This window comes from Vipera berus (genome assembly GCF_964194415.1).
Source record: "Vipera berus genome assembly, chromosome: 4".
Lineage (NCBI taxonomy): Eukaryota > Metazoa > Chordata > Lepidosauria > Squamata > Viperidae > Vipera > Vipera berus.
Window position 1 is genome coordinate 74,364,226 of NC_138206.1, and position 288,358 is coordinate 74,652,583.

At 41.9% G+C, this 288,358-nt stretch overlaps 3 protein-coding genes and 1 long non-coding RNA gene across 10 annotated transcripts; 2 read left to right on the top strand and 2 right to left on the bottom strand.

The window, feature by feature from the left end:
- Positions 1-6,268: 6,268 nt before the first annotated feature.
- Positions 6,269-218,555, bottom strand: WWC3 (WWC family member 3; the record flags this gene model as incomplete). 7 transcript variants are annotated; one of them, XM_081327450.1, is made up of 24 exons in its annotated part: positions 6,269-10,146; positions 13,145-13,272; positions 18,610-18,840; positions 21,888-21,980; positions 26,264-26,428; positions 26,655-26,811; positions 33,191-33,342; positions 33,869-34,036; positions 34,526-34,718; positions 35,066-35,152; positions 37,009-37,083; positions 37,809-37,929; positions 64,994-65,553; positions 68,420-68,509; positions 77,423-77,665; positions 99,575-99,648; positions 109,088-109,237; positions 112,941-113,070; positions 113,578-113,657; positions 117,564-117,640; positions 155,474-155,677; positions 175,237-175,346; positions 210,843-210,953; positions 218,361-218,555. In XM_081327450.1, the coding sequence occupies 22 exons, from the start codon at positions 175,250-175,252 to the stop codon at positions 10,080-10,082; spliced, it is 3,261 nt and encodes a 1,086-aa protein (XP_081183576.1). In that variant the 3' UTR covers positions 6,269-10,079. The 7 variants fall into 7 exon arrangements, with proteins under 7 accessions (XP_081183576.1, XP_081183573.1, XP_081183575.1 ...); XM_081327447.1 differs by lacking the exon at positions 218,361-218,555 and adding an exon at positions 217,656-217,879; XM_081327449.1 differs by lacking the exon at positions 218,361-218,555 and adding an exon at positions 217,507-217,733.
- Positions 218,556-246,540: 27,985 nt separating this feature from the next.
- LOC308668267 lies at positions 246,541-248,123 on the top strand. Its single transcript, XR_014026482.1, has 2 exons — positions 246,541-247,615; positions 247,698-248,123. It is a non-coding gene; the product is annotated as an uncharacterized lncRNA (long non-coding RNA).
- Positions 248,124-248,165: 42 nt separating this feature from the next.
- On the top strand, positions 248,166-250,459 carry LOC308668286 (uncharacterized protein). Its single transcript, XM_081328069.1, has 5 exons — positions 248,166-248,705; positions 248,806-248,847; positions 248,948-248,987; positions 249,075-249,188; positions 249,316-250,459. The coding sequence occupies exons 1-5, from the start codon at positions 248,664-248,666 to the stop codon at positions 249,582-249,584; spliced, it is 507 nt and encodes a 168-aa protein (XP_081184195.1). The 5' UTR covers positions 248,166-248,663; the 3' UTR covers positions 249,585-250,459.
- Positions 250,460-254,212: 3,753 nt separating this feature from the next.
- Positions 254,213-255,523, bottom strand: LOC308667236 (uncharacterized protein F54H12.2-like; the record flags this gene model as incomplete). Its single annotated transcript, XM_081326379.1, has 1 exon — positions 254,213-255,523. The coding sequence occupies one exon, from the start codon at positions 255,521-255,523 to the stop codon at positions 254,213-254,215; it is 1,311 nt and encodes a 436-aa protein (XP_081182505.1).
- Between the last annotated feature and the right edge of the window lie 32,835 nt (positions 255,524-288,358).

The window sequence follows — 288,358 nt, forward strand, 5'->3', positions numbered from 1 at the left end:
ACAATAGAACATTTTTGGTAAAAAATGAAAAATGTTTTTTAAATCTGTGATTTAAGATTTTTAAATGATTAGTTTGAATTTCACTCTGCTTGAAATCTTAAACTACAGAGGGTTTTTGGAGAGGAAATAAAGCACAGTCATTTTTCGCTTCCATTAAAAAATGTCATTGCTCAGAGTTGTACAGCTGAACATTCTGTTTTGACAAAATAGACAAAATTATTAGAGAACTAGCTGCCTTTTTAACTGAACTGCAAAGACAGATTTCACCATGGCCTTTTGAACAGTACAGAAATTGAGATCTCTTATTACTTTCTTGCAGTTATTCTTTATTCAACCCATTCTACCAACTACTAGGTTATTACCCCATTCTCCAACACATTATAAAAATATCCCTAAGTATCTTAGTAAGTTTTTTCTTTCACATAAACTAACCATGGAACACACTTACTCACTACAAGGAAAAAATAACAAAATAGGCAATTTAACAATTCCTTAGGCAAGCCATTCAACTGAAGGTTTTTTTTCCCAGCAAGCTCTCCAAGAACAAATGAAACTGAATTTCCACATGATTTATGCCAGAAATTTAGAGTTATGTTCCCTTTAAAACAAATATTCTCTGATACCCTGGTATATTTCAAAGAGCCAGTTCATGTATCTGAACACAAACGTTTCATTCCAGCCATTTGGATAGAATGAAAATACACCTTCATGCATACTAAAAAGGTCAGATAATAGGCACTGACAATTGTTTGTCTTTGTCAGCTTTAAGACCCCATTTGATAGCATTATTTTTGAACTTCTCATCTGAATGTCTGGAGATCCATCAAACACCCTCTGCACCTGCTGGCTTCTGATTTGTAGAGGCCTATTATAATTAGGATTTATTTTTAAAGCTTTCCTTTGATAATGGTTGATTTCACAATACCCATGGAAAGGTTAAAAAATAACAGAACAGAGCAAGGTCTTCTCTTACCGGCAATGCAACATCATTTAGTTCTGCTCCAAAGATCCTGACAGCATCTTTTCTTCGCTGGTATCTCTCTGCAAAGGCAATGATGTCATATAGAGGAAACAGCTAGTCACATGACTGCATGCCACATTGGAGAACTGCTAAAGAGGCAGGCAGACCGGCAGGAACTAAGCAGGTTAACAAATACTCTTACGTCTTCAGAGCTGGCTGCAGAGACAGGGAAGGAAGGAAGGATGGAAGGAAGGGCTTTCAATTAAAAAGTAGAACAAAACAATTCAATTTTGTTTGCTTAAATAATAGAACAGTGGTTATGAAACTAAGTGGTACTTTATTTAGGAATGATACATGACCCTCCAGGAACAAATGCAAAAAAGAGAAATAAAATTATTTTCCTAAGATTTTATAGAACCATAGAATCGTAGAACTTGAAGGAACCCTGGAGGTCTTCTAGTCTCACCCCCTGCCCAAGGCAAGAGTCCTTACACCAAATGGTTGTCCAATCTTTTCTTGAAAACCTCCAGCAATGGAGAACCTGTAAGTCTGGGAGGCAAACTGTTCCATTGATTAGCTGTCAGGAAATTTGTCCTTATTTCCAGGTTGGATCTCCTTGTAAGCTTCCACCCATTGCTTCTTGTCATGCCGTCAGATGCTATGGAGAACAAATCAACCCATTCTTCTCTGTGACAGTCCTTCAAGTACTGAAGACTGCTATTATGTCTCCTCTAAGACATTTTTTTTGTTAGGCTACTTATCTTAGCCATTCATTTCACAATTTTGCCTTCAGAGCCCTTATCATCTTTGTTGCTCTTCTCTGCACTCTTTCTAGAGCCTTATAATAGTTTTGGTATTGTGGTGACTGGTACTGGACACAGTATTTCAAAGTGGCCTCACTAATTCAGTATAGACTAGTGCTATCACTTACTGTGATCTTAACGCTATCCCTCTGTTGATGCAGCTTAGGGCTGTGTTGGCTTTTTTGGCAGTTGCAGCATATTTATTTATTTATTTATTTATTTATTTATTAAATTTTTATACTGCCCTTCTCCCGAAGGACTCAGGGCGGTGTACAGGGCAATAAATATCAAAATGTAAATACAAAAGTTAAAAAAGAGATTAAAAAGAATTAAATAATTATGCCCAAAAATACAATACTAAAAATGTGTTAAAACTTATTTAAATCCAACCCCAAACCCATCAGACCAGGCCAGATTGCTCAAATAGATAGGTTTTAAAATCACGCCGGAAGGAGCACAGGTTGGGGGCCATCCGGAGCTCAACCGGAATGCAGTTCCACAGGTCTGGCGCGCCCACAGAGAATGCCCTCCCCCTAGGGGCCACCAATCGACATTCTTTGATCAGAGGCACCCTGAGGAGGCCCTCTCTGTGGGAGCGCACTGGACGGAGGGAAGTTGATGCCGGCAGCAGGTGCTGCCGTAGGTAATCCGGACCCATGCCATGTAGGACTTTGTAGGTCATAACCAGCACCTTGAATCTCACCCAGAGGGCAACCGGTAGCCAATGCAGCTCGCGGAGCAGAGGTGTAACATGGGAGTATCGGGAGACCCCCAACACAACTCACGCAGCTGCATTCTGCACCAGTTGAAGCCTCCGGGTGGTCCTCAAGGGCAGCCCCATGTAGAGAGCGTTGCAGTAGTCCAAACGAGAGGTCACCAGCGCATGAGTGACTGTACGCAAGGCATCCCGGTCTAGATAGGGCCGCAACTGGTGCACCAGGCGAACCTGGGCGAAGGCCCCCCTAGTCACAGCTCCTATATGATCTTCTAAGGAGAGCGGTGAATCTAGAAGGACCCCCAAGCTGTGAGCCCTATCTACGGGGGGGTAATAGCTCACCCCCCATAGAAAGAGATGGAATATTCTGAATATCCTGAGATGCCGACACGTACAGCCACTCAGTCTTGTCAGGGTTGAGTCAAAGCCTGTTCCTCCCCATCCAGACCCGAACCGCCTCCAGGCAACGGGACATCACGTCGAGAGCATCACTGGAGTGGTTTGGGGTCAAAATAAAAAGCTGGGTATCATCAGCATACTGATGATAACCAACTCCAAAACCACGAATGATCTCACCCAGAGGCTTCATGTAGATGTTGAACAGGAGAGGCGAGAGGACCGATCCCTGAGGAACTCCACAAACAAGGGGTCTCAAGGTCGACCTCTGCCCTCCTGCCAACACCGACTGCGAACGCCCCAGAAGGTAGGAGGAGAACCACTGAAGAACTGTGCCTCCCACTCCCAACCCCCTGAGGCGCCGCAGCAGGATACCATGGTCGATGGTATCGAAAGCCGCTGAGAGGTCTAAAAGGACTAGGACAGAGTAACAGCCCCTGTCCCGCGCCCGCCAGAGATCATTCACCAGCGCGACCAATGCCGTCTCCGTGCTGTACCCGGGCCTGAAGCCCGATTGGTACGGGTCTAGATAATCAGCTTCCTCCAGGAACAGAGGGAGCTGATGCGCCACCACACTCTCAACAACCTTCGCAAGAAAGCGAAGGTTGGAGACCGGACGAAAGTTATTTAATACAGCTGGGTCCAGGGCAGGCTTCTTGAGGAGGGGTCTCACCACCGCCTCCTTCAAGGCGGCGGGAAAACTACCCTCCCTCAGAGAAGCAGTTATCACTGCCTGGAGCCAGCCTCGTGTCCCGTCCCGGGCTGCATAAACCAGCCAGGAGGGGCACGGGTCCAACAAACACGTGGTGGAGCTCAGCTTCCCCATGATCCTGTCCACGTCTTCAGGAGTCACAGGATCGAACTCCTCCCAGATAACATCGACAAGACTGCCCGTATCCTCATCATCAGACTCTGCCCAGTCGGAGTCCAGACCGGTCCGGATCTGAGCGACAGATATCGACTAAACTCTTCGGCACGATATTGCTCATACTTCAGTGATAGTTCACCAGAACACCTAGATCCCTCTCACAGGCATTACTGTTGAGCTATCCTATATTGGTGCATTTTTCCTAACTAAGTACAAGACCTTACTTTTCTTACCACTGAACTGCATCTTGTTGGGTAGAGCCCAATCCTCTTCTGTCAAAATCCTTTTGAATCTTGAGTTTATCTTTCAAAGTGTTGGCAATTCTCTTCAGCTTGGTGCCATCCACAAATTTGATGAGCATCCCTTCAATCCCCTCATATAGGTCATTTATGAAGATTTTGAAGAGCACTGGGGCCAGGACAAAACTTTGAGGTACCCCATTGCATACTTCCCTCCATGTAGATATAGGACTACAGACTCAATGTGTAGAGCAGTTCGTCAGCTAACTGCAAATCCATTTGTTGCTGGTACTGTTTATCCCACATTGTTCTATCTTCCCTAGAAGTAGACTGTGGTCTTCTTTATCAAACATCTTACTGAAGACTAAATATACTATCTCCACAGCATTTCTTTGGTCCAATAAATTAGTTACTCCATTAAAGGCAATAAGGTTTGTTTGATATGCCATTTTTTAACAAACCTATGTTGACTTCTAGAGCTCACCGTGTTCATTTCTAAGTGCTGACAAATATGCTGCTTGATTAGCTTTTACGGGATTTTTTCAGGTATTGGTGGTTTATATTTAAAAAGATGGTTGTAGTATCTTAACAATTGTCTTACATCATTTTTTTCTGGACTACTATAACACTTGGGCTAGTACGTATTTGGAAGTGGCAAAATCATCACTACTGGGGACAGAGAAGTAGAATGCAAAATGTGCAGAACATTTGCAATAGCAGCCTTAGGAAAGAAGACAAATAAATATATGTGTACCAGGTTAATGTTGCAGGATCCAATCTGAGTCAGTCACTGGGACCAAAGATTTATTCTTCCAAGTTTTCCAGTTTGTGCTGAAGCCCATCCACGGAGAAAGAAATTTCCCTGAGAATGAGCTCTGGCATGAGCCCGAAAGCTTGGAAGAATAAATCTTTCGTCCCAATGACTGATCAGATTGGATCCTGCAATAGCAGCCTTAGTTTATGGGGTCCTTGGAAAACTGATATGGTATTTGATTCCCCCCCCACCCCCGTTTAATTAAAGCAAACCAGAAAGAGTTAAATTCTGTTCTTCATCAACTACGTTTATGATAAATACTTCATATTCATGTAAGTTTGGAAGAAGTCTTAAGTGGACAACCTATTCCTACAACCACCATCAGTTGTTTAGCCTACACCTCTGCAGATATTTTGAACAATTATTTTTACCATAACTAAGCTGAACTATGTAAACTTATGGAAGCAAAAGCATGACTCAGGGTATAAAAGGAGAACATTGGATACACCTCTCAAGTGCCAAAGTATAGCTCAGCAGTAGTTCAGGAATAAGTTTTATGTGTGAGAAATGTCCCTTTATTTTCTTCATATTTTTATCTTCTATTTCAAGAACTGGCAACCTAATATGCTAAACATAATGATTAAACTCACAGTCATTGTACTACAAACTTCTGGAGAGCACCAGATTTTATTGTCCCTGCACAGAAAGCACATGGAGATGTCCAAAAGTTGCTGACCAAGATATTTTTTCTATATGGAATGTATTAGAGTCATCAAAGCTGTGATTTCGTGATGGCTAAGAGGCTTTTTCAACACTTGGGGGGTGAGGAGCACGACTGCCTGCATACCTGAAGCATAAACAATCATCTATACCCAACCATGCATTTGCAAATCTATTCTGTAATTCTGCACAGTTGACTATATATATAGTTAGTTTCTGTTTTAGATGAGCACCTCATATTTCCTGTGCACGTATACAGGTATTCCAAAAATCAGACTAAGGCTAGCATGCACTTACTTGTATTTTAACATGTTAAAGGTGAGTGGAGATATTTTCATTCTGGGACCTTTTAGAAAATACTTTTAAATAGATTCAACTTAACATGCAAAAACCCCTTAATGCAAAAATGAAAAATTGATGTATTACCATTGACTTTCAGTGATTGAGTGTTCAGATTCTGTAGCTTTAAAGGTTATATGTGTTTTTGTGGACTGCCAGCACTTTTGAATAGCATTTTTGAAAAATTAAATAATTTACATACATTTAAAAATAATTTCTAAATGGTTTGTCTGTCTTTGTACAAAGGATTCATGTCTGAACTTTGATAATAGTTCAATCATAAATTCCTTCATCCCTACCTATACTTACCAATCAATTAAGGAATCCATAAATGACTTTCATAAGGCAGAATGGCTGACATTATAAAAAAGGACATTAGAGCATTATGCAGAAAGTATTTTATAAGCAATATAACAACAATATATGTATACGTTAGTCATTGTCACAAGACGTAATGAAAACTGTGGAATACAAACTATAAAAGTGTAATGTAGCTAATCCAAAACTAGTAACAGCCTTTATAAGAATTTTGCATTTTGCAAATTCATAATAACTGTATAAACATAAGCTAACATTATGCTAATTAACTGTACAATAAATGCATAACATGAAGACTTTATAGCAAGTATATATTTATTAATTTCACAGAATACTTTTCAAATACAAATGACAATCTTTCAGAAACAATGACAACATTAAGGAATGAACACTGTAGAGGATAACATACTGTAATAGTATTAATGTGGGCAGTCATGTTCTTATTCTGCCCCAAACAAATACTGTATGTATACTGCATAGTGACTACAATTATTATCTACTAATATCTTTCTATTTGGGATTCCAAAACACATTTTCTGTCCAAATGCCATGTATTATACCATGTATTCCATCCATAATACACGCAGAAGCTGGTCATAATTGGACCTAAGAGATGGCAAAATATTTATACTGACTGCTTTCTATCACAAACAATTAGTATGACACAAGTAACAAGGCAGTGTTACATATCAGAAATAATAATTTTTCTTCAGATTGGAGGAAAAAAAGCCCTTTCTCAGCTGTTTCTCAAATGCATTAGACAGGGGTCCCCATCTCCTGATCCACTGCTCAGTATTGGGCCGCAGCCAGTTTGGAACTGGGCTGCAGAAGTGGTAAGCGAGTGCACACACACATGTGCATGCATAGGAAGTTGCATTTGTGAAAGTGGTGCACATGCATGCAAAACCATCCCATGTACCCCTACCCCGCCATGCCACCTCCATCAGTCCACTGGGTAGCAAAGATTGTGGACTGCTGCATTAAAGGCCAAATATATTGAATTATATGCAGCAATGTAAGATTAATCCATGATAGCAACTAATGTATAAAACAATGTTTAAGAGTTTTACAATTTGATCATCTATTTTTTCATTACCCTTCTAATCCAATTCCACCCATTTATTCCTGTATCTTTCTGGGATAACATTTTTTGTAATCTACTATATCACCCATAAGAAATTTATTAGAAGACAATGGTAAATTTTATCATTTAATGATGCCAAGCAATGGGAAAGTGTACAGCATCTATCATGAATTATTTGATTTCATGTAAGTTCTTGTTAATTTAATGGTTACTGTTTCATAATTTAACACAAAACACAAATTCCAGATTTGACAGATACTGTTGATTTATTGGGGTTAACATTTTTTTTTGTTATCTGGCTTCCTATAGGAGATGACGAGGCCGAGGGAGAGGTTCAACACAGCATCAATATCTAAGTCCAGCCCACCTTGAATTCCTGACACCTATCTACCACCATTTGCTTTGCCCGTTAATAGTTCAGATTCTTATAGAGAGAAACAAATTAAATAAGCATACAATAAACTGCCTGGACTCCTGATTTTCTGTGCTTGACACCTTTTACATCATTGTTAGATTTTTAACCAAAAACAAATTTTTGACTTCTTTGTATCCTATGTTAAAATTGAATTTCTTTTTAAAATCCCCCAAGGTATAGTTTATATTATATAAGAGCATAATTATTTGGGTAACTGAAGCTCAATATAACAGCATAATAAACATTGCATATATTGCAAGATATAAAAGTGGCTTTCTCAGGAATTTAAGGTGATTGAACCTTAACTGTAAAAATCTATGACCAAAAACCCTAAAAGAATTTGTTTTCTCCAAAGCAATGGCATTCAACTGAATAGTATATTGTTTTGAAAGATAATATTGAACTATTTTAGCTCATATTTTTAACATCTGTACATTAACGTTGAGTCAAAATATCTCAGTTCTTGTTTAGAGTTTACATCACTGAACAGCTAAAATCACTATTAGTACTGGGAAGGAACAGTATTTAACATTTCCCATGAAACATAAGGGCAGAAGAAGTTGCCACTTTATAAAATTGGCATTATAATTTTCATAAAGAAAAATAAATTATGCAAGCAATGAACCAAGAAGGCCATTTAAGAATTTGACAATAAAAACAGGTAACAAATATGCTATTATTACTAGCATTTTGTGGAATATTTTGTGGAATATTAATTCTAGGAATAGTCCATGTAGGACTTAAATTTTGTATAGATATAGTATTTTGAAAAGACCCATCTTTAATTAAAATAAACAAGCCTTTTCATTAAAAAAATGGGAAAACCTGAATGTATAAAAGTGGTATCTAGTTTAGAATTGAATTTTTTTTATTTTGGATTTGGATTTTTATTGTATACAATAAAGTTATAATTAACCACTCTCAAAATTCATAACAATTTTCCTGAGATGCATTATTTCAATAATCTATATTATCAAAACCTCCTCAGACGGGTTCTATCTAAACATAACATATAGCTTTTGGCTGTATTGGTTAAAGATTATAGGAGATAAAAATTTAATAAATCTGGACTTTGCAAGACAGATGTCTTCCTTTTCTGCATACTTAGATTCAGCATGAATTTGAGGTTTTTTTGTGAAATAACGAAGTTTGAAATGCAAGACTTAAAAGAAAATGTATGGAAATCACAGTCCTATGATATTTGAAGTTTTTCCTAAATGAGTTCTAGACTAATTTCCAGAACAGTGAAACCATCCACATATTACATTATTCGTATATTTTACAGAGAAATATTTTCCTAAAACAATTGCTAAAGAAAGATCTGTCACCTTCTTCCTTTCCTTGTTAAACTGAAAAACTAATTAAAATACAGATACACCTGAAACAAATAAAATAAGAATCTACTAGTGCACAATAAGAATATGCAGTCACACTCCACAATGTTTCAGTAACATTTTCACTTTTTTCAAAGAAAACATTGCAAATGATGTGTAACTACAGAGACAATGCCAGAAGTACGTTATATTGTAAGATCAATATAAATCAGTAAAGCTGATTTTTAAAAAAACAATGTAGAGTATTTTCAGTTCAGCTATCAGAAACAAAACCAGCTCAATGTTTCATTCTACTGTATGACAAACACCAAGTAACAAAATTTATGTCATTTAAAATACATCTTAAAGTTAATATTTTCCTTCAAGGAAAACACATTACTATAAATAAATTACAATACAGTGAATTTTCCTGAACTCACTTTGTTTCTGCCTTCCAGCCCTTAAAATAAAATACAACAGCAAAAAAAGAAAGAAAAGAAAACCACCCCTTACCCATTCTGACATGATATACTTTTTAAAGATAAAATATGTTCTTTTCAGAGAAATCAGTTTTACAAGGAAAACCCAAGCCTTGTTGCAATCACTATTAAAACATATGTGTATAAGTGTATCTATTTGTGTGTGAGAGGTGTGTCTGTGTGTTTTTTATAGGGGGCCGAAGAGCCAGCGCTTGTCCGAGGATGTCTCCGTGGTCATGTGGCCGGCATGACTAGACGCCAAAGGCGCATGGAACGCTGTTACCTTCCCACTGTAATGGTCCTTATTTTTCTACTTGCATTTTTACGTGCTTTCGAACTGCTAGGTTGGCAGAAGCTGGGACGAGTAACAGGCGCTCACTCTGCTACGTGGCACTTGGGATTCGACCCGCCAAACTGCCAACCATCTGATCGACAAGCTCAGCGTCCTAAACCACTGAGCCACCGCGTCCCTTATATACATACATACATACATACATACATACACATACATACACACACACACACATACACACACACAGAGAGACAGTATATATGTATATTTTTCTATTTTTTTACAAAATGTGTATATTAATAATCTTTGCATATTTTTAAAAAGTAAAGTTAAGTAGTTCAATAACTTCATTTTAAAATAAGAAAAGGCAGATAAATATTTCATTATACATCATCAGCTGGCAGAGGTGGGACGCTGATCCTTGGCCTTGTAAAGAATGCCATCTTCTCCCTGTCGTATGTGGGGAAAATATTGTGCAATTATTTCAGTACATAGTTTAACTCATTTAACAAACAAACAGAATATTGTATCATTTACTCAAGACCAACTCCTAAAGTAGCAACATAAGATTAGAAAAATTATAAAAAGGTGTTTGGGATGTTCACAATCATCCCCATATTTGCACAGTCTTAATTATCTTAATTACCTCAGAAACTGCATTCATGTATTTGCATAATTAAGGATAATTATGAGTCTTCAAGAATTAAACCAGACTTCAAATTCCCAAATGCCCTTCCTACAGATATTTTTTATGGTTTATCTTTATCCGGGGGGGGGGGTGTACAAATGTGTGCATGTATGAAAGCCATGAGATTTAGTATAGAATTAGGAGCAGGGATTGCCCGGTATTACATTTCCCCTCCTTGAGTTACTCAGGATCACTCAGTTAGTCTGGGCCTAAAGTATCTGATTGTATTGTTATGGAGAAAAATTAGCATGAAACATATTTGGGTTTTATTACTTCAGACTATAAATGGAAAGTCTTTTAACTGTTCATTTTCACTTTTTATTCCATGAAGTCTATGCTCAGAAGGAAATAGTATGGGAAACTTCCGGTTTGACGTCGAGATGTGACAGGCACAGGAAGATGGGGCTCCATCTTCCACGTTCGATTTCACCCTGCTGGGGACCCTAAAAAGGATTTAAAGTCACCCCGAAGAAGCAACGAAGGAAAGGACCCTCATTGATCATGGAGGGGCAGTGGCTCTTCCACTGGATCTGATGAAGCCCTCCAACCAGTGGGGGAAAGACTGGCTACATTCATGTGGCCAGTCAGAAGCTGCTGACAACTGAAGATAAACACTAACTAGCAATTTCTGAGCAACATGGATGGAACTGGGTGAGACTTTATCCTCTTTTTATGGCCCTAACACTACTTTCCTGGAAAAAAGAATGCCCAAAACAAAGAATACTCCCCGATGAGAGAGAGAAGGGAAGTTATTGCCCTGCTCCCTCGGGAAAAGAAAAGTAGCAAATTAATTGCTTTGGGGGAAAACAGAGAAAACTACAAGATCAGTTTGGAACTAATACTATAGCTTTGAAATTTGGGGACTAAAAGTATCTTTGGGACTTTTTAAAAAAAAATATTTGAAAGTTTGCAAAATAAGCTTGGATTTGGAAAGTTGGAAGACTGTGTCAACGACATCTAGTGGAGAAGTATGGCACTACAATTTATTATGCTTAAGGGAAACTTGGCTTGAAGCCCAGACTCAGATAAGACTCTTTGTTCTTCCTGGACACTTTCACTTTTGCAGACTGCAGCTGGGAAAAGGGAAAAACAAAAACTCTTGGACTGCTTATCTGGGTTGGGGACCCTATTGGACTATAAAGACTACATACAAAAACAAAATGAGTGTTCCATACTTAAGCTTAAATAGTAAAAAAATCATCTTCAACACCTGTCTCCAAAGCTCCCAGCTTGATATATCAACAAGAAAATGTTAATGAATCTCAGAAAGAATTTTTTCCATGTTGAAATCAATCCAAGAGACAATTGTTTTATTTCAAGATGAGACTAAAAATAATGCAAATGAGATTAAAGAACAATTTTCTAACCTGAACTTACAAATCCAGACAATGACTGCAAAGAAGGAACTAATAACTCAAAAAACAGAAGGAAAATTAGAAGAAACAGATCCAGAGATTGAGGACCTAAAAGAAGAAATTAACAGATACAGACAAATTAAAAATTAGAAGATGAAGAGCTGATCAAACGGATGATAAAGCTGTTAGGAGAAATACTGAATATTGGCAAACAAGAAATGAAAAGAAAAACTGAAGGAGAAGGATGGAGTCTGTTTGATGAATATAAATGGGTTGAGCGTTCTTCCAAAAACACTTCAACCAAATTCTTTTCCTCATTCCAAACAATATATACAAAAACAGAGGAAGAACTACTTGATGATTTAAATATACTGACTTGGAAAGTTATTTGGCAAAGGAAGAAAGCCAGAGTAACACTAAAGAAAATAGAGGTTCTAACCTATTAGATGGGATATTATACTATTAAATAGATGTTTGAATATGGCTAAGAAAATAGCTAACTGTTAGAAATAAAAGTGTTATTATAATTGGTGGTGAATGCTCCAACACTGGAAGTTTTTAAGAGGAGACTGGACCGCCATTTGCCTGAAATGGTATAGGGTTTCCTGCCTGAGCAGGGGGTTGGACTAGATGACCTCCAAGGTCCCTTCCAACATTATTATTATTATTATTATTATTATTATTATTATTATTATTATTATTATTATTATTATTATTATTATTATTATTATTATTATTATTATTATTATTTAGAATGATAGGATTTGTAACTAGAATACTATACTTTGTTATGAGATGGGAAATATGAAAATTCTAAAAGGGTTTGAATAAGGGAAGCTTTTGGTTACCCAAATATAATTTATTATGAGAAAATTATAAGCAATAGAGATACTATGAACATTGATGGGAAATTAAAATTTTAAAAAATCAGGAAAAACAGAATATTGATTGAATAAATGGATTTTAAGTGCAAATGCACTTGAGATAATATTTTGGCTAGAAAAGATTATAAATCGATACTATTGATATTACGTATAATACCAGAAAAATGTGATGAAGTTTTCTATATTTAATTGTATATGTATTAACAGTAACAAGAATTGTATTTGCCCAGTATGGAAAAATGCATACTACCAGAAGAAGAGAGGACCAAGGAAACAGTAGATGGTGTAATATTGGACTAGACTAAGAAAGTTAATATGTACCAGTGAATTATTAATAGACCCAGACAACACATTGCTTATTAATTACGTATGATTGTAAAATTAGAAAATTAATAAAATATTTATGTAAAGGAAATAGTATGTGTACAAGAAATAAAATAAATGTGTGCTCTTTTCAATTATGACATTAACTATCAGTTTAAATAGTTTCAAAATAATTTAAACCATTCTTAATAGCTTACCGGAAAGTCTGCACCTGAAGAGGTTCCTTTTGATTTTGACCACGCAGTTGGTATACTTCTTTGGAAGCTTTTTTAAGCAATTTTTCAGCTGCTCGTTGTTGACGATGCTCAAATTTTGTTTGCCTTGTCTAAAGAAGCAATTAATTCCTTTATTTATTTATTGAATTTATACCACAAATTTCTCTTTGTATAATAGGCAGTCCAGGCAGCTTATAACCATTCAAACAATTACATAAAATATACAACATTGCCCCATTAGATCAATGTAATCCATTTTTAAAAATCAGCATAATTACAAACTTTGGCAAAAGAGGGCTCTTTTCTGCCATTTTCCTTAAAGTACAATTTGTAGTCTGGACTAAGTAATTAGGCTGGTTCATAGTGAGAGCCTCAGTCCCTCAAATACTAAAGATATAAGTTGCTAAGGAGTTTTAAGGTCAAGACCACAACCTTAAATTGTTCTTAATAAATTACTGAGGAAGGATCATGCTTCATGCACTAGCAGTAAGTTACACACATGCAATTTGAAGCACAAATGCCACATGCAAATTCAATGACAACTGGGGTTCCTGGAACATTCCCAAACTGTAAACTATGCTTTCTGGGAAAATGCCACCTCACCTACAACCAGCTTCACTTCAAACCTCAAGTTAAGCTTTTTCCTACCAACAATGCCTCCATATTTTTCTATATTTATTTACTTATTTAGAGAATTTATATGGCTGCCCATTCACTTTCAGTGACTCTGGGCAGCTTACAAAAAATAAAAACCCAATATACAAACTGTAAAAAAACCAATCGCCCCTTTTTATTTTCTAGATTTAATGTCAGTTTGAAACAAGTCAAGATTAGCAGACCTTTGATTATATCTATTTTTAGTGGGTTATGACATTGAATATTTAGTAAGTGTTTTCCCATTTCAAAAATGGAATGATTTTTTTCTTGCCTCCTGAGCCTTTATTTTTAAGGAAGTAACAACTGGAAGGGGTGCCATCCTGTGAGATTGGGCAAGATGGGCATGCTTTAGGTTCCATCTATCATCACCTTTTGGACAATTTCATGTATTGCAACATTTCTGCTGCAGTGCCTACTGTCTGGAATAGCATCTTCCCTGCCCCCGAGATCCATATGGTTCCCACTCTGACAATGTTTAACAAATCCTTGAAAACCTGGATTTTTACCTAGGGCTTGTGGTAGGATAGGTGTCAGTAGCATTTTATTGATGAGCCAGAAATGGAGGGGTTTTCTTAATCCTTGTTTTTATTGCTCTTACTATGTTTAAGTGGCATGCTGCTCAGAGTTATGTACCGTGTTTCCCAAAAAAACTTGCAGCTCTCCTTTATGGGGAGAATAGCGACAATCAAGATGAATATACTTCCCAAATTACTCTTTTTATTCCAATGTGTACCAATTAAATTAGGTAAGGATTTTTTTGAAAATTTAAACAGAATTACATCCAAATTTATCTGGCAAGGTGGAAAACTGAGAATTAAATTAAAACTATTACAGGATGCAAAGGAAAGAGGAGGGCTCGGCTTCCTGAATTGGGAAAAATATTATCAAGCAGCAATAGCGGTATGGATAAAGGATTGGATACACTTAAAGAACAGAAGACTACTAGCATTAGAAGGTCATGACATGCAAATTGGGTGGCATGCTATAATGTGGGACAGAAAATATAAGGCTCATCAGTACTTCCAGAATCATCATATTAGACGGGCACTATTAGACGTGTGGATAAAAATTTTAAAAAATAATTATATAGAAATCCCCAATTGGCTATCCATATTAGAGATTTTCATGCACCCCAAATTCATAAATTTAGGAAGAGTAATCACATATAAAGATCTCTTAGACGAAAATGGAGACCTGAAAACAAGAAAAAAACTATTAGAAGACGGTATAGAATTGGAATGGTGGGCATACTTACAAATACAGTCACAATACAGAAAAGACAAAAAAGAACCAGGGATAAAATTAGAGCATACACAATTGGATAAAATCCTTCTAGGAACAGAAGACCAAATGATAACAAAGACATAGCAATATCTATTAGAACAGGATTTGTTAGAAGAACAGGTAAAAGAAAAAATGTTAACCTGGAGTAAAAATTTTGGTTACAGTATTGACCTAGATAATTGGCAATCACTATTTGATAGAAATAGGAGGTTAACGCTAGCCACCTCCTATAAAGAGAATCTGTACAAGATGTTTTATAGATGGCACCTTCCCCCTACAAGGTTAGCAAAAATAGATAAAAAAATCTCACCAACATGCTGGAAATGCAGAAGGCTTCCAGGGACTTACTATCATATGTGGTGGGAATGTTCAAAAGCGCAAAATTTTTGGCAGCAGATAAAAAATTGGTTGGAAGAAATATTACTACAAAAAATTGATTTAAAACCAGAAACCTTCTTATTAGGGATTATTAATGATAAACTCAGCAAAGCATCTTTCTACTTATTATTGCATATTTTAACCACAGCAAGATTGGCATATGCCCTAAAATGGAAAAGAAAGGAAACACCCACTGAAGAAGAAATAATAGATAAAATTTTATCCTGCGCCGAAATGGACAGGTTAACCTAGAGATCAAAAATAAGACTGAAACAGAGTATTATGAAATTTGGCAAAATTTGTACGATTGGTTAGAGATAAGGAGGATCGCTGAGATGACTACAGTATTGTTTGATTAGTTGATAACGTAAGGACTTCTTATTAGCACCTATATCAGGACACAGCTGAAACATATGTAAATATAATGCTGACGACTGAAAGACAGTTTACCAAAAAATTTTCAGATATTGTATGTACAGTTTGTTATACTCTGTCCTGTCATAGAATGTATTTTAAGTTTTTGTTTTTTCTTTCGGTAACATAAGGTAATACTTATAATAGTGTTGCAGCCAGGGAAGTTGAATCATGTCCACTTTTGTTTTTAAATGTACATTTAATAAAATTTTCTAATAAAAAAATAAAAATAAAAATTGGTATTTTAATCTGTTATTCTTCAGGGACCTGGCTGACAGCCCAGGGAAATACATAAGACATATAACCTTGAAAATTTTGAAACAACCGCTCTGAAATGCTCTGTGTTTCTTACCCAGAAAAAAAACAGCTTTTTCTTTCTTTTAGATTTCCTAAGTGTAAAGCCTTTAGTCTAAAATACTAATATTGAAGAAGACTAGGAATAAAATTTCCTTATGGATGAAGATCAACAAATTCTCTCTATGTTGAAAACAATTATTCATACTCTTATCACAGCCAATGAAAAACTAAGAGGGTATGGGAGGGAACAAGAAGACAGCCCAGATATGAAAGCCCAAACTTTGACCACAACTAAAGAGTCATCTATACAAAATACAATACAAAAAATGAAACATTTAAATACCATGACAGAAGAATCAACTATTCAACAAATATTGACATCTGAAAATCCAGAAAAGACACCGACAACTTGAAAAAAGGAAAAGGTTTCCTATACAAATTGGAAGGAATTGGAGGATCTAGAAAAAGAACAGTTGGATGAGAAGATAAAGAATTCAGAACAGCCATGTCGATATGGAAGAGTAAAGAGAAGACCCACCAGATCTACAAGTCCTCTCAAACAAATGGTGACAGGATGATTTCACCAACATCAATTAATATATATGACATTACAAGGAGATTGGTTTGATGACCCAAAAACAAGGATACGGAAGACGATTTGGCAAAGGAAAAAAAGCTAGAATAAGACTGAAGAAGAATGGAGTTTCGACCATCTTATCAAAATCTAAAACAGAATATACTTAAATAGATAAGATATGCATGTTGAACACAAGACATTGTTATGAACTGAGATAAAGAAAAGTTTTTGGACATTAAAACCTAGCAGTATAAATACTAATAGCTAAATTTGGATATTGATTTGTGCATAAAGATCATGTAAAGGTGAAGAGGATGCAGATAAGCTAAAAACCTATTGATGAAAGTAATAAACAGGTCTATATGGAACATCAAAAACAAAAATTATTAGTTTAAGCTAGAGATAGCAGATACAAAGAGAAAGAGAGAGAAAGCATTAAATACTGAAATAAAAAGAAATTTTGATTACTACTTAAAAAAATCGAAAACTAGCAAAAAGGAAGGATATCATATTCTTAATTTGTTGACATAGAGGGTGAGAAGTTAAATAGACAAGATGTGTATTTTGAATATTAGATTTTGTGAGGAATGATGATAGAGGAATTGGGAGTATATTAAAAATCTTGGGAATGATAAATATCAAACATTAAATCTAAATGTTAGTGGAAATTAAAACTGGAAAAATCTATTAGGTCATTGATTGTCTAAAAGATTGTATGCTAAAAGAACTAGAATATATATAAACTAAAATCTATTGATATATGTAAGAAAATTATTTTCCATGTGAAAAAACTTGTTTTTAGGATAAAACTTGTTTTTAAATTTATAAATAGACAGTATATATGAAGGGAAAAAGAGAGGAAATGTTTATGGTTGCAATTTGAAATCTGTACTAATGATATCTGTATGTAATTGAATTACTACTACCTAGCCACCGTGTTGCTTTTCAAATATGTGAATGTAATATTAGAAAATCAATAAAATTTGTTAAAAAAAGAATTATGAATCCAAATAGACTTCTAAATAGCTCCACATAATTTTTAAAACATCCTTAAACATTAAATATCTGATAAAAACAGATTTTTATCAGATCACTTCAATGTAAGTGCTCATGCAGGTTTGACACTGATTTTGTTTTCTATTTCTTTGTAAGTGCAGAACCAGTTTTCTACATATTCCATGGACGGTTTGTTCTTTAATCCTATTTCTGGAGTGTCCCATATAAGTAGATGTAGGAAGCCTTGGTGGAGCAGTGGGCTAATGCCTCCTTAAGTAACACCAGCTGCCTGCAATTAGTGCAGGTTCGCATCCCACCAGGCTCAAGGTTGACTCAGCCTTCCATCCTTCCGAGGTAGGTAAAATGAGGACCCAGATTGTTGGGGGCAATTAAGCTGACTTTGTAATAATGCCGCTTGGGGTGTGTGTGAAAGCCCTAATAAGCAGGCATATACATAGAATGAAGGCTACTGCTAAGCTTGTAAGCCGCCCTGAGTCTTCGGAGAAGGGCGGGATATAAATGGAATTAAAATAAAAAAAATAAAAATATGAATGATTGAGATTTGAGCTCCTGAAAGAAAAGAGAATGCCCTATTTTATATTTTAAGGGAGGGAGGGGATATCTAAATAAACCTCTTCCAGAAGTAACAGTTTGCCTAAACAATTTAACTCCTGTTTTTCCCTTGCTTGATACAAGAGCATTACTTCAGGCTATTATTTATATTTGCTCTTCAATAATTTATTAAATATTTATGAAAATTAAACATTACATATCTGATTTCTGTATTTCATTGCTGTATGAACAACGAAAACAAGCTGTACTAAATGTTCAGATGATTCCATACCTGCCTTTCTGCTTCCTTCAGCAAATTTCGGAATCGTTCATCATGAATGACCCAGTGAGGCAGATCAGTTTGACCACTAAGCTGGGCATCCTCCAGACGCTGCCGCAATTCTCTTAGAATAGATAATTCCTCATTTAAGTGTCTCTGCCTTGTTCTTGATGCCTGAAGATCCAGCTCCAGGTCTAGAGAAGTCCTTTCCATAAGATCAGCCAGTGATGATCTACATGAATGCTACAATAATATAAAAATTATGGCAATGCCTCTAATGGTCTTAGAAAGAACTATAAGGCTCTAAACTATTTCACAGGTATACAACTGTTGCAAAATGGTGGCAGGTGAGCAAAAATAGTAGGAGAAAATTGGTTCAGTTGTGTTCAGGCAGAAATTGGTCCACTGTAGGTTAAATGGGACAACTTTAAACCACATTTACACAATTAGGGGCTGGCACATATTCTCTCCACTACATCTTACATTAAGAATATTTTCCCTTCCTCCTTAGTTTAATATTATACTTACATTTGCACTGACACAATCCTAATTAAAGCTAACAGGAATTTATTATGAAATTGCTGGGATTAAATTTCAAGAAATGTTGAAGCAGTGGAAGAAAGCTCTTCTTTAAGTACAAATGAAAACTTCAGAAAAATTAAAATACGATATTTTACAAATATAAAGTCACTGCATTATGATTTCTTTATGAAATATGTTTAATGTATACAATTGATAAATTAACCCATATATATAATTTTAAAGTTACTGATACATGCTATTAAACATATTTTTTTAATTTTTTTACTTCAAGTTGATACACTTTTTAATGTCTGTCTAATGTTTTAGGAGAAACTGGTAGGCAATAGGTCCAGTTTTTAAAACAGGCTATCTATGTTATAGTAGAAACATATGGAAAAGGAACCAAGGTTCAGAATATACAATATACTGTATCATAGGGATTTTCCATTTTATTTTTTTAATCTGAGGTAGTATCTACTGTCAGTTTCAGCTTCTATTTATCCTTATTTTAATTGTTTTATGCCTTCTAAAAACTGAATGCTTATCTATAATCTCTACCTATTCCTGTTTGATTTCTAATTTGGTATAAGTATTCATTCTTAACCATTTTATGGACTATTTAAAACGTGTTTGGAAATATTTTCTACTATTATTCCATAATATTTCAGACAATAGAAAATAGGTAAAAACCCACAATCGTTTGTAATACATGTTTCAAATGAATGGATGGATGAAATTTTATTTATGACTAATTATATTTGGCATAATGTTTATCATCAGCATTCCTTAACCTGTAACTCATCTCTGTGTAACCAGTACAGCAGTTAAGCATTCTCACTGGGCATACTGTATAAGCTATATTTCTTTGGCTTGAAAACTGCAAAATGAATTTGCAAAAAACACTGACATTACCAAAAATGTTAAACATGCAGTACTGTTCTTCAATTGTGGTTTTATATAAGACTTGTCTTCCTCAGCCTGACATCCAAGCTAGCTTTTGTATGTAACTAAGAAAGAGACTTTTTGAATATTCTTGATACCAATATCAAGAAGCGGATTATTTGGACCCTTACCAATCGGGTTTCAGGCCCGGGTACAGCACGGAGACGGCATTGGTCGCTCTGGTGAATGATCTCTGGAGGGCTCGGGATAGGGGATATTCCTCTGTGCTAGTCCTATTAGACCTCTCGGCGGCTTTCGATACCATCGACCATGGTATCTTGCTGCGGCGTCTCAGGGGATTGGGAGTGGGAGGCACAGTTCTTCAGTGGTTCTCCTCCTATCTCCTGGGACGCTCGCAGTCGGTGTTGGCAGGGGGGCAGAGATCGGCCCGTAGGTCTCTCGTTTGTGGAGTTCCTCAGGGGTCGGTTCTCTCGCCTCTCCTGTTCAACATCTACATGAAACCGCTGGGTGAGATCATTCGTGGTTTTGGAGTTGGGTATCATCAATATGCCGATGATACCCAACTTTTCCTTTCGACCCCAAACCACCCCAGTGATGCCCTCGCTGTGATGTCCCGTTGCCTGGAGGCGGTTCGGGTCTGGATGGGGAGGAACAGACTTCAACTCAACCCTGACAAGACTGAGTGGCTGTGCATTCCGGCATCCCGGGACATTCAAAATGTTCCATCTCTTTCTATGGGGGGTGAGCTTTTACCCCCCGTGGATAGGGCTCGCAACTTGGGAGTCCTCCTAGATTCACGGCTTACTCTGGAAGATCATATAGTGGCCGTGACTAGGGGGGCTTTCGCCCAGGTTCGCCTGGTGCGCCAGTTGCGGCCCTATCTGGACCGGGATGCTCTGTGTACGGTCACTCATGCGCTCGTGACCTCTCGCCTTGACTACTGTAACGCTCTCTACATGGGGCTTCCCTTGAAGACCACTCGGAGGCTCCAACTGGTACAGAATGCGGCCGCGAGAGTTGTCTTGGGAGTTTCCCTGTACTCCCATGTTACACCTTTGCTCCGTGAGCTGCATTGGCTACCAGTTGTCTTCCATGTGAGGTTCAAGGTCCTGGTTATGATCTTTAAGTCCTTACATGGCATGGGTCCGGATTACCTCGGGGACCACCTGCTGCCGGCGTCAACTTCCCTCCGCCCAGTACGTGCCCACAGAGAGGGCCTCCTCAGGGTGCCTCCGGTCAGGGAATGTCGACTGGCGGCCCCCAGGGGGAGGGCCTTCTCTGTGGGCGCTCCGGCATTATGGAACCAGCTGCCGGTTGAGCTCCGGATGGCATCAGACCTCCGATCCTTCCGCCGCGGGCTGAAGACCCATTTATTTGAATTAGCTGGTCTGGCCTGATGGGGGAATATGGGTTTTTAAATCGATTTTTTAGTATTTTATTATTGTTGTTTTTAACTGGGCACTGGTTTAATTTTCTTTTAACTTTTGTATCGTTGTTTATATATGCCCTGTGAACCGCCCTGAGTCCCTAGGGAGAAGGGCGGTATAGAAATCAAATAAAACTAAACTAAACTAAACTATTAATCAAGACATTATGTAGCTACTGAACATATATTAAAATAAAGAACACAATAAAAAGATGCGGTTATCATCTGGTCTTCTTTTAACACTGACAGGGTAATTTACACAAAGTAATGAAAACTCTAGTCAAATATATAATAAAAAGGTTAAACAGTATCAACACTAAAAAGAGTTATATGTGACAAATAAAACACAGCAACATCTAATGAACAACCTTATGGCAAGCCTTTATGATTAACTAAATGAACATAATCTATAACATGGTAAGATCAGCCTATTAAATACCTGCTTATAATGCAGCATATGCCTCTCCAAAGTATTCCGTATAAAAGGTGACTTTCTTTGCAAAGTGGAACTGTCACTATCACTACGATATAGCTGACAGAAAGATGTGAAACACTGATTATAGTCAATCTTAATACAATTTAAAGTTTAAAGACAGTAATTCTATTATAGTTATCCACATTAATTTGAAATGATTTCCTTTAGATACATCTGATGCAAATTTCAGTCCTATCGTTCTTGTATCTTCTATTATTGATTTATAGCAACAAAAAATATTTTTTCAAAAAACAAATGAAAAATCAATGAAAGTGGATGCATTTTTGCCCATATCTATATCATTCCTTATCTGCAAGAACCCCTTTCCCTGATCAACTGAGGAAAATGACTTCTGCCTTATAGGTATGGCACAATTAAGGAATGATATTTTCAGAAGCAGCCTCTAACGTAGCTTTCCCATAAAAAATTCATCAGCAAGGTAATGATACTGGAAGATATAAGCAATGCTTATGATAGCAGTAAAAATCAATTTGATCGCGAAGGGGGAGAGCGGGGTGCGGTTGCCTCCGAGGCTCGGGAGCGGGTCGTGGGACTACCAATTCCCAGGACGTTGGGGAACGGCAGCAGGTGTATGAACAGAGGGCCGTATCGATACCGGGAGGGTCATCTCCGCTATCTACAAGCGGTGAGGCGCTCCGACCCTCTGTCTCTTCCCCGAGGTCCCGGGAGCGAGGATGTGCAGCCTCCTGAGCTCCGGCTGGTCTACCTGAATGCCAGATCCGTTGCTAATAAGGCTCCCCTTGTTCGGGATCTAGTTGAGGGTGAGCATGCGGACCTGGCTTGCATCACGGAGACTTGGTTGGGCCCAGAGGGCGGTGTTCCTTTGGTTGATCTTTGCCCACCAGGTTTCCGGGTGCTACACCAGCCCCGGGCTCATGGTAGGGGCGGGGGAGTGGCGGTAGTTATTAGGGAGACCCTATGTCCGCGGGAGACCACCATTCCTCAGATAGTCGGGTGGTCCTGGGGCACAGTTGGGCTTGCTGCTGGTGTACCTTTCGCCTAGTTGCGCAGCGGCAGCCCTGCCTGAGCTACTCGATGTCCTCTCGGGGTTGGTGATTGAGTTCCCCAAACCTATAGTTTTGGGCAACTTCAATCTACCATCCCTAGGAGGATCATCTGAGTTAGCTCGGGAGTTCATGGCTTCCATGACGGCCATGGACCTGACGCAAGTAATTCTTGGACCGACTCATGAGGGAGGCCACACCCTTGACTTGGTTTTCTTATCTGGACGGTGGTTTGATGATCTTGGTGGGGGCTCTCCAACTGTTATGCCCCTGTCATGGACCGATCATCACCTCCTGCGGCTGGTCTTCCGTTTTGCCACCCCCCGCCGTGGGTGTACGGAGCCAACTAGATGGTACCGCCCCAGGCGCTTAATGGATCCGGACAGGTTCCAGGCAGCGCTTGGGGCCCCACCTGCCTCCCCTGCTCACAACTCGGCGGATGCCTTAGTGGAAGCCTGGGAAAGGGCGGCCACGGAGGCACTTGACCGACTTGTACCCTTGCAGCCCCTGACCCGGCGCAGATCCCAGCGAGCCCCATGGTTCTCTGCGGAGCTCCGGGAGATGAAGCGTCGGAGACGGGGCCTAGAAAGCCGTTGGAGGTCCAGTCAATCTGAATCCGACCGGTTGCGACTAAGAACCCATATTAGGTCTTATCTCGCAGCGATAAAAGCGGCGAGATCTAATTACTTCTCCGCCCTCATCGCGTCTGCAGATAATCGCCCGGCCGCCCTGTTTAGGGTGACCAGCTCCCTTCTCAATCAGGAGGTGAGGGAGGAGCCCTTGCAGGGTCGTGCTGAGGAATTTGGTCAATATCTGTTGGATAAAATCGCTCGGATTCGGACTGGCCTGGACTCCAACTGGGCAGAGTCTGACGAACAGGACACGGGCGGTCTTGTCGATGTTATCTGGGAGGAGTTTGATCCTGTGACTCCGAAGGAAGTGGACAGGATTATGAGGAGATTGAGCTCCACCACATGTTTATTGGACCCGTGCCCTTCCTGGCTGGTTTATGCAGCTCGGGAGGGGACACGAGGCTGGTTCCAGGCGGTTATATCTGCTTCTTTGAGTGAGGGTAATTTCCCCGCCGCCTTGAAGGAGGCGGTGGTGAGACCTCTCCTCAAGAAGCCCGCCTTGGACCCAGCTGTGTTAAATAACTTTCGTCCAGTCTCCAACCTTCGCTTTCTTGCGAAGGTTGTTGAGAGTGTGGTGGCGCATCAGCTCCCTCTGGTCCTGGATGAAGCGGATTATCTAGACCCGTGCCAATCGGGTTTCAGGCCCGGGTACAGCACAGAGACAGCATTGGTCGCTCTGGTGAATGATCTCTGGAGGGCCCGGTGGGTGCGCCAATCCTTTGGAACCGCTTACCAGCTGAAATCTGGATGGCCCCCGACCTTCGCTCCTTCCGGCGTGATCTAAAAACTTATCTATTCCAACAAGCCGGCCTGGCCTGATGGATCTGGGTTTTACAATTTTCTCACTCTGTTACTTTATTGTATTCCTACTTTATTGCTCTGTACACCGCCCTGAGTCCTCTGGGAGAAGGGCGGTATATAAAACAAATAAATAAATAAATAAAAATAAAAAAATTTACCTGTAATGTAATCTGTGCCATGAATTAATACTTTATATATAATATTTGTTATGTATTATGTTTGTGCTTTGGAAGAATGTACTTTATATAAAAAACACTATCTAATATAAGACAATCCAGATTTTGACAAATTTGTAATGGCATTGTCCTTCAGCATTCTGGTTAGAGCTGATATGAGCTGGAATGCACAAGCATGAAGAGGATAGCACACTCTATACTAGACATGTCAAACTCAAGGCCCGCGAGGCCACCCTGGAGAAAGTGAGGGGCTAGCCCCCACTGCCTCAGCCCTGGCCCACCCCAACCTGGACACGTGGAGAGGAGGTGGCGAGCATGCGGGGGGCTGGCAATGCCTGGCAGCAATTGCAGCTCATTGGCCCCTCAGCCAATATGCTGTGCTCAGCCATGCCCACATGCATCGGACCTGTACTCCTCGGGATCCTGCAGCCTGCACAGCACAGGTAGGGTTGAACACTGCAGCTGTCAGGCTGGTTTTTTAAGTAAAGACAGAGGGTGGGGCTGCAGTGAGGCAGCCTAGACGGTCATTGTCATTGCCATGCCCACTCGGCCTCCACTGTCCAATCTCATCCTCTAGCTCCAGCCACACACATGGGATGAGCCTCCTGCATGCCGCTATACCTCTGATGGCCCAAGTGAAGGGGAAGGATGGCGAGTTTCCATCCCCAAGAGGCAACTGGAACTCCTTTCCCTGCTCTGCCCTGCATGAGCCAGGCCCAGAGATGCCCTCTGCTGGAGTTGGGATGGCGTTTGAGGCTTGCCTTCCGATCCTGCTTTCCATCCCTTGGCCCCACCCCACGTGAACCACACTCATGCACCTTGGGGCCTTGCAGCCAGGCCACCCCCATCCCGCCTTGCCCCACAGCAGTGGCACCACCAGCAGCAGCAGCCCCTAAACCCCTCCACTGTCCTCCAGCCTGGGAAACCCAGCCTGGCCAAGAAGAGTGAGCACAGCAGCAGTAGCCTCGAGGATCAGGTAAGTGCGGCTGGGTGCCCCCTCGGGGAAACTGGGCTGGACTGCAGGGTCCCAGTGCCCCAGGAGCTCGAGGGCCAGGCTGGGTGGTTGCTCTCTGCTGCCCAGGACTCTGGGCAGCCCAGGGGACCCTCAACACTAACTGGGCACCCAGATCCTCCTCCAGGCAATCCGTGCCTGGCCTCCTCTCTGCTTGGGACATGGTGTTCCATTGGCTCTGCACCCCAGGATTTGTGTCGCAGTTGTCCTTCTCCATGGGGTGGCTCACACATCATCAGGCCGTTCTAGGCCATGCCTCCACATCCATCTGAGTGCCACATTTCCCTCTGCAATGCGGTGGAAGGCAACCCAAAGCCAGCCCTCGCCAACGCTTTGCTTGTGTTGCCCTGCGCTCCCATCTCCCCACCTTTTGTCCCACAGGCCAGGCAGAGGATGGCACAAGCAGAGCACTGGCAGGGCCAGCTCCAGGTCACTTACTCTACTGCTAATGTGGCCCTCTATGAAATTGAGTTTCACACCCCTGCTCTATACATTTACTTGTTCAATCTTAATGAGTATCCAGATATTTTAATGCACATATATAGTAAGAAAGCTTTTGTAGATACCTTGGCTTGTATTAATTAATGAGAAAAAGGTCCTAAAATATGTATTCTGCTAATAAGTTATTTACACAAATTTTAAACAGAATTATTTAGCATTCCAAATGACTTTTGCTATGAAATTTTCTACTCACTCGGCAAACATATTGACTTCGTGCACCAGGTGAAAATGTCTGTGAGCGAACAATAGTATTATTACGAACAAATGCAGAACCACGGGATCGATGGCCTAGTCTGTTTTTATGAGGCAAAACCATTTCTTCAGGAAAAAGATCTTCTGTATTAGTGTCCTTGTCCACCTATAGTAACAATCAAAATCTCAATACTTTTCTTCACAAAGAAAGCACAAGTATTTTAAGGAGTAATTTTAAAGTAATTTGTTCATTAAATACTTGTAATAAAAATCAAATTTATAGTGCCTTCTTTCCTAAAAAAAAAAGAAAATAAATAAGCATTCATGATTTAAACATAAAATCCAAGTCCCATAAAGATTTAGGAAAAACTGTAACAGTTATATTTACTTGCCTTTAAAGTTGGAGCCTGATTTTTTCCAGAAATATACTGATCTGTTTGAGATGCAAATGTAGGAATCTGCAATGATTCACCACAATAGGACTCCAAGTGATGACTGGGCTGCATGCAATTACTACATCCACTATCAACTGATTCTGCTTGCCAGCTTCTGCAGAGGAAATATTTTAAATTATTTTATTGATTATTTGATTTATTTTATGAAATTCAGTCACTGGTGATTTGAATGAGCAATAGGTAACTTGGAGAAAAAAAGAACAGCTAAACTGTTAGGGATTTGTTGTGCAGAGGTCTCCTTGTGCTACCAAGGAGTTGCACAGACAAGGAAGGGTACTGAGAGCAGTAAGAGTCACACAGTAACCACAAGAGTACACTGAGTTGTAAAAGCAAAAAGTATTTTAGTTTTGAGGTGGTGTAAAAACAAAAATGCACGGTCAAAAATAAACAGTCCAGGTCATACACAATAGCAACAGTCCAAGGAGTAATCCAAAATACAAAGTCTTCTTACCGTTCCAGAGGTCAATACACAGTTGTACAGGTTTATCACAGTAGTAAACCAATAGTACAGGAAAACAGAGCAAAAACAGTAATAGTAGAGAGCAGTGAATTCAGAGAGAGAGAAGCTACGTTCCTAGCTTTGTCTTATGGCCATGAGAACACTTACACACCCATTGACCAATTAACATCTTAAAGTCACAAACATCATGGTTAATATATTTTCAACCCAACATTTAAAATCAGCCACCAAGGATTAAGAAATTCTTTTATTTCTATGTAAGAGAATACAAGATTTATATATTGGATAATAAACTAAATCAGTCAATTGGAGGCAGACAATATAAGTCTCTAGGGACGCGGTGGCTCAGTGGGTTAGGACGCTGAGCTTGTCGATCAGATGGTTGGCAGTTTGGCGGGTCAAATCCCAAATGCTGCGTAACAGAGTGAGCGCCTGTTACTCGTCCCAGCTTCTGCCAACCTAGCAGTTCGAAAGCACGTAAAAAATGCAAGTAGAAAAATAGGGACCACTACGGTGGGAAGGTAACAGTGTTCCGTGCGCCTTTAGCGTCTAGTCATGCCGGCCACATGACCACGGAGACGTCCTCGGACAAACGCTGGCTCTTCGGCTTTGAAACGGAGATGAGCACCGGCCCCTAGAGTCGGAAACAACTAGCACGCATGTACGGGGGAACCTTTACCTTTACCTTTTAATATAAGTCTTTCCTAAGCCTTTCCTGAAAAGGTCTTGAAAAAACAGCCATAATATACCTAGCAGAGCAGGTCAGATAGATTGATTTCTATATTGTATTTACTGCATCATAATTCTAACAAATGTGCAATCTTTATCACTAGACTGCTCAGATATGGAATCAAAATCAATAAGATGGCTTCTTTATGTTCATAGAAGTATTTACTGCTTACATATATATTTTTCAGATGTATAGAATGCTATTTATTCTATGTTTAAAATTTTGCTCAAACCAAACTAAAGAGACAATGACAAGGTGGGCGAAAAACTTTGGTCACAATAAAGAATTAGAAAAATGGCAAAAATTATGGGAGAGAAATTATAAATTGACTGTCAACTGCGTATAAAGAAAATTTATACAGTATAAAAAGTTTTATAGATGGCACTTGCCACCAGCAAGATTAGCAAAAATGTTTAAAAATGTGTCAGATAAATGTTGGAAATTTAAACATAATTCAGGTACATACTATCATATCTGGTGGACATGTGACAAAGTAAAGGCCTTTTTGAAAAAAATACATGCTTGGTTAGAAAAAATATTAGGAGAACATGTAGTATTTAATCCTGAAATTTTTTTGTTAGGTATAATACCAGAAAAGATTAATAAGCAAAATTTATATTTGGTTCTACATATTATAACGGCAGCAAGAATAAGTTATGCGCAATGTTGGAAGAATGAGCAAATACCATCAGAGGAAGAAGTAATTAAAAAAATACTGGAATGCGCTGAGATGGACAGACTAACGGCGGCATCTCCCTGGGATCAAGGAGGTGCCGCAGACCGGCTATGCGGACCCGATCGACCACCACCGAGGAGCCTTGATAGCGGCGCTGAACTTCTCCAGGCCCCGGTCACCCAATCTCACCGAAAACCCCCCGACGGCAGCACCACTAGATGAGGCGTGGCGATCTCCGTGCCGATCAACACCCCTAAAGACGCCAGGATGCAGCTGACCGTTGGAGATGACGGCGGCTAGACCACCGAGGCCATCAACATCTGGCCTCCTCCAGCTCCGAACCCCCCTGCCCTCCCTCGCCCCACAGGACATGATGGGCCTGGGTGCAAGCCACGGTGGCAGAGTGGCCTGTCCTACACCTGCAGCCCCATAGAGGTGAGAGCTCTATGGGGTATGCTTCACCCAGAGTGGGTCCTGGACCACCCCCAGAAGCAGAATCACAATCCATCGTGAGAGGATGGGGAGTGGACTGCTTCTGGGGTTCACCCAACCAAGTGGCAGTGGCTGGGTGACGGTCCAGATACCCACCTACCCGACTACACCCTCCTTCTAATGCTCCACCCAGGGGACCGCCTTCCCAATGCTCCCCAATGCTCCCTATGCGGCTTCAATATTCTTGCATAGATCTACTCGCCCTCAGGAGTTCCCCCCTCACCTGGGTTCGTCCTGCCTTCAACTCATCATACCTCGATGACGGGCCCGACCATTGGGCCTCTGAGAGATGGCCAGGCAGGGTCAGGGGCCTCCATCACAAGACCAACAAGAGGCCCCTGGTTAAGTTTCTTGTTAAGTTTTTTTTTTGTCGGGTTAGGGAGGGGGGCGGGAAAAGAGTATGGCTGCTCGGGGAAGGCAGACCTTCCGGGTGCCATAACGCAGGCCAGGCTTACGACCATTCGCCATGGTGAGAAACGAGGACCAGTCGCCGACAATAACCGATGGCGTACTGACGAACATCCTATTCCCAGGATGGTGGGGAATGGCAGAAGGTGCACAAACAGAGGGCCGTATCGTCACCGGGAGTGTCATCTCCGCTCTGTACAAGCGGTGAGACGCTCCGACCCTCTGTACTTCCCCGGAGGTCCCGGGAGCGAAGGTGTGCAGCCTCCCATGCTAAGGCTGGTCTACCTGAATGCCAGGTCCGTAGCTAACAAGGCACACCTTGTTCGTGACCTAGTGGAGAGCGAGCACGCGGACCTGGCTTGCATCACGGAAACCTGGCTGGGCCAAGAGGGTGGTGTCCCTCTAGTTGACCTCTGCCCGCCAGGTTTCCAGGTGCTGCACCAGCCTCGGGCCCATGGGAGGGGCGGGGGAGTGGCAGTTATCATCAGGGAATCCCTTAGCCCGCGAGAGATCACCGTCCCTCAGATGGTCGGGTGTGAGTCTCTCCTACTGAGATACGGCCCGGGGGCGCAGTTGGGCCTGCTGCTGGCATACCTACCACCTAATCGTGCAGCGGCAGCCCTGCCCGAGCTACTCGATGTCCTCTCAGGGTTGGTGGTTGAATTCCCAAGACTCATGGTCTTGGGCGACTTTAACCTACCGTCCTTGGGAGGATCGTCCGATCTGGCTCGGGAGTTCATGGCTTCCATGGCGGCCATGGACCTGTCGCAAATAATTTCTGGACCGACTCATGAGAGAGGCCACACCCCAGACTTGGTGTTCTTATCTGGACGGTGGCGCGATGATATCGGTGGGGGTGCCACGACTATTATGCCCCTGTCATGGACCGATCATCACCTCGTGCGGCTAGACTTCCCCTTTGCCACCCCCCGCCGTGGGTGCGCGGTGCCAACCAGATGGTACCGCCCTAGGCGCCTAATGGACCCTGATAGGTTCCAGGCAGCGCTTGGGGACGCACATGCACTCCCTGCTCACAGCTCGGCGGATGCCTTAGTGGAAGCCTGGGAGAAGGCAGCCACGGAGGCTCTGGACCGAGTTGTACCCTTGCGGCCTCTGACCCGGTGCAGATCCCAGCGAGCCCCATGGTTCACCGCGGAGCTCCGGGAAATGAAGCGTCGGAGACGGGGCCTAGAGAGCCGTTGGAGATCCAGTCGATCCGAATCCGACCGATTGCGATTAAGAATCCTCACCAGGTCTTATCTCGCTGCGATAAGGGTGGCAAAATCCAACTACTTTTCCACCCTCATCGCGTCCGCAGATAATCGCCCGGCTGCCTTGTTCAGGGTGACTCGCTCCCTACTGAACCAAGAGGTGAGGGAGGAACCCTTGCAGGGTCGAGCCGAGGAATTCGGTCAGTATCTGCTGGATAAAATTGCTCGGATCCGAAACGGCCTGGACTCCAACTGGGCTGAGTTGGAAGAACAAGGCATGGACAGTCTTGTCGACGTCATCTGGGAGGAATTTGATCCTGTGACTCCTAAGGAAGTGGACAGGATTATGAGGAGGTTGAGCTCCTCCACATGCTTACTGGACCCGTGCCCTTCCTGGCTGGCATATGCAGCTCGAGAGGGGACACGAGGCTGGTTCCTGGCGGTCATCTCCGCTTCTCTGAGGGAGGGTCACTTCCCCACCGCCTTGAAGGAGGCGGTGGTGAGGCCTCTCCTCAAGAAGCCCACCTTGGACCCATCCTCATTGAATAACTTTCGTCCAGTCTCCAATCTTCGCTTCCTTGCGAAGGTTGTTGAGAGCGTGGTGGCGCACCAACTCCCTCAGATCCTGGATGAAGCGGTTTATCTAGACCCGTACCAATCGGGCTTCAGGCCGGGCTACAGCACGGAGACGGCATTGGTCGCTCTGATAAATGATCTCTGGAGAGCCCGGGACAGGGGCCATTCCTCTGTCCTAGTCTTATTAGACCTCTCGGCGGCTTTCGATACCATCGACCATGGTATCTTGCTGCGACGCCTCAGGGGACTGGGAGTGGGAGGCACGGTTCTGCGTTGGTTCTCCTCCTTTCTCCAGGGCCGCTCGCAGTCGGTGTTGGCAGGGGGACAGAGGTCGACCCCGAGGCCTCTCGCTTGCGGAGTCCCTCAGGGGTCGGTCCTCTCGCCTCTCCTGTTCAACATCTACATGAAACCGCTGGGCGAGATCATTCGCAGCTTTGGAGTAGGGTACCATCAGTATGCTGATGACACCCAGCTTTTCATCTCAACTCCAAACAACATCAGTGATGCCCTCGACGTGATGTCTCGCTGCCTGAAAGCGGTCCGGGAATGGATGGGGAGGAACAGGCTTCAACTGAACCCGGACAAGACTGAATGGCTGTACGTACCGGCAAGCCAGGATACTCAGAACATCCCATCCCTTAACATCGGGGACAAGTTACTACCCCCTGTTGATAGGGCCCGCAACCTGGGTGTCCTCCTTGACTCGCAGCTCTCCCTGGAAGATCACATAGGAGCTGTGACCAAGGGGGCCTTCTCCCGGGTTCGACTAGTTCGCCAATTACGGCCTTATCTGGACCTGGATGCCTTACGTACAGTCACCCATGCTCTTGTGACCTCTCGCCTAGACTACTGTAACGCTCTCTACTTGGGGCTGCCCTTGAGATCCACTCGGAAGCTTCAACTGGTGCAAAGTGCAGCGGCACGGACACTCTTGGGAGCCTCCCGATACTCCCATATCACACCTCTCCTCCGTGCACTGCACTGGCTTCCAGTTGCCTTCCGTGTGAAGTTCAAGGTGCTAACAATGACTTACAAAGCCCTACATGGCATGGGTCCGGACTACCTACGGGAGCACCTTCTGCCAATGTCAGCACCCCACCGTCCTGTGCGCTCCCACAGAGAGGGCCTCCTCAGGGTGCCACCGCTCAAGGAATGTCGGCTGGTGGCCCCCAGGGGGAGGGCATTCTCAGTGGGTGCGCCAGCCCTCTGGAACAGCTTACCAACCGAAATCCGGATGGCCCCCGACCTCCGCACCTTCCGGCGCGAATTAAAAACTTATCTGTTCCAGCAGTCTGGCCTGGCCTGATAGCTCTAATCTGGGGTCCCAGCTTGTATTTTACTATTGTTTGTTTTCACTATTGTTCATTCTGTATGCCTACCTTATTCTGTACACCGCCCCGAGTCCCTCGGGAGAAGGGCGGTTTATAAAAACAAATAAATAAATAAATAAATAAATAACTATGAGGCTGAAAGACAAAGAAGAAACAGAATATTACCAAAGCTGGAATTTATTCTACAAATGGTTAGAGGAGAGAACCAAAGAGTAGGACTGGATTATGTATTAGCGTTTTATGAACCCAGATCACATGCTGATTGAAAAATTAACATATGTATGTAGAGGGGAGAAAAACAATAAAAAGCTTACTATGGAGTAAAATTTTGTTCAAACATGTACATGAACTCATGTTGGCTCAGAAAAAAATACGGATTTGTGTACTCCTTAAGTTCAGCACAAAGGCTCAAATAGTTGAAGTCTGTTTCAGCTACATATGCTTAAGATACTTCTTACAATAATGAGGGAAAGTCATGCTAGGATTAATTGAATATATTTAAGATTCATGTCAAAATATCAAGCATCAGAAATGGACACTCCAAATTCTACACATTCTTATTGTATGCATTCTTCACAATAAAAAGTACCTCTCTGACACAACTTCTCCTTGATCTTGTTTTTGTTCCATCTGTAGTATTTCCTCTTCTGTGTACTCCAGTTTTACTCTCTCCTCTGCAAGTTCTCTCTCCACAGCTTCCAGTTGAGCTGTTGTCCTAGCTAAAAGTTCTGCCACAGCATCCTAGAGAAGAAAGGAGAGTTCAGATTGAATTATTCCCATTTTATTTATATGTGAGCTGGAATTCATATTTTCAGTGCATAATAACATGCCAAAAGGGTCTTAAATTAGCCAATATGCAATATATTCTACACTTTGGGAAATTCTCATACATAAAGGGTACCATTTCATACTGAATTCCAAAAGATATCCCTTTCTGCTGTATATTTTCATTGTTCTGCATTGTTTCCAGAATAGGCTATATTTTCTTAAATTCAGATCTAAAATATAGCACGTAGAATAATTAATACATTTCAAAATAACCTAAACATGATCAAACAATTCAAAATGGATGCATAGACAGAACATACTCACACTTTTAGCATGACCAGCAGATCAATGCCAGTTAAACAGTTCCACTGATAATAAAGTTTCACCAATGCAGCTTTTTATCAATTGCCTCATTTATCTAGCATTTCAGACAAATCTTCCTTTAGTATCAAGTATCACATAAACATAGAAACACAAGAAAAATTATGTATGACTATACCATTTTCATTATATTTTTATTTTCAATAGAATGAGAAGCACTTTCTTCACGCTTAGGTTGTTCTTTTTTTTGTTCACAATCTGAATCAATGAAGGTCTGAACAGGATACCAGCAAAGCTGCATCTCACTAGAATTCTCATAGTTAGCTAGGCTGATCTGAGCAATGCCCTGTGAACATACCAATGCAAAATGTGTCAATGTAACATAGAAAACATTTCTATTACAAAACTATTTATTTTAATAAAGAACATTAGCTTCAATATTTAAGGAATACTCATCGCATTCTCTGTGAGTAGCCTCATTGCCTACAATTCTCTGCAGATGTTTTTTCACATCTAATTCTAATAAATTAGCTTTGATTTTTTGATAGTTCAGGGGTAGGGAACCTTGGCTCTTTTATGACTTGTGGACTTCAACTCCCAGAATTCCTGAGTCAGCATGGCTGGTTCAGGAATTCTGGGTGTTGAAGTCCACAAGTCATAAAAGAGCCAAGGTTCCCTACCCCTGCACTAGTTAATAGGGATATGTAAAACATTTTCAGTGTAAAATGTTTCCAGCTCAAAAAAAAAATCTGTCTTAAGTTTGAAACCTTTGCTTCAACCCTGAAATGGGTCGTTCTGACCATTCTGGAACATTACATGGAAAGGAATCTCTTACCAATAATTCTTCTTGTTGCTGCTGGCCAAGTGAACAAATGTAAAGATGAAGCACTTTGAGTTTTAAGGTATTTGATTGTACAGGAATCTGAAAGACTTCATTAAATATTAATGAAGCCTGGAATTCCAAAGCCTTAGAGCAATATGTGGTTGTGGTGCCTGACTCAACAGATGGCAAGTATATTCTCAAGTGTCTGAAAAAAAGAAAAACTCCTATATAGTAAGAGTATCAATAAAATATATGAAATTGGTAAATACGTTCTATTTTTATCTTTTTAAATGGTCATTACAGCATTGTACTGCAAAAGGCTGTAATTCTTTTGCATCTGCTGAAGCAATAATTTGGGATAGTCAATACGATATGAATGCTGGCAATTCTGGATGCTTACAAGTAGTTCTCAACTTATGACCGCAGTTGGGACCAGAATTTCTGTTGCTAATAAATGCAGTTGTAACTTGATAGTGCATAATTAATCACATATCTTGACATTTGATAGGATTAAAAAGATAGTGTTAGAATAATATACAGATCTCAACATACATTTTACAGCCTTCTTTGATGGCAAAGCCAGTAAAATTCTTTAGCTGCAACACATGGACAAGGAGACATTCATTTCCACTGTCATGCCTAAAAAACAACATAACCAGTTAACTGCCACTCTATTCTCAAACATACAAGCTATAGATTTACATATGGTATAGTTTTGTTTTTATATAACTGATATATACAGCATTATATTATAATGTAACTTTAAAATAGCAACAGCAACCTAGAATTACTAACTAATTTAATTTAAAATTCCTCTTCATTTTAGCAGAAATGTCTGACACAGCTAGTAGAACTTATGAGAATTCTAATCCATTCTCATATGTCTGGGAAACTGCTTAATTTAGCAATTTAAAGGTAGTATTTACTGATGACCACTTCTTGGATTACTGCCTTGTCGTGGCGAAGGGGCTTGCATAATTCAATGAAGCTATGAGCTATCCCATGGACGGCCACCCAAGACGGACAGGTCATAGCAAAGAGTTCTGAGAAAACGTGATCCACTGGAGAAGGAAATGGCAACCCACTCCAGTATCTTTGCCATGAAAACCCCATGGACAGTACCAAAAGGAAAAAGATATGATGCTGGAAGATGAGCCACTCAGGTCGGAAGGCGTCCAATATTTATTTTTATTTTATTTATTTTAATTCCATTTATATCCCACCCTTCTCCGAAGACTCAGGGCGGCTTACAAGCTTAGCAGTAGCCTTCATTCTATGTATATGCCTGCTTATTAGGGCTTTCATACACCCCCCAAGCAGCATTATTACAAATATGCTACTGGGGAAGAGCAGAGGGCTAGTACTAGTAGTGCCAGAAAAAAATGAAGTGACTGGGCCAAAGCCGAAAGCACGCTGTTTAACTTATATGCAGAGCACATCATGAGAAAGGCAGGGCTAGATGAATCAAAAGTTGGAATTAAGATTGCCGGGAGAAATATCAGCAACCTAAGATGCAGATGATACCACTCTAATGGCAGAAAGTGAAGAGGGACTAAAGAGCCTCTTTTTGCAGGTGAAGAAGGAGAGTGCAAAAGTTTGCTTGAAACTTAACATTAAGAAAACCAAGATCATGGCATCCGGCCCTCTCAATTCCTGGCAAATAAATGGGGAAGAAATAGAGGTAATGACAGATTTTATTTTCCTGGGCTCCAAGATCACCGCAGATGGGGATTGCAGCCAAGAAATTAAAAGACGCTTGCTCCTGGGGAGGAAAGCCATGGTAAATCTAGACAGCACACTAAAAAGCAGAGACATCACCCTGCCAACAAAAGTGCATATAGCCAAGGCTATGGTCTTCCCAGTTGCAATGTATGGCTGTGAAAGTTGGACCATAAGAAAAGCTGAGCACCAAAGAATTGAGGCCTTTCAACTATGGTACTGGAGAAGACTCCTGCGAGTCCCTTGGACTGCAAGGTGTTCAAACCGGTCAGTCCTAGAGGAGATCAACCCTGACTGCTCTTTAGAAGGCCAGATCCTGAAGTTGAAACTCAAATACTTTGGCCACCTAATGAGAAGGACTCACTGGAGAAGAGCCTAATGCTGGGAAAGGTTGAGGGCAAGAGAAGAAGGGGATGACAGAGAATGAGGTGGCTGGATGGAGTCATTGAAGCAGTAGGCGTGAGCCTAAATGGACTCCAGAAGCTGGTAGAGGACAGGAAGGCCTGGAGGAATGTGGTCCATGGGGTTGCGATGGGTCGGACATGACTTCGCAAGTAACAACAAAAAAATTACTGATGAATCGTAAAATTTGAATGTACTGTGTGGTCTAGGTGGGAATTCTTTTAGCCCCATACTCTCTCTCTCTCTTTTTTTTTACAAATTAAAATAGTAATCATGAGATAGCCAAGAAGATGTACATTCACTACTCACAAGTGTTCCTGAATTTTGCTTTTGGTATATAATTAGTACTGACCAAGGCATAGAAAAATACTCACAGAAATCCAACCTGCATTTTGGGCTCTTCATTAGTGACACCATCATTATAAAGTGATTCTTCAACATCTTCATTTCTACATAGGAATTAAAAAAATTAATAACTTATCATTACAGTAGTACCCTGTCATTTTAAATAATACTAACTAATAAGTACAAAAAACACATCCTCTGCTTTCTGTATTATATGACAAACATTCGTCAAACTCAAATCTTAAAGACATTGTTTAATTCTATGGCATATAGTCAGTCCACATGTGATTAGCCTAATATCTAAACTTTATTTACTGGAAATCATCACATATGGTTATTTTGCTTATATTTTGTGTACTACTATGTAGTGTTCTGGTCTATTATAACTGAATTTTGTTATAAAGTTTTAGTGCTAGTTTACAGAGCATAGGCAGACAAAAGTACAAGGGTCCAACACAATGTTTCCTTACTCTCTCATAAATTGGCAGCTCTTCATTTTCAGCTACTTTTTTCTTCTCCTTTTAATTAATTTCTTTTTCTTGTTTAATTTCTACTCATTTTTAAAATGTAAAAATATTTTAAAAATAAATTTCCAAATGCCTAACTACCAATAAACAAGAAGAGTTCGTATTTCTGTGTAGCTATTATCCTCAGTAAACAACCAACAACATTTTAAGAACTAGATTAAAAAAGACTACTTTGCTAAAAAAAATATTTGCCATTAATCTTATTCAGTAGAAGATAAAAAGATCTTCATCAATTCTATAATATAGAATTTTTAAGGGGAATTAAGTATAATTCCATTTTACACATATCTGTACAATCTGACCTTTTGCTTAAAGCTTCAAACACGCCACTGTCACTAGCCAGGGAATAATTGGACAGACATGCTGAGACTCGCCTGGATCTCCTTTCCAATCTTCTAGTGCTATCTTCACGTAAGGTCACAGCTACAACGTGAAAAACAGTAAAGATAAGTTACACTGAAGATTTATTTATTGGATTTATTCTCTCTTTTTAATTTGTAAAGCATAAAGGCAGCATACATAATGCTAGCTCTTCCTATTTTCTCTTCATCAACAACCTTGTGAGCTGAGTTGGACTGTGAGACAGCGACCAGCCCAAGTAACTCACCCAATTTCCATGTCTAAGGGAGGACTCAACCTATTTTCACATGAACAACAAAAATAATTCAATTCAATTTACTAATACAAATATATTAAATGTGTCATACGTGTATTGAAATCTTAACACACCCTTGCCTGATCCAAGCTATCTTAAATTTATATCTGAATAATTTTAACTGAGACTTGAGCATTTGCTTGCATGACTATCCATACAATTCACTCCAAATCAGAAAGATAATACATGTTGTTAGAGCAAAACATAAAGAATATATTTATAAACCATTAACAATTTAACATGAGTATAGTCCAGACACATAGAAGATAATTGGGTGCATTCAGTTTATATAAACTATCCAACTCATAATCTTTTATGATTTTCTCATGACTGTTAACAGAGTGATTAATGCTCATTGTGTTATTGGCCTATGACATTTCCCTTCACTAACAAATCTAAAGTAACCCATGTCTTTGATTTATATTCAGGCTGGCAATGAATGGAAATAAGAGCAAATAGCACACTAATCATTCAGGCAATGACCAAGAACAAATGACACAAGGACCTTTAAACAAGCTACTAATGCCAATTATATACACATTAAGAGGAGCCAACTAGTGAAATCAAACACCAAAACTATGACTGATATAATTTGAAAGTAATTGTGTGCATTTGTTTCAATTCAACTATAATTATATCAAATGTTTTCTTAAAGTTATCTTTACCTGTATACGTTTCTTTAATGAGATAATCATGTCAATTATAATTTTAAATATTTCCATGGTGAATGTTTTTGTTGAAAGTTGCATGAAAATAATTATTCCATAAAAATGCAAAGTTTAAGATCAGTAAAAAAACAAAACAGTAAGCAAACTTTTGATATATAGCACAATGCAAACCAAGAAAATATGTTGTCATTTTATTCTTCAGGATTTTGGTTATACTGTAAAGTTTTTTATTATTATTTTTGTTAACCTCTACATATATATGTTAGTTTTTCAAACAGCATGTGATCTGGATTCATAAAACGCTAATCAGGTCCTATTCTTTTGTTCTCTCTTCTAACCATTTGTAGAATAAATTACAGCTTTGGTAATATTCTGTTTCTTCTTTATCTTTAGTCTCATAGTTAATCTGTCCATCTCTGCGCATTCCAGTATCTTTTTTATTACCTCTTCTTCTGAAGGTATTTGTTCATTTTTCCAACATTGCGCATAACTTATTCTTGCTGCAGTTACAATATTTAAAACCAAGTATAAATTTTGCTTATTGATCTTTTCTGGTACTATACCTAATAAAAAAAATTCAGGGTTAAATACTACATGTTCTCCTAATATTTTTTCTAGCCAAGCATGTATTTTTTCCAATAGGCCTTTACCTTGTCACATGTCCACCAAATATGATAGTATGTACCTAAGTTATGTTTACATTTCCAACATTTACCTGATATATTTTTAAACATTTTTGCTAGTCTAGCTGGAGGTAAGTGCCATCTATAAAACATTTTATACAAATTTTCTTTATACGCAGTTGACATTGTCAATTTATGATTTCTCTCCCACAATTTTTGCCATTTTTCTAATTCTATATTATAACCAAAGTTTTCTGCCCACCTTATCATTGTCCCTTTAATTTGTTCACTTTCCATCTCTAAAGTTAACAAAAAATTATACAATTTCTTAATTACCGGTAATTTCTCATCAGAAGTTAATAATATCTTATCAAACACATTTTGTTCTTTATAAAATCCATACAGTTTATCTTTTTCATATATATTTTGTATTTGTAAGCGTACCGACCATGACATGTTGATGCCCTGATGTTCCAGCTCTTGTTTCGATTTTAGCGTCCTGTCAGTATTTAAAATGTCTCTATATGTCCAGGTTTTTTCAAAATCTAACAAATTTGTATGTGAAAAGGCTTCAATTGTTGATAACCACCCTGGAATTTTTACATATATTTTCATTTTAATTTTTTCCCATACTGTTATCAAAGCAGTGTTATCAAATACAGTGATTTTGAAAATATCCATGGATTTTATTTTTCCCATACCACAAAAAAGTGTGCCACCCCAGCTGTAAGTCATGTCCCTCCAAATATAACAACCTTTTATTCCTAAACATTATCCATTCTTTCACTCATATTAATACAGATGCTTGATAATACAAAGCCCACTCAGGTAGACCAAAGCCTCCATTTTCCTTAGTATCTTGCAAAGTTTTCATCTTTATTCTAGCTTTCTTTCCTTGCCATACAAACTTCAAAACTAATGAATTAAACTTTTGAAAAAAATTTCCCTCAAGTTTTATCGGAATTGTCTGAAATAGAAATAAAATCTTAGGCAATATATTCATTTTAACTGTAGCTATTCTTCCTAATAATGACAATTTTAAATTCTTCCATTTTTCCAGGTCTAACTTTATTTGTTTCAATAACCTTGTGTAGTTATCTTCTTTTAATGTTGAGCACTTAGCTGATAAATATATACCCAAGTATTTTACCTTTTTCACTATCTGTACCTCTGTCACTTCTGACATTCGGCTTTTTTGCTTATCCGGAAGATTCTTAACTATTATCTTAGTTTTTTCTTTATTAATTTTTAGTCCCGCTATTTCACCATATTGTTCTAATTTCCCCCACAATTTTGGAATCATCTCCAAGGGATCTTCCAAAATAAAACACCAGCCACGGGCTCAGGGTAGGGGTGGAGGGGTGGCGGTGGTTGTTTGGGAGACTATGCCCGCGGGAGACCACCATTGTCCAGATGGCCGGGAGTGAGTCCCTCCTCCTGAGATGTGGCCCTCGGGCTCAGTTGGGCTTGTTGCTCACATACCTGGCGCCCAGCTGTGTGGCAACAGCCCTGCCCGAGCTGCTCGACACCCTCTCAGGGTTGGCGGTGGAGTTCCCCAGGCTTATAGTTCTGGGGGACTTCAATTTGCCTTCACTGGGAGGGTCGTCTGAGTTAGCTCGGGAGTTCATGGCTTCCATGACGGCCATGGGCCTGATCCAAGTGATTCAGGGCCCGACTCATGTGGGGGTTCACACTCTCGACCTGGTGTTCCTGTCTGGACAGTGGTTGGATGATCTGGGAGGGGGTTCACCAACCATTGTTCCCCTGTCATGGTCAGATCACTATCTCCTGCGGCTGGTCTTCCGTTATGCCACCCCCCGCCGCTGGGCTGCGGAACCGACCAGTGGTTCCGCCCCAGGCGCCTAATGGACCCTGAACGGTTCCAGATGGCGCTTGGGTCTATACCCATCACCCTCACCCACAGCCCAGTCGATGCCTTGGTGGATGCCTGGGAAAGGGTGGCTGCCGGGGAACTTGACTGTGTTGTACTCTTGCGACCTCTGATCCGGCGCAGATCCCGTTGGGCTCCATGGTTCTCTGCGGAGCTCCGGGAGATGAAGCGTCGGAGACGGGGTCAAGAGAGCGGTTGGAGGTCCAGCCGATCCGAATCTGACCGATTGCAGTTAAGAACCTTTATAAGGTCTTATCTTGCGGTGATGAGGATGGCGAAGTCTAATTACTTCGCTGCCCTCATCGCGTCCACAGATAATCGCCCGGCCGCCCTGTTTAGAGTGACTCGCTCCCTCCTTAACCAGGAGGTGAGGGAGGATCCCTTGCAGGGACGAGCCGAGGAGTTTAGTCATCATCTGGTGGACAAAATCGCTCAGATCCAGGCCGGTCTGCACTCTGACTGGACAGAGTCTGATGTAGAGGAATCGGACGGTCTTGAGCATGTTATCTGGACTGAGTTCGATCCTGTTTCCCCTGATGATGTGGACAGGATCATGGGGAGGCTGAGCACCACCACCTGTTTGTTGGATCCGTGACCCTCCTGGCTGGTTTATGCAGCCCGGGAGGGGACACAAGGCTGGTTCCAGGCAGTAATAACTGCTTCTTTGAAGGAGGGTGTCTTTCCTGCCGCCTTGAAGGAGGCGGTGGTGAGACCCCTCCTCAAAAAGCCTGTCCTGGACCCGGCTGTTTTAAATAACTAACATCCAGTCTTCAACCTTCACTTTTTGGCGAAGGTTGTTGAGAGCGTGGTGGCGCATCAGCTTCCTCTGTTCCTGGAGGAAACTGATTATCTGGACCCGTACCAATTGGGTTTCAGGCCCGGGCACAGCATGGAGATGGCATTGGTCACGCTGGTGAATGATCTCTGGTGGGCTCGGGACAGGGGTTGTTCCTCTGTCCTGGTCCTATTAGATCTCTCAGCGGCTTTTGATACCATCGACCATGGTATCCTAGTGCGGCGTCTCAGGGGGTTGGGAGTGGGAGGCACCGTTCTACGGTGGTTCTCCTATCTCCTGGGCCGTTCGCAGTCGGTGTTGACGGGAGGGCAGAGATCCGCCCCGAGGCCTCTCGTTTGTGGAGTTCCTCAGGGGTCGGTTCTCTCGCCCCTCCTGTTCAACATCTATATGAAGCCGCTGGGTGAGATCATTCATGGTTTTGGGATGGGGTATCATCAGTACGCTGATGATACCCAACTTTTTCTTTCCACCCCGAACCAACCCAGCGATGCCCTCGATGTGATGTCCCGTTGCCTGGAGGCGGTCCAGGTCTGGATGGGGAGAAACAGGCTTCGTCTCAATCCCGCCAAGACTGAGTGGCTGTGCATATCGGCATCTCGGGCTAACCAGACTATTCCACCTCTAACGATGGGGGGTGAGGTGTTACCCCCCATTGATAGGGCTCGCAACTTGGGCGTCCTCCTGGATTCACGACTCAATTTTGAAGACCATATAGGAGCTGTGACCAGGGGGGCTTTTGCCCAGGTTCGCCTGGTGCGCCAGTTGCGACCCTATCTGGACCGAGATGCCCTACGCACAGTCACTCATGCGCTCGTGACCTCCTGTTTAGACTACTGCAATGCTGCCCTTGAGGACCACTCGGAGGCTTCAGCTGGTGCAGAATGCGGCCGCGCGAGTTGTGATGGGGGTTTCCCGATACTCCCATGTAACACCTCTACTCCGCGAGCTGCATTGGCTCCCGGTTGCCCTCCGGGTGAGATTCAAGGTGCTGGTGATGACCTATAAAGCACTAAATGGCTTGGGTCCGGGTTATCTGAGGGAACACCTGCTGCCGGCATCAAGCTCCCTTCGTCTAGTGCGCTCCCACAGGGAGGGTCTTCTCAGGATACCGCCGGGAAGAGATTGCCGGCGGACAACACCCAGGGATAGGGCCTTCTCAGTGGGTGCGCCTGCCCTTTGGAACCAGCTGCCAGTGGAGCTTAGGACTGCCCCCGATCTCCGTTCATTCCGCCGGGACCTGAAGACCTGGCTCTTCGAGCTCTCTGGCCCAGGCTGAGAATTTTAATTTTAATTTTAACTGGGGTTTTATTTGTTCAGGGGTGGATATAATTTTTTTAACTGTTTTTAACTTTTGTATTTTTTGTTTTAATCACCCTGTAAACCGCCCTGAGTCCTTCGGGAAAGGGCGGTATATAAATATAATAAAATAAATAAATAAATAAATAAATAAAATAAATAAATACTAAATCATCAGCAAATGCTTGTAATTTATATGTTTCACCCTTTATCCCCAACCGTCTGATTTCTGTATCTTGTCTTATATTTTGGTTTAAAACTTCCAAAGTGAAAATGAATAACAGAGGGGATAGAGGGCATCCTTGCCTTGTGCCTTTCCTTATTTCAAAGCTCTCAGTACAATCTCCATTCACAATCACTTTGGCTGTTTGTTTATTGTATATTGTTTTTACCATATTTATAAAATTCTGTCCAAAGTCCATTGTTTGTAATTGATGAATCATAAATTGCCATGAAAGATTATCAAATGCCTTTTGAGCATCTAAAAATATTAATGCCATTTGTTTCCCTGGATGTAGCTTGTAGTATTCCAATACATCTATTATCACTCTTAAATTATTTTTAATTTGTCTCTTTGGTAAAAAGCCATTTTGATCTGGGTGTATAAATTCAACCAAATTTTTTTTCAATCTCTCAGCCATTATTGAAGTAAAAGTTTTGTAATCCACATTGAGCAATGAAATCGGTCTATAATTCTTAATCCAGGTCAAATCCGAATCACCTTTTGGTATTAAGGTAATATTTGCTTCAATCCACGTCATCAGCATTTTAGCTTCTAATAAAAGTCCATTACAAACATCTTTCAACCGTTCACTTAATATCTCTTGTACGTTCTTATATAACTCTGCCGGAAGTCCATCTGGGCCAAAGGTTTTACCATTTTTTTGTCTCTTTATGGCCTCTGTTATTTCCATCATTGTAACTCCTTCGTCTAATATATTTTTAAATGTCTCTGAAATCTTTGGAAGATTACTTTCTTCCAAGTATTTTACGGTTTTATCTCTTGAAATCTCCTTTTTATCGTACAGTTCCTTATAAAATTCTTTAACTATCTTTTCTATTTCTTCATTTTTATATTGTAAATAACCTCTCCCATCAAGTAAATTATATATCATTTTTTGTTTCTGTTTTTTAAGTTTATAAGCTAACCATCTTCCCGGCTTATTGGCATTTTCAAAAAAAAATTGCTTCGCTCTTTTTATCTGTTCTGCCACTTTTTATGAATCTAACAGATTTAATTTGTTTTATTATATCCATATCTCTTATTAAAGTCTTTTTTGTGGATTTCTTTGCAGTTCTGATTCTAACTTTCCAAATTCTTTTTTTAATAATACATATTGCTGTTTTCTCTGTTTATTTTTCCTTGCCATATACGATATAGCTATACCTCTAAAATATGCTTTGGCTGTATCCCATAGATTTTGTATAGTAGTATCTTCTTTTTTATTTTCTTTAAAGAAGAATTCCATTTCTTTTTTTGTTAACTCTATAAATTCTTTTTCCTTTAATATGGAACGATTTAAAGTCCATATTAGCCTTTTTTGTATTCCTTTCCACGTCATTTTCAAAGGATTATGATCTTCCCATATGCCTATTTCTATTTCAATGTCCTGCACATTCATTCTCAAATCGGCAGTCATCCAAATCATATCAATTCTTGACCAAGATTTCTGACTATTTGAGTAAAAAGTATATTGCAATTTTTGTGGATTCACTTCCCTCCAAACATCTTAAATTCCAATTTCCTCCGCCATATCAAAAAATGTCTTAGGTAATCTTCCTCTAACATTTTTCCCTGTTTTGATACTTTTATAATCAATTTTTCCATCTGTTATTGCATTTAAATCTCCTACTAAGCAAACATTTTGAAACTCCATTTCTATTATTTTTCTAAGTAAGTTTTTATAAAGATTTTCTTGATTATTATTCGGTGCATAAATTGCCACTAATAATATTTGCTTTTTTATTGAAAAGTTTTACAATACATTTTTTAACAAAACAAAACCCCTCCCAACCCCCTCCCCTCTCCCCAACCCTCCCCAACACCTCCCTCCTTTCCCCCTCCCCCCTCCCCGACTTCCCAGAGCTAAATACAGGGTATAAAAATACAATCATAATCTACCTTATGTAAACAACAATAAACTATTAAATCTATCGCACTTTAACTCTTATAAAATAACTACAAGCAATATAAATATCACATCAATACTTATTCAAATGCTAGATGAAACTTTTTAGTCCCATATTTATTCTGGATATAATCAATCCATTTTTTTCACTCCACAATATAACTCTGTTGCGAATGGTCTTTCAAGTACGCTGAGATCTTTGCATTTCCGCCAGGTTGGAAACTTTTAAAGTCCATTCTTCTATGGTCGGCAGTTCTTCCTTCTTCCAATATTGCCCTACTAAAAGTCTTGCTGCCGTAATTAAATTCAACATCAACTTCGTGTCCACAACAGTAGTATCAGTAATAATGCCCAGTAAAAACAATTGCGGACAAAACTTTATCCTTTTCTTAAATATCTTTTGCATGTTCCACCAGATTTTAATCCAAAAAGCTTTAACCTTTTTACAGGTCCACCATATATGAAAATACGTTGCATCTTCACCACCACACCTCCAACATTTAGGCTGGCAGTTCGGATACATACTTGCTAATTTTTTAGGATCTAAGTGCCACCTATAAAACATTTTATAAAACTTCTCTCTTAAGTTTTGAGCTTGCGTAAATTTTACATTTCTCACCCAAATCTTTTCCCAAGTATCCATTGTAATGACTTCTTGAAAATTCTGAGCCCACTTTATCATACAGTCTTTAACAAGTTCTGTCTCTGAATCAATTTCTATCAATGCAAGATATATCCTTTTAATATGTGCTTGACCTTGATCTCTAATTTGCTTTACCAGATTTTCATCAGTCATTGAAAAACCAATTTTCTGGTCTTCTTTCCACCTGGCCTGTAATTGCCCATACTGAAACCAAGTTTGTACAATATTTTCTTCTCTTAAGATATTATACGGCTTCAAATGCCATACATTCCTTTCCAAACTTAAAATTTCCTTATATGTAGTCACATCATGTTTAAACCCAACACTTATATTTTCTATTGCGTGTTTCGGTATTGCCCGTATAGGTATCTTATAATTTAACATATGTCTATACTTTTTCCAAACTCGCAACAGAGCATGTCTTAAAATATGTACCTTGAACACATTATCCACCTTCTTATCATACAATAAATATGCATGCCAACCAAATAACAAATCATGACCTTCAAGATTTAATAATCTCACTTGTGTTAAATTAATCCAATCACTTATCGCTGACAAAGCAGCAGCTTCATAGTATAGTTTAAGATTAGGCATTTTAAGACCACCTCTCTCACGTGTATCCTGCATAAACTTAAATTTAACTCGTGGCCTTTTCCCTGCCCAGACAAATTTATTAATACCCTTTTGCCATTCCTCCAAGTTTGAATCCTTTTTAAGAATAGGTATCATTTGAAATAAAAATAAAAATTTCGGCAAAACATTCATTTTCACTGCTGCAATTCTTCCCAATAAAGATAATTGTAATTTTTTCCAGCTATCAAATTCTTTTTGAACTTTTCCCCATAACTTTTCATAATTATTTTTATATAGCTTTACATTTGAGGGTGACAAATATATCCCCAAATATTTAACCCTTTTAACAATTTCAAATCCCGTTAGCTCTTCTAAAACAGCCTTTTGTGACACTGTCATATTCTTAGACAACATTTTAGTTTTTTGTATGTTAACCTTGAATCCAGAAACTTTCCCATATTGCATTATTATCTCCATCAGTTCTACAACTGAATCTTCAGGCTGAGTTACCGTAACAACCAGATCATCTGCAAACGCCCTCAGTCTGTAATCCTGATCTCTTATTTGAATTCCCCTAATTTTTTCCGAGTCCCGTATTTTAATCAATAATATCTCCAATGTTAAAACAAATAGTAAAGGTGACAAGAGGCACCCCTGCCTTGTGCCCTTTTCAATGTTACACACTTCCGTCAAACTATTATTAACTATTATAGTAATTAGTATAAAGTCAATCCTAGAAAAAGATTGATGTCTATCAGAAAAAAAGTATAGTCCTTCTCTTGCAAATTTCTTTCTCTCCAAATATCTCGCAGTTCCAAATCGTCCTTCATTTCAAAAAAAGATTTAGGCAGTTTAGCATGACTTGGAATACTTTTTAAAAAACCACTCTTGTCCATTTGTACATCCAAAACACCGTTCCAGTCTCCCATAAAAATAAAAGATTTATAATCCCACTGAGTAATCTTGCTGTGTAGTAAACTATAAAAGTCTGCTTGTTGTTGATTAGGAGCATATAATCCAACTAGAAGTGTTTTCTTGCCTTCTATTAACAGTTCAATTATAACATATCTTCCTTGTTTATCTACTTCAATTAACTCCGCTGTCAAGGTATTCTTAACATAGACAACCACTCCATTTTTCTTATCCGTTGCAGATGCAATAAATTGTGTACCCAGTCTTGAATTTAATAAGTACTTTTGATCCGTAACTCTAATATGTGTTTCTTGTAAACAAATAACATCATGGTGAATTTAAGCCATTAACATTCCAGGTTAAAAACTTTGTCGCCATCCTTCGCGACCCGAAGCTTTTGGAGCGCTTCTTCCAAAATCACCTGCACTCTCTTAGGTCGTGCTCCTCCCACAGCTTCACTATAAGTAAGTTTTGGATGTGCCATCATGACTTTGTGCTGGTCTTGTTCTTGCTCTCGTCTCATTCGTCTCGAAGCAGCACGCGTCATCCTCTAGTCTCTGGCCTCCTCCGATGATACTGAAATTTGATCCACTCCTGTAGCTTTCTCAACTATCTGCGTTGTTCCTTCAGCACCTTGTAAATTCTCACTACATAATTGAGGCTCTCCCTCACCATTCTTTGTAGATTCCAAAAGTGGTATGGGGACTGCTTTTAAAACATTACTATAGAAATCACGTGCCTGCAACACTGTAGTAAGACGATGTCTCATGCCTCCATGCATCACCACCATACCCACTGGTATCTCCCATCTGAACTTAATATCACATCGTCTTAATTCTTGTGCCAAAAAGGCAAATTCCTTCCTTCTCCTTAGGATTCTTGGAGGGATCTCTTTTAAAATCAAAACTTCTTGCTCAGCAATTGCAAATTTAGTATTATAAAAGGCTTGAATAACCTCATTTCTAATTGCTCTCTTTGTAAAATAAACCACCACATCTCTGGGTAATTTCCTTTGTCTTGCAATCCACGAATTAACACGGAAAATTTTATCTATATCTTCCATAATTGCATCTGCTGGTCGCCCCAGCACACCTTCCAAAGCCTCAGAAACTATTTTCTTCAAATTTTCTTTAGGATCCTCTTTTAAGCCTCTGATTCTCACAGCAAACTCCATCTCATGGTACTGTACCAAGGTCAAATCACTATCAATTTTCTCCACCACATTTTCAGTCTCTGTCATTTTTGCATCTAATCTAATATTATTTTGGCTGAGATCTTCCACTCTCTCGTCCAAGCGTTCTATGCATACAGCCATGCCTTGAAATGCAAGTAAGATGTCTGCCCTAATTTCTGTTAACTTCTCATCCAGAAGCTCTGTAAGCTTTTCATCCATAAGCTCAGCTAATTGTTGCGATTGCTTTTTCATAGCCTCTTGCAACACATCCTGCAAGTCTTTAACTGTAAGAGTTGGTACAGGTGCAGGTGCAGGTGCAGAGGGAGGGGGCATTAAAGCTTGTAACGAAGACTGCTGCACCAGAGAAGCCCCCGCGCTTCTAGGAACTTTAGAGGATTTGGCAGCCATTTTCACCCACTATTGCCTGCTACGCACTTTCACTTTCAAACTCGACAAAGTCCATTGAGTTAAAGATCATAAATTCACTTTCACCTGGATCTCCTGTATCGCTCTGCCTGCATCCAGGTTCTCAAAGGTTCTCTCTTGCTGGCAGGGATGGTTGCTGACACCCTGCTCTGCTCCAAAAAACCCGGAGCTGAGGCGCCCCACAGTCCGGAGCAAACTCAGTCTTCGGGGGGGCTCAATCCTTCAGCCGCCAAAACCTTTAGCTCTGGCGGCCCCGGAGAGCTCTACCCCTACCTGAGCGCTCACCCCCTCCTCTTCCCCCGAGGAGGGGGCTTCCAAGCCACCAAAACAGCTGATCGGCGCCTGCGGTGACGCCTTACCACCCAGAAGTCCAATATTTGCTTTTGATGCAGATAAATTTCTACCATTAAAATTCTTCCTTCTTCATCTGAATATACCATTTTCGAATCTATTGTCTCTTTAATATATAAAGCGACTCCTCTTTTTTTTCTGTTGTGCTGATGCATAATAGTTTTCCAATTTTTGGATATTCCAAAAAGTTATAATGCTGTACTTTTATATGTGCTTCTTGCAAACAAATTATATCCAAATTCAATTTCCGTAATTTCCTAAAAATCTTATTTCTTTTAATTGGAGAATTTAGTCCATTTATGTTTACTGAGAAGATTCCATTTTCTTTATCCATTTCCATTTATTTATATTTCGGTCTAGTAGATCTAGTAGTCCTTTGTTCTCTGGCAAGTCCTTCGTCCTCTCCCTTTTGGTCATCTTCCTCTTTTTGTTCTTTTGTTTGTGCAGTTGCTCCTTGAGTCCTCTCTTCTGTTTGTTTCTGCTTACTCTCCCCTTGACCTCTTTTTACTCCTTCATCCAAAATTGACCTATTCTTCTCTTCAAAATCTTCTGCTTTCCAAATTGAGTCCAGTCTATAGCTTGTATTGTTCCAGTTTATTAAGATACCTTCTGGCATCAACCATTTAAAGTTTATGCCATTGGCAATCAATTTTGTAGTCAAAAAATGGTACTGTCTTCATGAATCTCTAACTCTCTTAGGTATCTGTTTTAAGACCACAATTTCTTTATTTTTATATTGTATTGGTTCATCTCTAACTTTCCGTAGTATTTCATCTCTTGTTGTCTTCTTTGTAAACCGTACATGTACTTCTCTTGGCAACTTATTTCTTCTTGCATAGCTTGAATTGAAGCGAAATATCCCATCTAATTCAAGTTGGATTTCTCCCCGATCTGCCTTCAGAGCCTCCTCCAAGATGTCAATAATCACCTCCTCTATATTTTCCTCTCTATCTTCAAGGAATATTTTGGAATCTTAAATAATGTTCCGCTTTTTCCATCTCTAGAATCTTAATTGCATTATCTAATTTTTCATTTTCTTGTAATAACATTTCTATCGTTTTATCATTCTCATCTGTTTTTTCTTCAGTCTTGTGTATCTTCTGTTGATTTATTATCATTTGATTTTGAGTTTCAAATTTTCCCTTTATATCCAAAATTTCTTCATTTAACTTTTCCAGTTTTGTTTGTGTGCTTTTATGATTCTCTTGCATCTCTAAATGATTCCTCTCCAAAGTCTCTTGATTCTTTAACATAAGATCCTGAAGAAATTTTAATGAAGTCTGTGTTTCACTTTGAGCAGTATTTATCTTTTCCCTTTGCAACATTGCTTCAATAGATCCCTGTGTTGTAGGACTGGATTGTCCTACTGAGGGTGCAGAAGAAGTTTTTTTCATAAGTCTGGTAATATTCGATGAAGTCATTTTACAGCTTACAGTCTATAGCCAAAACAACGTGTTTAAATTTAGCCAAATTCAATAGAAGTAACTTTGAATTTCAGTCTCACAACAAAGCAGTCTTATCGCCTGCAGATGTTCTCCTTCAAGGTTAAATTTCAGTCAACAACAATATTACAGAAATTTCATTCTTCTTTCACCACCAGATGTCCTCCTTGGCTTATTTATCAATATCCAATATTTTTAACAAAAAGTCTTTTCCCCCTTTTATATTTCCTCGCTGCTCTTAAATCTTCTGGGGGTCTTTGCTTTCCAGCCCTTTTCCCTCAGGGCTCAACATTTATAATCCTCAAAGAGAAGAAAAGAGAAAATCTTGCTCACCCAGCTTCAGCACGCAGTTGAAATTCAGTTGATTGATAATCCTTCTGTTCCTGCCGGAGATGGCTATTGCTGGAAGATTTTAACAGCCTTTATTCTTTGCTTTCCCAGAGGGTCCTACAGTTCGCTCCGATTGGGTGCCCCCTGATCTGAGCTCCTGAAGTATCCCTCCTCCTTCATTGCCCCTCCAGGGCAACTTTCTGATCCTTTAAGGGTCAGTAGACGAAGAAAAACCAAGCTCGAAAGCCAAGCACTGACTTTTCCAACTTGTCCCAACAGCTGCCAAACAGGAACTCCTATTTTCCAGGATTTTGATTTCCTAGTCTTGCTTACAGTTTTACTGATGAAACTGAACCCTGTTAGCTTCCCATGTTGGCAAGGCCAGCTAGTGTTACCAGGAATATATTAATGTAAAGCTTATTTCTCTAAATAAATTATATATAATTAATTTACATTATGGCTTTAAGTTATATATAAGTACTTCAGATTTCTAGGATTTTAAATGTAATATTTTTTGTAATACAATTTTACTTATTTTGTTTGCTTGCCATACAAAACTTTTGTTTCTTTATTTTTTTGATTAAATGGGAGGGGGAGGAGCCAAGATGGTGGAGAGGCAGCAAAGGCTGTAAAGAGCTCCTCCAAAAGTAAAAGTTTTATTTTATTTTACTTTATTTTTATTTTAACTTTTTAATCTCTTTTAATATTGTATTTTAACCTACCTCTTTTAAACTTTTTAAACCCATTTTTAACCCATTTCAACCTTTTAAACCATAGTTTTAAACTTATTTTTAAACCTGTTTTAACAAACCTGAATGGGGAAAAGAAGGAAGAGACAGCACTCTGCAGCAGAAAGTATATCCAAGCCTTTGAAGCAGCAGAAAATGGAGGATTATATTGCAAACAGACAGTCTGCTCCAGTAAGTAACTCATTCGCAGACACCTTATCAGATAAAGTTAATTTATGTGACTCATTGGAATGGGACTTACAAACCGAAGTGGAGAGCAGACAGCGTGTGGAGTTGTCTTCCTCCCTCTTGGAGAATGGCTCCCCTCCTTGGAATCTGGCAACAGCCTCTTTTACACAGGAGGGAGATGTGGCAAATTTGAAGGGGGAAAATGTGACAGACTTCCTTTCTAGACAATGTTTGCTTACAGCTCAAACTGTAAACTCAATATATAATCTCTTGTCAATTGTCATGGATAAGGTTGATTGTCTGAAAGAGTCTTTTGCAGAGTTTGTTAGGAGCCACCCAAATACTGTGGAAGGACCTGGGAGGATAATCATGGACAGACATGGGATGGCTAACTCAGAAGGTGAAAGTAGAGAAGGACCTTGTTCTCCTCCCAAAAATTTGAACACCTACAGAGAAAACACTCAATCAGGCAAAGGTCTAAGAGATGACCAATATAACTACAGTCTGCAAACTAACCAGGTTACTTTGCAAATTCATGACAAGAGAGTAAATAGAGGGCGTTGGAGCAACAGAAAAGCTATTAGGCTGTCTCTGAGCCAGCTGCTCCGCTGTGAATTCACTCTGATAGATCTACTACATGCAGAGTGGCTGCCAGCAAGATCACAATGTATGAGAATTCTCCTATCATTCAAGCAGCCCACAATTCCCTCCATGCTCTTCAGAATGAAGCCCTTTCTGAGCTTTTTCTCAATATTTCCAATAAGGGTCTTCTGCTCAGAAAAAGTGTGCCCACTCCTGAAACAGCGTCACCAAGAGGGAACTGTCGCTTTAAATCTAGGCTGCAACAGCCCTCACACTATTAGGCCTGAGGCTGCTGCAACTGAACTGACCCTGAGAAAGCAAAGAAGCAATATACGAACTGTGTTACCCACAGCTGCAGGAACTGCTGAGGATGTGCCAGAGGAAATGTTGATTGACCTATTCAGTGCATTGCCAGAACCTGAGCAAGTTAACATCATTCAAAGATTGGACGACCTAAAAGAGGCACTGACAACAACCCAATCTACAGCAAAGCCTCTATTTAATTTGGATCCACTAAACACGCAACCTTGTGACAAGATATTTAATCAACAATCTGCCTTTACCTCAACAGTAAAAAAAGGTGTTGTCACACAGGCTGAGAGTGGAGTAACTGCACTGACTGACCCAGCCTCTGAGAAACAACCGAAAGACAATGGGCTTCATCACACAGTGCCCCCTAAGCTGACAAATACTAAGGACATAATCCAGCTTCCATCCTCATTTGATTTAGAAGTTCCCACAACATCTTTTCACAAGATGAACCCTCAGCCAAGCCCCTCCAAAAATGGACATAAATCTACATTCATAGACTTAAGCCAGAGTACCTGCTCTTTGGAAAAAAAATCATTCTTGGAGCAAGAGCAGAGGCACACTGGCAACCGAGATATAGAGGAGCAACAACAAGTTCTGCAACCCACGAGGAGAAATATCGAACCTCACAACAACTGTGTTTATATGGGAAGCTTAGATGATATTGACCCAGCTCCATTGTCAAGTTGACATCTGGCATTTCCACCATCTAGCCAATCAACCAAGTCAGACCACCTTGCCTCTGAGAACCCCATACAGTTGATGACCTGGAACATAGCTGGCTGGAAAGGGATGGTTGATAGTGGACTAATGAGCTTTCTCTCTAGATTTGACGTAATAGCCTTTCAAGAAACCTGGCTAACCGAAGTGGATGAACCAGTACAATTGCCAGGCTTTCAGGGATGGGCCTCCCCAGCCCTAAAAACAAAGAACAAAGGGAGACCCTCTGGTGGGCTATGCATTCTTATAAAGGAAGAGTTGCAATGTGTTGTGACTCAGGGCCAGCCTGTGGGTCCGACAGCCGGGTCCGATGTATCGGAGGACTCAGATGTGGGGGAGGAGGGAAACGAACCGGCTGATGATGATTTGGAGGCTTTGCAGAGTCCTCAGCCGGGGACCTCTTCTCAGCTGTGTGAGCCCGAGAGTGCGGAGGATGATGACCCACAGCTGGCCCTGTTCAAGGACGCCCGACGCAGGAGGCAGACGAGCAGGGACAAACAAAGAAAGACTATGGGACTCCTCGGGAGGAGGCACAGGGAGACCACGCCCTGAGCTCTCTATAAAAGAAGTGTTTGGGGAGGGGCTGGTTGCTGAAAGCAACTTTTCCGCTTGAGAAGACAAGCTCTTGTGTTTTTGTTAACTGCGTAATTAAATCTTGGCAGAAGCCTTTTAGCCTTGGACGCTTTCCAGACTCTTCTTTTAATTAGGGGTTGCGAGAAGAGGGCTGGTTCAGAACACAATGGCAGGGAGAGAAATTATATAACGAAGATAAGTATCCGTACTTTCTAGCTGTCAAATTTGAATATGACCAGTTTGAGTTAATATTGGTAAATGTGTACATTCCTCCAAGCACATCCCAGCACTATAATTTTGAATATTGGATGGGCTTGGAAGTTATCTTAGAAGATATATCTATATTGTACCCTCGGTCCATAGTGGTATTATTAGGAGATCTGAATGCTAGACTGGGTCCCTCTCTGTATGAGCTTGCCCAGAAGAAGGGAATCCCAGGGGAGTTCTTTGATAACCATCCTCAGTGGCTCTCGAGAGACTGTAAAAGTAATGCCGCTGGCCTGCTCCTAGTCTCCTTAATTTTTAAGGGTAATCTCCAAATTTTGGGAGGTAAGGACAAGAATTATACATACCCTTATACATACCACTCAGCCAATTCAAGTAGTGTACTGGATCTCTTTTGCGTGTCTAGAGATAAGGCTGACCTCTTCTCAGAGGTCACAGTACACCTTAGCGACAATAGCGACCATCAGCCTGTAAGTGTGACATTGCGAGGCCGCTCAGATTTAAGACCATATAACATGGCTGACAGATGGCTCACCAAAAAGGTAGAGGTGACCCAAAATAAAAGGTTAATTTGGGCCAAAGTTGATACTAAGGCAATATTAGAATGCCTTAAAACAGAGAATGCTACTAAGTGGGCTAGAACAATACAGTCATCTACTACTGACTGGATGTCAGCCTTCAATGCATTCTCCAATCTTTGTAACATACTGAAGAAACACCTAACAGCTAAACCTACTACAAAAAGAGCCCAAGTGGGTAGACCTCGCTGGTTTGATCCTGATTGTCAGCGACAGAAAAAGAAATTGAAGGCAGCCATGAGGCTTGCCCAGAGGAATCCTACTGCCCATACACAAGCTAAGATGCTGCACACAAGAAGGGAATATAAAAAAACTATAACATTAAAGAAAAAACGTTTTGCCATTTCAATCTGGTCAGAACTTGAGTTGGCTGCCAGAAGTCATAATTCAGTATTATTTTGGCACTCTGTAGCAGGTATTCTGAAGGAACGGAGATTTGCATTTGACATACCAATCTCTGCTGCGGACTGGGAGAATTATTATCAGTGCTTGTTTGCCCCCACCGAACCGGTAAAGAAATTATTTTTAAACAGTGATTTGGTAAATCCTAGAACTCTCCCCCCTTGGCCACCAGTCTCAGAAAAGGAGATACAGTCCATCATTAAAAGCTTAAAGAGCAATAAAGCCCCAGGCGAGGATTTTTTACCAGCAGAATTATTTAAGAAATTTCCCAACTGGTGGGGCCCTGTATTAGCAGGTCTTTTTACACACATAAATAACACCTGCCATATACCAGATGGGTGGAAGATGGCAATAGTTGTCCCCATATATAAAAAAGGGAATAAAAAGGATCCTAGTAATTATAGGCCCATCAGCCTGATTGACATTGTAGCAAAAATATATGCTAGGTACCTTTTGAACAGAATTGAAATCTGGGTAGAGGAAAACAACATCCTCACAGAAGAACAAGCAGGTTTTAGACAGAACAGATCTACTATTGATAACTGCTTTGTTTTGAACCATCTGATTACCAAATATGCCTATAAGAGGAGACCCCTGTTTGCTGCTTTTATAGACCTTACAGCAGCATTTGATATGGTAAATAGAGACGTACTATGGAGTAAATTGACATCTCTTAAAATAGAACCCAGACTTCTGGCTTTGATTAAAGCCCTTTACACAAGTACCTGTTTGAGGGTGCGGTATGGGGTTAATGGGGCCCTGACTAACAGGATTCACACAAATAAAGGGATAAGGCAAGGGTGTATCCTGGCCCCATTATTATTTAATTTATACATCAATGACTTGCCAGGGTTAATGAAGGATACCATGGTACACATGCCGATGATCCTAAATACTTACTGTAACAGCTTGCTTTATGCTGATGATATGATTTTATTATCATACTCACAAGTAGGATTACGTAGGCTATTAAGAAGATTCAGCTCTTATTGCCAGGATAACTCCCTAATTATTAGCAAATCCAAATCGAAAATAATGGTGTTTGGAAGAAACCATCAGAGACATAAGTGGCAATTAGATGGTGAACCAATTGAGCAGGTTAATACCTTTGTATATTTGGGAGTAACTTTTTCCAAGACTGGATCTTGGGCTTGCCATCATCAACGAAGTACATTTAGAGCAAAAGCCCGTTTGAATTTATTGCTCAAACTAAAGAACCATAGTTACCCAGGGTCCCTAGCTCCACTACTCAAAGTTTATAAGGCTAAGGTTACGACAATGCTCTTGTATGGAGCAGAAATTTGGGGTCTTTATTCAACCACAGCTTTAGAACAAACACAGTCCCAGCATCTGAGATGTATTTTGGGTGTAGACCCAAGAACATCTGCTGCAGCAGTTAGAGCTGAATTGGGAATTCATACAATTCAGGCATTATCTAAAATTAGAGCTTATAACTACTGGTGCAAAGTTAATGAAATGGAGACTGATAGACTCCCCAAATTATGCCTACTAGAGCAAATAAAACTGCAATCACAAATCTCCTGGATCACCAAACTAACAAATTTTGTAAGAAGCTGTGGCCTTCCTGTTTCTTGCGTAACAGGAGAACAATCTAAAAAAAGAGTTGCCCAAAGAATTAAGGATATAGAAGCACAAACTGATATAGCTATCCTTAGTAAGGTGGGTAACTTGAAATGGCTGAGTAAATACAAATGTACTTTTCAAGTGGACAGTTATTTGAAGTCACAACTCCCAAAACATCTTAGGGAGATATTTACGAGAGCAAGATTCGAACAGCTTGATACAATGGTCAGATATGGGAGATTTCATGCTATACCGTACAATGAGCGTCTCTGCATTTGCGGAGCGGCAGAGGTAGAGGACCTGGCTCACATCCTATTTGACTGTTGTTTGTATAAGAGGGTGAGAGACAGGTATCTTGGTCTATATACCAAACGAATGACCCATTGGGATCCCCATATTAAAATAACTTACCTTATGTCCGGCCAGAACTTGAAAAGAACATTCAACGTAGCACAGTATTTAAACAAAATGATCCAGTTAAGATCTACATATGTGGGGCTGATTGGGGTAGATTGTAAGGGCGACTCCGAAATATAATGTTACCATATTTTATCTATATCTTAAATTTGTATTTTATTACTATTTTAACTTAAATTGTATTTTAATTCCATTTTAAATTGTATTTTATTTTATCAAATTCCATTTCGGATTGTTTTTATCTAGTTTCGGTGACGGTTTGTTGCTGGAACTTTGTACTTTGATATGGCCCAAGGGCTAATCAATAAAAGTTGTTGTTGTTTCTTTATTTTTAGTGTTTCTTGCATGTTTTCAAAAAGAGAATGCTCTTAACACTTAGAATCAACTTCTATAATTGTGATATTCTGATTTACCTAGGTTAAAGTATTAAATAAAATAATATTGCTTTCTTGTTTCAATTTTGTAACATTGCTGTTGCCAGCAAGTTAAGACATACTTCCTACTTAAATGACAGAAACAGATTTTCACTGAAGAGTTTATGTCATTGTACAGTAACTGTCGTCCCGTTTTTAAATATTTTATTGACTCTTAAACTTCATTTTAAAAGATTAAGTAGTAAAGACTTCTTTGAAATGATCTTAACTCTGTGTGACAACATTGATAAATTAATGTAGTAAAATTATTCTGTGCTTGGTTTTCAAGTTGCTTCCACAGTTCCGAATCTAGCTTACAGGTTGGGGTTTAACTAAGAGTTTTGCATCCAAGAACCAAGGTTTTTTATTTTAGCTTCTTGAATGAATAAACCTTTTATTATCGAAGTACAACATGTATACAGTGAGATTGGCTGAGCCTCCCTTCATGCCCCCACCACAACTCACAGTGACAACAAACCCACCATCTTGTTACACCATGTGAGCTAATTGCACAACACACCGGCCTCGCAAGTCAATCATACATAGAGTTATTTCCCATTCAGGAGCCTGACAGCCCATGGATAGAAGCTGTTCTTCAGCCTGTTGGTGCGGCTGGCTATACTTCTATATTTCCTACCTGATGGTAGGAGAGTAAAGAGGTACCAGGGTGTGAGTCGTCCCTGAGAATTTTCCTCGCTCTTCCAAGGCAGCTAGCCCTGGCAATGTCATCCAGTGGTGTCAGGGGACAGCCCATGATGTTTTCTGCTGTGCTCACCACCCTCTGTAATATCTTCCTATCCATGGCTGTCAGGCCAGCATACCAAACCACAATACAGTGCAAGAGGACGGTCTCTATGGTAGACCAGTAAAAGAAGGTCATTAGTTGTTATTCTACCTTGTTCTTCCACAAGACCCTGAGGAAGTGGAGTTTCCGTTGGGCCTTTCTGGCCACCTGGGTTGAAAACTTTCCAGGTAAGATCTTCACAGAAGTAGACTCCCAGGAATTTAAAGGAGGAGACTCTTTCCACACAGCCCCCCCGATGTAAAGTGGGGCAGGTTCCTCTCTTTTCCTCTGAAAGTCTAGCACCACCTCCTTTGTTTTGCCGATGTTCAGGTGCAAGTTGTTCTGTAAACACTATAAGGATCGTTTTTGTACCTCCCCCCTGTATGCTGTTTCATTTCCACCTGTAATAAGACCCACTATGGTGGTATCATCTGCGAACTCAATGATCGCAGTGGATGGGTCGGATACACAATCATATGTGTATAGTGAATATAGGTAGGGGCTAAGCACGCAGCCCTGTGGTGAGCCAGTGCAAAGCTTCAGGGGGGTGGATGAAACAGACCCGACCCTCACAGTTTGTAGCTGGTCCCTCAGAAAGTCTTTAATACAATCACAGATGGAGGGGGGAAAATTCAAGTCAGTCAGCTTTTCAATAAGGATGCTCGGCAGAATAGTGTTGAAAGCCAAGCTATAGTCAATGAAAAGCATCCTGACATAACTTCCAGGTTTCTCCAGATGGCTTGCTACAGAATGTAAAGCAGTAGCTATGGCATCGTCTGTTGACCTATTCCCCCTGTAGGCAAACTGATGTTTGTCGAAGTCCGGTGGGAGGCATGTCCAACGATGTTGGAGAACCAGTCTTTCAAAGTATTTCATCACTACAGATGTTAATGGCATGGGTCCGGACTACCTACGGGAGCACCTTCTGCCAATGTCAGCACCCCACCGTCCTGTGCGCTCCCACAGAGAGGGCCTCCTCAGGGTGCCACCGCTCAAGGAATGTCGGCTGGTGGCCCCCAGGGGGAGGGCATTCTCAGTGGGTGCGCCAGCCCTCTGGAACAGCTTACCAACCGAAATCCGGATGGCCCCCGACCTCCGCACCTTCCGACGCGAATTAAAAACTTACCTGTTCCACCAGTCCGGCCTGGCCTGATAGCTCTAATTGGGGTCCCAGCTTGTATTTTACTATTGTTTTTTTTCACTATTGTTCATTCTGTATGCCCACCTTATTCTGTACACCGCCCCGAGTCCCTCGGGAGAAGGGCGGTTTATAAAAACAAATAAATAAATAAATAAATAAATAAATAAATAATGCAATAGGTCTGTAGTCGTTTAGGCCCTCAATTGCTGTTTTCTTCAGGAGTGGGAAAATGGTAGCTGCTTTCAAGCATGATGGTATACAGGCCGTTTGCAAGGAGATGTTAAAGATCCTTATCAAGACCCCTGCTAATTAATCGGCACAATTCTTAACCACTATGCCCAGCACCCCATCTGGGCCTGCAGCTTTGCTGGGATTCACAGCTTTCAATACAGCTTGCACTTGATGTTCATACAGGGTGAGTGGCTGAAAATCAGAAGGCCGGCCAGCAGAGGCTACGGGGTCTGGTCTTTTCACCTCGTAGCGAGTGAAGATATTCAGGTCCTCTGCCATCGAGGCATCGGTATTAACCATATTAACCGGTATTAAATGCTAGCCATCTGATCTGAAGTAAATAGGGAATGGCAGATGAAGTTTCAGAACAGAACATAGTTAGTTAATATAAAATAAGAGAACATGTAGCTAATAGCAGATAGTATAGTGAAGCATAAATGTAAGGAATTCGAATTCCACATTTTTGTTCAGCCGATGCTCTTGTGCTAGCTATTAGAATTTAGATAGACATTGTATACCTAAATATTTAAGATCCGTAAAAACAACAATGGCTACTACCAGCTATTCTAGTTTATTGCTACATTACTATTAACTCAATATGGCTAGGAACCAATAGTTATTCCTAAGACTTTTTTAATGAAATCATAAAATAATAATAATAATAATAATAATAATAATAATAATAATAATAATAATAATAATAATAATAATAATAATAATAATAATAATAATAATAATAAAGTTGGAAGGGACCTTGGAGGTTATCTAGTCCAACCCCTGCTCAGGCAGGAAACCCTACACCATTTCATACAAATGGCTGTCCAGTCTCCTCTTAAAAACTTCCAGTGCTGGAGCATTCACCGCTTCTGAAGGCAGGTTGTTCCATTGGTTAATTGTTCTAACTGTCAAGAAGTTTCTCCTTAGTTCTAGGTTGCTTCTCTCCTTGATTAGTTTCCATCCGTTCCTTCTTGTCCTGCCTTCAGGCGCTATGGAGAATAGCTTGACTCCTTCTTCTTTGTGGCAGTCCCTGAGATATTGGAACACTGCTATCAAGTCACCCCTCACCCTTCTCTTCATTAAACTAGACATACCCAATTCCAGCAACCGTTCCTTGTATGTTTTAGCCTCCAGTCTCCTAATCATCTTTGTTGCTCTTCTCAGTACTCTTTCTAGAGTCTCAACATCTTTTTTACATCATGGTGACCAAAACTGGATGCAGTATTCCAAGTGTGGCCTTACCAAGGCATTGTAAAGTGGTATTAATACTTCACGTGATCGTGATTCTATCCCTCTGTTAATGCAGCCTAGCACTGTGTTGACTTTTTTGGCAGCTGCAGCACACTGCTGGCTCATATTTAAGTGCTCATATTCTGGCTTTTAAACATGAAAAACAAAACCCAAACTCTACAAATACATATGAGCTTCACAGGCAGAAAGAAAAGAGTAAATCTAAAATCACTTACAGCAATTTTTTCTGTTGTGCCAAATGAGGAACAAAATAAAGGAATAATTTAAGTGAAAAGTGGAACCAGTTTGTCAAATCTGACATTTTCATTCACACACACCCCCACACACAAATTAAGCATCCCCTGAAATTCTGCAACTCAGGGAAAAAATGAATGTTGAAGGTTAGATCAACAGTACTTTCCAAACTTCATTAATGAGAGCTAACAGTCTATAGTACAAGAGAAATGAATATTTCTCTTAAATATTAAAAATAAAAAGGAAAATGAATTTGTACTAATAATTATTTTTTACTTCTATACTAAGCAGAGAAATACAAACAGGTAACATCAGTAAAAGTTTGGACACTCATGTCTCTGTAAATCAAAAACAGATCAAGTGAATTATTTCAGAAAATTAGCATATTTCATGGAACTCCAACACTAGATGGCAGTCATTTATACCCTGTGCACTACATTTAAAAACAACAACAGTGCTGTTCATTTATTTCCCTAACTTTTAAATATTAAAATCAGCAAAATGGGAAATGGACAATGTAAATGCTTAAGAATGTAAATGTAAATGCCTAAGCAACTCAGTCACATGGGTATAAAGCAGATATATCTATACAGCGTATTTAAAATTTAAATGTTAAAAAATGATCCTGCACAGACCCAAGAGAAAATAGCAATTATTTCTTTAAAAAAATAAAAAATACTAGCTAATAATATTGAAAAATAAAATCCTATATCATAATGTGCCAAAAATTATAAAAAGTGTACTAAAATGCATGTTATGGAAATTATTGGTCACTTTATAGCACAAGTGCGGTTTTTGGGGAGGGGGAACTATTATTGCCTTTTCCTTCAAACTACACTCCCCTCTAGAATGAAAAAAAATGAAAATAAGCAATCTTCTTACAAAGCACAATCAGAGCAGTTAGAATAGTCGAATGACTTGAAATGGTAAATCCTTTCAATGGAGTTGAAATAAATAAACAATGTTGTTCCATCCACTAGAGTTTAAACTGCTGATATTAATCTATAAAGCCCCAGAGAAAATTGCCTCTTCTGTCCCAGCCAGTTAAGACCATATAAATGTTGTCCTCTTTTTTCAGAGGATCAAGGAAGCCAAAGCTAGAAGTTGCTTCTTCTCCACAATGGTGCTGACACTATGGAATGGGCCCTGTTCACAGTAATTTTTATGAAATGATTAAAAATGGAACTTTTCAAAGAATTTTTCATTAACATCTCTTGTGTCTCTTGTTTCTTGCATCTTTACTACTTTTCTATTTGATTTTGGTTTTGCAATTTGAATTGTACATTGTTTTTACACTGCCATTGTATCTATTGTGACTCTGTAAATTGAGTGATTGTGATGTGTTAAAACCAATCCGTTTTGATTGTGTCTGGCCTTAAGGCCAGACACAATCAAAATATATAACAGCAGTAACAATCTTACATCCATATTTACAGGATATAAAACCACCAAACAATCAGTATAATATAATCCAAAATTCTCAAAATAAAACATCATATTAAAATTTTTCAGACCTTAATAATGGTGCGACGTATTGTGCAGATGGTGGCACAAAATTGGGCAACCTGAATTGATATTTTTGGATCCTTATCTGAAAGTAGTAGCATTAAATAAAATTCATATCCCCTGCCTGGAAATTTCTTCAATATCGGATATATAAAAATCTGTCTAGAATCTTTATATAAAGAACAATGAAGCAGCATATGGCTTAGAGTTTCTATAGAGCCATCACCACATGGACACAATTGAAGGTGCATAGGAGTGCCCTTAAACTGTCCAAAAAGGACTGCCGAGGGCAATGCTTCCAGCCTGGCTAAGGTGAAGGCTTTACAAAATTTCAAAATTGTGATGGAAAATAGATAAGAAGCTGGGAATAATCCTTCTGGGAGCAAGTGACAAATGTTGGAGTGTGCCACCTTACTTAGATTTGTTTGGAGATCAATATCCCAGATTCGTTGTTTCAAGGCAGTTCTAGCATTATCAAATCCTAATCAACACAAGACTTTCCATAGAAAAGCCTAGCGATTTAATTTTACCTAGGGCTTTTTTTCCCCCACAACGATTTAAAATGGTCTGTAAATACTAATGGGGCTAGACCTACAGGCATCAAAATTAACTTTAGCCAAAAGGTAAGAAGAAGGAATCATGCTCTGGCTTCCAATGAAACTATACCTATTTCTACCCGTAAGATGGCATTTTTGATACTTTTAGGTACCATCAATATGGCTCTAATAAACTTATTTTCAATAGTTTCAATAACATTAAGCTTCGCAAGTGAACATATTTGCGAGCCATAAAGGAGCTGAGGGACTGCCTTAGCTTGAAAAACCTTACAAACTGCCGGAATATAGTAAGCTCCTTTTGAGTGATAACATTTTATGATAGCTGATGAAGTGCGCTGTGCTACACTTGCCCAATAAAGAAAATGAGTATTCCAGGATAGGGAGGCATGAAACTACACTCCAAGATATTTATAGGTGTGCACCTGTTCAATTGAAGTCCCGTCAATTTGCCATTTATGGATCTTATGATGGTAAGAGGCAAAAACTAAAACTTTAGTTTTTTCATAATTTATTAAAAGTTTGTGTTCTGTACAAAATAAAGCTAGTGCCCCAAGTGCTTTTCTCATTCCCACCTGAGAAGTAGACAAAATGACTACATCATCGGCATACAATAGTGCTGGAATTGCACGATCAGCCAAGATAGGTGGATGATGAGCTGAGTCAGCAAGCATTGTATCTATTGTGATTCTGTAAATTGAGTGATTGTGATGTGTTAAAACCTGAATGAATGAACAAATGTCTTTTTCTTAGGCTCAGAACACTGCAAATGCATTTTAAAGCACAAATGTTTTATTCATTTCCAATTACAATTAACTTGTCCTATAATTTCAGTAGGACTTAAAGAATTTTCCTTCATTTGGTTTCAGAAATAGAGAGGAGGGAGTTTAGCATATGAACTGCACAAATTAAAAAGCTAAAATGTGTAACAAGCCAACAAAGCATTTTATTTCCTTTTCTTAAAACTTACTATAATGATTTAATGTTTACTTAACTGAAACACTGGCATGCTGACTGATTCCAATTTGATCCAGCCTTTTTCCACACACAACTGTATTTTTTAAGATAAGCTGCTATCTACCTTGTGACAACCGACCTATATTCATTGTTCTGTTGATATCTGAAAACAAAATATAAATGGCTAAAAATTAACTTACCACCAGAATTTGGAATATTGATAATTGATAATGCTTCATTTCTTGTGGAATATTCAGTAGCCTTAGATGCCACCATTTCTTGTCCTTTGTCTTCACCCAAAACAGAACCCTGAGCTCGAAGTATTTCTGAGGCACCTGTGTATGCTACTTCTTCATACCCTTCTGACTTGTTGACTAATGGAGAATCCCAAGAAGCAGGTAGGAAGGGAGTATCCAGGGGAGAACTTGGAGGTGATATTGAAGAAAGGGATGACCTTGATGACAATGATGCCAAAGACAGAGGAGTATCTAAAGATCTTTGTTGTTTACCGCTAGCTGGAGATCCAATAGACTCATGATACTGTATATCTTTGTTATGAAAATCAACTGAAACTGGATCATATCGCATATGATGACCATAGTCAACAGCAGTATCAGATTTATCATACTGAGGGAGACCATAGATGTCTGTGAAACTAATGGAACTCAGGGAGCCTCTGCTGGATGCCAATGACCCATGGCTGGATGCCAATGATCCTCTACTGCTTCCAGAAGATATTGTCAAAGAACTGGCAGATAAACTGGAATAAGACATATGTAGTAAGTGTGCATTCACAAATAAAGATTCAAAATATGAGGGTTTTTTCCCCTCTTCATTAACTGAAACAATAATCAAGATATAATCCTATATGCAGGCTTTGTAGATAAAAATTCCATCATTTTCCTTTGTCATTATATCTATTATCAAAAGAATAACATCAGGAAAAAATAAAACCAGACAAGGGAAAATTAATTACAGTGAAGGACTGTTACACTTATAAATAACAGAACCAACTAACTATAGAAAATGAGTTGATTTATGCATTATATTAGACAGCCTTGAATTCACATATTTATATCTCCTGTAACTTCTCTGTCTTCCATTTTCCATCTGTGACTGAATTTGTGATCTGACCTTTGTCCTTCCAAATTATAATCAGAACAAGTCTGCAATTCTGGACTGAACATGTCTGCATGAAATTGCAAATTATACACATACATATAGCAAGAACTGCTAAAAAATTCCTTAGTTGTATTGTAAAAATAATTGTTTGCTTACTTAAGGTTGTCTATGCCTTCATACATATGTCTGCAAAGATAAAATTTATGGAACCCACTCTGTGCTGAATTTTTTACCCTTTATATGTAATTTAGATATTCATTTGGGCTATACTCACTCATAACCTGGACAATTGTGGCTCAGAACATGTGGTGAAGGACAAGGGTGGCTAGCAAAAGCATACATCCTCACTCAAGGAAGCAGGTACAAAAAAGTTGTTCTTATTCTTCATTTTATCTATGCATCATACATATTGGAGAAAAGCCATCTGACATGAATGTTGCAAAAGGCTGTGCTATCACAAAGGGATTAAAGTAAAAACTGAAAAAGTAGAGCAAAGTTGGCATCAAATGTAATCTACATATCCAGATGGTTCTATCTAAAATATCTAGATTCATATGAGCATCAAAGTACTCATGTTCTCTGAAAGGGACAGCCTAGTTCTTTCTACAAGGTCTTCTTGGATTTGTTGTATGTATGTATAGGCATAGTAGTATATGCACAGTGTAGAATCTGTCACAGTGAAAGAAGTGCACTGAGCATCCAGATGAAGTGGTTGCTTCAAACTTCAAGGAAAAATACTTCGCTTATGCCAGCACATGTCACAAAGTCCTTCTAATGCACTGTTTCTTAACCTTGGAAACTTTAAGACAGGCAAACTTCAACTCCTAGAATTCCCCAGCAAGAAGTCTCCAGCCAGCACTCCCAATTCTGAGAGCTAAAGTCCACTCATCTTTATAGCTGAAGTTGCTAAGGCTGAGAAATAGTATTCTAATGCTTTACACACCATAATATTTAATAAATGTAGAAGATGTGGATCAAATCTCTACTTAAGCAAACACTCACCAGGTCTTGTGGTAAATTTATATACAGGTAAGAAGGTAACTCAATTAAACAACTCAATGGAGAAATATTAAAAAGGGGGAGGACCAGATTTCTTTCCTTCATAGCAAATAAGTAATTATTGACAGAAGAGAAAGTGTTCATTATAATAAATGTAGAAGACAAAACATCTAATAATTTGTAAACTATATAAGAGAGTATATAGCCCTTTGGATCTGGAAAATATCACACTTCAGCAGCCAATATGTTTCTGAAAGTACAGCTCTGAGGCAATAAACACTAACCTGGAAAAAAATCACAAACCCAGAAATGAATAAATGAATGAAGTTTAAAAAACCTTAATGATATTTTAAAAAGGAGAAAGCTATGCAAGTATTCAGAAATTATGTTCTGCAAGGTTCATAGCCAAGCATACTTCCCTGAAATGCTAAAGGAAGTACATCCATGGAAAGTTCACAAGGTTGTTTTGAAAACTGTTCCCAGAATCTAAAAACCATAACTGCTTCTACAATTTGGGGAGGGGGGGTAGAGTATTTCCTTATGTTATAGCATACTAGGTAAAGTATTTTTAATGCTTTGCACAGTCCTATTATACAACACAATTTGAAGTCTAGATACATTAAAAATAATTACCAATAAATGAAATGAAAAGCTAGCAAAAAGGCAGACATGAAATAACTTGAAGGAATAAGCAATTAAATAGGTTAGAGCAGTAAATTGGGAGATAAAAAGGAACCAATGTAAAAAAAAGCAACATTTAGTTCTATTTTGAGGTGGGGTGTGTTGGGGTGTATGAATACTTGAACAATCATAGTACTCAGATCCTATAGACACTACGTAAGTAAAAGTCTACAGTGCGAGACAGTGCGATGTCATTCTTCATTTTTAAGATCTGCCCCTTCAATATATACAGGTAGTCCTCAACTTATAACAGTTCATTTAGTGACCGTTCAAAGTTACAACAGCACTGAAAAATGTGACTATGACCGTTTTTCATAGTTACAACCTTTGCAGTATACCAATGATGATGCGATCAAAATTCAGATGCTTGGCTGGTTCATATTTATGATGTTTTTTGTGTCCCAGGATCATGTAATCACCTTTTGCAACCTTCTGACAAGCAAAGTCAGTGGGGAAGCCAAATTCACTTAATTTATCAACTGCAGTGATTCACTTAACAACTGTAGCAAGAAAAGTTGTAAAATGAGGCAAACCTCACTTAACAAATGTCTCAACAATATGTTGAGCTCAATTGTGGTCATAAGTTGAGGATTACCTGTATATATTACGCTAACAAAAGTATTTTATTTCCACTGAAACTCAGAGAGGCAATAAATTAGACTAGAATTATCCTAATCTACCCTAATCTAATTATCCTATCCAAAGGATAATTCTAAACTCCATCCTGCTGAGATAAACTAATGTATTTTTAGAAACAATGAAAAATTAATTATTATATTATGATTTCCTTCTAACATGCTAATCAATTTCTGTAATATACTAACCTTTTCAATTGTGAGCATAAATAGGAACTTAAACGAGTTGCTTCTTCCAACTGCATAAGCAAACAATTATTCTTCTCTTGTAAGAGTATCCTAAAATAAAACACATTTTTTCCTTACTATAATTACTATATAATGTAATGTACCTCTTATTTAGAAAACTATATAGCAGAGAACTGACTTAGGTGTTTATAGAGAGTATCCTAATTCTGAATGTTTACATACTCCGTGAACTGGCATGTTTTATTATTATTATTACAGCTGGTCACACAATCAGCCAGATGTTTAGACTGGATTTGGCATTTTTAATCCACGTTATCAATCCTTTCCCAAGGACCTGGGATAGTCAGATGGTGTTAAAAGGTATCATTGCAGAATGTAAGCTGTTTATAAACCTACCTTTTGCAACTGACTGATGGTGATTTTCTCAGTGCTGATGGTGTTCAAGTGTTGCTCCAGATGTTTTGGAATTACCTAGTATTATTGTACTATCTTTGCTTTTTTATTTTTATTATTTTTTTTTAATTTTAATTCCATTTATATCCCGCCCTTCTTCGAAGACTCAGGGCGGCTTACAAGCTTAGCAGTAGCCTTCATTCTATGTATATGCCTGCTTATTAGGGCTTTCACACACACACCCCAAGCGGCATTATTACAAAGTCAGCTTAATTGCCCCCAACAATCTGGGTCCTCATTTTACCTACCTCGGAAGGATGGAAGGCTGAGTCAACCTTGAGCCTGGTGGGATGCGAACCTGCACTAATTGCAGGCAGCTGGTGTTACTTAAGGAGGCATTAGCCCACTGCTCCACCAAGGCTCTATTTTCCCCCATCAATCATTCTATTTCTATTTGCAGGTATTTATATTTTGTGATTTTCTTCTGTTCTTTCTCTTCTATTCTGGTGTTTCCAGGCACTGCAATGTCCATTATCCAGATTTTTTGTTTTTTTATTGACAATTGTTAAGTCTGGTAGTTGTGTGGCAGATGCTTGTCTGTTTGAAACCCAAAGTCCCACAGCACTTTAACCTGTACATTTTTTATTACTTTCTCTATTTTGTGGTCCCACTAGTTTTTGCTTGCAGGGAAGTGGTATTTCTCACAGATATTCCAATGCACCATTGTTGCTACTTTTACATGCTGTTGTTTGTACTCAGTCTTGTGCATCCTCCTTGCAACAGCTAAAACTAGATGGTCCAATGCATCTTAACCTTCTTTGCAGAGGTGACATTTGCTATCTTTTCGATTCTGGCTTTGTATGTGTTTGTTTTGAAGATCGATCTTGCAACCAGAATTAGCTCCTCTGCCTCTTTCTTCAACTTTCATTGCCATGTCTCTTTTCTATTCTTCATTTTGTCTTTCTTGTAAGCTTTTTTGGTCTCTCCAGTACTCAGTAAGCCTTCATAGTATATTAGCCTTGGTGCAATTCTTCGCTGTCAAAGGACAGATTTCTTCCAATGCCATTTTTCTTCTTCTTTAAATATCTGGTGTAGTTGCAAAATTCCATGCCTACTTATGAACTTTGCCAAATAGTCTTTTAACATTGCTATATGGGTGAAGGACATGATTCACTGTCATTATTTCTCTAGTCTTCCTATCTAGGACTTCTCATTCAGCCAGTCCACTAGTTCAGCTAATGATTAGAATTGCCTCAGTATTAATATTGCATTGTCAATATACTGCACTGTGTGAAGTACATTTAGACTAAAGAACGATTATTATGTACTACAACTGAAATAAACAACATCACAAGAAAGTACAAGAGGATAGAGCAAGGACTACACCAAAGATCTATCTTCTTTTTTTTACTATAAGTTTTGGTAAGCAGGACAATAAAATGATGACATCAAGAAAATGAGAGGGTTATTTTTCCATTTTTATTTTCTGGGATATTTAGTTTTTAGGTTGTCACCTAAAAGCACAGGGTAACAAAGGTATAAATTCTTGATATATTTTTTCTTTAGCAGAACAATTAGTATACAATACAAAGTTGTGCAAAGGCCCATAGGCCACAGCTGCCACCTGCTGTTGTGTCACCCTGAGGATAGCACTGTAAGGACCTGCCCCAGGTGGCTCCTCAGGAAATCAAAACTTGACTCCATTGAATTGCATCAAAAGAACTTTTACTGAGAGAAAGTGGATGCAGTAAAGTCAGGCAAAATCTGAGAGCTCCGCACAAAGCTCAAAGCAATTCTTCCATTTCCCCAAACCCATTCCCCGACTGGTCCACCAGCAGCCAATGTGATGCTGCAAGGTTGTTTTGAGAATGCTGAGGTGCTAGGCAGATAACAGGGCACCCTCAGGACACAATGGCCTTGAAGCCAGGGTGGAACCGGCTGGGAGAAAGCCTTCTCCATCTCCAAAGACAATCGCCCTCTCTAATTTCCAAGCAGTTACAGAAAAAGCTAAAATATGTGAAAGATGCCACCAAACATTCCTCACCCCCCTCCCTTTCCACAGAATGGTAGGACATGCTGGTGGACCTGACAAGTACAACCCCATCCAGAACTAAGGATGGAAAATCATCAGATCCAGGAAGCCTTAAAACCCAAACCCACTTGTCTTGTTAGGGTTGATATTAAACCTGTTATTTTGTATCAAGATTCCACAGCCTCCATTCACTAAGACAGAATCGCCACAGCTTCATTTGGCCATCTGCAGTTGAGATACATAAACATAGTATCACCAACATATTGATAATATTTTACCCTCTGCTACTGAATTACTTCAAGCACTGGTTTCATATACAAGTTAAACAGGAATCTGGAAAACGTCAATACTGAAGCATCCCACGTAACAGAAGTCATACGGCAAAATCTCTCCTCCTCCCCCCTCCTCTTCCCCAATTAATAAAGACTGGAAATTATTCTGATCTGGGAAGAAAGAGAATCAGTATAACAGTGTACTCCCAACCCCTAATCCCTGGTGCAGGTTCAAAAGGTGTCAGAACCCAGTTATTGGGAGGGGGTGATTTCTTTATTCTTCTGAGTTCTGCCATAATCTTGGAGGGAGGGGGAGCTATGAGCGCTACAATGTGTCCACTCCGCTTTCATCTATCTACTTGCTCTTTGATCTGTTTCCCTTGATGCCTACCTGGGATAAGAATGGAATGTGCCTATGGCCATCTGCCTTATCTCTAGCTGCAGAAGAAGAGGCACGAAGACCTAAAAGCCTTGGCAATGGCGCCTTATCAATCCTGTTTCCACAGCAGATTCACACCTGGGAATTGGGCCATTTGACCTGGCTGGATTGACTGTTGGGGTGGGGTTTCCCAGTTATACTTTTAACCTATTTATTCGCATGGGAAACCCTCAGATCCTGCCTTCTATGCCTGCTGTCAACTTCTCCTAATAAAAGTTCCTTTTGGAATGAAGCTGTTCCAGGAGCTCTGCTTTCTTGGGAAGAGGGATTGAGGCAGGTCCTTACATTAGGCAGGATCTGCAATTTTGGTCAGCCCGGAAGGAAGACCCTTACTGTGGGGACCGTGCAAATGATGTCGAACCAGAGCACTTAGAAAGGAGAAGGCGATGTAGGAGGGGAAGCTCCCCCCCAGGCTGGCCTAAGTGACAGCAGTTCACACTCCTCCAGCTCCTCCGACGAAGCCGTAGCCACCGAGTGCCGGGATAAGCCAAGATGGGTGTTGGGAAAAAAGAAGACTGGGAGGTGAAAGCAGAAAAGTGACCCTCAAATGGGGCAGCCACCAGCCAGGGTGGAAGCGGGAGATGAAGAGATCACTCCATCTTAGTGAGGAAGATGAGAGACTGGCCCACTCTAGCCGGTTCCTAGATCAAGCTATCAATAGATTGTGGGTTGCTTTCAACTCCTTAAAGGAGGACAAGGTAGACCCATGCTGGGGCAGGATGACCATGGGCATCGACAGGAAGAGCGCAAGGAGAGCGAAGTTGCAAACCCAGGTCCATCCACCAGCACCTCGGAGACTGCAGCGGCTGTCCCCCCAGCACAAGTCGTACCGGCCGGCAGAGACAGACACAGGGCCAGACAGAGGAAAGGCCACCAGTCCAGACGGAACTTCCCAGCCATGGGGGTAAAGCATAATGGAGAACCTCAGAAATTGTGGTTTTTCCTGGCCCACGTCCTAAGTTATATGGAAGGATATGGCCAGGATATCCGCAGCGACCATGGACGGGTGAGACTCGTAACCATCGCTCTGGAGGGAGCAGCTGCCAAGTGGATGGTGACCTTACATGACGCTGATGCTCCGGAGCTGCGGATCTTCAATCACTTCATGGCTGCCCTAAGGAGGAGTTTTGAAGACCCCTTGGCCGATCGGAAGGCTAGAGAGTGCATCAAAAAGGTGAGGCAAGGGCATCGCCCAGTGGCCGAATACACAGAGGAATTCCAAGCCTTGGCAATCTGACTCAATTGGCCAGAAGTCCTCATGGGCCATTTTAAAGATGGACTGAATGATGATCTGTATTATGCCTGCATTCCCCAGGGGGATCCTGATTGACTTCACGAGTGGTATATCCTGGCCGAGGAAACCGAAATCGATTGAGCTCGCAGACAACAATGCCTGGGATGGTCCTGGGGATGCTCACCCTCAAAGGTGGCCTGGGAGCTGGTGAGACCACCCACTGCAACACCTAGGTCATTGGCCTGTTTCAAGTGCGAGAAGGATGGACGCAACTAAGTGCCAATCAAAGACCCCCATACGGAAACCAGACCAAGCCGGAGGAGGAAAGTCCAGGAAAACACCTCAGCAGCCAAAAGAAACTGTCATGAAAAGCATGGAGGTTGTTGAGGTCCAACCCCAACAACCAAGGGGAAAGGAACTCCGATTCCAACAGAAAAAAACACCTGAATCCTCTTGGCAGCAACTCAGAGGACGAACCCCTGGTAAGTGGACCCATCTCGTCCCTCAGCAGAACCGTAGAACTGTTTAGCCCAGGGATGCTGGAAAAGGTCTCATTAAGAGCCCTGATAGACTCAGGCTGCACCTGCTGCCTCATAAGCCCAACCTTAGTGGGGAAATTAGGAATCCCAGTGAGTAGGCTGAAGAAGCCGATTTCATTTGGCCAACTAGATGGGTCCATCACAGGGGGAGTTCCAGCCATCCTTGCCATGCAGCCCATCCAACTTTGCCTAGGGGATCACACAGAGACTTTAAATTTTGTGGTGACCCCCTGGAATGAAGTGCCCACTTATTTTAGGGATGGCATGGTTAATGAAATGGAACCCAAGAATGGACTGTAGGATGGGAGAACTGAGATTCCCAAAAGAAAACACAGCGTAAGGGGAGTGGTCCTGGCCCAAGAAGGGAATAGAGGTCCGGAAGGTATAGCAATGGCAAATGACGGGGGACTGGATGGCATACCTGAGAAATATCAGGATCTAGCTGAAGTGTTCAGCAAAGAAAGGTCCAACAAACTACCCAAACACACACATAGACTGTGCCATTGAGATCTTACCAGGAGCGAAACTACCTAAGCAGAAAATGTATTCCATGACCCCTCAGGAGTTGGAAGAGCTACAAAAATTTATAGACAAGAATTGGGCAAGAGGGTTCATACAGCCAGCAAAACCCAAAACAGCAGCCTCCATGCTATCCCATGAGAAAAAAGATGGGTCTCTTCGCCTCTGCATAGATTATAGATCTCTGAACGCAGTGAGTGAGAATAAGTTCTACCCCTTCCACTTAATGAAGGACATGTTAGCGCACTTGGCGAAGGGGATTTTTTTTTCAAAACTGGACTTATTTGAGGCATATTACTGGGTTAGAATTAAGGAAGGGGATGAATGGAAGACAGCGTTCAATTGCCCCATGGGGTGTTTCCAATTTAGAGTGCTTCCGTTTGGGTTGCAAGGGGCACTCACCATGTTCAAGCAACTGATAAATGAAGTGCTCCAGGAGCACCTCTACAAAGGGGTGCTTCTCTACTTAGAAAACATCCTGATATTCACAGAGACCAAAGAAGAGCATGTCAAATTGGTCAGAGCAGTGCTAAATAATGAGCTGCCTGACTTTACACCAAATTGTCCAAATGTGAATTCCATAAGGAAAGGATTGATTACTTGGGATACTGCATATCTCAAAACAGCATAGAGATGGATCCTGAAAAGGTCTGAGCGGTGTTAGAATGGACTCCGCCCTGCACCCGGAAATGGTTACAAAGTTTTCTGAGATTTGCTAACTTTTATCGTCAATTCATCCTCTCTTTCGCCCAGATTGCACTACCCATTACAAATCTGTTAAAGACTCGAGGGAGGGGAAGCCGAAGCCCTGCCAGTCACTGAAATGGTCTATGAAGTGCCAAGCCACATTTGAGAAACTAAAAAGACTATAAAAGAACCGGTCTTGAAACACCCAGACACCGAAAAACCTTTTGTCATTCAGGCAGATGCCAATGATGTAGCAGTAGGCACAGTATTACTCCAGGAGAATAATGAAAGGAAGTTACAACCTTGTCCATACACATCAAGGAAACTCACAGAAACTGAACAGAGATGGGCAATGTGGGAGAAGGAAGCCTATGCCGTTTGCTGGGCTCTCCTGACATGACGACATTTCCTGGAAAGGAACAAAATCCCTTTCCAAGTATGGGCTGATCATAAAAACTTAAAGAGAATCTAAAAACAACTAGGAAGCTATCCCCCAAACAAGCAAGGTGGTCCCAGCACTTCCATTGCTTCAATTTCACCCTTAGACACTTACCGGGGGGAAAGAACTTCCTAGCAGACGCTCTGTCACGATTACCACAATACAACAGTACAAAAACAGAGATAACAGACCCATTGAGGCAACTAGTGGCTCCAGTAACCACGTGAGCGCAAACAAAAAAATCGCAAACCCCTAGCGAGCACAACGGGAGTAGAATTCAGACAAGACTTAGAAAAGGATGAATGGTTCTTAAGTCATAAGAACTTGTGCACAATGAATGACATACTGCCATGGGTGGGGGGGAAAGCTCTATGTCCCAAAAGCCCAGACACTAAACTTAATGCACCTTTGTCATGATTCCAAAGTAGCTGGGCACTTCAGGTTTGTGAAAATCCTTTACCTAGTGAAACGGCAGTTTTGGTGGCCCTCGATAAAAAAGGATATTGAAAGCTATGTGGCCAGTTGTCCCGTTAGTGCAATGGCCAAATGGAGACAAGGAAAGACTCCAGGATTGTTGCAGACGATGGCAACCCTGTCAGCAACCTGGAGGGAGATTTCTATTTCTATTTTTATTGTGGAATTACCAGAGCCTGGGGGAAATACCATCATTTGGGTAGTGAGAGACCTGTTCTCTAAGCAGTTGTATTTCATCCCGTGTCGAAAAATCCCCACAGCAAAGACACTAGCAAAGCTGTTTGTGCAACACATTTACGGACTGCATGGGGACCCACAATGAATCATATCAGACAGGGGGATACAGTTTACATCTGAGTTCTGAAAAGCTTTCCTGGACCTTTTGGGGACCACTCAGCGGCTGTCATCTAGTCACTATCTGCAAACAAATGGTGGGTCAGTACTGGGACAATATTTAAGATGTTTTTATAAATTACCAGCAAGACAAATGGACAGTCCTGCTTCCCTTTGCAGAAGTTGCGTATAATAATGCCATTCACTCTAGCACCAGGTATACACTGTTGCAACAGGACAAAGCTTCTATCTGATGCCTAAACTGCCAACTAATGAACCCACCATCCCCTGTCTGAAGGAATGTATTGCACAACTCTAAAATACCTGGCTGGTTGTAAGAAAAGCATTAAATGAGGCTAGAGAGGCTTACAAGACTCAGGCAGATAAAAAATGAGTAGAACCAAAACTCTTCCAAGTAGGGGAGAAAGTATACCTGTCCACCAAGTATTTAAAATCTCTGCAACGGTCAAAAAAGTTGGGACCAAAATTTGTGGGTCCTTTTCCCATTAAGCGGACAATTAATCTGATAACTGTAGAACTGGAACTCCCCAAAACACTAAGGCAGATTCACCCTATATTTCACTGTAGCCTATTGAAACAAGAATTACGCTCACTGTTAAGGCAAGCTGTAGTCCCTCCGCCTCCACCGATCATGGTAGAAGGAGAGCAGCATTTTGAAGTCAAAGAAATCCTAGACTCTAGAAAATATCATGGTTCCACACAATATCTAATAGCTTGGAAGGACCTACCTCCTTCCCAAAATGAGTGGGTCCATAAGCAACATGTTAGGGCTCCGAGACTACTTAATAAATTTCATGCTAAATACCCTGACAAACTGGACTAACCAATATGTGCTTTCTCTCCCTATTTTGTTTCCTCTACAGGTGGATCTCTCATTTTTTAAAGGGGGGTGGCATGTCAGAACCCGGTTATTGGGAGGGGGTGATTTCTTAATTCTTGTGGGTTCTGCCATAATCCTGGGGCGAGGGGGGAGCTATGGGCACTACAATGTATCCTCTCTACTTTCCTCTATCTGCTTGCTCTTTGATCTGTTTCCCTAGATGCCTGCCTGGGGTGAGAATGAAATGTGCCTCTGGCCATCTGCCTTATCTCTAGCTGCGGACGAAAAGGCACGAAGACCTAACAGCCTAACAGCCATGGGAATAGCACTTTATCAACCCCGTTCCCACAGTGTATTCACACCTGGGGATTGGGCCATTTGACCTGGCCGGATTGACTGCTGGGGTGGGGTCAGTTACACTTTTAACATTGATTCACGCAGGAAACCTTCCAATCCTGTCTTCTATGCCTGCTGTTAACTTCTCCTAATAAAAGTTCCTTTTGGAATGAAGCTGTTCCAGGAGTTCTGCTTTCTTGGGAAGAAGCATTGAGGCAGGTCCTTACAAAAGGATACCATGGTACTTAAGCCCACTGAGAGATGAAGGAGAACAAAATGGATGTATTACTACTTCCCACTCTCTTCAAAGGTCATTCTCAAGTGCAACCAGTAACTCATACCCCAGTCTGCAGCCCAATTAGAAGAAGTCAATAAACCTCTGGACAGGTTGAAATCTGCTAAATGTTATTATTGTCTTCATTAAACAGCATTAACAAGTATATTAAAAAACAATACATTGTCAACCTTTCAGCAGCACCATGAGGAGAAGTAGCCTGAGCCTGCTGGATATCCTCCTCCAAACGTCTTTTTTCCTCCTCTATGTGTTCCAGATCTTCTGGTGAACGCTGTTGTTGACTTATAAGCTGAAGTTCGTGTAAGAGAGCCTCTTTTTCTTTAATAAGCTGAAGATGATCTCTATCAGCCTCCACCATATCTGGCCAAGATTCATTGTCTTGTAAAGCCAACTGTTGCTGGATTCTGAAAACTCTTAATTACAAAGGAATATGAAAAGTTAATATACCAACAAGAAACACCTCCCCTCCAATTCTCTACAGAGATATATGTTTTTGATATGGAAGTAAAATACCTTGAGATGAAAATAACATCTGTATATAACATAACAAACAGTTACAAAATCTATAGTAAATTTGATTCACATAAACTTTCAATATAGTGAAAAGGTGTAGAGCAAGGGTCAGCAACCCACGGCTCTGGAGCCGCATGTGGCTCTTTCAGCCTTCTACTGCAGCTCCCAGTCCTCCTCTGCCATTTGCAGAAAGAGAGAGAGAGGCACTTGTGCTTCCCTTCTCTCTCTCTCTTTTTCTCTCTGGGGGGGCTTTAAGGCTGCGTACCTTCTGGACCTCCATCTTATTGCAGGTTCCAACCAACTGCTTTGTATCTTGCCGTATCTGGAATACGCAGATAAAGCAGCATTATGTTGGCATTGAGGGCAAGTGGAGGCAGCGGACGGAGCAGGCAGGCTCACTCCCAATGTCTAGCCTGGGACCCAGGGCAGCTCCTTTGGACTAACAAACTGCCTGCTAGCTAGGCACTCGAACCTAGCAGCCTGCCAAGCAAGTCTGACTGCACGCTGCAGCCAAGCTGCTAAAAAAGCCACCCCCATTTCTCCTCTGCCGCTTGCCCTTCCCGGGACGGCCTCACACAGTCTCTCGCTCGCCTCCTGCAGACAAGGCAGTGGCGTCCCGACTGTGGGAGATGGAGGAGCCCCGCTGGGTAGAGGCGCTGCCGAAGAAGCAGGACCCGGGTGAGGGGGAACGAGGGAAAGGCAAGTGGGCTGGGGAGGGAGCATTTGCTGCGGGTATCGCGCCACTAGCAGAAGGCAGCTCTACTGCAAGCAGCAGAGGAGAAATGGAGATGGCCTTTCTGGCAGCAGCTTGGCTGCGGCGTGCAGTCAGACTCGCTCAACAGACTGCCAGTTCTGAGTCTATTAGTCCGAAGGAGCTGCCCCGGGTCCTAGGTTAGATGTTGGGAGTGAGCCCTGCCTGCTCCATCCGCTGCCTCCGCTTGCCTTCAATGCCAGCGTAACTCTGCTTTATCTGCATATTCCAACTGCAGGTATTTTGACTACAGCCCGTGGACCACAGTGAGATACAAGGCAGTTGGTTGGAACCTGCAAGAAGATGGAGGTCCAGAAGGTCTGCAGCCTTAAAGCCCCCCTCCAGAAAGAGAGAGAAAGAGAGAAGGGAAGCGCAAGTGCCTCTCTCTGTCTATGTCTCTCTATCTCTGCGAATGGCAGAGGACTGGGAGCTGCAGTAGAAGGCTGAAAGAGTCACATGCGGCTCCAGAGCCATGGGTTGCTGACCTGTGACCTAGGAGAAACAAATGTGACTTAGCTCTTTGATTTAAAGTTTAAAGACCATGTTATTTATTTATTTATTTATTTATTTAATTTATTTAATTTGTATACCGCCCTTCTCCCGAAGGACTCAGGGCGGTGAACAGGGCAATACATAAAAACAAGATACAAAAATTAAAAATTATTAAAAAGTAATTAAACAGTGCCCGTAATAAATTAATACAGATTAAAAGTTAAAATCCGTTTATAAAATCCAACCCTGTCCCATCAGGCCAGGCCAGATTGTTCAAAGAGATGGGTTTTAAGATCGCGCCGGAAGGAGCAGAGATCGGGCGCCATCCGGAGCTCGACCGGAAGATGGTTCCATAAATCCGGTGCACCCACAGAGAACGCATTCCCCCTGGGGGCCACCAGTCGGCATTCTTTGACCGGTGGCACCCTGAGGAGGCCCTCTCTGTGGGAGCGTACTGGGCGGAGGGAAGTTGACGCCGGCCGCAGGTGCTCCCCAAGGTATTCCGGACCCATGCCATGTAGGGCTTTGTAGGTCATTACTAACACTTTGAACCTCACCCGGAAGACAACTGGAAGCCAATGCAGCTCGCGGAGCAAAGGTGTGACATGGGAGTGTCGGGAAACTCCCAATACAACTCTCGCGGCTGCATTCTGTACCAGTTGGAGCCTCCGAGTGGTCTTCAAAGGTAGCCCCATGTAGAGAGTGTTGCAGTAGTCAAGACGAGAGGTCACGAGCGCATGAGTGACCGTGCGCAAGGCATCCCGGTCTAGATAGGGCCGCAACTGGCGCACCAGGCGAACCTGGGCAAAGGCACCCCTAGTCACAGCTACTATATGGTCTTCTAGGGAAAGCTGTGAATCTAGGAGGACTCCCAAGTTGCGAGCCCTATCTACAGGAGGTAATAACTCACCCCCCATAGTGAGGGGTGGGATATCCTGAATATCCCGAGATGCCGGTACGCACAGCCACTCGGTCTTGTCAGGGTTGAGTCGAAGCCTGTTCCTCCCCATCCAGACCCGGACCGCCTCCAGGCATCGGGACATCACGTCGAGGGCATCACTGGGGTGGTTTGGGGTCGAAATGAAAAGCTGGGTATCATCAGCATACTGATGATACCCAACTCCAAAACCACGAATGATCTCACCCAGCAGTTTCATGTAGATGTTGAACAGGAGAGGCGAGAGGACCGACCCCTGAGGAACTCCACAAACGAGAGGCCTCGCGGTCGACCTCTGCCCCCCTGCCAACACCGACTGCGAGCGTTCCAGGAGATAGGAGGAGAACCACTGAAGGACCGTGCCTCCCACTCCCAATCCCCTGAGGCACCGCAGCAGGATACCATGGTCGATGGTATCGAAAGCCGCTGAGAGGTCTAATAGGACTAGGACAGAGGAATATCCCCTGTCCCGAGCCCTCCAGAGATCATTCACCAGCGCGACCAATGCCGTCTCTGTGCTGTACACGGGCCTGAAGCCTGATTGGTACGGGTCTTGATAATCCGCTTCATCCAGGACCAGAGGGAGCTGATGCGCCACCACACTCTCAACAACCTTCGCAAGAAAGCGAAGGTTGGAGACCGGACAAAAGTTATTTAACACAGCCGGGTCCAAGGCAGGCTTCTTGAGGAGAGGTCTTACCACCGCCTCTTTCAAGGCGGCGGGAAAACTACCCTCACTCAAAGAGGCAGATATAACTGCCTGGAACCAGCCTCGTGTCCCCTCCCGGGCTGCATAAACCAGCCAGGAAGGGCACGGGTCCAATAAACATGTGGTGGAGCTCAGCCTCCCCATAATCCTGTCCACTTCCTCCGGAGTTACAGGATCGAACTCCTCCCAGGTAACATTGACAAGACCGCTCGTGTCCTGATCGTCCGACGCTGCCCAGTCGGAGTCCAGACCAGTCCGAATCCAAGCGATTTTGTCCGACAGATGTTGACTAAACTTCTCGGCACGCCCCTGCAAGGGTTCCTCACTCACCTCCTGATTAAGGAGGGAGCGGGTCACCCTAAACAGGGCGGCTGGGCGATTATCTGCGGACGCAATGAGGGCAGCGAAGTAGTTAGACCTCGCCACCCTCATCGCTGCGAGATAAGACCTAATATGGGTTCTTAGTCGCAATCGGTCGGATTCAGATCGGCTGGACCTCCAACCGCTCTCTAGGCCCCGTCTCCGACGCTTCATCTCCCGGAGCTCCGCGGAGAACCATGGAGCCCATTGGGATCTGCGCCGGGTCAGGGGCCGCAAGGGTACAACTTGGTCAAGTGCCTCCGTGGCCGTCCTTTCCCAGGCTTCCACTAAGGCATCTGCCGAGCTGTGAGCAGAGGAGGCAGGTGGGGACCCCAGTGCTGCCTGGAACCTCTCAGGGTCCATTAAGCGCCTGGGGCGGAACCATCTAGTTGGCTCAACACCCCCACGGTGGGGAGTGGCAAAACGGAAGACCAGCCGCAGGAGATGATGATCGGTCCATGACACGGGCATATACCTTTGTAAACATTAAATTTTTGAACAGATGAAAGAGACAAATATAAAATTACAATTAAAAATAATACTTTTTAACATAGATAGATAGATAGATAGATAGATAGATAGATAGATAGATAGATAGATATAGATAGATAGATAGATATATAGATATAGATATATAGATATAGATATATAGATATATATCTATATATATATATATATAGATTGTGTTATGACAGAAAAACACCACCAGGCTTACAAAATATACAAACATTTACTACTAGCAGTTTTGTATAAATCTTGATTTCCTTTTCATACTTATATCTCAAATGAGTCCTATTTTATTCTTTTCCCATTTTTCCAGCTTAAGGACTTGTATTTTGCTGTCAACCTGACACTTCAATGTTAACTGGAATTGTAAGTGATACTTATATTATTTTCTTAGACATTTCTGGAATGAGTGATGCAAACTATCTGTATAAATTCAGTGGGATATTAAATGAAATTACCAATATATTTATAAAGGAATGAACTGAATGAGGCAACTTCTACCATAGGCTAGGGGTATGAAAACATTCTGTCTAATAGATGCATTTTGAATACCATACCATTTTCCACCAGGGCAACTGAGTAATCTTCTAACAAAATATAAGTAGAAATTAAAGGTTTCCCTGTCTAGTTGCGTCCAATTCTAGACACATCTCCATTTCTTGAGTGATGGAGCCAGCGTTGTCCAAAGAAATTTTCCGTGGTCATGTGGCCAGCATGGCTATACACCAAATGCATATGGAACACAAAGTGGTATCTACTAATCTACTCTCATTTGCCTGCTTTCGAACTGCTACAGTGAGGGAAAAAAGTATTTGATCCCCTACTGATTTTGAACGTTTGCCCACCGACAAAGAAAGGATCAGTATATAATTCTAATGGTAGTGTCAAACCTTCAAACGATTTTGGCTGCAGCCATCTTCACTTCATTTTCGGTTGCCACAGCAATGTGAGGGGAGAGATGCATTCTTCTGGTTTAGTCATAACAATAACTTTTTTGTGGGAACCAAGGTCAAGCTACCTAGGTTTTGGCGGGCTGGGACTTCCGTTAGAAAGCCCGCCAAAGTAGTTAACTGGGGATTGTGATTTATGACATATTACAGGGGTGGGAAGTTCAACTTGTTACCAAGTAACCTTGGGGAGGGAGAACTTTCAGTCTTGGTTTCACCTTTGTATGTGCCGATACTATATAGCCATTAAAAGTGTTCTTTGAGGAAAGCAATTGCCCCAGAGTTCTTATTCCTACTGGTCTCATCTATCAGAACAATGACATTAAACCAAGACTCCAAAATTCAATAACCCAAGGGGTCCTGAGCTCCGGTCACCTACCTAAACCTTGGGAGGATGATAAAATTCAGGAAAGATGCAGAGGTGGAAAAGAAAGGGGAGTCAATCTTGAGCCTTGGAGCAGCGACAGATGGGATGCAGGCTGCTGCTTTGGTGGAGAGTGTGGTCCTAGCAGCTAGAGCGAGACCAAAGGCCCGTGAAGTCCTGTTGGAGAAGCTGACTCAGAGGGAAGAAGCAATTGTCCTCAGGGGGACCTGGCAGTCAGATACTGCCCTACCGCTGAAGAGCATGCTGAAAGCAGCAGAGGTCGAGTTCCCACTGATCTCATTGCAAGGTTTCCATTCACCTGTAACAATGAAAGCTAAACAACCGGCCACCTGGGACAAACCTGGAGAGTGAAAGTATCTGACTGTAATCCACAGCCATTCGGTGGAACGTTTGAGGGAGACGTTTGACAGGATGGAGATGGGCAAAGAAGGACAGGCCACATGCCAGGAGACCTCAGTAGGGCGAGAAAAAAAGCAGTCATGTGAACCTCTGTCACCCTGGTGAAGTCCCAGTCCTATTGTGATTGAGCGGGCCACCTCCCCACTACTGAAGCTTCACCTGACATCAAGCCCAGTGGACTTGGTGGAGCCGACCGCTGCTGCACCATACCAGCCCAGATCGAACTCAGCAATAGGTTAGTCCTGAATATTACCGGCGGTCTGCCAGCCTCAATTGATGTAGGCATCCCGCTAGCCAAGCGAGACACCGCCATTCTCTTAGTCCTGATTGCTACCAATGCCCGAAAAGCCCTGACCACTATCGGCACTATGGCAGCCCTGAACAGCAGTGGCAGTGGGCAGCCCAGATCACCACCAATGGCCAGTTGATCACGATCCCTATTGGTGCTGTGCCAGTCCTGACCACCATCAGCACCCTGCCAGCCCATGACCTCCGCCAGGGGATTTCCATGGGGGGGGGGATTTCAGCAGCCCCAACTACAGTTGCCTGGCTTACTGCAGGCTCTTTGGATTGCCATTGTGCTCATCCACCGACCCTCAAGCTCACATTTGATGGGAGACCCTGAGAAGGTGACTATTTTCATGAACCAGGTATGGTCTCATGTGATTTGTTATGACCGGGTGTCAATGCTGCTAACATCAGATGTTTTTCAATTGATAACAGATGAAAATACAGCCATTTTCTTCATTTTGCTTTTAGAGTTAAATAATGCTGGGGGGAGATTTGCATGGGAGTCTAGCTAGACATAATAACACTGAACCTAGTGTGAGAACCAAGGTTGTTGAAATAAGAGATGATAAGAATTGGTGGGCTGGAGAGATGGAGGGGAAGCCCATGCTTTAAACTAATTGGGGAATGTTGATTTATGACAGTTAACTGGAGGAGGGAATTGTTGTTTGATACTATGTGCTCAGGGGAGGGGAACTCAGTTTTTGGCTTCGATTATATTAGTGCTGATGCTGGGCTACTCAAATAAAGATTCTTTAAGGTAAACAACCCCTTTATGGATTACTGGCTTGTCGTGGCAAAGGGGCTTCCATAAATAAAGCTATGAGCTATGCCGTGCAGGGCCACCCAAGACAGAGAGGTCATACCAGAGAGTTCAGGAAAAATGTGATCCACTAGAGAAGGAAATGGCAACCCACTCCAGTATCTTTGCCATAAAAATCCAATTGACAGTACCAAAAGGCAGAAATATATGCTACTGTGGAAGAGCAGAGGGCTAGTACTAGTAGTGCCAGAAAGAATGAAGTGATTGTGCCAAAGCCGAAGGGACGCTCAGTTGTGGATTCATCTAGTGATGAAAGGAAAGTCTGCTGCTGTAAAGATTTATTCTCCATAGGAACCTGGAATGTAAGATCCATGAATCAAGGCAATTTGGACGTGGTCAAACAAGAGATGACAAAACTGAACATCGACATCTTAGGAATCAGCAAATTAAAATGGACAGGAATGGGTGAGTTTAATTCAGATGACCATCAGGTATACTACTGCGGGCAAGAATCTCTCAGAAGAAATGGAGTAGCCTTCATAGTCAATAAAAGAGTAGGAAAAGCAATACTGGGATACAATCCCCAAAATGACAGAATGATCTCAGTGCGAATTCAAGGCAAACTATTCAATATCACAGTAGGCCAAGTCTATGCCCCAACCACTGGAGCTGAAGAGGATGAAATTGACCGGTTCTATGAAGCCCTACAGCACCTTATAGAATTAACACCAAAAAATGATGTCCTTATCATCATGGGGGATTGGAATGCTAAAGTAGGAAGCCAAAAGTTAACCAGAATAACAGACAAGTTTGGCCTTGGAGTACAAAATGAAGCAGAACGCAGGCTGATAGAATTTTGTCAAGAGAATATGATGGTCATAGCAAACACTCTTTTCCAACAACCCAAGAGATGGCTCTACACATGGACATCACCACAGGGTCAACACAGAAATCAGATTGACTATATGCTCTGCAGCCAAAGATGGAGAAGCTCTATACAGTCAGTAAAAACAAGACCAGGAGCTGGCTGTGGCTCAGACCATGAGCTTCTTGTTGCAAAGTTTAGGCTTAATTTGGAGAAAGTAGGGAAAAGCACTAGGCCACTCAGGTATGAACTAAATCATATCCCTGATGAATACACAGTAAAGGTGACGAATAGATTTAAGGAATTAGATCTGATAGACAGAGTGCCTGAAGAACTATGGATGGAGGTTCGCAACATTGTACAAGAGGTAGCAACTAAAACCATCCCAAAGAAAAAGAAATGCAAGAAAGCAAAATGGCTGTCTGAGGAAGCTTTGCAAATAACTGAGGAAAGAAGGGAAGCGAAAGGCAAGGGAGAAAGAGAAAGATATACCCAATTGAATGCAGAATTCCAGAGAATAGCTAGAAGAGATAAGAATGCCTTCTTAAATGAACAGTGCAAAGAAATAGAAGAAAAGAATAGAATAGGGAGGACCAGAGATCTCTTCAAGAAAATTGGAGAGATGCAGGGAATGTTTCATGCAAAGATGCAGATGATAATAGACCAAAATGGCAAAGACCTAGCAGAGGCAGAAGAGATTAAGAAGAGGTGGCAAAACTACATAGAAGAACTATACAAGAATGAGCTTAATGTCCCAGATAACGACGATGAGGTGGTCAGTGACCCCGAGGCAGACATCCTAGAATGTGAAGTGAAATGGGCCTTAGGAAATCTGAACAACAACAAAGCTAGTGGAGGTGAGAGTATTCCAGCTGAGCTATTCAAAATCTTTTTTTTTATTGAAAAGTTTTACAGTACATTTTATCTTTAACCATCCCCCCCTCCCCCCACCCCTACCTAACCCTCCCTATCCCTCCCCTATTCAAAATCTTAAAAGACGATGCAGTAAAAGTGCTACACTCAATTTGCCAGCAAATTTGGAAAACTCAACAGTGGCCACAGGATTGGAAAAGTTTACATTCCAATTCCAAAGAAAGGCAAAGCCAAATAATGTTGAAACTATCACACCATTGTACTCATTTCACATGCTAGTAAAGTTATGCTTAAAATCCTACAAGCTAGACTCCAGCAGTATGTGGATCAAGAACTACCAGAAGTACAGGCAGGATTTTGAAGAGGCAGAGGAACAAGAGATCAAATTGCTAACATATGCTAGATCATGGAAAAAGCTAGGGAGTTCCAGAAAAACATCTACTTCTGCTTCATTGACTATGCTAAAGGCTTTGATTGTGTGGATCACAACAAACTGTGGCAAGTTCTTAAAGAGATGGGAGTACCAGACAATCTTGTCTCTTGAGAAACCTATATGCTGGTCAAGAAGCAACAGTGAGAACTGGACACGGAACCACTGATTGGTTCAAAATTGGGAAAGGAGTCCGGCAAGGCTGTATACTGTCGCCCTGCCTATTTAACATATACAGAGCACATCATGAGAAACGCTGGGCTAGATGAATCAAAAGTTGGAATTAAGATTGCCGGGAGAAATACAACAACCTAAGATATGCAGATGGTACCACTCTAATGGCAGAAAGTGAAGAAGAACTAAAGAGCCTCTTGATGAGGGTGAAGAAGGAGAGTGCAAACGTGGACTTGAAACTCAACATTAAGAAAACCAAGATCATGGCATCTGGCCCTCTCAATTCCTGGCAAATAGATGGGGAAGAAATGGAGCAGTGACAGATTTTATTTTCCTGGGCTCCAAAGACCCCCATAGATGGGGACTGCAGCCAAGAAATTAAAAGACCCTTGCTCCTGGGGAGGAAAGCTATGGCAAATCTAGACAGCATACTAAAAAGCAGAGACATCACCCTGCCAAGAAAAGTGTGTATAGTCAAGGCCATGGTTTTCCCAGTTACAATGTATGGCTGTGAAAGTTGGAACATAAGAAAGGCTGAGCACCAAAGAATTGAGGCCTTTGAACTATGGTCCTGGAGAAGACTCCTGCGAGTCCCTTGGACTGCAAGGCGTTCAAACTGGTCAGTCCTAGAGATCAACCCTGACTGCTCTTTGGAAGGCCAGATTCTGAAGTTGGAACTCAAATACCTTGGCCACCTAATGAGAAGGAAGGACTCACTGGAGAAGAGCCTAATGCTGGGAAAGATTGAGAGCAACAGAAGAAGGGGATGACAGAAAATGAGGTGGCTGGATGGAGTCACTGAAGCAGCAGGAGTGAACTTAAATGGACTCCAGAAGATGGCAGAGGACAGGAAGGCCTGGAGGAACGTTGTCCATGGGGTCACGATGAGTCAGACACGAGTTCGCAACTAAGAACAACATCAACAAAGGCAAACAATGCCTTGAAGTTCTTTGAAGAGTTTCATCTGTCGGAACCATGACATTAAGCCAAAAACTCCCAACTTTTACCTAACTATCTTAGGGTCCCGAGCCCCAGTCACTGTCCCTAGAATTGAGGGATGAGATGACAAAGATCCGGGGAAGATATCAGCATGAAGAAGGGGAGAATCCCTGAAGCCAGCATCCCGGCAGCGGCTGTTACCCGGGGGGGGGGGAGAGTGACAGCCAGCACGCCGGTGGAGAAGTAGCTTTTTCAGGCCTCCCAGCTGGGGGCAAAGTTCAAGCCGTGAGGACAGCTGATCTGGTCGTCGTAATAGGCCCAGCCCAGTGGAGACTCCAGATGCCTCGAGATGGCCTTGCCAGCCTCAAGTGCTTCAAAGGCAGACAAGGTTGAGCTACCATGAAGGGATTCCTACATGTCACGTTCCCCAGACCAGTGGAGAACTACAAAATCATCTACCGCTTGAGGACTCAGGTGAATGAAAGTACCTGTCTAGAGCTCATAGTCAGTCAGTGGAGACGTTGGTGGAGAGGTTTGAAGAGCTAGAGATGAGAAGCAGAGACCAATCCTTCCCCATATGCTAGCTATCAGGAGGATCGACGAGGCAGCCATCAACTCCTGACAAGGGGAACCCCCAGCCCCTCCTTTGCCGAGATTGCCTTACCACTTATGGAATTACTAAAAACAGGCAAAGGGGGAGAGAATCCGTGACTGGGCCAACCACTAGCATGGACCATGAGCTGTCAAACTGCTTTTAAGAACCTAAAAAGACTATTTGCTGTTTATCCAGTCCTAAAGCACTCCTGCCCAGGGAAGCCCTTTGTAATTCAAGCTAACACCAGTGACGTGACCATCAGAGCTGTACTACTCCAAAAGAACCAAAGTGGGACCCTACAACCCTGTGCCTACGCCTTGAAAAAAATTACTGAGAGCGAGAGGAGGTAAGCAATGTGGGAAAAAAGAGGCTTTTGCAATCCACTGGGCTCTATTAAATTGGAGGCACTATCTAGAAGGGAGCAAGGTGCCTTTTGAACTATGGACTGATCACAAAAATCTAGAAGCACTGAAAACTCCCCGCAAATTGTTCCTGAAACAAGTGCGATGGGCACAGTACTTTATCCATTTTAACTTAACTCTAAAGTACATACCGGGAGGGAAAAACTTCCTAGTTTATGCTCTATCCAGACTGTCCCTGTAGAAAAACCAGTGTGAAGAAGTTAACGAGGCAATTATCTCCAATGCACAAACTGCTGCTCAACTCACGCCTCACAGGCCCCCTAATCCTGATGACCCTGGGGCAAAGAAAATAAAACAAGAGCTCCTCACCGATCAATGGTGCAGACAATCAAACCTCCCTAACATGCAGGGATGGTTTGGCTTACAAGGGGGGAAAGTTATACTTGCAAGAAACCCTCGGTCTTAACGCTCTCCAACACGGCCATGACGTGAAACAGGCACTTTGGATATTTAAAAACTCTACATCTCATCCGCCGGCAGTTCTGGTGGGTAGGATTGAAACGGGATGTGGAAAACAATGTCAGGAGTTGTACTGTATGTGCCACCATGAAAAGAATTCCAGGGAAACCCCTGGGTTATTGCAACCGGTGGCAGACTCTTCTCAACCATGGGAAGAAATTGCTATGGATTTTATAGTAGATTTACCTGAAAGTAGAGGGAATACAGTCATCTGGACTGTCATAGATCTGTTTTCAAAGCAGGCTCACTTCATCACCTGCAAAGGGCTCCCGTTTGCCCAACGACTGACTAAATTGTTCTTAAAGCACATCTACTGGCTGCATGGTGCCCCTAAATGAATAATTTCAGACAGGGGGGTGCAGTTCACAGCTACGTTTTGGAGAAGTTTTCTTACACTAATTGGATCATCTCAAGGTCTATCATCTGCTTTTCATCCTTCCACCAATGGAACCGCTGAATCCGCTAACTCAATGGTGGAACAATATCTTAGATGCTATGTTTCCTATCAACAAACCAACTGGACCGACCTCCTCCCTTGCAGAGGTGGCTTACAATAACTCTGTACACAGCAGCACTGGCTTCATGCCTTTTAGAGTAGCCACAGGGAAAGAGTTCAGCCCAATTCCCGAATACCCCCAGGTGCCCTCCGCATCTCACTTGATCAATGGGTGAGGGGGTGGGAAGAAGTATGGAAAGCCACGAAGACTGCTTTAAAAAAGGCTTCCGAGACCTATAAAAAGCAGGCAGATTTTAAAAAGGGCTCCTCAAAGAACATTCCAAGTTGGGGAAAAGGTTTATCTGTCAACTTGCGGCTCAAGTTACCCAGTTAAGAAATTAGGACTGAAATTCTTAGGGTCTTTCCCCATTGTAAAGATCATTTACCTGGTCATAATGGAATTAAAACTCCCTAAGCTTTTAGGAAAAGTTCACCCTGTTTTCCATTGCAGCCTGTTGAAACCTTTTCAAGGTTCCACTCTAAGACCTCCTCCCCCTAAGAAGGCACCCACACCCCTCGTAGTGGCGGATCAGACCCACTATGAAGTAAAGCGTATTCTTGATTCTAGAATTTTTAAAGGGAAATTGCAGTAGTTAGTACAATGGAAGGGATATTCGCTGTCTGAAGCCACTTGGGTGAAGTCTAGGGACGTGAAAGCTGACAGACTCATTAACAGATTCTATAGGAAACATCCTAATAAACCGAGAGGCAATCCCTAACATGTGCTTTTGTTTACATTACAGGATTTGTCCTTTTTGTAAGGGGAGCCAATGTCAATGCTGCTAACATTGGATGTTTTTGCATTGACAACAGATGGAAATGTAGCCATTTTCTTCTTTTTGCTTTTAGAGTTAGATGATGCTGGGAGAGGGGGAGGAATGTTCATGGGAGTCTAGCTAATAATAATACTGAACCTAGTGTTAGAACCAAGGTTGTTGAAATAAGAAATGATAAGAATTGGCAGGCTGGAGAGCTGGAGGGAAAGCCCGTGCTTTATTTAAACCAATTGGAGAATGTGATTTATGACTGTTAACTGGAGGATGGAATTGTGCTTTGATACTATGTGCTTAGGGGAGGGGAACTCAGTTTTTGGCTTTGATTATGTTAGTGCCGATGCTATGCTACTCAAATAGATTCTTTATGGTAAACAATGCCTCAAAATTCTTTGAAGAGTTTCATCTGTTGGAACCATGACACCGGGCTTATTTAGACAAAGCTGAGATGATTGATGCTGTAGCTGCAAACTTGGAAGGGGAGGCTGCGAAGTGGATGGATGGACTATGAGAGGAACAGGCACCTGAGCTATGGAATTTTGATCTATTCGCGCATGGGTTGATGGCCAAATTCAAAGATGAATCCCAGGCTGTACAAGCAGAAAAAGACATCCACGATGTTAAGTAGAGGGGTCAGCCCGCAAGAGAGTACATAATAGGATTTCGAAGGGTGGCAGGGCGGATCAGGCAGTGGCCTGAATAGTCAATGATCCACTACTTCAAAGCAGGGTTAGACCATGTTCTGTTCCAGACATGCATCTGCAGGGGTAATCCTAATCAACTTCATGATTGGTACCGTTTGGCTACAAATTTGGATATCGAGCTGACACAGTACCATAAGCCTGCAGCTTCGAGACCTCAACCAAGGCGAGATCCGGTGAGAGGTCAACCGTTGCAGCACCCCTCACCTGCCACAGTACGTAGGTTCATTGGAGCTCCCGCTGGGTCTCAGATCAAGTGCTTCAGGTGTCGGCAACTTGGGCATCAAGCTGCTGATTGCCTGGTTCCTTTCCCTCCTCCGAAAAGTGTGACCGCAGTTCCCATGAAGCCAAAGAGACAACCTCGGCCAGCGCAGGAGAAGTCGAACTGGGTCAGTGAGGGGCAAATTGTACAAATCACCTCTCCTCCCCAGGAGAAGCAAAAGGAATCAACTGAATGCCTGCCCGCACCTGATCCATACAACAGCGTTGATGGGGGGGGGGAAGATGACCCGATGGTGAGTCAGCCTATTCTGCCTCTATTGGTGCCAAAATCAGGGACTCAGATGAACTTGAACATTTTAGTTGATTCGGGATGCACACAATGTTTGATCAACCTCCCTACCGTACTGAAACTGCGCATTAGGGCAAAACTGCTACCTCTACCCATGAGGTTTAAGCAGGTCAATGGATTTCTCATAGGAGGAGCCCTGGCTACTCACCTAACTGAACTAGTGCACTCAGAGATAGGGGAGCATTGGGAGCTAATCCGTTTTGTGGTGATCCCCAAAATGACAGAAGCAGTGATTCTGGGGCTGGGCAGGCTTGACAAATGGTGCCCTATGATCTGGTGGGAGGACAGAGTGAGGACTTTAAGATTAACAACTGGGCCGTCACCTCCTACCCCAATCAGTAACCCAGTTGAGAGCCAAGGGAAGCTCCTGGAAACCTTGAAATCTGCTGTGAGTTCCCCACCGGGAGAGCAAATCATCTCAAGTGAATATAGAGAAGCATTCAGTGAGGTGGAATGCCATGTCCTGCCTCCCCACCAAACCAATGACTGCACTATCGAGATTTTGTTGTTGTTAGTTGCAAAGTCGTGTCTGACCCATCACGATCCCATGGAAAACGTTCCTCCAGGAGGTCCTTTTTGTACTGTCCATGGGGTTTTCATGGCAAAGATACTGGAGTGGGTTGCCATTTCCTTCTCCAGTGGATCACATTTTGTCAGAACTCTCTGCTATGACCTGTCCGTCTTGGGTGGCCCTGCACGGCATAGCTCACAGCTTCATTGAATTACACAAGCCCTTTCGCTACAACAAGGCAGTAATCCATGAAGGGGATCAAGATTTTACCGGGGGCCAAATTACCTAACCCAAAAATGTATTCAATGACTGCCCGCAAACTGAAACAACTGAGAGCATACATTGATAAGAACTTAGCCAGAGGATTCATCCAGCCAGCAAAATCCTGGGTAGCCACCCCAGTGTTGTTTAAAGAAAAGAAAGATGGGTTGATGGGGCTGTGCATGGACTATAAAGGGTTAAACTGTATCAGCGTGGAGAATATGTACCCCCTCCCCTTGATGAAGGACATGTTAGTTCATTTGGCAAAAGGAAAGGTTTTTACCAAAAACTTTAACAAAAAGCCTTGGTGGAGCAGTGGGCTAATGCCTCCTTAAGTAACACCAGCTGCCTGCAATTAGTGCAGGTTCGCATCCCACCAGGCTCAAGGTTGACTCAGCCTTCCATCCTTCCGAGGTAGGTAAAATGAGGACCCAGATTGTTGGGGGCAATTAAGCTGACTTTGTAATAATGCCGCTTGGGGTGTGTGTGAAAGCCCTAATAAGCAGGCATATACATAGAATGAAGGCTACTGCTAAGCTTGTAAGCCGCCCTGAGTCTTCGGAGAAGGGCGGGATATAAATGGAATTAAAATTAAAATAAATAAAAAATAAATTAGAGCTAAGAGAAACGTATCATCGAGTAAGAATCAAGGAAGGAGACAAGTGGAAAATGGCTTTTAACAGTCCCTTGGGGAGTTTCCAGTTCAATGTCATGCCTTTTGGCCTGCAGGGAGCCCCTGCTGTGTTCATGCAATTGATAAATCAAGTACTACATAGTCACCTGTACAAGGGGGTTTTAGTTTACCTTGACGACATCCTAATCTACCCAGAGACCATGGTAGAGCATGTCAAATTAGTACGTGAAGTGCTCAGAAAACTGCTGAGCACTAAACTTTATGGTAAGCTCTCAAAATGTGAATTCCATCAACTTCACACTAAAATACATCCCAGGAGGAAAAAAATTCCTAGCTGACATCCTATCCAGATTGCCCTAATACAAAAGCCGTCGAGAGGAGATTGTGAACTCCATTATTCCACAACCAGAGTTGATCTCTCAAGTAACAACAGGGAGGCCATCACAGACAAATTCAACTGAACCTGATAGCCCATTAACAAACAGGCTAAAGGAGGAGTTGAAAACAGATTCCTGGTTCTTGGCAAATAAAACCATACTGACTTGTTGGGACGGGCTGGCTTGGAAGGGGTCAAAACTGTATCTACCAGAAACCCTCAAAGTTCAGTCCTTCCAACGCAGCCATGATAGCAAACAAGCAGTCCAGTTTGGCTACCTAAAAACTTTGCATCTAATTCGATGGCAGGTTTGGTGGCCAGGTCTAAAGAGAGACGTTGAGAATTATGTGAAAAGCTGTGTGACTTGTGCAACAATGAAAAAACATCCAGGTAAACCCCCTGGATTATTGCAGAGTTGCAGACCCTTCCCAACCCTGGGAAGAAATTGCCACGGATTTTATTGTGGAATTACCGGAAAGTAGAGGAAATACGGTAATATGGACTGTGATTGACCTTTTTTTCTAAGCAAGCTCACTTCATTGCCTGCACCAGTCTTCCCTCCACAAAGAAACTGGCAAAAATGTTTCTCAAACGTATCTACTGACTCCATGGAGCTCCAAAGCAGATTATTTCAGATAGGGGGGTGCAATTCACTGCCAGGTTCTGGAGAGACTCTGAAACTGACTGGGTCCATGCAGGGTTTGTCATCAGCTTTTCATCCGTCTACTAATGGAGCTGCTGAAAAAGCTATGGTATGTTGATTACCAACAAACATGGGCTGACCTCCTCCCCTTTGCTGAGGCCGCTTACAATAATACAGTACATAGCAGCACTGGACTCACTCCTTTTAAAATAGCTACTGGTAGGGAATTCATTCCCATGCCTCAATTACCTCAGGACCCCTCTGTTTCTCAAAATTTAGATCAATGGGTGACTTCTTGGAAAACCATGTGAGACAATGCAAAAGAGGCTCTAACAAAAGCCTCAAACCTCTACAACAGGCATGTCCAAAGTCCGGCCCGCGGGCCATTTGCAGCCTGGTGGGCGGTTTAATACGACCCTCTAACAGCCCTCCCTGCTCTGTGTAAATGCGGCCCTCCCACGGTCCTCCCTTCTGATTGAGGGCGGCAAGCAGAAGACTGTCTGCCACAGGAGGGAGGGCGGTGAGAGGGTGTTTCTGAGCAGCATATAGAGTCTCGGGTGCTGCCAGATCCCCTCCTTCTTTTCCCCCTTTTCTCTCTCTCTCTCTCTCTCTCTCTCTCTCTCTCTCTCTCTCTCTCTGTGTGTGTGTGTGTGTGTGTGTGTGTGTTGGACCTGTGGGGAACAGCTGGTAGGGAGGTGGCAGTCCGGCATTTTCCCCCCTCTCATTTGTGTATGTGTGTGTCGGACCTGCGGGAAACGGCTGGTAGGGAGGCTGGTAGGGAGGGGGCAGTCTGGCATTTCCCCCCCCTCTCATTTGTATGTGTGTGTGTGCTGGACCTGCGGGGAACGGCTGGTAGGGAGGCAGCAGTCCGGCATTTTCCCCCCTCTCATTTGTGTGTGTGTGTGTGTGTGTGTGTGTGTGACCTGCGGGGAACGGCTGGTAGAGGTGGTGGCAGTCTGGTGTTTGCATCTCTCTGTGGGCCCGACACACACACACAGGAGGGGGGGAACGGCGGACGGCCACCTCTACCAGCTGTTCCCCACAGGTCTGACACACACACACAGGAAGGAGGTAAACAACGCCGGACCACCGCCTCCCTAACAAACCTCTCCTGCGTGTGGAGAAATGCCCATTCCCTCTGCTGAGCCATCCCAGTTGCTTGCATTGCAGAAGGCAATCATTTGGAACGAAGACACGAGTTCAGCGTTTTTCCACCCGCGCTGATCTCGCCCTCCTTACAGTCTCCCTCTCTTTGTTTCAGCTTGCTTTCTGCATTTGGGATGAAGACTCGAGAGAGGGAGACTGTAAGGAGCACGAGATCAGCACGGGCTGAGAAACGCTGAATCTCGAGTCTTTGTCCCAAATGCAGAAAGTGCTGATCTCGCGCTCCTTACAATCTCCCTCTCTCGAGTCTCCAGTCTTTGTCCCAAATGCAGAAAACAAGCTGAAACAAAGAGAGGGAGACTGTAAGGAGGGCGAGATCAGCACGGGCTGAGAAACGCCGAATCTCGAGTCTTCATCCCAAATACTTGCCTTCTGCAACACAAGCAACTGGGGTGGCTCAGCAGAGGGAATGGGCGTTTCTCCCCATGCGCTGATCAGCGAGCGCAGAGAAACGCGGATTCCCTGTGCGCCCTTGCAAGATATGGAGGTGCTCCAGGGAAGTAACTGGGATGGCTCAGCAGAGGGAATGGGCATTTCTCCGCACGCGCTGATCAGCGGGCGCGGAGAAACACCGAACCTCGAGTCTTCATCCCAAATGTAGAAAGCAAACTGAAACAAAGAGAGGGAGATTGTAAGAAGCGCGAGATCAGCGCGGGCTGAGAAATGCCGATCTCGTGTTCAGATTGTTGGGGGCAATCTCGCTCCAGCGTCTCGGCGAGCACACTGGGCCGCCCCGCTCCTTGGAGCTCGCTGCTGCCATGGGGGCTGGCTCGGGGATTTGTTTCTGCAGGTTAAATCGGAACCAAGCAGCAAGTGAAAAAGTTAGCAGCAGTAGCGGGAGTGGTTTTAATTGCCAAGCGTCCCCATGGAAGTCAATGGAGGCGCTGCGGCTGGCCTTTTGAGTTGGTGAGTGAATGAGAGAGAGAGAGAAACGTTTTGTGAGCAGTGTGAGTGAATGAGAGCATGAAAGAGGCTTTTTGGAGCAAGAGTGAGGGAATGAGAGCGAGAGAGAAGCTTTTGCAAACAAAACATGAGTGAATGAGACCGAGAGAGAAACTTTTCCAAGCAAAGGTGAGTGAATGAGAGCGGAGGGGGCAGGGCGCCTGTATGTCTCCCCTTAGGCTCCACTGTTCTGTCAAGCCTCTTGTTTTGCACATAAAATACATTGTGAAAACTCAGCTGTCAGTTGATCTTAATGTTATAAAATGAAAAGTATGCCATTTGCAATTAACTTGGCATAAAATAATTCATTTGCATTTAATTGTAATTGTTCAAAGAATGTTCGGAAAAATGTTCGGCCCTCCAGCATGTTCACTTCATCCAATCTGGCCCTCTTTGAAAAAAGTCTGGACACCCCTGCTCTACAAAGAACAGGCAGACAAGAGAAGGGCCCCCCAGAGGCCATTTCATGTGGGTGAAAAGGTTTACCTCTCTACAAAATATCTAAGACTCAAGCTGCCTAGTAAAAAATTGGGACCAAAATTTCTTGGACCCTTCCCCATAGAGCAGATTATAAACCCAGTCACCGTGGAATTAAAGCTCCTACCCCTTTTAAGGAAATTTCACCTTGTGTTTCACTGCAGCCTATTGAAGCTATACAGAGTCCCCATTGAGACCTCCTCCCAAGCAGGCACCTGGTCCCCTTCTCGTGGAGGGAGAGACTTACTATGAAATAAAACTAATCCTTCATTCAAGGTTGCACAAGAGAAAGTTACAATATCTAGTGCAGTGGAAAGGGTACCCACTATCAGAAGCCACCTGGGTAAAAAGTGCTGATGTAAAAGCTGATAGATTAATACACAAATTTTATGATAAGCATCCGAATATGCCTAGGGGTGATTCCTGACTCTAATTCCTTTTTTACCTACAGGATTTCTCTCTTCTTTAGAGGATCCAACTGTCAAACCTTCAAACAATTTTGGCTGCAGCCATCTTCACTTCATTTTCGATTGCCACAGCAATGGGAGGGGGGAGACGCATTCTTCTGATTTAGTCATAGCAATAACTTTCTTGTGGGAACCAAGGTCAAGCTACCTAGATTTTGGCGGGCTGGGACCTCTGTTAGAAAGCCTGCCAAAGAAGTTAATTGGGGGTTATGATTTAAGACATATTACAGGGGTGGGAAGTTCAACTTTTTACCATGTAAACTTGGGGGTGTGTGTGAATCTTTCAGTCTTGGTTTCACCTTTGAATGTGCCAATACTATGTAGCCATTAAAAGTGTTCTTTGAGGAAAACAATTGCCTCAGAGTTCTTATTCCTACTGGTCTCATCTATCACAACCGTGACAGGTAGCTTTATTTTAGCAGTGAGAGACAGAACAACAAAAATCCAGAAAAACACATTTCAAAAAAGTTATAAACTGATTTGCCTCTGAATGAGAGAAGTAAGTATTTGATCTGCTATCTATCAGCAAGATTTCTGGCTCCCAGGTGTCTTTTATATAGATAACAAGCTGAAATTAGGGGCACTATCTTAAAGGGAGTGCTCCTAATCTCACCTTGTTACCTGTATAAAAGAGACCTGTCCACAGAAGCAATCAATCAATCAGATTCCAAACTCTCCACCATGGCCAAGACCAAAGAGCTGTCCAAAGATGTCAGGAACAAAATTGTACACCTACAAAAGACTGAAATGGGCTATAAGACTATTGCCAAGCAGCCTGGTGAAAAGGTGACACCAGTTAGTGTGATTATTTACAAATGGAAGAAACACAAAAAAAACTGTCAATCTCCCTCGGTGCAAGATCTCACCTCGTGGAGGTTCAATGATCATGAGAACTGTGAGGAATCAGCCCAGAACTACACGGGATGATCTTGTCAATGATCTCAAAGCAACTGGGACCATAGTCACCAGGAAAACAATTGGTAACACACTACACCATGAAGGACTGAAATCCTGCAGCACCCACAAGGTCCCCCTGCTCAAGAAAGCACATATCCAGGCCCATCTGAATTTTTCCAATGACCATCTGAATGATTCAGAGGATAACTGGGTGAAACTGTTGTGGTCAGATGAGACCAAAATCAAGATCTTTGGCACCAACTCAACTTGCCATGTTAGGAGGAGGAGGAATACTGCCTATGACACCAAGAACACCATCCCTACCGTCAAGCATGTAGGTGGAAACATTATTCTTTGGGGGTGTTTATCTGCTAAGGGGACAGGACAACTTCACCGCATCAAAGGGATGATGGATGGGACCATGTACCATCAAATCTTGGATGAGAACCTCCTTCCCTTAGCCAGGGCATTGAAAATGGGTCATGGATGGGTATTCCAGCATAACAATGACCCAAAACACATGGCCAAGGCAACAAAGGAGTGGCTCAAGAAGAAGAACATTAAGGTCCTGGAGTGGCCTAGCAGTCTCCAGACCTTAATCCCATAGAAAATCTGTGGAGGGAGCTGAAGGTTCGAGCTGCCAAACGTCAGCCTTGAAACTTTAATGACTTGGAGAGGATCTGCAAAGAGGAGTGGGACAAAATCCCTGCTGAGATGTGTGCAAACTTGGTGGCCAACTACAAGAAATGTCTGACCTCTGTGATTGCCAACAAGGCTTTTTCCACCAAGTACTAAGTCATGTTTTGCGAAGGCATCAAATCCTTATTTCAGTCATTAAATTGAAATCAATTAATAACTTATTTGAAATGCGTTTTTCTGGATTTCTGTTATTCTGCCTCTCACTGTTAAAATAAACCTACCATTAAAATTAGAGACTGATCATTTCTTTATCAGTGGGCAAACGTACAATATCAACAGGGGATCAAATAATTTTTCCCCTCACTGTAAGTGGGCAAGAGCTGGGGCAGGAACAGAAGCATACCCATTATATGGTGCTTGTATTCCGAACCCAGGCTGTCAGATTTCCAGCTGACAAGCTCAGTGTCTTTAACTGCTGAATTATCACATCCCCTCAATGAAATATAACTGGTGCCTATTCCATATCTATCCATGTCCAGCAAGCACATATATTTTTTGGTTTGTGATATGTGATGTTCACACTCCCTTATTACAACTTGATTTGCTCTTTTTTATTTCATCTATCAAGACCTATAGAGATGTTACCTCAAAAGCTATAGCCAAAATATAAAGCAATTCATATCACTTTAATATCATATTTATTTAAGTATTTTTTTTCTCTATAACATAAATGTTTTGCCAAACCAAAAACTTAAAATGTAATTTCTTTTATGCGTTTCTTTTTTGTATAACTTTTAAAATTTGTCTAATCTTAAATGTGCAGTATTGGATAGATGCTTAGTGGTTCTTCAGATTATTAAACTATGCTAAATATCTAGTCACACATATTCAAAACTCCAACCAAGGTGAGACCTACTAAGAGATTATTTGCCACATTAAAAATATCACTTTAACATATTCACCTTTTTTTGGTCTCTTCATACTGCCAAATGAGTTTCATTTTGTCTAGATATCTTGTTGTATCTTCCAATCCAAGCTTTTGTGAAGAAAAGAAAAACAAGAAAGTACTTATTAGAGCATGAGAAGAAATAAATTATGGAGAAAGATACAAATATTATCTATTATTACTTTATATTAATCAGCAGGGAAGATTTAGTTGAGGAATAGGTAGTTAGGAGATACACTGTAGAAAAGGGCCTGTGTATGATGCTGGAATTCCTGACTTTGAAAGACACTAAATTTGAGCACATACATTTAGTCTGAATTTCCCCCAAAAGATCAATGATAATGAGAATAATGATTAACAAGATCTCAGAATAAGAGAAGCTAATAAGAAAAGGAGCTCACATTGTGTAGAAGTCCCTTAAAAAGGCGCTAGAAGCACAAGTGCAAACAATTTCATTGAGAAAAAAATTGAAGCCAATCTGGATCTCTAACAAGTTCAATGAAGGTTTAAAAGGATGAAACAAAATGACACAAAGGAAACAAAACAAGGCAGGCTCACAAAGGAAGATTATAGACAAATAATCTTGATCTGTTGCCACATGTTGACTGGTATGATAAAAGTAAAAGCTCAGAGTGAACTATTACTAAAAGAGGATGTTAAGAATAACAAAAAAAGTATCTTTTGAAATGTTCAAATGATATCAAATTTTAATAGTATACCTACTGCTCAATAAAGATATTATGTAATAAAGAAGAGCTTCACAATTTCTGTTTTGGTTCCCTTTTTCTCAGATTCACCACCTTCAGCTTGACAACTCACTGGCATTCTGCCATCAATCAGGGAATGGAAGGGAGAACAAATGGGCAATAAAGTTATATACCTTTATAATGGGAAACTGGGAGGGGAGATTGACAGTTGAGGAAGAACATATTGTTTTGGAATTCGGTTTGTGATGGCATCTTCAAGGCCATTTACCCTGAGAGCGGAATTTCACGAGCCCAAACACCTCAGTTTTTCCCAAAACATCTAGGCAGTGCTGGATTGACTACACATGGACAGACATGGGGGGAGGGATGGGGGAACCAAGAGTTTAGTTCTATATTGATGCGTGGGAACTTTAGATTCCATCTGACTCTATTGCAATCAGCATCTCTTAGTAAAAGTGCCTTTTCACTTCAGCCACATTGAGTTGAGAGTTTTACTTTCCTAGGAGATTAGACTGGGCCATACTTTATTCTTGAAAGTTACAAAAAAAGTGTCATGTGCCACTGGAAAATGAAGAAGCAGAATTGAAGGTTGACACTTCCTGAACCATATTTTAATGAAGTTGCATTTCTAAACTTAGATGAATTGGATACTGAAGGAAATAGCTGACTGTCTATTAAACAATCAGTCTGTCATCAATATTTGACAAAAATTCTACAGCAGATAATAAAAGAGCATGATGAAAATAATATAGGCATTCTTAGAAATCAAAATGAGCTTATCAAGAACTCTGGATAGATGACCTTGTTTGATTGCATAACATCAGTAACAGTTTTTGTGAATGCTGTAAAAATAAAATGACTTCAGCAAAGCAGTGACAGAATGTTCCATATTAACTGGCAGTAAATTTAAATATAGGCTAGCTAGATGGCATGACAATTAACTGGATATATACTAAACTACTATTCTACAGTAGAGCATTTCATGAAGGTTCTTTATAAAATTGAAGAAAAAGGACAAAAAGAATGTTTCAGTGTTCAGTCCTGCACCCTCTATTTATAGTTAATGACTTGGATTAAGAAGGACAAGAAATTTGCAATGATACAAAATTGGTATCATCATAGAAATAAACATAGAAATAAAATTCAAAAGAGTGATAGATGATAGAAATAGGCTGAAAGTATTATTTTTCACAAAGGGAAAGTGTGAAGTATAGTGAGAGAAAAAAATAATTGATCTCCTGCTGATTTTGTATGTTTGCCCACTGACAAAGAAATGATCAGTCTATAATTTTAATGGTAGGTTTATTTTAAGACTGAGAGACAGAATAACAACAAAAAATCCAGAAAAAATGCATTTCAAAAAAGTTATAAATTGATTTGCATTTGAATGAGTGAAATAAGTATTTGACGCCTTTGCAAAACATGACTTAGTAATTGGTGGAAAAAGCCTTGTTGGCAATCACAGAGGTCAGACATTTCTTGTAGTTGGCCACCAGGTTTGCACATATCTCAGCAGGGATTTTGTCCCACTCCTCTTTGCAGATCCTCTCCAAGTCATTAATGTTTCGAGGCTGACATTTGGCAGCTTGAACCTTCAGCCCCATCCACAGATTTTCTATGGGATTAATGTCTGGATACTGGCTAGGCCAGAGATCCCCAACCTTTTGGGCACCAGGGACCGGTTCTGTGGAGAGAGGATTTTCCGCAGACTGGAGGGGTGTGTGGTTTTGTGTCCTGCCTGCATCTTGCAGATGGGGCTTCACTTGTTTGTGCGGACCGGTTGCTGGGATGCCACGGCCCAGTACTGGTCCACGGACTAGGGGTCGGGGACCCTTGGGCTAGGCCACTCCAGGACCTTAATGTGCTTCTTCTTGAGCCACTCCTTTGTTGCCTTGGCTGTATGTTTTGAGTCATTGCCATGTTGGAATACCCATCCACAACCCATTTTCAATGCTCTGGCTGAGGGAAGGAGGTTCTCACCCAAGATTTGATACGGTGAAGTTGTCTTGCCACTTTAGCAGAAAAACATCCCCAAGCATAATATTTCCACCTCCATGACAGTAGGGATGGTGTTCTTGGGGTCATAGGCAGTATTCTTTCTCCTCCAAACATGGCAAGTTGAGTTGATGCCAAAGAGCCTGATTTTGTTTGTTTGTTTTTTTTAAAAAATATTGATTTTTTTAAACATAGTCACCTTAATATTTGGTAAAGAGCTTGTTGTATGGGTATACATTTAAAAACAATCCATAACAATTAATTTCTATGATTCCATAATCCACATAGTAGCTTTCTTTGATTTTTCTCTTCTTCCAATAATATTCTCTTTTACCAACCTTGAATTAGTACATTTTTTAATATTTTGAAAGATGACAACTGAATATAAACATTTTTGTAGTATTTAACAACCACATCAATATAAGGCTTCTTTTCTACTTACTTCATCATAAATCCTGTTTCAAAATTCTTATTTAGATTTGTTTTCCCCGCAATATTCAAAATATTCTTACCAGTCTCAGAGTTAATTACACTTAAGTATTCATTCTTTTTCCTCATACAAGCCATCCCAACAATTTTAGGTTTCTCATATCTTAAAAAAAAACAAAAAGAAAAAGAGAAGGAAAAAAGGAAATAATATACTACTTGAAAAACATGTCCCTCTTAATCTTAAATACATTTATATCCAAAATTTTTCTATTCTTTTTAACTATATTCAAACAAATGTTTAATCTTTAAATATTCCATCTAATAAATCCAATCATCTAATCTTTTGAGTCTACTCAAAACATTCTTATCAATTGAGATTTTCTCAAGATCAATTACACTTAAATATCTAAAACATCTCCCTCAAATAAACTGTCCCAACATTTTTATATTTCTCATATCATAAAAAAATACTATATTACTTGAGGGGCCCTTCCCTCTTAAACTAAAATACATTTATATCCAGATTTTTTTTATTTTTTTAACCATATTCAAAAAAATGTTTAATCTTTAAATATTCCATCTGAGAAGTCCTATCATCCAATTTCTTAATTTTAACTTTAGTCTTTTTTTTTTGCGAAACAACTTTCCTAATCAGTATGCTTGGCTGGACCAAAAAGTCTTCCCATAATCTTATAGATGTTAATGTAGGTACAAGAGACAAATCCAGTAAAATGTTTTTGTGGGAGGGTTTCGCCCCTTCATATTCATTGAAAATCTTTTTCTTTCTTTCTCTCTCTTAATTTCTCTTATCATTTTTTTGTCTCTCAAGTTCTCATAATTCTCCTGACAGCTCTATAATCTATTTTGTCAAATCTTTTTTTCTTGTCCTCAGACTTATTTTGCAATCTTAAAGTGTAGGTTATCTTTTCCATGTCCGATATTTCCTGCAAGTTTTTCTCTGCCAGGGTTAAGTCATAATTCCTTCCATTAAGTTCCATCTTTAAATATCTTTCCTCTGGTTTATATTCAGTTGTCTGCTTTATCTGATCGCTCGCTATTTTTATTTTCTGAGAGTTTTTTTGTTGTTGTAAGGTTAAATTGAAGATGTGTTCATTTATATTTTCAAAGTTGTTTGAAATCATTGTCGTGTCAATGCTACTAACATCGGATGTTCGTGCTTTGACAATATATGAAGACGCAGCCATTTTCTCTATAACCTGTGTGTTACTTTTAGAGTTAGAATTAGATGATGCTGGGGGGAGGAAGAATGAGTATGGAGATTAGTTAGACATAATAATACAGCAGAACATTTTTCAAGCCTGTTTGAAATAAGAGATGATTTAGAAATGGCGGTTTGGAGGAAGGGGGAAAAAGTCTGCCTTCAAACTAATTGGAGAATGTGATTTATGACTGTTAATTGGAGGAGGGAATTGTGCTTTAATTCTATATGCTTAGGGGAGGAGAATTCAGATTTCAGCTTTATCATGTACGTGCCGATGCTATGCAACTTGATTAAAGATTCTTTAAGGAAAACAATCCCTCGAAGTTCTTTAGAGAGTTCATCTGTCGGAACCCTGATCCTGATATTTTCAAAGTTGTTTTTAATTTCCTCATGGTTTGAAATCATTGTTGTTTGAATTAGTTGCATACATTTCCTCCTGGAAGGTATTTGTTTTTTCTTCATGTTTTTTCTGCAGGTCTCTGATATTCCATGATAGCCAAAAATCAAAGTTTTCCTTTCTCTGCAAACAGCTTTAGAGTCACAATTCTATAAAAATTTATAATCCAGGAAGGTTATTTTTTTTCCCTAAGGTTTATAGTTCTTGCCTTGTAAATAGCCCAAAGTGGTGCTTTTTTTGTTGGAGCTGTTCTGTTTAGTTAAGACATTGAAGGTCACAAAAACAAGTTATCTTTTACTGGGCTTTCTGTCAATTCCTGTATTAGAGCAACTACAGTTGTATATTTTCATCCATCACTAGATGTCAGCACCAGTTTGTTTTTTAGTTTTCAAAACAAACAATTACTTTCTTTTGTTTTCGTCAATAATCTTTTGAAAAGAAAATCTTAACAAATTCCACCAATTTCAAACTTAACCAGATTTAAGTCTTATATTCATTTCATTTCAATATATTTCTGTCCCCCATAAAAGTTTAATTTGCCGCTTCCTTCTGTGAGAGGGTGGGGCAAGAGTCTCCTTCCTTCTCACTTTTGGAAGATTTTTGCTTCTTGCATTTTCCCCCCCAGGAAATCAAATATCAAGAAGAAGAGAATCAGTATTCTTACCCAGTTCCAAATACATTAAGCTTAAATTAGTGCTTTTTGGCTTTGGCTGCTTGTAGCTTGGGCTAGACTCTGGAGTGAAGCTAGGCTTTCTTCTGCTGGTTTCTGGAAGGCTTTCCCCAAATGACCAGATCGACCATCTCTTCACGGTTGACGGGGCTTCCCTTTTTCTTTGTCGCCTCTCCAGGGTGACTTTAGGCCCATTTAGGGTCCCCTGACAGAAAAGAATCGGTCATAGGGTGCGGAGCCCCATGATCCCTCAGCCACTTGCACTATTGCGCAAAACTGGAAGCCTCCAAAGATCTTGATTTTGGTCTCCTCTGACCACAACACTTTCACCCAGTTATCCTGTGAATCATTCAGATGTTCATTGACAAACTTCAGTTGGGTCCATTCCAGCCTTGTGTAGGTCTACAATCTTGTTCCTGACATCCTTGGACAGCTCTTTGGTCTTGGCCATGGTGGAAAGTTTGGAATCTGATTGATTGCTTCTGTGAACAGGTGTCTTCTATACAGGGAACAAGCTGAGATTAGAAGCTCTCCCTACAGCTTGTTACCTGTATAAAAGACACCTGGGAGCCAGATATCTTGCTGATTGATAGCAAATCAAATACTTATTTCACTCATTAAAATGCAAATAAATTTATAACTTTGTTGAAATGCGTTTTTCTGGATTTTTTTTGTTTTTATTCTGTCTCTCACTGTTAAAATAAAGCTACCATTAAAATTATACACTGACCATTTCTTTGTCAGTGGGCAAAAGTACAAAATCAGCAGGGGATCAAATACTTTTTTCCTATCAGAACAAAACTCAAATATTTAAACATGGGACAGTAATGAAACCTGTGAAATGAAATTGGAAATAATAGATGAATGTGAATCAACAAAGTACGGTAATATTGCAGTAAAAAAAAGCACTTGCAATTTTACACTACATTCACAAAACTCCAAATCATGGAAATAATCTCATTTTGAGTACTGTGTTTATTTCAAATCCTTTAAGAAGGATTCAGAGACTTAAGAGAGAACTTTTACAAAATGTTTTATAGGTGGCACTTAGATCCTAAAAAATTAGCAAGTATGTATCCAAACTGCCAGCCCAAATGTTGGAGGTGTGGTTGTGAGGATGCAACGTATTTTCATATATGGTGGACTTGTAAAAGGGTTAAAGCTTTTTGGATTAAAATTTGGTGGAATATGCAAAAAATATTCAAGAAAAGGATAAAGTTTTGTCCGCAACTGTTTTTATTCGGTATTATCACAGATACTACCGTTGTGGACACTAAGTTGATGTTGAATTTAATTACGGCAGCGAGACTTTTAGTAGCGCAATATTGGAAGAAGGAAGAACTGCCGACTATAGAAGAATGGACTTTAAAAGTTTCCAATTTGGCGGAAATGGCAAAGATCTCAGCGTATTTGAAAGACCAATCGCAACAGAGATATATTGTGGAGTGGAGAAGATGGATTGATTATATCCAGAATAAATATGGGACTAAAAAGTTTCACTTAGCATTTGAATAAGTAGTGGATTTATATGATGTATAACTAGCTTGTAGTTATTTTATTAAGAGTTAAAGTGCGATAGAATTTAATATTTTATTGTTGTTTGCATATTTTAGATTATGTTTGTTTGTATTTTTATACCCTGTATTTAGCTCTGGGAAGTTGGGGAGGGGGGGAGGGGAGAGTTGGGGAGGTTTGGGGAGAGGGGAGGGGGAGGGGAGGGGTTTTGTATTCAAAAATGTACTGTAAAACTTTTCAATAAAAAAAAGAACTGACATTGCTGGTGAAGCACAAGTGTCTTTGTGCGTGTTCCTGATTCGGACAATATACTGGAACACATATTATTTTGCCACCCACTATCTAGCAGTATGACTGAGGAAGAAGTATTCACAATAATCAATAATTTTTTCAGTGAACATGGGGAAAAAAGAAGGATTCAGAGAACGTTTTATAAACAGACATTGAAATAAGTGGGTATTTTTAGCCTTGAAAAAACATGACTGAGCACTCCTCAGAAATGAAAATATGCCACAGAAAAGATCAAACCTGTTCTCTTTCATTCCAGAGAAATCATACAATAAAGACTGTAAATTACAGAAATATAGATTATAACTGAATGCTAGAGGTAAAAAATAATCCTAATAGTATAAGCAGTTTGACAACGGAACTAATTACCCAGAAAAGAGGTTAAGTACCCAAAGAAGTTCCCTTCATTTAATCTATTCAAATAGTAGTTGCATACCTACCTGATTTGGATGTTAGTATTTGAATTTCTGCACTTGGGGGGAGGGGATTAGCTCAATGGCCTTTTATGATTCATAAAAGGTTATGACTTTAAAACACTATGAAAGAACTATGATTGATACATACATACATCTGCATAGGGCAGGGTCCAAAAAGTCAAGGTGGAGGCTGTGCGTGTGCAACTGAAGCCCTGCCCATCTTTATGTATGTTGTATATGTGCTGCTCATGGAAAACAGCAGCTTTGATCATGCAGTCATAGTTATTGTGACTTTTGTTTATGCCACTCTATCAAGATTGGAAGATGTGAAAAGACTTGGCCCATAGCATCGCCAAGAGTCAGACACGACTGAATGGATAACATCATCATCATAACCATCATCACCACTACACATTGATACCTGTACTATTTATAGTATACTGAAGTTCTGGTAGAAATGTTGTCTTAGTCAACTGTCACAGTCATACTCACTTTCTCAATACAAATTGTAATTTCAGGATATTTACTACTACCATATCAAAGAGATCTCTATTTTTAGAGAAATTCCCTCCCATGGGCATTTAATAATTAAGGCAAATTCAAACCTCTTTGGCAGCTTAAATCATTCAATTTCAAATCCCTGAAAGATTTATCCATGACCTATTGTCATGGATGTTCCTGCTCTGACAACTGATGAAATTGCAGCCATTTTTACTTTGCTTTTAACATGATTTTTCTTCTGTTTCAAAATCAGGTGTGGAAGGGGGGATGGGATGAATGCTTGAGCTCAGCTAGCCATAATAACAATGCAGCTCTGTAGGAACTCAAGGACACAAACCGATAACGTTTTGGTGGGCTGAGGAGCTGGGGAGAGAGCCCGCACTCCAGGCTAATTGGAGTGTGATTTATGACTGCTTCGTGGGGGTGGGACTTGCAACATGTTACTTTTTATTTGGGGGAAGGGAATCTAGTTTTGGGTTCAACTATGTAGTGCCAATACTTTGTTTCCTGAATAAAATGTTCTCTAAGGAAGAATTCTTTCCTTAAAGTTCTTTACTGAGTTTCATCTATCGGAACCATGACATGTGGATTTAAAGGCCACCAAAAATACTAGAACTTCAGTGATCCAACCTAGGAAGCTTGATTCTATTACAGAATCCCTGTCAGCCCCCTGACATCTTCAGAACTGGTTTCTCTCTCAAAACTCCAGCACTAGCAACAAAGAGAAAATGTTGTTGATCCAGTGGACCTAATATCCTATCTGTTTTGAAATCTGAAGGAAACAAATTTCTCAATGATCTCAACATAAGAAAATATTCAGGGGCAACTAAATCAAACAAACAAATGAACAGTTGTTGTGTACATGCTCTTTAAGGAGAAAATTCTGCAAGAGTTTCTTCCTCACTTCTGTAGTTTTGTATCTCAAGATGTGGAAGTTGTTTGACTTCCTCAGCATTACTAGTAAGGAAACCTGAACAGCTAGGCATTTTATTTTGATTTTTGTACTTCCTTTTTAGTTAATGCCTTTGTGCCTATGATTGATTAGATTATTGATCATTTGATTATTGTACAGTATTTAAAAATGTATATATGATAAATCTGTCTGCTCTATATTTTATAGGTTTTTTTTTTTAAAAAAAGTAATTCAGCATGATTGAAATAGATAACATGCCGGTCATAAATGTGATCCATAAGATTTCTAATTTATATTTTGCTTCAAGAGTATACAACATGTTTTTTTCTTATTTGCACCAATGCATATGAAACACTGTTTTGATTTGATTTGATTAAATTATATTAAAATATTATATGTATTGTATGTAACAGAAGAGTAGCCATATTTTAATACAATAGCAATGACAACTTTTTCTCTGAAAACATAGTATATACCTTGCCAATGATGTCAGTTTGAGAACAAGCATCACAATATAGTTGAGATAGGTTGGGGTCATTGAATGAACCAGAACTATGTTGAAGATCATGAAAAGATTCTGTAATGCAACAATTATTTCTGAATCCATCTGTCAGCTTGGCCAGACTCTTGGGGGGGAAAAAGGACCATTAAGAACACAATTTTATGAAAACTTTTTCATAGTTTAATAGCTTTTTAAAAAATAGCAAAATAGCAAAAATGTTCACAAAACACAATCTTTACAAGGAAGAAAGTTTAAAGAAATATTAAATAGAACACAAACATTTTAAAATAGCTCCCAAGAGAATAAACACAATAGCCATGGACAAATCTGAAACTAAACAGTAAAAATAATGTGCTAAACTCTCTATGAAGGTTGCTTTTATTTCTTAATTTGAGGCAACTACCATCCAGTAGGAATAGACAGATGGTAGGCAGCTGTGTCTACAGTTCTCTTAAGCCAGGGATATCAAATTGCCGGCCCGCAGGCCAGATGTGTCATGGCGAAACTGCATCTATCCCATTACCAGCAATGGAAAAAAAAGTCAGGGATAGACAGATAGTAGGCAGCTGTGTTCTACAAATCTCTTAAGCCAGGGGTGTCAAACTGCCGGCCCGTAGGCCAGATGTGTCATGGTGAAACCGCACCCATCCCGTTGCCAGCCATAGAAAAAGTCACAATACGTCGTGAGACATTACGAGTTTGATACCCCTGTCTTAAGCAATTCAGTAACATTCATCCATTGTAAAAGCAAAAAGTATCTTTTAAGAAAAAAAAACCCACCCTTTCTTATAGCACAAACTTCAATTCTTGCATCTTTATATAGAAATTTTTGGTTTCAATCAGATTATTCCTCCAAAACCAAGCTGAAAGAAGATTAATTTATAACTTTATAATTTAAAAACATAGCTTCCTGATTTGTAACACAATTTACTTCTTTTTATTTTCAGTTCATGAAAATACTTAATTTATAAACTGAATTCATTTGGATGGATTCTAGTCCCCTTTAGGAGTTTTTAAAAAATTGTGTTTTAACTGCATTTTAAAATCTGTTAGCAGTGATTATCTGTCAAGAATACAGTCACTTCAATGAAAATTAAAAATTAAAATAATACATACAATAAAAAATGAACAAATGAACTTCCACACTGTACAGAGTACAACAGTATAGGTAGTCCTCAACGTATGACCACAATTGAGCCCTAAATTTCTGTTGCTAAGCAAGGCAGTTGTTAAGTGAGTTTTGCATCATTTTGTGACCTTTTTGTAACAGTTGTTAAGTGAATCACTGCAGTTGTCAAGTGAATCATGCAGTCATTAAGTGAATCTGGCTTTCCCCATTGATTTTGCTTGTTGGAAGCTGGCCAGGAAGGTTGCAAAGGGTGATCACATGACCTCAGGACAGTGCAACTGTCATAAATACATTCCAGTTGCCAAGTGCCCGAATTTTGATCACGTGATTGTGGGAATACTGTAATAGTTATAAGTGTGAAAAACAGTCATAAGTCACCTTTTTCAGTGCTGTTGTAACTTTGAATAGTCACTAAACAAATGGTTGTAATTTGAGGACTACCTGTACCAATGAAGAGAGGTGGAGGTAGAATAAACTTGTAAATGGAAAAGGAACAGTTCTCAAATTTATAAGAATTGAAGTAAAGCAAACTTAGAATTTGGAGACATGTGCTACAAGGTTTAAAATTCTGTGGCCTGCACATTATAAACATCAGAGACAAAAAAAAAGAAACATTTTTTTAAAATTATTCTGTGTAGGTTTTTTGCTTTCCTACTTAAACATTCTTGTATTATAGGAACACTGCCTGTCACTCTATTTGCCCCTTTAGCCAGGTTGAAGACAATTGATTCATTACTGCAAAGAATTTGAACCAACAAAGAAAACAAAATAGTTTTTTCTTGAACTGTTCTTTCTTGAATTCTACTGATAGCCCTTTTCTATTATATTTCCAATGTTATTTTGATTTTTTTAAAAAATAAAATTACTGTGGTAGTAATTTTGCTCACCTTAATCAACTATGTGTAAATGATATGATTTATAAATTGTTACATTCAAATGTTTATACACGATTATTACCTTTCTTGTTTTTTTTACACCAAGCACGCACAAAAAATAACAAATTACCAATCACTTTACTAATAAACTTGTTAGATTAAGTGATACATGTGATTTTATAAGATTTTATACTTCAGTTTAGAATATCCATCTATTGAAATTCTGTGGTTAGACTTTTGTGTACAGCACAGAGAGATGGGTGATTTAGAAACAGGATATATAAATAAAAATATCTTCAAAATAATATTGCTGTGTATTAATGATGCAAGTATAGACAACTTCTAAGTTCTTTTCATTACAAAAAACCCCTGAATTGCTCTTTTGAAATTTACTAGTAAAAGAACAGCATTTTTACTTCAATTAGATCATTTTAACTACCATACTATAATTTTAGATGTGATGAACCTCTCTGTTTATACTTTTCAGCAAAATAGCCTGAAATAAGTATCATTAAATTTATAATAAATAGGATTTGTTTTAATGAATGTTGTCCATCTATTCCAAAATCGTTATTAAAGCAATATTTATTTATTTTAACTGTATTTCTTAATTTCTTCTCATTTTTCTTTTTGGAAAAACTGACATTTTAAATTTTTCATAATTCTAAACCTCGTATGACTATGAGTGTTTTGCTCTTATATTATAAAATGCCAATGTACATGATAATAGTCATGGTAGGTAAAAAGTAATAAAATTAACAGTACAGTAATGGATGATGACTTAAGAGTTATGGTCTACCTATGTAGATACATGTATGTGACTCTTTAAAAAGAAAAGTAAATAACTTTCAAAGTTAGGTTGTTTTCAGCACTTATCTTGAGGTCAACATTATCTTCAAAGAAGGATTTATGTGATTAAAAAAGGTCTCTGTTCTAGCAACACTGTAAAATTATAGCTGATCTGTAAACCAAGGCCAAACTCATAATAATTCCTTCAGTTCATTCCAGTTCTAGCATTAGATAAAGGTAAAGGTTCCCCTGCACTAGGCGTGCTAGTCGTTTCTGACTCTAGGGACTGGTGCTCATCTCTGTTTCAAAGCCGAAGAGCCAGCGCCTGTCTAAGGACTTCTCCGTGGTCATGTGGCCGGCATGACTAGACCACCGTGGTCATGTGGCCGGCATGACTAGACCACCGTAGTGGTCCCTATTTTTCTACTTGCATTTTTACATGCTTTCGAACTGCTAGGTTGGCAGAAGCTGGGACGAGTAACAGGCGCTCACTCTGTTACGCGGCACTCGGGATTCGACCCGCCAAACTGCTGACCTTCTGATTGACAAGCTCAGCGTCCTAACCCACTGAGCCACCGCGTCCCTAGTTCTAGCATTAGATATCGGTAAATTCAAGATGAGCTAAAGAAGAAATTGGCCTGAAAAATATCATTGCTTTTGCTGTATTAGAGATGCCTACACTGGTCTAAGAGTTGTATTTGGTTAGCTATTTTAGATATGAAGTGATAATTGACTTTACACTTATAGCCAAGACAAATCCTGAACAAAAGTCAGTTAAAAACATTATTAAGAATTACAAAAAATGTTCATATTTCTATCTATCCAATTGTTATAGCTGCCATCTCAAAGGCAAGTGACTCTCGGTGTCAATACAACAAAATATGAAGTACATATGCTTCAAAAATATGCCAATCACTAAATAACAAGGTATAGTAATTCATTTTTTTTCTATTACTGGTTAAGAAAAAGGACATACCTAAGAATTATAAGAGTTAGCAGACATTATAAAACCATAAACATTATTTACTTCTTACTTGCATTAAATCTTGCCTTTCTCTTTCACCCAAACATATGGCTTTCCTGATGCTTCGAAGTTCATTCATTATTGCTTGGGCTTCATCCAATTTATAATTCATATGAGAATTAGACATCTTCCGATCAATCCTAATACACAAACATACACTGGAAAATTTACTCACTTTTGTTAATACGAATCTGAATAAACCTTGAAGTCTGATATTAAGATTTTTTTTATTTCTTTTTTCAACTGGATGGTCACAAGTAGTGGTGGAGGTGGCGAGTATTAAAAGCTCTTTCCACCTTGCCATTTATATTAAATTACGTGAAGTACTGTCCTTCAAACCCTTCTATCAATAGATACAGATAGAGAGGGAAAGAAGAGGTGGAAAAGTAAAAGGATCTACTGTATACAATGCACAGATGTCATGAGAAGGGAGAGACTGTTCTATACAAATACTAATTCAGCAGCACCAGGAGGGTTATTTCTTAAGTAAAAGCTATAGTTTGTTTTTTAAAAAAAAACCTGCTCACACCACTAAAACTGAAAATAAAACAAGATGTAAAATTATTTTATATCATTATTTTATCATCTTTTTGTTGCCAACATTATAAAACATTAACATGAACAACAGCCCTGTCATTTCAACTTACTCTTGTAATGTTTCTACTCCTTTTTCTTTGTACTGTAGTTCTTGCTTCATCTGTGTTAATTCTCTCTTTAATCTAGAAAGCTTGAGATAAAACCATGAAGAAACAATTGTGCTGATAACCAAACAAATTATTGCAACTGATAGTTCAGCTGATGATCACTTTAGTTTCTTAATATAGGTTGAGTCTGAGATTACAGTATGACCTTTCTGTACTTAACTAAATTAGCTAATTAGACAGAAAACCTAATAGCATTATACTTCTTCCAATGTACAATAAAATTGCAATTTGGTTTCAAACTATGTATGAGCACTACCCCCCTTCATGGATTACTGCCTTGTCGTGGCAAAGGGGCTTGCGTAATTCAATGAAGCTATGAGCTATGCCGTGCAGGGCCACCCAAGACGGACAGGTCATAGCAGAGAGTTCTGACAAAACATGATCCACTGGAGAAGGAAATGGCAACCCACTCCAGTATCTTTGCCATTAAAACCCTATGGACAGTACCAAAAGGCAAAACGATATGACGCTGGAAGATGAGCCCCTCAGGTCGGAAGGCGTCCAATATGCTACTGGGGAAGAGCAGAGGGCTAGTACTAGTAGCGCCAGAAAGAATGAAGCGACTGGGCCAAAGCCGAAAGGACGCTCAGCTGTGGATATGTCTGGTGGTGAAAGGAAAGTCCGATGCTGTAAAGATTTTTTCTCCATAGGAACCTGGAATGTAAGATCCATGAATCAAGGAAAGCTGGACGTGGTCAAACAAGAGATGACAAGACTGAACATTGACATCTTAGGTATCAGCGAACTAAAATGGACAGGAATGGGTGAATTTAATTCAGATGACCATCAGGTATACTACTGCGGGCAAGAATCCCTCAGAAGAAATGGAGTAGCCTTCATAGTCAATAAAAAAATAGGAAAAGCAATACTGGGATACAATCCTCAAAATGACAGAATGATCTCAGTTCGAATCCAAGGCAAACCATTCAATATCACAGTAGTCCAAGAATATGCCCCAACCACCGGTGCTGAAGAGGATGAAATTGACCGGTTCTATGAAGCCCTACAGCACCTTATAGAACTAACACCCAGAAATGATGTCCTTATCATCATGGGGGATTGGAATGCTAAAGTAGGAAGCCAAAAGATAACTGGAATAACAGGCAAGTTTGGCCTTGGAGTACAAAATGAAGCAGGGCACAGGCTGATAGAATTTTTTCAAGAGAATACGATGGTCATAGCAAACACTCTTTTCCAACAACCCAAGAGACGGCTTTACACATGGACATCACCAGACGGTCAACACAGAAATCAGATTGACTATATGCTCTGCAGCCAAAGATGGAGAAGCTCTATACAGTCAGTAAAAACAAGACCAGGAGCTGACTGTGGCTCAGACCATGAGCTTCTTCTTGCAAAGTTTAGGCTTAAATTAAAGAAAGTAGGGAAAAGCGCTAGGCCAGTCAGGTATGAATTAAATCATATCCCTGTTCAATATACAGTAGAGGTGACAAATAGATTTAAGGAATTAGATCTGATAGACAGAGTGCCTGAAGAACTATGGACAGAGGTTCGCAACATTGTACAACAGGTAGCAACCAAAACCATCCCAAAGAAAAAGAAATGCAAGAAAGCAAAATGGCTGTCTGAGGAAGCTTTGCAAATAGCTGAGGAAAGGAGGGAAGCGAAAGGCAAGGGAGAAAAAGAAAGATATGCCCAATTAAATGCAGAATTCCAAAGAATAGCTAGAAGAGATAAGAATGCCTTCTTAAATGAACAATGCAAAGAAATAGAAGAAAACAATAGAATACGGAGGACCAGAGATCCTTTCAAGAAAATTGGAGAGATGAAGGGAACGTTCAATGCAAAAATGGGCATGATAAAGGACCAAAATGGCAGGGACCTAACAGAGGCAGAAGAGATTAAGAAGAGGTGGCAAAATTACACAGAAGAACTATACAAGAATGAGCTTAATGTCCCTGATAATCACAATGAGGTGGTCACTGACCTCGAGCCAGACATCCTAGAATGTGAAGTGAAGTGGGCCTTAGAAAAGCTGAGCAACAACAAAGCTAGTGGAGGTGACAGTATTCCAGCTGAGCTATTCAAAATCTTAAAAGACGATGCAGTAAAAGTGCTACACTCAATTTGCCAGCAAATTTGGAAAACTCAACAGTGGCCACAGGATTGGAAAAGATCAGTTTACATTCCAATTCCAAAGAAAGGCAGTGCCAAAGAATGTTCAAACTATCGCACCATTGCACTCATTTCTCATGCTAGTAAAGTTATGCTTAAAATTCTACAAGCTAGACTCCAGCAGTATGTGGATCGAGAACTACCAGAAGTACAGGCAGGATTTCGAAGAGGCAGAGGAACTAGAGATCAAATTGCTAACATACGCTGGATCATGGAGAAAGCTAGAGAGTTCCAGAAAAACATCTACTTCTGCTTCATTGACTATGCTAAAGCCTTTGATTGTGTGGATCATAACAATCTCTGGCAAGTCCTTAAAGAGATGGGCATACCAGACCATCTTATTTGTCTCTTGAGAAATCTATATGCGGGCCAAGAAGCAACAGTGAGAACTGGACATGGAACCACTGATTGGTTCAAAATTGAGAAAGGAGTCCGGCAAGGCTGTATACTGTCACCTTGCCTATTTAACTTATATGCAGAGCACATCATGAGAAAGGCAGGGCTAGATGAATCAAAAGTTGGAATTAAGATTGCCGGAAGAAACATCAACAACCTAAGATATGCAGATGATACCACTCTAATGGCAGAAAGTGAAGAAGAACTAAAGAGCCTCGTGTTGCGGGTGAAGAAGGAGAGTGCAAAACTTGGGTTGAAACTAAACATTAAGAAAACCAAGATCATGGCATCTGGCCCTCTCAATTCCTGGCAAATAGATGGGGAAGAAATGGAGGTAGTGACAGATTTTATTTTCCTGGGCTCCAAGATCACTGCAGATGGGGACTGTAGCCAAGAAATTAAAAGACGCTTGCTCCTCGGGAGGAAAGCCATGGCAAATCTAGACAGCACACTAAAAAGCAGAGACATCACCCTGTCAACAAAAGTGCGTATAGTCAAGGCTATGGTCTTCCCAGTTGCAATGTATGGCAGTGAAAGCTGGACCATAAGAAAGGCTGAGCGCCAAAGAATTGAAGCCTTTGAACTATGGTGCTGGAGAAGACTCCTGCGAGTTCCTTGGACTGCAAGGCGATCAAACCGGTCAGTCCTAGAGGAGATCAACCCTGACTGCTCTTTAGAAGGCCAGATCCTGAAGCTAAAACTCAAATACTTTGGCCACCTAATGAGAAGGAAGGACTCACTGGAGAAGAGCCTAATGCTGGGAAAGACTGAGGGCAATAGAAGAAGGGGACGACAGAGAATGAGGTGGCTGGATGGAGTCATTGAAGCAGTAGGCGTGAGCTTAGATGGACTCCAGAAGATGGTAGAGGACAGGAAGGCCTGGAGGAACATTGTCCATAGGGTCGCGATGGGTCGGACACAACTTCGCAACTAACAACAACAACAACAACAATGAGCACTACCAAGAAAACCAGTATTACATTGTGCTATTCAATGTTATTTTTATGTCATATGAATAAATAATACATTCTTTGTCATAGACCAGCTTTAGATAATCTAAAACTATAAAATTTACAACATATTTACAGCAGGTTAGAGTATAAAATATAAAAATAATTAAAATATTAGGATTAGTATTATGTCATACTTCCCTAAATTAATCCCTACATCCTAAATTGCAATTGCGTCTCAAAATGTTACCATAAATAAAAAGATCACGCAATGTAATGGCTTAATTACTATCAGAACGTATTACATACTTTCTGAAAAAAAAAGTACTTTAAATATTTATACATATATTACACCAATTCTTCCTAACAAGCAGTTCTTCTGTTGTCGTAAAACATGAATTTAAATAATTACATTTAATATACAGTATTTTTAAAAATGTTACTCACTCTATCACGTTGACTAGCTATTTCTGCTTTAATCTGAGATGGGTTGTATTTAGTGTTCGTTGAAAATCCAGAATATGCTGAAAATCAGAAAAAATAAGTATTCAAAATAAACTCTAGAAAATGTTCCTAACAAGCAGAAAATTCTTATTTTGCTACTAATAAAGTGAGAGCATGTAATCTATCTGTTCATCTAAAAGTATGTTTTCACCTAAAAAAGCTAAGTCCACTGTTTATCAAGAGACAATGTTAGTATTTATTTTACAATCAAGAATTAGAATTTAGCATTTTATAACATAAACAGTAAGGAAAAAGGAACTAAACTTATTACTCCAAGTTAGTGAACAGTAGTATTTGTAATAATGTCCAATTACTTCAATTCAAAATACTGTGCCATATAGAAAACATAGTTAATGAAAAATAATAAAAGTAGTGTCACATAGAACAAAATTAAACCATATTGGAAAATAAGCTTACAAGACAATACATTTAAATAATGACAGCAAAAAAATATATAGTTCAAAAACTTCCAATATTACTCTTTTCAATAAACAGATTGAACAGTAGAAAACATGCGGTTTTATTTACTGAACATTTTACATATACCATCCTGTGGTAGGATTTCCATAAAGTAAGTTTGTTAAATATAAAGGGGAAGAAATCACCTTAAAGTGACATTTATTAAATAAATAATTGTATAAACTGCCCTGAATTGTTACAAAGCCCACATTTATTCACACTACATATATCCAAATCAACTAATTTATTTCTGTATTTTACTTAGGAAAACTAGGAAATCTTTACCAGATACCATTTAAATAACCATAATTATTAATTCAAAAGAGACAAGGATATATAAACTGCTCAGGCACCATAGGTTATATGTAATTTATGGACTAGGTGTCAGAATCCATTTATATCATATTCATAAATGGAATGTTTCAAACATATCCCATGGATTCTGCCATCTCCCGAAGAGAAGAGGATAGAAGTGTATTGAACCGGCAATAGGAATTTCAAAGGAAAGGAGAAGCCTTTTGAACTGGGGAAACAAAAGGGGGGGCTAGCATCTGGTTTTTGTCACGGAAGACAGCAATAAACAAAAGGGTCCTAACTTCCTTTTTCCCACGAGATGGATGATACGAGAGGAAGGATGGGGGACTGACCAAATGGGGATTAAGGGGGGTTAAACCGGGAACTCTTTATAAGGATTTACTTCGTGGAAATATTAAGTCCTGTGTCGCCTCCTACAACCAAGCATGTCATAGTAAAGATTCCTTTTGGACTAAGATTTGGCTCCAAGAGTTTTGTCTTCCTAAGACGTGGTTTGGGGTGGGTCCTGACATTAGACAGGACTTGCACTGAAAGTCAACCCGGGAAGAAGAACCTTACCGGGGGACTTTGCAAATAAATATGATGTCTGACGATGAAGCAAGAAGGGAAGGAAGCCCCACGGAGAAGGAGCCTTCCTCCCAGCCGAACTCCCAGAAACATTGGGAAGCTGAAGCATCATATTCCTCCTGGGAGGAAACGGCGGAGCAGCACGAACAAAAACCCCGGTGGTCGATGGGCGTTGGAAGGAAAAGTGAGTGGGAAAAGGCTTCGAGAGAAGTGACCCTGAGACGGAGCGACCACCAACCGGAATGGAAACAAGAGATGGAGAACTCCCTGCACGCCAGTGAGGAAGAGCGGATTCTGGAAAAAGCTATTGACTTGATGAAAACAACCCTGAGCTCACTAAGGGAGGAGAGAGCTGGAAACCACAACACCTGGGGTCGCAACTGGAGGGGTAACGGAAGGGATCCAACACCTGAAACCCCAGGGCCGTCCAATGGAACAGGAGCCGCTGACTCAGCGGTACCCCCCCCAGACCCACAGACGGGGATCGAGATGAGGAGCGATACACTCTGCGGCGCAGACAATGATCCAGCCAAAGATTCCCACCCCTGGAAGCAAAATTCAAGGGGGAGCCATCACGACTGGGATTTTTCCTAACCCAAGTCCTCAGCTACATGGAAGAGTACGGACGGGACATCCCCAGTGACAAAACACGCATCCGAATTGTGCAATCTGCCCTGGACGGGGCGGCTGCAGACTGGGTGGTGAACCTGCATGACTCCAACGCACCAGAACTCAACGACTTCAACCGATTCATGTCATCCTTGAGGCGACGATTCGAGGACCCTTTGACTGACCGGAAGGCCCGGGAGAGAATCAAGACGGTGAGGCAGGGCAGGAGAACAGTGGCCGAATATACCCAAGAATTCCGAGCCATCGCCAGCAAGCTGAACTGGCCAGAAGACATCCTCCTCAGCCATTTCAAAGACAGTCTAAACTACGACCTGTATGACGCTTGCCTGCCTCGGGGAGACCCCTACCATCTCGATGACTGGTATGTCCTGGCAGAGGAAGTGGAAATAGACCTATTGAAAAGACAACGCAGAGGAAAACCATGGGGCCGCCCGCCACTCAAGCAAACACGTGAGGGGGAAAACCCACCGGCCACGGCTAAAAAATCAAAGGGATGTTTCAATTGCGGGAGAGAGGGCCACCGTGCTGCAGAATGTCGTTCGAAAGCCCCTCCACGCAAAACAGAGGCACCATCTTACAAAAAGCTGGGGAAGTCTCAAGGCAACCCAAAAGAATCTTCCATGAAGGGGACAGAGGCTGTAGAGTCCACAATTCCTGCCAAAACCTGGGATTGGACTCCGGCCTACACTGCAGGGGCGGTGGACACCTCGGAAGACAGCTCAGAGGGAGAACCTTTGGTAAGTGGACCTCTTCCACCCATACTTAAGACAGTGACTATATTAGCTTCCTCTGCACCAAAAGCCAATGAAAGCTCTGATAGACTCTGGCTGCATCCGCTGCCTCATCAGCCCAATGCTGGTGGAGGAACTGAGCATCCCAGTGAGGAGGCTAAAACAACCAATCTCCTTCAGTCAATTAGACGGGTCTATAGCAGGGGGGGACCAGCTACCCTAGCCACTCTACCACTCCACATGTCCCTGGGGTCCCATGAGGAAGACATAACGTTTATAGTGGCCCCAGGCATGGAATGCCCAATGATTTTAGGACTGGAATGGCTGAAGAAATGGAACCCCGGGATAAACTGGAGGACAGCAGAACTCAATTTCCCAAAAGGGGAACAGGAAAACATAGAACCCCCAAACACCCCCCCAACCCAGAGGGAGGAGACAGCAGCAGTGGGGGAAGAGAAGGGGCTAACAGATATACCGGAGGAATACAGGGACCTGGCTGAGGTTTTCAGTGAGGAAAGAGCAGATGAGCTCCCCCCCCCACCGCCCCACAGACTGCACCATAGAATTCAAACCTGGGGCAAAACTCCCAAAACCCAGGATGTATGCCATGAGCCCAAGGGAAATGGCAGAAATGGAAAGATTCATAAAGAAAAACTTAGAAAGAGGATTTATTGAGCCCGCCAAACCCAAAGTAGCCGCCCCGGTTCTGTTCAGGGAGAAGAAGGATGGGTCTTTTCATTTGGTTGTGGATTATAGAAATTTGAACACAATTAGTGAATGTAATCTGTACCCCCTTCCCCTAATGAAGGATATGCTATCCCACCTATCGAAAGGAAAGATTTTTACCAAACTAGACCTGAGGGAAGCATACTACCGTATTAGGATTAAGGAAGGAGACGAATGGAAAACTGCATTCAACTGCCCAATGGGGTGCTATCAATTCAAAGTATTGCCATTCGGACTGCAAGGGGCCCCCGCAGTCTTTATGCAATTAATTAATGACGTACTGAGAGAGCACCTATATAAGGGGGTCCTGGTTTACCTCGATGACATCCTTATCTTCACAGAAACCAAAGAGGAACATATCAAACTAGTCAGTGCAGTCCTGAAGAAGTTGCGAGCTGCCCATTTATATGCTAAATTATCGAAGTGTGAATTCCATCAGGAAAAAATCGACTACCTGGGATATCGCATATCCCCAGAGGGCATCGAAATGGACCCAGAGAAGGTCAGGGCAGTACTAGAGTAGGCACCCCCCCGCACACGGAAGCAATTGCAAAGTTTCCTGGGGTTTGCAAATTTCTACCGCCAATTCATCCCCGCATTTGGCCAAATAGCCATGCCCCTCACAAATTTGTTGAAAACGAAGGAGGGGTCACCCGTGAAACCCAGCCAGCCTCTAAAATGGTCAATGGAATGTCAAGCAGCATTTGAGAGGCTAAAGAGACTCTTTTCTGCGGAACCTGTACTTAAACACCCAGATCCCAACAAACCTTTTGTAATACAGGCAGATGCGAGCGACGTAGCAGTCGGAGCCGTATTACTACAGGAAAATGATGAGGGGGCATTGCAACCTTGCGCATATACATCCAGGAAACTTACAGAAACTGAACAACGATGGCCAATATGGGAGAAGGAAGCATTCTCATTAAGGTGGTCATTATTAACTTGGCGTCAATTTTTGGAAGGAAATAAAATACCTTTCCAGGTCTGGACTGACCACAAAAATTTAGAAGGACTAAAAACGCCCAGGAAGCTCACTCCTAAGCAAGCCCGCTGGTCCCAACACTTTCACCGATTCAATTTCACTCTCAAACACTTACTGGGGGGAAAGAACTTCCTGGCAGATGCATTATCCCGCATGCCCCAATATAACAGCACAAGAGTTACTGACTTTAAACCACTTGTACCGGAACAACAACTGGCAGCACCAGTCACCACCAGGGCACAAGAAAAAATGAAGCCGAAGGTAGATAGCCAAACTGGAATAGAATTCAGGAAATCTTTGGAAAGTGATGAATGGTTCCAGAAAAATAAACATGTGTGCACAATTAAAGATGGACTGCCATGGGTGGGGGAGAAGCTATATATACCGGCCACACAGAGAATCAATTTCATGCAACTGTGCCATGATACAAAATCAGGACACTTTGGCTTTGTAAAAACCTTACACTTAACTAAAAGGCAATTTTGGTGGCCATCTATGAAAAAGGACATAGAAAGCTATGTGGGTAGTTGTCAAATTTGCGCAATGGCCAAGAGGTTACAAGGGAAATCGCCAGGACTGTTACAACCAGTGGCGAATCCCTCAGCCCCATGGAAAGAAATAGCCATGGATTTTATTGTGGAACTACCAGAAAGCAACGGAAACACTGTTATCTGGACTGTTACTGATCTGTTCTCTAAGCAAGTCCATTTCATACCTTGCCCAAAAATTCCAACTGCAAAAGCATTAGCAAAACCTTTTGTACAACATATTTACAGATTGCATGGGGCACCACAACGCATCATATCTGACAGGGGGGTGCAATTTACCTCAGCATTCTGGAAGGAATTTTTATCTCTGTTAGGAACTACCCAAGGACTGACATCTAGTCATCACCCTCAGGGTAACGGGCAAGCGGAAAGGGCTAACTCTGTACTTGAGCAATATTTAAGATGTTATGTACATTTTCAGCAGAACAATTGGACAGACCTGCTGCCTTTCGCAGAAGTGGCATATAACAACGCAATTCACTCCAGCACAGGTTACACTCCTTTTCAAGTAGCCACAGGCCAGAGCTTCAACCCCATACCTGATCTAACTCCAAAAGAACTGGTAATTCCAGAACTAAAGGAATGGATTGCTCAGTTACAATACACCTGGCCTATTGTCAGAAAAGCATTAACAGAGGCTAGATTAGCACACAAGACACAGGCAGACAAGAAAAGATCCGATCCCACACCGTTCAAGGTGGGAGAGATGGTATATCTGTCTACAAAATACCTTAAGTCTCTCCAACCCTGTAAAAAACTAGGACCAAAATACATTGGACCTTTTCCAATTAAAAGAATCATAAACCCAGTAACAGTTGAATTAGAACTACCTAAAAATCTTAGACGAATACACCCAATCTTTCACTGCAGTCTAATAAAGAGAGAACAACAATCTCCCCTACGAACAAAAATTCCACCACCACCACCTCCCATCATGGTGGAAGGAGAACAACATTTCGAGGTGAAGGAAATTCTGGATTCCAGGAAACATCATGGAACAACTCAATATCTAGTGGCTTGGAAACACCTCCCCTCCTCAGAAAATGAATGGGTCAGCAAACACCACGTTAAAGCACCAAAGCTGCTTAAGAGATTTCATACAGAATATTCAAACAAACCGAGTTAACATTTACACGTTTTTTTTCTTCTCTTTTCTTTTCTCCCCCTACAGATGGACACATCTTTTTTCTAAGGAGAGCGGACTGTCAGAATCCATTTATATCATATTCATAAATGGAATGTTTCAAACATATCCCATGGATTCTGCCATCTCCCGAAGAGAAGAGGATAGATGTGTATTGAACCGGCAATAGGCATTTCAAAGGAAAGGAGAAGCCTTTTGAACTGGGGAAACAAAAGGGGGGGCTAGCATCTGGTTTTTGTCACGGAAGACAGCAATAAACAAAAGGGTCCTAACTTCCTTTTTCCCACGAGATGGATGATACGAGAGGAAGGATGGGGGACTGACCAAATGGGGATTAAGGGGGGTTAAACCGGGAACTCTTTATAAGGATTTACTTCGTGGAAATATTAAGTCCTGTCTCGCCTCCTACAACCAAGCATGTCATAGTAAAGATTCCTTTTGGACTAAGATTTGGCTCCAAGAGTTTTGTCTTCCTAAGACGTGGTTTGGGGTGGGTCCTGACACTAGGTCTGCCTCAATATCTGTCACAATTGCTAGCTCAGCTCTTCTATTTCTGAGAAAATCAAAGCATACACATCTACTTTCACAACAGAAATTAATTTACAAAAGTAGTTAACATATAAAGGATTGAAATCATGGACATTTTCAAGCTCCTTGATCAGATTCAAACAGAAAAGAACTTTCTAACACTCATTCTACTCAACATAGCTAGGAATCAATTATAATACTAAAAGTGAAGCTATTTCCAACTGTTTCCTCTGCCAATTTTGATTTTTTGCTACTTTTTTCATAAAGGTAGTCCTCTACTCAGGGCTTTTTTTCTCATAGAACGCTCAGAACGGAGTTCCAGCACCTTTTTTGAATGGAACCTTGTAGGGTAGGCAAGGCAGGTTGTATGACATGTGTGAGTTCCAGCACCTTTTTCTTTTACAAAAAAAGCACTGCCTCTACTTATGACCACAATTGAGCTCAAAATTTATGTTGCTAAGCAAGACATTTGCAAAATGAGTTTTGCCCCATTTTACAACTTTACTTGCCACAGTTGTTAAGTGAATCACTTCAGTTGTTAGCAACATGGTTAAGTGAATCTGGCTTGTCAGAAGGTCACAAAAGATGATCACATGACTTCAGGATAGTGCAACCATCATAAATACATGCCAGGTGCCAAGCATCCAAATTTTGATCACTTGACCACGGGGATGTTGCAACAGTCATACGCATGAAAAATGGTCATGTCACTTTTTTCACTGCCTTTATAACTTTGAATGGTCACTAAATGAATGGCTTTAAGTTAAGGACTACCTGTAGTTTATCGGAAACCTTGGTAATTAAAAAATAATAAATTAATTCCATTAGGTCTTTTTCTGCCATCAGTTTTCTATGTTTCTATGTACTAAGAGCAGCTACTTGTTGACATATACACATTCCTATCAAGAATTTTAGAGCCAAACATTATTTTAAATAATCCATCCAGCCTTCTCCAGCATCTGCTCCATTTCAACGTTTTTCCTATCTGCCAAAATAGAAAGGATAGTCAAGGTGTTCTAAGCACAAGAAAGTTATTCCTGAAGCAGTGAGGATTATGGGAAAACTGATGTATCTTCAGCATACCAAGAAAATGGAAATAAAAGACCACCCGACTGACATTGTGCCAAAAAGGAATGGTCCAATAAATTTAGTATGTAGTTTATATGACTTCAGAGATAGGATATGCTTGTTAGAAAGTAGAATACCATTTCTCATGGAATGCAGGAAAGGATTCCTGATTATAGCAATCAGACAGACACTTGTAGGAAGCCTTGGTATAGTAACTGTTCCTGAAGAAGGCACTGTTGCCTGAAGCTCCTGAAGGTGGGTGACTTCAAGGACAAGCATGGGTTAGAAGTGTTTCTGAGGAGTAGGGGAGTGAATCCATAGGTAGTCAAAGGATGAATAATGACTGGATGAATGCATAAAGCATTTATAAGAAATTATATAACAGGTGTATTGTGTGTGTCTTTGTGTTATCCAATTTGTCTTCCACAAAAGATATATTCTGTGTGTTTGGGGTGGTGGTGTCTAATTTGTATTAATATTTCTCCAAGATTACACTAGTGTTATCAGTGCATCAAACTGTGGGATAGTCAAATTTATCCAGAACTTAAAGGATTATACAAGCATCCAATTAATTGCAGGCATTGTTAGTTCATTAAAGCAAAAATTTCTCCTGGTCCCAAGATTATCTCTAAGTGGAGGTGGGGAAACAGTCCTCTAAAATTTTAAGGGCGCAGATTGTTAAACCCAAGAAGGGGTGGGTGTAAAGCACAGATGGTTTTGGATTATATGATAATGAATCAGCCTGCTGGTTATGTGTGCCTGGGATATAAGAAATCTAAAAATTAAATATGAAAAAAATGTGTCCTATACTGTCCTATACTGATGTAGAATAAACTTCTTTAGATGTTTCATATTCTTCTGATCAATCCAAACATCTTCTGGATGTTACATGCAATACAGTAGGTGGTATGTCTGAAAGACAACTTTAGATAGCTCAAAACTCCTTGTTAAAAGTATCACAGATCTATTTGGTAGATGATGGACAAGTAAAAAGAAATGTACAAGGAAGATTATTTCCAGAAACCACAGCTGACTGAAATAGCATACAGTACCTCCCTCGGTAAAATCAGAAGCACGAGTTTGCATGATTAAGAAGCAGGATGATTGGGAATAGGCTAGAACTAGAGGCTTGTGTAAGTCAATTAAAAGTTTAAAGGTAAAGGTAAAGGTTCCCCCGCACATGCGTGCTAGTGGTTTCCGACTCTAGGGGCCGGTGGTCATCTCCGTTTCAAAGCCAAAGAGCCAGCGCCTGTCCGAGGACGTCTCTGTAGTCATGTGGCCGGCATGACTAGACGCCAAAGGCGCACAGAACACTGTTACCTTCCCACCGTAGTGGTCCCTATTTTTCTACTTGCATTTTTACGTGCTTTCGAACGCTAGGTTGGCAGGAGCTGGGACAAGTAACAGGCACTCACTCTGCTACGCGGCACTCGGGATTCAACCCGCCAAACTGCTGATCTTCTGATCGACAAGCTCAGCGTCCTAACCCACTGAGCCACCGCGTCCCTTTTAATTAAAAGTTTGTTAGGTCTTAAAATTCCAATGAAAGGAGATGTTGTCTTAAAAAAATGGATAAATGATTGAAAAGGGTTGGAATAAATTTATGAAAACATTCATGAAAACTGAAAATTGCTGTAATCCCTGTGAAAAAATAAGTTATAATGAATTGTTTTGGGATGTATATTCTATAATTGAAATGAGAAGCAATATTTCATGAAAGCCAATATTATTAATTTTTATTATTAATAATTTTATTTGTATACCACCCTTCTCCCAAAGGACTCAGGGCGGTGAACAGGGCAAATGTATAAAATACAAAAAATACAAAAGTTAAAAGGAATTAAACATAATGCCCAAGGTAAAAAACAATAAATACAAATATTAAGAATGATAAAAAACCCAACCCACCCCCCATCAGGCCAAGCCGGCTTGTTCAAACAAATGCGTTTTCAGATCGCGTCGGAAGGAGCGGAGGTCGGGCGCCATCCGGAGCTCAACCGGCAACCGATTCCATAGCTCCGGGGCGCCCACAGAGAAGGACCTCCCCCTGGGGGCCACCAATCAACATTCTCTGATCGGTGGCACCCTGAGGAGGCCCTCTCTGTGGGAACGCACAGGGCGGAGGGAAGTTGATGCCGGCCGCAGGTGCTCCCCAAGGTATTCCGGACCCATGCCATGTAGGGCTTTGTAGGTCATTACCAACACCTTGAATCTCACTCGGAAGACAACTGGGAGCCAATGCAGCTCACGGAGTAGAGGTGTAACATGGGAGTATCGGGAGACTCCCAACACAACTCTCGCAGCTGCATTCTGTACCAGTTGGAGCCTCCGAGTGGCCCTCAAGGGCAGCCCCATGTAGAGAGCGTTGCAGTAGTCCAAACGAGAGGTCACGAGCGCATGAGTGACCGTACACAGGGCATCCCGGTCTAGATAGGGCCGCAACTGGCGCACCAGGCGAACCTGGGCGAAGGCCCCCCTAGTCACGGCCAATATAGACAGATTAAAAATAAATTCTTCTAACTTAAAATGATAAATATGAAGAGATTCAAAAGAACTGATCCCAATGGAAAAAAGTCCTCAAATTACGTTGGCCTACAAATTTTGGAAAATTATTGACCTCCAAGATAAAATGTGTTAATTCTTACATATTTTGGTTAGGTGAATTAGAACAGGGCTTTTCGACCGGTGGTATGCATATCACCAGTGGTACTTTAGCACCTGGAATGTGATAAGCAACCTCTAGCCATGTGTAGCAGGGGAGGGAACAAGCTGAAGCAGCACCACACAGGCCTGCAGATCAGCTGGAGCTGCAGGGCTTGGCAGAAGCCCCAGGATCTGTGTGTGCAGCTACATGCTGATTAGAGCTTCTGGCGCACCCAGAATAAAAAAGGAGCAGAAAGGAGAAACTATAAAAGGAGCAGGTTTTGGCAGGAGAGGGAGAGAAAAAAAAACACAGAAAGAGAGAGAAGAGGCTTTTGTTAGCAAAGTGGAGAGGAGAGCATGAACGAGTGAGCGGCCTTTGCGAGCAAAGTATGAGTGAGGGAGGGAGGGACTTTTGCAAGCAAAGAGTGACTGAGTGAGAGCAAGGGGCTTTTGCAAGCAAAGTGTGTGTGTGTGTGTGTGTGTGTGTGTGTGTGTGTGTGTGTGAGAGAGAGAGAGAGAGAGAGAGAGAGAGGGAGGGAGGGGGGGGCTTTTGCAAGGAAAGTGTGAATGAGAGAGCAAGTGGGGGCTTTTGCGAGCAAAGGGTAAGAGATAAAGGGAAAAGTGAGGGGGAAAAGGGAAAAAGAAAAGGCATTGACTTCTGACTTCCTCTGTTGCAGTAGAAGTAAGCATTAACATTGAACCTCAACTTTTTACTTTTTCATAATATTATACTGTAAACTAGCCATTTCTATAACAACAAATGAATCTAATCAGTAAAGCCCAAAATCCCCCCTTTTTTTAGTTATCAAGTTTTTGATACCTTGCTAAGCACTGGTAGTACTCGAATATTGTCATGTCCAAAAAGTGATACAATCTGTGAAAAGGCTGAAAAACACTGAATTAGAAAACAGGTGGTAAAGGTGCTGGTTCGCTAAAGTTTTCTAGATATTTCAGAATAAAGATTTAAACACAGGCAAGTATATTTGCCTATAAGGGAGAGTGGTGTCTAATGATTGTGAGGCTTCCTAACTTCTCGACAAAGTACGGTAGAACAATGAAAATGGTACCACATGGAAGTGTATCCATTTATCTTCACTTTGTGACTAAAGATTATTACTTAACTGTAATTTATTGTTCTTTTATTGCAAGGCATATTTGTCTTGGTCAGATCTATAGTTACATAGTTAGATCTATAGTTAGATCATGGGGAAACTAAGTGCCGCCACATGTTTGTTGGACCCGTGTCCCTCCTGGCTAGTCTATGCATCTCGGGAGGTTACACGAGGCTGGCTCCTAGCAGTTATCAATGCCTCACTGAGTGAAGGGTACTTCCCTGCTGCCTTGAAAGAGGCGGTGGTAAGGCCCCTCCTCAAGAAACCAGCACTGGACCCAGCTGTTTTAAACAACTTCCGTCCTGTCTCCAACCTTCGCTTCCTTGCGAAGGTCGTTGAGAGCGTGGTGGCACGACAGCTCCCTTTGAACCTGGAGGAAGCTGAATATCTAGATCCGTACCAATCGGGTTTCAGACCAGGGCACAGCACGGAGACGGCATTGGTCGCGCTGGTGAATGATCTCTGGCGGGCCCGAGATAGAGGTTATTCCTCTGTCCTGGTCCTATTAGATCTATCAGCGGTTTTTGATACCATCGACCATGGTATCTTACTGCGTCGTCTTGAGGGGCTGGGAGTGGGAGGCACCGTTCTGCGGTGGTTCTCCTCCTACCTCTCGGACCGTTCGCAGACGGTGTTGGCAGGAGGGCAGAGGTCGAGCCCTAGGCCTCTTAATTGTGGAGTCCCTCAGGGTTCGGTGCTCTCGCCCCTCCTGTTCAACATCTATATGAAGCCACTGGGAGAGATCATCCGTAGCTTCGGGGTGAAATATCATCAATATGCTGATGATACCCAGCTATTCATCTCCACCCCGAACCAACCCAGTGATGCCCTCGATGTGATGTCCCGTTGTCTGGAAGCGGTACAGATTTGGATGGGAGAAAACAGGCTTCGACTCAACCCGGCCAAGACTGAGTGGCTGTACATACCGTCATCTCGTTTAGTCCAAGAGGTTCCATCTCTGACTATAGGAGGAGAGATGTTACCTCCCATTGATAGAGCACGCAATCTGGGCGTCCTCCTAGATTCACGACTCAGTTTTGAAGATCACATTGGAGCCGTGGCTAGGGGGCATTTGCACAGATTCGTCTTATATACCAATTGCGCCCCTTTTTGGACCGAGATGCCCTACGTACAGTCACCCACGCACTCGTTACCTCCCGTATTACTGTAATGCTCTCTACATGGGGCTGCCCTTGAAGACCACCCAGAGGCTTCAGCTGGTGCAGAATGCAGCTGCACGGGTTGTGATGGGAGCTCCCCGATACTCCCATATTACACCCCTCCTGCGTGAGCTGCATTGGCTACCAGTTGTCCTCTGGGTGAGATTTAAGGTGCTGGTACTTACCTTTAAAGCCCTACATGGCTTAGGTCCGGGATACTTGCAGGACCATCTGCTGCCGGGAACAAATTCCCATCGTCCAGTACGCTCACACAAAGAAGGCCTCCTCAGGGTACCGTCAGCTAGGCAATGTCGGCTGGCGACCCCCAGGGGGAGGGCCTTCTCTGTGGGAGCGCCAACCCTATGGAATCAGCTCCCCCCTGAGCTTCGGATGGCCCAAGATCTCCAATCCTTTCGCCGCGGCCTCAAAACACACCTGTTCCACCAGGCTGACCTAGACTGACAGGCATTTTAATTAATTTATATTTAGTATTTTTAATTCATTTTTTAAATTCTCTAATTTTAATTTACTGCACTGATGTTCTCAATTTCATTTTTATCTTGATTTCTGTACTTATTATATGTTTTGTTATTAGCCGCCCTGAGTCCTTCGGGAGATAGGGCGGGATATAAATCCCATCAATAAATAAATAAATAAATACATCTGGTGGCTTGTGAAAGTATCATTGCCTAACATTTGCAAGGAACAGTTGTGTGATATTTTCCCCCAGAAGCCAAGATGCCTCCAAACTGTATAAACAATGCAGATAACTTCTGCTACAGTTGTGGTGAGGTCACATTTGCATCTCAAAAGTACAATATGATGGCAGTTGTCAAAAAGGCACACCACCTATATTTTGTATGCAAAATAGTTCAGGACAAGAGTTGGGCCCCTCATTATTGTTGCATTACATGCGCAACTTATCTGCATCATTGGCTAAACAAGAAAATGTCCTTTCACAGTCCCAATGGTATGGAGGGAACCCACCAATCATAATAGCAACTGCTATTTTTGCATGGTTTCTCCAATTGCAAAAGGGATCTCTAGAAAGAAGAGGTGGAGTGTGGGATATCCACACATTCCATCCGCTGCTTTCCTAGTGAGGGAAAAAAATATTTGATCCCCTGCTGATTTATGTTTGCCCACTGACAAAGAAATGATCAGTCTATAATTTTGATGGTAGCTTTATTTTAACAGTGAGAGACAGAATAACAACAAAAAATCCAGAAAACCCGATTTCAAAAAAGTTATAAATTGATTTGCATTTTAATGAGTAAAATAAGTATTTGATCCCCTATCAATCAGCAAGATATCTGGCTCCCAGGTATCTTTTATACAGAGAAAGTGCTGAGATTAGGAGCACTCTCTTAAAGGGAGTGCTCCTAATCTCAGCTTGTTACCTGTATAAAAGACACCTGTCCACCGAAGCAATCAATCAATCAGAGTCCAAACTCTCCACCATGGCAAAGACCAAAGAGCTGTCCAAGAATGTCAGGGACAAGATTGTAGATCTACATAAGGCTGGAATGGGCTACAAGATTACTGCCAAGCAGGTTGATGAGAAGGTGACAACAATTGGTGCGATTATTAGAAATGGAAAAAACACAAAATAACTGTCAATCTCCCTCATTGTGGGGTTCCATGCAAGATCTCACCTCGTGGAGTTTCAATGATCATGAGAACGGTGAAGTATCAGCCCAGAACTACACAGCAGGATCTTGTCAATGATCTCAAGGAAGCTGGGACCATAGACACCAAGAAAACAATTGGTAATATACTACGCCAGGGGTGTCAAACTGCCAGCCCGCGGGCCGGAGCGTCACGGAGAAACTGCGCCCATCCCATTTTCGGCAATGGGAAAAAGTTCCGATACATCGTGCGATGTCATGTGACGTCGCGAGTTTGACATGCCTGCACTACGCCATGAAGTATTGAAATCCTGCAGCACCCGCAAGGTCCCCCTGCTCAAGAAAGCACATGTCCAGGCCCATCTGAAGTTTGCCAATGAACATACGAATGATGTTTAGCAAGTGGCATGTTTTCGGGCAAAGGGCGCGTGAGTGAGTGGCGTGTTTAGCGAGCAGCATATTTTCGTGGGAAGGGCATGTGAGCGAGCGGCATGTTTTCATGGGAAGGCTGCGTGAGTGAGCGGCGTATTTAGCGAGCAGTGTGTTTTTGGACAAAGGGCACATGAGCAAGCAGCATGTTTAGCGAGTGGCATGTTTTTGGGCAAAGGGTGCATAAGCGAGTAGCGTGTTTAGCTAGCAGTGTGTTTTCGGGGCAAGGGCATGTAAGCGAGAGGCGTGTTTTCAGGGGAAGGGTGCGTGAGCAAGTGGTGTGTTTAGCAAGTGGCCTGTTTTAGGGGGAAGGGTGAGCAAGTGAGCTGGGCAGGAGTCCAGGATCAGCACATGCAGCTACAGCTGATCAGCACTTCTGCTGAGCCCCCCCAGAAGTGCCGATCAGCTGAAGCCCAGCTTTCTGGGAGAAATGTATGAGAGAGATGAAGGAAATGCTTTCTAGGAGAATGGGTTAGAGAGAGAGACAGAGGAAAGGCTTTCTGGGAGAAGTGTATGAGAGAGACGGAGGAAAGGCTTTCTGGGAGAAGTGTGTGTGTGAGAGAGGGGGGCTTTTGCGAGCAAAGGGTGAGAGAAAAAGGGAAAAGTGAGGGGGAGAAGGGAAAAAGAAAAGGAATTGACTTCCAATTTTCTCTGTTGCAGTAGAAGGAAGCATTAATATCAAACCTCAACTTTTTACTTTTCCATATTATAAACTAGTCATTTCTATGACAACAAATGAATCTAACAGTAAAACCCAAAATCCCCCCCTTTTTTAGCCATCAAGTTTTTGACTCCGTGCTAAGCACTGGTGGTACTCGAATATTGTTGTTGTTGCTGTTGTTAGTTGCGAAGTTGTGTCTGACCCATCACGACCCCATGGACAATGTTCCTCTAGGCCTTCCTGTCCTCTACCATCTTCTGGAGTCCATTTAAGCTCACGCCTACTGTTTCAGTGACTCCATCCAGCCACCTCATTCTCTGTCGTCCCTTTCTTCTGTTCCCCTCAATCTGTCCCAGCATTAGGCTCTTCTCCAATGAGTCCTTCCCTCTCATTAGGTGGCCAAGGTATTTGAGTTTCAACTTCAGGATCTGGCCTTCTAAAAAGCAGTCAGGGTTGATCTCCTCTAGGACTGACCGTTTGATTGCCTTGCAGTCCAAGGGACTTGCAGGAGTCTTCTCCAGCACCATAGTTCAAAGGCCTCAATACTTTGGCACTCAGCCTTTCTTATGGTCCAACTTTCACAGCCATACATTGCAACTGGGAAAACCATAGCCTTGACTATACACACTTTTGTTGGCAGGGTGACGTGTCTGCTTTTTAGTATGCTAAAAAGTGGTACAATCTCTGAAAAGGTTGAAAAGCCCTGCTTTTTAGACCACCCAACAATGGGTATAATGGAGCTGATTGTTATCTAAACTTATCCAGGGATAGGTTTGTGGAATCAGTATTTCACTTAAAACTTATTAAGATCTGACTCTTCCAAATACTTCAATTATTTGGATGACAAGGTTGAAGGCCCTCCTATGAAACTCTGATTAATGAGTATCTGACCCCATGAGAACTACAAATCTTGCATGAAGTCAAAGGTGATGTCTTTATGATCCCATTGAATGTATGGATTGTGAGCCTGAAGCCAGGTCATTCCCTCTCAAAGTAGGAGAGGCTAAAACATGAGAACATACGTGGTTTGGTTGCTGACAAGTTGCAATCGTTTTGTGAGCTCAGTGATTGGGTCCAAGCATATAAGCTGACCACCAATTGCTTCAAATAAGACAAGATGGAGAACAGTGAAGAATAGTTGCATGAAGTGGATACCAGGGGTATCAAACTGCCAGCCCATGGGCCAGATGCATCACGCCAAAACTGTGCCCATCCCATTGCCGGCAATGGGAAAAAGTCGTGATACATCACGATACGTCACGTGATGTCATGAGTTTGACACCCGTGTTCTATACAATTACCAGCTATACCAAAACCTTATTACAATCTACAGTTATATTATGTCACTAGGCTGGGTTTTCAGTATAGCTGGATGACTGAACGAGTTGTTCTATAAATTTTGGCACTGCTTATTTTCTGGTTATCTCAGACTTATTGCCCTTGGTGACTGAGATAACCAGAAAATAAGCAGTGCCCAAATTTATGGAGCAACTCATTGGAGTTACTGACTGGAGTTACCAAGACTTAACCTGGCATAAATCCTTACCAAAACTGAATAGGGCAGTTGCTGGCAAATTCTACCCCACAAGTTCAATATTTAAATCAGCTTAAAACATTCATAGTCAAGGGGAAGTAATCTCTCTGAAATATATAGTTTACTCTGGTAAAGACTAAGACGACAACAAGATGATCCATCATATTTGGCAGTAAAGAAGCCTTTTAGGGTCAGAGATCCACTGCTATGACTGTTGCAACTGCCCCATTTTTGTACTGATGACTCTGCCATGGACAGAAGAAAGATTAAAATAAGAAATCCAGAAGTTTTGATAATGTTAGGCATATGGTGCTAGCCATATGGTGCTAGCTGGCTTGAAAATATATAAACAATGATGTTGTGACTTTAAGATGTTAATTGGCCAATGGGTGTGTAAGTGTTCTCATGGCCATAAGAGGGAGCTAGGAACGTAGCTCTCTCTCTCTGAATTCTCTGCTCTCTCTACTATTGCTGTTTTGCTGTACTGTTGGTTTACTACTGTGATAAACCTGAACTTTGTATTTGGAATACTCCTTGGACTGTTACTATTGTGTATGACCTGGACTGTTTATTTTTGACTGTGCATTTTTGTTTTTACACCACTCTGTGTACTCTTGTGGTTACTGTGTGACTCTTACTGCTCTCAGTACCCTTCCTTGTCTGTGCAACTTCTTGGTAGCACAAGGAGACCTCTGCACAACAAATTCCTAACAGAGAGATTGGGTAGCAGTTTTCTAAAAATATGGGTCTGTGATCTTTCTATCCTAATTCTTATTTTTTTAACTTTTTCTTTTCTATTATCTTGTCTATTCAAACAAATAACATAAAGCATTGCTATACAAACACTGATGCAAAAGCATATTGTCTGAAAAACTATGAATTATAGTTGTTTCAAAAGGTAATCCAGTATTATTATATCTCATAGGGCAGACATGTCAAACACAAGGCCCATGGGCTGCATCCAGCCCACGAAGTGGTTTCATATGGTCTGCAGAGCCATCCTGGAAACAGCAAGGGAATGACACCTGCTGCCATTGACCGGGAGCCAATGTACAATTTTGTAGTGCCCATTCATGCTGGAACACATTCAGTCTTAGCTCCACAAGGCCATCTGGAAACATCAAGGGACTGGCCCCTGCTGCCAGCCCCCAGCCTGCCCAGTTTCAGCAGGCAGCAGGGTGCTCTCCTCACAGTGCTGAGAGGCTTGGCAGGGCGGTGCAAAACTGGTAAGTGCAATGCCGCCCAGCCCAGCCTCTCAGCACTGTGAGAGCGCCCAGGTGCCTGCCAAAACCGGGGAGGCTGGAAGCTGGGTGGCATTGCACAGGTAATGTCGACTCTCATGTTGCTCACAATGTCCTCTCCCCCAGAGCCCACCAAGCCGGATATGTGAAGTAGGCGAGGGCCATTTGCTTGCCACTTCCAGGTGATGGTGCAGTTCTTCATTCCTCACGAAGGGTGACACTTCCCCAGCTGCGTTTCTTGCCTGTTTTTCTCCCTCCCTCATCTCAAACATTTTCCCGCCACTCTGTTCGGAAGGAAGGAAGGAAGGAAGGAAGGAAGGAAGGAAGGAAGGAAGGAAGGAAGGAAGGAAGGAAGGATAGGAAAGGAAAGGAATAAGAAAGACGGAGGCAGGGAAGAATGCAATTAAGAAAACAGGAAGGAAGCAAGCAAGCAAGGAAGGAAGGAGATTGGAATGAGAAGGGAGGGAGGGTGTGAGGGAAGTCCTGCCCATACTCTTGCCCTGCTGCCCTTTTGCCATCCCCCTGCCCCCTCCTCATGGCCTATCCTGGGGGTCTCCCATCCTATCACTAAGGATGCTTTGATACAAAGCCAGGTTTCCTCGCATGGAGAGGGAGTGGACCTCCCTCTGACCCACTCACTTTACCCTCCTGCACCCACCATGAGCAACCTGGCCAAGGAAAGGAAGCACAGCAACAGCAGCCTTGAAAAGGAGGAGCTAAGTGCAGCTGGGTGCCCCCTTGGGGAAGTGGGGCTGGACTAGGTGCCATGGGTGCTTGAGGGCTGGGCTGGGTGTTTCTCCTCTGCTTCCGAAGGGTCCGGGCAGTCCACGCCACCATCCAGCCCCCCCACACACACAACCTGAGAGGGACGGTGAAACTCCTCCAGTGGACCATGCCCTGGCACTTGCCCTGTGCCGTAGACCCTTGGATCTGCCTCAGTCCTGCCCAGGCCCCCATAGGCACCCCATGCCCACCCAGTAGGCCACCCGAGCCATGTCCACCCAGTAGGCTGCACCCACCCTGGCCACACCCACCCAGCCCCCCCGAGGGAAACCACAATGCTGATGTGGCCCTAAATGAAATTGAGTTTGACACCCGTCAAAGAGGTTTAGGTGTCTCTACAAAAGACATGTCAAACACAAGCCTTGTGGGCTGAAGTGGTTTCATGTGGCCCATGAAGCCATTCTGGAAACAGCGAGGGAATGGCCCCCACTGCCTTGGCCCCAGCCCAGGCTGGCTGGGAGCCAATGTACAATTTCATGTTAGCCATGTATGCTGAAACACATTCAGTCTTAGCTCCACAAGGCTGTCTGGAAACAGTGAGGGACAGGCCCCTGCTGCGTCGGTCCCGCCCCCTGGGCATGCACTGGGGAGGTGTCACCTTTTGTGAGGAATGAAGAAATGCACCATCACCTGGAAGTGGCCAGCAAATGGCCCTCGCCTACTTCACATATCCGGCTTGGTGGGCTCTGGGGGATGGGATGTTACCTGCACAATGCCGCCCAGCCCCAGCCTGCCTGGTTTCAGCAGGCAGCAGGGCACTCTCCTCACAATGCCAAGAGCTGAGTCTGGTGGTGCAAATTTGAAAAGAAGTGTAATGCCGCCTAGCCCCCAGCCTGCCCAGTTTCAGCAGGCAGCAAGGCGCGAAGCTGGTAAGCTTCGCGCCGCCTGACTCAGCCTCTTGGCGCTGTGAGGAAAGCGCCCCACTGCCTGCCAAAATTGGGTAGGTTGGGGGCTGAGCAACATCACGCTTGTTTTCAGATTTGCGCTGCCCATCTTAGCCTTGTAGCTGTGAGAAGAGCGCCATGCTGCCTGCCGAAATCGGACAGGCTAGAGCCTGGGCAGTGTCTCGCTTCTCTTCAGATTCCCACCGCCTGGTCAGCCTCTCTGTGCTGTAAGGAGAGAGCCCTGCTGCCTGCTGAAATCAAGTAGGCTAGGGGTTGGGCAGCGTCAGGCTTCTGTCCGGATTCACTCCGCCCTGCTCAGCCTCTCGGCGCTGTGAGGAGAGTGCCCCGCTGCCTGATGAAACCAGGCAGGCTGGGGGGGGGGAAATCGCGCTTCTCTTCAGATTCTCACCGCCCGGGTCAGCCTCTCTGTGCTGTGAGCGCACCCTGCTGCCTGATGAAACCGGGCAGGCTGGATGTCATGGTTCCGAAAGATGAAACCCTTCAAAAGAACTTTGATGCACTGTTTTCCTTAAAGAATCCTTTATTCGGAAAACAAAGTATCAGCACTACATGGTTGAACCCAAAAACTAAATTCCCTTGCTCCTGATACAAAGTAACAAAGTACAATTCCGACCCCTAATAAGCTGTCATAAATCACATTCCACAATTAGCTTAAAGCACGGGCTTTCTCCTTAGCTTCACAGCCCGCCAAAACATTATCAGCTTGTCCTTGAGTTCCCACTGCAGCGTTATGTTATGGCTAGCTGAGCTTACTTTCCAACCCCCCTCCCCTGCTGCATCTGATTTCTAAAGCAAGAAAAGCATTGTAAAGGAATAGAGAAAATGGCTGCATTTTCATCAGTTGTCAAAGCGGGAACATCCAATGTTAGCATCGTTGACATCCGGACCCCCTTACAAAAAGGACAAATCCTGTAATTCAAACAAAATTATAGGTTAGGGGTTGCCCGTTGGTTTGTTAGGGTGTTTCTCATAGAATCTATTAATGAGTCTGTCAGCTTTTACATCACTAGATTTTACCCATGTGGCTTCAGACAATGCATATCCTTTCTACTGCACTAAGTACTGTAACTTACCCTTAAAAATTCTAGAATCAAGTATACGCTTCTTAGGGCGAGGTCGTAAGGTGGAACCCCAAAAAGGTTTCAGTAGGCTACAATGGAACAGAGGGTGGACTTTCCCTAGGAGTCTGGGAAGCTTCAATTATACCGTGACAGGGCTAATGGTTCTTAGGGCGAGGTCGTAAGGTGGAACCCAAAAAAGGTTTCAGTAGGCTACAATGGAACAGAGGGTGGACTTTCCCTAGGAGTCTGGGAAGCTTCAATTCTTCCATGACAGGGCTAATGGTTCTTACTATGGGGAAAGGACCCAAGTACTTCGGTCCTAACTTCTTACTAGGCAATTTAAGTTGTAAATATTTTGTGGATAAATAAACTTTCCCCCCAACTTGGAATGATCTTTGGGGAGCCCTCTTTTTATCTGCTTGCCTTTTATATGTCTCAGAAGCCTTTTTCAGAGTGATTTTTGTGTTTTTCCATACTTCCTCCCAACCCCTCACCCACTGGTCAAGCGTTTGGGGTCCCTGAGGATATTCGGGTATTGGGTTAAACTCTTTTCCTGTGGCAACTTTAAAAGGTGTAAAACCAGTGCTGCTTTGAACAGAGTTATCGTAAGCCACCTCTGCGAAAGGTCAGTCCAATTCGTTTGCTGATAGTGCACATAGCATCTGAGGTACTGCTCCACTATTGAGTTTGCTGATTCAGCTGCCCCATTTGGAGACAGGTGAAAAGCTGATGACAGTCCTTGTGATGAGCCAATTAACTTGAGGAAAATCCTCCAGAACCTGGCCGTAAATTGCACCTCTTGGTCTGAGTTTATTCACTTTGGCGCACTGTGCAGTCTGTAGATGTCCTTTAATAACACCTTGGTTAATCTTTGGGCTGGCGGGAGTCCTTTCCAAGCAATGAAATGAGCCTGTTTTGAAAACAGATCTATCACAGTCCAAATCACCATATTCCCCCTACTTTCAAGCAATTCCACTATAAAATCCATAGCAATTACTTCCCACGGTTGAGAAGGGTCCACAACCGGTTGCAGTACTCCAGGGGTTTTTTCCCAGAATTCTCTTCATGGTGGCACATACACCACAGCTCTCGACATAGTTCTCTACGTCCCGTTTCAGACCCGGCCACCAAAATTGCTGATGAAACAGATGTAGTGTTTTTAAATATCCAAAGTGTCCAGCTTGTTTCACATCATGACCGTGCCAGAGAGCGTTAAGGTGAATGGTTTCAGGCAAATACAACTTTCCCCCTTTGTAAGCCAAACCAAATCTGCACGTCAAGGAGGTATGATTTTCCTTGAACCATTAATCGTTGAGGAGTTCCTGCTATATTTTCTTTACCCCAGGGTCATCAGGGTTAGGAACATTTGAAGACAGGGCTCTCTGAGGCGTTAGTTGAGAAGCAGGTTGCGGTGCAGATATAATTGCTTCATTAACCTCTCAACACTGGCTCTTGTATTGAGGTAATCTGTATAAAGATCAGCTAAAAATATTCCCCCCCCCCCGGTATGTACTTCAAGCTGAAGTTAAATCAGCTGAAGTATTGCGCCCACCGTACTTGTTTTGGAGACAGCTTGTGGGGAGTTTTCAGTGCTTCTAGGTTTTTGTGATCTGTCCATACCTCGAAAGGCACCTTACTCCCCTCTAAGTAGTGTCACCAGTTTAATAGAGCCCAGAGGATTGCGAAGGCTTCCTTCTCCCACACTGCCCATCTTCTCTCACAATCGGTGAACTTTTTTGAGGTGTAGGCACAGTGGTGTAGGAGTCCGTCATGGTTCTTTTGCAATAGTACAGCTCCGACAGCCAAGTTGCTCGCATCGGCTTGAATTACAAAGGGTTTCCCCAGAGAAGGATGCTTTAGGACTGGTTTGACCACAAATAGTCCTTTCAAATTCTCAAAAGCAATTTGACAGTTCATAATCCATGCTAGCAACTGGCCTGGTTGCGGCTTCCCCCCCTCTTTGCTTATTTTCAGTAAGTCCGTAAGGGATAAAGCAATTTCAGCAAAGGAGGCGATGAACTGTCAGTAAAAGTTGGCAAATTAAAGAAAGCTCTGAAGCTGTTTGCAAGTCTTTGGGGGTTGCCATTTGATTACGCCTTTCACTTTAGCCATGTCCATTTCAATGCCCTTGCTGGAAATTCTGTAGCCAAGATAATCTAGTCGGCTGTGGTGAAACTCACACTTTAATAATTTAACATAAAGTTTGACATTCAACAGTTTCTTTAGCAATTCTCTCACTAGTTTTACATGGTCAGCCATATTCGTGCTGTATGTTAGGATATCAAGATACACCAAAACAAAACTCCTTTCTATAAATGGTCATGTAGTACCTGTGTCATGCTTCCGATGAATGAGACAAATGAAACAAATTGCAGGCATATTATTTATCTAAAAAGTCTTAGTAATGAAACGAAACATCAGCAATCATGGAAGGATGCCAGAATCTGAAATCTCCTCCACCCAAACCCTTTGTAACACACACACAATCCCCACCCTTATATACACATCATAAATCCCATTATCCAATTAGTTTCACATATGAGGTCTCTCCTCCCATTCTGTACGTGGGCTTCTTATCTTCTCAAAATAGTCGTTAGAAAAATTCCCTCCCTCCAAGATTCAAAATGAAGTAGTTTAAACAAAAGGCTGTCTCTTACATTGTCAGTGGAAAAACATGTCAATGTTTGCAACACTGACAACCGGGCCCCCTTACAAAAAGAACAGATCCCGTAATGTAAACAAACACAAGTTAGGAGCTGATTTTTGGTTTGTTGGAGTGTTTCTCATAAAACTTTTTGATAAGTCTGTCAGCTTTCACATCGCTAGATTGCACCCAAATGGCTTCAGACAATGGGTATCCCTTCCATTGCACTAGGTACTACAATTTTCCCTTAAAGATTCTAGAGTCAATGATACCTTTCACTTCATAATGGGTCTGACCCACTTCTATGAGGGGTCCAGGAGCTTTCTTAGGGGGAGGTCTTAAAGTGGAGGCTTGAAAAGGTTTCAGTAAGCTGCAATGGAACACTGGGTGAATTTTTCCCAAAAGTCTGGGGAGTTTCAATTTTACTGTGACTAGGTTGATGATTTTCACAATAGGGAAAGGACCCAAGAATTTCGGTCCCAATTTCTTGCTGGGTAATTTGAGATGTAAATATTTAGTTGACAGATAAACCTTCCCCCACTTGGAATGTTCTTTGGGGAGCCCTCTTTTTATCAGCCTGTTTTTTATAAGTCTCAGAAGTCTTCTTTAACACCGTTTTCGTGTATCTTCAAACCTCTTCCCATCCCTTTACCTATTGATCAAGTGTCTGGGAAGCGGAGGGCACCTGAGGATAGTCAGGCATCGGGCTGAACTCTTTTCCTGTGGCTACTCTGAAATGTGTGTATCCAGAGCTGCTGTGAACAGAATTATTATAGGCCACCTCGGCGAAAGGGAGGTCAGTCCAGTTTGTCTGTCGGTAAGAAACATAGCATGTGAGGTATTGCTCCACAATTTTGTTAGCGGATTCTGCAGCCCCATTGGTAGCTGGATGAAAAGCAGATGATAAGCCTTGCGATGATCCAATAAATTTAAGGAAATTCCTCCAAAATTTTGCTGTGAACTGCACTCCTCTATCTGAAATTATTCGCTTAGGGGCGCCATGCAGTCGGTAGATGTTTCAGGAACAATTTAGTCAGTCGTTGTGCAGAAGGGAGTCCTTTGCAAGGGATAAAGTGAGCCTGCTTTGAAAACAGATCTATCACAGTCCATATGACAGTATTTCCTCTACTGTTGGGTACATCTACAATAAAGTCCATAGCTATTTCTTTCCATGGTTGAGAAGGGTCTGGTACCAACTGCAGTAGCCCAGGGGTTTTCCCTGGAATTCTTTTCACGGTGGCACATACGGTACAACTCTTGACATAGTTTTCTACATCTTGTTTTAGTCCCGGCCACCAAAATTGCCGGCGGATGAGGTGTAGAGTTTTTAAATATCCGAAGTGTCCCGCTCATATCTCTGTCTGAGAGCATTGAGACGGAGGGTTTCAGGTAGATACAATTTCCCCCCCATGTATGCCAAACCATCCGTGCATGTTAGGGAGGTCTGATTATCTTTGAACCATTGATCAGTAAGGAGCTCTCGTTTTATCTTCTTCACTCCTGGGTCATCAGGATTAGAGGTTGTGCGAGGTGTGAGCTGTGCTGCAGGTTGTGAACTGGGGATAATTGCCTCATAGACCTCTTCGCGTTCACTTTTGTACTGTGGCAGTCAGGATAGCACATCAGCTAGGAAGTTTTTCCTTCCCGGTATGTACTTTAAAGTAAAGTTAAAATGGTTAAAGTACTGTGCCCATCGCACTTGCTTTGGGGACACAATGTGGGGAGTTTTCAGTGCCTCTAAATTTTTGTGATCTGTCCATACTTCAAAAGGCACCTTGCTCCCTTCTAAATAGTGTCGCCAGGTTAATAGCCCCCTCCTAATTGCGAAGGCCTCCTTCTCCCAAACTGTCCATCTCCTCTCGCCTTCTGTGAATTTCTGAGAGGTGTAGGCACAAGGTTGTAGGACTTCACTCTTATTCTTTTGTAGTAATACAGCTCCGACTGCCACGTCGCTAGCATTTGCTTGAATTACAAAGGGCTCCCTGGGGCAGGGGTGCTTTAGGACCGGTTCAGTCGCAAATAGTCTTTTTAAATTCTCAAAAGCTTTCTGATAACTCATAGTCCATGCTAGTGGTTGGCCAGGTTGCGGTTTTCCCACTCCCTTGCCCGTTTTGAGTAGTTCTGTAACGGGTAGAGCAATCTCGGCAAAAAAGGGAATGAATTGACGGTAGAAATTGGCAAATCCTAGGAAGCTTTGGAGCTGTTTGTAAGTCTTTGGGGGCTGCCATTCAATTATAGTTTTCACTTTGGCTGGGTCCATTTCGATGCCCTTGTTGGAAATTCTATAGCCAAGATAATCTAATCGGGTTTGGTAAAATTCACATTTTGACAATTTGACATAAAGTTTGGCATTCTTTAACACTTCTCTGACCAGTCTTACGTGATTAGTCATACTCGTACTGTATATCAGAATGTCATCAAGATACACCAGAACCCCTTTGTATAAATGTTCATGTAGGACCTCATTAATCAACTGCATAAATACAGCTGGGTGCCCCTGCAGTCCAAATGGCATGACTTTGAATTGGTAGCTTCCCAAGGAGCAGTTGAAGGCCATTTTCCACTCATCCCCCTCCTTTATTCTTACCCGGTAATATGCTTCTCTCAGGTCTAACTTGGTGAAGACTGTCCCCTTCACCAGGTGGGTTAGTAAGTCTTTCAGGAGGGGGAGAGGGTATTTATTTTCCACACTCACAGCGTTTAGGCATTTATAGTCCACGCACAGACGTAGAGACCCATCTTTTTTCTCTTTAAACACAGGGGCTCCCACAGTAGACTTGGCTCGTTCGATGAATCCCCTCGCTAGGTTTGTATCCACATATCGCTGCCTCTCCTCCATTTCAAGGGGGGACATAGCGTACATTCTTGGTCGGGGGAGTTTGGCCCCTGGTAACAGTTCAATGGAACAATCATTGTGGTGGTGAGGAGGCAAGGTATCACACTCTTTCTCACTAAACGACTCTGCTAGGTCCTGGTACTCGCTGGGGATAAGCGGCTTCCCAGGTGGCCATAAGGCAGCCATGTGCATGTTCTCATTGGGTGGCTAAAATCCTCTGTAACATCTGTTGAATCAATGGGGGGGATCAGGACCTATGGGTAATCTCACAGTTCTCATTCCTTTTTCCAACCAGATAAATGGCTTCCATTTGTCTAGCCAGGCTAGACCTAGGATCACAGTCTCAGACATCTTTGGAGCTACCGGAAAGCGAATAAACTCCCAGTGCTCGCCTATTTCCAGGCATAAGGGCTCCGTTAATTGCATGACTAAAGTCCCTCCCATTAGGGAACCATCGGCTTGCTAAAACCCACAGGTTTGGAGAGCGGCTTAGCCCGTATGCCCAGTCTTAAGGCACATGACAGGTTAATGATGCATCAGGAGTAGCCAGTATCAACTAGAACATTCAGGTCTACTTGTGCCCTTGATTTAGGGATTATGAGTTTAGCAGGCAATAAAAAGGGTAGGATGCGTCAACTCACCATTGGGTCGTTCTCCCCTTTGTAGTCACTGTTGAAAGAGGGTAGAACAGGGGTGGATCCAGTCTGAGATCCGGCGTCCTCCCGTGTGGGGGATGTGACCTGGACAACAGGTTCCTGTGTCATCCGATTGGATTTCTCTCCCTTTAGCTGCTGTGCAGGTCTCTTTCTCACTGCTGGTCCTGGTCTGTTCTGCTGTTGGGGGAACAGGAACGAGCATTTCGCTGCTTGATCTCCCTGCTGTCCGCATCAGAAACACTTAATTGCTGAGTCTACAGGTAGCTTCGGTCCTTCAGCCATCACAGTAGATGGAGATCTTCATAGGAGTGAGTGCCATTCAGATTGTTCTGACCTTGGCTTGGGTTCAGGTAGGAGAGCCTTCTTATAGTGGGCGAGCTGAACATCTAATTTCACCGCTGCCTGGTACCATTCATGCAGTTGGTCAGGCACGGTAGATACATGGCAGCGAAAGGTAGTCATCCAACCCTTCTCTAAAAAGATGAATTATGGATTTCTCAGGCCATCTCTCTATCCGACCGGCCAGTTTTCAAAACTCCCGCACGTACTCCAGGGCAGGCCAGCCAGCTTGTTTTATCTTGTGAATTTGCTCTTCTGCTTTAAGGGCGATGGATGGGTCCTCAAATATTTCCCTCAGCCCTAGGAAGAAAAGGAGGGGGTCCTCCAACTCAGGGGCTTGCTCGTTATATAAACTGTTCAACCATTCGGATGCTTCTCCCTCTAGGTTGGATGCAATCACATCGACCATAGCACCTGTGTCCGGGTAGAGATGGGCCCAGCTATTCAAATGAGACCTACATGGTTGAGGAAGAAAATCAGTTTCTCTGGGTGTCCATCGAAGGTTGCTCTGAAGAGTGGGTTCATCATTGGTTGCTGGAGTCCCCACTGATGCTGGTCCCAACCTGGTTGTTGCTTAAATGATTGCTGGGGCACCCACTGCTGTTGTTGTGTCTCCAGTCGCTGCTGGCCCCACTCTGGTTGCTGATGTAATGGCTGCCAGGGCCCCCACTGCTGCTGGCCCCACTGGTCCTGCTGTACGTTCAGGGGTTGCACGTTTGGGTCCTGCTGCTGCCACCCTTGCTGTTGTCCTCCCACCAGCTCCTGATCTCCAGGCTTCTGCACCACCCCCAGCTGTTGCAAGGCTTCTATTAGCTGGGGAAAGCTCAGAGGTTGTTGGCCTTTCACGTGTGGGGGCTTCCCAACCTCCCATTGCTGCAGAGGCCCCAGGCTGGGGTCCTCTGTCTCTATGGGTCTGGAGGGCTTGGAAGGGGACTCCTGGGTCTGGCAAGCAGTCTGATCTGCAGACAGGATTTTCCACTCACCCAGATTGTCAATGGCTGATGATTTGACATCTCCCCATTCTGCTTCTGCAGAGTCTGGCCTCCGTATTCTCTACTAGAATGGTTCCAGCTTGACGACGAGATAAGCTCAGCACTCATGGAGGGATGCCAGAATCTGAAATCTCCTCCACCCAAACCCATTGTAACACACACAATCCCCACCCTTATCTATACGTCATAAATCACATTATCCAATTAGTTTCACATATGAGGTCTCTCCTCCCATTCTGTACGTGGGCTTCTTATCTTCTCAAAATAGTCATTAGAAAAATTCCCTCCCTCCAAGATTCAAAGTGAAGCAGTTTAAACAAAAGGCTGTCTCTTACATTGTCAGTGCAAAAACAATGTCAATGTTTGCAGCATTGACAACCTGATTGATCAGCTGCATGAAGACAGCCAGAGCCCCCTGTAGTCCAAACAGCATGACTTTAAATTGGTAGCTCCCCATGGGACAGTTAAAGCAGTTTTCCATTCATCTCCTTCTCTTATCCTTACTTGGTAAAATGCCTTTGTCAGGGCCAATTTAGTGAAGACACACCCCTTTGCCAGGTGGGTTAGTAAGTCCTTCAGGAGGGGAGGGGGTATTTGTTTTCTACGCTCACAGCGTTTAACCCTTTATAGTCTACTCAGATATGAAGCGATCCGTCTTTTTTTCCCTTAAATAACACTGGAGCTCCCACCTGAGATTTGGCCCGTTCAATAAATCCCCTCGCTAGGTTCTTGTTCACATATTGCTGCATTTCCTCCATTTCGAGGGGGATCATGGCATACATCCTCGGTCGTGGGAGTTTAGCTCCTGGTAACAGTACAATATAGAGCAATCATTGGGCCGGTGGGGAGGCACGGTGTTGCCTTCTTTCTCACTAAACACCTACGCTAGATCCCGGTATTCACTGGGAATGAGTGGCTCACCTGGTTGAGGCAGGGTGGCTATCTTTGCTAGCTCAGTGGATGATCTAAACTCTCCAGTAACATCAGCTGAATTAAGGGGGAGTGTTAGGCATATGGTGATAGCCTACAATGTTGGGTTGAAAATATATTAACTATGATGTTGTGACTTTAAGATGTTAATTGGCCAATGGGTGTGTAAGTGTTCTCATGGCCATAAGAGGAAACTAGGAACGTAGCTTCTCTCTCTGAATTCACTGCTCTCTCTACTGTTACTGTTTTTGGTCTGTTTTGCTGTACTGTTGGTTTAATACTGTGATAAACCTGTACAACTGTGTATTGACCTCTAGACCGGTAAGAAGACTTTGTATTTTGGATTACTCCTTGGACTGTTGCTACTGTGTATGACCTGGACTGTTTATTTTTGACTGTGCATTTTTGATTTTACACCACCTTAAAGTAAACTACTTTTTGCTTTTACAACTCAGTGTACTCTTGTGGTTACTGTGTGACTTTTACTGCTCTCAGTACCCTTCCTTGTCTGTGCAACTCTTTGGTAGCACAAGGAGACCTCTGCACAACAATCCTTAACAGGGAGCTCGGGCCCTATAGGTAGTCTCACAGTCCTCATCCCCTTCCCCCACCAAATAAATGGTCTCTATTTGTCCAGCCAGGCTAACCCTAGAATCACAGCCTCAGTCATCTTCGAAGTCACCATGAAGCGAATGAACTCCCAATGTTCAGCTATTTCTAAGTGTATTGGCTCAGTCAATTGTGTGACTAAAGTTCCTCCCATTAAGGAGCCATCGGCTTGCTGAAATCTCACGGGTTTGGAGAGCAGCCTTGCCTGTATGCCCAATTTGAAGCAAGCTAATAACGCACCGGGAGCACCCCAAGTCCACTAGCAGTTTCAAATCTACTTGTGAACCTGTCTTAGGGACTATGAGTTTGGCTGCAAGAGAAAAAGGTGGAACAGGTTGACTCACCATCAGGTCGTTCTGCCCCTCGTCGTCACTGTTGTAGGAGGGCAGAGCGGTGGTGGGTCCAGCTTGGGCCTTGGTGCTCTCCTGCGTGGGCAACATAACCTGGGTGACGGGTTCTTGCGTGATCCAGTTTGACTTCTCTTTTGCCGGTTGCTGGACTGGTTTCTTCCTCACCAGTGGTCCCGGTGTGCTCAGCTGTTGAGGGTATGGGACCGGGTAGCTCGCCACTCAGTGTCCTTATTGCCCACATCTGAAGCATCTGATTGGTGGTTCGACAGGTGGTCTGGGGGGCTCTGTGGCCACGATGGCTATAGGCTTACGTGGGGTGGTCATCTGGTCTGTTCTGGCTTCTGCCCGGCTTCCTGAGGTAGTGGCTTCTTATAATGAGCTAGCTCAACCTCCAATCTTATTGCTGCCTGGTACCACTCTTGCAATAGATTAGGGAAAGCTCGATAGACATAGGCTTGGGAAAGGTGATCGTCTAGTCCCTCCTTGAAGTGGTGCACTAGGGATTGTTCAGGCCACCTTTCTATTCAGGCTATCTTACGAAATTCTCGTACGTATTCCAGAGCAGGCCTGCCGTCTTGTTTTATCTTATGTATTTGTGTCTCTGCTTTGAGGGCTTATGGATGGGTCCTTGAACCTGGTTCTTAGTCCAAGGAGGAAGAGGTGGAGGTTCCACAACATAGGAGCCAGTTTGTTGTACAGATTGTTTAGCCACTCAGACACTTCCCCTTCTAAATTGGCCGCAACTGCATCGACCATAGCAGCTGGATTGGCATAGAAATTGGCATTACTATTCATGTGGGGAATGCACTTGATTTAGGAAGATGAGCTTCTCCAGGTCACCGTCAAACGTTGCTCTGAGGGGTGGCGCCATCATGGGTTGCTGTCCCCCCCAGTGTGGTTGCATTCCCAGTGGCATCCCCAGCTGCTGCAGGCCCATCGGCGATTGCTGCAGATTAAGTGGTTGCTGCCATCCCCACTGTTGCTATGCTCCAGTCGGTGGCTGTGGCATCCCCAGTTGATGCAGGCCTCCCAGTGGTTGCTGCATTTTCAGGGGCTGGTACCAGCCCCACTGCTGTGGTGCCCCCACCTGCCACTGACCTCCCAGCGGCGGTGTCTGCGGCATTCCCAATGATTCCAGATGCTCCAACAGCTGCAGCACTCTTGCCTGTTGCTGCCCGGCCAACAGATCATGCAGCTGTTGCATTATATGATGTTGAACGCTCTTATCTGAGTCTTCCTCCTGTGTAGGCTTCAGGCTTGGGTGGTACCAACGAAGAAGCTCCGGGGTGTGTGACTGATGGTAGTGATGGTCAGGGCTTTCACGGTACCTACGGCTTCTAGAGGAACATCTTAGGCTGCCATGTTCAGAGTGATGGCCAGGACTGTCCCTCCTTGCAGGGCTGAAGGTTAATGTTGGTGGCTTCAAAGATGGGAAAGCCACTGGTGCTCCATAGGCGGGGCTGGGGCTCCTTTTACGTACGGATTGGAGCCTGCTCTACCAATCATCGTGGTCGCTTGCATGGGAAGAGTGAGAGGGTTGCTCTCCACTCTTCATCTCTAGCCCCTTGAACCTTTCCACCAACTTCTCCACTGGTTGGCTATGGGCCGCAGACAGGTACTTCCATTCTCCAGAGTCCTCAGTAGTCATCGATTTCCTGATTCTCCAGCAGCTCAGGAAACGCGATTCTCAGGAGGTTCCTTCTTGCAAATCAACTTCAGACGCTTTCAAAGAACTTGTTTTTGGCAGGGTCGTCTCGAGGGGTTTGGAGTCACCACTGGCCAGGATCCACTCCAAAGAGCAGATCAGCTCCTGCAGTTTGGGTCTCGCCCCCAACTGTAAGGCCTGGGAAGATTCCTTCTCCACTAGTGCACTGGCGGCAGCCATGGCCGGGGTGCTGGATCCAGGCACTTCTTCCTTCTCCATGATCTTTGTCAGCCTGTCCCTCGACTTAGGGATGGTGACTGGAGCTAAGGACCCCAATGAGATTCTGGTAGAAAATGTTAGTTTGGGGGTTAATGTCATAGTTCCGATAGATGAAACCTGTTGTGATTCTGGGTCAGCCTGTGGGTTCGGCAGTTGGGTTGGACGATTCAGAGGAGGAGGAGGAGGAGGGGGTTTTGGACAGCCTGCAGAGGACAGTCCTGAGGCCTCACAGAGCCCTCAGCCAGGCCCCTCTCATCTAGTTACTACGCAGACCCAGCTGTGTGAGCCTGACAGCGTGGATGAAGATGACCCACAGCTGGCCCTGTTCAAGGACGCAGGAGGCAGTCAATCAGGAGTAAACAGAGGAAGGCAATGGGGCACCTCGGAAGGAGGCAGAGAGAAGCCACGCCCTGAACTGTTTAAAAGGGGAATGTGTAGGAGGGCTGGTTTGCTGAAGGCAACCGTTTGAATAGCTCCTGTTTCATGGTTCGTGTTTTTGTTTTGCTCTGTTTGCTCTGTTTTGTGTCAATAAATTTGGCAGGCTTAGTTCCAGCCTCTTGCCTTTTTGTAAAGGGATTGTCCCTGCCTTTTCTGCAGGGCCGGTAGTAGGCTGGAACAGAACAAAACCCTTCAAAAGAACTTTGAGGCATTGTTTTCCTTAAAGAATCTTTTATTCGGAAAACAAAGTATCGGCACTACATAGTTGAACCCAAAAAGTAAAAACCCTTCCCCCTGATACAAAGTAACAAAGTACAATTCCCACTCCCAATACTGTCATAAAGCACAGGCTTTCTCCTTAGCTCCACAGCCCTCCAAAACGTTATCAGCTTGTCCTTGGGTTCCCACCACATTACATTATGGCTAGCTGAGCTTACATTCCAACCCCCAACCCCCTTGCTGCATTGTAAAATAGAGAAAATGGCTGCATTTTCATCAGTTGTCAAAGTGGGAACATCCAATGTTAGCAACGTTGACACTGGGGGCTGGGCGACATCGCGCTTCTCTTCGGATTCGCGCCACCTGGCTCAGCGTCTCCACGCTGTGAGGAAAGCGCCCCACTGCCTGTCGAAATGGGGCAAGCTGGGGGCTGGGCGGTGTCGCGCTTCTCTTCGGATTTGCACCGCCCAGCTCAGCCTCCCCACGCTGTGAGGAAAGCACCCCGCTGCCTGCTGAAACTGGGCAGTCTGGGGGCTGGACAGTTTTGCACTTCTCTTCGGATTCGCACTGCCCAGCTCAGCCTCTCTGCACTGTGAGGAGAGCGCCCCGCTGCCTACCGAAACTGGGCAGGCTGGAGCTGGATGGCATCGCGCTTCTCTTTGGATTTGCACCGCCAGGCTCAGCCTCTCAGAAGGAAAGGGAGGGTCTGAGGGAAGTCCTGCCTTAGTCCTGCCTTCCTACCCGTATCATCCCCTTGTCCCCTCCTCCTGGTCTATCCTGGGGGTCTCCCATCCTATTGCTAAGGAAGCTTTGGATACAAAGCCAGGTCTCCTCACATGGAGAGGGAGTGGGCCTCCCTCTCACTTTGCCCTCGTACCCATTATGAGCAACCTGGCTAAGGAGAGCAAGCACAGCAACAGCCTTGAGGAGGTGGCGCCCCCTTGGGGAAGTGGGGCTGGGCTTGGTGCCGCACATGCTCGAGGGCCGGGCATTTGTCCTCTGCTGCCCAGGGCTCCAGGCAGCCTGTGCCACCGTCCAGCCCCCCCCCCTCATGGCCTGAGAGGAACAGCGAGGCTCCTCCAATGGAACGTACCTCGGCACTTGCCCCAGTCCCACCCCTTTCCACCAGACCCTCAGATCTGTCCAACTCCTGCCCAGGCCCCCACAGGCAACCTTGACGTGAGCGACATAGAGCGGCCCATGCCCACCCAGAAGGTCACACCCACTCCAGCCATGCCTACCCAGTAGAATGCGCCTACCCTGGCCACACCTATCTGGCCCCTGGAAAAGCTTCTTTATACAACCTGCTCAGACCCTCAGCTTCATGTTTCATACCATTGAAAAGAGTTCAATCCAAATTTATTAGAGCAATTCTCCAGTTGCCATGTTGTGTCTCAAACGGACATCTGCACCAGGAGACAGGATTGATAAAAGTTGAAGCAAGAATCTGTATAGCTTCTTTGAACCTTTGGCTAAAATATAATTTCTTTCTGCAAGGCTTTGCTCCATTAATCCTCCAAGAGAAATTCTCCTCTTCATGGATCAAGCCCATTGAGTCCAACCTTGCCAAACTATGCTTTTCTCCAGTTTCAATACTCAAGTTGGACTATGACCAAGCAAAACAAACCTTGCAACAAAGGGTAGAGGACATCGAGAGGCAACAAGACACAGCAAACCCTTTTGCATTACTATTCTTTTGTATTTTAGTATTTAATGACCATAAGCCTCACAGTTTAAGGATTGATGTAGTATAGCTATGCCATGCTGTATTTTACTCATGTGTAACTGACAGATTGGATGTCAAATTCTGATTTTAATATAGATTTTATCTGTTATTTATTATTTTATTTTAGAATTTTTTATCGGATATTCCTTGAGTGTTTTTAACTTGTCCTGGTATCTGGTCTTTGACTGTAATAAACTGACATGATTTGACATGAAAGGTCAAATAATTATGTTCTCTGCAGCAACATATTATCACAATTTTTCATAACTGCAATAGTGCATTTCAAATAGTAGAACCTAACCTTTAAGGAAAAAATCCATTAAAAATTCCAATTTTATTTACATTAAATGTGGAACAAAACCTACTGAGTTCAATATGATGTTTGTCTGGGTAAACAGACAGAACATCTCAAATTTATTAAAATGGAATTTAAAAGGTAAAGTTAGTAAAAAAAATCCTCTTATTTTATATTGGTATTTTCATAAAAGTAAATGAACATTTGCAGCTAGGCAGTGAAATTTACTTTGTTTAAGCTAATGCTGTATTAAACAAGCTATTTTTCTAGACTCATAAAAAGTTTGGAGCACTCCAATCAAATAAAGAAAAGGTAGGTATTCCAATATTTCTGTTGAATAAGTAAAGAAGGGCTCTTACAAAAGACAACTGTAATTTCTTTAAAAAGGTTGGGGGGAAGTAGTAGAACTATGGAAAAATAGTTTTAAAAAACTGAATAAATCATGCCATAAGTATTTTGATTTTAAAATATAAGTGTATGTTATCTAAAAAGCTGCAGCAGTAGCACAAAACAAAGTACACTACCACAAATAATAATAATAATGTAGAAATGCTATCAATACCCCTAGAAATTGTGGGCACTCTATCACTCAAAATTTTTAAGAAGAGACTGGTCAATCACCTGTCAAAGATGGTATAGGTTCTCCTGCTTGAGCTGGGGGCTGGACTAGAAGACCTCCAAGGTCCCTTCCAGTTCTATTCTATTCTATTCTATTCTATTCTATTCTATTCTATTCTATTCTATTCTATTCTATTCCTTTTTTAAATATTCTGTAAGATTCAGATATTCCTTCAGTTTTGTCTCAAGAAAGTATATGGATTCATTTTTGATATGAAAATTATATTCCTGAATTTTTTAAACCACCCCCACTTGAAATATGTGACATTTTTCTTTCATTTTCATCTACACTGAACACACTGATCTGTATTATAAATACAACAGAATTCGCAAGAACTATCTTCATGGTATAATTTTTAAAATTCTTAACTTTTATATTATATATAAAATGTTTATTTATTTTGAATAAATAATTTGAACTTCCAATTTATACTTCAAGCTCATTATTTGCTGAATAGTGGCCTTAAGCATTCATTCATAAGTGGAGCACTCTATTTACTACACAAAAAGAAGACACTGATTAAATATAATACTGTTAACATTTACCAATATTAAAAAGAGAATACTGTATGCACACTATTTTCTGCATAAATATTTCCTGCTGATATGACCAGATCAAACCAAATCTCTAAATTTGCACAATTGGGTTGGATTAAGAGAAAATGTGTTGCTCTATATGCACTGCATAATTGGGACTTAGAATACAAATTACCAACTTTTCAAAATATTTCAGTAGTTTAACTTAGGTTTATAGTTCATTAGGTCTAGATAACATTCATTTTGAAAATATCACATTCTGAATTCCAGAAAGTGAATATCAGAATGTTATTATATTTATCAGTTATATTTATTCTTGTTGGTCTGTTAGGGCAGGGCTTTTCAACTTTTTCACCCATTGTACCACTTTTAGGATATGGCAACATCGGAGTACCACCAGTCACCTAGCAAGGTGTCAAAAACTTGATGGCCAAAAGAAAAGGAAAAAAGAAATGAAGTACAGGTAGTCCTTGACTAAGAACAGTTTGCTTAGTGACTGTTTGAAGTTACAGTGGCACTGAAAAAATTCCTTCCCAAGCCACAGTCGAGCAAGACATCTGCCTGCCCGCTCGACGGCCCTCTTCCTCCTCTCCAAGGTTTTCATTGTTGTGAGCATTTCTGTTGAGGGATGTTTGTTTTTTATTTCCCTCCCTCTGCTGGGTGGTTGCAGCAGGTTTTGGTCACTTCACATGACCCTGGGACACTGTGACCATCATAAATATGAATCAGTTGCCAAGCATATGAATGTAAATCACAAGACCCTGGAGATGCTGCAACATTCCAGCTGATCGGCACTTCTGGGCTCAACACAAGCACCGGGATCAGCGCTGAGCTCCAGCTGGAGCCTGGCACTGTTCCTGGTGCTTCCGCAGAGCCCTGACAGCCCCGAAGCGCTGATCCTGGTGCTTCCGTTGAGCCCTGACAGCCCTGCAGCTTCAGCCGTCTCTCGCTCAGGCTTGTGCAGTGCTGCCACTGGTTCAGCTCATTCCACTCCCCCGCTACCACTTTTATAGGATGGTCATGTACCACCTGCCAGGTGCCAATGTACCACAGGTGGTACCCGTACCACTGTTTGAAAAGCCTTGTGTTAGGGGGTTCATAAAAAAAATGTTCAGGTAAGTTGCAAAAATTTAATCAGTGTAATCAAGGAGACTTGCCCAAACAAATGTCTATTTGTTTCTCTACTGTTTCACTTAAAATAAGCAAAAGAAGTCAGGATTCTAAAGCATTTCTAAAAGAAACTACAGTCATTCCCACTTTGTTCATTGTGTTTGTTTTTCAGTGAAAAATAAGAGTCACACTCAGAACAAAACAATGTATATCAGCCACTGTAGCAGCCACTATAGGAAGTCAAAAAGATCAGTTTATCTTCAGCCACGCAAGCTCAATGGTTGATTTCCCCATGCTAGCTATCAAGCTAGCTACCATAAGTTTGTGGAGAAAAAGTATTATATAAATAAAGTATGGTTCTCAGTTACTACAGTGTATAAAGATGAGTGACAGTCCCTTTGTTGGTAGTAAAATTAATATCCGTAGACCAACGTTATCAATAGTATATCTTATACTAGCTTTCCATTAAACAAAAATATTGTGAAACAGAATCCCAACCTCTGAATTTAGATTGGTCCTTTATTCTGTAAGTATCTTCAGATAAGAGTTAACATCCTAAGATTTTTAAGGTGAAGATTATTTTTAAAAACTGCAATTAAATAAAAATAAATAAATAAATTGCACATAGTATCAAATGTAGTAATAGTCTTCAATGATGCAAAACCCTTAAGTTATCCAAGAACCATTTTTGGAGGATTGGGATTTTTAACTTAGCTAAACTGTATAAAATCTTAACTTCAAATTTGTATTATTTGAAAAGGAAATGCAAACTTACTACTTGCATAAGAGTGACTGTCATCCTCACACATTTTATTCAACTGTTGATACTCTTCTTGTGCTAGCTCAAATCGCTGCTGCTTAATTTGATAAATTTCCATTTTGGCGTTAAGTGCTTCCTGAGCAACAATTAAATATTCCTTTAACATGCGCTCCTGTTCTCTTCTCCATTGCTCTCTTGGGTCTTCAATTTGTGTGAGTTCTAATTAGAAGGAAAAAAGCATTCCAACATGTTAAATGAAAAAACAGAGAGATGTCCAAAATTCACATATTATGGCAACTAAATCATATTTTTATTTTAAAAAATAAAACTAATGTCCAAAACTATACCGACATTTAATTTAAACTTAAAAAACGGTATGCTGTCCAGTCTACTAGGACTTCAAGAAATGTACTTTACACCCAAGCTACACAAGGTATAATGCTAAATAGATAATGATCTGAATCAACCTAACAATTAGATATAATTTTATTACTGCTGCCATAACCTACTCCATTTCTTCACTTTTGGCTCAACTTGAAGATACTGGAATATTTACTTTATTTTGTAACTACAGGTAGTCCTCGGTTTACAACTATTTGTTTAGTGACCATTTGAAGTTACAATGGCACTGATGACTATTTCTCACACTCACGACCATTGCAACATCCCCATGGTCACAGGAACAAAATTCAAATGCTTGGCAACTAGTTCATATTTACGACAGTTGTAGTATTCCAGGGTCAAGTGACCACCTTCGGTGACCTGACAAGCAAACTCAATGGGGAAGCCATTGTTACTATCTATGTTACTAACTTAAAAACTGTAGTGATTCACGTAGCAACTATGACAAGGTCATAAAATGGGTTAAAACTCACTTTACAAATGTCTTGTTTCGCAACATAAATTTTGGGCTCAATTGTAGTTGTATGTCGAGACTACCTGTATAGTTTCTTATCTTGTCCTAATTGGAAAACATAGTTAATTTGAAATATATTATATCTGAACAAGCCAAGACAATGATTCTCAATTTGTCTTTTTCTTACAAAGTACTATTACAAATAGTTTTGATACAACTGCAACTACAATTAGTCCCTGACTTAAAACTACAAATGGACCCAAAATTCTCATCACAATTGTTGCGATTCTAACTCAAGTCGAACCTCATTTTATGATTACTTTTATGGTGGTTACTTTGAACTATGGTGCTGGAGAAGACTCCTGCGAGTCCCTTGGACTGCAAGGCGATCAAACCGGTCAGTCCTAGAGGAGATCAACCCTGACTGCTCTTTAGAAGGCCAGATCCTGAAGCTAAAACTCAAATACTTTGGCCACCTAATGAGAAGGAAGGACTCACTGGAGAAGAGCCTAATGCTGGGAAAGATTGAGGGCAATAGAAGAATGGGACAACAGAGAATGAGGTGGCTGGATGGAGTCATTGAAGCAGTAGGCGTGAGCTTAAATGGACTCCAGAAGATGGTAGAGGACAGGAAGGCCTGGAGGAATGTTGTCCATAGGGTCGCGATGGGTCGGACACGACTTCGCAGCTAACAACAACAACAACAACAATGGTGGTTACTAAGCAAATCACCGTTAGTCATTATATAAATCATTGTTGTTAAGCAAATCTCATGGTCGTTAAGTGAATCCTGTTTCCGCAATAGTATATTTTGCCAGAAACCACATGATTATTATAGGACTCTGCAATTGGTCTCAGGTGCAAGCTGATTGATAAGCACCTGAACTGCAATCATATGATTGCAGGGAGGCATGAGGGTTGTAAGTGCGAGTATAAATAGTATAAGTTTCTTTTTCCAAGGCCCTAACTCTGAATCATCATTAAACAAATGGTCACAATTTGAGGATTACCTATGATCAAGTCAGAAGTTATACAAATTCAGTCACTGATTTGTTCAAGGTCTTCACTGGCCTTCAAGGCTGAACTAGAACTTTCCATAGCAAGATGTCCATATTAAGTTAATTAAGTCCATATTTTCCAAATATTTAAGTGGCAAAGAGTAAGGAATACTGATCAGTTATATCCCTTGCAATTTGTTAGTTTTTGACTCAGACTGCTGACCTACTCTTAACAGGGTGTAACAATTATACTTTATGAACTTTATGAGGACCCAGATTGTTGGGGGCAATTAAGCTGACTTTGTAATAATGCCGCTTGGGGTGTGTGTGAAAGCCCTAATAAGCAGGCATATACATAGAAAGCTTGTAAGCCGCCCTGAGTCTTCGGAGAAGGGCGGGATATAAATGGAATAAAAAAAAAAAACCATAATGTGGAAGGAAACAGCTTTAGAACTAACCTTTTAAAACAAAAGTATTATGAAGAAAGGGAAACAAAACTGTCAACACATTCATCAGTCAGACCTAGAGTCATTTTCACCCAGATTAATCCTGATATCAATCCTCACTGATAAGGAAAGGATGACTTTAATTCCTCTTACTTCTTTAACAAACACTTTTAGTGTTGATGTGGCTAAGAATATTTAAAACTCAGGAAAAATAGTACATTTGGGATTATAGGCTAATTTTATTTATTTATTTATTTATTTATTTATTTATTTATTTATTTATTTATTTATTCAAAACGTAAAGGTCTCTGTACAGTAAATTAAAATTAAAAATTGAAATAAATGAAAATAAATTAAAGAATAGAGTTAAAATTGTAAACATAATTAAAATCCCTGTCAGTCCAGGTCAGCCAGGTGGAAAAGGAGTGTTTTGAGGCCGCGGCGAAAGGACTGGAGATCTTGGGCCATCCGAAGTTCAGGGGGGAGCTGGTTCCATAGGGCTGGCGCTCCCACAGAGAAGGCTCTTCCCCTGGGGTTCGCAAGCCGACATTGTCTGGCCGACGGTACCCTGAGGAGGCCTTCTCTGTGGGCGATGGGAATTCGTTCCCAGCAGCAGATGGTCCTGCAAATATCCCGGGCCTAAGCCATGTAGGGCTTTAAAGGTAAGTACCAGCACCTTAAATCTCACCCGGAGGGCAACCGGTAGCCAATGCAGCTCACGCAGGAAGGGTGTAATATGGGAGTATTGGGGTGATCCCATCACTACCCGTGCAGCTGCACTCTGCACCAGTTGAAGCCTCCGGGTGGTCTTCAAGGGCAGCCCCATGTAGAGAGCATTGCAGTAGTCTATACGGGAGGTAACGAGTGCGTGGGTGACTGTACGTAGGGCATCTTGGTCCACAAAGGGGTGCAACTGGTATACCAGGCGAATCTGGGCAAATGCCCCCCTAGCCACGACTCCAATATGATCTTCAAAACTGAGTCGTGAATCCAGGACGCCCAGGTTGCGTGCTCTATCAACAGGAGGTAGCATCTCTCCTCCTATAATCAAAGGTGGAACCTCTTGGACTAAACGAGATGTCGGTATGTAAAGCCACTCAGTCTTGGCCGGGTTGAGCCGGAGCCTGTTCTTTCCCATCCAAATCTGTACCGCTTCCAGGCAACGGGACATCACATCGAGGGCATCACTGGGTTGGTTTGGGGTGGAGATGAACAACTGGGTATCATCAGCATATTGGTGATACCTCACCCCAAAACCACGAATGATCTCACCCAGCGGCTTCATATAGATGTTGAACAGGAGGGGCGAGAGCACCGATCCCTGAGGCACCCCACAACTAAGGGGCCTTGGGGTTGACCTCTGCCCCCCTGCCCGAGAGGTAGGAGGAGAACCATCGTAGAACAGTGCCTCCCACTCCCAACCCCTCAAGACGACGCAGCAAGATACCATGGTCGATGGTATCAAAAGCCGCTGAGAGATCTAATAGGACCAGGACAGAGGAGTAACCCCTATCTCGGGCCCGCCAGAGATCATTCACCAGCGCGACCAATGCCGTCTCCATGCTATATCCGGGCCTGAAACCAGATTGGTACGGATCCAGATACTCAGTTTACCTCCAGGACCAAAGGGAGTTGCCGTGCCACCACGCTCTCAACGACTTTCGCAAGAAAGCGAAGGTTGGAGACAGGACGAAAGTTGTTTAAAATAGCTGGATCCAATGCAGGTTTCTTAAGGAGGGGCCTTACTACCGCCTCTTTCAAGGCGGCAGGGAAGTACCCTTCACTCAGTGAGGCATTGATAACTGCTAGGAGCCAGCCTCGTGTAACCTCCCGAGACGCATAGACCAGCCACGAGGGACACGGGTCGAATAAACACGTGGCGGCACTTAATTTCCCCATGATCCTGTCCACTTCATCCGGAGTCACAGGATCAAACTCTTCCCAAATGTTCTCGGCCAAACTCATTGTTTTCCTCTCATCAGATACTGCCCAGTCAGAGTCCAGACCAGCCCGAATCTGAGCAATTTTGTCCACCAGATATTTACTAAATTCCTCAGCTCATCCTCGTAAGGGGTCCTCTCCTGTCCCTTGATTTAAAAGGGAGCGGACCACTCTAAACAGGGCGGCCAGGCGGTTGTCTGCGGACGCAATGAGGGTGGTGAAATAAGTGCACTTTGCCACCTCCATTGCCACAAGATAAGATCTAGAAAAGGATTTTAACTGTGTTCGGTCAGACTCGGACTGACTGGTTCTCCAAATGCTCTCTAGGCTCCTTCTCTGGCGTTTCATCTCCCGCAGGCCCTTGGAGAACCAAGGAGCGAGTCGGGACCTGGGCTGGGTCAGAGGACGCAAAGGCACAACGCGGTCAAGAGCCTCCGAAGCAGCCTGTTGCCAGGCATTAACTAAGGACTCGACCGGGCTGTGGGAGAGGGAGGTAGGGATCAGTCCAAGCGCCATCTGGAACTTATCTGGGTCCATCAGGCGCCTGGGGCGGAACCATCTGGTCGGTTCCGCCTCCTGACAGCGGGGGGTGACATGACGGAGGCCCAACCGCAGGAGATAATGGTCTGTCCATGAAAGGGGTTGAGATGTTGGAGTAATCCCACCCAGACCATTAAGCCATTGCCCAGAGATAAAAATAAGATCAGGCGTGTTTCCCCCCTCGTGAGTCAGGTCCTGAATAATTTGGGTCAGGTCCATGGCCGTCATGGAAGCCATGAACTCTCGGGCCACCTCCGATGTACTGCCCAGGGAAGGCAGATTAAAGTCTCCCAGAACCATAAGTCTGGGAAATTCAACCGCCAGTCCTGAGAGGGCATCAAGTAGCCTGGGTAGAGCCGTTGCTACGCAGCTTGGAGAGAGGTATACCAGCAGTAGGCCCAATTGACCACCAGGACCCCACCTTAAGAGGAGGGATTCACATCCGTCTATCTGAGGGGCAGTGGTCTCCCGTGGACGGAGGGTCTCTTTGATAACGACTGCAACACCACCACCCCTACCCTGAGCCCGAGGTTGATGCAGCACACGGAAACCTGGAGGGCATAAAATCAATCAGAGGGGCCCCTCCCTCCAGGCCCAACCAAGTTTCCGTGATGCATGCCAGGTCTGCGTCTTCCTCCTCGATCAAATCATGGATGGAGCTTTATTCGCAATGGACCTGGCATTGAAATAGATCAGTCTGAGCTCAGGTGTCTGCCCTCCCCCTTCCCCAGGACAGCAGGTGAGAGCCAGAGGGTCAGAGCGCGCCACAGCTCGAAAATAGCGGGGGCATGATCTCAAATTACGATATGGCCCTCTGCTCATCCATCCCGCCATTCCCAATCACTGTGGGGATCAGTATCCCTACCCCATCCCCCTGGGTCCCAAGATTCTCCCCGGCCCCCATATTGCCGCGGCCATCGGCCAACCTAGACTGAGAAAGGTCCGGTAGAATCTTCCTCTCCTTCTGCCGGGCCTGACCCTCCCCCCTCCCCAACCCTTCAAAATTTTTTAAAAGAAAACCCAAAAGCCTCTTTTTAGCGCCATGCCACCTCTCGGGGTCCCAAGACCCATCATTAAGGAAACGGCGGCGCAGGTTGAAAGGCCACATCTGAGAGAGGGAGGAAGTTCTCAGGGTAAGTAGCTTATTTCTGGTGTAAGCCATTAAAAGGTAGAGATAAGAGTAAAGAACGAGTTGGCTGGAACAAACTGCATATTAAATCCACAGAACTGAAATAGTGGTTCCTGAAGACATGGTCACCCTCTCACAGTGACCTGGGTCTCAGGAAACCACTATCCAGCTCTGGGTAGGTCGCAGGAGTAGGGAAAGTCCGATGGCTGGTAGAATAGTCTATTGGTGGTGAATTTCGCAGCTCTGGTGATGAACGGTGATAATTCATCCATCTCCATGTCCTAGATATTATTGTGACCAAGGGGCTGTAATAAGTCTCCGGATAAAGAAAATGGAGGAGGGTTATCTCAGATTTTAAGTATGATCTCCGAGGAGATAACCACTATCCCGGGCGCCATCCAGCACGTCCCACCTCCATTTTCAGCTTCAAGTGGTTCCAGATGTTCCCACCCTCCGGACCAGTCCAGGAGGGTTCTAAATGGCGCTCCAACCATCGGACGGTGGCCTTCATCATCCCAAAAACCTCTGTCGGGGGGGAAGCTCGTTGATCTAATAGATGGGCAGATGAGGTCAGCAGCCACAAGTCCAGGAGCCTCGCCATCCGGACCGCCTTTCTAGGCTGCCCCAGGTCGTTACAGCTCCACCGCAGGTGGCTGCAGGACCGGACCGCTTCTTCAGGCCGTTGCAGGCCTCTGCATGCCGCGCGCTATAGTAGGCCGTTTACCGGCTGATTTGCAGGCCGCCGTAAGATGCCACCGGCTCCCGTCGGCCATTGTATGTCCTTTGCCGGCCCGAACAAGCCAGCAAAAGCCGTATGCCGCACGTTGCAGCCGGCCCATCGTCGGCCGCTTTACAGGCTGCCGTGGGGTGCCGCCGGCCATTGTCAGTCGTTGTAAGTCGTCCGCCTGCCCAGCTGAGCCGTCTCGTTCAGCAATTTGATGTTTGGGAGCCTTGCCGCCCGGCCGTCTCACCGCCCCCTCTAGCGCCGCCCCGTCATCATTTTCAGCGCTCATACGGGCTCCACTGAAGCCTCGGAGGGTCCTGTCACCCATTTGGGTTAGGGAGCAACAGCCCCATGCAGGGCCCCATGCCAAACTCGCTGCCCTTGATCTCCGCAATATATAAATGTAAAGGCAGGATTTCAAGAAAATTCTCAATCTGAGCAGTTTCCAAAAAAATTCTTTCTGGTCATTACATTATATGAGATCGCTGGCACCTAGAAAATACTCAAAGTATGAACACATTAGTATGTGATATGCTATTACTGAATCCAAAGCAGAGAGTTACTAACTAGCCTAGTGACCCTTAGATAGTATTTTTTTGGCACCAGCCATTTTAGCAAAAAATTGAAATGTTCTAGTTCAAAGTATGTGTAGGATTTGAGGATGCCCAGTGCTGCCACATGATAATTTAAAGGTAACTAATACTTTTAGCTGTGAAATTAAAAAAAATGCCTTTAAAGTTCTTCCAAAACCAGCCGAATATTTTTACACAGACTGCTCCATAAAAAAGTTGATTTTTAGTTTAATTAATGGTAACTATAACCTGGTTATTGTTCTCTAGGAAATGCTGTGCCTAACAGACCTAACTATCTAAAGAAAATACTATACTGTACTAAGCAGTGACACCCCTAGGAAGAGACCCAAACATTACCACCTTACCAGCTGATAAAGGAAGATGCACAGTCATGCTGAACACAGATGACTACAAAGCTAAGGTGAACAGTTTTCTGAAGGATACTGCTACCTACGTATGAGACTCTGAAGAGAGATCCCACCAGCAGTTAGGAGAAAAAGGTCATTGTTTTCCTGCAACAACTACTGAAGGACAATGTCATCGAAAAGCCACAATACTACCGCCTTGACCCTGGGGAAACCAATCCATGCATATATGGACTCCCCAAAATTCACAAAGAGGAAACGCTACTCAGACCAATTGTCAGTAGCATCAACTCTGTTACCTACAACACTGCAAAACATCTAACAACCTTATTAGCTCCTCTAGTCGGCAATACCACCCATCACATCAACAATTCACAGGACTTCATCAGCAAGGTTTGGAAACTAAAACTGGATCCGAATGAGACCATAATTTCCTATGATGTGACTTCCCTCTTCACCTGCGCTTTAACAACTGAAGCTGTCATACTAATAAAGAAACAACAGCTACAAGACAACACCTTTGGTGACATAACCAACCTCAGCCCAGACCACATATGTGCCGTGATGGATCTCTGCCTGACTTCTACCTATTTTAAATACACTGAAGGTTTCTACAGACAAAAATATGACTGCGCCATGCCATGGGTTCACCTGTGTCCCCATAGTGGCCAATCTCTACATGGAAGAGGTAGAAATAAAAGTCCTAAACTCTTTCATTACTGGTATAGGCAGTGCTTTTTTTTCTTAAAAAAAAGGTGCCGGAACTCTCATCTTGCCGGGTGCAGGAGGCGGGGGGAGGGGGGGTGCTGCTGCGGTCACGGGTGTGAGGGGTGTTGGTGACAGGCTGCCCCCGGGGCCAGAGCCAGTGCGGCTGGTGCTGTGGGAGCAGCGGGGCCCGCTCTATATGGCAGGGCTGCGCGGGGTGGGCAGCGGAGGCGGTGCGGACCAGGCGATGCAGGGCAGCCACTTAGGCACGCAGGGCAAGGCGATGGTGGCACAGGTCCAGCACCAGGTAGGCCACAAGCCTGGCTGACATGGGTGAGCACAAGGAAGGAGTGCACATGGACTCCACAGAACCCACCTCCCACTCCTTGTTCTCTCTTACTCACCTAGTTGAGATGGTGTAGTTAGGCAGCAGAGAGGGATGCAAAGTTCCTGCCAACTCACCTTCGCTGCAGACAACTTGCGGGTGCAACGTTTGCCGGCCAGGTCTTTTGGCACGCTCAGCAATTCCTATTGGCTTTCGAAAGCCAATAGCTTTTGAAAGCCAATAGAGGGAGTAGCATAGCTTGTGCAAAAGCTTTTGTGTGTGTGTGCAAAAAAAGGTGCTGGAACACCATTCTGAGTGTTCTATGAGAAAAAAAGTTCTGCTTTTGTTTTAATCTTATGATTTTAAAAATATAGTAAGTTGCCCCAAACCCCGCCATGTGGATTGCATACAAATATTATATAATCGGTAAATAAAGGTAGAATATATGTTAAATATACATCAAATGATAATATGCTTCCCTACAAAGTCAATTCTTGCTCAATGACAGACCAAGGAGTTAACTCAGAAAGGCAAGAGGAAAATCTAGAAGAGGTCTGTGCAACTTGTAGAAGGGAAAGGCCCACACTGATAAATTAAAAATCTTTGTGGTCTGCAAAGGAATATTGGTGGGCTAATCAATGATTTGGTGACTAGAGAAGCATCTACAGTGTTGGAGTTTGTGGTCATAGTAAGCCATGGAGGCACTAGGCAACATGACTTTCAGGGCAGTGGTGGTGATTTTATTACTTTTTTAAAAAAAAAGTCTGTGCTCTGTCCAAGGGTGCTTGGTAGGCTGCATGTACAGGCCTGGTCCAGAATTTATTTTGGAGCATTCAACTATCTAGAGCAGGCATGTCAAACTCATTTTGTTTGAGGCAACTTCTTATAAAAGAATTGCCATTAATTTGTTTTAATAAAATAATTTAAATCAATTTTTCACTTGATTTCAAATTAAATGAATTATATTGGTTGACAATGAGATTTTTTAGTACAATTGCTAAATGCAATAAACTGGTTTTAGGTATATGTGTGCAGTAATTATTTCAACACCAATACATTTTAACAACATATTCTATTTGTAAATGAATGCAAATGCAAATTATACAATTTTTTTGTGCAAAAATAAAACAAAATAACACATTTAAGAGATGTTATCATTAGTTATCCTTAGATAAAAAAATAATTCCATCATCCAAAACCTTGTTATACTGCATTTAATGAACAGATGCTTTGGGATTAAAAAAAAAGACTGACTACATTTGATTGTGTATTTATTTATTTATTTATTTGATTTGTATACTGCCCTTCTCCCTAAGGACTCAGGGCGGTGAAAAGTGACATAAATAATAGAATGTACAAATATAGATATTGAAAACAAATTAAACCCTAATTTAGCCCAAATGTAGAAGATAGTTACCTTAAAATAATAATTACAAAAGAACCCATCAGACCAGACCGGATTGCTTAAACAGATGTGTTTTTAGGTCGCGTCGGAAGGAGCGAAGGTTGGGAGCCATCCGGAGCTCAACCGGTAAACGGTTCCATAGGTCAGGCGCGCCCACAGAGAACGCCCTCCCCCTGGGAGCCACCAGACGGCATTCTCCGAACGGCGGAACCCTTAGGAGGCCCTCTCTGTGGGAGCGCACTGGACGGAGGGACGTTGACGCTGGTAGCAGGTGATTCCTAAGGTACTCCGGACCCATGCCATGTAGGGCTTTGAAAACCATTACCAGCACCTTGAATCTTACCCGGAGGACAACTGGGAGCCAATGCAGCTCACGGAGTAGAGGTGTAGCATGGGAGTATCGGGAGACTCCCAACACAACTCTCGCGGCTGCATTCTGTACCAGTTGGAGCCTCTGAGTGGTCTTCAAGGGTAGCCCCATGTAAAGAGTATTGCAGTAGTCCAAACGAGAGGTCACGAGTGCATGGGTGACCGTACGTAGGGCATCTCGGTCTAGATAGGGCCGTAATTGGCGCACCAGGCAAACCTAGGCAAAGGTTCCCCTAGTCACAGATGTTATGTGGTCTTCCAAGGAAAGCTGTGAATCTAGGAGGACTCCCAAGTTGCGAGCCTTATCTGTGGGGGGTAATAACTCACCCCCTATAGAAAGAGATGGAATGTTCTGAGTATCCCGAGATGCAGGTACGTACAGCCACTCAGTCTTGTCAGGGTTGAGTTGAAGCCTGTTCTTCCCCATCCAGACCCGAACTGCTTCCAGGCAACGGGACATCACATCCAGGGCATCACTGAGGTGGTTTGGGGTTGAAATAAAAAGCTGGGTATCATCAGCATACTGGTGATACCCGACTCCAAAACCACGAATGATCTCACCTAGCGGTTTCATGTAGATGTTGAATAGGAGAGGCGAGAGGACTGATCCTTGAGGGACTCCACAAGTGAGAGGCCTCGAACTCGATCTCTGCCCACCTGTTAATACCGACTGCGAACGTCCCATGAGATAGGAGGAGAACCACTGGAGAACCGTGCCTCCCACTCCCAATCCCCTGAGACGCTGCAGTAAGATACCATGGTCGATGGTATCAAAAGCCGCTGAGAGGTCTAGAAGAACTAGGATAGAGGAACAGCCTCTGTCCCGAGCTCTCCAGAGATCATTTATTAGTGCGACCAATGCCGTTTCTGTGCTGTGTCCAGGCCTGAAACCCGATTGGTAGGGGTCTAGATAGTCAGTTTCCTCCAGAACCGAAAGGAGCTGATGTGCCACCACACTCTCAACAACCTTAGCAAGAAAGCGAAGGTTGGAGACCGGACGAAAGTTGTTTAATATAGTTGGGTCCAAGGTAGGTTTCTTGAGGAGGGGTATCACCACCGCTTCTTTCAAGACGGAGGGGAAACAACCCTCACTCAAGGAGGCGGAAATCACTGCCTGGAGCCAGGTTCGTGTTCCTTCTCGAGCTGAATAAACCAGCCAAGAAGGGCACGGATCTAATAAACACGTGGTGGAGCTCAGCTTCTTCATAATTCTGTCCACTTCCTTTGGGGTCACAGGGTCGAACTCGTCCCATATAACATTGACAAGATCACCCATGTTCTGATCATTAGACTCTGCCCAGTCGGAGTCTAAGCCGGTCCGAATCCGAGTGATTTTGTCCGATAGATGTTGGCAAAACTCCTCGGCACGACCCTGCAAGGGATCCTCCCTCACCTCTTGATTAAGGAGGGAGCGAGTTATCCTAAACAAGGTGGCCGGGCGGTTATCTGCGGATGCAATGAGTGTAGCGAAGTAATTAGACCTCGCTATCCTCATTGCTGCAAGATAAGATCTAGTAAACGATCTTAGTCTTGATCGGTCGGATTCAAATCGGGTGGATCTCCAACGGCTCTCTAGGCCCCTTCTCTGACGCTTCATCTCCCGGAGCTTCATGGAAAACCATGGAGCGAACTGGGATCTGCATCGGGTCAGGGGCCGCAAGGGAACAACTAGGTTAAGTGCATCCATGGCAGCCTTTTCCCAGGCTTCCACTAAGGCATCAACCGAGTTATGCGCAAAGGAGGCAGGTGGAGATCCCAGTGCTGCCTGGAACTTCTCAGGGTTCATTAAGCGCCTGGGATGGAACCATCTTGATGGTTCCACAACTCCACAACGAGGGGTGGCATAGTAGAAGACCAGTCTCAGGAGGTGATGATCAGTCCATGACAGGGGTGTAATAATTGGGGAACCCCTACCAAGATCATCTAACCATCGTTTAGATAGAAAAACCAAATCAAGCGTGTGGCCTCCTACATGAGTCGGTCCCTGAATTACTTGTATCAGGTCCATGGCCGTCATGGAAACCATGAACTCTCGGGCTAACTCAGATGATCCTCCTAGGGATGGTAGATTGAAATCACCCAAAACTATAAACTTGGGGAATTCAACCACCAGCCCCGAGAGGATATCGAGAAGCTCAGGCAGGGCCGTTGATGTACGACTAGGCGGGATGTATATCAGTAGTACGCCTAGCTGTGACCTAGGGCCACATCTTAGGAGGAGGGATTCCAATCCGGTTATTTGGACGATGGTGGCCTCCTGAGGACAAAGAGTCTTTCTTGTAACTACTGCCACTCCCCCGCCTCTACCCTGAGTCCGAGGTCGGTGGAGCACTCGGAAGTCTGGTGGGCAGAGATCAACCAGAGGCACGCCACCTTCTGGGCCCAACCAGGTCTCCGTAATGCAAGCCAGGTCCGTATGCTCACTTTCAATCAGATCACGAATGAGAGGGGCCTTGTTGATTATGGACCTGGCATTCAAGTACACCAACCGGAGCTCAGGTGGATGTTTATCTTTGCTCCCGGAGCCTTGGGAAGAAACCAGAGGGTTGGAGCGTCTCACCGCTTGTAGATAGCAGGGACGTAATCTTGGATGTCGATAGGGTACTCTGTCTTTACACCTGCTGCCATTCCCCAACATCGTAGGAATAGGTAATCCTACGATCTGTTCTGGCGCTCCGGAGGTAACCAGCCCTAGCTCCCCCTCCGCGTGATCAATCACAGATCTGGTCTGAATAATAGTTGATGGAATTTCCCTTGTTTCTCTCCCATCATGAAAACCCTCCCCCCTCCCTAACCTTATAAAAAATTTAGCTAAAAAATTAACCAGGGGCCTCTTATTAGGTTTGTAACCAAGCCCCTATCCCTGCCCAGCCATCTCTCAGGGTCCCAACAATTGGGCCCTTCATCAAGAGGTAGATTGGTAAGTGAGGCGGGTTGTATCCAGGAAGGGGGGGAACCCCTAAGGGCGAATAAGGCAGTGATGGAGTAGTTGAGGCGAGTCATTGATATTAAAGAAGTAAGTTCGCAGGAGGTGTCCTGTTTGCTAAAACAATAATCATGTCCGTGTAAGCCATTATTTACAAATGGGGATAGATGTTAGTAAGATGTTGAAGTATTAAGGGACTCAATATTAATTAATATTAGGTATTGATGGACTCAGTCATAGATGTTAAGTGTTCAGAAGGTAAATCTAAGGGTCTCCAGCTCACTATTAACTTATTTCAAGATTGCTGAAGCTGTTCCAGTTTCATAAGCAAGTCAGCGGGGATCGATTCAGGTCGGTAACGGTGCCCAACAGCTGATTTAGGGTGCCAACTGATCAGCGATAGATTATAAGTCATCTGGTCAGATGGTAATTTTAAGAGTCCACAGGTAACTTTTAGCTAATTTCAGGGCTGATGAAGTTGTTCCAGTTCATATGTAGGTCATCGGGGATCGATTCAGGTCGGTAATGGTGCCCAACAGATGATTTCGGGCGCTTGCTGATCAGCAGAAGACCTCAAGTCAACTGGTCAGACCCGGTCATTGCTGCCGTTGCCGCCACCGCTGCTCTTCTCCGGAGGGGGGAGGCAAGGCTTCTCACCGCAAAACGGTGCTAGCCTGCTGTTTTTGCTCTCCCCCTCTGAGTATGCACATCGGCTGAAGTTGTTCTAGTCCCATATACAAGGCAGCGGGAATCGACTGAGGCTGGTAACGACATTTGATAGTTGATTCTGGTGCCAGCTGATCAGCAGTAGACCCTGTCATTGTTGCCGTTGCCGCCGCCGCTGCTCTGCTCCGGACGGGGGAGGCAAGGCTTCACACCGCAAAACGGTGCTAGCCTGCTGTTTTTGCTCTCCCCCTCCAAGTATGCACATCGGCTGAAGTTGTTCTAGTCTCATATATAAGGCAGCGGGAATCGATTGAGGCTGGTAACGGCGTTTGATAGTTGATTCTGGTGCCAACTGATCAGCGGTAGACCCGGTCATTGTTGCTGTTGCCGCCGCCGCTGCTCTGCTCCGGAGGGGGGAGGCAAGGCTTCACACCGCAAAACGGTGCTAGACTGCTGTTTTTGCTCTCCCCCTCTGAGTATGTACCTCGGCTGGGTCCCAGTGAGCCCCTTGGTCACCCATTGTATTGGCTTATCGCGGAGCTCAACAACCGCCGCCCATGGTTGCCGCCATCTTGGAAAACACCCTTCACCAAGGCATTAAAACAAAATTCGAACAGTGTGTGAAAAATAAAGGTTCCCTAAACCAGGGGTTTTCAACCAGTGGTACGGGTACCACCTGTGGTACATTGATTCCTGGCAGGTAGCACGCGACCATCCTAGAAAAGTGATAGCGGGGGAGGGGAATGAGCTGAACTGGTGGCAGCACTGCACAAGCCTGAGCGAGACGGCTGGAGCTGCAGGGATGTCAGGGCTCAGCAGAAGTGCCAGGATCAGCGCTAGACTCCAGCTGGAGCTCGGCACTGATCCTGGCACTTCTGAGCCCAGAAGAAGCGCCAATCAGCTGGAATGTTGCAGCATCTCCAGGGTCTTGTGATTTACATTCAAATGCTTGGCAACTGATTCATATTTATGACGGTCACAGTGTCCCAGGGTCATGTGAAGTGACCAAAACCTGCTGCAACCACCCAGGAGATGGGGGGGATAAAAGCCAAACACCCCCCACCCCCACTGCCAATCCTCAACAGAAATGCTCACAACAATGAAAACCTCAGACAGGAGGAAGAGCGCCGCCGGGCGGGTAGGCAGGTGTCTTGCTCGGCTGTGGCTTGGGGGGCACTTTTTCAGTGCAATTGTAACTTCGAACAGTCACTAAGCGAACTGTTGTAAGTCGAGGACTACCTGTACTTCATCATTTTTTCCCTTTTTTTTGTTCATCAAGTTTTTGACACCTTGCTAGGCGACTGGTGGTACTCGGATGTTGCCATATCCTAAAAGTGGTACAGTGGGTGAAAAGGTTGAAAAACCCTGCCCTAAACGTCTGCAGGCTATATTTTCCTTGATAGCACTCTATTGCCTTCTTTTTAGCATTTTTTTCAACTTCCCAGCTTAAAAAAGGCAAGGCACCGGGAACTGAAAGTTACAGAGACTGTTTAAGCAGGTTGCTAAGCAACCTGTTCACACTCAGCCCTTCTTACCCTCCCACTTTTAAATTAGCCTGTACGGATTGCATTTCCTTCTATTTGAGCCATCTGAAGGCCTGTCGCTGTGATGAATTCTGCTGCTCTGCAACCTGGCTGCCTGAGGAGAATTTGGCTCTCCGGAACAGTTTCCTTCAGCTTTTGTGTGTGTGTGTGTGTGTGTGTGTGCAAAAAAAGGTGCCTGGAACGCTATTCTAAGCGTTCTATGGGAAAAGAAGCCCTGGATATATCATATATAATTGAAGACTGTAATTAGTTGTGGGTGCACGTTCAGCAAGTGTGATGTATTTGTGCTGGCATTTCTAGGCCTCTTTCCAACCATATGCAGAAAAATTTGTAACAAACATTGGAATTCTTAAGGCCATGTTTAGTATTTCCCAGCAATCTGTTACTGGAAGGAAAAGGTAATCCCTGCTGTGTTACTGATCCCAGAGAAGCATTTGCATGTATGCAGGTATCCTTAGGGTGCCATAGTTATGGATGAGAAATACTGGTTGCAAAGTTGGTGTTTCTGGATGTAATACAGATATTTTGGACTTATTTTTGTTTCTTTGCATGTTTGATATTTTTAAAAAGGCATATGCTACTGACTATGCTTATGCACATATGTAACATCTTTTGCTAGGATACATGACCACTGCTTGTCCAGAATGTGAAAAGTGAAAGATTGTGACTAAACAAAATTTTAATGTACAGATAATACTACCAGAAATTATTTTAGCCTTTTTAATAAATGTTGTAATTGATGTTAAGCTCACCATGGAAAACATCATATATTGTTATGTATATACTAGGTTAATTATTTAAAGACTGAAGTGCAACATAACTAGATTCTAAATAATCTATTTTTCAAAACACACAACAGTCCAAAAAGTAAAAGTAAAGTCCAAATTAAGAATATTTCATTCTTAAGAATTGTTTAATTTAAAGTGGTTTAGTTGTAATAGATGGTTAGATTCAAAATAGTTTTCAAGAGTATGTACAAAAGATACTTTTTTTCTAGCATCAGCTAAATTAGACATATTACATTGAGAAAAATGTTTCTCATTTCTTTCCTGTTACCTTTATTGATTTCATTGCAGAGATGTTAACATAGGAAATAGATTATTTTGTTATCTAATTTTACCTTCCAAAAGACAGAAGCAGATGAAAAATGTGAGGTTCTTTCCTGTTGGCTTCTTTTAATTAGCTGTTTTAGATTCTAAAAGTTTAGTTCCTAAAGAAGTAACCCTGTAAATAATTTTAATGTCCTCCTCTAGTGCAGGCTCTTTTATGACTCAAGGGCTTCAACTCCCAGAATTCCTGAGCCAGCATGGTTCAGCTTGGAAACCTCTCCCTTTCCCCTCAGCATGGCTGGCTCAGGATTTCTGGGAGTTGAAGTCCACGAGTCATAAAAAGGGCCAAGATTGCCTAGCCCTGCAACAGGCTTTCAGAGGGAGCTTTTTTTGTTTCTTTGCAAAAAAAAAAGGTGCCAGAACGCCGTTCTGAGCGTTCTATGAGAAAAAAAGCCCTGGGTATAGGTATATGGATGATACTTGGGTCAAGATCAAAACAGAAGAATTGGTCAACTCTGTGGAGATATATCAAATTCACACGGGAAGATGTAAAGGAAAATAGTCTAGCCTTCCTGAACTGTGCAGTACAGATTAAGGAAGACAGAAGCCTTAACAAGTTTACAGAGAACCCCCACACAGAGATCAATATTTACATTTTGATTCCCACTATCCACTGGAACACAAAATGGGAGTTATCAGAACCCTACACCACTACCAACAAAGATGGGAAAGAAAAAGAGCTAAAATACATCAAAGAAGCTTTCAGAACATGTGGCAGAATCAAGGAAGCTCTCAGAACATGTGGCTATCCCAATTGGGCCTTCATCAAATCTCAAAAAAGACCTAGCAGGAGCTCCTCCATAACAGACAAACAAGAGAACAATAAACAAAGCAATGTTGTCATTCCATACATTGCAGGAATATCTGAAAAGCACAGGAGAACACAACAAACATGCACACTTTAAACCCAATAATACACTAAGGAAGAAACTTGTCCACCCCAAGGATAAACTACCCAGACACAAACTGAGCAACTTGGTATATGCAGTACAATGTGCAGATATGTACACTGGGGAAACAAAACAACCACTTCACAAACACATGGCACAACATAGGAAAACAAATCCATCAAGACTAAATTCAGCAGTCCATCTGCATTTAAAAGACAAAGCCACTCTTTTGAAGATAGCGAAGTCCACATTTTGGACAGATAGGACTACTGCTTTGAAAGGGAGGTCCTACAGGCCATCTATGTCAAAATTGAACAGCCCTCTCTCAACAGAGGGAGGGAAGTCTACAACACAGTCCTTTCAGCAGTTCCAAGAAGGCTCCACACCCATTTGCACCACTCAGGTGACCTTGAGGACACAGATAAACCTGCAAGTGTCCTCAATGACTCTCTAAAAGAATGTAAATGACCAGCTACCAGCAAGGAATATAAATCCTTCCATTCTCCACCATCCAGTCAGAGCTGAAGAAGCTTATTTGATGAGAAGCAAAAGAGAAAAACAAGAAAGTCCAGTTGGCTCTTGAAAAAGCACCTTTGGGACAACCATGACCTGGATGACTAAGAATCTCCTTAGACATGTAGTATTGTACTATTGTACCAAAACTACTTGGGTGATTGAGCAACTACTTGGGTGATTGAGCAAGATCCAGGAATGGATCTCTCAGGATTGGTAAAGGAAGGATGAACTAGATGTTCTTGGACTTAGTCAACCATACTTATTGGGAATTTACTGCTGGCAATATAAATTCACCAGTACATAAAGATTGCAGATTATTCATCTCTGCTTTAGTGGATATGCAATTCTATGAAATTATAATCTTTTTGAAGATAAACTTACATTTTATCATGTTTTCTAGCCCTCATTTATACCACAACTGATTAGAGGTATCAGCTTAACTGTTCCACTGCTCATATAAGAATTAAAATTGGGTGACAACAAAACATATACTGATAACAAGTTATTTCTACTTTCAGTGGTTTTGTACAAATGTTAAACACAGTCCTGCAGAACCCCACACCATAAATATTATAGAAGAGAACAATAGATCCCAAGCTCCATCTTCTGAAATGAGCGTCATAACTAGGGTAACTATTTTAATATTTCTAAATTACTAAGACAGTAGTAAACTGTAACAAAAGCTATTGGGAACTTCAGGAAAATTAATGCATTGCTATTTATTTATTAAATTTATATTGTTTTCATATCAGAAATTATCAAGGTGACTAAGTAATCTCTAGAATCCAGCCTCAAAATGGGTCTACAAAACAAGGAATGGATTAAAAGGCATATGCTTCAACTAACACTTTTAAATCAGCACATTGAGAGCTCTCCTTCTCTCTTGACACTGTAAAGTCAAGTCAGCTTCTTAAATAGTAACATTTAAGCAAGAAACTGATGTAGAACTAATGTGCTATAATAGACTAGATTCTTAATTTAAGATAGCCAGGTCCATTCGTTTAATTTAGGATTATTTTAATTTGATAATATCAGCATCTGTTTAGAAGGAATCAAAAGGATAACCACCAGGCAAATTTAGAGACTGAGGTTTAACAAGCTATTTGTTCAGATTATATCATAAAGATTAAGATTAAATTTTCATTGTTTTCAATCTAACATGCACCATTTTAACATATGTTTTTGTTTGTATGCTGTTTTTAAGAAAAAAAATGAAACAATTCCAATTCTTTAAAAAAAGGTATTCTTTCAGTTTTAATCCTTCATTTTCATCACTTTTTATTATCTTTTCTCCTGCTCTTTCCTCTCTCTGCTGCCATTGTCCATCTGCCATTTAATCTAATTCGAAGATAGTATCTTCATCTTCTCTATGGAATGGAAAGACTCTAAAAGATTTTTAAAAAGCAGTATTAAATCCAAAATTTGGAGAAAAAAAGAATTTATATAAAATCCAGATATTTGACCATATGCACTTGCACTTATCAAGCTTGCCAATATTATTCAATAGTTCTATCTCCAATAAAATAAATCATGACAGAAATCTTCAAACAAGTTTTGTAAAGACAATCCTAAAACCCATGAGAATTGTGCGTATTTTTCATATTTCAGGACAGCATCTACAATAGCAATAATTTTATAATTTTATTGCATCTTTCTCCATTGCCCAACTCTGATTTGCCTATATATAAATGAAAATTTAGGATCGAAGTCTGAGTTTATATGTATAACTTAAAAACAAAATTGGTTACTCACGATTTATGTGGTCCATGTAATAAACACCAATCTGTTGATCGTAAACAGTTTCCCATCCTAAAGGTAGTTCATCACCAACACAGTCAGCAAAAGTTAATGGCTTGGTAATCCTATAAATATTATAAAAAAACAAAAACAGTTCAAACATGCTACATGTCAGGACCCACCTCAATCCACATCTTAGGAAATAAGAACTCTTGGATGCAAGTTTAGTCCAAAAGGAAAATGTTTACTAGGATGGAATCGATTGTGGCAATACAAGACGGAATCTGACAAAAGTTACATTTCAATCCCATATAAAGCATTCCCATTTCAGCCCCTCCCCTCATCCATTTGGTCAGGCTCTCATCAGTTGCTAGGTGTCAGGGCCTTCCATGGGAAAGGGAACTCTCCTTGGTTTTATGGTTATTGCTTTCCTTTTCAGTTGTAAATGAAGATGCAATCCAGACCTGTCTGTCCCCCTCCCTCCCCCAGTTAAAACATTCCCTGTTGTTTGAAAATCGCTTTAGTAACCATCCTCTCCCCCCCCCCTCGGAGAGATGGCAGAATCCCCAGAAATAGCACATTGTTCTACCTATACAATTATGAAATGTGATATAAATGGATTCTGACACTGCATTTAATTATCATTATGGATGACTATAATATAACTTTAATAAATTATGATTAAGGACATCACTTTTCAACGCCAAAACTTTTAACATATGACAAAGCAAATCAATCTCAAATAGGAAGAAATTTTAAAATGCACTGAAAGACAAGAATTTAAAAAAATATTTACATTTTGATTCTCACCACCCACTGGAGTAAAAAATGGGAGTTATCAGAATCCTACACCACCGAGCTGAAGGTCTGCTTACCAGCAAAGATGGGAAAGAAAAAGAACTAAAACACATCACAGAAGCCCTCAGAACGTGTGGTTATCCCAACTGGACCTTCATCAAATCCCAAAAAAGACCCAGCAGGAGCTCCTCCATAACAGACAAAGAAGAAAACAATAAACGAAGCAATGTTGTCATTCCATATGTTGCAGGAATATCAGAAAAGCTCACGAGGTTCTTCAGTCAACACAACATAAGTGCACACTTTAAACCAACAACTATACTAAGGCAGAAGCTTGTCCACCCCAAGGATAATACACCCAGACACAAATTGAACAACTTCATATATGCAGTATAATGCAGTGAGCTATGTGAAAATCTGTACACTGGGGAAACAAAACAACCACTTCATAACACATGGCACAACATAGGAGAACATCAGGACAAGATTCCACAGTCCATTTGCATTTAAAAGACAAAGACCACTCTTTTGAAGGCAGCAAAGTCCACATTTTGAATAGAGAGGACTGCTGATTTGAAAGAGGGGTCCAAGAGGCCATCTATGTCATAACTGAACAGCCATCTGTCAACACAGGGGGAGGGATACGACATCATCTATCTGCAGTCTACAACGCAGTTCTTTCAGCAGTTCCAAGAAGGCTCCATACCCATTTTCACTACTCAGGTGACCTTGACAACACAAATAAACCTCCAGGTAGCCTCGGCAACTCTCTAAAAGAATGCAAATGACCAGCTATCTGCAAGGAGTATAAATCCTTCCATTTCCAACCATCCATTCAGAGCTTAGGAAGCTTCTTTGATGAGAAGTGAAATGTCTTCAAAGTAAAACAAGAAAGTCCAGATGCCTTATCAAAAAGCACCTCTGGGTGTTCTGAAAATAATTATCACTAAAATATATATTTTAGAAAAAATAATCAGCATTCAAGAAGTTGGACTTGTTTCCTGCAGAAAATTATTAAAATACACATCTTTATACCTATATTAACAATGTAGTTACAGTTATGTTCAAGAATGCTTATTATATAGAACTACAGCCAGGCAGCTCAATTATAACAAAGACACTGATCAAAGCCTGACTGAGCTGATATTAGCCAATTAAATCCTACCCTCCTATCCCAAAGAGGTATAAGATGCTTTTTTTTACTACCTCTTGTCCAATACATCTGAAATTACTCAAGCGGGTCAAATTTTGTATAGCAACAAGTTATTTCCCCAGATTGGCTAGAACAGGGCTTTTCAACCGGTGGTACGTGTACCACTGGTGGTACGCGAGCACCTGGCTGGTGGTACGCGGCATTGCCTTCCTCCCCTCCACGTCCCATCGCTCCGCTCCTTCCCAGCTCACTTGCTGCCGGAAAACATGCTGCTTGGCGGCCTGCAGGAACCCTACCAAGGACGTGTGAAGAGTGCAGGCGCAGAGCAAGGCCCCGCCCTCCCCAGGGACTCATTGTGCAGCAACCGGATTGACCTCTTCTTGTGCGGGATCCATGCTGTCCTTCCCCCCCTTCTTACTTCAGAAACAAGCGCGAACCTGAAGGGGACAGAGCCATCCTCTCCCTCGGCAGGTAGGTTTGAGACCGCTCACGTCGCAGCCCTGTGCGCCAACCTCACAACCGCCCCTCCTTCTTTCCCCCCTTCTCTCTCTCTCTCTCTCTCTGCTGTGGCCTTCCATCTTCTTTTCCTCTCCCCCCCCCATGAGCTTGCAATACCCCTCATGGCGCCTCCCGGGGCTCGAGACTTTTCCCCCTCTCCTCTTCCCGTCCACACTTGTAAAGCAAGAACATCTGTAAGCTTATTAATAATATCCAAGTTCACAGACCCTTCCCTTGGCCAAGGGTGTGGAGGGAAAAACACAATCGCCTGACTCCCTCCCCACCACTGTTGGCGACTCCGTACGGCCGGCCCTGACCTCCACAAGCTGAAAGCAAGTGAGATTGCCAGGAGCATGAATCGGCATGTACTCAGAAACGCCAATCTCGTGCTCCTGCGCATCCCACTTGCTTGCAGAAAGCAAGCTGAAAGTGAGCGAGCAAGATTGTCAGGAGCGCAAATCATCGTGTACTTAGAAACGCCAATCTCGCGCTCCTGCCCGGCTCACTAGCTTGCAGAAAACATGCAGCTTGCAAGTTGCATTGCACCAGGGAAATCACATGATCCCCTTTTGCGACCTTCTGAGAAGCAAACTCAAGCCGGATTCAAACAACTCTGGGACTAACTTAACTGCAGGGATTCACCAAACAAACATGGCAAGAGAAATTCATAAAATGAGGCAAAATTACAACAACCGAGTGGCTCTGGAGTGCCGCCGTGGTGCGCCTGCATGCAATCCCCCCCTAGGCCTCAGTTTCCCCCTCGGGCAAAGGGGAGCCAGAGCGACTTCCCAGCCGGGCTGCTCGAACGCGGGTGGGGAGGACTTGCACTCTCCAGAAACAAACTCTGACAGCCATGAAGGAAGCCACGGGGGTGCTGCGGGCGGTTCCAGCAAAGGAGATAGTGGGGTGATCTGGGCAGCTCCAGCCCATGACCCCTGCCCATCCCTTTACCTGGCTGTAGAGCTTCGTCAGCGACATGGCCGGGCCAGCAGGGCGCACATCCGAAGGGGTGGAAAGCAGAGGAGGTAAGTCCACGGGCAGTCCCAGAGCCGCAGAGGCAGCCAGGGGAGGGGACATGAGCGGTGCAGTTCCGACGGACGGCGCACCCCACGAAGCACCTGTGACCTTTGCCCGGCCTCAGCACAAATTCTCTACCCGGCAGCCGGCGAAGGGCGGCGGGCAGGCAGGGAGGGAGGTGGGGCAGGCGCCACTCCCTCATGGCCAGGTAGGGGAGGTGCCGGGCCTGGCAGGGGGAGACAGCCACCCGACTCCGCGTCCCTGCGCTCGCCTGGTTGGCGCAGGTGGGAATGCCAGGCGGCCCGCAGGCACCGCTCACCCTCTGCCAGCTGGGCCCTGGAAACCAGAGCGCGCTGCCCCTGACGGGGCCTCCCAGTGGTGCGGCTGGGCCAGATGCCCTCGGGGAACTCTCCGGCTCTTTGCCCCTGGAGCACTCCCAGGCCCCCTTTCCTTGAACTCCCCGGACAAAGCCGTGCTTTCGCTCCTGGCCCTCTTCGCTTCCGCGGAGGGTTCCGAGGCAGCGCGGCAGGCGGCCTTACTCTCCTGCGAATAAGGCTGGGAGCAACGTGCTGGGGAAAGCGGGGCTCTCTGGAGTGGGGAGACGCATCCTGAGCCCGAGTCCCGTCTTTTTTCCTCACACACACACACACACACACACACACACCTTTTCCCAGCCAGAATCAAAAAGAGGAGCAGCCCCAAGTCTCTACCTGTCAGGTAGTAAGGCGGCATCCTGACATCCCCGGAGAAACCCCCTTGTCCTTCTGGGAACATTAAGGAGCTCCAGCAAGACCAGGTGGTCCTCCAGGTTGCCCGATTCCCACAATTCTTCTTGGTGAGAGAGGACACCAAGCCCCCCACCCACTGGAGGATGCCTGGTTGAGAAAGCTGCCTTGTCTCTCCTTTTTTCTTGGTTTTTTTAACTCCCCTGGAGGGAAAGCAAGGAAGAAGAGCGAGTAGGGAAAAGAGGGAGAAAGGTGAAGAAAGAAGGAAAGAGAAAGGATGAAAGGTGAGAGAAAGGAAGGAAGGAAGAAAAGAAAGAAAGAAGAAAGGAAGGGACAATGGGAGAGAGGGAGGGAAGGAAGACACCCATCCCAGTCCCACCCCCCTCTACCAGAAACCCAGATTTCCCCCCCACAGGCACCCTGCAACCTGATTGATGAGCTGGCCATACCTCCCACCCCACCCATTGACGTCGCTTATCAAAAAGTTGCAAAAGGTGATCACATGACCCTGGGACACTGAATGTCATAAGTATAAATCAGTTGCCAAGCATCCAAATGTAAATCACATAACCCTGTGGATGCTGCAGCAGTCATAAGTGTGAAAAATGGTCATAAGTCACTTTTTCAGTGCCGTTGTAACTTCAAACAGTCACTAAGTGAATTGTTGTAAGTCGAGGACTACCTGTATTTTATCATTTTTCCCTCTCTTTTTTGGTCAAGGTCTTGACACTTTGCTGGGCGACTGGTGGTACTCAGATAGTGCCTTATCCTAAAAATGGTACAATGGGTGAAAAGGTTAAAAAGCCCTGGGCTAGAAAAACTGACACTAACACAACTCTATCCTTTTTTACTGCTTTGCTTATTTAACTAGATCCCAGAAAGTAGAAATACTTTGAACTCTTGATTCCTTACAAAAGAATATTTTAGATTGTGTGCTTGAGAACTTTTAAAAATGTAGACTTAGAAAGCTTCCAAATTTCACACATTAAAAATTCCAAACAACTTCAAACCTAAAATAACACCTTTATGACTATAGACCTGACATATATAATTAACAGAACTGTTACATTTTCAGATACATTAGTGGAGGAAATACATGCAGTTTAATATTAAACATTCAATATTACATTTAAACTAGAAACTAAAACCTCACTACTGAAATCCCCCATGCTAACCGAAATATGACCGCACCAAATATACCAGCATATTCAAATCTATTGCCACAGATTTAGAAGACAGACTCTTATCTTTAGCTCTCATAAACCACAAAAAAGAAACTATAAAAGAGTGTATATATTTGTTCTTACAAAAACACCCGATTAAATTTTTTGTTTTGAAACAAGAAGGGAAGCAAGGGCGGTTTTCATAGCACTTGCCTAATAGCACTTCAAAGTTTATGTGAAAGCTTACATTTCAAATGGTGAAATGTGATTCAGAACACATGAGCATCTGTGGAAACACCTTAAAAATGTGTCATTTCCATCCACAGCTGCTTCTTAACTACAGGAAAAGTTATCGTGGCTTTAAAGTGTTTCTGACACATGCTACATTCATGTCTGTGCATGAGCCAAATCACATCCTATTCCTGGTTCTACTCTCCATATACCTTGCTCAACAAACATATTTTTCAGACTTTCCTGATTTTGCTTCTCTACAATATTTAAATATTTAATATTTGTTCTTATCATGGTCCACATTGTTGCTCCTAGCAATTTTGCTTGTTCTGATTTCAGTCCGGTTCAGTAACTTTGATCATACACTCACCAGTTCTATCTTGTATCTCAGCTCTAATATCTAGCATACTAGAATGCATATTTTAGTTCCATCTCTATACCCTGAACAATCTGCTGTGTATTATTCAATCCCAACCATAAGACTAATTAACAAATAAACAGAATCTATATATTACATCTATAGGTTAAACTATCTTGCAGGCACTCCGTGTAAAATCTAGTACACCTGTCAGAACCAACTTCAGCCCACATCTTAAGAAAGTAGGACTCTTGGAGACAAGATTTTCCAAGCAGGAACTTTTACTAAGAAATAGGAGATAGCAGGCATATTAGACAGGATCTGAGGAATTCCCTCATAAATTGATATTTTTGAAGTGTCCCCAAGCAAACCTCACCCCACAGTTCATTCGGTCAGTTCCGGATCAGCCAAGCTCCAGGTGGTAAGCCTATCGTGGGAGAAGAGAAATAACAGTCCGTTTGCAGCAGGATCATTTCCACCCTCCTCACATTTCATTCGGAGAAACAAACCAGATTCCAGAGGGTTGCATTTCTCCCTTCCCCCCCACTTTCCTAGTTCTCCATAATTGAGAAGGAATGCCTAGTGAGAAAGCAACTGATTATTTTGTGATGGATAGCAGGCAGGCGGAATAAACAAAGGTTACATTTAAGGGAGGAAGTGAAAGCCATAAAGTCCCATGCCTGTTGCCTCTCCTCCTTGGGAATGGCAGAATCCAGGGGAAGATGAGATTTGGGTTTAGCTCAGAGGAGATAGTTAGAAATGAAATATAAACGAATTCTGACATCCTGCCCCCTTTAAACATAGGAGAGATCCATCTGTAGAGGAAACAAAAATATAGATGTTAGCCTGGTTTGCTGGGATATTCTGTATGAAACCTCTTTAGCAACTTAGGTGCTCTGATGTGATGTTTATGGATCCACTCGTTTTCTGAGGAGGGAAGGTGTTTCCAAGCTACTAGGTATTGAATTGTTCTGTGGTACTTTCTAGAATCTAGGATTTCTTTTACCTCGAAGTATTGTTCTCCTTCAACCATGATTGGAGGTGGTGGTGGTGGTGGTTTGGCCATAAGGGTGACTGTTGTTCCCTTTTCAGCAAACTGCAGTGAAAGATTGGGTGTATTTGCCTAAGATTTTTGGGTAGTTCTAATTCTACTGTTACTGGGTTTATGATTCTTTTAATTGGAAAAGGTCCTATATATATTTTGGTCCAAGTTTTTTAAAGGGCTGTAAGGCTTTTAGGTATTTTGTAGATAAATGTACCATTTCTCCTATCCTGAATAGTGTGGGTTCAACTCTTTTTTTGTCTACCTGTGTTTTGTATGCTTGCCTAGCTTTGTCTAAAGCTTTCCTAACGATTGGCCAGGTATTTTGCAATTGTGCAATCCATTCTTTCAGTGATGGGATTTCCAGTTCATTTGGGATTAGTTCTGGCACAGGGTTGAAACTTTGACAGGTGGCTATTTGAAAAGGAGTGTAGTCTGTGCTGGAGTGAACTGCGTTCTTGTAAGCAACTTCTGCAAAGGGGAGTAGGTCCGTCCAATTTGTTTGCTGAAAATTAATAAAGCATCTTAAGTATTGCTCAAGTACTGAGTTCCCGTGTTCCGATTGGCCGTTCACTTGAGGATGATGACTAGACGACAGTCCCTGAGTAGTTCCTAAGAGGGATAAAAATTCCTTCCAAAACTTTGAAATAAATTGCACTCCCCTATCAGATGTGATGTGTTGGGGTGCTCCATGCAGTCTGTAAATGTGCTGCACAAAGAGTTTCACTAAGGTTTTTGCGGTGGGAATCTTTTGGCAAGGGATAAAGTGCACCTGTTTGGAAAACAAATACATAACCCCCCAGATGACAGTGTTCCCGTTTCTTTCTGGTAATTCCACTAAAAAATCCATGGCTATTTCTTTCCAGGGGGCTGAGGGGTTCAACACCACCAACAGTCTGGGCGACTTTCCCTACAGCCTCTTAGCCATTACGCATGTTTGGCAGCTGGCCACATAAGCTTTCTATGTCCTTTTTCATGGATGGCCACCAAAAGTGCCTTTTAGTTAAGAGTAAAGTTTTTACAAACCCAAAATGTCCTGCTGGTTTTGTATCATGGCACAACTGCATGAAATTGATCCTCTGGGTATGTATAACTTCTCCCCCAAACAGGGTAGTCTGTCTTTGATTGTGCACAGTCTTATTTTTCTGGAACTATTCATCTGTTTCCAAAGACTTTTGGAATTTGATTCCAGTTTGGCTGTTCAGCTGCGGCTTCATTTTAGCTTGGGCCCTGGTGGTTACTGGTGCTGCCAGTTGTTGTTCAGGTATAAGTGGTTTAGAGTCAGTGGCCCGTGTGCTGTTATATTGGGGCATGCGAGACAGTGCATCTGCCAGGAAATTCTTTCCCCCTGGTAAGTGTGAAACGGAATCGATGAAACTGCTGAGATCAGCAGGATTGCTTAGGAGTGAGTTTCCTGGGTGTTTTTAGCGCTTCCAAATTTTTGTGGTCTGTCCAGACCTGAAGATTTTATTCCTTCAAGGAAATGACGCCACGTAAGTAATGACCGAAGGGACGCGGTGGCTCAGTGGGTTAGGACGCTGAACTTGTCGATCGGAAGGTCGGCAGTTTGGCGGGTCGAATCCCGAGTGCCGCGTAGCAGAGTGAGCGCCTGTTACTCGTCCCAGCTTCTGCCAACCTAGCAGTTCAAAAGCATGTAAAAATGCAAGTAGAAAAATAGGGACCACTACGGTGGGAAGGTAACAGCGTTCCGTGTGCCTTTGGTATCTAGTCATGCCGGCCACATGACCACGGAGACGTCCTCGGACAAGCGCTGGCTCTTTGGCTTTGAAACGGAGATGAGCACCGCCCCCTAGAGTCGGAAACGACTAGCACGCATGTGCGGGGAACCTTTACCTTTACCTTTAAGTAATGACCACCTCACAGAATAAGCCTCTTTTTCCCACACAGCCCAACGTTGTTCTGTCTCTGTGAGTTTCCTGGACATATAAGGACACGGTTGCAGTGCCCCCTCGACATTTTCCTGTAACAATACAGCTCCCACCACATCGCTTGAGTCTGCCTGTATTACGAAATGTTTATTAGGGTCTGGGTGTCTAGCCTCTCTAATGCCACTTCACATTCCATTGTCCACTTCAGGGGCTGGCTGGGTTTCACTGCCCTCCCTCATTTTCAACAAGTTTGTGAGGGGTAGGGCTATTTGGGCAAACAAAGGGATGAATTGGCAGAAGTTTGCAAAACCCAGGAAACTTTGCAATTGCTTCCTTGTGCAGGGTGGTGCCCATTTTAATACTGCCCTGATTTTCTTAGGCTCCATTTTGAAGCCTTGCGGGGATATGCGATACCCCAGGTAGTCTATTCTTTCCTGGTGGAATTCATATTTCGATAATTTGGCATATAGGTGGGCAGCCTGCAATTTTTTTAGAACTGCTCTGACTAGATTAATATGCTCCTCAGTGAAGATAAGATGTCATATAAGTAAACCACTTCATTGATTAATTGCATAAAAACTGTGGGGGGGCCTTGCAGTCCGAACAGCAGAACTTTGAACTGGTAGCAACCCATTGGACAATTGAATGCAGTCTTCCATTCCTCCCCTTCCTTGATCCTAATGTGGTAGTATGCTTCTTAGGTCTAGTTTGGTAAAAATCCTTCCTCTTGATAGGTGGGATAACATGTGCTTCATGAGGGGTAGGGGATACAGATTACTTTCACTAATTGCATTCAGGGCGTGGTAATCTACGCACAAACCCATTGTGCCATCCTTCTTTTCCCTAAATAGGACTGGAGCAGCCACTTTGGGTTTGGCAGATTCAATAAATCCCCTTTTCTAAGTTTTTATTTAAGAATCTTTCCATCTCCTCCATCTCTTTAGGGCTTATGGAGTACAGCCTGGGCTTTGGGAGTTTTGCCCCGGGTTTGATTTCTATAGCACAGTCCATGGGTCGGTGAGGAGGGAGCTCAGCTGTCCTCCAATTTACCCAGGGGTTCCATTTCTTTAACCATTCCAGCCCTAAAATCATTGGGCATTGCATGCCAGGGGTCACTACAAACATTATATTTTCCTCATGGGTCTCCAGAGACAGGTGAACTGGTAGGGTGGCTAGGGTAGCTGGTAACCCCCCCCCCCCGCTATGGACCCATCTAACTGCCCAAAGGAGATTGGTTGCTTTCCTCTCCTCACCAGAATGCCCAAATTCCCCACTAGTGTCAGGCTAATGGTAAGCCCATCATGGGAGAGAAGAGATTTATTTATTTATTTATTTTATTTTATTTTTATCACATTTATATACCGCCCTTTCCTGAAGGACTCAGGGCGGTTTACAGGGTGATTAAAAAACAGAGATACAAAAGTTAAAAACAGATTAAAAAAATTATATTCGTCCCTGCATAAGTAAAACCCCAGTTAAAATAAGATTAAAGCTAAAATTAGAATTCTCAGCCTGGGCCAGAGAGCTCGAAGAGCCAGGTCTTCAGGTCCCGTCGGAATGAACGGAGGTCGGGGGCAGTCCTCAGCTCCACTGGCAGCTGGTTCCAAAGGGCAGGCGCACCCACTGAGAAGGCCCTATCCCTGGCTGTCGTCCGCCGGCAATCTCTTACCGGTGGCACCCTGAGAAGACCCTCCCTGTGGGAGCGCACTGGACGAAGGGAGCTTGATGCCGGCAGCAGGTGTTCCCTCAGATATCCCGGACCCAAGCCATTTAGGGCTTTATAGGTCATCACCAGCACCTTGAATCTCACCCAGAGGGCAATCGGGAGCCAATGCAGCTCGCGGAGTAGAGGTGTTACATGGGAGTATCGGGAAACCCCCATCACATTATATTTTCCTCATGGGTCTCCAGAGACAGGTGAACTGGTAGGGTGGCTAGGGTAGCTGGTACCCCCCCCCCTGCTATGGACCCATCTAACTGCCCAAAGGAGATTGGTTGCTTTCCTCTCCTCACCAGAATGCCCAAATTCCCCACTAGTGTCAGGCTAATGGTAAGCCCATCATGGGAGAGAAGAGATTTATTTATTTATTTATTTTATTTTTATCACATTTATATACCGCCCTTTCCTGAAGGACTCAGGGCGGTTTACAGGGTGATTAAAAAACAGAGATACAAAAGTTAAAAACAGATTAAAAAAAATTATATTCGTCCCTGCATAAGTAAAACCCCAGTTAAAATAAGATTAAAGCTAAAATTAGAATTCTCAGCCTGGGCCAGAGAGCTCGAAGAGCCAGGTCTTCAGGTCCCGTCGGAATGAACGGAGGTCGGGGGCAGTCCTCAGCTCCACTGGCAGCTGGTTCCAAAGGGCAGGCGCACCCACAGAGAAGGCCCTATCCCTGGCTGTCATCCGCCGGCAATCTCTTACCGGTGGCACCCTGAGAAGACCCTCCCTGTGGGAGCGCACTGGACGAAGGGAGCTTGATGCCGGCAGCAGGTGTTCCCTCAGATATCCCGGACCCAAGCCATTTAGGGCTTTATAGGTCATCACCAGCACCTTGAATCTCACCCGGAGGGCAATCGGGAGCCAATGCAGCTCGCGGAGTAGAGGTGTTACATGGGAGTATCGGGAAACCCCCATCACAACTCGCGCAGCCGCATTCTGCACCAGCTGAAGCCTCCGAGTGGTCCTCAAGGGCAGCCCCATGTAGAGAGCGTTGCAGTAGTCTAAACGGGAGGTCACGAGCGCATGAGTGACTGTGCGTAGGGCATCTCGGTCCAGATAGGGTCGCAACAGTCCGTTTGCAGCAGGATTATTTTCCCCACCTCATACTTCATTCGGAGAAACAAACCAGATTCTGGAGAGTTTCATTCCTCCCTTTTCCACCCCCTTTCTTAGTTGCCCATAAGATGAGAGGGACTGCCTAGTGAGAAAGCAATTGATTATATTGTGATGAATAGCAGGCAGGTGGAATAAACAAAAAGTTACATTTAAGGAAGGAAGTGAATACAATAAAGCCCCTCTCCTCCTTGGGAATGGCAAAATCCAGGGGAGGGTGAACGTCCCAGAAGATAGGATGAGAACCACTGCAAAACAGTGCCTCCCACTCCCAACCCCCTGAGACGCTGCAGCAGGATACAATGGTCGATGGTATCGAAAGCCGCTGAGAGGTCTAATAGGACTAGGACAGAGGAACAACCCGTCCCGAGCCCGCCAGAGATCATTCACCAGCGCAACCAATGCCGTCTCCGTGCTGTACCCGGGCCTGAAACCCGATTGGTACGGGTCCAGATAATCAGCTTCCTCCAGGAACAAAGGGAGCTGATGCGCCACCACGCTCTCAACAACCTTCGCGAGAAAGCGAAGGTTGGAGACCGGACGAAAGTTGTTTAATACAGCTGGGTCCAGGGCAGGCTTCTTGAGGAGGGGTCTCACCACCGCCTCCTTCAAGGAGGCAGGAAAACTACCCTCACTCAAGGAAGCAGTTATCACTGCCTGGAGCCAGCCTTGTGTCCCATCCCGAGCCGCATAAACCAGCCAGGAGGGGCACGGGTCCAACAAACACGTGGTGGAGCTCAGCTTCCCCATGATCCTGTCCACGTCTTCAGGAGTCACAGGATCGAACTCCTCCCAGATAACATCAACAAGACTGCCCATGTCCTCATCGTCAGACTCTGCCCAGTCGGTGATAATGGTTACATTATATTCAAATTTTTAATAAAGGAATAAATACCCAAACCTTAATACTATCTTATATTTGTGGTTGCATATATCTTTCACATTGAGATGTGCATAAACAAAAAACACACCAGATTTTAAACTTCATATTTACTAGTCTCACATTTCTGAAACTATATTCTATATTAAACTTTGAAAGTAATCATAAAATGAAACATGGATAAAGAATTTAAGTTGTCTCACAAAGTTCAGAAAAACCCTTCTTACTATTTTGTCAGAACTATTGAAGAATAATGCAGAGTGGTGGGCTCCAATCTTGTCATCGCTCTTTACCTATACTGGCATCACTGGATGTGTCCCCAATCTTTAAGAAGGGAAAGAGAGATGACCTTACTAACTACTACTTAAAACTCTATGCCAGACATGTCAAACACAAGGCCCGGGGGCCAGATCCGGCCCGCAAAGTGGTTTCATGAGGCCCGCAAAGCCATCCTGGAAACAGTGAGGGAACAGCCCCCACTGCCTTGGCCCTGGCCCAGAGACCCTCCTTCTGTCAGAGACCCTCAGATCTGTCCCACTCCTGCCCAGGCCCCCATAGGCACCCTTGATGCGAACGATGTAGAGCTGGCCACGCCCACCCAGGCCACACCCACCTGGCCCCCTGAGGGCAACCGCAATGCTGATGCGGCCCTCAATGAAATTGAGTTTGATACCCTGCTCTATGCAGACAGCACTGTAGATCTTTCCAGAACACAAAGAGGTCTCCAAAGAGCTCTAAGAAATTTGGTCTGATACTGCAGCAATGATAATCTGAAAATCAGAAAACCAAGATTATGACTTCAAAAAGCCAAAGCTCCGCTTATGGAGCATTAATGGCCATAAAATAGAACAAGTGAGTAGTTTTGATTATTTAGGAGCAGACATGAATGCTACTGGCTTGAGGAAAGCCCATTGTGAATATGCTGCTGCTACTAAACAAAGATCTGTCAATGCCATCCTTAAATTTTTCAGGGCCAAGGGAGGATATTACATTCCAGCTGCACTTAAGCTCTTTCAGGCTAAGTCACCAGCCCAATTCCCTTATGGGACTCTGGTTGGCCCTCAGCTTTGTGTTTCACTTCTTGGAGAGGGTACAATCCAAATTTATCAGAGCAGCTCTCCAGATATCACACTAGGTCTCAAATGTACACTAGGTCACAAACACTGGGTCTCAAACGTACTTCTACAAATGGAGACAAGTTTGATATAAGTTGACTCCAGAGTGTATCTAACTTTCATAAATCTTTGGTTAAAACTCAACTTCTATCCTCAAGGGTTTGCACCATTCAGGACAATTTTCAATCCACATGGATCAAGGCTGTTGAATCTAATCTTTTAAATCTAGGCTATTTTCCCTCTTCAGTTCTTAAGATGCAATATGATCAGGAGAAACAAACCCTGACGCAAAGGTTAAAGGATACAGAGAGGCAAACAGATTAGCGAGGACCCTAGCTTTCCTGACACCAGTACTCAAGATATATTGCACTGCTGCCAGGTACATTTGACACAACTAGAAACAAGCATCCATCGGTAAGCTTTCTCTCTTGCCCAATGCCATCTCTCCCCTCTGCAGTAGTAGATAGTAAATATAAAAAAATACCATTGGCTGAAAGGTTCTGCTTCTGTGATTCTGGAAGGTGGAAACTATAGAACATGTTCTTCCTTTCTTCAAGGTTTTGTGCACCAGCACAGAATATCTGTTCGACCCTGACGGTTCAATCTCCTGCAATGCATTCTTTGTAACTATAATTTATTTAAATTTTAGATATTATTACTTTGTTGATACTCAAGTTTTAGATACTATTATTTTGTTGTAATTTTAGATGTTATCATATTTACTATTAGTCTTTACATTATAATTTAATATAGGCTGTATCCTACACTGTTTTACGTAAAACAATCTAATTAAAATCTGTAAGAAATCCAGGATGCAGCCTATATTAAGCCATTTTTACAGCCTATATTATGGCATGTATTGTGGCCTATATATACAGCCTGTATCAGTGGTGATGAACCTATGGCACGCGTGCCAGAGGCGGCACTCAGAGCCCTCTCTGTGGGCACACATGCCATGCCCTGGAGATGGCATCTGTCCCTCTTCAACCAGCGCCTGCTAACTCACTGAGGTCCCACGTGGCCGGATGCATCCCGGCACATCTGGTTTCCTTCCATCCTGTCCCTCCTGGCCTCGCATGTTCTCCTCTTCCCGGGCATGACCCACTGCATCGCCTCCTCAGCTGTCGACCAGCCATCCAGCTCAGAGGTGGCTTCTTTGAACTGCTGGTGACAGGCTGCGGAGTCCCAGAGTGCACCGGTTGAGGAGCCGGCAGGCTGTGGCTGTTGATGGACGTCGGCCCCCATGCACTCGGTGGCCATTTTTCACACTTGCACCCATTGCAGCATCCCCATGGATGATCAAAATTCAAACATTTGGCATATGTCATATTTATGACAGTTACAATGTCCTAGGGTCATGTGGTCATCTTTTGCAACCTTTTATGAAGCAAAGTCAATGGTTCACTTTACACCCATATTGCTAATTTAGAACATCAATGATTCACTTAACAACTGTGGCAAGAAAAATCGTAAAATGGGACAAAACTCACTTAACAATTTTCTCACTTAGCAACTTTTGGGGCTCAATTGTGGTTGTATATTGAAGACTACCTGTATTGAATATCCTATTATAACATCTGAACAGCAAAACTGGGCTTAGCTATAAAACTGATTCAGTCTCCACCAATTAAAAACCTGAGTTCTTTCTCTACTTCACTGAAAATATTGAAGTTTAAACAGGAATGAAATTATGTCAGCTGGCATATCATATAATAAGCTAGCGTCATGATGCCATAAACTGATCCTGGTTTGCTCTCATTTTTCATATTTCTTGCTGTTTTATTTTTTTATATTAGCATTATCATAATATACATTATTAGTATTAAACATATTAATGTTTCAGCTCTATCAAGTTACAGAAATGAATCATTAAAATCAATTAAACAGTACTCTGTTGACAAAATGTTAGTTATTATAAAGAACTGTTTAATTTAATAATTTACAATACTTATAAAAACTATTTAACAAGTCACACGTTTTAGATATGCTTCATTAAGAACAATTTATTTTATTTAATTCCATTTATATCCCGCCCTTCTCCGAAGACTCAGGGCGGCTTTACAAACTTAGCAGTAGCCTTCATTCTATGTATATGCCTGCTTATTAGGGCTTTCACACCCCCAAGCGGCATTATTACAAAGTCAGCTTAATTGCCCCCAACAATCTGGGTCCTCATTTTACCTACCTCGGAAGGATGGAAGGCTGAGTCAACCTTGAGCCTGGTGGGACTCGAACCTGCACTAATTGCAGGCAGCTGGTGTTACTTAAGGAGGCATTAGCCCACTGCTCCACCAAGGCTCTATAGAATAGAGAATAGAATAGAATAGAATAGAATAGAATAGAATAGAATAGAATAGAATAGAATAGAATAGAATAGAATAGAATAGAATAGAATAGAATAGAATAGAATAGAATAGAATAGAATAGAATAGAATAGAATAGAATAGAATAGAATAGAATAGATTCAGAAATGATGTTTCTTAAGCACTTAGATCTGAATATTCCTGAGAACTACTGAGATAATAGGATCAATAATAATAATAATAATAATAATAATAATAATAATAATAATAATAATAATAATAATAATAATAATAATAATAATAATAATAATAATAAAGTTTGAAGTGACCTTGGAGGTCATCTAGTCCAATCACCTGCTCAGGCAGGAAACCCTATACCATTTCAGACAAATGGCTGTCCAGTCTCTTCTTAAAAACCTCCAGTGTTGGAGCATTCACCGCCTCTGGAGGCAGGTTGTTCCACTGGTTAATTGTTCTAACTGTCAGGAAGAACTGTCTCCTTAGTTCTAGGTTGCTTCTCTCCTTGATTAGTTTCCATCCGTTGCTTCTTGTCCTGCGTTCAGGCACTCTGGAGAATAGCTTGACTCCCTCTTCTTTGTGGCAGCCCCCGAGATATCATATCGGAACACTGCTATCATGTCACCCCTGGTCCTTCTTTTCATTAAACTACACATACCCAGTTTCAGCAACCGTTCCTTAAATGTTTTAGCCTCCAGACCTCTAATCATCTTTGTTGGTCTTCTCTGTACTTCTTCTAGAGTCTCAACATCTTTTTTACATCGTGGTGACCAAAACTGGATGCAGTATTCCAAGTGTGGCCATACCAAGGCATTGTAAAGTGGTATTAATACTTCACGTGATCTCTGTTAATGCACCCTAGCACTGTGTTGCCTTTTTTGGCAGCTGCAGCACACTGCTGGCTTATATCTAAGTGATTGTCCACTAGGACTCCGAGTCATTTCTTATATAGACAGCAACTCCACCTCCTCTTTTATTTGCTCTGTTTCTTTTAAATAATTTAAATCCCTCTAGTTGTGTGTTCCATTTGTGGGTTTCATCCCACCATGTTTCCGTAATGGCAACAATATCGTATCTGCCCTCATTTACCTCGTTCACCCTGTTTACTGTTCATACTTTGTGCATTGGTGTATTTGAGTCCTTTATGACTGACCCTGTGTTTACTTTCTACATAACCTGTGTGGTGCCTGAGTTCCCCTATTTTCTTACCACCTGTTTGGTTAGTGCACTTTGTGAGGCACTCGCTATTAAAAGCTTGATTTTGCTTGATAGCAAGGTTGATATTCTTATCCACACACACATCTATGTTATGTGCACTGCTAACCCTGTAATTTTTTGATTGCCGGGGACAGGGATGTTCTGTATCAATTAACTCACTGTCCCCGTTCAGTTTAAATATTCCTCCAGAAAATCTGTGAGTTTGTTGCCAAGTAACTCAGTCCCTTTCTCTGATGGATGCAAACCATCTCTTTTGTACATTGTTTCATTGGACCAGCTACAGATATCATGACTAATATAACCAAAGCCTTCCCCTTTACACCACTCCTTTAGCCACATATTGAATTCTGCTATACACTGGCCTTATCCATTTTGCTTCTTATACACTGGTAAAACCTATGAAAAAGTAAGCCTACAGCCTATCCTGCTAAGTTCCTGCCCCAAGCTCTGGAAATCATTCTGCACAGAGAGTACATCTTTTGGGAAAGATTGTTAGTGCCAAGATGTACAATAGCATCCACTTCACAGTCCTTGCTGGAATTGTTGACTATTTTGAAAATACGCTTCTTGTCCCTACTGGCACTAGCACCTGAAAAACACCTAACCTCTTTTGAAACCTCTGTGTCCTTTCCTAAATTTACATCCCTTATAGTTGAATCACCAACCAGAAGGTAGCTTCTCTTTTGGGATGCCTTTCTGTTCTTGCATGACTGATGTGTAATATCTGATTTGCACTTCTCCCTGTCAGAAACAAGTTCTTCATCTCGGACCACGATCACCTGGTTATTTGAGTTATCATCACAAATACCTTTACCTGTCTCCTTAATGTCCCTATTAAGGCCAGCAAGGGCACTGTATCTATTATGCAGGGACACAGCGAAAGCTTTGTGTTTATGGTTCACAGCTCTCACCCTGCCAGATCCCACAGTTGTCCACACTGCCCTTCTTTTGGAGGATCTTTGTGGTAGAGGGGGCTGATAGTGTGGAGGCTCAATACAGTAGAAGGGCTAAACTGGACACCTAATTTCTGCCTGAAGAGCATAGATTACAGACCTTAGATAAATAATCTGCCCTTGTAGACTAGTGATTTGTTTACAGATAGGACAGTTTCCGAGTTTGAAAAGTGTACTGCGAAAGACAGCTGCAAAACAAGTGTTGCACTGAACTAAGCCAGACATTTTGAGATACAAGGAGTCTCAGACGGACTTACCCTGAATGTACCGCTGCTGAACGGCACGCGGGCCACTACTTTCCTCCTCCCACCTTCCCCTTTTTAACTCACAGTTTGTAGCTCTTCCCAGCAAGCTCTGGGCAGTTTAAATGCAATGGAGGTCCAATCAGCAGGGCCTCAGCTACTTTCCTCCTCCCACCTCCTCCTTTTTAACTCAGTTTGTAGCTCTTCCCAGCAAGCTCTGGGCAGTTTAAATGCAATGGAGGTCCAATCACCAAGATATACCCATTATATACAACAACTAAACTCGTATACTCTGTGCTCTATGATAATAACTATCAGTACTTAAGTAAACTGAAATTTGTACATTAAACCAGACTTCTGCAATATGCATAAATTTGGAATATCAACATTTAAATAATTTTATTTTCTGCTAATTAACAAAAAAATTAAAGCCTCTCGTTTACCTATCTTTAGAAAACATTGCACTATAGACCTTCTTTTATGTCTTCCCATTAATGTCCTCCAAGAAGTCCTCTAAGAAATATATCTAGTCACCCAATTTTCTGAATTTGAGTTGCACTTCAAAGTACACTAAATGAATCCAATTCTACTGATAAAAATACATCTCTGGATAGAACATAGATGTCAACGCTGCTAACATCAAATGTTATTGCTTGACATGAGATGAAGAAGTAGCTATTTCATATGTTAAACTTGTGTATTGCTTTAAGACTTGTGTATTGTTTTAGTTTAAAATTGGTGGGAGGGAAGAGTAGGATTACACTTTGAAGGCCATTTGTCTCTCTAAAGAAGATAAGACTTTGGCGGTTCTTCTAACAGAAGGGAGGCTGATTCTTTAAATTAATTGGAGAATACGGTCGGAAAGCCCATACGTCAGAAACTTGACATCAAGGTGGAATCCACACTACTTTTTAAACTAATTAGGGAGTCCTGACCTCCCGTCGCTGTCTCCAAGCTTCGGAGGCAGTCTGGCAAAGAGTTGGGGAAGATCCCATAATGGAAGGAGTAAAATTGCCTGAAGCCAGCTCCCCGGCACCAGCAGCCACCCCAGTGGGGGAAGGGCCAGCAAAGAAGCCGGCAAGGAAAGAGTTTCAGCAATCCTCCCAGCTGGGAGCTGGACACAAACAACCAGGAGAGTGGATTAAGCCCAGCAGAGACTCCAGGAGCCTCGGAGCAGCCAGGCCAGCTGAGATTGAATACTCGGGTGAGTGGAAAATCCTGTCTGCAGATCAGACTGCTTGCCAGATCCAGGAGTCCCCTGCCAAGCCCTCCAGATCCATAGAGACAGAGGACCCCAGCCTGGGGCCTCTGCAGCAATGGGAGGTTGGGGGCCCCCCCACAAGTGGAAGGCCAACAACCTCTGAGCTTGCCCCAGCTAATAGAAGCCTTGCAACAGCTGGGGGTGGTGCAGAAGCCTGGAGATCAGGAGCTGGTGGGAGGACAACAGCAAGGGTGGCAGCAGCAGGACCCAGATGAGCAACCCCTGAACATACAGCAGGGCCAGAGGGGCCAGCAGCAGGGGGGGCTGGCAGCCATTAAATCAGCAACCAGAGTGGGGCCAGCAGCCACTGGATACACAACAACAGCAGTAGGGGCCCTGGCAGCCGGTGAATCGACAACCAGGAGGAGGCCAGCAGCAGTGGGACTCCCAGCAACAGTTGATCCAACAAACAAGGAGGGGACAGCACCAATGGGGGCCCCAGCAGCCGTTGAACCAACAACTAGGGTGTGGCCAGCAACAATGGGGGCCCCAGCAAGCAATGATGAGCCCACCCTTCAGAGCAATCTTTGATGGGGACCCAGAGAAACTGACTTTTTTCCTCAACCAAGTACACTCTCACTTGAATTGCTGGGGTCACTCTTACCTGGACCCGGGTGCGATGGTCGATGTGATTGCATCCAACGTAGAGGGAGAAGCATCTGAATGGTTGAACAATTTATATAACGAGCAGGCCCCTGAATTGGAGGACCCCCACCTTTTCCTCCTGGGGCTGAGGGAAAGATTTGAGGACACATCCATTTATTTTATTTATGTTATTTTATTTTAATTCCATTTATATCCCGCCCTTCTCCGAAGACTCAGGGCGGCTTACAAACTTAGCAGTAGCCTTCATTCTATGTATATGCCTGCTTATTAGGGCTTTCACACACACCCCAAGCGGCATTATTACAAAGTCAGCTTAATTGCCCCCAACAATCTGGGTCCTCATTTTACCTACCTCGGAAGGATGGAAGGCTGAGTCAACCTTGAGCCTGGTGGGATGCGAACCTGCACTAATTGCAGGCAGCTGGTGTTACTTAAGGAGGCATTAGCCCACTGCTCCACCAAGGCTGATAATTGCTCCACCATTGCCCTCAAAGCAGAAGAACAAATCCATAAGATAAAGCAAGCTGGCCGGCCTGCCCTAGAGTATGTGCGGGAGTTTCAAAAGATGGCAGGAAGGATAGAGAGATGGCCTGAGCAATCAATGATTCATCTTTTTACAGAAGGGTTAGACGACCACCTCTCTCAGGCATGTATCTATCGAGCTGTACCCGACCAACTGCATGAATGGTACCAGGCAGCGGTGAAATTAATGTCCAGCTCGCCCGCTATAAAAAGCCTCCCCCACCTGAAACTGCACCAAAACCAGAATCCAGATGGCCACCACCACCCCGAAAATCCCCAACGTCTGCCACTGCCAAAAGACCTAGACCACCTACAGGTCCACCAATCAAGTGCTTTTGATGTGGACAGCAGGGACATCGAGCAGCGAACTGCCCAGTTCCTTACCCGCAACAGCAGAGTAGACCAGATCCAACAACAAGGAAGAAACCCGCACAGCAGCCATCAAGAGAAAAGTCCAACTGGGCCACCCAGGAGCCCGTTACCCAGGTTACGTCCCCCACCCAGGAGGACACTGGCCCACCGACTGGGCCCACCCCCACATTACCCGGTTTTGACAGCGACGATGAAGGGGAGAACGACCCGATCGTGAGTTGACCCATCCTACCTTTTTTATTGCCTGCTAAACCCATAATCCCTAAGTCAGGGGCACAAGTAGACCTGAAAGTGCTACTTGATACCGGCTGCTCCCGATGCATCATTAGCCTGTCATATGCCTTGAGAGTGGGCATACAGGCCAAGCCGTTCTCCAAACCTGTGAGGTTTGAGCAAGCCGATGGCTCCCTAATGGGAAGGACTTTAGTCACACAATTAACGGAGCCCTTACGCCTGGAGATAGGCGAGTACTGGGAGTTTATTCGCTTCCTAGTAGCTCCAAAGATGTCTGAGACTGTGATCCTAGGACTAGCCTGGCTAGACAAATGGAAGCCATTTATCTGGTAGGAAAAAGGAATGAGAACTGTGAGATTACCCATAGGGCCCGATCCCCCCATTGATTCAACAGATGTTACAGGGGATTTTAGCCCACCCAATGAGCAAGCGTACATGGCTGCCTTACGGCCTCCTGGCAAGCCACTCATCCCCGGTGAGTACCAGGACCTAATGGAGGTGTTTAGTGAGAAAGAATGCGATACCTTGCCTCCTCACCATCCCAATGATTGTTCCATTGAACTGCTACCAGGGGCCAAACTCCCCTGACCAAGAATGTATGCTATGTCCCCCCTTGAAATGGAGGAGATGCAAAACCTAGATACAAACCTAGCAAGGGGATTCATTGAATGGGCCAAGTCTACTGTGGGAGCCCGTGTTGTTCAAAGAAAAAAAAGATGGGTCTTTACATCTCTGTGTGGACTATAAAATCCTAAATGCTGTGACTGTGGAAAATAAATACCTCTCCCCCTCCTGAAAGACTTGCTAACCCATCTGGAGAAGGGGAGCGTCTTCACCAAGTTAGACCAGAGAGAAGCTGAGAGAAGTATTACTGGGTAACAATAAAGGAGGGGGACGAGTGGAAGACAGCTTTCAATAGCCCCTTGGGGAGCTACCAATTCAAAGTCATGCCATTTGGACTTCAGGGGGCCCCCACCGTATTTATGCAGTTGATCAATGAGGTCCTACATGAACATATATAAAGGGGTCCTAGTATACCTTGATGACATTTTGATATACAGCACGAATATGACTGACCACATAAGAATGCCAAACTTTATGTCAAACTGTCGAAATGTGAATTTCACCAAACCCAATTAGATTATCTTGGCTATAGAATCTCCAATGAGGGTATTGAAATGGACCCAGCCAAAATAAAAACTATAATTGAATGGCAGCCCCCCAAAACCCGCAAACAGCTCCAGAGCTTCCTAGGGTTTGCCAACTTCTACCATCAATTTATTCCCTCTTTTGCCGAGATTGCTCAAACTCTTACAGAACTACTCAAAACAGGCAAGGGGGAAAACCACGACCAGGCCAGCCGCTAGCATGGACTATGAGTTATCAGAAAGCTTTTGAGAATTTAAAAAGACTATCTGCGGCTGAACCAGTCCTAAAGCACGCTTGCCCAGGGGAGCCCTTCATAATTCAGGCAGACACCAGCGATGTGGCAGTCGGAGCAGTGTTATTGCAAAAGAATAAAAGCGGGGGTCCTACAACCTTGTGCTTACACCTCTTAAGAAATTTACTGAAAGTGAGAGGAGATGGACAGTCTGGGAGAAGAAGGCCTTCGCAATTAGGTGGGGGCTATTAAACTGGTGGCACTACTTAGAAGGGAGCAAGGTGCCTTTTGAAGTATGGACAGATCACAAAAATTTAGAGGCACTAAAAACTCCCTGAAAATTGTCCCCAAAACAAGTACGATGGGCACAGTACTTCAACCGTTTCAACTTTACTCTAAAGTACATACCAGGAAGAAAAAACTTCCTAGCTGATGCGCTCTCCTGATTGCCACAATACAAAAGTGAATGCAAAGAAGTTCATGAGGCAATTATCCCCAGTCCACAAACTGCAACCCAACTCAACACCTCGCAGGACTTCTAATCCTGATTACCTCGGGGTAAAGAAAATAAAGCGAGAACTGCTCACTGATCAATGGTTTAAAGACAATCAGACATCCCTAACATGCAGGAATGGTCTGGCTTACAAGGGGGGAAAATTGTACTTGCCTGAAGCTCTTCGCCTTAAGGCCCTCAACCACAGCCATGATGTCAAACAGGTTGGATATTTCGGATATCTAAAAACTACATCTCATTCACCGGCAATTTTGGTGGCCGAGACTAAAACGAGACGTAGAAAACTTTGTCAAGAGCTGTACTGTATGTGCCACCATGAAAAGAATCCCAGGAAAGACACCTGGGTTATTGCAACTGGTGGCTGAACCTTCTCAACCATGGGAAGAAATAGCTATGGACTTTATAGTAGACCTACCCAATAGTAGAGGAAATACTGTCATTTGGACTGTGATAGACCTATTTTCAAAACAGGCTCGCTTTATCGCCTGCAAAGGACTTCCATTCGGCTCAACGCCTGACTAAGTTGTTCCTAAAATATATCTATCGACTACATGGCGCCCCTAAGCGAATAATTTCAGACAGAGGGGTGCAGTTCACAGCGAAATTTTGGAAACTTTCTTAAATTAATCAGATCATCTCAAGGCCTATCAACTGCTTTTCACCTGGCTACAAACAGAGCCGCAGAGTCCGCCAACAAAATGGTGGAACAATACCTTAGATGCTACGTCTCTTACCAACAAACAAACTGGACCGACCTCCTCCCTTTTGCAGAAGTAGCTTACAATAATTCAGTACATAGCAGCACTGGCTACACTCCTTTCCGTGTAGCCACAGGGAAAGAATTCAACCCCATACCGGAATACCCTCAGTTACCCTCCGCTTCCCAGACTCTTGATCATTGGGTGAGGGGTTGGGAAGAAGTTTGGAAAAATACAAAGGTGGCCTTAAAAAAGACTTTTGAAACCTACAAAAAGCAAGCTGACAAAAAAGAGAGCTCCCCAAAGAACATTCCAAGTTGGTGAAAAGGTCTATTTGTCAACCAAATACCTACGCCTGAAACTACCCAACAAGAAATTGGGACCGAAATTCTTGGGGCCTTTCCCCATCGTGAAAATCATCAACCCGGTCACAGTGAAATTGAAACTACCCAGACTTTTGGGGAAAATTCACCCAGTGTTCGAACCTCCACTTTAAGACCTCCCCCTAAGAAAGCACCTGGACACCTCGTGGTAGCAGGTCAAACCCATTATGAAGTGAAACGTATTCTTGACTCTAGAATCTTTAAGGGAAAATTGCAATACCTAGTACAGTGGAAGGGATACCCATTGTCTGAAGCCACTTGGGTGAAATCTACTGATGTGAAAGCTGACAGACCTATCAAAAGGTTTTATGAGAAACACAACAAACCAAAAGCCAATTCCTAACTTGTGTTTTGTTTACATTACAGGATCTGTCCTTTTTGTAAGGGGGGGCCAGATGTCAATGCTGCTAACATCAAATGTTATTGCTTGACATGAGATGAAGAAGTAGCTATTTCATATGTTAAACTTGTGTATTGCTTTAAGACTTGTGTATTGTTTTAGTTTAAAATTGGTGGGAGGGAAGAGTAGGAATGCACTTTGAAGGCCATTTGTGTCTCTAAAGAAGACTTTGGCGGTTCTTCTAACAGAAAGGAAGCTGATTCTTTAAATTAATTGGAAAATATGATTAATGACAAAATTAGAAAGGTGGAGAATTGTGTTTAATTATATTGTGCAAGGGGCGGAGATTTCAGATTCCAGCTTCCTTCGAGCAAGCATTTGCCGGTGTATTAGGTTAATAAAGGACTTTTAAGGTAAACAATGCCTCAGAGTCACTTGAAAAGCCCATACGTCGGAAACTTGACAATATTTATAAATTTTAAAATGCATGAAAAAGCTTTTTTTTAAAAAAAAAAGTGCTGATTTACTGATACTGCATTGCAATACTTCATCTATACAAGTCCACCAATTTATGCCTTCAAAAATGGAGGTATTAGTAAAATATGGGTGGCAAAATATTTTAAAATTGAATACCCCCAATTCAATTTTGAAACAGATATTTCAACTCAAACCACGTTTAGTTTAATTCAAAATGGGCTGATTCTATTGTTTCTGCTGATTCTATTAAGTGTTTCAAGCTCTAAACATAATTACAATATAATTAAAACAATTCACTTCAAATATGAAACAGCTGCTTTGAAACCGAAATAAGTTTCTAACTCAAAACAAGGTGTTTAGAATTAAAAATAAATTCAAAATGTTTTATATTCCACTATTTTAAGCATATGTTCCCAGTTAGAAACAGCAAGAACTGAAATTTTCATACCAAGTTTAACAAGTCTTCTGATCCATGTACGATACTATGATGCCAACACTGCTGTATATGAGTCTCCATCATAAAAAAAATCTAATTTCTTTCAATATGACAAAATTCTAAATTCTATGCCATTTCTATATTAATTACATTCCTCAAAAATGATAGGGTCATCACTTTTAACTCTTGATATAAAATCATCAAGTAGTCATTTACGATTAACATCTTAATATTCAAAGGTAAAAGATTGAAGACAATTTCATAGAATTCAGCATTAAAGCAGTTTTTCCACAACTAGCAGTTCTACTCTCCCTACTAATCCAAGCATCATTAAGTTAAAAATAGACATTTCCATTTCCCCTTATTATTTTCTCTGTAGTTTCCAAGATCTCAGAGTATTTATTTAATATATCAGTTTCCTATGATTGTATTTTTGAAGGATCAGAATGAAAAACAGAAATATTTAGGTTTTGAAATCAGCTCCTTCTGAAGTATGCATTATGGCTTGAATGGCACTTTTGTACCAGAAGTTTACAAACAATTAGCAGCAATACCTACTTTAATGCCATCCAATAATTATTTTTGTATATGTCTCTTTATATAGGGACGCGATGGCTCAGTGGGTTAGGACGCTGAGCTTGTCGATCGGAAGGTCGGCAGTTTGGCGGGTCGAATCCCGAGTGCCGCGGAGCAGAGTGAGCGCCTGTTACTCGTCCCAGCTTCTGCCAACCTAGCAGTTCGAAAGCACGTAAAAATGCAAGTAGAAAAATAGGGACCACTCCGGTGGGAAGGTAACAGCGTTCCGTGCGCCTTTGGCGTCTAGTCATGCCAGCCACATGACCACGGAGATGTCCTCGGACAAGCGCTGGCTCTTCGGCTTTGAAACGGAGATGAGCACCGGCCCCTAGAGTCGGAAACGACTAGCACGCATGTGCGGGGGAACCTTTACCTTTACTTATGTCTCTTTAGAATATAGAAATAGTAAATTTTTGTAATAGTCATATAAGTACAATTGAAATCCATTATTGGAATCTTATTAACTACTAATATGAGAGAAATGTCTATGGAAATTCTCAATCATCCAGGTCATGTTTGTCCCAAAGATGCTTTTCAAAAGGCAACTGGACTTAGTTGGGTTTTTCTTTGAAAACATTTTGCTTCTCATCCAAAAAGCTTCTTCAGTTCAGTTCTTCTTGAAAAGCATTTTGGGACTAATATGAGTAACAAGCACAACATGCCCACAATGTATGTTAACATCAAGACTGACTATTTTGCTTTCTCATTTCCCAAATTTGTAATGTATTGTAAGGATAAAGCTGATGAACTGGGAACTAGTGGTTGTCATGCTACGGGTGTGAGTAGATTGCAGTGGCCAAATGATTATTATGTTTAAGTCTTCATTCTTCTCTACAATAAAGATCCAGTCGGCTACAACCACCCTGACCAACCCACCCAGTGAACCATGCCCCGCTGCCTTCCACAGGGCAACCACAATGCTGATGCAGTCCTCAATGAAATCGAGTTTACACCCCTGCTCTAGTTCTCTCTTCTACCTTTTGGATGATGAAGTTGTCAGCTAAGTTGGTTAGGAATCTGTTCGATCTCCCATTTGCTGCAGAGTTTTGTCTCCTAGTTGATATCAGGGTAGTTAAAGTTCCCCATTGCTACTGTGGTATATTTCCTACATCCATTTGTTAGTTGTTTAGCAAAAAGTCCATCTATTTCTTCTGCTTGGTTGGGTGGCCTGTAGTATATACCTAAAGCAATGTCATTCTTTTTTCTTTTTATGTTGACCCATACGGATTCTAGGTTTTCATACTTTGTTTTGTGGATTTCTGTAGGGTAGTGATCTTTTATATATAATGCAACTCCTCCTCTTCTTTTCTTAGGTCTGTTTCTTTAAATAGTTCGTATCCTTCCATCAGTACATTCCAATCAGGAGTTTCATCCCACGTTTCAGTAATGGCAACCATATCATATTTACCTTCATATACTAAGTTCACCCTGTTTGTTCCCTAAACTTTGAGCATTCGTCTATAGGCATTTGAGTCCTTTATAGATCTTGGGTATGTTTTTTATATCTCCTACTTTATATCTGGATTTTCAATCCTTTCCATCTCTATTTCACTGCATTTCCTTTTCTTCTTCTTTTACTCCCTACCTCCTTATATGATTGGTTATCTAGAGGTTTTTGCTTGAAATCAAGTTCTAAAGGTCTTGAAGATTGGGTCCCCTCCCCTCTCAGTTTTAGCTTAAAGCCCTTCTAATAGAATGAGCCAGTCATTTTCCAAATATATTCTTTCCAGATCTTGTAAGGTTCACTCCATCCCTTGCCAGTAGCCCTTCATGTAGGTAATGCAGACCATGGTCTAAAAAAACAAGTTCTCTTGATGACACCAGTTTTTAAGTCAGTGGTTCGTTTCTAACATCCTTTGCTCCTTAGTTATAACTTTGATTCTTGCTCCAGGGAGACAACGTACCTCTTCAGATTGACTGTTCAGTCTGCAGACTAGTTTCCCAAAATTGAATCTCCTACCACCAATTTGCCTTGTTTTTCCTTGGGGAGTCTGAGATACTATTCTGTCATGAGAATGCTGGCTTGTGTCTCATTTTTAGAAACTATTGATGACTGCTCTTTCATAGATGTCTGCATATTTTATTCCAGGGGGAGACAATGAAAGCAATTGTTCAGTTCCAGTGAGGTTTCACTGGATAGTAGGGTAGATAGTAAGGGCTTTGCTCTTGGTTGCTGTTTTCTTCTAAAAGTGACATGTTTCCATCAGTCTTCCTCTTTAGGTTCATAAATAGGGCAGTGGTGGGATTCAAATATGTGAACAACCAGTTCTCTGTGTGGATACAGCTTTTGGAAGTCCGTTCTGTGCCTGGGCAACAAAAAATTAGCTACAGGTTCTGCTGAACTGGTGTGAACTGGCTGAATCCCACCACTGAAATAGGGTCATTTTTTTCAGAAGCTATCTGTTCCCTATTGTGTTCAATTTGGGAGTATAAATTTTCTTCTTTTTGTTCATGCAGTGAGGGGAAAAAATATTTGATCCCCTGCTGAATTTGTACATTTGCCCACTGACAAAGAAATGATCAGTCTATAATTGTAATGGTAGGTTTATTTTAACAGTGAGAAACAAAATAACCAAAAAAAATTCCAGAAAAAAGCATTTCAAAAAAGTTATAAATTGATTTGCATTTTAATGAGTGAAATAAGTATTTGAACCCATCGCAAAACATAACTTAGTACTTGGTGGCAAAACCCTTTTTGGCAATCACAGAGATCAGATGTTTCTTGTAGTTGACCACCAGGTTTTGCACACATCTCAGGAGGGATTTTGTCCCACTCCTCTGTTCTGTCCCAGCCTACGACCATCCTTGTTGCATCACAAGAACAACCCCTTTTTTATCAGTAGGCTGGAAAAACCAACCCTTTTCATTTCATATACAGTCCTTATAATTATTTCCTCAAAACAAAAACAACGGAATACTTTTCCAACGAATAATTGGTTCAAAAAGCAAAACAGAGCAGGAGTTAAACAAGAATTTCACCAGTAAAACAAACAGACCATGATTCCATTGAATTTCTTTACAAATGGTTGCTTTCAGCAACCAGCACCGTCCACTTTCCCTTTTTATTAAGCAGCCCCAAAGCATGGCTTCTCAATACCTTCTCCTCCTCCTCCCTTGGAGTTGCCGTATTGTCTCCCTCTGACCTGCTCTAGTTAACTGCCTTCTTTTACAAGCATCTATAATGACTTCCAGCTGTGAGTCCTCAGTCTGCCTCATCTTGCCCACACAGCTGAGTCTTGTCCTGAACACGATTGGAGGGGCCAGGCTCTTCTTCTGATTGTGAGTCTTGCAACTCATCAGAGTCTCCCTTCGAGTCTGATGGCTCCCCAAACCCCTCCTCCTCCTCCTCTGATTCCCCGGACTCAGCTGCTGGGTCCAAAGGCTGGCACGGACTCACAACATCCTCTTTGCAGATTCTCTCCAATTCATTAAGGTTTCAAGGCTAACTCAAAACTTCAGTTCTTCTCTGAATCATTCAGATGTTCATTGGCAAACTTCAGACGGGCCTGTACATGAGCTTTCTTGAGCAGGGGGACCTTGCAGGCACTGTAGGATTTCAGTCCTTCACGGCATAGTGTTACCAATTGTTTTTTTGGTGACTATGGTCCCAGCTGCCTTGAGATCATTGACAAGATCCTCCTGTGTAGTTCTGAGCTGATTCCTCACCATTCTCATGATCATTGAAATTTCACGAGGTGAGACCTTGCATGGAACCCCAGACCAAGGGAGATTGACAGTTATTTTGTGTTTCTTCCATTTCTGAATAATTGCACCAATTGGTGTAAATTTTCTTCTTTATTCTTTCCCATTCTAAAAGAAGTACATTCCTTATAAGATGGCTTTGAAAATATCTGTGTGTTTTATTCTTCCCGTACCATGGGAAGGCATGCCAACCAATTTGTAAATCATGTTCGCTCAAGGTACAATAGTCTTTTATTTCTCAGTGTTATCCATTCTTTAAGCCATGGTAGAATAGCTGCTTGATAATATGATCTCCAATCCGGGAGTCCAAATCCACCACTATCTTTAGCTTCTTGTAACATTTTCACTTTAATTCGTGATTTTTTTCCTTGCCAGATAAATCTCAGTACTATTGTGTGTAGCTCGTCAAAAAAGACCTTTCCCAATTTTATAGGAATCGTTTGAAATAAGAAGAGTATTTTTGGTAAAATATTCATTTTCACTGTAGCTATTCTTCCTACCAGTGACAGTTGAAGATTTTTTCACTTTTCCAAATCCAGTTTTATTTGTTTTAGCAGTCTTTCATAGTTATCTTCTTTTAATGTTACACATCTTGCTGTTAAATAGACTCCCAGGTACTTAAACTTTTTTAGCTATTTGTAGATTTGTCTTTTTTGTAAGTTGACTTTTCTGTTTATCTGTTAAATTCTTTGTTAATACTTTAGTCTTTTCTCTATTTATTTTCAAGCCTGCCACTTCTCCAAACTTTTCTATTTTTTCCAACAATTTAGTAGTTGTTTCAAGTGGCTCCTCCAAGACAAAAACCAAATCATCCGCAAAGGCTTGTACTTTATATTCTTGATCTTTTATCTTCAATCCTTTGATTTCTATATCCTGTGATATTTCTAGTCAATACTTCCAATGTTAGTATAAATAACAATTGAGGATAATGGACATCCCTATTTTGTACCTTTTTCGATGTCAAAATTTTCTGTATAATCTCCATTTAAAATTATTCTAGCAATTTGTTTATGGTAGATTGTTTGAATTACATTTATAAAGTTTTTTCCAAAGTACATTTCCACCAATTGCTGGAACATAAATTGCCAGTTTAGATTATCAAAAGCTTTTCGCGCATCAAGAAATATTAATGCCATTTGTTTCCCTGGGTGGTTTTCATAATACTCTAAAACATCCAAAATCATTCTTAAGTTATTTTTTATCTGTCTTTTAGGTAGAAAGCCATTTTAATCTGTATGTATAAATTCAGTCAAAAATTTCTTAATTCTTTCTGCCATTATTGAAGCAAAGATTTTATAATCCATATTTAATAGCGATATTGGTCTATAGTTTTTTATTTGTGTAAGGTCAGTATCTTCTTTAGGTATTAAGATAATATTAGCTTCCATCCATGAATTTCGTATTTTAGTCTCCAAAAGTATTTCATTACACAGTTCTTTCAAAGTCAGGCTTAATACATCTTGTAATGATATATAAAATTCTGCGGGAAGTCCATCTGGGCCCGGAGTCTTATCTCTTTTTCTTTTTTCTTTTTTTGCCTTTTTATAGCTTCTATTGTCTCTATCATTGATATTTTTCCATTTAATATATTTCGGATATTCTCCAGGATTTTTGGCAAACCTGCTTTTTTTAAATACAACTGCATTTTTTCTTTAGGAACTTCCTCTGCCTTATAAAGTGTCTCATAGTAATCTATGATATTATTTTTCATTGCATTATTTTGGAAGTGTAATTCTCCTTTTAAATCTTGTAGCTTATCATTCTTTTTTCCTTTTGTTTCTTCAATCTATATGTAAAGCATCTCCCCGGCTTATTAGCATTTTCAAAAAAGTTCTGTTTAGTCCATTTAATCTGTTGGGCCATTGTTTCCATCTCAGCCAAATTTAATTTATGCTTTATTATGTCCACTTGTTTCTTAAGGATTTTCTTTTGTGGGTCTGTTTATAGCTCTAGTTCCAATTTTTTAAATTCTTCTCTCAGCTTTAAATGTAGTCACTTCTTTTCTTTATTCTTCTTAGAAGCATACGTTATAGCCAACCCTCTAAAGTATGCTTTGGCCGTATCTCATACATTTTGAAGAGATGTTTCTTCTTTCTTGTTTATTTTAAAGAAGAATTCCATTTCCTTTGTCGCTAGTTGCAAGAACTCTTTTTCTTTCAATATAGATTTATTCAGAGACCATCTTAGTTTTTTCTTAGTTCCTTTCCAGATCGTTTTTAATGGGTTGTGGTCTGCCCAAACATTAGTTTCTGTTTCCACATCTTGTATTATCATTTTCAAGTCGAAAGATGTCCATATCATATCAATTCTAAACCATGATTTATGTCTATTTGAATAAAATGTATATTGCAGTTTTTCTGGGTTTCTCTCTCTCTCCATACGTCTTGGATATACAATTCTTCTGTCATTTTTGAGAACGCTTTAGGAAGCATATTTCCTCCTTTTCTCCCTTGCTTATGGCTTTTGTAATCCATAGTCGCATCTGCTATTGTATTAAAGTCTCCCATTATACAAAGATTTTGGTAGTTTAAGTCCAATATTTTCTTGTGTAATTGTTGATAAAATTGCTCTTGCTTATCATTAGGTGCATATATTGCTACCATCAATATCTGTTTTTGATCCACCATAATTTCCACCATTAGTATTCTCTCCTCTTCATCTGCATAAATTTGGGGTTCATCTTTTCTTTAATATAGAGAGCTATTCCTCTTTTCTTTTGAGATGCAAGTGTAAAATAAAGTTTGCCAATTTTCAGTTGTTCTAAAATTTTAAAATGTTGTCTCTTAATGTGTGTCTCTTGGAGACAGATTATGTCCATTTTTAATTTTTGTCATCTTGTAAAGAATCACAGTCTCCTCCATCTCTTTCAATTATATCTAGATCTCAATCTTCTAGTCAATCTTATCTGTCTCTGGTCTCTCAGTCTTGCTCCTTCTTCTAAGTGTGTACTTTTGATTTCTTCCTCCTCTGTTTAGCTGCTCCTTCATCTACCATACATGTTATGCACTTCTTTATGTTGGGAATCTCAGGCTTAATCCTCTACACCGAAGGTGTCCAACTACCACCCCACGGGCCGGTTTCATCATACCGAAGCCGCACCCACCCCACTGCCGGCAATGCTCTATACCCTATCTTGAAAGTTTATCCCTTTTCTCTCCTTTTCATAGGGATAAGGATTTTTTTTCATGTATATATGTATGTGTGTTTAGCAAGGTTGGGCATAGTAACAGAATTAGGCAGAAGATAAGGTAAATGGATGGGATCAAAGATATTACTAGAACATCCTTGGGAGAGCTGAATGTGCATTACTAAGGACAGGTTACAATTATGTATTTGTTCGTAAATGTCACCTAGACTTGAACTCAACTCACTGTCACCTAAATTAGTAGTAAATATAAAATTTATTCAGATTTTACAAATTTCTTTTGCCATTTTAAAAAACCTGCCAATGCTCATGTAAGCTATATAAAATAAAGATGTTTATAAATATCTTAAGAAAACAGAAGAACAAATTCTAAAGCAGGTAACTTAAGTAGTTAAATCAAATTACATCCCATTCAGGTAGCACATTAATGTCTTATAATAGAAGCAAAGACAGGTTTGTCAAGTAACAGGTAAATACATGTCTCAGCTAAAAAAATCTCCTACAAAGAACTTTAAAGATATATAATTAACATGGGTATTTTACTTTTCTGTTTAATATAGTAGTTACCAAGAAGCTAAAGCTCACAGAAATGGCAACATCAGGTGATCTTACCTGTCATGTCTGAGCATTCTAATAGAAGTATCAAGTATTAAGAAAAGGTAATTTCATAAGGAGTGTATAAAATGGTACAAAGTGGTTCCTATTTTGTTAATCCAATGAAAACTATAAATGCAGCTTGTGAATGTAAAACATTTTGCCCTAAAAACCAGCAAGTTCAGTAAACATTGAATTTCTTCAGTAATTTTTCTATACCAGCTGGAATTTGCTCTTCTAAATTACAATGGTTAAGATATTTTAATTAATTGATGACTTCAGAGTTTGATAAAATCTGCATTCATTTAATGTTTCATTACATGTTCAATAGAGACTGCTTCTCCCCAATAACATCAGTCTCCCTTACGAGATCTAGCAGAGAGGGCATGCTGCAGATACCATCAACTAGGGTTTTATATTTGGTGAATTCCAGAAGATGTGTCTCTCCTGCCCATAGGCCCATCTTATCGAACATTCTTCACCCTGAAATTACATTAGTTCCATTATTTTTGACACTTTGAAAGTCCCTCAAGACCTGGTTATTATAATTAGGCCTGGGACTCCCAGAGAACCAGAGACACACTCAGATGCCAATTTTTATTCTTCCTTTGCTGAGAGTTTGTATATTTGTTTTAATAATAATTTTTTAATATGAATTATTCCTTGTTTTTAATGGTTGTTGTTGTACACAACCTAGAGCTGTATTTTCTGAAATGGGCAGCTGCACAAATATAAATGAAAAGAATAAATAATACATCCAACTGAACTTAAAAAAAATCGCACCCAAAAGGTAGCTATAATTTATATACCATAGCCTGTAACAGGTTACACTATACGATGAGACCTAAATCAGAGTTAATATATCAATATACAATCCCCAAATTATAGCTGTCTTAATTATGGGCTATCCTAATGCCTGCTAAACAGAGCGTGGTGAAGTAGGCCAACTGCCTCATTCTGGTCAAGTACAGAAGTACTTGATCACAAATGACTAATAAGGGATGGTGAATCTCTACAAATTTCTTGGCTACTACCTTGTATAAGTTTTAAGTAACAGATGCAATAATATACTTTTGCAGACTATTGCCTAATATTAACATATAGTAACATACTATTCCCAAAGCATCTCATATGAATTCATATTTATACCTATCAGGATAGCATGCTTGACCTAAAAGAGAAGTGTGTAATATATTTCATGCTATGGGCTGCATAGAGAAGAATACAGTGGCTTGAAATCTAAAACATCATGAAGCAAAGAGAAAAGTATAATGTAATCATAAATTAATTTAATTAATTAATTTAATTAATTTAAATAAATAATATTTAATTAGACTTTATTATTCTTTTCTACTTCTTTAATCATATTCCCTTTCTATCAAATTCAAATTGTAATTCAGTGACAATTTGATTCTAAACCCAGAGATTGTACAGGTAGTCCTCAACTTACAACAGTTCATTTAGTGACTGTTCAGTTACATCACTGAAAAAATGACTTGACCATTTTTCACACTTATGACCACTGCAATATCCCCATGATCATGTGATTAAAATTCAGAACTTGGCAACTGACTCAAATTTATGAACTTTGCAGTAGCATGGGATCATGTGATCACCTTTTATGACCTTCTGACAAGCAGTCAATGGGGAAGCCAGATTCACTAAACAACTGCGCTACTAATTTAACAATTACAATGATTCACTTAACAACTGTGGCAAGGGCGGTATATAAATGCAATAAAATAAATAAATAAATAAATAAATAAGAAAGGTCATAAAATGGGGCAAAACTCAAATTAACAAATGTCTCACTTAGCAACATAAATTTTGGGCTCAATTATGGTCATAAGTCAAGAACTACCTGTACACAGCTATGCCAAAAAAGGAAATTTATTTTGTTTACACAAGTAAACATTTTGATAAACTTATTCTTTTCTATACCTTGTAGTAGCAAAGATAAGCTTCAAAATACACACACAAATGCTTCAAAGAAAGTTGATGATTTCCAATTAATCAAGGCAGGTGTCTTTAACATAGATGCCTTCACCTCATCTATAACGGAAATAGAGCAAAAAAAATCTATTTAATACAGCAAAACCAGATGTGGCCCAAATGCATGTACCCACTTCAAATCAACTGCTCTTTCAGTTCTTACTTTTTTATGCACAATTAGCAATAATATGGCAGAGGTTTCTTTGCAGAAATGTTCTGAATACAGAAGACTCTTATGCAAGATTACTTTTTCTCTTAACTAAAGTTCTATCAAGGTCAAATGTGTTTCTTATTGCTTACCTGTAAAATGCATTCATTTTTATTTTGCATATGTGTCATTAGGTTTAGCAAGCTTTTCAAGTAATTTTTATTTTACATACAAGGTGAGTTGTTGTTTTTTTTAAAAAAAAGATTGCTACCTATAATTTTTAGGTTTTCTAGTTCAGGGCTTTTGAACCAGTGGTATGGGTACCACCTGTGGTGCACTGGCACCTAGCAGGTGACCATCCTATAAAAGTGGTAGCGGGGGAGGGGAATGAGCTGAACTAGTGGAAGTACTGCACAAGCCTGAGTGAGAGACGGCTGAAGCTGCAGGGCTGTCAGGGCTCAACGGAAGCGCCAGGATCAGCGCTTCGGGGCTGTCAGGGCTCAGCAGAAGCGCCAGGAACAGCACCAGGCTCCAGCTGGAGCTCGGTGCTGATCCCGGTGCTTCTGCTGAGCCCAGAAGCGCCGATCAGCTGGAATGTTGCAGCATCTCCAGGGTCTTGTGATTTACATTCAGATACTTGGCAACTGATTCATATTTATGACAGTCACAGTGTCCCAGGGTTATGTGAAGTGACCAAAACCTGCTGCAACCACCCAGCAGAGGGGGGGGGGAATAAAAACCAAACACCCCACCCCACCCCACCCCCACTGCCAATCCTCAACAGAAATGCTCACAACAATGAAAACCTCGGACAGGAGGAAGAGGGCCGTCAGGCGGGCAGGCGTCTTGCTCGGCTGTGGCTTGGGGGGGATTTTTTCAGTGCCACTGTAACTTCAAACAGTCACTAAGCAAACTGTTGTAAGTCAAGGACTACCTGTACTTCATTTTTTTGCTTTTTTTTGTTCCTCAAGTTTTTGACACCTTGCTAGGCGACTGATCGTACTCCAATGTTGCCATATCCTAAAAGTGGTACAGTGGGTGAAAAGGTTGAAAAGCCCTGCCCTATGTCACACTGCTACATATTTTTGATACTTTAGATCTCTACTAACTCTACTATTCAAAATAAATTTCTTATTCCAATTCTTAGGCATACTTAAACTGTTACATTTTCAATATAGCAAAAATACTTGAAACTTAATTATGTCATAGACACAAAAATATTATGAAAAGACTTGTTTTGAAATATTAACCTTATTGGAAATTAGCTAGCCTTACTCCTTTATTAAAGTATCAAAATAAGAATTTTATAATTTTCTTACTTCCTTCAACAAACTCACGACAAAAGTTTTTAGCAATTATTTAACACTGCAAAATTATTTTTTGCCAGGTACCTGTGGCTAATACACAAATTATGTATAGTAGAATGCATAGTTCAGTATATGAGAACAAATAAGTATTTCTTCTTTCACAAAACCACATAATATTGACAAATGTTTGTTTTCTTAATACATTAAACATTTAGTAACTTAAGTCACTTGCACAAAAATAATCTTAAAGTAGTAGTCCTGATTTTCCAACTTTTTAAAGACAGAGAGAGATGAATCCAAGCTGCTATATGTCGTATCCCATGCCCATTCTGAACCCAGCAATCAAATTTTGCCACCTTTAAATTATTGGCTTAGCAGCCAAACATATTGATATACCGTAGTTTTCGGACCATAAGACGCACTTCTTTCCCCAAAAAAGTGGGGGGGGGGAAACGAGGGTGCGTCTTATGGTCCGAAGGTGATCTGTATGGCCAGCCCCAACCTCCGCAAGTGGAAAGTAAGGGAGATTGCCAGGAGCACGAATCAGCACATGCTGAGAAGTGCCGATCTCGCGCTCCTGCACTCTCCCTCGCTCGGTTTCAGCTTCCCTTGCTACAAGAGAAAGCAGGCTGAAATGGAGCGAGGGAGATTGCCAGGAACGCGAATCTCCCTCGCTCCGTTTCAGCCTGCTTTCTCTCGTAGCAAGGGAAGCTGAAACCGAGCGAGGGAGAGTGCAGGAGCGTGAGATCGGCCGATTCGCGTTCCTGGCAATCTCCCTCGCTCCGTTTCAGCTTGCTTTCTCCAAGAGAAAGCCGGGCCGCAGGGATGCCTCCGCGGGTACTGCTCTAACACGGAGAGGGAAGGACAAAGAGGGAGGGAAGGAAGGAAAGAAGGAAGGGACAATGGGAGAGGGAGGGAGAGAGAGAAATAGAGAGAGAGGGGGAAAGAGAGGGAGAGAGAGAAGGAGAAAGAAAGGGAGAGAAATACAGGGAGAGAAAGAGGGAGAGGGAAAGAGAGAGGGAAAGAAAGGGAGAGAGAGAGACAAGGAGAAAGAAAGTGGGAGGGAAATAGAGGGAGAGAGAAGGAGGGAGAAAGAGAGGGAAAGAGAAAAATAGAGCGAGAGAAAGACGGAGAGAGAGAAGGAGAAAGAAAGGAAGGGAAATAGGGAGAGAAAGAGAGAGAAATAGAGGGAAAGAGAAAAATAGGGAGAGAAAGAGGGAGAGGGAGAGAAAGGGAGAGAGAGAAACAGGGAGAGAGGAGAGAAAGAGGGAGGGGGAGAGAGGGAGTGAAAGAGAAGGAGAGAAATTAAATTAGTAACATGATTGTTAAGTGAATCTGGTTTCCCCACTAACTTTGCTTGTCAGAAGGTTGCAAAAGGCGATCACATGACCCTGGAACAATGTGACCATCATAAATATGAATCGATTGCCAAGCATCCGAATGTAAATCACATGACCATGGGGATGCTGCAACGGTCATAAGTGTGAAAAATGGTCATAAGTCACTTTTTCCAGTGCCGTCATAACTTTGAACAGTCACTAAGTGAATCGTTGTAACTCGAGGACTACCTGTACTTTATCATTTTTTTTTCCTTTTTTTGGGGGGGTCAAGTTTTTGACACCTTGCTGGGCGACTGGTGGTACTCGGACATTGCCTTGTCCTAAAAGTGGTACAATGGATGAAAAGGTTAAAAAGCCCTGTTTTAGTATACTGGTACTATTTGGTTCAGAATATTTTTTTCTTGTTTTCCTGCTCTAAAAACTGGGTGCGTCTTATGGTCCGAAAAATACGGTAAGTCCAGAATGCAAATTAGGCATAGAAATGGCATACACAATTTCCTTTAAATGAAATGAACCTTTATGAAATGAACCTTTATTGTCAAAGTACAACCATGTATACATTGAGATTGGCTGAGCCTCCCTTCGTGCCCCCACCCCCAACTTACAGTGACACAAACCCTCCATCTTATTACACCATGTGAGCTAATTGCACAACAAGACCCTTCTTATCCTAATCACATTCTTGGCATATACTACATGTTTACTGTAGGATTTAGAATCTGCCAAGGACCATTGTAGTAACTATAGACTTTGGACTGCTGTTAAGTCCTAGGCACCAACTGTTTTCCAATCCTGGTGTGCATCAGAAACAACAGGTTGTTCCTACTGATTGAAAAAAAGGAGACTGAAGCCAGGAATATCTAGCCAAGCTTAAAATTAACGTGATGGTGGGGTCATTGTAAAGACCACTCCCCCAAATTAATTTCTAAACTGTGGTCAAGCAAATTTAATAGTATTAATGCTCAATAAGCATGTTCAAAGGTGTACATAGATGACTTACTACATTTCTCACTTTGATCAGAAGTTACAGCTTTTCTCAGTCTAGTGTCATTTATATTTATACTTACTAGGATTATGGATTTTAGGATTTTCAACCAGCACATAAAGAACACCAGCCTGGAGCAGAATACAACCATATTAAAACCTTACAAAGCCTTTCCAAAAAATATTTGTGTATTAAATGTCCCTATGCTATCTTAGGTGATTGTCAATTTCAAATAGTCCCTGAAAGTACATTAGATATTCCTGTGCCTTACTCTTCAGGAACTATAACTTCACTGTAATATCCCAAAGGTGCTTTTTCAAGAGGCAACTGGACTTACTTGTTTTTCTTTGAAGACTTTTCATTTCTCATCCAAAAAGCTTCTTCAAGATGAGAAGCATCTTGGATGAGAAGCTAAACATCTTCAAAGAAAAGCAAGAAAGTCCAGTTGCCTCTTGAAAAAGCACCTTTGGAACAACCATGCACTGGATGACTGAGAATCTCCATTGTTATGTTGTTAGCTGCGAAGTTGTGTCCGACCCATCACGACCCCATGGACAACGTTCCTTCAGGCCTTCCTGTCCTCTACCATCTTCTGGAGTCCATTTAGGCTCACGCCTACTGCTTCAGTGACTCCATCCAGCCACCTCATTCTCTGTCATCCCGTTCTTCTATTGCCCTCAATCTTTCCCAGCATTAGGCTCTTCTAGAGTGAGTCCTTCCTTCTCATTAAGTGGCCAAAGTATTTGAGTTTCAACTTCAGGATCTGGCCTTCTAAACAGCAGTCAAGGTTGATCTCCAAGACTGACCGGTTTGATCGCCTTGCAGTCCAAGGGACTCGCAGGAGTCTTCTCCAGCACCATAGTTCAAAGGCCTCAATTCTTTGGCACTCAGCTTTTCTTATGGTCCAACTTTCACTGCCATACATTGCAACTGGGAAGACCATAGCCTTGACTATACGCACTTTTGTTGACAGATTGATGTCTCTGCTTTTTAGTGTGCTGTCTAGATTTGCCATGGCTTTCCTCCCCAGGAGCAAGCGTCTTTTAATTTCTTGGCTACAGTCCCCATTTGCAGTGATCTTGGAGCCCAGGAAAATAAAATCTGTCACTACTTCCATTTCTTCCCCATCTATTTGCCAGGAATTGAGAAGGCCGGATGCCATGATCTTGGTTTTCTTAATGCTAAGTTTCAAGCCAACTTTTGCACTCTCCTTCTTCACCTGCAACAAGAGGCTCTTTAGTTCTTCTTCACTTTCTGCCATTAGAGTGGTATCATCTGCGAGAATCTCCACAGATACCCCTAAACCACTTAGAATTCCTAGTGACAGCTAGGGACATTCTCCAAAATCACTAGGGAAAAACGGTATTTAACACAAAAGATACTCTCCTGAAACCTTTAAAAATTCACCTATGACTTACCAGCAAGTTTTCTAACCATTATTATTAATTGCATTTGCATTTTCAAGATTAGTATGACAAACTATAAATATAATGGATAATTTCACCACTGTAGTGGTAATGTTAAAATTGTAAAATAATTTATGTAGTATTTCCTTAATATGTGTGGAATATGTTAATGTAACATTGTCCTATTCGTACTAAAATAGTCTGATGTGTAATTACACATGGAAATCCAAGCAATTACAATTAATTAGAAAAACAAAGCTGCTGTGCAGCTTCCTTTTTTTTCCTTCTGCTCAGTTGTGTCCAATTCTCAGAGACTGCCTGGACAAGTTCCTGCAGTTTTCTTGACAAGATTTTTAACAAGTGCTTTGCCATTGCATCCTCCTTAAGGCTGAGAGGAGACTGGCTCAAGATAACCCAACTAACCCAAGATAACCCAGGCAGAAGTAGAACTCACAATCTCCCAGTTTCTAATTTGATGTCTTAATCACCACACCAAACTGTCACTTGCAGCTAGATTCATATTCAGTATTGTTCAGTGGCTCTTAAAAAGATATACAGCTTTTGACAACCAAAGACAATAAATGAAAAGTTAACAAATAAAAAGAACATGTGCTTTGTCATTGGTAAAATAGTCCTGGTTACAAAAATCTACAAATGAAACGGTACCTAAGTTTACAGGTACATTTAACTGAACCAACTCTTTTTTTGTGTATGGACAGAATTACTGCCTGAACAGGAGGTTTGTACATTTATTTGTTTAAAGTTTAAAAAATAAAATTCCCCATAAACAATTTGCCATATGATCTCAGATATCACCTTGACTCCTTATTACGATAATTCTGCAGGGATAAAGCACACAGACTTAAGCTCATAAAGATATGTGGCTAGTACAAATTTGAATGCATGAAGTTTTAAGAGAACACTTAGAATTATTTAATAATATTTCAGATTTCATGTCAAGTTTACAATGTGTGACATGGAACTTTTAAAACTATTTTCCAATATACACACCAGAGAGAAATCTTTCTACTTTCTAGTCAGCAAAATCAAGAGGTGTAGAAAGCAATACATGGACATATCTGATCTTATTTCAGATCTTTTAAAACTGCAGTTTAAAAGCAAATTCTGTTGTACTAACTTTGAATAAAGAACTGGCCATCTCATTCAGGTTAAAGAGAACGATGGAGAACAAAATGGAGTTTTCATATCCAGGAATTGGGGATGTTCCTACTACAAAGCTTGCGGAAATGATCGTACAAGAATAATCTAGGCTTTAAAAGAAGTCTATTTCTAAAGTTAACTTATTTGAGAGCCTGCCCCATCTTTCCTTTCTCAACTTAAAACAGGAATTCAGGCTCTTTCGAGAAGGCAAAGCGGGGATACCAGACTCCAGGCCCGAGATGCTGGAACCTTTCCTTCCTACCTACCAATATCACAGGCCCCGTTGTGTGAATCGAGGGCAGGGTCAGGACTCGGGGCTCCAGGAAGGAAAGGGAGGGGGGAAGAGAAGAATGGATGCCAAGGACGCCAATGGCTTCGGCTTCAAGGGGGTGGCTTTATCCCCTGCCTTTCTGACCTGTCCCTGGGGTCGATCCACGAAGTCTGCCGGGTGTTGTGGTCGATGTAAAAGACGCGTCCGTCGTAGTCCCTCGCCTCCTCCCAACCAGCGGGCAAAGGCAATTCCGAGCTCTCTCGGCCCCGCGGCCCGCTGCCACCTCCGATCGCCGCAACGGGCACGACAGGAGGCGGCCCCTTCCCTGGTCCTCCGGGCGCCGCCGCCTGTTGCTGCTGCTGTTGCTGCCGCCGCCGCCTCCGTCCTCCGCCAAGCCACGGCATGGCTCCGCCGACGCTCCGGGGCCGCAGCCTCGGCAAGCGCTCTCCCTCCAGCAGCCACTCTTCGACCGCGGGGCTCCGAATGCTCAGCGCCGCCGGCTCCTCCAGCCCTGACTAGCGCGCGGCCCAGCCGTGTGAGGCCACAAGCAGGCGGCTCCGGCTGCAGCAGCACCACCGCCGCTCCGGATTCACCATTCTCTCACCCTCCCGCCTCGGCCGGGCCCCGGGACCAGACCAGCCGCCGCCTCAGCTGTCCCTTCAAAGCGGCACTGGCCCTGTCCGAGAAGCAGGGGAAGCAGCGGCCACGGCAAGCTTCCCGCCCTTCCTTCCTGCCTGCCTCCGTGAGTGGCCTCCCCTAGCGGCTTAATTTCGCAGTCTCGTCGGCTCCCATCCCGCCAGCGTCCGCCCCGCCATCTTCTTTCGCTCCCTCCCTGGGCCGAGAACTCACCGCCCCCCCCTCCGTCCGCTTCCACTACGCCCCTTCTGCTGCTGCGGCTACTGCTTGGGGGTGCCCACTTGGAAGCCGTCCGGATTTCCCGAAGAAGCCGGCGGGCTAGAGAGGCTCCTTCGGAAGGAAAAAGTAAGACGTGGGAGAGGAATGAAAACTTTGCTCAAGTCGCTCCTAACTTCGGCCTTGAGACCGCAGCGATGATTGACAGACGGGACTTTTAAAAAGATGAGATTCCGGATTTCCTTTCAGGACAAAGGGAAAGCGAAGCGGTTGTTAAATAACTCCCTTTCCTGAATGTGTATGCAAGCGGGAATACATTTCCGAACCGTACAAAATTTTGGCACTCTCTTAATCGAAGGTCTACCTTATATGAGTCACGTGGAAAGTCCCGCTAACGAACCCGACTGGTTTAAGGTGTGGTGCGGTATACTGACGGTAATCGAAATATGCCAAAGATCTGTAAATGGAACTGTTGGACATGCCAAAGTCACGACTTCAGGTAGTATAAACTATTTATATCCTTTACTGGGGAAGCAGAAACACCTTTATATTACATTTTAAGCATATTTAGCTATCAATCAGTTTAGTGGAATTTACGGTCTTTTAAGTCGGTGCCTAACAATGAAATTGCCCACTTTTATTTCTTGAATAAGAAATTTGGTTAAATGCATAGCGGATTTAATTTGTCTTAATTGGTTTTAGAGAGGAGCTAGTTCTTTAACAATTCTGTCCTTTGCTTAAAGAAATTAAGCTGAATTTGTTTTTCTGAGGGTGAAAAGTTTTCTCCAGTGTAACAGTATTTCTAAAGTATTCTACGTATTTTTAGACAGCCAGAAAAGGCTATTTTCTTCACGATAATTATTTAAATATAAAGTTATGTTGCATACATATAAATAATTGCATAATTGCTCCTAATTCAGTAGTCCAGAAATAATTGCTCGAGAGGTAAAGTATTGGGGTATCTGAACCTTTAAAAAAAATATAATTGCAAACCTCATGGGGAGGGGTGGGGTTGTCAGAGCTTAACAATGATCTCCATCTCTCTTCCCCTTTCCTGGGACATTTTAAGGCAAAATGCATTTTCCCAGTCTTTCCCACACTTTTTCCCATATAAGTAATAATGCAGGAAACCCGGAACAGTGTTAGAGTCAAGAAAATTGTGCACAGGAAGTTTGGCTTATTTTTTTCCCCTTTCTCTCTAAGGATACATGAATTTCAGAGGAAGCCTCTACTGATAATGAGAAGATATTTTTTTTATTTAATTGTGTTTGGAACGTGGCTCAAGATCCCAAAACAAACAAACTCATTTGGAATTCCAGCAACAAAGTTTTATTCAAAATAAAGCGTTTGCAAAGGCTTGGTGGACTGAAGCACACACAGGAGTTCAGCCACACTTTACAGAGCTGTTTGACACATTTTTATATCCTATCCCCAGTGCAGCTTCCCCCCTCCCCTTTCTCTTTCAACTCCCCTTCCCTAGTCATCCGAGCTATCCGGACCACCTAAAACCACTGTCCTTCCTATGTTCCAGGAAGCCTCTTTGTCCATATCCTATCTTTCTGTTAGATGTTTTTGTGCCAGCCATGGCAGTTCCTTAAAAGGTCACCAGATGGGAGCAAAGAGGCACCTTTGCTCCCACTGGTGGGTCAGGGACCTCTGGCCCCTGCAGCCCCATTGGAGAGAGTTAATGGCCCTCTGCCCCCCTCACTCTCATTGGTAAGGGAGGGGTTGGGAATCCCTATAAAAACCCCTGCACAGGGGCTGCTCTTTAGCTCTTGATCTAGCTCCCTTTGGGACTGATCCATGAGCTCAATCCAGGCATGGATGCCTCCATGCCATGGAACTCTTTTTCTTTGCTTTATATTTAAATAAAGCTTTCACCTGATTGCATCCCTGCGTGCTGCCTTTTTCTTGGAAGCGCCTCAACGAACCATTGGCCTTGTGAGGACTCTCACACTTTCAACATCTAATTTTGTTAGCAGTCTGTCTCCTATAATTGTTTCGATATTTCCTCTTACAATTTGTAACTTCTGCTTTTCACATTTGTACCTGTCAATACTTAGATAAGATATATATTATTATTTCTGATCTTCAGTTGGCTTCTGCTTCAACCTTTAGTCTCATTAGAAATTTCTGAATAATACTTTTATTCCTTTCAATTGCATTAAATACATTATATGTATTTTATTTAATTACATTACATGCATCTTTATGCAGGCAATCCTTGTTTAGCAATTGCCATATTTAGCAATTGTTCATATTTTCAGTGGTGATGAAAAAACAACTATGACCAATACTCATATTTATGACCCTTTTTGTTCTGTAAAGGGAAGCTGAAGCAAGATTCATAAGTAGAGTTGAAATTTCATATAGCCACCACTTTATTTAATGACTGAGTTACTGGCAATATTCACTAAATGAAGACTACTTATATACTGTTTGAATGAATATTAAATAATGATTTGTCCACATATATTATAAAAGAAAGCTTATATGGGATGTTCTTACTCTTTCACATGACTGTAAAATCTGTTGCATTGTTATATTAAATATCATATAATTCTAATTTTTAAAGTATAGATCAGAGGTCCCCAACCTTTTGGGCATCAGGGACTAGTTCAATGGAGAAAGATTTTTCCATGGACCGGAGAGTGCATGGTGTTGTGTGCTGCCTGCATCCCATGGATGGGGCTTTGCTTGTTTGTGCAGACACTGGCATACCGTGGCCTGGTACTGGTCCATAGATAATTATATTTGTGACTCATTTGTACACATAGCAGTATAATTTGAACAGAATTTCTGTATTATGTATTACATCTTTTAATTACATGTTGTAATTTCAGGAGCACAAATCCATAATTCAGGACAAAGAATGTCATTGAAGCCATGCAGAAGAATGTAGATGTTCGTTGAAGAAATTAGAAGACATTTCATTCTACCTCTAATGATTGTGTGATCTGTAACCCCATTAAATATATCAATGTCATTAATGAAAATGTTGAAGAATATTATGCCTGGGGTTGAATCTTACAAAATCACATTTAGTACATCACCACTTTGATGAGAAATGGTTGACAAACATTGTGATTTGAAGCGAGTTGGTAAATTTTGCTTCAACAATTCGAGAAACTAGTATGACCTTCATAAGCTTCTCTTGTACCGTATTTTCTGGCGTATAAGACGACTGGGTGTATAAGACGACCCCCTACATTTCCTGTTAAATTATAGGATTTGGGCTATACTCGCCGTATAAGACTACCCCTCTTCCAACGCACACCAAATAAAAATTAAAAAACATCAGATTTGATTTTAATATGGTAATTTTAATTCAAATGCTTATGACATGCAGGTGCTTAGTAGGAAAACTCACTTATAAACATAAGGCTGTTTGTCATCAAACATGTAAACATAAAACAGTGCAAGTGGATTAAATTATAATAATAATAAGAAGAAGAAGTTGGAGGGGACCTTGGAGGTCATCTAGTCCAACCCCCTGCTAAGGCAGGAAACCCTATACCATTTCAGACAAATGGCTGTCCAGTCTCTTCTTAAAAACTTCCAGTGTTGGAGCATTCACCACTTCTGGAGGCAGGTTGTTCCACTGGTTAATTGTTCTAACTGTCAGGAAGTTTCTCCTTAGTTCTAGGTTGCTTCTCTCCTTGACTAGTTTCCATCCATTGCTTCTTGTCCTGCTTTCAGGTGCTTTGGAGAATAGCTTGGCTCCCTCTGCTTTGTGGCAGCCCCTGAGATATTGGATCACTGCTATCATGTCACCCCTCACCCTTCTCTTCGTTAAGCTACACATACCCAATTCCAGCAACCGTTCCCTATTTTCCTAATTCACTTTTTCACTTTTCCTAATTCACTCTAAAGCTTTCCCTGCGCAGAGCCTTAAATAACACCAGCTGCCTGCAATTAGTGCAGGTTCGCATCCCACCAGGCTCAAGGTTGACTCAGCTTTCCATCCTTCCAAGGTAGGTAAAATGAGGACCCAGATTGTTGGGGGCAATAAGCTGACTTTGTAATAATGCTGCTTGGGGGGGGGTGTGGGGTGTGGGTGAAAGCCCTAATAAACAGGCATATACACAGAATGAAGGCTATTGCTAAGCACATTGATTTGTGCTTTAAATTGTAAGCCACCCGGAGTCTTCGGAGAAGGGCAGGATATAAATGGGATTTTTTTTAAAAAAGACCAAATGGGAGATCCGCTCCAGGTTTTCCAGCCAGCCCGCCCAGTTCCTGAGTCAAATGTGTCCTTGGAGCTAAGCCGCTGCTCTGGCTGCTGCCTTCCCCACCTGCCTTTCAAGTTGGGATATACTACAGCTGCTCTTCAACTTTAGAAGGAAAGACGCCCAGACCCCAGCCTGTAAAAAATCACAGACTGCAGCTTCTTCTCCAATTGGTCCCGCTTTCCCTGCGCAGACTAAATGGGAGATCCACTCCAGGTTTTCCAGCCAGCCCTGTCCCTAAATTTTCAGCACCCGGCGTATAAGATGACCCCTGACTTTTGAGAAGATTTTCATGGGTTAAAAAGTAGTCTTATACGCCGGAAACTACGGTACCTCATACATCTCTCAGTTCTACAAAGAAATTCCTCTTTTTAAATGGATATAGTTATTTTTTCTTTTATTTAGAACATATCCATCTTTCTTTACAATTGAACTACTGGGTCATTGATATAATGGAATTTCCGTTTTCCTTCCCTTCCCCCTTATCCCTCATAAAAAAAGCTTTCAAACACTTGCCTACATCTTGAAGAGCTAGGATTGCTTATAAAGTTAAAGCACATGACTCCTCTATGACATATAAGAGGAAACAATAAAATATATGGAAACCTTTATAGATGGGTGTTAAGGACAATCAATGACTTAGCAGTTTTTAGTCACTTAATCACCAAACCTCAACTGTAATATAGCCACCTAGAATTCATGACATAAAAAGTTACTGTATTGGCTGGATTCGTATATGGCAATAAAAGATTACACATTAAACATGCTGTCATGATCTAATTCCCAGGCAGTGTTTGGTAATGAACCATTATTTATACACTTGAATACTCAATTTTCTAGATTATAGAAAAACCAAAGTAACCACATTATGACTAGCAAGATGTTCAATTTTCTCTGATAGCCTGGATTTCATATTTTGTTGTAGTAACGTCGGAAAGAAACCATCCTTTGTTCCTACCACTGAACCTATATAGGATATAATTAAATAACACACCACAAAATACGGCAGCCTCTGTCATGGTATTTTAATTTTTTTACTTGAAACGTTACCTTTCTGTTTAAAAGGAACACTCAAGACACCTTATAATTTAAAACAATATAATATATACAATAGAAAAGTAATCCATCTTTAAATGCCAAGCTGAAGAAATACATCCCATTCTTTTTATCTTTAGAAAAAGGTAAGTCATAAGGGACAATGTTGTGTCACTCGGGAATTAAGGCAAGAGAAGATCCTCTTGACATACCTCACAGACAAGCCCCTGAGATCAGGGGCACCTTCCAAAAGATCTGCACATCTTACTCAGATAGGTTTCTAAATGAAGAGGTATCTGGAATAGTTGCAGCTGATGTATAGTAGTTATGTAAATAGACCACGCAGCACTATCTGATCCAGTGACAATCAGTCAAGGAGACTTGTTTGATACAATGCATGTGTTTCCCCATGCTTCTATCACTGTCTTATTCAAATCAAACGTGTGCCCATTACAGGTAGTCCTCAACTTACAACAGTTCATTTAGTGACTGTTCAAAGTTACAATGGTATTGAAGAAAGTGACATGACTACCACACTTGTGACCATTGCAGCATCCCCATGATTGTGATCAAAATTAAGACAATTGGCAACTGACTTATATTTATGACAGTTACTGTGTCCCAGTCATGTGATTACCTTTTACAACCTGACAAAGTCAATATGGAATCCAGATTCACTTAACAAGGAGGTTATTAACAACTGCAGTGATTCACTTAACAAAAAAGTTTGTAAAATGGGGCAAAATTCACTTTTAGCCACATAAATTTTTGGGTCAATTGTGGTTGTAAGTCAAGGACTACCTGTACTAGTTTTCTATTTTTTATTCCCTGAACAGCCAGCCAGCCATCTAACCAGCCAGCCAGCTCAATCTTCACTGACCTGTTCAGCAACATTTAAAGCAAATGCTTCAAAAAGCGTATTATACAACATGCAGATCTGTATATAAAATACTTCTCTTCAATCTCTTCAAGGCAGGCTATCACTAGTGCAACTGTTTCAGTATTGCTTTTGGGTATCTTCATACATAAGAAATCAGCTTTGTTGCAAAATTAGTTGAAGAGAAGGATTTGCTATGTAATATATATTGCAAACCATGTTTTTGAAGCATTTACCTGGTCCTAATATCTCTTGGATCCGTATTGCAAATTTTAAGATACAGTCCTAGAAATAGCTCCCTTGTAAAAGTGAGGCCACATTTTATATAAGTTATGTATGTAAAATACAAATGCATAACTATTATGAACCAATAAAATTGCTATAAATCAGGGCTTTTCAACCAGTGGTATGGTCACCACCTGTGGTACATTGGCACCTGGCAGGTGGTACGCGACCGGTGGTAGCACTGTACAAGCCTGAGCAAGAGATGGCTGGAGCTGCAGGGCTGTCAGGGCTCAGCGGAAGCGCCAGGATCAGCGCCAGGCTCCAGCAGGAGCTCAGCACTGATCCTGGCGCTTCTGCTGAGCCCAGAAGAAGCACCGATCAGCTGGAATGTTGCATCATCTTGAGGGTCTTGTGAATTACATTCAGATGCTTGGCAACTGATTCATATTTATGATGGTCACAGTGTCCCAAGGTCATGTGAAGTGATCAAAACCTGCTGCAAGCACCCAGCAAATGGGATAAAAAACAAACTCACCTCACCCCACCCCCGCTGCCAATCCTCAACAGAAATGCTCACAACAATGAAAACCTTGGAGGGGAGGAAGAGCGCCACCAGGCAGGTAGACAGGTGTCTTGCTCGGCTGTGGCTTGGGGGGGCACTTTTTTCAGTGCCATTGTAACTTTGAATAGTCACTAAGTAAACTGTTGTAAGTCGAGGACTACCTGTATTTCATCACTGTTTTCCTTTTGGAGGGGGTCATCAGGTTTTTGACACCTTGCTAGGCGACTAGTGGTACTCTGATGTTGCCATATCCTAAAAGTGGTACAATGGATGAAAAAGTTGAAAAGCCCTGCTATAAATTATTCTACTTGAAGGACTAATAATAAGTTTATAAAACTAAATCTTTATTGATATGAAAATCTAGTATTATATACTAGATGTGCCAAAAACAGGAAACAAAGGTATAAAAATATGTATTTTACACACAAACTTGTGTGTGAATAGTAAACAGATACTCATATTACTAGATTTTGCATATGTATATTAAATTTTAAAATGTTCATAAATAGCTTCTTAATTTCATTTAAAGTTCTTATTAAATTAATTTTGCTTTCTTCCCATTTCCTTTAGCTTTAAAGTATAACACTATTGCATCAGATAAATCATAAATGTGTACAAACTTAATGGATTCAGACTGGTAGGTTAAGGTGCTCTATCATTTGATAGAAACTCAAAACATGCTATTTTTTGTAGAGGTTGGATTCTTGAATTTCTTGCCCTATACTACTATCTTGTGGTTATGGTGGTTTATTATTTCATGCTTTGTCTTTTCCCATATAGTATATAAATTATTTTAAGTGTTCTATATAATATTTAGAAGAAAGTAAAATTGCCTATTGAAAGACAATTGTCCTTCTAATAGTAAAATGCAAATTCGGTGTTACTGTGTTGTTACATCAGCCATAAAGTATTATGCAGTTCATATTGTGCTGCCACCATGTGGTTGTTTGGGAACTACAACATTTATGTTAATTTGTTCAGCCAACCCCTCCCATTTGTGACGTACTTCCTACTTCTTCTTAACCCTGAATGTTCTATCACTTCCTGGCACCATTTTCACATGCGGTCTCCTCTACATGCAGTCTCCTCACATGCAGCCTCCTCTACAAGGTAGGACCATTACTGTCTTTGACCTTGAAATACCATCCATTTCATCATCTACCACACCTTGTCTGCTGTAATCTTCTCTGCATGCAAATAAAGGTCCTTCTGGATGATAAAAAGGTAATTTCATGAGTTCTGCTATATGGCAAAGGCTGTTAGCAGTGATAGTATCTACTTATACAGGCCAGGCACAGGGGTCTCAGCAAGGGGATACATCATTAAACAACAGTCAGAGTCAGAATAGTCAAAGACAGTAGAATTCCTACAGCCTGCAATCCATATGTGTGTGTCATATCTGCAAGCAAGCTCAGTGCAATCCGCCATCTTGTGAAAGCACATGGTCGCACAAGCTTACTGCACATCTCCTGTGTATGCCAAAAACTGTTTCTGTACATTGGACTGTGTTATAAACCCTGTCTAAGCTGCAATTTGCCTTCTTAAAGAGACAGTACCCATTTTTTACAAAATGTGAAAAAATGTCTAAACAAGGCTCTGAACACTCCTTTATTGCTGAATCAACGCAGATGCATCATGCTTCTGACCACACAGATGTACAGGGAGCTGATTCTGCTGAGCAGGGTGCAAAACCCAAACGCACAATAAGACCAATGCAGAAACTCAGAGAAAACTATGAGACAATTAGAGATGAATTCTCCACTAATCTGTCAGATCTATGGGACAGAACTGCACACTGCATGTCAGTTTTACTGCGCTTTAATGATAATCCTGCTGAATTAAGAGACTCTATAGATCATCTATCTGCAGCCTATGAACGTTACCAGCAGCTGTCTGCAAAATACACAGCCTTCTTAAAGGACTCTAATATAGATGAATCCTCAGCAGAACTAACCAAGACTGATGCAATAAACCACCAAAGACATCTCCTAGTGAAAGATGCAAGGGATAAGGCAGAACTCCATATTGCTGAACTGCAGGAGACCAGATCTCATAGATCCACATCAACTAAATCCACAGCACGTTCTTCTAGATCCTCTCGCTCCAGGACAAGTGACAAGCTGGTAGAGGCCCATGCATGTCTAGAAGCAAAGAAAGTGAAAGTTTCCTTTGCCAGAAAGGGAGCTGAAATAGAAGCTCAGAGCAAAGCCCGCAAAGCAGAGGTGAAAGCTCAGAGCAAGGCCTGCCAAGCAGAGGTGGAAGCTCAGAGCAATGCCCACCAAGCAGAGGCGGAATCCCAAATAAAGATTCTGTGAATGGAAAGGGAAAAAGCAGCTGCCCTAGCAAGGCTAAAAGTCTTTGAACAAGCAATGAAGGAAAGCACTGATTCAGATTGTTCTATCCCAACAGAAGTGGAAGATCCAGTTGAACGCACCAGTAAATATGTGCTAAAGCATAATATTTGCAACGATGCAGAGCCATCTTCTGTACCTCCTACAAACAACACTGTTCTGACTCTCAACATACAGACCCCAAACCTGCAAAAGCCTGAGCCTCTTCAACTCCACAACACAAGTGCATCAACACTTCAAACTACATCACCTCCTGCCAATGCCAGCAATAAACAACAGTTTAATCAACAGCCAGCACAAGCCTTAGAGACTAAACCACAGCTGAATCCTCTTGGAACGTCATGCTATCCTGGTACACCTCACCCTTATTCACCAGAGAACTTTCACACCCAAGGGGTCCCACAAATTTCTCTGGCACCAAGGAGTGAGAGATCAGAACTCTCTGACTTCGCCAGATACATGATTCACCGAGAGCTCATCAACACTAGCCTCTCAAGGTTTGACGACTGACCAGAGAACTACAGATCCTGGAGATCAACCTTCAAAGCTGTTATTGCTGATCTCAACCTTACCACCAAGGAGGAACTTGATCTACTCATAAAGTGGCTGCGGCCAGAATCTGCAGATCGTGTTAAAAGACTGAAAACAGTACATGTTGACTCTCCAGATGCAGGTCTCGCTGCTGCATGGGCAAGACTTGAACAAACCTACGGAAGCTCAGAAGCAATAGAGAATGCTCTATTCAAAAGACTGCAAAACTTTCCAAAGACAGGCAACAAAGATAATCACAAGCTCCAGGAACTAAGTGATCTCCTCATGGAGATAGAATTGGCAAAAACAGACCCACGTCAAGTTGTTTTGACTGGAGCTCTAAATCTTGGCTAGATGCCCAGAAACAGCTTTTTGGTGTCGTTGAAATCTATAATCCTGAAGATTGTGGCTGGAAAAGAAGACTCTTTTTGGATTGCCCTTTTTTACAGGATGGATTACAATTATAAATAAAAATTGTTTTTGAAGTCATCTGACTTTCCTGGATTACAAATACAGCTTGACCTGGAATTTTTTACAAGCTGTTTTGATAGAGTGAAGAACAAGAAATTTCTACTAACAGAACACTTTGGATTACAAATTTTGGTATTTTTTTTTCTTTTTTCCCTTTTGTTTTTTTATTTTTTATTATTTACCTTTCCCATTTGTTAGGAGCCTATTGGATTACAAATTCTGATTTACTTGGTGGATTATAAAGTATGATTAAAAGATAAAGATGAGCATGCCCAATCTATCTAAAGTTGGAAAAAAGGAACTTCTGCTCCCTCTTCTGCTTCTGCAAGTTCAGTTTATCAGAGATCAGTTGATACAATGTTCCAACAAGGAAAGGCTAATAACTTCCAAAAGGAGACCCAAGCGATGTTACAAGCAATTCAAGAGGCAATTGCTACTCACATGGCGGCTACAACGAGAAACCACGAGGAGATGAAAAGTAATCTTGATAAAATTAATAAAAAAATTAATAACATGGGCTCTCAATTTGAAAATTTTAAACAGATGGTTACAGCTAACCAACAAAGAATCCAAAAAATAGAAGATAAATGAACTGAGCTTGATCAGAAATTAGAAGTTTTAAAAGATGAAAAACAGAAATTGATGCAAATAAATGGAGAACTAGAAGCCTCGATAGCTGTTATGGAGATTGAAAGAGCCTCATATTTTTTAAGATTCAAAAATATAATGGAAGATAAGGAAGAGGACCTGATAACGGAATTATTGGCAGATGCATTAGGAATTGGGAAACAGGAAATGGAAGGAGAATTAGATCAGATCTATTGACTCAACTCAAACTATGCCAGAAGAAATAAAGTTTCCAGAGAAGTACATGTTGTATTTCTCCTATAAGAGACGAGATTCTGAGAAGAGATGAACCTTTGAAATACAAAGAAAAAGAAATTGTAGACCTCAAATAAGGAGAATAAGAGAATCCCAAAGAGAATAACAGTTTCTAATTAGAAAATTAATCGAAAAGTGAGTGAATTTCAGATGGCTGATTCCAGATGGGATTTTAATCTATTGGGATATGAAAAGATATAGATTGGATATGCCACCTAAAGCAATGGAATTCTACGACAACCATGGAACATTTCTCAAAGGAGGTGATTTTGAATCTGGTACAAAGGGAGAAACAAAGAAACAGGAAGAAATGGCAGTAGAAGGAGCAGTCAAACCAAGAGAGGAGGAAGAAGTTAAAAACACATACAAAGAAGAAGGAGCAAGACCAAGAGATCAGACAGATAAGATCGACTAGAAGATTAAGACCTAGATATAATTGAAAGAGATGGAGAAGGAAAGCGGGATTTTGTCCCTCAAAAAGGAAAAAATTCTTTACATGACTACAAAAATTAAAAATGGATATAATTTGCCTCCAAGAAACACATATTAAGAGACAACACTATAAGTTGTTAGAACAACCAAAAACTGGTAAACTTCACTTTGCATTAGCACTTCAAAAGAAAACAGGAATAGCTCTATACATTAAAGAAATGATGAACCCTAAACAAATTTATGCAGGTGAAGAGGGGAGAATATTAATGGTGGAAATAATGATGGATCAAAAACAGATACTGATGGTAGCAATATATGCACCAAATGATAAACAAGAACAATTTTACCAAAAATTACATTAAAAATATTAGAATTGAACTATCGAAATCTCTGTATAATGGGAAATTTCAACGCAATAACGGATGGAACTTCAGACTATAAAAGTGCTAAACAAGGGAGGAAAGCGTTTTTAAAAATGACAGAAGAACTCTGTATCCAAGATATAATGGAGAGGAAAAAATCCAGAGAAATTACACTATACATTTTACTCAAATAGACATAAATAATGGTCTAGAATTGATATGATATGGACATCTTTAAAACTTAATACATTGATACAAGAAATTGAGATAGAAACTAATGTTTGGGAAGATCATAACCCAATAAAGAGGACTTAGAAAGGAACCAAGAAAAAATTAAGATAGTCCTTGAACAAATCTATATTGAAAGAAAAATAATTTATACAACTAGTGACAAAGGAAATTGATTTTTTCCCCCAAAATAAACAAGAAAGAAGAAACATCGCTTCAAAATGCACGCTATACGGCTATTGTCAACGCTGCTAACATCGAATGTTATTGCTTGACAAGAGATAAAGAAGTAGCTATTTCATATGTTAAACTTGTGTATTGCTTTAACACTTATGTATTGCTTTAGTTTAAAAGTTGGGAGGAGGGAAGAGTAGGAATGCACTTTCAAGGCCATTTGTCTCTCTAAAGAAGATATGGTTTTAACGGTTCTTCTAATGGAAGGGAAACTGATTCTCTAAATTAATTGGAGAATATGATTAATGACAAAATTAGCAATCTGGAGAATTGTATTTTAATATATTGTGCAAGGGGTGGAGATTTCAGATTCCAGCTTCTTTCGAGCAAGCATTTGCCAGTGTATTAGGCTAATAAAGGACTTTTAAGGTAAACAATGCCTCAGAGTCACTTGAAAAGCCCATAGGTCAGAAACTTGACATCAAGCTGGAATCCACACTACTTTTTAAACTAATTAGGGAGTCCCGACCTCCCGTCGCTGTCTCCAAGCTTTGGAGGCAGTCTGGCAAAGAGTTGGGGAAGTTCCCATAATGGAGGGAGTAAAATTGCCTGAAGCCAGCTCCCCAGCACCAGCAGCCACCCCAGTGGGGGAAGGGCCAGCGAAGAAGCCGGCAAGAAAAGAATTTCAGCAATCCTCCCAGCTGGGAGCTAGACCCAAAAAACCAGGAGAGTGGATTAAGTCCAGCAGAGACTCCAGGAGCCTCGGAGCAGCCAGGCCAGCTGAGATTGAATACTTGGGTGAGTGGAAAATCCTGTCTGCAGATCAGCCTGCTTGCCAGACCCAGGAGTCCCCTGCCAAGCCCTCCAGATCCATAGAGACAGAGGACCCCAGCCTGGGGCCTCTGCAGCAATGGGAGGTTGGGGAGCCCCCACAAGTAAAAGGCCAACAACCTCTGAACGTTCCCCAGCTAATAGAAGCCTTGTAACAGCTGGTGGTGATGCAGAAGCCTGGAGATCAGGAGCTGGTGGGAGGACAACAGCAAGGGTGGGAGTAGCAGGACCCAGATGTGCAACCCCTGAACGTACAGCAGGGCCAGAGGGGCCACCTAAAAGACACATAAAAAATAATTTAAGAATGATTCTTGACGTGTTAGAGTATTATGAAATTCATCCAGGGAAACAGATGGCTTTAATATTTCTTTTTTTTATTGAAAAGTTTTACAATACATTATTTATAACAAAACAAAATCCCTCCCAACCCCCTCCCCTCTCCCCAACCCTCCCCAACCCCTCCCTCCCTTCCCCCTCCCTCCTCCCCGACTTCCCAGAGCTAAATACAAGGTATAAAAATACAAACAATCATAATCTACCTTATGCAAACAACAATAAACTATTAAATCTATTGCACTTTAACTCTTATAAAATAACTACAAGCAATATAAATATCACATAAATACTTATTCAAATGCTAAATGAAACTTTTTAGTCCCATATTTATTCTGGATATAATCAATCCATTTTTTTCCACTCCACAATATATCTCTGTTGCGAGTGGTCTTTCAAGTACGCTGAGATCTTTGCCATTTCCGCCAGGTTGGAAACTTTTAAAGTCCATTCTTCTATAGTCGGCAGTTCTTCCTTCTTCCAATATTGCCCTACTAAAAGTCTTCCTGCTGTAATTAAATTCAACATCAACTTAGTGTCCACAACAGTAGTATCAGTGATAATGCCCAGTAAAAACAATTGCGGACAAAACTTTATCCTTTTCTTAAATATCTTTTGCATGTTCCACCAGATTTTAATCCAAAAAGCTTTAACCTTTTTACAGGTCCACCATATATGAAAATACGTTGCATCTTCACCACCACACCTCCAACATTTAGGCTGGCAGTTCGGATACATACTTGCTAGTTTTTTAGGATCTAAGTGCCACCTATAAAACATTTTATAAAACTTCTCTCTTAAGTTTTGAGCTTGCGTAAATTTTACATTTCTCACCCAAATCTTTTCCCAAGTATCCATTGTAATGACTTCTTGAAAATTCTGAGCCCACTTTATCATACAGTCTTTAACAAGTTCTGTCTCTGAATCAATTTCTATCAATGCAAGATATATCCTTTTAATATGTGCTTGACCTTGATCTCTAATTTGCTTTACCAGATTTTCATCAGTCATTGAAAAACCAGTTTTCTGGTCTTCTTTCCACCTGGCCTGTAATTGCCCATACTGAAACCAAGTTTGTACAATCTTTTCTTCTCGTAAGATATTATACGGCTTCAAATGCCATACATTCCTTTCCAAACTTAAAATTTCCTTATATGTAGTCACATCATGTTTAAACCCAACACTTATATTTTCTATTGCGTGTTTCAGTATTGCCCGTATAGGTATCTTATAATTTAACTTATGTCTATACGTTTTCCAAACTCGCAACAGAGCATGTCTTAAAATATGTACCTTGAACACTTTATCCACCTTCTTATCATACAGTAAATATGCATGCCAACCAAATAACAAATCATGACCTTCAAGATTTAATAATCTCACTTGTGTTAAATTAATCCAATCACTTATCGCTGACAAAGCAGCAGCTTCATAGTATAGTTTAAGATTAGGCATTTTAAGACCACCTCTCTCATGCGTATCCTGCATAATCTTAAATTTAACTTGTGGCCTTTTCCCTGCCCAGACAAATTTATTAATACCCTTTTGCCATTCCTCCAAGTTTGAATCCTTTTTAAGAATAGGTATCATTTGAAATAAAAATAAAAATTTCGGCAAAACATTCATTTTCACTGCTGCAATTCTTCCCAATAAAGATAATTGTAATTTTTTCCTGCTATCCAATTCTTTTTGAACTTTTCCCCATAACTTTTCATAATTATTTTTATATAACTTTACATTTGAGGGTGACAAATATATCCCCAAATATTTAACCCTTTTAACAATTTCAAATCCCGTTAGCTCTTCTAAAACAGCCTTTTGTGACACTGTCATATTCTTAGACAACATTTTAGTTTTTTGTATGTTAACCTTGAATCCAGAAACTTTCCCATATTGCATTATTATCTCCATCAGTTCTACAACTGAATCTTCAGGCTGAGTTACCGTAACAACCAGATCATCTGCAAACGCCCTCAGTCTGTAATCCTGATCTCTTATTTGAATTCCCCTAATTTTTTCCGAGTCCCATATTTTAATCAATAATATCTCCAATGTTAAAACAAATAGTAAAGGTGACAACGGGCACCCCTGCCTTGTGCCCTTTTCAATGTTACACACTTCCGTCAAACTATTATTAACTATTATACGGGCTGTTTGCTTTTGATATAGTGCCCTAATTGGTTGTAAAAATTTATCCCCAAAATTCATTTTATCTAATACTTTCAACAAAAATTGCCAATCCAATTGATCAAAGGCTTTTTCAGCATCCAAAAAGATCAACGCTGCCGGGATCTGATTGTTTCTTTCCAAAAATTCCAACAAATCAACTATATGCCTCACGTTGTTCTTCATTTGTCTACCACTTATAAACCCAGTTTGGTCACCATGAATTACTTGTTGCAATACCCTCATTAATCTGTTAGCTAAAACCTTAGCAAATATCTTGTAGTCCATATTCAAAAGTGATATTGGTCTATAATTTTTTGCTTGGGTGACATCCTGGTCTTCCTTCGGAATCAGAGAAATAAAAGCAGTTTTCCAGGACGGGGGCACCCCTCCTCCCATTTGAATTGTCTGAAACAATTCCCTTAATGGCTTTACCATCTCTAACTGTAAATTTTTATAATACACAGCAGTCAATTCATCCGTACCTGGCGCTTTACCCACTTTCAATTGTTTAATTGCTGAAAAAATTTCTTCCTCAGTTATCAATTGATTCATCTCTTCCTTTTGTTCTTGTGTAAGAACAGGAATATTAGCATTCATCAAATATACATCAATATCTGCCTCACTAATCTTATCTCTAGCATATAACTTAGAGTAAAAATCAACAAAAGTCTTCTTAATAAGACTCTGCTGATACACTACCTTACCCTTATGTTCTATTCTATCTATATTAGAAGCCCTTTGCTTCTTCCTTAACAAATAAGCTAACCATCTACCTGGTTTATTGGCATTGCAAAAAGTATTATGTCTAGCATACCGTAAGTTAGTTGCCACTTGATCAGCCATCAACTTATCGAACTGTCCCCTTAATAACTTAATTACCTCTTTAATCTTCACATCCGATGGATTCAAAATTAAAGCCTTTTCTTTTTCCCTAATTTCATTCTCTAATTCCTTCCTCCTGAATTCCAGATTGCGTCTATATTTGTTATTCAATTATATTAATACACCTCTCATATAAGCTTTACTAGCATCCCAGACCATTTCAATAGAAGTACCCTTGTGCATATTAATTTAAAAAAAAATCCTTCATCTGTTTTTTACATTCTTCCACATTTTCCTGATTTCTAAACAGGTTCTCATTTAGACGCCAGGAGCGCCTATCTCTATTATCTTTGTCTATCTCTAACCAGACTGGACTATGATCAGACATAGTTCTTGGACAAATCTTAATCTTCTTAATCCTGGAAAAGAAATCATTAGTAATTAGTATAAAGTCAATCCTAGAAAAAGATTGATGTCTATCAGAAAAAAAGTATAGTCCTTCTCTAATAATCTTGCTGTGTAGTAAACTATAAAAGTCTGCTTGTTGTTGATTAGGAGCATATAATCCAACCAGAAGTGTTTTCTTGCCTTCTATTAACAGTTCAATTATAACATATCTTCCTTGTTTATCTGCTTCAATTAACTCCGCTGTCAAGGTATTCTTAACATAAACAACCACTCCATTTTTCTTATCCGTTGCAGAGGCAATAAATTGTGTACCCAGTCTTGAATTTAATAAGTACTTTTGATCCGTAACTCTAATATGTGTTTCTTGTAAACAAATAACATCATTCTTAAATTGTTTTAAATATTGAAAAACTTTCTTTCTCTTCTGTGGTGAATTTAAGCCATTAACATTCCAGGTTAGAAACTTTGTCGCCATCCTTCGCGACCTGAAGCTTTCGGAGCACTTCTTCCAAAATCACCTGCACTCTCTTAGGTCGCGCTCCTCCCACAGCTTCACTATAAGTAAGTTTTGGAGGTGCCATCATGACTTTCTGCTGGTCTTGTTCTTGCTCTCGTCTCATTCGTCTCGAAGCAGCACGCGTCATCCTCTGGTCTCTGGCCTCCTCCGATGATACTGAAGTTTGATCCACTCCTGTAGCTTTCTCATCTATCTGCGTTGTTCCTTCAGCACCTTGTAAATTCTCACTGTGTAGTTGAGGCTCTCCCTCACCATTCTTCTTTGTAGATTCCAAAAGTGGTATGGGGACTGCTTTTAAAACATTATTATAAAAATCACGTGCCTGCAACACTGTAATAAGACGATGTCTCATGCCTTCATGCATCACCACCATACCCACTGGTATCTCCCATCTGAACTTAATATCACGCCGTCTTAATTCTTGTGCCAAAAAGGCTAATTCCTTCCTTCTCCTTAAGATTCTTGGAGGGATCTCTTTTAAAATCAAAACTTCTTGCTCAGCAATTGCAAATTTAGTATTGTAAAAGGCTTGAATAACCTCATTTCTAATTGCTCTCTTTGTAAAATAAACCACCACATCTCTGGGTAATTTCCTTTGTCTTGCAATCCACGAATTAACACAGAAAATTTTGTCTATATCTTCCATAATTGCATCTGCTGGTCGCCCCAGCACACCTTCCAAAGCCTCAGAAACTATTTTCTTCAAATTTTCTTTAGGATCCTCTTTTAAGCCTCTGATTCTCACAGCAAACTCCATCTCAGGGTGCTGTACCAAGGTCAAATCACTATCAATTTTCTCCACCACATTTTCAGTCTCTTGTCATTTTTGCATCTAATCTAATATTATTTTGGCTGAGATCTTCCACTCTCTCGTCCAAGCGCTCTATGCATATAGCCATGCCTTGAAATGCAAGTAAGATGTCTGCCCTTGATGCATAGAAAGTATTTGACAATGTAAACTGGCAATTTATGTTTCAGCAACTAGTGGAAATGGATTTTGGAGAAAACTTTATAAATGTAATTAAAAAAAGTAAACAAACAGCCAAAATAATTGTAACTGGAGATTTTACAGAAAACTTTGACATTAAAAAAGGCACAAGATAGGGATGCCCTCTATCTGCATTATTATTTATACTAACACTGGAAGTATTGAATAGAAACATCAAACAAGATATAGAAATTAAAGGACTGGAGATAAAAGATGAAAAATATAAACTACAAGCATTTGATGGTGACTTGGTTTTTATATTTGAAGATCCGCTTGAAACAAGCACTAAACGTATGGAGAAAATAGAAAAATATGGAGAAGTGGCAGGGTTGAAAATAAACAGAGAAAAGACTGAAGTGCTTAACAAAGAATCTAACAGAAAAACAAAAAAAACCAACTAGCAAAAAACCCCTCAAATCTTCAAATAGTTAAAAAAGTTAAATACTTGGGAATTTATCTAACAGTAAGATGTGTAACAACAAAAGAAGATAACTATTTAAGATTGCTAAAACCAATAAAATTGGATCTGGAAAAGTGGAAAAACTTACAACAATAGCAACAGTGAAAATGAATATCTTACCAAAAATACTCTTTCTATTTCAAACAATTCCTGTAAGACTGGGAAAAGCCTTTTTTTGATGAACTGAATATAACAATACTGAAATTTATCTGGCAAGGAAAAAAAGCTAGAATTAAACTGAAAATGCTACTAGAAGCGAAAGAAAGTGGAGGATTTGTGCTGGACTGGATGTTTTATTACCAAGCAACTATTTTAACATGGCTTAAAGAATTGATAATTCTTAGAGAAAAAGACTATTATACCTAGAGGGGCATGACCTACAAATTGGTTGCCATGCCTTTCTGTGGTATGGGAAGAATAAAATACATAAATACTTACAAAACTACTTTATAAGAAATGCATTTCTTTTAGAATAGGAAAAAATAAAAGCGAAAATTTATATCAAGATACCTGGATGGCTTTCAACAATGGAAGCTTTTGCTTACCCAAATTTAATTAATTACGACAAAGTTGTGACCTATAAAGATATCTTGGACAATAAAGGAAAATTGAAAGACAGACAAGATCTACAAGATCAAGGTATTGATCTATCATGGTGGCCATATTTTCAAATTCAAACGAGATAGGAAAAAGATGTTACAACAATGGGATTTTATAAACAACAGACAGAATTTGACCAGATACTGTTAAAAGCAGATGAAAAGTTGATTAAGAAACTCTATAAATATCTGTTAAGCTTAAAGATGGAGGAAGAACAAGTAAAAAAAAAATGATAATATGGGCGAAGAACTTTGGATAAAATATAGAATTAGAAAACTGGCAAAAGTTATGGGAAAGAAATGCTAAATTAATGAAAGCAGTGGCATATAAAGAAAACTTATACAAAAAGTTTTATAGATTGCATATGACACCAGTGAGATTAGCAAAAATGTTTAAAAATACTTCAAACAAGTGTTGGAAATGCAAACAAAGACCAGGTACTTATTACCATATCTGGTGGACATGCCTTAAAGCAAAAAGATTTTGGTTAAAAATCTTATGGTTGGAGAAAATGGTTAAAAAACAAATAGACTTTAAGCCAGAATTATTTTTGTTAGGAATAATAGGAGCAAATTATGAGAAAGACTGTATATATTTAATTCAACACGTACTAACTGCAGCAAGAATTATATTTGCCCAACATTGGAAAAATGAAAATTTACCAACTAAAGAAGAATTAATTAAGAAAATTTTAGAGTGTGCAGAAATGGATAGATTGACTTTAAAGATAAAAGAGAAAGAAGACTCAGTGTATATTAGAACATGGGATAATTTTTATCAATGGCTAGAAAAACGACTTAGAAAGAAATGTGGTATGTAACTTTGAATATATATAAACAAAAAGACCACTGAGCAATTAATTAACATATTGTTTATGATAAAAGGTAAAGGTAAAGGTTCCCCTGCACATGCGTGCTAGTCGTTGCTGACTCTAGGGGCCGGTGCTCATCTCCGTTTCAAAGCCGAAGAGCCAGCACTTGTCCGAGGACGTCTCCGTGGTCATGTGGCTGGCATGACTAGACACCAAAGGCGCACAGAACGCTGTTACCTTCCCACCGTAGTGGTCCCTATTTTTCTACTTGCATTTTTACGTGCTTTCGAACTGCTAGGTTGGCAGAAGCTGGGATGAGTAACAGGCGCTCACTCTGCTACGCGGCACTCGGGATTCGACCCACCAAACTGCCGACCTTCTGATTGACAAGCTCAGTGTCCTAACCCACTGAGCCACCGCGTCCCTTTTTTGTTTATGATAAATAACTACTATTCATTGTTTTTTTTAAAATACATGTGTGTGTGTGTGTGTGTGTGTGTGTGTGTAAATTACTAACAAAGAATTTACACAAATATATGAACTGTCCGGTGTGACTACAGCCTGTTCGATGGCCTTTGAGATAAGGCTGAAAACAGGAAATAAAGATTTGCCCCATGTTTGGGGCCTAGCAAGGTAATCTAAGAGTTAACATATGACACACACACACACACACACACACACATATATGTTTTCTGAGGTTTTCGCGGGTGTTTCTAAGTGGATGTTTGGTCATTCGGGGTTTTTCCCGCGTAGAACTAAAGGTGTAGGAGCAACGTTTCGACGAAATCCCATCCGTCATCATCAGGCTAGTGGCTTCAGCTTCCTTCTTCTGGGAGAAGCATGTGGCTGTTTGTTCCTCTTTTTTAAACTGCCAGAGGGGGTGTGTTCTGTGGGTGGAGGTGTGCTCTGATTGGGTGAGGATTAAGTGTGTTCTGATTGGGTGGGAGTGTGTTTTGAATGGTGGGTGTGTTCTGATTTGGGGGGGGGGGTGTTTTGAGTGGATGGGCTGGTCTCAGCTGCCAGCCTTAGACCTGAGCTGGTGAGTTGTGCTGCTTTTGTTCGGCTTCGTGTTTGTAGTGGTGCCATGTTTTTATAGTGGGTGTCAGTTTGCTTATTGTGTGGTTTGGAGGGGTTTAAAGTGGCTGATGTTGCAGCTGTATTTAAGTTTCTGTTTTGTGGTTTTGCCTCGTTATCATTGTAGGTTCGGATTTGCTTTTTGAATAGTTGTGTGGTGGTGATGTCATGTGATGTTATCATGAGTTTGGGTCTGGTATCATTCTTGGTGGTTGGGACTTGTCTGTCAATCAAGGCGGGTTTCCAAATAGCTGGTAGGCGAGAGGTATCATCTCGTTTGTTCATGCTGTGGGGGCGTTTTTCTATCTCAATGGCTTCTCTGATTATTCTGTTGTTAAAATGTTCAATTTTGGCGATAGTTTTGGTTTTTTTAAAATCAATTTCATGTCCCGTGGCTTCGAAGTGTTGGACCAGGGATGAAGTTTGTTCTCCCTTTCTGAGTGAGTTTTTGTGCTCTTCAATGCGTGCACTTATTCTTCTGTTGGTCTGTCCGATGTATGTGGTGGGGCAGGTGGTGCATGGGATTTTGTATACTCCTTGGTTTTCTAACCCAATTATGTCCTTGGGGTTTCTTAGGATGGTGGATATTTTTCTGTCTGTGTAGAATGCTGTTTTGATGTTGTGTTTTTGGAGGACCTTGCTGATTCTGTCTGTGGTCCCTTTTAAGTATGGGAGGAGGGCTTTGCCATTTTCTTGTTCTCTGTCTTGGGTTTTTGTGGGTGTCTCTCTTCGGATTAAGTTGGTAATCGTGTTTCTTTGGAATCCATTGGCTGTTAGTACATTAGTGAGAGTGTGTAGTTCGGTTTTTAGGTGTTGTTCGTCAGCTAGGTGTTTTGTTCTGGAGATAAGTGTGTTGGCTACGGAGTTGATCTGTGCTGGGTTCTCCTACACCTTTAATTCTACGCGGGAAAAACCCGAATGACCAAAGATCCATATATATATATATATATATATATATATATATATATATATATATATATATATATATATATATATATATATGTGTGTGTGTGTGTGTGTGTGTGTGTGTGTGTGTGTGTGTTTGTGTATATATATGTATGTGTTAAATGTTTGTTAAGTATTTAGAATGCACTTGCTTAGGCCCCAAACATGTGACAAATCTTATTTCCTGTTTCAGCCTAACCCAAGGCCATCTACAGGCAGTAGCCACAGCTGTGGCAGCTCATATTTGTGTAAATTTTTTGGCTTGCTAACAAAGAATAAAGGGAGACAGATATGATCATTTCAAACTTATTTGTTTTCATCAGTCAGCCATACCCTTCTGAGATTCGAACATATATATATATATATATGTATGTATGTGTGTGTGTATGTATGTATGTATATGTATATGTGTATGTATATATGTATATATGTATATATGTATATATTTGTATATATATATATGTGTATATATATATATGTGTGTATATATATGTATATATGTGGGGAACAATGGACAATAAAGCTGTATACCTTTATGATGGGGAATTGGGAGGGGTAATTGACAGGTGAGGAAGAACAGAGTACTGGCGCACTGGTATCTTCAAAGCCATTTGCCCTGAGAGTGGAATTTCACCAGCACAAACACCTCAGCATTTCCCAAAACATGTGCTGGATTGGCTATTCACAAATGGACCACAGGGGAAGGGCTAGGCGAAACCAGGGGTTTAGTTCTATATTGGGGCATGGGAAGTTTAGACTCCACTTGACTTATTGCAATCAGCATCTCTTAGTAAATGGTAGGGCACCCTGAAAGGGGTCCTGACAGAAGAGTTCAGATGAACTCCAACCCCACTAGTTAACAGATTGCTCCTTAGAGATCCTGCCAGGGGCTAAACTACCCAAACCCAAATTGTACTCAATGACCCCTAGGGAATTGAAGGAACTATGTCCTTTTAGAGACAAAAACCTAAAGCAGGGGTTTATCCAGCTGAACTGACACAGGGTGGCCACCCAGGTACTATTCTGGGGGGGAAAGTGATGGGTCCCTACATCTATGTGTAGACTATGGAGAGCTAAATGATGAGCGTGTGGAAAACATCTACCCACCCACTGCCCCTAATGAAAGACATGGTAGCACATTTGGCCAAATGTAAGATTTTACTAAGTTGGACTTATGGGTAGCCTATTACCAAGTTCAGATCAAAGAGACAGCTGAACAGAAGACAGCTTTTAACTTCCCCTTAAGTGCTTTCAATTCAGGGTATTTATTTATTTATTTATTTTATTTATTAATTTAATTTATATACCGCCCTTCTCTCAAGAGACTCAGGGCGGTGAACAGGGCAATACATAAAAATTAGATACAAAAGTTAAAATTAGATTATTAAAACATAATTAAACAATGCCCAGAGATAATACAAATTTAAAATTGAAGTCATTAATAAAAATCCCACCCCATCCCATCAGGCCAGGCCAGCTTGTTTAAAGAGATAGGTTTTAAGGTCGCGCCGGAAGGAGCGGAGATCGGGCGCCATCCGGAGCTCAACCGGAAGATGGTTCCATAAATCCGGTGCACCCACAGAGAACGCTCTCCCCCTGGGGGCCACCAGTCGGCATTCTTTGACCGGCGGCACCCTGAGGAGGCCCTCTCTGTGGGAGCGTACTGGGCGGAGGGAAGTTGACGCCGGCTGCAGGTGCTCCCCAAGGTATTCTGGACCCATGCCATGGAGGGCTTTGTAGGTCATTACCAACACCTTGAACCTCACCCGGAAGACAACTGGTAACCAATGCAGCTCGCGGAGCAGAGGTGTAACACGGGAGTATCGGGAGACTCCCAATACAACTCTCGCGGCTGCATTCTGTACCAGTTGGAGCCTCCGAGTGGTCTTCAAGGGTAGCCCCATGTAGAGAGCATTGCAGTAATCAAGACGAGAGGTCACGAGCGCATGAGTGACCGTGCGCAAGGCATCCCGGTCTAGATAGGGCCGCAACTGGCACACCAGGCGAACCTGGGCGAACGCCCCCCTAGTCACAGCTACAATATGATCTTCTAAGGAGAGTTGTGAGTCTAGGAGGACTCCCAAGTTGCGAGCCCTATCTACAGGAGGTAAAGACTCACCCCCCATAATGAGGGGTGGGATATCCTGAATATCCCGAGATGCCGGTACGCACAGCCACTCCGTCTTGTCAGGGTTGAGACGAAGCCTGTTCCTCCCCATCCAGACCCGGACCGCCTCCAGGCACCGGGACATCACGTCGAGGGCATCACTGGGGTGGTTTGGGGTCGAAATGAAAAGTTGGGTATCATCAGCATACTGATGATACCCAACTCCAAAACCACGAATGATCTCACCCAGCGGTTTCATGTAGATGTTGAACAGAAGGGGCGAGAGGACCGACCCTCTGGACTACCGGGTAGTCCCCTCTGGACTACCGGGAGCCCTCACTGTCTTCATGCAGCTGATAAATGAGGTGCTGCATGAGCACCTGTACAAAGGTTTGTTGGTGAACCTGGCTGACATATTGATTTATACCGAAACTATGGTGGAGCATGTAAATCTGGTTAGAGCAGTCCTTAAAAAACCTAGAGCTGCTCAACTATATGCTAAACTCTCAAAATGCAAGTTCCACCAGAGTAAAATTGACTACTTAGGCTACTGCATCTCCCATGAGGGGATAGAGGTGAACCCTGAGAAAGTTAGTGCAATGCTGGAGTGGACTCCACCCTGCACCAGAAAGCAATTGCAAAGCTTTCTGGGGTTCACAAATTTTTACAGTCAATTTATCCCTTCATTCACCCAGACCACCCTCCCCATCACCAACTTGCTAAAGAGAAAAGGGGAGGGGAAACTCAAACCAAGCCAGACATTGAAGTGGACAATGGAATGCCAGGCAGTCTTTGAAAAACTCAAAATGGTCGTTTGCTGCCGAACCAGTGCTAAAGCACCCAGAACCTAATGCCCCATTTATTATTCAGGCGGACACGAGCGATGTGGTGTCAGTTGATTTTCTGGAAATATATGCACACAGTTGTAGGGAACCCTGGCTGTTCCTTAGTACACCTCCAGAAAACCAACTGACACCTAGCGGCGGTGAGCTGTTTGGGAAAAGAAGTCTTATGCAGTGCACTGGGCACTCAATGTGGAAGCACTTTCTGGAAGGGAGCAATACCCCTTTTAAGGTGTGGACTGTGTGACCATAAAAATTTAGAAGCCCTAAAAAAGCCCAGAAGGGTGTTGCCCGAGCAAGTTTGGTGTGCTGAGTACTTTAATTGATTCAAGTTCACTCTCTGCTCCCTCCCAGGGGAGGGGGGAATCCTAACCAATGCACTATCCAGGATGCCCTGATACAACGGTTCCAAGAAGAAAATAGTCAGACTGGTTACTCCATCTCACCAGCTTGTTGCACCAGTCATACCCTGAGTGCAGGCAAAAACAACACCCCAAATTGGGGAAGGCATAGCGGACATCCTAAAAACAGCATTACAGGGAGACAATTGGTTCCAGGTTCACAAAAATGAATACACAATGCAAGGGGACCTAGCCTGGATGGGAGCCAAGCTGTATGTTCTGTAAAGCCAAAGATTACTAATCCTGGAGAAAAGTCATATTTCAAAGACTGCAAGACATTCTGGCTTTGTAAAAATATTACACCTAATTAAGCTGTCACTTAAGAAAGTCATACAAAGTTATGTAGCTAACTGTTTAGTTTGTGCTTCAGTCAAGCAGCAGCAAGGGAAAACACTAGGACACCTCCAACCAGTGGTGGAGCCTTACACCCCCTGAAAGGAAATTTCTATGGACTTCATAGTAGAGCTACTGGAAAGCTCAAGAAACACGACTTCCGATTTGTCATCACGGCTGCCGTGGCTGCTGGAAGGCAAGCTCTGTTTTCTGCATTCGGTTTTGTTCCATTGGGGGACCCTGGAAAAGGTGGAAAGTCGCCCTGTAGGTGCAACGAACAAGGAGGGGAGTCCCGTTTAATCACGGAAGGGTGGCAGCCCTTCCGCTTAATCTGGGGCAGCCTTCCAAACTGGTGGAGGAAAGACCAGCCATAGCAATATGGTTCGTCACTAGGCTGCAGACAGCTGAAGTCAAACTTACCACCAGGCACTTCTAAAGCAATGCAGATCAAACTGGGTGAGATCCGATCTTCTCTCTAAGATCCTAAGTATTTTTCTTCCTGTAAAAGCTGCCCAAAGTATCTTTCTCCCTGTGAGGAGAGAGGGAAGGGATTTTCTATCCCACCCTCTAAGAATAGAGGCAACTGACTACTCAAGGGAGTTAAAATACTAAAAGAATAACTTTAATTTAATTGGATTTATATGTTTCTGAAACTTGGGGACCAAAAGTTTTCTTATTTTTACCAAAGACTTTTGATTTTATCTATAAAAAAGAAATAAAATTGGAAAAAGGACAATAAAAATTTTGGACTTAAAAAACCCTAAGCAGCATCAGTGACATGTTGTGGCAAAGCTTGGTATTACAACTAAAGGAGATTTGGCTTGAAGCCCAGACTACAGATAAGACTCTTTTAACTTTGATAAACACCACCTGTGAGAAGTTCAGCTGTAAAGAGAACTTCTGGGTGGCATGGCTGGCCTCCTTGAACTATGAATGTAAACCTTTATTGATTTTTAGAGCTGGAATATTGGTCATTTGAGATGATGAAATACCTTGGATTATAAAATTTTACTTGACAAATGACTTTTACTATAAAAACTACCTACAAACACATGAAATAGAGGCTCCATACCCAGCTATAAAAAAATTTCATCATCTGATTCAAAGTCCTCAACTTAATACACTATTAAGAGAAGGTGGATGAAGACCAGGAAAGATTCTTTACATGTTGAAAGCAATACATGAAACCATCCTTACAGCTTGTGATGAAATAAGATGTTACAGAAAAGAACAAGATGTCAGCTAGAGATATACAAACCCAAATTCCAACTACAACTAAAGAATTAACAACACATAAGGTAACAGAAGAAGTGGAACAATCAAATACTAAGACAGAGGACTCAATTGACCAACAAATACAGTCCATGGAATATCCAGAAAAGGGACAGACAACACTGAAAATGAAAAGACTTTCTATATAAATCAGAAGACGTTTGATGAGGAAGAAGAACAGATTGAATGGAAGATAAACATACCAGGACAATTATGGGAATTTGGAATAATATGGAGATGATTTAAGGAATACAAATGGGCTAGCCCTTCCAAAAAATGGCAACTAAATGGTCTCTCTTATTCCAAACAATATATATAATAATAGAGGGAGATCTATTTGATGATTTAAAAACGTTGACATGGAAGGTTAGTTGGCAGAGAAAGAAAGCCAGAATAAGGCTGAAGAAAATTGGGGTTTTGATCTATCAGAGGGGATTTCATATTACTAATTAGAGGGTCAAAGGGAGAAGCTAAGATAAGAGAAATTTTGGTCATTAAATTTAAAACATTTGGAAATTAGTTGAAATGTTATTTGTTTAATATTTAAAAATTAGAACCAAAATGAAAAAATATTATGAATATGTTTTATTTATTGATTAACTCAGACAATATATATAATGGGCTTTGATTTATTAAAGGGCATACTGTATTATTAATTAGATGATGTAAGATGGGGAAAATAGATAACTTTTAGGAAATAGAACAAAATTATACTCAAATAGATAAGATGTGTATTTTGAATATCAGATTCTGTTATGAATTGAGATAAAGGAAACTTTGGTTACCTAAACCTGGAAATTATAAATATCAAATTTTAAATTTGAATATTGATGGAAGTAGTAGTATAAGTACATACAAACTTTTAATGGAACTTTTCAGTAGTTTTGATCAGTGACGTCATCAAAGTAAACAAAGCCACGTGCTGATTACGTCACCAGGCCATGCCCATAAACGGAAGTGACGTTCGCAGCCCTCCTCCCCGGATGTGACGTGCATAATCCACACCCCCACCCCTCGTGGTACAGGACTCACAAGGCCATAACCCTAGCCGGATATGACGTGTCGGCCCAACCCCATCAAAATAAGCATGGGTAATCCTAACAGATAAGGTGTGGTGTAAGGTCATAGCCCTATTTCCAGATGGTGCTTGCCGAACCTAATCCCATCAACAAACATGTGGCGGTCAAGCTTCTGTGTACTTGATTACATTAACCCTAGACTAATTCCATGGACGTGCAAATCCAAAAGAAACACAGAGACCTGTGTTTTTGGGAAACAAAACCCTGCTTTTGGGGGGGTGGTAATTAAAAAAAGCTTTTTATTTCTAATCATTCTAGCCTAATGATGCTTTTAATTTTTGTGGAGTTTTAAAAATCAATACCTCAAAAGCTGGGGGGGGGGAAGGATCACCTAAAAGGCGGCCAGGGTTTGCATTTAAACCAGGCAATTTTAAAAACATTTTCCCTGAATGTAGGGGGGAAAAACCACAGACCTTTTAAAGCCCACAGCTGGTTTTTTACCTTTGTAAAAATCTAAAGACGTATATTTTGGCATTTGCAACTCCCTCGAATCCATATGTACACGTAACCGTTCATAGCAGAGATTTAATAAAATTTATTCTAACCTTACAGCAAAAGCGAAGCGTTTCTGACTGGCCAGAACAGATTAATGTTTTAGGTATGTGTGTTGTGGGCATGTCTGGACATGTCATTCCTCGTGATTCTGGACAGGCACAAGGCTCAAGGACGTGTCATAGCATGCGTGGGGGTGTTGTACAGGCAGGTCTGAACAGCTAGCAAATTAATTCCAGCAGTCTTTTGAAGATGGCAAATATTGCTGGTGATTTGTTTGATGTAAATTTGGCCCCCAAACCTCCCAAGCGTAGACGTAGAATAAGAAAAGGACCTGACCTATGCGGCATCGTAGAAGACAACAAATTTATAAAGCCTTGTTGTTGCAGATTCTGCAAAACATCAAATGGTAAGTAAATATAAAAATTAAGAAAACAGTATTTTGATTAGTTGAAACAGCTAGACTAATTCTACCTTATTTCCTGTTTTAGAAACGGTGGAATCTCAAAATGCCAGCATGCCTCAGATTCTGAAAGCGTGTATCATTAAAATATTACACCATTGTTTAATGGGGTGCCTACAATCAGATGAAGACCATACGGATGGAACCAGTGAAACAGAGCTTATTAGCAGCATATGCTTTAGACTTTCTATGCCTCATGTTCTCTGGGTCATCATCAGTATTTCTGACAAAGTGAATAACTTATATTTCACCAGGGATTCCCTTGGAGAGCTCAAGAAATTTATATATCGTATAGCGCTTATGCGTGATCCGCTGTCATTAATGTCAAAGATTGAAGCCAAATTGCCATTGTCTCTGAAGAGGATCATATGTCAGAATGTAACAGAAATAGATTACAAGAAACTGTTAACGCTATGAAATTTATAATAAAAGGTGCTTTACAAATCACATGAAAGTTGTATTATATTTTTTTCTTGATATGAGGGTGTATTGGTCAAAAGGGGTGAAGAACTCAGCAGAATTAATTACAAGAAACTATTAACACTATGAAGTTTACATTTGCTGGTCTCATGTTTAATCCTATCAGGTGCTAGACACAGATATATAAGCTAATCATTCGGCTGGGGGTTATCAGCAGAATTAATTACAAGAAACTATTAACACTATGAAGTTTACATTTGCTGGTCTCCTAGCAGGTGCTAGACACAGATATATAATCTAATCATTCGGCTGGGGGTAACCTGATTGGTGGGCGATGTGATTTTTGACATAGCCAGAGTGTACAAAAAGTAGGATTCATACTGACCCCAGACACGTTTGTCAGTTTCTGGCATATTCATACCTCTGGACCCCTGTGATCTGCTAAGAAGACCCTCTTTACAGAATGGATGCTACAAATGTAAGTAATTTTATTGCTAATTTTTGAAACATTGTTCCTCTTAGCTATAAAAAGTGTGTTTATAATATTCATGGCCTGTTTGTTTTCTTTTACTAGATGGAATTAACTGATTCTGAATGTGTAAGGGGTGCAGATCTTGTAAGTAGTTTTGTTGCTAAAATTTTGAAACACTGCCCTTCTTAGATATAAAAAAGAATGTATTTATAATATTCATGGCCTGTTTGTTTTCTTTTACTAGATGGAATTAAGTGATTCCGAATGTGTAAGGGGTGCGGATCTTGTAAGTAGTTTTATTGCTAAATTTTGAAACACTGTCCCTCTTAGATATAAAAAAAGAATGTGATTATAATATTCTTGGCATGTTTGTTTTCTTTTACTAGATGGAACTGACTGATTCCGAATGTCTAAGGTTTTATAATGGTATTTGTTTTTCATACCTACATACATTCAGATTCTTACAAAAATTTCTGCAACATTTCTGACCATTGGGTTTTTCTTTTCCTTCAGAATGGGAAGGTGATCAACCATTTGTGGATCTCACTATACCCACAGAGCAGGAAGGACCCCGGCATGGCATGACCCCTCAACCATGCACAAGCCACACAGCACAAGAGTTAGGAGGTATAACATCTAGCATTTTATCCAACTACAAATCCATTCGTAGTATTTTATAATCTAAAAAAGGGGTGTGTTTGTATTACATTATTAGGAATGTAGGTGATAACATTTTGTTTGTTTGATTAACCAGGGCCGCCCTGCAAAAAAACAAAAATGCATGGAGGCGAACTCCCCACATCCCCAGCAGACAGTGATAGTAGTGAACCTACGCCTGTATCTCAACAAGAAGAGGAGATAAATCATTCTATGCCCCAGCTACAAAGCACTAACTCTGCAAACTCTCAGAATTCGAACAATGTTTATCTGGATTTGGTGCAAAAGTGGGAGCATCCTATCCGAAATTTCATGGCTGTGGAATACTATCAGCGATATAGATTCGTTAATGTTGACCAAATTTAGTCTTCTGTACATGCTATAGATGCTATTCATAATGCTATACAGCATGTTTTGAATAATGTTGCTAGAGACATAGGTGCAAATGATTTTGTTCAACTCCGGTTGGATGCAGATGGGTTAAATCATCCTCTCTTTTCTCTGAGGAGGAATATGGATGGTTTAAATGCTGATGATTTTCTGACCAGTATTGAAAATCTGCTTCAAAGTAAAGCAGAGATATTGTGGGGGGGGAGATTTACAATTAGTGGTTACCATTGTGAGGAACAATGAGGGGGGAGGGCTTAGGAGAAAAAGTACTGGAGAAAAAAAGACGTCACCTAGTAGATTTCAATGTGGAAGGCGCATTTCTGTGTTTTGCTAGCTGCTTGCTCTGGCTCATTGGCGGGGGTATTAGTAATGAAGAAATTATTACCAGGGTCAGGTGCTGGTAATGACCTATAAAGCCCTAAATGGCTTGGGTCCGGAATATCTAAGGGAACACCTGCTGCTGGCATCATCTTCCCATCGTCCTGTGCGCCCCCACAGGGAGGGCCTTCTCAGGGTACCGCCGGTTAATGAATGCCAGGGGAAGGGCGTTCTCTGTGGGTGCGCCTGCCCTATGGAACCAACTACCCACAGATCTTAGGACTGCCCCCAACCTTCGCTCATTTCGCCGGGACCTGAAAACTTGGCTCTTCGATCTATTTGGTCCAGACTGTGGGGTTGTTAATTTAACTGGGTTTTAGATTTACTCTTGGGGCTTGAGTTTAATTTGTTTTAATTGTTTTTATTTTTTTGTATTCATGGTTTTAACTGCCCTGTAAACCGCCCTGAGTCCTATGGGAATAGGGCGGTATACAAATCCAATAAAATAAATAAATAAATAAATAAACTTCACATCAGACTGGGTATTTCCACAGAAAACATGGTTAACGTTTCTCAGATACACCTCTTTGAAAAAGCTTTAGGGGTTACTATAAAGATCTTGTTTTATCTGCAGGACAGATGGAGGTTTTTTGTTACAGGCCTCCCACAGCAAGAAAAAATAGTGTTTATATTGTTACACGACAATCATTACTATGCCATCAAAAATATAAAGGGTTTCCTGGGCGAACGCTATTTCTGTAAATTTTGCCACACCCACTATCACCATAAATTTAGTCATGGTTGTCAATATATCTGCAGATCATGTCTCAAGCAAGAATGCAAGCACGTAGAGAAGGAAAAGATGCGCTGCTATAAGTGCAAAGTGGTTTGTCATTCTAAGGTATGTTTTGAAACTCACACACAGCTAGCTACGGAGGGAAAAGTTTACTGTAAGAGTAAAGAATATTGTGAAAAGTGTGGGGTTTACGTCTTTACTCCCCACGTGAAATGCAAGGAACCCAAGTGTGGGCAGTGTTCCGAGAAGGTTGAAAGTTTGGAATATCATTTATGTTTTCTAAAAGAGCTGGTCCGGCCACGAATTGGCCAAAAGTACATTATTTATGATTTCGAATGCTGCCAAGAAACTGGCACACATATACCTAATTATGCATGCGCCAGGGATATGTTGAAGGATGATGATGACGAAGATGTTGTGATGTGGGATTGTTATGGTGTTAGATGTTTGGATCAGTTTGTAAAGACATTTATAAATGATAAGTTTAAAGGATGCACTTTTATCGCTCACAATGCCAAAGGTTATGACGGGTACCTAGTACTGAGGCAGTTGATCCGGGAAAAGGTTAGGGTTCAGCTTATAAGCCTGGGAGGGAAACTTCTGTGTATCACCCTGTCGGCTTACAAGATCCGTTTTATTGATAGCCTCTCATTTTTGCCCCTTAAATTAAGTAAATTACCCAAAGCTATGGGGTTTCAAGGCTGCAAAGGATATTTCCCCCATTTGTTCAATACAATGGCCAATCAGGACTACGTTGGGCCGCTCCCTGAAGCCAAGTATTATAGCCCTGAAACCATGATGCCCGGGGAGAGAGAAGAATTCCTGAAATGGCACGCTGCTAATAGAGGTACTGTATTTAAACTAAAGAAGGCTCTGGCTTACTATTGCAGGCAGGATGTTGATATACTAAGAGAAGCATGTATTCGATTTAGGGAACAGGTAATGGAAATGACTGAGCGTGAGTTCGTCAAGAGGGGCGGTGGGGATATTGTTGAGGAGTTAGTGATTCGTTGATTGACCCCTTCCAATATATCACACTGGCGTCTGTCTGTATGGCACAGTACCGGTTCATGTATTTGAACAACAACTCCATTGCTTTGGCTCCTATGGATAATTATCACAAGACACAGAAAAGGTATTCAGCACCTGCGATACAATGGTTGATGTACATAGAGCACACTGAGAACGTCAATATCCAGCATGCCCTGAAGGGGGGTGAAAAACAAGTAGGCAAATATTTTTTGGATGGTTTTGCTGTCATAAATGACACCCCCACAGCTTTTGAATTTTATGGTTGTTTTTTTCATGGGTGCCCTGTCTGCTACTCTGAAAGAGACTTCAACAACTTACTTGGTTCAACATATGGCACCCTGCACAGCCGTACTAGGATTAAAGAAGAGGACCTCAGGAGCCAGGGTTATGCTGTGTGCTGCATCTGGGAACACGAATGGAGGGCCTTGGTGGAGGCTGACACCTCTTTGAAGCAGTTTCTGGTTGAGAATAAGCTCCCAATACCTTTGATACCTCGAGATGCTTTTTTTGGTGGTAGAACAAATGCTACATGTCTTTACTACAAACCAAAACCTGGTGAACAAATCTTATATTACGATTTCACCAGTTTGTACCCCTTTGTGAATAAGACCAAGGAGTACCCAATTGGCCATCCACAAATTGTCTACCAAGATTTTGGGGACATAAAACAATATTTTGGGTTAGCCAAAGTCAAAGTGTACCCGCCAAGGAATCTCTATTTTCCTGTACTACCCCACAAATCAGGGGGCAAATTAATGTTTAGTTTGTGTGCAGCCTGCACAGAAAAACTGCAAACTACCCCCTGTAAACACAGTGATGAGGAAAGAGCTCTGACTTGGACATGGTGCACTGTTGAATTGAATGTAGCTTTAGAAAAAGGTTACAGAATTGTTGAAATCTATGAGATCTGGCATTTTGAAAGTACATCAAAGGGGCTATTTTCAGATTATATTAACGCACATCTCAGACAGAAACAGGAGGCCAGCGGCTACCCTGACTGGTGCAAAACAGAACAGGATAAAGAGCAATATATTCATGATTATGAAAAGATGGAAGGCGTCTGCTTACGCCGTGAGCACATTGAGGTAAATCCTGCTAAAAGGCAGATTGCCAAACTTTTTTTAAACTTGCTGTGGGGCAAGTTTGGTCAGAGCACCAATCACCTGACAACATCTGTGGTGACAAACCCTGAAGAATTATTCAAATACCTTTTTGTGCCCTATTATGATGTTTCCTCCTGTGAGTTTGTGGATAGTGAGACAGCCGTTGTGACGTGCCAAGAACCATCCCACCAAAGCCTCATGTACTAACGTATTCATTGCCAGCTTTACAACAGCGTATGCACGACTGGAATTATACAGGCTGCTGGATGGGCTGGGCAATAGATGCCTGTATCATGACACCGATTCAGTCATTTTTGTAAGCAGAGAGGGGGCGTGGACTCCACCTTTGGGTGATTATTTAGGACAGCTGACAAGTGAGATTCCTCCAAACACTACGATAACAGAGTTTGTTGCGGCCGGCCCCAAAACGTATGCCTATGCTTTGTCCAACGGTGAAGCGGTGCTAAAGGTGAAGGGGATCACACTAAACTGCAGTAACAGCAAAAAGGTTAATTTTGACAGCTTGAAAGATTTGGTAGATGATTATTGTCTGTCTGGTGCAGAGAGAAAAAAAGAGATCAGGGTAGAACAGTTGGGGATTGTTAGGGTTAAGAAACAGTGGTCCCTTGAAACGCGGGTCCTCCAAAAAACTCTAAAAGTAGTGTATAATAAAAGGTTATTAAAGAGCGAAGATTACTGTATGCTACCTTACGGTTATTAAGGATGGCAGAAAATATTGCACAATTTGTACACCCTTTTTCGTGTATTATAAGCGGTCCGTCCAATTCTGGCAAATCTTTTTTTATCAAACAAATGTTAGAACATGGTGGTGTCATGTTGTCTCAATTGCCTCAAAATATTATATGGTTTTATAGCCGTTGGCAACCTCTGTACAAAGAACTGCTTAATAAATTCCCTTAAATTACATTTATTGAGGGGCTTCCGTCTTCTTTTGAAGATGATGATTTGTTTCCGCCAAATCAAATTACTCTACCTGTGTTAGATGATCTCATGACATCGGCCAGTGAGAGCGATCAAATAGAGAAGGCATTTACACAGTACGTTCATCACAGAAACCTGAGCATTATTCTCATACTACAAAACCTGTTTTTTCAAGGCAAGAAAATGAGAACAATAGCTCTGAATTCCAAATATTTGGTTTTATTCGCCATATCCGGGAGATGGGAAGTAGAGGGCCAGCCAGTGTTCACCAGGCAGAGTGTGAGGGTGGGTATTTACAATTAATCCAAAAGGTCTTTTGGAGATCTGTCTCTGGGGTAGCAGGTCGCAAGGGTAGACCCCTAGAAAGGTTTTATTTCCAGAGAACAAGTGGCGGAGTTGCAGTGTGTCCATACTCACATATAATCAAAGAGCACATTCCTTGTGTGACTTATTTCAATAAGGTTTTCGAAGATTGCATAGAGAATCATGTTGACGGTGTTGGGGAGGGGTTGTGCAAATCTAATTTCGGCTCTGAGGTTACCGTTCCTGATCAAAGAATAGTGCTCAGAGCACCCCTGATCAGGACTCAAGTCAAAACAATACAAAGTATACCCTCGGTTAAACTCTTCCCTACTGATTAACAGCGGCCTGTCTTTCATGCCTTTGCCTGTGGCCTGCACCATCTGCATGTACTCTCTCACAAAACGACCGTGCTCATAATCAGGCTGAAGAGGCTTTGCAGGGATCTGCTCGCCATCACAATGCAAGGCGCAAAAATTGACATTGCAGTGTTGAAAATTTAACGGATTTCTTTCATAATCCCCACTAAAAGATGCATTGTCCACAAACCCAATCACTAATTGTTTAGGTAGCTGACCCAGAAATAGATTTTCCTGATTACACACAAGGCTACCTGCAGGAATGCTGTAAACCTTCATTCCCACTCGATCAACGGGGTATTTGGCATTGGAGGAGAGCAAAGCTTCTGCATGACCAAGGCGCACTCCCGGGGCTACTTTTACACGCTTTACAAAGAGAGATGCCGCCAAGAGTTGCACTTTGTAATTCTTGTTGCCATCCTTCATCACACAAAATTCATTTCTGCTTCTTGTGAGTTTGACTTTCACATCAACACCGTTAATTAGCAGTCTGTCTTGAAAAAACAGATCACTATGCAGAGGCCCTAGCAGGTCCCATTTACGACTACCGGCCGTCTGTCTTGCTCTCGCTTTGAAACCGGAGTTCCCAGTGGCTGTCAGTAGAGTACTCTCCATGAGGTCCGAGTCATCTTTGTAAAAACCGCCAGCTGTAAATTGGGTGCCCAGCGCATCACCACCAAAGTTCAGAATCAGTTCAATCATGGCCCGGTAAGAATAGCAATGATGGCTCTGTGTAATGAGCCGATCTCCCAAGGTAACATCCAGCTGATTAAACAGTGATGCTATGGGGTAGTTGGTCAGGGCCACCCTAGCCCCGTCATCAATATCGGAACCGTCAGCCTTTACAATCTTGCAACTCACATACAGCAGGGTGTTGTTTAAATCCGTGTAATGTTCACCATGCCCCGTGATAAAAAATTCCAGGGGAGCATTGGGTGTCAGCGCTGATAAAGGTGGGATCTCAACATAAGTACTGTTTTCAATACTGGTCTGTGTAGGTGCCAGTTGAAAAAGATCCAGTTCTGATTTAACACATTCCTCTGAAGCAGAATGAATAAATGCCATATCGTATTAGAATATGTCTTCCTTGTCACAGGGCTTCCTCTTCTGTGCACGTCTCCTCTTGGTATGGCGGGTCTTTTTCACAAGTCTTCTCTTTTTAAACGGAATAGGCGGGCCCAATGCGTAATTCTTCTTGGTTATGATCATCCCTGATCCATCCTGCCCCTCTCAACAACATGGGATACAAGATGACCCGCGACATCTCTGGCAATGTTTTTGGCAGCAGATTTCACATGCGGCTTAATGATTTCTAATCCTCACCTCAAAAAGGGCATTGCTTTTCAAAAAAGCCCACGGAACAGGCCCCCTAAACCTGTCCCGTACATAATGGGGGCTCCTCGGAAGCCTGGAAGGCCCCCGCCAGCTTATGCCCTGTAGTAAGCCACGTAGTCTTGAGGGTTCCCGTGCTCCTTGATCACAACCATCCTTCACTTTTCCGAGGCCTAAAATGAAGCTTGACAATCACCTTCCCGTGATAAAAATGCACATTTTTGTCCTGATCGGTTTTGATTTCTATGGTAATGGTATCGATGTGATGTTTGCTGATCGGTACATAATGCGGATGGTCATAGGTCATTGTGACGAAATCATTGTCTTGCCCTCGCACAGGCACACAGCACAGTAACGGCACATAGAAGTCGCCCACTATCTGGAGCTCTACAATGTCTGTGTAAACATATAATGTACTGAATCCAGGGAACAACCCTAACAGATGTCCGAGATCTCCGCTAACTAGAATGGTGTGCGGTTCGTCTCCTTTAAGATTAATTTTTCGACCCACTGAATCATAATGTAGGGTCGTCTTAGGTCCGTCCTTGACGTTTGATATAACCTTGTTCATATTTTCTAACAGATGACCCGCTTCTCAAAGAAAAATGCCATCTCTTTCTCTCGTTAGCAATTTCAAAATATCCAGGTGAAGTTAATGTGTGCCAACTATGCGGATACTGTATCTCTGCTAGCACTACTTCCCACGCTCCTGGAAGATCCAGCGCTCTCGCTAATTGTATGGTAAAATTAGAATTTTTGTTTTGGGGGAAAATTGCTGCTGATGCATTGCTGGGTAGGGTGATGTAAAACTCCTCCATATCAAAGATGTTGTACTTCAGACTCCTTAATCCAACTGTTGAACTTTTCTGGCCAACCCTGCCATTTAACCAGGAATTCTCTTTGTTTGCCCCTCCCTCTTTTCCGTAATATTTTTTCAATTCTGTAGACGCGTTCTTGATCACTAGGAATTTTTTGCAGCTCTTCTGGGTAAAAAGACCCATGTACCGGCTCTTCTGCATAATCCATTAATCTATATACATCCCTTTCTCTCCGCCTAACCCTTTCTTTGATGATAAATATTTCATCTGTAAAGGTTTGCTGATATCCCTTTTCAAACTTCCCCTTTAGCCTGGATATCCTAACGTGATCCCCCACCTTAAAGTTTTCTGCCTTTCTGTCCAATTTTACAATATTCCCGTATAGACGCATCCACACATCTTTTTCATTAGATTGTTTCACCATGTTGGGGGCTGTCCAGATACTGCGATGGTAAGCGCTATTGTAACTCCGCATGAGGGCTGGTAATACATCCACATACCTGTGTGTATTTTTAGCTGTGAAAAATCTCCAGAGCTTGTTTTTCAGAGTTCTATTAAACCTCTCTATAACCGCTGCTTTAGTGTCACTATGTGTGACAAAGTGATGTATGCCATAGCATTCAAAAAGCTTCTTTACAGGCTTGTTTAAAAATTCTTTCCCGGCATCCGACTGCAGCTTTCTGGGCGCCCTTCCTGATTGGAATATACTTTGGAAAGCACCGGCAACCCCTCGTCCAGACTTATCGGTTAAACAGACTGCCCAAGCATATTTGGAAAGCACATCGATTACCGTTAAAATAAATTTTGTGCCGCTGTTTTCAGAGGCAAAACCTGATAAATCCACAAGGTCAGCCTGCCATTGGCAATCTATGCAGGAAACTATTGTCGCGTTCCTGGAGAATTTTATTCTTGCAGGCTTATGCAGGGTATAAGCTTCTTGACCGGAAAGCCATGTCTTGACTTGCCTCAAGGTTAAGTTTTTAAAGCGTTTCCTCCCAGCCTCAAATAGGGGTTTTACTCCACCATAGCTACCTTCCGGCAAATAATACAGTTCCTTTCGTACATTTTCACACTTCATTCTGCACGGTTCAAACCTTACAATAAACACACTGCGCTTTAGCACAAACCTTTTATTTGTAATTTAGACGCAATTATCATCACGTTCATTTACAGAATAATATCCTTCATCATTACTATCATTACCGGGGTCATCTGTATCATCAGTATCTTCATTCTCTGTAGGCATTGTACATATACAATTCGATGCGCCACAATCACATTCTATATAGCAGTCATTTGGAGTATCTCTTTTGAGATCAAGCTGTAGACAACCTGGACAATCAGACGGACACGGGGCTAGGTAATATCCGGGGAACCCACCTGTTTAAAAATGCAAAAATAATCCGTTAGTAAAAGCCTCTTTAACTCTCCTTTTATTATATAATATTAACAGCAGCATGCATAGTAAAAAGACAATTCATTTACCTAGATCGACCTCTGCATCCTCTTCATCACTTGAGATGTTTGTTATTAAGGAGGCGCCGGCGTTATAGCTATACCCCGGAATAGAACCTGGAAAATGTATTTAGCCATTAGCAATCACATCGTTAACGGGGGTTATTGCGCTCTACACATTTGAACACATAACAGGTTTTTACTTACTCGGTATGGCCTCATCTTCACGACACGCCATCTCCCGCACGTTACAACAGGGCAAGCGACATCCAGACAAGGTAGACCAGGAGTAGTGCGGGGTTTCATCACGAACATCACAGCACATCTTATGGCAATCTTTCCAAAGAGATTGTGTCGCCAACCAAGATGCAGCAGGTTTTACACCCTTTTTATTATTTCCTTCACAAGTTCCCATGACGCTGTTAAAATAGATCTACGCTTTACAGTTTCCGAGTTGTCTGTGGCCACGTGCATGCTCTATAGCAAGAGCTTACAGGTCATGTCCAGACATGCCCACAACAAGCATACCTAAAACATCAATCTGTTCTGGCCAGTCAGAAACGCTTCACTTTTGCTGTAAGGTTAGAATAAATTTTATTAAATCTCTGCTATGAACGGTTACGCGTACATATGGATTCGAGGGAGTTGCAAATGCCAAAATATACATCTTTAGATTTTTACAAAGGTAAAAAAACAGCTGTGGGCTTTAAAAGGTCTGTGGTTTTTTCCCCCTACATTCAGGGAAAATGTTTTTAAAATTTCCTGGTTTAAATGCAAACCCTGGCCGCCTTTTAGGTGATCATTTTCCCCACCCCCACCCCCAGCTTTTGAGGTATTGATTTTTAAAACTCCACAAAAATTAAAAGCATCATTAGGCTAGAATGATTAGAAATAAAAAGCTATTTTTTAATTACCACCCCCCCCCAAAAGCAGGGTTTTGTTTCCCAAAAACACAGGTCTCTGTGTTTCTTTTGGATTTGCACGTCCATGGAATTAGTCTAGGGTTAATGTAATCAAGTACACAGAAGCTTGACCGCCACATGTTTGTTGATGGGATTAGGTTCGGCAAGCACCATCTGGAAATAGGGCTATGACCTTACACCACACCTTATCTGTTAGGATTACCCATGCTTATTTTGATGGGGTTGGGCCGACACGTCATATCCGGCTAGGGTTATGGCCTTGTGAGTCCTGTACCATGAGGGGTGGGGGTGTGGATTATGCACGTCACATCCGGGGAGGAGGGCTGCACACGTCACTTCCGTTTATGGGCATGGCCTGGTGACATCATCAGCACGTGGCTTTGTTTACTTTGATGATGTCACTGATCAAAACTACTGATAAGTTCCATTAAAAGTTTGTATGTACTTATACTACTGATGGAAAACTAAAAATTGGGAAAAACGAATAACAGGACATTGATTGAATGTAAACATTGAATGTAAAAGTAATTAAGATATGTATAAGCTAAAAATTTATTGATAAATGTAATAATGATGTTTTTATTTAGTTGATATAATAACTGTATTAGCTTAAATATGAGATAGTAGATATTAAGGGAAAAAGAGAGGTTGTAGTTTGAGATTTGTACTAAAGATTTTTGTAGCTTACTGAACTATTGATGAACCCAGCCACCATGTTGCTTTTTAAATACCTAAATGTAAAATTAGAAACTTAATAAAAATATTATATAAAAAAGAAACACCATAATCTGGGTGATTAATGATTTGTTCTCTAAACAAGTGCATTTTGTGCCTTGCCAAAAGATCCCTTCCACCCACACCTTGGTTAAGTTTTCATCCATCACGTCTATAGGCTTCATGGTACTCCTGCAACAGATAATTTCCAACTGCAGAGTGCAATTTACTTCCAAATTCTGCCAGGAGTTTTTAAGACTTTTTGGGACATCCCAAGGGCTTAGTTCCAGTCATCATCTGGAAATGAATGGGGGTGTGAATGTACAAATGGGGTTCTAGAATAATACCTGAGATGTTACATAAATTACCAATAGAACAATTGGACAGACCTCCTCCCACTTGCTGAAGTAGTCTACAATAACTCTGTACATAGCAGCACCGTTTACCCTTTTCGTGGCAACCGGACAGGACTTTGTGCCCATGCTTGAGCTGCCTCTGGCCACTCCCCATTTCGTCTTTAAAAGAATGGGTTGCCCAGCTGCAGAATTCCTGGCCAGTGGTCAGAAAATCATTGGAGGAAGCAAGAGACACATAAAAAACATGCAGACAAAAAATGAACAAAGCCCAAAGACTTTAAAATAGGGTACCAGGTCTACCTGCATCCAGTTTTGGTCACCACGATGTAAAAAAGATGTCGAGACTCTAGAAAGGGTACAGAGAAGAGCAACAAAGATGATTGGGGGACTGGAGGCTAAAACATATAGGGAACGGTTGCTGGAATTGGGTATGTGTAGTTTAATGAAGAGAAGAGTGAGGGGTGACATGATAAGCAGTGTTCCAATATCTCAGGGGCTGCCACAAAGAAGAGGGAGTCAAGCTATTCTTCAAAGCACCTGAAAGCAGGACAAGAAGCAATGGATGGAAACTAGTCAAGGAGAGAAGCAACCTAGAACTAAGGAGAAACTTCCTGACAGTTAGAACAATTAACCAGTGGAACAACCTGCCTCCAGAAGTGGTTAATGCTCCAACACTGGAAGTTTTTAAGAAGAGACTGGACAGCCATTTGCCTGAAATGGTATAGGGTTTCCTGCCTTAGCAGGGGGTTAGACTAGATGACCTCCAAGGTCCCTTCCAAATTATTATTATTATTATTATTATTATTATTATTATTATTATTATTATTATTATTATTATTATTATTATTATTATTATTATTACCTCTCCACTAAATACCTGCAATCCAGACAGCCTTCCCCAAAACTGGAACCAAAGTACATTGGCTCTGTCCCCATCAAAAGCATCATCAACCTGGTCACAGTTGTGCTCCAACTGCTGAAATCACTTAGGCTCATTCACCCAAATTTCCATTGTAGTCTACTAAAATTGGAAACTCGGTTCCCTTTGTGCCAATTCTGCCTCCACCCCCAAACCACTCATGATTGAAGAAGAACATTTTGAAATTAAGCTCCAGAATCTAGCGATGTGGGAAGACTTTTCCCCCTTCAGAAACTGAATGGGTGGATCTTAAGTATGTTAAAGTGGCTAAACTCCTCAAATATTTCCATAATCAGTATCCTGATAAACCAAAGTAACTCCCTTATCTAACCATATACCTACCTTGTTTCTCTCTTCCTTTGCTATGTTTTTCTGTTTGTTTTGCAGGACTGATGTCTTGGTCAAAGAGGGCTGCATGTCAGATTCACCATCTTCGGCTTGGCAGCTTGCTGGGGTTCTGCCATCAATCAGGGAAGGGAGAGGGGAACAAATGGGCAATAAAGTTGTATACTTTTATGATGGGAAATTGGGAGGGGGAATTGATAGTTGAGGAAGAACAGAGTGCTTTGGAATCCAGTTCATCCTGGCCCACTGGCATCTTCAAAGCCGTTTGCCCTGAGAATGGAATTTTACCAGCACAAACACCTCAGCATTTCCCAAAATATCTTGACGGTGCTAGATTGGCTACTCATGAATGGACATGGAGGGGGGGGTGTAGGGGAAACCAGGGGTTTAGTTCTGTATTGGTGTGTGGGAATTTTAGATTCCACTTGACTTACTGCAATTAGCATAACTTAGTAAAAGTGCATTTTCACTTCAACAAAATGGAGTTGAGAATTTTACTTTCCTCAGAGATTAGACTGGGGCAGGTCTGACAGTAAAATTATTACTGACAACATTCTAATATCATAAAATGATAGCTTAAAATTCTGCTCCTAATGTTAAATGAGGGAGATTATGCTATTTTTGTAATAAACAGCAATGGCAGTTGAACAAAATTTAGTTACTTTTCTGGCAATAATCTCACACTTGGAAGAATCAAACTGGTATCTATTTTTAAAAGTGCAATTAAATATTTAATGCCAATTTAAATAAAGGAGAAGGATATGTGTTATTAATTTTATTTCTTCCAAAGAATATGGGACTATATGGACTTATTTAGGCATGCCTTGACTCTCTTCCACAAGAAATGACGACAGAATATTGAATCTTTCTAATGGCTTCTAGTTTGTTTTTGGGTGTGACTTGAGGTGCTAGTTGCTACCTACAAAGCCCTATATGGCATAGGGCTTGGTTACTTGAAGGACCACCTTTCTCCCACAGTATCTTCCTGGCTGGTTCAATCTGGCAAGATGGTGCACTCTGGCTTCCATTGATTAAACAATGCCATATAGCAGAATCCCAGAAGCATGCTTTCTCTTGTAGCATTATCTGCCTTCTGGAATGAGGTTGCCCCCAAAATTCAAATGGCTTCCACCCTTATAGTATTTTTTCGCCTAGCTTTTGACAAGGAATGACTGATGCCCCTTTTCTCCTCTTTTGTTCCCTCTTTGTTTGGTTTCTTTACCATCATTGTACTTTTGTGCTGTTTTTGTTTGCTCTTTGTAAATTTTTTCAACAATTGTAACCACTGGACTTCCGGTGGTGACGCGACGCCGAAGACAGCCGTTTTCGGGCTGCCCGCTCCGCAGCTGTGTTTTTACATCGTAAACAGCGCCGATCAGCTGTTTAGATGGATTTGAAGCCCCCTCCTCGGGAGAAGAGGAGGGGGTGAGGCCCCAGGTAGGGGTTGAGCTCTCCGGGGCCGCCTGAGCTGAGAGTTTGGGCGGCTGAAGGATTGAGCCCCCCCGAAGCCTGGGGTGCTCCGAGCTGCGCAGCGCCCCTGCTCCGGGATTTATGGAGCAGAGCCAGGCGTTAGCAACCACCCCTGCCAAAAGGAAATACTTTTGATTGTCAAGATGCAGGCAGAGCGGTACAGGAGGTCAAGGTGATGTGGACTCTTATCTTTACTCTCTAGCTCAATGGATTTTATAGCTTTAAAGTGAAAGTGCGCAATAAGTGAAAGTGGGGGAAGATGGCGGCTAAAACTTCTAAAGCTCTTCGGAGTGTGGGGTCTTCCCTGGTGCAACAGACCTCATTGCAAGCTTTGCTTCCTCCTGCACCTCCTTCGGCATTGACGCTTAAGGATTTACAAGATGCTCTTGGAAAGCATTCACAATTGATGTCTGACATGATGGATGAAAAGTTGAAAAAGCTGGAGGAGAAAATGGAGGAGAAAATGGAGAAATTGGAGAAGAAGATGGAAGAGAAGTTTAGAGCAATGAGGGTGGACATGTTGTCTATGATTGAATCTGTAGCTGAATGTGTGCAACAGCTGGATGTAAAAGTGAAGGATCTCAGTCAAAAGAACTCTATATTAGAAGCAAAGGTATTAGAAAATGAAAATATAAGGGATAAAATGGACGGAGAATTGAGCCTTGTTCAGTATCATCAGATGCAGTATGCTATTAGAATCAGGGGTTTAAAGGAGAATTGTAAAGAAGATTTAAAGCAGCTGATTTCTGAGGCTCTGGAATGGGTATTGGGCCAGCCAGCATCTGAAATTGAGGGAAATATGGACAAAATTTTTCGTGTAAATTCATGGATTGCAAGACAGAGGAAGTTACCCAGAGATGTGGTGGTCTATTTTACAAAGAGAGTAATTAGAGATGAAGTCATTCAAGCTGCTTATGATACTAAATTGGTAGTGGCTGAGCAAGAAGTCTTGGTTTTAAAAGAGATTCCTCCGAAGATTTTAAGGAGAAGGAAAGATTTTGCATTTCTTTTTTTTTTATTGAAAAGTTTTAAAATACAATTTTCCTTTAAGAATCCCCCCTTCCCCCTCCCTCCTCCCCCCCCACCTCCCCCCCCTCCCCCCCTCCCCCCCCGACTTCCCAGAGCTAAATACAAGGTATATATATAAAAAGCAATCATAAACAATCATATACTAACAACTATAAACTCTAAAATCCATCACTCTCTAGCTTATAAAGGATAAAACAAGCCTTAATAATATTGAATATGTATAAAAAGAAACTAAGATAAGAAAAAAAAAACGAAAGAAGACTTATTCAAATGCTACATAAAACTTCTTAACCCTATACTTGTTCTGGATAAACTCAATCCATTTTGTCCATTCCATAATATAGCGTTCTTGCGAATGATCTTTCAAATAGGCCGAAATCTTCGCCATCTCTGCCAGGTCTGAAACCTTTAAAGTCCACTCTTCTATGGTCGGCAGTTCCTCTTTCTTCCAATATTGGCCTATCAAAAGTCTTGCCGCCGTGATTAAGTTCAACATCAACTTGGTGTCCACAACTGTAGCGTCTGCAATTATTCCCAACAAAAAAAGTTGCGGACAAAACTTTATCCTCTGTTTAAAAATCTTCTGCATATTCCACCAGACTTTTATCCAAAAAGCCTTAACCTTCTTACATGTCCACCATATGTGAAAATATGTTGCATCTTCATCACCACACCTCCAACATTTAGGCTGATAATTCGGATACATACTTGCAAGCTTTTTAGGATCTAAATGCCATCTATAAAACATTTTGTAAAAGTTCTCTCTTAGATTTTGAGCTTGAGTAAATTTCACGTTCCTCACCCAAATCTTTTCCCACGTGTCCATTGTGATAACTTCCTGGATGTTTTGGGCCCATTTTATCATACAATCCTTAACAAGCTCTGTTTCTGAGTCAATCTCTATCAATGCAAGATATATCCGTTTGATATGTGCTGGTCCCTGATTTCTAATTTGCTTTATCAAATTTTCATCAGTCATTGTAAATCCATTTTTCTGGTCTTCTTTCCACCTGGCCCGTAACTGAGTATATTGAAACCAATTTTGAACAACCTTCTCTTCTCGCAAGAGGCTATATGATTTCAAACACCAAACATTTCTTTCCAAACTGAGGATCTCCTTATACGTAGTCACATCATGTTTAAAGCCAGCATGTATATTTTCTATTGCGTGTTTTGGAATTGTCCACAATGGTATCTTGCAACTTAACTTATGTCTATACTTCTTCCAAACTCTCAGCAATGCCTGCCTTAAAATATGCACCCTAAACACGTTGTCTACCTTCTTATCATACAACAAATATGCATGCCAGCCAAACAACAAATCATGGCCCTCAAGATTTAATAACCTCCCTTGCGTCAAATTAATCCAGTCACTTATTCCTACTAATGCAGCAGCTTCATAATATAATTTAAAATTAGGCAATTTAAGGCCACCTCTCTCACGAGTATCCTGCATAATCTTAAGTTTAACTCGTGGTTTTTTCCCTGCCCACACAAATTTATTGATACCTCGCTGCCATTCCTCCAGATTAGAATCTTTCTTAAGAATCGGTATCATTTGAAACAGAAATAAAAATTTAGGCAGGACATTCATTTTTACTGCTGCAATCCGTCCCAACAAGGACAATTGCAATTTTTCCCAACTCTCCAATTCTTTTTGAATTTTCCCCCATAGCTTTTCATAATTATTTTTATATAGCTTTGTATTAGAGGGCGACAAAATCACCCCCAGATATTTAACCCTTTTAACAATCTCAAATCCAGTTAATCCTTCTAAGAGGGCCTTTTGCGGTGATGTCATATTTTTGGCCAAAATTTTTGTTTTTTGTACATTAACCTTAAATCCAGAAACCTTCCCATATTGTGTTATTATCTCCATCAGGTCCACAACAGAGTTCTCTGGCTGGGTCACTGTAACAACCAGATCATCTGCGAATGCTCTCAATCTGTAGTCCTGATCTCCAATTTGAATCCCCTTAATTTTTTCCGAATTCCGAATTTTAACCAATAATATCTCTAATGTCAACACAAATAACAAGGGCGATAACGGACACCCTTGCCTTGTGCCCTTCTCAATATTACATGCTTCTGTCAAGCTATTATTAACTATAATTCGGGCAGTTTGTTTTTGATATAATGCCCTAATCGGTTGTAAAAAATTTTCCCCAAAATCCATTTTTTCTAAAACTTTCAACAAAAATTTCCAATTCAATTGATCAAAAGCTTTTTCAGCATCTAAAAAAATTAGCACCGCAGCAATCTGGTTGTTCCTTTCCAAAAACTCTAACACATCAACTATATGCCTCACATTATTTTTCATTTGCCTACCACTAATAAACCCCGTTTGATCCCCATGAATCACCTGTTGCAGAACCCTCATCAGTCTATTAGCCAAAACCTTAGCAAATATCTTGTAATCTGTGTTTAAAAGCGATATCGGTCTATAATTTTTAACTTGAGTAGCACCTTGGTCTTCCTTCGGAATCAAAGAAATAAAAGCAGTTCTCCAAGACGGTGGCACCTTTCCCCCCCTCTGAATTGTCTGGAACAGTTCCTTTAACGGTTTTATCATTTCTAATTGTAAATTTTTGTAATAGGCCGCAGTCAAGCCATCCGTACCTGGTGCTTTATCCACCTTCAATTCCTTAATTGCTGTAAAAAATTCTTCTTCTGTGATCAGTTGATTAATCCCTTCTTTTTGTACTTGCGTAAGAACCGGGATGCTAGCATTTTCCAGATATATATCAATGTCTTTTTCATTAATTTTCTCCTTAGCATATAATTTAGAATAAAAATCCACAAAAGCGTCCTTGATAAGGTCCTGTTGAAACACAACCCTTCCTTTATGCTCAATCTTGTCTATATTAGAAGCCCTTTGTTTTTTCCTCAATCTATAAGCTAACCATCTACCTGGTTTATTAGCGTTGCAAAAAGTATTATGCCTGGCAAACCGCAGATTGGTTGCCACTTGGTCAGCCATTAATTTATCAAATTGTCCTCTTAACAATTTAATAGCCTCCTTAGTCTTCACATCCTCTGAGTTCAAAATCAAAGCCTTTTCTTTTTCCTTTATTTCGTTCTCCAGTTCTTTCCTCCTAGCTTCCACAACACGTCTATGTCTGTTATTCATATATATCAACACCCCTCTCATGTATGCCTTGCTAGCATCCCACACCATATCCATAGAGGTACCTTTGTTCATATTAGTTACAAAAAAATCCTTCATCCGCTGTTTGCATTCTTCCACATTTCTCTGATTTCTAAACAAATTCTCATTTACGCGCCACGAGCGCCTATCTCTTTTCTCCTTATCAATCTCTAACCAAACTGGACTATGATCAGAGATAGTTCTTGCACAAATCTTCACCTTTTTAGTCCTCAAAAAAAAGTCATTAGTCACCAAAATAAAATCAATCCTCGAAAAAGATTGATGTCTATCAGAATAAAAAGTATAATCCTTTTCCCGCAAGTGTCTCTCACGCCAAATATCTCGCAATTCCAAGTCATCCTTCATTTCAAAAAAAGATTTAGGCAGTCTAGCATGACTTGGAATGCGCTTAAAAGCTCCAGCCTTATCCATCTGTACATCCAAAACACCATTCCAGTCCCCCATAAAAATAAAAGATTTATAATCCAACTGGGTATGTTTTGTATGAAGTAAACTAAAAAAGTCAGCCTGTTGTTGTTGTTGATTAGGGGCATACAGTCCAACTAAAAGCGTCTTTTTGCCTTCTAGCAACAAATCTATCAATACGTATCTTCCATGCTTGTCTGCTTCAATTAAGTCCGCTGTTATGGCACTTTTAACATAAACAACCACTCCATTTTTCTTATTCATTGCAGAGGCAACAAAGTGCGTGCCCAGTCTTAAGTTCAATAAAAACTTTTGGTCCATAGCCCTAATATGCGTTTCTTGCAAACATATAACATCTATCTTGAATTGTTTTAAATATTGAAAAACTTTCTTTCTCTTCTGTGGTGAATTTAGTCCATTAACATTCCAAGTCAAAAATTTAGTTGCCATGCATATCCTCCCAAAGCTCTTGAAGCACTGCTTTGATAGGACTATCTTTTTTAGGCCGTGCTCCTCCCACTGCTTGGCTATGAGTACGTTGTGAAGATTCTGAAGACTTTTGCTGGTCTTGTTCTTTTATTTTCTTTGCTCTTTTTAAAGCAGCACGCGTTACCCTTTGCTCTCTAGGATCATCCAAAGAAGTTATAGCTTGATCTCCTCCAGCACCATTTTCCTCTGTTTCCTCCTCTTGATGTTCTCCTTCACCTTCTCCAGATCCCTTTGCAGCTTCCAGAAGTGTTAATGGGGTTGCTTTTAAAACAGTATTGTAGAAATCACGCTCTTGCTTCACAGTAATCAACCGATACCTTTTGCCTTCATACATCACCATCAGCCCATCTGGAATCTCCCATCTGAACCTTATATCTCGTTGCTTGAGCTCTTGAACAAGAAATGTGAAGTCTTTCCTTCTCCTTAAAATCTTTGGAGGGATTTCTTTTAAAACCAAGACTTCTTGATCAGCAATCACAACTTTAGCATCATAGGCAGCTTGTATAACTTCATCTCTAATTTCTCTTTTTGCAAAGTAAACCACCACATCTCTAGGCAACTTTCTCTGTCTGGCAATCCATGAGTTAACACGGAACACTTTATCCATAGCTGCTCTTATTTCAGATGCTGGCTGGTTCAACACCACTTCAAAAGCCTCAGAAACCAGCTGCTTTAAATCTTCCTTAATGTTCTCTTTTAAACCTCTGATTCTAACAGCAAACTGCATCTGGTAATATTGAGCAAGGCTTAACTCCCTTTCCATTTTGTCTCTTAAATTTTCATTCTCCCATACTTTAACTTCTAATATTGCATTCTTTTGAGTCAGATCATCCACTTTTTCATCTAAATCCTCCACACATTCCGCCACTTTATGCACTGAGGACAAAATGTCTACCTTCATCACGCTGCACTTCTGTTCCATCCTCTCTTCTAATCTCTCCTCCAGTTTCTCCAATTTCTCCTCCATCTGTGCAAATTTATCACCCATTGATTGGTTAATTGATTCCAAAAGTACCTGGGCATGTTTATCCAGCGCATCTCGTAAATCCTTCGGTGTCAATACATCAGGAGGATGCAGCGCCTGTAACGATGATTGTTGCACCGGAGAAGATCCACCACTCCGAAGAGTTTTAGGGGGAGGTTTAGCCGCCATCTTTTACTTTTCAATTGTGACGCACTTTCACTTAAAGTTTAAAAAGTCCATCAAGCTCGAGAGTATAATAAAATAATCCTCTTCACCTTTCCCTCTTGTACCGCTCTGCCTGCTCCTTTAATCCATAGTCCTTTCTTCAGGCAGGGGTGGTCGCAGACGCCTGGCTCTGCTCCAAGAAATCCGGAGCAGAGACGCTGGCCAGCTGGGAGCAACCCAGGCTTCGGGGGAGTTCAATCCTTCAGCCGCCCAAGCTCCAAGCTCAGGCGGCCCCAGAGAACTCTACCCCTACCTGGGGCCTCACACCCTCCTCTTCTCCCGAGGAGGGGGCTTCTAATTCGCCCGAACAGCTGATCGGCGCTGTTTCAGGCGAAAAAACAACAGCTGAGCCGCGGGCAGCCCGGGAAGGCTGTCTCCGTCGCCGCGGAGCCACCGGAAGTCCAAGATTTTGCATTTCTTGTACAGGAACTTAAGAAATGTGATATTAAGTTTAGATGGGAGATTCCAGTTGGACTGGTGGTGACGCATGAAGGTAAAAGACATTGTCTGGTTACTGTGGCCCAGGCACGTGATTTTTATAGCAATGTGTTAAAAGCAACCCCCCTATCATTTTTGGAAGCTGTAAAGGGATACGGCGAGGGAAAGCTTCAAGATGTTGCAGATAGACAGATAGAGGACAATGGTGTTGGAGGGGATCAAGATACAGTTTCATCGGATGTTGCAGGAGGCCAGAGGATGACGCGTGCCGCCCTAAGAAGAGCGAGACGAGAGCAAGAGCAAGACCAGCAGAAAGTTATGGAATCTCCAAAGTGTACTTACAGTGAAGCTGTGGGAGGGGCACAGTCCAAAGAAGTTTTGGGGGTCATGACAGATGTGCTCCAAAAGCTTTGGAGCGTTAAGATTGGTGATTAAATTTTTAAATTAGAATGTCAATGGATTAAATTTATCATAGAGGAGAAAGAAAGTTTTTTTTAATATTTAACACAATTTAAGATTGATGTTATTTGCTTGTTAGAAAAGTATATTAGGGTTATGGACTAAAAGTATGTGTTGAACTAAGAATGGGTATGCAAGCTCCTAATTAACAACAAGTTGTCTTACAGACTGCTTAAACCTTTTTTTTACTCTTTTTATTTGAATTCAAGGATGATTTGGAACTGCGAGACATTTGGCGTGATACATGCAAGAACTATTTTTGATCATAGTTTAGTTTGGTTGGAGATTATTAAGGTTAATAGAGATAGGCGCTTTTGGCGCGTAACTGAGAATTTGTTTAGAAATTAGAGAAAGGTTGGAGAATGTAAATAGTAGGTGAAAGTTTTTTTTTCTTTTTTTTTGAAATTAATATGAATAAGGACTGGGATTAAGAAAATCTATTCTGAGTAAAGCTCTTTTTCTATTTTCCTCTTTTTCTTTTTTACTTTATTTGTAATATTAATATTGTTTGTATTCGTTTTATATGAGCTAGAGGGAGATAGAATTAATAGTTTATTGCTGATAACATAGGGGTGCTTATGTTTGTTTTTTGATTTTATACCCTGTATTTAGCTCTGGGAAGTCGGGGGGGAGGAGGGAATGGGGGAGAGGGATAGGGAGGGTTAGGTAGGGGTGGGGGAGGGGGGGATTAAAGTCAAAATGTATTGTAAAACTTTTTAAATAAAAAAAACAATTGTAACCACTGATACATTAAAAAAGAGTTGGGTGACATAATAATAATTTATTATTATGACTCATTGCACAGTCAAATGTTCAGACTGGATTTGGCATTTTTGTCTACCTTTCAAGTCCTTCCAAAGGACCTGGGATAGGAAGATATGGATGTTTGATGATGTTATGGATAATGTCATGGGATGTAAGCTGTTTCAAGTAAAAGCTGCCTTTTGCACTTTGATGGTGATGGTGAATTTGTTAATGCCGATTGTAATGTATTGGGATTTACTTGAACTGCTTTCACAAGTCCTTTGAATGCTGCTTAAGGTTGCTCAGTTGGTGTGTCTGTGTAATGGTCACTGACTTGCCAGACTAGCTGTCTCCAAGAAGATCATTGCAGGATTTGGGGTGGGAATGGGTTCCTTTAAATCTATTGGCCACCGCCTAGTAGCCAACCATGTAAGTAGCTGCATAGAAGTCTCTGTTTCAGTTCTGTTCCTGTTTGCCTCAATAAAGCAATGTTCCTGTTTGCAACCTCTCATCTCGCTTACTGCCTCCAAGAACTCACTACACAACACTGGTGACGAAGATGGGATCCTGCTTCTTCGGAAGAGCTGAAAGTCACTAGGGGGTAAGGCCAGCACAGCACCTGGCAGGGACTGCATTCCCCCCCCTTGGTCAGCCTAGCAAGCCACGCTAGAGACCACACCGCCCTGCAGACCAGTCCCAGGGCCTACAGAAGAAGCAGGACAAGGCAATGAGAGGCACGAGCCACAAAGACTTCCCTACGATGCCGAAAGTCAGAAAGCTTGAGGAATTTGATATTATTCACCCAGAGATGGTCATCCTATATCTCAAGAGTAGAAAACTACCTCAGCACCAACAAAGTTGCCAAAGATGGCCTGAAGACCGCAACACTCCTCTGTGTCTGTGGGTCTGCAACATTCGACATCGTGGAGAACTTAGTCGCACTGGCGCAGCTGGAGTCTGTTACTTATGCGGACCTGAAGAAACAGCTTGGCAACCATTTCTAGCCCAAGCTGTCGGTGATTGCATGGAGGCATGCCTTCGAACAACAAGTTCAACAACCCGGAGAGACAGCCACATAATTCATCACGGCATTGAGACAAGCTTCGCGCCTGTGCCAATTTTTGGACTTGGAAGAAAGGCTTCGAGACCAACTCGTCTGTGGACTAAGGAGCAGAGAGCTGCAACAGAAACTTTTCGCAAAAGAGACTTTCTCACTCCAGGAAGCCTTAAAAGAAGTCATGGTGGACGAAGCCGCCGGCAGAGCCGTGAAGGCCTTGCGGCCCGCCAAAAGCACTCCTCACGAGGAAGCTGTCCACCACGAGGATGCTGAACTTCCAGAAGATGCCAACTTCGACTACAAAGTTGACAAGATCCAATGGCACCACGACAAGGAACTGAAGCCCCCTTACAAGGCAGTTCCTTTCCCTCAGTGTTATGGCTGTGGCAGCCACCACCAACGAGAGGACTGCCAGTTCCGGACAGCCACTTGTTGGACCTGCAGGAAAACTGGCCACATTGCATCAGTCTGTAGAGGTCGCTAGAAAGACCGCCAATCAGACGATCCAATCAGGAGAGGTACCAGGGCCCCAGGAGCACACAGAGTAGGGTTTTGCTCCAGCTATCAAAGCATTTGCCGTACGGGAGCTCACCACTCCCTTAAGCCCAAACTTCGGCTTCAAGTCAAGTTGCAAGGTGTTCCTTGCAGGACAGAACTGAACACTGGTTCAGCTGTATCCATCATTTCTATGGAGACTTTCCGGTTTGTGTGCAACTGAAGCAAGAGGTGGGCCAAGCTTAGGCCATCCGACATCATCCTGACTGACTTCCAGAATTCCCAAGTAGCTGTGAAAGGCAAGGCCACCTTGGCCATCAAATTCAAGGGGTTTTAGGGGCCCTAGATGTGATTGTGATGGAGGTCCAGAGAATGAGCTTAATAGGGCTTGATTGGTTTGATGCTCTGGGCATTCAAGTAACCAGGATCCACTGGACACAAGCGGCAAAGTTGGCATCAGTAAGTGAAGAGTTTACGGATGTTTTTGACACAAGCCTGGGAGAGTACAAGGGCCTTCCGATAGCCTTTAAACTTGATCCTGCCATAATGCCTATTAGGATCAAACCCCGTAGAGTGCCATTTGCACTAAAACACAAAATCAATGCAGAGCTGGACAAGCTAGTCAGTCAGAGGGTACTACAGCCCGTAGATGGGGATGAGTGGGAGACTCCCATTGTTACATCACTTAAGGCCAAAGGGGAGGTCAGGATTTGTGCTGATTACAAGTGCAGCATAAATCAGGCACTTAAGCAGCATGCGTACCCGGTGCCAGTCGTTAGCCACATCTTGGCATAGTTGCAAGGGGGTACTGTGTTTGCTAAGTTAGATTTGGCACAAGCCTATCAGCAGTTACCTGTGGACGAGGCCACAGAGGCTGCACAAACAATTGTGACACACAGGGGGGCTTTTAAATTCAAACGCCTTCAATTCGAGGTTAGCGTAGCCCCAGGAATTTTCCAAGGAGTTATGGAGCGTATGCTCAAGGGCATTCCAGGGGTTTGCCCCTATTTCGACGATATGCTCATCGCCAGTAATTCCACTGAGGTGTTTGCAAGGAGGCTCAAAGCCATTCTTCAACTTTTCCGCGAAGCGGGACTTAAAGTGAAAAGAAATAAATGTAACATTGGGGTCCCTTCCACTGAGTTCCTGGGATTCCGTATTGATGCTGAAGGCATCCACCCTGCTGAGTCCAAGCTGAAGGCCATTCAGCTGGCACCAATCCCCTGGGTCTCCTTAATTTTTACCATGCATTCCTTCCTAACAAGGCCATAGTGGCAGAGCCGTTACACCGGCTCTTAGACAAAAACACCCCATGGAAGTGGACCAAGGTTCACGAAAACAGCTTTAGGGCAGTAAAATCACTACTGTAGTCCAATTCAGTGCTTACATGCTTTAAGGAAACATTGCCTGTGTGCATTGTGTTTGGGGTGGGGGCTGTTCTTAGCCACTTGTCAAGTAATGGGACTCAACTCCCCATTGCCTATTATTCAAGGACATTGTCCTCAGCTGAGCAAAATTATGCTCAGATTGACAAAGAGGCCTTGGCCATTGTGGCCGGAGTGAAGAAATTCCATGATTACTTGTATGGCATGGAATTCAGTCTTCACTGACCACAAGCCACTGTTGGGGTTATTTACTACAGATAGGCAGATGCCTCAAATATTGTCTCCTAGAATGTTAAGATGGTCTATTTTTATGTCAGCCTACAGCTATAGGCTGGTTCACAAACCTGGCAAAGACATGGGCCACGCAGACAACCTTAGAAGGTTGCCATTGCCACAGGTAGAGCCAGATCTGGCTCCAGAAGCTCGCATTTTGTCATTTTTTTTAACCTCCGGAGAAGATGGCTGCGGCCCGCGGCTGAGCTAAGGAATGTAGGAGGATGAGTTTCGGCTTCTTGAATTTTGATGAGGCTGTTGCTTGTCGTACAGCCTTGGCTGGGCACCGGGAGCCCCCGGGGCCGCGGCAACTCTGCTTGAGGCCATGGAAGATGGTGGTGTGGCGGTCTGGGCCTGGGACCTGCAGTGGCCACGGCAACTCCTTTTGAGGCCACTGGAGACGATCCAGGTGGCGAGGTACCTGGGGCCTGAGGCGGTCGGGATGATCCGGGTGGTGGGGCACCTGAGACCTGTGGCGACCGCGGCGACTCCTTTAGGGGCCGTTCGGGACAACGATCTGGGCGGCGAGGCATCTGGGACCTGCGGCAGTTGGGATGATCCGGCGAGGCATCTGGGCCTATGACGACTGCAGCAATTTCTTTTGAGGCCATTCAGGATGACGATCCGGGTGGCGAGGCACCTAGGGTCTGTGGCAGCTGCAGTGATTCCCCTTGAGGTCATTAATGATTTGGGCGGTGAGGCGCCTAGGGCCTGTGGCAGCCGCGGTAACTCCCCTTGAGGCCGTTGATGATTTAGGTGGCGAGGCGCTTGAGGCCTGGGATGGCCGAGTGCCCAATTGATGATCAGTCGGTGGGCTTTCCCCTCCAGTGGAGGTTCCTCGGGGGGTGGAGGCGTACCGACTGATGGGCCAAGGGAGAGCTTCCCCCCTCCGCAAAGGCCCTTTTGGGGCCATTTTTGGAGGATGGAGGCTGCCGACGAGGCTGCTCGAAGATCAGAGGTGAGACCACCCCATTTCCCTGGACGACATCTATACCTTGAGGCCTGCTATAGCCCTTTTTCGTCGCAGGTTTATATGGAGATGGGGATGGATGACTGGTTGGGATTTTGTTGCCGCCATTTGACATCTTTGGCAGCTTTGGAGGTGTTTGTGGTGGGGCCTGGCGATGTTCGGCAGCAGGGGGGCCTGGCTGTTGTTGACCAGGCCTGGAACCTGAAGCTAGAGACTTGTTTACATCTGTCCATCGCCGGAGCTATGGATGCCTTCACTGACAAATGGACTATTACTACCACCCAGTCATCAGACTTATTTTTTCCCACTCTGCGACCTGCCCGGAGCTGGATAGTGGTCTTTCCCTGATCCCGGAAGATCTTGTTGTCACTGTGAGAGGGTGGCCTTGCTCGGGAGTCACTGTCCAGCTCTGCTTCTCCGGGGGTGGGGGAGGACAAGTACCTGAGCTCAGGCTGGTTTATTTGAATGCCAGGTCTGTGGTGAATAAAGCTCCCCTCATCCGAGTCCCTTTGATTGAGTTATGCCCACCAGGTTTTTATGTGCTTCACCAGCCTCAGGCTCAGAGTAGGGGCGGGGGGGTGGCAGTTGTTATTAAGGAGGCCCTTTATCCGCAGGAGGCCACTGCCCCTCAGATAGACAGATGTGAGTCCCTCCTCCTGCGATGGGGCCCTGGGGGTCAGTTGGGCCTGTTGCTCACATAACTTTCTCCCAGCTGCATGGCAATGGCCCTGCCCGGGCTACTCGACACTCTCTCGGGAGATGAAGCACCGGAGGAGGGGCCTAGAGAGCATTTGGAGGTCTAGTCAGTCCGAGTCTGACCGAACACAGTTAAGATCCTTTTCTAGATCTTACCTTGTGGCAATGGAGGTGGCGAAGCGTGCTCACTTTGCCACCCTCATTGCATCCGCAGATAACTGCCCGGCCACCCTGTTTAGGGTGACCCATTCCCTTTTAAATCAGGGGACAGGGGAGGACCCCTTGCGGGGACGGGCCGAGGAGTTTAGTCAGTATCTGGTGGATAAAATCGCTCAGATTCGGGCTGGTCTGGACTCCAACTGGGCAGTATCTGACAAGGGGGAAGTGATGGGTTTGGCCGATAACATTTGGGAGGAGTTTGATCCTGTGACTCTGGATGAAGTGGACAGGATCATGGGGAAATTAAGTGCCGCCATGTGTTTGTTGGACCCGTGTCGCTCCTGGCTGGTTTATGCAGCTCGGGAGGTTACATGAGGCTGGCTCCTGGCAGTTATTAATGCTTCCTTGAGTGAGGGGTGCTTCCCTGCCACCTTGAAGGAGGCAGTGGTGAGGCCCCTCCTCAAGAAACCTGCCTTGGATCCAGCTATTTTAAATAACTTTTGTCCTGTTTCCAACCTTCGCTTCCTTGCAAAGTTTGTTGAGAGCGTGGTGGCATGGCAGCTCCCTTTGGTCTTGGAGGAAACTGAGTATCTGGACCCGTACCAATCGGATTTCAGGCCCGGGTACAGCACGGAGACGGCATTGGTCGTGCTGGTGGTTGATCTCTGGCAGGCCTGAGATAGGGGTTATTCCTCTGTACTGGTCCTATTAGATCTCTCAGCGGCTTTTGATACCATCGACCATGGTATCTTGCTGCGACGTCTTGAGGGGTTGGGAGTGGGAGGCATCATTTTACAGTTGTTCTCCTCCTACCTCTCGGGCCGTTCGCAGATGGTGTCGGCAGGAGGGCAGAGGTCAACCCTGAGGCCCCTTAGTTGTGGGGTGCCTCAGGGGTTGGTCCTCTCGCCCCTCCTGTTCAACATCTACATGAAGCCACTGGGTGAGATCATCCGTGGTTTCGGGGTGAGGTATCATCAATATGCTGATGATACCCAGCTTTTCATCTCCACCCCGAACCAACCCAGCAATACCCTCGACGTGATGTCCCGTTGCCTGGAAGCGGTACAGATCTGGATGGGGAAGAACAGGCTCCAGCTCAACCTGGCCAAGACTGAGTGGCTTTATGTACCGGCATCTCGTTTAGTCCAAGAGGTTCCATCTTTGGTTATGGGAGGAGAGGTGTTACCTTCCGTTGATAGGGCGCGCAACTTAGGCATCCTGCTGGATACACGACTCAGTTTTGAAGATCATATAGGAGTTGTGGCCAGGGGGGTATTTGCCCAGGTTCGCCTGGTGCGCCAGTTGCGCCCCTATCTGGACCGAGATGCCCTACGTATGGTCACTCACACACTCGTTACCTCCCGTATAGATTACTGCAATGCTCTCTACATGGGGCTGCCCTTGAATACCACCCGGAGGCTCCAGCTGGTGCAGAATGCGGCCGCGCGGGTAGTGATGGGAGCATCCCGATACTCCCATATTACACCCCTCCTGCATGAGTTGCATTGGTTACCGGTTGCCCTCCGGGTGAGATTTAAGGTGCTGCTACTTACCTTTAAAGCCCTACATGGCCTAGGCCTGGGATATTTGCAGGACCGTCTGCTGCCAGGAACGACTTCCCATCGCCTAGTGCGCTCACACAGGGAGGGCCTCCTCAGGGTGCCGTCGGCTAGACAATGTCGGCTGGCGACCCCCAGGGGGAGGGCCTTCTCTGTGGGAGCACCAGCCCTGTGGAACCAACTTCCCCTTGAGCTCTGGATGGCCCCGGATCTCTGGTCCTTCCGCCGTGGCCTTAAAACATTCCTTTTCCATGAGGCTGACCTGGACTGATGACAGGGAATTTTAAATGTTTTTAATTTTATTATTGGGGCTGCTAGTTTAATTCTTTTTTAACTTTTGTATTATTGTATTTTTTATTGTAGTTAGCCACCCTGAGTCCTTTGGGAGATAGGGCGGCATATAAGTCCCAAAAATAAATAAATAAATAAAATAAATATTGGCTGCCGCCTAGTTGCCAACCATTTAAGTAGCTGTGCAGAAGCCTGTTTCAGTTCTGTTCATGTTTGCCTCAATAAAGCAATGTTCCTGTTTGCAACCTCTCGTCTCGCTTACTGCCTCCAAGAACTCACTACCCAACACCGATGGTGTTCAAGTGGTGCTCCAGTGGTTTTGGAATTGCACCCAAGGCACTTATTACTATTGGTACTATACAGTATTTGCTTTTTTTGCCAGTCATTTTATTTCTATTTGCAGGTCTTTGTATTTTGCTATCTTTTCCACTTCTTTTTCTTCTATTCTGTTGTCTCCATACTTTTTTGTCTTTCTTATGAACAATTATATGTATTATGTGGCAGGTGCCTGTCTGATTGAATTCTAAAGTCTCAGAGCAATTTAGCTTTTATTTCATGGTCCATCAGTTCTTGCTTGCAGGCAAATGAATATTTCTTGCAATCTTCCCATACACCATTGTTGCTATTTTGTCATATCATTGCTTATAGTCAGTTTGTGAGATCTTCTTGCAGCAGCTAATCAGATGGTCCACTGTTTCTTCACCTTCTTTGCATAGGCAGTACTTGCTGTCTCTTGCTGTCTTCTCAATTTAGGCTTTGTATGCATTTATTCTTATGGCTTGGTTTTGTGCAGCTAGAATTAGCCCCTTGATCTCTTTCTTCAACTGTCCTGCTCTTAGCGATTGCCAGGTTTTGTTATTATCTGTTTTCCCAGCTATTTTTCTTTTAATGTATTGGCCATGTAATGCTTTGTCTTCTTAGGCCTCATTCTGTTCTTCATTTGGTCTTTCTTGTAAGGCCAGTTTGGTCTCTCCAGTGGTCAGTAATGATTCCTGGTATACTAGCTTCCACACATCTTCACAGTCCTTCACATATTCTTCCAATGCTCTTTTCTCTCCTTTGACTGTCTGATGTTCTTGCATCTTCTTCAACTGCCTGATATTATTTTTTTTTTTTTATTGAAAAGTTTTAAAATACAATTTTCCTTTGAAAAACCCCCCTTCCCCCTCCCTCCTCCCCTCCCTACCTCCCCCCTATCTCCCCCCCTCCCCCTCTCCCTCCCCCTCCTCCCTCCCCTGCCTCCCACCCCTCTACTTCCCCTCCTCCCCCCCTCCCCCCCCCGACTTCCCAGAGCAAAATACAAGGTATATATCTAAAAAGCAATCATAAACAATCATATACTAACAATTATAAACTCTAAAATCCATCACTCTCTAGCTTATATAGAGTAAACCAATCCTTAACAATACTAAATATGTATAAAGAACTAAAATAAAAGAAAACTAGCATCATTCCCATCTATGTTCTTCCACAATTCACTATTACCTAGACATATTCTCACTTACACATCACAAGCACCTATCCCTATTAACCTCTCTAGCCAAAATAGGCTATAATAGATAGTTCTTACACAAATTAACCCGCATTAACCCACAAAATTTTCTTCCTCTTCCTCTGTAGTAAATTGTCCATTAATTCCAAATTGAACATTCTGTTACCATAGATATCATCCCAAAACTCTTAAAAACACAGCTACCACTTGACTATAAGTATATTGTGGAAGTTCCATAGATTTCTACTGGTCTTATTTTTTAATCTTTTTTGAGCGTTTTAAGGCAGCACGCGTCACCCTCTGTTCTCTAGGATCATCCAAAAGAGTTGCAGCTTGATCTCCTCCTGTACCCTTCTCGTCTATCTGTCCATCTTCATCCTCTTGATGTTCTCCTTCTCCAGATCCCTCTGCAGCTTCCAGAAGTGTTGATGGGGTTGCTTTTAAAACATTGTTGTAAAAATCATGCGCTTGCTTCACAGTACCCAAACAGTACCTTTTGCCATCATACATGAAGCTCAACCCAGCTGGGATCTCCCATCTGAACCTTATATCTCTTTGCTTGAGCTCTTGCACAAGAAATATAAAGTCCTTCCTTCTCTTTAAAATCTTTGGAGGAATTTCTTTTAGAACCAAAACTTCTTGACCAGCAATCACAACTTTAGTATCATAGGCAGCTTGTATAACTTCATCTCTAATTTCCCTTTTTACAAAATAAACCACCACATCTCTAGGCAACTTTCTCTGCTTAGCAATCCAGGAATTCACACGAAACACTTTGTCCATGCCTTGTTTTATTTCAGATGCTGGATGGTTCAATACCCCCTCAAAAGCCTCAGAAACCAGCTGCTTTAAATCTTCCTTAATATTCTCTTTTAGGCCTCTAATTCTAACAGCAAACTGCATCTGGTAAAATTGAGCCAAACTCTGTTCGCTATCCATTTTGTCTTTTAAATCTTCAATTTCCAATACTTTTGCTTCTAATATAACATTCTTTTGAGTCAAGTCTTCCACTTGATCATCCAGCACCTCCACACATTTAGCTACTTTATGCACTGAGGACAAAATGTCTACCTTCATCTCTCTAAGTTTCTGCTCCATCCTTTCTTCCATTCTCTGCTCCAATTTCTCCAATTTCTCCTCCATCTGTGCAAATTTAACACCCATTGACTCCAAAATTAACTGGGTATGTTTTTCAAGATCCTTCGATGTCAATACATCAGGAGAATGCAACGCCTGCAGTAATGATTGTTGTTGCACCGGAGAATTTCCAGCACTCCGAAAAGTTCTAGGGGGAGGTTTAGCCGCCATCTTTTACTTACAATTGTGACGCACTTTCACTTTAAGTTTTAAGCATAGTCCATCAAGCTTGAGAGTAAAATAAAATAATCCTCTTCATCTCTTCACCTTTTCCTCTTGTACCGCTCTGCCTGCTCCTTTAAATCATAGTCCTTTCTTCAGGCAGGGATGGTTCGCAGACGCCTGGCTCTGCTCCAGGAAGTTCGGAGCAGAGACGACGGCCAGCTGGGAGCAACCCAGGCTTCGGGGGAGTTCGATCCTTCAGCCGCCCAAGCTCAAAGCTCAGGCGGCCTCGGAGAACTCTACCCCTACCTGGGGCCTCACCCCCTCCTCTTCTCCCGAGGAGGGGGCTTCAATTTCGCCCGAACAGCTGATCGGCGCTGTTTCGGGCGAAAAAACAAACAGCTGAGCCGCGGGCAGCCAGGGGAGGCTGTCTTCGGCGCCGCGCCGCCAGCGGAAGTCAACTGCCTGATATTATTAATGAGTGCTACAAATGCTCTCCCTAGCATACCTAAACTGTAGATTTTGGAGCAAAGCTTAATCCTTTTGCAGATCTTAATTGAGACATACTGTATTATCTCCTAAAGAGCTTTATCATAGCTAATTCAGACCAAATATTGTGTGAAGAATCCACTGTGTTTTAGATTTTCTTAGTCATGTGGAGGAAGTTCTTGCAAAATTAAAACAGAGAACTTCCAAAGAAAAACTGGTTTGACATAATTTCTAGTCTTAGTAAAGAATTAGAAAGATATCTCGGCATACAAGTAGAGCCCTTGATTGGTCTGATTTTTTTAGAAACTATGTTATGATAGTTACAGATCCATGTGCCATAGAAAAGTCAACCTTAGCATCTTAGATTTTTAATGTGGCTATGATGTGGCTATTGCCATTGCAAGCAGCAAATCAGAGGATGGAAACCCTAACCCTATTTATACTAATTAATTCCTTTTTTTCTCCTAAAATTATTTGGATGAGAAACAGAACTGTATTATCCAAATTCTAACATCCTTGAGCATCTTCCTTAAAAACATTTAACCTGCCAGAGGTTGCTGGAAAAAGCTACAATACTGTGAGTTAAGAAGGAGGTGTATGGAGGAGCAAAGTAGCTAAGCCCTTGCTGATTGGACCTTCATTGCATTTAAACTGCCAGAGGTTGCTGGGGAAAGCTACAATACTGTGAGTTAAGAAGGAGGTGGGTGGAGGAACAAAGTAGCAGCCCATGCACCTAACGGCACGCGAATCATATAACTAAAAATCAAAAACAGCGGTGGTACATTCAGGGCAAGTGCATCTGAGATTCCTTTCATCTCACCATGTCTGGCTTAGTTCAGTGCAACACTTGTTTTGCAGCTGTCTTTCGCAGCACTCTTTTCAAACTGGGAAACTGTCCTATCCATACACAAATCACTAGTCTACAAGGACAGATTATTTATCTAGGGTCTATAATCTGTCCTCTTCAGGCAGAAATTAGGTGTCCAGTTCAGCCCTTCTATTCTATTGAGCCTCCGCGCTATCAGCCCCCTCTACCGCAAAGATCCTGTAGGAGAAGGGCAGTGTGGACAACCGTGGGATCTGGCAGGGTGAGAGCTGTGAACCATAAACACAAAGCTTTCGCTGTGTCCCTGCATAATAGATACAGTGCCCTTGCTGGCCTTAATAGGGACATTAAGGAGACAGGTCAAGGTAGTTGTGATGATAACTCAAATAAGCAGGGGACCATGGTCCGAGATGAAGAACCTGTTTTTGACAGGGAGAAGTGTGAATCAGGTATTACACATCAGTCATGCAAGAAGAGAAAGGTACCCAAAAAGAGAATCCACCTTCTGGTTGGTGATTCAATTATAAGGGATGTAAATTTAGGAAAGGATACAGAGGTTTCAAAAGAGGTCAGGTGTCTTCCAGATGCTAGTGCCAGTAGGGACAAGAAGCGTATTTTCAAAATAGTCAAGAATGCCAGCAAGGACTGTGGTGTGGATGCCATTGTATTTATTGGCATTAATGGTCTGTCCCAAAAGGATGTACTCTCTGTGCAGAATGATTTCCAGAGCTTGGGGTAGGAACTCAGCAGAATAGGCTGTAGGCTCACTTTTTCAGAGGTTTTACCAGAGTATAAGAAACAAAATGGAAAAGGCCAGCATGTAGCAGAATTCAACATGTGGCTAAAGGGGTGGTGTAAAGGAGAAGGCTTTGGTTATATTAGTCATGATGTCTGTAGCTGGTCCAATGGAAAAATGTACAAAAGAGATGGTTTGCATCCATCCAAGAAAGGGAATGAGTAACTTGGCAACAAATTCACATATTTCCTGCAGAAATATTTAAACTAAACAATGTGGACAGTGAGTTAATTGATACAGAACATCACTGTCCCCAGCAATCTAGGAAAATAGGGGAACTCAGGCACCACACAGGTTATGTAGAAAGTAAGCACAGGGTCAGTCATAAAGGACCCAAATGTCTATACACCAATGCACAGAGTATGAACAGTAGGCAGGGTGAACTAGAAATTCAGGTAAATGAGGGCAGATATGATATTGTTGCCATTACGGAAACATGGTGAGATGAAACCCACAAATGGAACACACAGCTAGAGGGATTTAAATTATTTAAAAGAAACAGACCAAACAAAAGAGGAGGTGGAGTTGCTCTCTACATAAGAAACTATACCTCTACAGAAATAGAGCACAACAATGATGAAAACTGTCTTGAATGCATTTGGGTCAATATAAAAGTGGGGGAAATGACATTGCCATAGATGTATACTATAGGCTGCCCAACCAAACAGAGGAAATAGATGAAATTTTTGCTAGTCAGCTAAGTAGGGTATGTAGGAAGCACATCACAATAGTAATGACGGACTTTAATTACCCTGACATCAACTGGGAGACAAACTCTGCACCAAGTGGAAGATCAAACAGATTCCTGACAAACCTAGCAGACAAGTTTGTCTCCCAAAAAGTAGAGAAAGGAACTAGGGAATTAGCCACATTGGATCTAGTTCTCACTAACAGAGATGAAATGATAGAAGGTGTTGAAGCCACAGGAACCTTGGGGGGAAGTGATCATGCAATATTGGAATCCAACATTCTAGAAGCACAAGCAATAGAACACAGTCAAACTAGAGTCTTGGACTTTAAAAGAGCTAATTTCAATAAACTTGGGAAGGATTCCATGGATGAGAATCCTAAAGGGGAAAACAACTCAAGAAGCTTGGGAAATTTTGAAAAGTGAGATAATAAAAGCCCAGTCTAGCACAAAACCAACAAAGAAGAAAAATAACAGCTCTCAAAAGAAACCAGCATGGCTGCATAAAGAACTCTCTGATAAATTGAAAGATAAAAAGGACAAGTATAAAAAGTGGAAAGAGGGGCACATAACTAAGGCAGAATATCAGCAAATAGCCCGTGCCTGCAAAGATGAAGTGAGGAAAGTTAAGGCTCAAAATGAACTAAGGCTTGCGACCAAAGTCAAAAATAACAAAAAAGCTTCTTTCAACATGTAAAAAACAAGAAAAAAGTTAAGGAAATGATTGGTCCATTAGTGGGGGAAAGTGGCAAGAAAGTGACAAGCAACAGGGAGAAAACAGAACTATTTAATTCGTTTTTTACATCTGTCTTTACACAAAGGGAAAAAACAGTCCAACCTATCAAAAACAGTGCCATAAAAAACTGAATAGAAACACAAGTTAAGATAGGCAAGAAAATGGTAAGTGAGCACCTGTCCAGCCTAGACGAGTTCAAATCACCAGGACCACATGGATTACACCCCAAGGTTCTCAAGGAACTGGCAGGTGTGATCTCAGAACCACTGAATTATATTTTTCAAAGATCCTGGAGCACTGGGGAACTACCAGAGGACTGGAAAAGAGCTGATGTAGTTCCCATCTTCAAAAAAGGGGTAAAAATAGATCCAGGAAACTACAGACCTATCAGCCTGACCTCAATACCTGGGAAGATTCTGGAAAAGATAATCAAACAACGAATCAGCAAACACCTAGATGCAAACAAAGTCATTACTAAAAGCCAACATGGGTTTGTCAAAAACAGATCATGCCAGACAAATCTTATTGGATTCTTTGACCAACTGACAAAATTAGTGGACCAGAGGAATGCTGTGGATATAATTTACTTAGACTTCAGTAAGGCATTTGATAAAGTAGATCACAACCTACTACTTGAAAAGATAGAAAAATGTGGGTTAGACAACATCACCACCAGTTGGATTCGTAGATGGCTGACAGGCCGTACTCAGCATGTGGTCCTCAATGGAACTGCAACTACATGGAAGGAAGTGTGTAGTGGGGTGCCCCAGGGCTCTGTTCTGGGCCCAGTGCTCTTCAACATCTTCATCAATGATTTGGATGAGGGGATAGATGGGGAACTCATCAAATTTGCAGACGACACCAAGCTGGCAGGAATAGCCAATACTCCAGAAGATAGGCTTAAGATACAGGAGGCTCTGGACAGACTTGAACACTGGGCGCTATCTAACAAAATGAAATTCAATGGTGAAAAATGTAAGGTTCTACATTTAGGCAGGAATAACCAAATGCACAGGTATAGTATAGGTGGTACCTTGCTCAATAGTAGAGACTGTGAGATGGATCTTGGAGTCCTAGTGGACAATCACTTAAATATGAGCCAGTAGTGTGCTGTAGCTGCCAAAAAAGCCAACACAGTGCTAGGCTGCATTAACAGAGGGATAGAATCAAGATCATGTGAAGTATTAATACCACTTTATAATGCCTTGGTAAGGCCACACCTGGAATACTGCATCCAGTTTTGGTCACTACTATGTAAAAAGATGTTGAGACTCTAGAAAGGGTACAGAGAAGAGCAACAAAGATGATTGGGAGACTGGAGGCTAAAACATATAGGGAACGGTTGCTGGAATTGGGTATGTGTAGTTTAACGAAGAGAAGAGGGGTGACATGATAGCAGTGTTCCAATATCTCAGGGGCTGCCACAAAGAAGAGGGAGTCAAGCTATTCTCCAAAGCACCTGAAAGCAGGACAAGAAGCAATGGATGGAAACTAGTCAAGGAGAGAAGCAATCTAGAACTAAGGAAAAACTTCCTGACAGTTAGAACAATTAACCAGCCTCCAGAAGTGGTGAATACTCCAACACTGGAAGTTTTTAAGAAGAGACTGGACAGTCATTTGTCTGAAATGGTATAGGGTTTCCTGCCTGAGCAGGGGGTTAGACTAGATGACCTCCAAGATCCCTTCCAACAACATCATTATCATCATCATCATCATCATCATCATCATCATCATCATCATCATTATTATTATTATTATTATTATTATTATTATTATTATTATTATTATTATTATTATTATTATTATCTTCAAAAAATTCAGAATGTTACACGGATGTTTCCCATGAACCTATACATCCTTGGTCCTAGTCTACCATCATAATTTCTATGGATAATCAATGTTCAAATTACAAGGATTTTACGGCAGTGTTTGTTAAGTATTTAGAATACCTTGCTAGGCCCCAAACATGGGACAAGTCTTATTTCCTGTTTCAGCCTAACCCAAGGCCATCCACAGGCAGTACTCACAGCAGTCACAGCTCATATTAGTGTAATTGTTTTTGGATTGCTAACAAAGAATTAAAGGGAAACTGATATGATCATTTCAAACTTATTTGTTCTCATCAGTCAGCCATACCCACATACACACACACACACACACACATACACACACACACAAGTCTCTAATTACTTTAAAAATGCAAATCCCAGGTATATTCATATCAAAAGTGCAAAATTCATTGAACTCTGGGATAGATAAAACAACTGTTTATTACTAAGCTTTCATCGGTCCCCTGCCAACATCATCAAAGTGATAGCTGGTGGTTGGAAGGTCTGCTTATAAAGCTGGCTGTTTCAGCACTCTGCTCATCGAATATTTTTAGATCTAAGTTGCATTACAGATATGAACAATTTAAATATTTAAATAAATTACCAATGCATTTTTACTTGTTACATTCTATATTTAAACCCAAAGCTTAACTGGGTTTTTAAATGATAAGAAAAATCAATGTATGTTTATAAATACCTTTATTAATTGCAGTATACATAAGAACTTTAATTATGCAGCAATATAAATCCTTGAGATTATTAAAACTAATTAAATTATTTGATCTTATTTAATCTAACTAATTTGTTGTATATATGTGTGTAAAAGGTTTGCATATGGCCTTAGAGAGCTTATTCAATAGTAATTTGGAGGTGATTCCCTTCTATATAGGTGAAATTCTAATTGATCTAAATGCAACTGTAATTTTTTTCATCAGAGTTATCTGAAATATAATAGAAAATCCACTCACGAATAACAGAACACCTGACATAAACCCTAAGTAAATAGCACCCCCATTTTTTTGTGTAATGGGCCTTGAGGGCAAATGAAAAGAAGAAGGAAAAGGTATGTTTTCATTTCTAAATACAGAATAGACGTTCCAGCTAATAGGAATAAAGACACAGGTGCTAGAAAGCACATAAAACATGCCTCCAATAAAAGGCAGCCAACTAGTCTGGATATGTCTTTGAAAAAAACTGTTCCATGGAATTAGGAATGCAAACAACAGTCCCCAAAATGCAAACAATGAGCCAATGAACATCGAGATCTGACCAAGCTTCATTTCTACTGGGAAGAATTTTTCAAAAAGTTCAAAATCATGACAACAGTGCAATGTGTAGTTATCAGATTCTATTAAATTCGGAGGAAAGCAGATCTTCCATATTCCCACTCGAGTGACACCAGCCATATAATGGCTATTTTTTTCAATAAACCACAACCTCCAGTCTGAATGGTGTACTGTAATCGGCAAAAGGATGCAGCTTGTAGCTCCTGCTGAAAATCCAATTAGTTGCAGAATATACACTGCTTCAAATGGTGCTTGTTCCTCGGTTGTCACTGTAGACGTCATTTTAGAAAGTTCATACAAAAGCAAAGAGTGCTGAAAAATATGTGATGAATTGTTGTAATTTTTCAATATTTTTATTCCCATTTATCACATTTCTAAGCACTACCAGTGCTAAATTCATATGCAATTGTTTCTATACTATTATAGATGTATTCACTAGTTTGAATTAGCATTAACTGGATATTGCTCTTAATATTTTAATGTCTATTTGACAAGCATAAAACTTTGGCAGCTATGTGCCTCTGCGTTTCAACTTGCCTTTAGATAAAGTGGCGGGGAGAGGTATTATTCTCAAGTGGGTAGATGGAGAAAAAAAACTTCTTTGATTCAGCTACAGACCATTGGAGCCTGAAGCCTTGTCAAAGACACCAAAACCGGTGTGGATTTGAAGCAGACAGTTCCCATAACAAAGTGGACTTGTTGATGTTGATTATGTAAGACGTTGGGGGTTTGGCTGGGAAAACTATTGTTTAAGTCTATGTAATGGTGTGGGAACCTCAGAGTTAGTTTTGCTTTAACATAACCACACAGTGTATTCAATAAACCATAAGATTTTTGGGAACAGAATTAATCTGGAGTTTTATTTGGATTCTTGAGCTAGATGTTGACACTATTTTTATATTCTAGAATGGCTTCTTTTTAAAAAAAATAAAGATCTAATTAATGATATTTTATGAGTCATTCTAACCTTTCTTTTATAAACACCTAGAAACACCAAACCTATTATTGAGTGACTGAAAAATAAAAATATCAAATGTATGAAAATCTGAAATAGAGTCACAATATTGATTCATAGAACAAAATTACACATTGGGCTTCACAAAGAAATTATATTGTTAATAGCTAACTCCTATTTCCCCAGCAAAATGTGTTACATTTCAATTATATCCTAGTTTTATAGCTTTATTTCTTTCAAAAGATTTTAGAATGGCGAATCTTCAGTTATATGTATGGCTAACTACCTAAACAGTGCACTGTAGTTTAGACTATTTCCTTGGTACTGAAATAATTCCAGGTTTTAGACCAGCTCTAGTCAGTTGA

Excerpts from the sequence above, each read along its gene's own strand:
- LOC308668286 (XM_081328069.1), top strand. The coding sequence starts at position 248,664 with ATGGAATTAACTGATTCTGAATGTGTAAGGGGTGCAGATCTT. Across the intron at positions 248,706-248,805 it reads GTGTAAGGGGTGCAGATCTT|ATGGAATTAAGTGATTCCGA; the intron begins GTAAGTAGTTTT and ends TTCTTTTACTAG. Across the intron at positions 249,189-249,315 it reads CACAGCACAAGAGTTAGGAG|GGCCGCCCTGCAAAAAAACA; the intron begins GTATAACATCTA and ends TTGATTAACCAG.